General features: G+C 46.4%; 6 protein-coding genes across 6 annotated transcripts in view; 3 read left to right on the top strand and 3 right to left on the bottom strand.

Moving 5' to 3' along the window:
- The window catches only part of ASNS (asparagine synthetase (glutamine-hydrolyzing)), a 16,220-nt gene extending 6,787 nt beyond the window's left edge, over window positions 1-9,433 (bottom strand). Inside the window, exons 1-7 of the mRNA XM_086467813.1 lie at window positions 9,384-9,433; window positions 7,960-8,247; window positions 5,452-5,689; window positions 3,816-4,001; window positions 3,405-3,506; window positions 1,157-1,284; window positions 265-391 (exon numbers count right to left, since the gene is read on the bottom strand). Of these exons, the coding sequence (XP_086323939.1) occupies window positions 265-391; window positions 1,157-1,284; window positions 3,405-3,506; window positions 3,816-4,001; window positions 5,452-5,689; window positions 7,960-8,208 (1,030 nt within the window). The 5' untranslated portion in view covers window positions 8,209-8,247; window positions 9,384-9,433. The remainder of the gene's footprint in view (window positions 1-264; window positions 392-1,156; window positions 1,285-3,404; window positions 3,507-3,815; window positions 4,002-5,451; window positions 5,690-7,959; window positions 8,248-9,383) is intronic.
- Window positions 9,434-25,954: 16,521 nt separating this feature from the next.
- Window positions 25,955-31,907, top strand: C1GALT1 (core 1 synthase, glycoprotein-N-acetylgalactosamine 3-beta-galactosyltransferase 1). The gene is made up of 3 exons (XM_009960919.2): window positions 25,955-26,190; window positions 27,914-28,581; window positions 30,920-31,907. Exons 1-3 carry the CDS (start codon window positions 25,968-25,970, stop codon window positions 31,127-31,129), a joined length of 1,101 nt encoding a protein of 366 aa, XP_009959221.2. The 5' UTR covers window positions 25,955-25,967; the 3' UTR covers window positions 31,130-31,907.
- Window positions 31,908-49,551: 17,644 nt separating this feature from the next.
- Window positions 49,552-119,472, bottom strand: COL28A1 (collagen type XXVIII alpha 1 chain). Its single transcript, XM_086468139.1, has 36 exons — window positions 119,444-119,472; window positions 109,920-110,038; window positions 107,172-107,735; window positions 107,111-107,130; window positions 106,494-106,514; window positions 105,811-105,867; window positions 105,205-105,270; window positions 103,925-103,966; window positions 103,195-103,221; window positions 102,030-102,074; window positions 99,460-99,504; window positions 98,071-98,124; window positions 90,848-90,916; window positions 89,688-89,761; window positions 89,285-89,353; window positions 88,051-88,119; window positions 85,465-85,533; window positions 84,048-84,116; window positions 79,552-79,620; window positions 78,041-78,176; window positions 77,563-77,631; window positions 76,241-76,314; window positions 76,158-76,183; window positions 75,410-75,468; window positions 72,713-72,781; window positions 72,012-72,080; window positions 64,224-64,292; window positions 62,174-62,242; window positions 56,957-57,025; window positions 54,938-55,018; window positions 54,812-54,847; window positions 54,576-54,612; window positions 53,722-54,276; window positions 52,354-52,535; window positions 50,173-50,389; window positions 49,552-49,721 (listed from the first exon to the last, which is right to left on the bottom strand). The coding sequence occupies exons 1-36, from the start codon at window positions 119,470-119,472 to the stop codon at window positions 49,552-49,554; spliced, it is 3,564 nt and encodes a 1,187-aa protein (XP_086324265.1).
- A 5,054-nt stretch (window positions 119,473-124,526) lies between these two features.
- MIOS (meiosis regulator for oocyte development) lies at window positions 124,527-138,105 on the top strand. Its single transcript, XM_086467747.1, has 11 exons — window positions 124,527-124,565; window positions 125,242-126,608; window positions 126,819-126,917; window positions 127,837-128,094; window positions 129,311-129,480; window positions 131,126-131,191; window positions 131,852-132,010; window positions 132,750-132,902; window positions 135,064-135,268; window positions 136,302-136,431; window positions 136,667-138,105. Exons 2-11 carry the CDS (start codon window positions 125,312-125,314, stop codon window positions 136,761-136,763), a joined length of 2,634 nt encoding a protein of 877 aa, XP_086323873.1. The 5' UTR covers window positions 124,527-124,565; window positions 125,242-125,311; the 3' UTR covers window positions 136,764-138,105.
- A 2,038-nt stretch (window positions 138,106-140,143) lies between these two features.
- Window positions 140,144-143,578, bottom strand: RPA3 (replication protein A3). The gene is made up of 4 exons (XM_086468307.1): window positions 143,480-143,578; window positions 143,172-143,246; window positions 141,004-141,112; window positions 140,144-140,555 (listed from the first exon to the last, which is right to left on the bottom strand). Exons 1-4 carry the CDS (start codon window positions 143,576-143,578, stop codon window positions 140,473-140,475), a joined length of 366 nt encoding a protein of 121 aa, XP_086324433.1. The 3' UTR covers window positions 140,144-140,472.
- Window positions 143,579-143,734: 156 nt separating this feature from the next.
- Window positions 143,735-222,478, top strand: UMAD1 (UBAP1-MVB12-associated (UMA) domain containing 1). The gene is made up of 4 exons (XM_086468046.1): window positions 143,735-143,762; window positions 152,569-152,688; window positions 204,763-204,848; window positions 220,899-222,478. The coding sequence occupies exons 2-4, from the start codon at window positions 152,607-152,609 to the stop codon at window positions 221,154-221,156; spliced, it is 426 nt and encodes a 141-aa protein (XP_086324172.1). The 5' UTR covers window positions 143,735-143,762; window positions 152,569-152,606; the 3' UTR covers window positions 221,157-222,478.
- Window positions 222,479-247,366: the final 24,888 nt, after the last annotated feature.

Below are 247,366 nucleotides of genomic sequence, written 5' to 3' on the forward strand. Positions count from 1 at the left end.
TCTAACGTTTTTTTCCTCCTATAACTCTCGGTTTTCATGCCAAAGCTTCAGGAACAGCTCTTGGCGACTGTTTTGTACAGCCGGTGATTCTGAAACTAACAACTGGTTTTGCCTCAGCGCGGTATCACAGACGAGACTGGGGAGCAGAAGCGGGGAGTCCCGGTTCCCAGGTGCTGTGACAGGATCTAGTAGATGACCACGTGATTTTGCACCAAATTTTATTCAGGTGACAAAAAGCGAAGACTGCGATTAAAAACCACTCACCGATTGAAGCTCTTATTGTTGTTATATCATAGGTTTCCAAGGAGAAGACAACCTCCTCTATGGCCTGAATGCCCTCTTCAGAATTAAATATGACTTCATGATGCTCGCTGCCTATATGTGCTGCCACCTGTTTGTGAAAGGTCACCAGAATGTATTGCTTTTCAATCCAAACGTGTTTCAAACATACATCGTGTTTAACAGACAGGCGTTGAGTGAGAGCAGCAGCTCCCTTCTGCCACAGCGAGAATTACGTGACGTTAGGCCAAGAAAAGGTGATGCTGCCGCAGCCCCTCTGACGTGCAGGGTTATGTTCACCAGAGGGGACAGTCTCCCTAATTACAGAGCTTAATTGCCATCACACAGACCCTCCAGACGCGTAACGGAATCTTAGAGGCTCTAAATACCCCGGACAATCACCCCGAAGGGACAAAGCAGCTCAAAAGCCACGACAGCCTGGATACCTAAAGGGCACCCCAGCCGCCAAGCAGTTTGCACAAGGCTCCCAGTGACGATTCCCTCACAGTATTTAACAGATACCCCAACGTCATCGCACGGGAGCTGCGGCACGGGGATTGACCCTAAAACCCCCGAGGCAGAACGGACACAACTCCAAAGCACCGTCCTTTTGCTAACAGCGCAACGGGAGCCTGTCCTTAAAGCCTTCCAAACGCCAGAGCACACAGGTAAGGCTCAATTATCTTTTTTTTTTTTTAAGATAAACTAAGCAGCAAACGTTGTACCAAACGATTTACCGCAAGCTGGGTTACATCACAGCAACACCTGAACATTCAGTGTCACTATTAACACCACACCACGGAGCCAGCACCGCTCACATCCACCCTTTAGCACCCAGCAGCTCGGGACAAAGCGAACACGACGCTTACCACCGTACCTTTCTGGCGGCCAGTAAGTCAGGACTGTTTTCCATTCCGATTGCAAAGGTTTGCAATGGGTAGTTGATGTTGATTTCTTTCATCTGCTTCAGAAGAACAGCTGCAACCAAGCTGGAATCCAAGCCCCCTGCCAACAAAACAAATTATTTGGTCAGGTGTTTTGACTGGTTTTGGTTTCCCCTTAGGGACACTTGAATCCAGATAAGCAGAATCTCATGAGTGGGCGTCAGGTTTAAGCTGTGCGAACCCAAGGTACTTGTACAAGGGCACATTTACCCCTGCTTAAAAGAGAATCAGGCATCTTTAGTGGAATATCTTCAGTAACAGCTGTTAGTACTTTGGTGTCAGAAGCATCAGTGAAAATCCTTCTTCAGATACACACAAAATATTCTGAAAACATACAGAACATGCCCCTTCTCAACTCTGCTACACTGGGATTTATTCTCCGTTTCAAAGCCACTCTCTATCCTCCTCTTACCCACCCATTTGATACTCTGCTGACAGAACGATGTAAATAGTTTTTTGGTTTGCAGTCTGGATAAAAAAGAATTAAGTAAAAGAACAGAAGGTTTAGCATAAGGACTCCACTCTTCCTCAACCATTTTTCAAAAGTGCATTTCACACATTTTGAGTGGAATTAGTTTTTTAAACATCACTTCAGAGCGAAAAGGTTCACCAGTGACCTTCTTTTTTTTTTTTTTTTCCCCTCCTCTTCTTTCCCAGAGGACGACAGCGGAAGGATTTGAACAGCTTGGAAAACGAACAAAAAATAAAACCGAGGGATGCACAGACTGCCCAGATGCACTGCAAGGCTCCACCTTCTTATGAGCTAATTCTGCTAATCCTTGACTAGTTCCACTTGCTGCTCCCCTTCGAGGTACTGAGCAGAACAGCCACCCCTGCCTGCAGTTCTGCCAAGCACAAGGCAAAATCCTCTTCTGGTTCCTACAGTCTGCACGGGGGTTTTCGGCTGAGCGCAGGAGCCTGCACTCCCGCCCTGAGCCCCTCCGCGGGCACACCGCCCCGCCAAAAAAATAACCCTCCCTCTGTAGGAACGACGTGCAGCGCCTGAGAAACGGAGAGCAGCGGCCAAACGGAGCGTTCACGGTGCGGGAATCGGGGAAATCAAACCCAGTTTCCCCCGGGAAGCTGCAGAACTCCCTCCGTGACGGGAAACAAAAGCACTTCTCCAACGGTGACGCTCCAGCACGCCCAAAACTGCAAAGCACGGAGACACCCTGGCGTTACACCCGCAGGGGCGCTTAGTTCTGCCACTGATACGTCCTGCGTGTGCGTCTGAGGAGCTGCTGACTGCCTTCTCACTTGACAGCTGAAATTTGGGGGTTGAGCAGCTTTTATTGAAGCGGGGATCTTCCAACTCTGCGTATCTCCCCGTTTCATTCACCTCCCTCCTGCTTTTTATGATGCCCCGGTAAGGACACGGCCCAACCGCATCGCCCGGCCAGTGCTCCCTCATTCAAACGCACATTGAATCATGACAAATGACTGCAGTTACTGATGCTCAACCAGTGCCTGAACAGCGTACCAGAGCCCTACCCACCAGTGCTACAAAACCCCAGTAAACAAGAGGTCAGTCCCCTGGCTACAAAGCCCTACCTCCGCAAAGTACCTGTGCAACACGGAACCACCAGACCACGACACGGACCAGCTACGTCGGTGAACAACTTCCTGTACCCCAAGCTATCGCCTCCCCTCAAAAAAGAGCGTAGCGAATAATTTTGGTCCAGATGGCGCCCTGTAATTTGGTAGATCAAGGGCGGTCTAGGATGGAGGCAAAAGCAACAAAGGCGACAGGAACTTCACTTCCTCCTGCTGTTCGAAACGTGCCACGGCTTTTTTCTATGCTCAGTCTGCGTAAAGCGAATGTAATAATTACATTTTCTTCTCAGACACCAACCTAAGCAAAAACCTCGCATATTTAGGAGCATATTGGGTGATTTTTCAGAGAGAATATTGTATTTCTTTCCTCTCAGTTAAAAATGGCCAGTGCCTCAACAAGCCAATATCCCAGCCCAGAGTAAACTTTAAAAGCATGAGACTTTCAAGATACTTGTAAAGTGGAAAACTTTATCACAAACTAACAACTTCCCTGTTCTCGAAGCATACAAAGATTCAGATCAGTTCAGGTGCATCACAGCAGAACAGCCAGTACACTTGCCTCTAACTGGTAAGGGATTGGGCGAAAGAGAGAGAAGACACAGAATCACTGTGATTCTTGCTACTTACCTGAGAGAAGACAGCCAATCCTCCTGTGAGCCATCAAACGCTTTCTAACAGCGTTTTCAAACAGAATACGGATGTTGCTTTTCACTGTTTCAAGATCAAAGCCTGTCCAGAAAGAAGAGGGGGGAAAAAAAAAATCAATCCAAGAAGCGTTGCTTCGACTTTGCTGGATTATGCTCCCAGGAAACAAAGAGATTTGTCCGCATTCCCTTCGGTAAGGAGGGCATGCGAGCTCATTTTTGTACCTGACTGCCACAAAACCAATACTTAAGTCTCTACATTATAAAGGTTCTTCTAGGGTTTTTTTTAAATGTCACTTTTTAAAACCAATCAATGGTAATTTAATATTCAAAGATCTTTTTTTTTTTTTTCACTTTTTAATCAGAGTAAGTAGCAAATGCTTTTCTGTACTACCTGAAGGCAGAGTTTCCACTGTATCACACGCAACATGGAGCGGTTCATCTCTAAAGCTGTGAAATTTTACTAATTCCACTGAGGCAACCTTGCCAGAGGGCTTTAGATCCAACACTTCATAATGACCCGGGAGAAATGGTTCCACTTTAGGACATAAGGATGTTGAATGCTTTAAGTTAATAAGTCCTACAGATAAAATGGGGGGGAAAAAAAACAAAAGTCAGTTTTCGACGTAGGATGGTGAAGTCATACCTCACTCAACAGCCTCTGTACTAAAACTACATACAAATATTTTCTCCAGATCCTAAAGTGGTTCTCAAAAATACCATTTTGAGACGGAGCCTGCCCTGGCTAGAGCACGATTCTGCTTCTGGCAGGTTACACACACGGATCTGAGCTGCCTCAAACTGGGGCAGACAGGAGAGAAGGGAAGTCGGCAAGTTTTACTAATTGCCAAGGGTCCCTGGGAGCATTAAGGAGAGCACTCTTCTACCTGACCCCATGATATCCAGGCTTACGAGGATTCAAATGACAATTAGTAACTGATTCTGTGTTTAAAATTAAGTGTAGTCAAGCTATCAAGTGGTTTGTAATAAAACTACATCACTGAAGTGATTACTTAATCGACATTGCCGTAGAGATTTCATAACCCATCAGTTCCAGACTGATCTACACCACTGCTGATCAATGCCAAGGATCAGACTCGTAGCCAAACCTGATTTCCACTCCTCCTGTGGAAGAGGGTGTTTTGCACCTGCCAGTCACCTGGGCGCCCCTTGAGGAACTCCACAAGAGAGACAGTGAGTTGCTGTGCGAGGGGGACAGGTAATTCACGGCCCCTAAAATACTCCCTCCCCTCCTTCTTCCCCAGGAAGCAGAGATGGTACAGCTCTTCGTACCAGTACGGAGTACGAGCAGAGGAGCCAGCCTACACTGGAGCCTGACAATAAAACTGATACGCAATAAACGGCAGAGACACGAGGAATTGTGAAACTCAATTTTAGCCAAAGTGCATTTTAGGCAATAAACTCCCTTTTGGCACTGTTTGGATTTGTTTATGCGTGTGTCAAGACTAGAGATAATTACTTTAAAAAACCAAACAACCAAAAAACGAACAAAAACCAGAGCAGTGGATGTGTCATCTCAAAGGTAAAAAAAATCATCATCAAATAAACTGTCACTAGAAAATTACCCAATGCTGCAGGAAATTTCAGTAGCATTTTACAGGTCTTGGCTTTTACAGATTAGCAGTTCTTGTGGCATTATTTCCCAGTTCACCATAGAACACCAGGAACAAATTCCAATATAATTTATCACCGTATAAATCTAGCCTAACTCTTACAGACTATGTTTAACTTTGGGGCAACATAAAACATCTTGGGCTCAATACTGCTATGATTCCAGAACACAAAGAATCATAAAATTAAACAAGCAAGTTATTTTGGAGATATTAAAGACAATTGAACATCTTAGAGGTCTACTGTCTGTGGGTTTTAATTATGTGCAGTTCTTATACTACTAAACACTGAACTTAAGTTCATTTTCTCTTCACACTTAGAAGAAAAGCCTGACAAAGCAGTTCGTCTCCAACAGCAACACCCGAGATTATTTAGGCATTGAGCACAGGTGGTTTTACCTTTTGCCTCAGAACAGACACCCAAAAATCCATCATCAGTCAGCACCTTAAACAGTGGTCTGACCCCATAGGTATCTCTCGCCAGAAACACTTTTCTGTTGGCAGTGTCCAGAAGGATGAAAGCAAATACACCATCCAGCATGGACGCTGTTTGTTCTATTCCTCCTCTGTTGTAGAGATGAAGGATAACTTCACCGTCCACCAGCGTCTGATATTCAAATCCAAACTGCTTCTGCAGCTGAGGAAACATAGAAAGGAAAACGTGAGTAAGCATTTGCACACGTTAACTGCTTATTAACTGATAAAACACCACCATTCATGTGATTGTTTAACAAGAAAACTACTGGGTTTTGGTAAAATCACAGGTCAAAGGTTTTACAAACATTTCCACCAAAGAAGGAAATGACACTTTCGCGTTCAAAATACTATCCAGGATCATCTCTTAGACAATGCAGACAGAAATGTATCCCTGAACCCTTGCCATAATGCACATTCAAATTGCTTAAGACTGCAGGGCCTATCTGAGGATGTCCCCCTGCAAACCCACCACCCCGGTCTCCAGAAGCACCAGTCCCCCCATCGCCCACAGGCAGAGGGCAGAAGCAGGCAGCCGCTGCTGCGGCTGCCAAACCAGCCCAAAACAGGACCAGACACAAAGACATCATTTATTGTAGTCTCAAGTCACTCGGTGCCACCTTCTTATCAGATAATACTGACATTTAGTAACCCCCAAACCCGTAGACACTGGTAGCAGCTCTGCAGAGCAGAGTAATTCAGAAATAACCTTTGGTTTACGCGCGCAGTCACTGCCACTCCTCAGTGTTTCTTTACGCACAGAGAATTTCCTTCTGCCTAAATCTTCCTCCGTTCCTCAAACCAACCTCTTCACTCTCCCTGTGCAGATGGAGCAGTGGAGGAAGAAATTGGCTGTCAGACTTAAATCAGGCCAAATATTCTCCACGTTCCTGTGGCGCTACTCTTGAAAGTCCTTTCAATATCCACCAGTCAGGGCGGGAAAGAGGGGGTTTCATTAAAACACTAACTAGCCAAGAAACCCCACAAAAACAATGCTTTAGCGTGTTAACTGAAGTTCTTTGGTTTTAATTGCTATTTACGGGGCAAAGTCTTGGATCGAACCGAGTCAACATTAAAATAACTAAGCTGTTGCCCTAAACAAGAAGCTTGTTTCACCAATGATCCTCTCCTAGGTAGGTTTCAACCCACAAGCCTGAAAGAAAAATCGATACAGAAAGAGGGTACACAACGTAGCGAGAACAAGCAAATTCCTGCAGATGGCAATTATGCAAGTTTTGCATAATTAAATTCCCCTTCGGACTGTGTGCGTAGCACGAGCGAGAGTAATTCCTACTGCTTTCAACAGCAGGAAAACCACAGTGCAAAAACACAGCAAGCGTCACAGACTGGTGGCACAACCCATTTCACATGTCCCGCAGGGCAAAGTGCACCTTGCCTTTCAAACAGGCAGATACTTCAAGACTGGGGGAAAAAAATAACTACTAAACAATCTCCTGCCTATTCAGTCAAATCCCTAATGACGTTACTGACGTCACTCAGCCTGACTGTGACTTCAAAAATGCAATGTTCAAAGTACTAAGACTTCTCAGATTATTCATGCTTTTCTGATACTACCACGCTCAGCTTATGATTCATTTTAAGCATTCAGCTTCAGCACGATTCAGGAAACAGTCAAAACCATAAGCTGCTTTATAGGCCAAATTTGAATCACTTCCCTTTACCAGTAACACGGGGGGCTGGGACCTCTCAGCACTGGGACTGAGGCAGGCAGACGATGCTCAGCAGCAGTATCCCACCCTTCAGGGCCATTCAGACGCTTTAGGAAGTTAAGCACAGAGTTGCTGCTTGGTTTGTGCCGGTGAGACTCGTGTAGGTGGCTCTCAGAAACCCCACCGAGCATCTGCCTTAAACTGCGGACACAGGGCTTTGGTGGCATGGTGGAAACACCTCCCTAGTGCTTGTTGCTTTTACTTAAATACCTAAGCACTCATGCTATGCATTAATAGATTACAAGTGACATATCCCTCCTAGATTGACATGCAGAAATGAAAATGCAACAGCCAACAGCTTGGAGAACGACCCAACATAACTGAAGAGCAAGGCAATCTAAAAGCATTTGCATTACAAAGAGAAAGGAAGGGGAGAAAGAGGCTTGGAATTCCCCTCCCCGAGAGATAAGGAAGAAAGCATCTTTATTTTAAACTGGTCAAACCTGAAGGTACAAATACTTTCTGCCCTTGTTGTCAGTTAAAAAGTGATTTCTCAGTATTAAAGACTAAGAATGTTACTACTGAAGCCACCACAGATACACAGCTCATCGATTTACTTCCTTTTAAATGCCAGCCATTTCATAACTTTTTACAATTTTTCTGATATTCTAGTCCACCGTGTTTTAAACGTTTTCTTAATAACCGCTAGTTTTGAAATTGAAATTAAAAAGAGAAAATGCCACATGACCCACACCACGCTTACCTGTTTGAAATTGTAGATTTCTCCGTTGTAACAAAGCCACAGATAGGGGAATTTCTTCACCCGGATGGGCTGCATACCATACAGCTGATCGACGACCGCAAGGCGGTGGAAACCAAAGCAACAGTTGGTGAATCCATTGACGTTCTCGAAACGAAAGGCGTCAGGACCTCTGTGCGCGATCTTCATGGCGCTCAGGCACTGCACGGAGAGGCACTCATCGCTCCCAAACAGGGCCCAGATACCGCACATGGTGAGGCTGCCGATCTACCTGGAAACGGAGAACCTGTTCTGTGAGGACAGGAAGATGAGAAGCAAGAGCTGGCACCTCGAAAACACAGTTAATAACTGTAGGCTCTTAATTGCCGAACTGTCGAGAGGGCTGCTCGGGAGAACAGCAGGCTTGTCTAACACGAGGTAACACCCAGTTTGCCCAGAAATACGATAAGCAGCATTTGGCCGCCAAGAGATAAGGCTTAAGTTTACCTTTAGGTACACCAAGGTTGTCGAGGATGTTTTTTTTTATAGCACTAACCGTTGCTGGGCATCACGTATGATGTGTTGAAGTAAAACGGTAACAGCCCTTTCGGTTGGCAGCCTTTCAGCGTATAAAGGGGGCTTGCAAGAGAGGCAGAAAGAGGCCTTTTACCGAGGCCTGTAGTGACAGGACAGGGGGCAACCGCCTCAGACTGGAAGGGGGTCGCTTTAGACTGGACTTCCCCAGCACCATGATGGGAAAGAAAGGCGGGACACACACACACACACACGACTGTGCTGCCCTTGGCAGCCGCAGCATCCCTGGAGCTGGAGGTTTTGTGGCCCTCCGGACCCTAACGCTAGAGGTGGGCTGAGGCCCCACAGGTCAAGCGACGGCGCCGGGGACCCCCAGCCCCAGCGCCGCGCTGCTGCGAGGGCTCACGGAGCCAAAGGGGGACACTGCGGCCACCCAAGGGCTCCGCACCAGCGCTGCTCCCCGCTCCCCGCACCTTCCCTTCTCATCCGGACGGGCGATGGCGCTGGGGAGCTCAGCCTCAGCACATGGAGCCGGGCTTTCTCCCCACCCCGACTGCGGCGGCTTCCGTGTGCCCCGCGATCCCCGGGGCTCTTCTCACGGGCGACCGCAGGCCCCCCCGGGGCGGGTTCCCTCTCGCTAAACCCACACCCCTCCGGCTTCCCCCCCCCCCGCTCGGGTCTTCCCTCCGGCGGCCGCAGCGCCCCGCGGACCCGCCGCCCCCTCACTCCCAAGCCCGGGGCGGGGCGGAGCGGCGGGAGGCCGGGTACCGCGGCAGGCCGGGCACGGCGGCCGCCTCTCCCCGAAGGCCGCCCGGCTCGGCGGAGCTCGGCCTCCAGCATCCTCCCCCCCGCCGCCTCGCCTCGCCTCGCCCCGGCCCTCAGCGGGCTCTGCTCGGCCCCGCTGCCTTCCTTACCCCGTCGTGGCCGGGAGAGCTGCCGTCCTCGCCGCGGCTGGGGGGGGGAGACGGACGAAGAAGGCGGCTCCAGGCGGTGCCGGCTCCTCCCCCGCTGCCCGATGCTGTTGAAACCCGCCGTGAAGTTTCATCATGCGCCTCCCCTCCGGCCGGGCCCGGGGAAGGGGCTTCGCCTCGCCCGGAGGCCCGACCCCTCCGCCCGCGGCCTTGTCCTGCGGGCCCCGGCTCCGGGAGAGCCCCAGGGCAGGGCGAGGGCCAGCTCGCAGGGGGTCTGCCAGGGCTTGGGAAGGCGACTCTCGGCCATCAGAAATCCCTGCAAGCCTGCCCCCGAGCTGGATGTAGCTGGTGTGGAGCGAAAAGAGCTCGGGCACCGGCATGGAGTTGCCTTGAGGCTGCTTTGGGTTGGGAGAGAAGGCGCTTGCAAGGCTTAACGCCTCTGGAAGCGTTTACCGAGGCCTCGGGGGTTGTGCTGTGCAAAACTCGGGTTTGAATAATGGATGCTATGGGTAAAAAGGGATTTTGAAGCCTACCTGAACTCCGTTAGCGGGCAGGTTTGCCTTTGAGGGTGCTGAAGTAAATGAAATTCGGCTCTGAAGATGAGGATGTGAAGCGCTGTGTAGAAACCTTAATTCTCCGAGAGAGCCATGAGTAGGGATTGGCATGCGGTGCGCCTCCACAGCTAGCTTTAGCGGGCTTGGGGTAAAACTGCGGTGCTGGCTGGTGCTTCAGGTTATGCAGTAAGTGTGGTCTGGGTGTAGAATTTTAAAAGGACCTTTAAGAAGCCATTCCAAGGGTTTTTTTAGGCTTTAGAAAGAAAAATGTGTGGAAGCATCCTACGCATGAGAAGTAGGCTCCAGCACTGATCAGGGGTAGATGCAGGAGGTTTCGGTTCAGCGCAGGCTCACCTGAACGCAGGGCTGGCCTTGGCAGAGGCAAGGCTTCAGGGCAGCCCGCAGATGCCATGCGTAAGTTGTTTTGGGTTTGGTTTATTTTCTGAGACTTTTGCAAACAGCTTTTCTTTTCTTTACATCTTTTCTCTGCACAAAGATTTTTGGATGAGTCTGCTTGGGCTTAATTTGGACACTTTCATTTTATGAGCAATTCCTGGTTCATAACTAGGGCTCATACAGTGCTTTACGGCAGTCAGTCACAAGCCATTTGGTAAAATAAGAATCTTTTCATGGAGAAACTGAGGCAGGGAGGGTGAGAAGCAACTTGCAGAAAGCGGCCTGGTAAGGCTGGACAAGCGCAGCCAGGGAAGGGCGAAACCTCCCAGGTCCTCTTTAATGTCTGCATCCTTAGGGCACGCTGGGCAACAGCCACGTATTTATCCTCCCCTTTACTACCACTTTAAAAATCTGGGGATAAATCCTGTGTTTTACTATGTCTGGCATGTTTCATCCCCTGTTTTAATGGAGCTGATGGTGTCATACATGGTACTAATGGCAGAAATACCACCCACGATCTGTTTTTAAACAGCAGGTTGCCACGAGTGGATTCCTGGGCCAGGTGGTTAGGACGGGCAGGGCTGTAAAACATCAGAAATTCTACTGATGTGCCTCAGCTCGGCCTTGCACCAGCCCTTTGCACAGCAACTGCTAGTGAGTAGCAGGGGAACACGGACATTCTGCACCCTGTCAGACCATGCGTGTAGTCATGGACCGTTAAAGATGCTTCATCACCCACAAAATACGGATAATGCTGAAACCCTTTCTGGTTTTGAAAAATGGGAGATTTTGGCTGTGGGAAGGAGAGGGATGCATCTTGTCTACACTCTTACGACTCCTTTTGCATCCAGTATCCCAGTTTTGGCTTGGGCCAGCTACTCCCCCTCTGGCCGAGGACACATCCTGAATTGCAACAGCCACGCTTTCCCTTCTCCAAACTTGTGTAGCAATGGAGTCATGGGAATAGGCGGCTTCAAGTTTCCAGATGCCTCAAACTACCCCTTTCTCAGCTCCCAGTGAGTGAATGTTCATGACGTAAGCTGGGCACGGATCACCAAGAATCCGTTAATTTTCCAGCTTGATGTTTTTCCTTGCGGTATGTGCGTTGCACAGCACTTTGCCACACATCGTCACAGCCCCAGCCGACGGTTCTGCTGCTATCCATTTGTTTCTGGCAGCCTCTACAGCTTGCTTTGGCGGTCACGTCTCCCTGCTACGCTTTGTGCGTTTACATCTTCTGTTCCTGAACGTGCACGACTAAGAATCTAACGCCGCTTTTGGGGCAGAGGGTTAGTGCACGGCCTCGTTTCTGCCAGGAAAGAGTGAATTTAGACACATTGCTCCGTGATCCAGCCCTGTAGCGGTGACAGAAAACGCAGTGGCGAATGCTCTTTCTGGAAGCAGCGTATTTTCTAGGGCAGGGACTGAGCCTGAAAGCAGAAGGTTGTTTCTGCTAACGGAGCCACACCGAAAGAGCTGTGTACCACGGCGGCACTGGCAGCCTGTTGTGCCCCGGGATTGCTCAGTGGTGGGCAGGGTTCAGGGGAAGGTGGAGATCAGTTCCTCCTCCCCAGTCCAAGGGGTTGGCAGAAATAACGTACCCCATACCCTGGCTCTCTTTACAAACATACAGACACGTTGGATACCTGCACGTTCACCGGGCAATAGTTGTAGTGCCAGGTGTTCTGGTGACACGCCTGGCACCTGAAACGTGTGGTTCCGTGTCAGGGATCTGGCTGTGCAGCAAAGGCTGTGTCCTCTCTTGGTTTTCCTTCCCCAGGAGGATAAGTAACACGATGTGCTCTTAAAAGCTTGAGTGCTTGCACTCAGGATCTCAGGCAGAACCGCGCTTTAATCCCCGTAGCTGAGTGGGGAAAGCAAAAGCCAAACGAGAAACTGCCAAATTCCAAAGCTGTTTGGAGGCGCGAGGCGTGGAGCGAGGTAGGGTCCCGCTTGTCGCCCTCAGGCTGCCTTTCACCCGCTGGCACTGCACCCCATGCCCGCCAGCTTTGAGCTGCCAGCTTTCAAAGAACGTATCGACCTAACAAACAGCTGTTCGTTCCTGTAGTTTTCAGTATATTTTTCTTTTTTTCCCCTCTCTGTTCTTTTCTCATCCTTCAGGAGCCATTTAAAGGACGTGCAGACTGTCTCTCCTCCAGACAAAACCCTCTCTCTCGTGGTATGAAAAGTAGTTGTCTGTCCCACTGGGAGTTCCTATCGCTATAGTCTCGCTCATTTAATCCTTTCTCTTTTCATTCGGCTTAATTATGTTAAGCTTCAAAACAAATAAGACTCACTCAGACCTCGGGAGTTACAGGTCACAGCACTGAAGTGTTAAAAGAAAAACCTTTTTGTCCTGGTTTGGGCTCAACCAGGACTAATTCTGCTTTAGGGCTTTAACTTCTCAGTCCAGTCTCCTCCAACTAGCGGCACTCTCTGGACCAGCAGCACGTTTTCCCGGACAGCGGCTGCTCCCAGCAGTGCCAAGGCCTGATGGTCACAGCCAGCACCAGGGAACGGTGCGCTGGGAGGCCCTGGCTTGTACCTGTTCTTGGAGCGACCCAGGTCACTGCTGAGTCTTGTCCCCGTGTTGGGGTGCCGGGAGGGAAAAGGGGCGCTGCCACGAAAAAGGCCGCCCCTGCAGGGAGGAGCGAACCGGGCAGGGGACCCAAACCTGACCCACAGAGTGTTCCACCCCACGGACGGCACGGTCAGTGGAAAGCTGAGGGGTCACCAGGGTCCATCTCTCTTCTTCGATGGCAACACCTGAGGAGGGCTCTGTCTGTCCTTCTGTTGTCCATCCCGATCCGTGCATCCCTGAATCCAGGGCCTGAGCCCAGCTCCTGCATCCCGTCCCTGTCTGCTGCCCAGTCCAGCCTGGGACTGCCCCAGTGCCAGCCCTGCAGCGTGGTGGGGACGTATCGTCATCGGGGTGGGGGCAGTTGGGTTGGGTATTGGTGTGGTATCTATTTGTACATATTGTACAGATTTCATTATTCACTTACTCTCTTATATTTTCTTTTATTGTTACTGTTCCACTAAAGCTGTTTCAGTTTTCTTTTCCAAACCGTAAAGTCTCTCTCCCTTGTTCTCTCTCCTTTTCCATTCTGGGAGGGGAGAGGGGTTCATGGAGAGCACCTGCCATCCGTTAGCGGCCGGCCCAGCCTCAACCCGTGACACTTTCCCAGAGCCCGAGCGTTCCAAACTGCAGCAAAGTCCTCGGAAGGCACCAAGTGAGGCGATTTGTTACTGCCTGCACAAAAGACTCCAGCGCATCCTTTTTTCCAACGGCCGGGCCCTTCCCTTCCCTGCCGGGTGCCTGGGCCCAGACAAGAAGGGGCCGTGGAAGGAGCTGCGGGCCCTCCGGCGCGCTGCGGGCACGGCATGCGGGCACGGCCTGCGGCCCCGCCGGCGGCTCGATTGTCGGCGGGCCCGAGGCCACGGAGGAAGGAAACATCGCTGACTCCAACTGAATGGTGGTCTTGGTCTAATGAGGAGGAATCCAGCGTAATTTATTCTCTCGTCCTGGGGAAGGGAGGGGTGGGAAACACACCACAACCCCAAACAACTAGGACATATGCTGTCCTGGGTTACAGTGTAAAATGTGCCAAAAGAAAAAAAAGTGTTCTATGACCATCTTCAGGAGCTGTTGAGACCAGGCGGGGCGGTGCTCCCTGCCTCCCCCCTCTGGACTATCTCCTGTCAATGGGCACAACAATGCCTTATCGCCTGACCCATCGATAACTCGCTCCTGGGCTATCCCCTGTTCATGGCCCATCAAGGAACTGCCTCACGACTCCCCATCCCATGGTGAGATGCTCCGCCCGGGGGGAAGGAGCCAAGCAGTCCATGCCAAATAAAAACGGAGATCTCCAACACCCTAGCAGCCTTCTTCCACTGGATTCCCAGAGGAGCTTCCCCCCCCCACTGGAGTTCCAGAGGACAGGAGCTACCTACCTACCACTGGACCTTCGGAGGAAGACCAGACTCTTTTACCTGATCGCTGCTTCCACAGCACTACACCCATCGCTTCAGGAGGACTGCAGCCAGCATCTTATCGGACTGCTACTGCCACCCTAACAGGGGGTCAGGTTGTATTCCTGACTCTGTCAGTGTAAACCAGGGGGTTGTTTGTTTTTCCCTGCCTTGTGTCATATATATATATATATATATTAGTAAAGAACTGTTATTCCTATTCCCCATATCTTTGCCTGAACGCCCCTTAATTTCAAAATTATAATAATTTGGAGGGAAGGGGGTTGCACTTTCCATTTCAAGGGAGGCTCCTGCCTTCCTCCACAGACACCTGCCTTTCAAACCAAGACATATGCTTTTTTAACCACCTGCAGCACGAGAAAGAAAAATGAGTTGTCTGCCATTGATTCTGTACCATAAAGCAGAAAAGTGCTCTGGGGTTTGGAGAGTCATAATGGCAGAACTAATTTAAATTCTGGTTCTTTTTCATACAGTAAGAAAGATTAGGCGTCAGCCGAATTAGCATTTAAACGAGCCGTTGTAGTCAATGTGGCAGGATTAACTGCAAATGACAATCTTGGGTTAACTCTTTCATTGTGACTCGCCCATTGTGAGATTTTGCCCCGTTCAGTGGATGTTTTAATACAAACGAGATCCTTTTCATCTGGAATACAGCAAAATTCCGCCGTAAGAGACATGGTTAGAGCTGTAACAGCTAAATTCAGGCTTGAACATGTACAACAGAGAATTAAAATACATTGGAGTGTATTTTTCAGCTGGAATAACTGGACATAATTCTAATAAAGTTATTTTGACACGCATCAGTTTTGCTGCTTTCGTCTTTTAAAGCACTGTGTTTAATTTTGTGATTTGGGTCTGGAAGACAGTGAGTGAAAAGCGCTTAAATGCACATTCGTGCTCTCCTCGGTACAATTAAGAACAACAGAGGAAGAAGAATAACAATGATTGAGCACTGCAGGAGGATTTTTTTTTTTTTTTTTAAAAAAAGAAAGTTACATGGGCTTTGGGTTATAAAAGAGGGAAACCATGCGAAACCGCATGGCTGCAGCTGCTCTTTCCCATCACTAGGTCGAGCTATTACCTCAAAATGAGAAACCTTCCCCCTGCTGAAACAGAGGTGTAGAACAAGCACAACGAAGGTCTGCAAGGAAATAACTCGACTGGCAAATGTAACACTTGGCAGCGTGGGAAAGAACCAACTGCACTATCGCATGCACCAAGCCAATTATTTGAAGAAAAAAATTAATAAAGTAATTTTGTCCCGTTTTCTCACACGAGTACAGACTGAAGCACAGCTCACGTCACACTATGCATTGGCATCTCACTGATTCTGTTCAGTCAAGTAGTGTTGAACCCATCAAACGATCGCCTTGTTTGTTCTGGGTCTGCTTTTTTCCACAGGAATTAATTCTGGATGCTGCACAGAGGTAAACTTGGGTGGCTGTTGCTGTTACCATACAAAGGGTAAAGCGGAATCTCTCTCCTCCCTGCTCTTCCCTAGCCTGAAACTCTGACAACAGACTTGTAACAACAGCTTTGTCTCTTTACATGTAAAGAAAAGAGAATTCTTCTTAATTAGAAACAGAGAAGAAAGCCTAAAGAGAAGAAAAACAATCCTGAAGGAACTCAAAGTGCAGTATCAATTTAAAAGGATTAAAAGAATTAAGCAATTAATGATTGCCAAGCAGAAGAAGAGTTAGTTCTGCATTCTAACTCTTGCTGAACGCCAACCTCATCTCTTATCACAGAGAATAACGTGGGTATTTCCACTAACACCACAGGAAGATTTCTGATACCAATTCCAACATTTTTTTTATTTTAAAAGTAAAGAAACACGAGCCAACTAAAGTCTTCTGTTGGCTCTCGCAGAAATACAATTATACAAGAAGGACGCTTCCTAGCAGCGTTACTCCGAGTCTCCTTTTAGCTGAGGACCATCCCCTGAACCTCTTTGCTTTTGCCAGGAAGAGGTAGGAGACAGGCAAACAAAGACTGTATCCGCAAGCGCTGGGTACACCTCAGCTGTTCTGAAATGCATCTCTTTTATTAGAGATTTTACTACTAGAGAATTTATTCTTTTATTATTATTGCAGGATTTGACAGAGAAAATATTTGCACTTGCCCTGGCTAACTTTTAAGTTGCATGAGTATATAAAATAAACGGAAATCACTTATCTATGGAGAAATATATCAGCTACAAGAACAAAGAGAGATGCATTTTTCTTAAGTGCTTAAAGCAGATTTTTTGAGGCCGTTTCTATAAATAAATTCAGAAAGTAAATGCAGGTACGGGAGGCTGACTCATTACCAGCACACTCACTGCTGTGATTTATGTCCATGCCAAGTAGCACGCCTCAGGAAAATCCCTGGGCAAGGTTTACAGAGTAACACGCGCCAAGAGCGACTTGGCAAGAGCAGCACGGACCGGAGAGAGGCTGCGGTCCCTCCGCGGGAATCCCGCCCGGCAGCGCTCCCCGCTGCCTTCCCACCGCGTCCCGCAGCGCTGAAAAGGAGCAGTCTTCTCAGTTTTGTGATGTGAAAAAAATCTCACTTCTGGTGGGCTGCGACACAGCCCTCAAGCGCGAGCTGAAAAATGGTAACGTCAAAGGAGGGTCCCTGGTGCTGCTTCATCGGTAGGAATACAGATGTAACCCAGAGTGTCCTGAAGCAGGCTTTGGGGCAGGGCAGAAAGCGTGGGAAGTGGTTTTCCAGCAGAATTTCCAGATTGATGGCTTATTACGTTCTGCCTGGTGTTTCCAAAGTACAAAGATGTTTAATATTCTTTGATTTTGATAATGAACAAACCCCCTTTACTTCAGACTATTTCAAAGTGTTCTTTAAACCGTCACATTTTTAGCAAGACCCTTATTCTGACGGATTCCTCAATTCCGCCACTCAAAAGGAACCTCTCAAGTTTTTGGCACACGCTGAATACTAATCTTTAAGTTCACAACGGCTCGTTTTAAGTCAATTATTTGTGGCAAGCAGATCCGATTAACACAAATAGATTGTGCATTGTGTAAATGCAGACAGTACTCCTAACTTCACAGATAAGCAACGTGCATTATTACAGGGCTATTCCACTACTGTTTGTACAAGAAATAGAGTGAGTAAAGTTCCGTAACGTGACAGGATGTCAGACTTTAAGCCAATTGGTGTTCTTAGAGGTAAAAGGAAGGTGGGGTGATACACTTCAGCACGGAGAACCCTCTTACTTCTTTATTATATTATAATCTGCTTCACCTCACGCAGTAATGAAGCAGATTACAATGAATACATTAGTTTTACAGCTCTGCATATGGTTCTGGCTGTTCCAGAAGCACTAAATTAGTGTCCTGTCCCACGTCAAGTGGGCAAAGGTGTGGCGGCCAATTGAAACTCTGTTCACTTCACTTTGTTCTTCGGCAATTAGGGAAGGTGTGGATACTAACCCGTGCTTGATCTGGCCCAGTGTGCCTGCAGCTGCAGTCTGGGTGTGCGCAAGCTGACACAGAACAGGGAATACTTCCTTAGAAAAGAGTGGCCTCACTGAACCGGAACGGTCGAGTTAGTGGGATTTTTTTTATAAACCATCCTAAGCAAATATGGCATTACATTTAATCTGGCTGTCTGTTTGACCAAATAGGAGCGAACAGAGAACAGAAAAGCAGCTTTCAGTCAAAATATATGGAAATCGCTCACTAATATGTATTTTCACGGTCTGGCTAATGATCCATGAGAGTAACGGCGTAAACAGAGTCAAGGTAAGACCATTTGTAATGGAACAAAAGGCTAAGAAAACAGTTATCCATGGAAGAACTCCATCGGGTAAAGCTGGCTCCTTGTCAGCATGTAGAAAGCTGCTTACAGAAGGGAATCAGTTTCACTGCAGATATTTATTCGATATCCAATTAAATATTTAAATGTTCTGTGTGTGGTCAGCGACTCACCCAATCCCAAAGCCTCACAACAGCTGTAGCATTTTACCTTCCACCTCCACTTTGCGTCAGCTTTCTTACTGGGAAACCTGCAGTCTCAGAGTCCTGCGCGTGGAGACGAGGAGAGCAGTAGCCGACGTGAGCAGGCTGTGACGGTGCTCTCCAGAGGGCTTCGGGGTGCGGACCCCCAGCCAAGTAGCTCAGGAAGACCTCCCCAGTGATGAGTGAAGGGGTTAAGGGCCTGCCACCCTGCTTTTGCCCTGCACCTTTGGGAAGGTTGAATACAGCTAGCCCTCCCAGGTAGGGAGGGATCTCATGCTTTTGTATATACTGACATGAAGATGAAAGGGATTTATTTCCTTTTAAATTAAATTACTAAAAATTTAATTCCCCTCTCATTTGTTCCCAGCCAGACGGTAACTGATGTGAATCTCACTGCCATATCACCGCGAGACCAGCGTGTCCCCCGTCACTGCTGGGCTTTCTCAGGAGCAGAGGTCTCCCGCAGAAGCAGCACGTTTATATAGAAAGGGACCGTGGTCAAGCAGATCTGCAGGCCCTGCAAGCAGGAGACAGCACCAGGCCTGCTCCCCCTTCCCGCCCCAGGGCAAGAGAAGGGCTTTTCCCTCTACAAGGCACCCAGTTTGTTGTGCAAAGCAGCGCTGAACAGCAGAAGGGGTGAGAACGCCGCTGCACACGCTGGGGCAGCTCCTTGGAGGGGCTCGTTCCCTTCCTCTAACTGCCAGAGATTGCTCATCTATCCCCAAGTGAAAAGCACCCAACCTGCTTGTACAGGTGGTACATAAACATCTCTGTAAAACGCCAAACAGCCTTTACGATGTGGCCAAACCAGTCACATTTGTCAAAGCAAACTGCAGACGCCAGTATTAATAGGCAAGCAGTGATTAACTTCTGTTAAATTACCTTTTCTCTTTGAAATTTTCCTTTCAAACTAGCCTGACAGAGCGAAACAGCTCCGTGAACATGTGGGTATGAAAAGCGTAGCACTCCATGCACATGTATACACGTATGTAACACACATGGGCCACAGTCCTGGGCAGCAGAGCTCCCATGAGGCAAGATGAGGCTTTAGAGTTCACCCAGCAAAGTGAAGTTGTCCATTTGAGTCAATCGTGCTGCAGTATCTAACATGAGACGCTTTGGAAACGTCACTTCATCTATTTTGGCATTTTAAGGCATGCCCTGGACATGGGTGGACAGACATCCTATCAAAATTTGGGCAGAGGGAAATGAGAAGCCAGACACCTCTCTTTTTTTCAGCAGCCTCTACAATTTCCCTTGTCTTTGTCACTGTTTATAGTCGAATTTAATGCCAAACACTCAAGCTTCCCCCCTACAACAACCGTGCTCACCCCACTTCTGCCCTTTCTTCTATGGTGACACTAGCTCAAGGAGATAGCCTTCACCGAGTTGCTTGTAATTTTTATTTTAAGGGGGCAGCAAACCGTGGGCAGGAATGAGAAACTATGACCTGGAGCCACGTGGGAGCTTCTTAAACCGGTACAAAAGGCAGCATCTCTGGAATGGTCAGTCATCCAGAGGAAAAGAACTAAAACCAGAGGATGAAAGGGCAAACCCCTGAGGGGTAATTGTTTTGGAGAGAGGAGAGGCAGAAAGCTAACATGTAGACCTAAAGCCATGAAGAGGCAAAGCTCTGGTTTGGGCTAAACCCCTGGACAGGCTGGAAGAACCATGGGGAGGGGGGAGACACAGCGAGACATCCAGAGCAGCGCGTGCAGTGAGGTCCATTTACAGAAACGCTGGTGGCCCTCAGCACGGACCAGTTCTCATCTGCGTGTACCTGCACCCCAGTCCTTTAAAAAAAAAATCAATAACAAAATAAAACCTGTACTGATTAACTGCAGAGCTCCATTAACTACTCACTGGTTGCAAAAGGCTATCATCCTTCTGTTACGCTGTGATGTAAACCACCTTTTAAGTCTGTAATCCCTCTTTGCGTGGAATAGGTTTTTCCTAAAAAAAAATATCGAGAAAGAAACGTCACGGACGTTGAAAAGGTAGGCAGGGTTAGCACAGGGAGATAAGGAAGGATTTCAGCTGGCTCTGTAGCCTAGCAACGTCCCTTCCAGTCGCCAAATGGCATTTTGGAAGTGCAGAACCTCCGGAGCGGCTGAAGCGACGGGGATGAGGGGTTGGAAAGCGGCGGGGCTCCGCGGCCGGGCCTGAGCGCACCCACCCCGCCGCTTCCCGGCACCGCGGAGCAAGGTAAGGCGGCGGGGGGACAGCCCTGCCCGCGGCATCGCTTCCCTCGACGTGCCCGCAGAGGGGGAGGCACGGCCGCCCAGACGCCTCACCCTCCGGGGCCCGACTCCCCGCCCTCCCCTCCGCCGTTTTGTCCACCCACACCCCTCAAACCCCTTGACCGGGCCGGTTCCCCGCCCTCACGCTGACACCCCAAACCCCTCACACCGGGCCGATCCCCGCCCTCACCCTGCAGCAGCTCCGGCCCTGGGCCCCCGCCTTCACCCACAGCAGCCGCGCCGCCTCCCTGCCCACACGGGCTCTACTGGCGGCCCGGCCCCGGGGCCGCGCTCCCGGCGGACGAACGGAGAGGACGGGGTGGGGGAAAGGAAGAACGACGGACCCGTCCCCACGCGTGTTTCCCGCTGGGGAGGGGAAGGAGGCGCCGCGGCCTCCACCGGCGGCCGCGCACCGCAGGGCGTGCGAGGATGTGCCACGCGGCGCGCCCGCCGCGGCGGGAAAGGGTTAAATGCGCATGCCGAGGTGGCCCCTCCCACCCACCGGGCCCTTCGCCACCCAATGAGCAGCCAGCGGGGCGGTGCAGGCTCCGCCCTTCCTCGCTTCGCCCCGCCCCGCTACGGGGGTGCGCAGCCGGCGGGATGGTGCCGGCGGCGGCGGCGGCGGCGCGGGGTGGCGGCGGCGGCGGCGCGCGGCCAACGGCTGCCTGCGGGCCGCGCGGCTGAGCGCGCGCCGGGCCCCCGGTGGCCGACGAGGTGAGGGCGGGCGGCGCTGAGGGGGCGGCGGGCCCCGGGCCGTCGTTGTGTGTGTGTGGGGGTGGCGGCGGCGGCAAGGCCGGCGGGCAGGCCTCTGAAGGCAACCGCCGGTCCAGGGAGGCGAGGCGGGGGAAAGTGCCGCCGTGCGGTGACGGGGCGCTGCGTGGCAGCCCGGTGGCGGTGAGAAGGGGGGCGGCGGGCTGTGAGGGGACGGCAGGTGCCTGGCGGCCCCCGCCTGGCCCCGGGGGAGAGCGCTGCAGCGGGGGGGGTGGGGAGGCAGCGAGGCCCTGGGAGCCCCGGCGGAGGGAGCGAGGTGCCGGGGGGGGAATGGTGGCCGCTCCCCGTCCATCTCCGCTCCCGGTAACGAGGACTTCTTGGGGTGACGCCGCCGTTCCCTTCGGTGAGAAGGGGTTGGCAGAGGTCTGGAAAGCCACGCTTTGGACGCGGTCACTTGTTGCTGAAGGAGGGTGTCAGCTTTTGGAAGGAGGAAGGGGGTCCCCAAGATCTTTCTTCCCTCCCCCCTGCGCTGTGTGTGTGTGGGGGGGTTACGCGTCTTGTCTCGATGCTGTTCCTGCCCACCTGGACCAAAACGCCTCCCTTCTGTTGTCGATAGTTTTGGATGGAGCAACCAAGAGGTTTTGGTGGAAGAAGTTCCTTTCCGAAGAAGCGCTTGTGACACGAGAACCCCAAATTATTTTTGAGCGGGGAAAGTATGACCTGGGCTTAGCTGGCAGGCAGCGGTTCGCAGTAATTAGCCCACGCAGCGTTAACGAAGGTGCGGCCGTCTTGCACGTGGATATGTAACGTGTAAAGCTCCTCGAAACGGTGGGACTTGGTGAGCAGAACCCCTGCCTCGGGCGCTGCACGGCCAGCTACGTTTTCTACGTGTTTTACTTTCATTATTCTGGTTGTTGCTTGAGTGTTGAGGACGTGGTGGTAGAGATGGATTTCGTGGCGAGTCACGTAGCTCCCAAAGGACGTTCACGTTCTGTTTCACGCTGAGGCCTCCGAGCTTCCCCTTCCCTTCCAAAGTAAGGGATGGAAGGAAGAGCCAGCGGAGCGTGTAGGCTGGCTGTATTTCTCATAGCTAATTCATCAAATCTTAAAGCGATTATGGAACGATACTAGGAAACACATGGACAAAAATATCCAGAGTTATGTCCCGCATTCTATAAATTTCAAAATCCCAGACTGGGGTTGTGGGTGGTTGGTTGTTTTTTTTTTTTTTTTTTTTTGGTGAGTGTTTCCTCTTGGAACGAGTTCAAAAAGTGATGTGTACGTCTTGATCCGTGTGGTCAGCCGTGTGAGTGTGGATGTGCAGCTGCGGGAATGCACCCCGCAGCCTCGTCACCGGCTGGACCTGGGGGCACGGCATTGCAGCAGCTTTGTCTCTGTTGGGCTGCCACCTTCGGCGGCCCCTGACACGGGGAAATGACTCTTTTCTGTGAGTTTGAAGGTGCAGAAATCGTGGGTGCTGAAAGCTCGAATTTGGAGCCGGATCTACAAGGACCGCTGTGATAGAATTTTCAGGCGTTTGTTGGCCTGGTCGGTGTGACTAGGGCTGCCTGCGTGAATGTCTCAGTAGATGTGTTTGTTTCAGCTGCCGTGATAGAGCAGTGGAGCGTAATTTAAATTTAAACCCAGGCTCTTGTTGTAGGTGGTTTTTTAAAATAGCATCTGTATTTTTGCTTCAGTGAAAAAAGAAATAAAAACGGGGCTCTTTTAGTGACCTGCTAGGTTTTGCGTTTACCTTTTCCCTCTCTATGTCATAGCATCGCAGGATAGTTTGGGTTGGAAAGGACCTTTAAAGACCCTCTAGTCCAGCTCCCTGCTGTGACCAGGGGCACCTTTCACTGGGTCGGGTTGCTCAGAGCCCCATCCAGCCTGGCCTTCAACACTGGCATGTTTTGTGTGTCTTTGCTCCTGCATAAATCCCTGTATGGAGGAGAAATGGCATGAAAGAGTCTGGGTGGGGATGCTCATCAGGGTAAGAACTGACCTTCCCTTTCGCCGTTGTCTGGTTCTGACGCTTTAGCGTTTGGTTATTTTTGCTGGCGAGTCGAAAGACTTTACTTATGTCAAATATCAAGATAAAAAAATGAAGATTCCTGCCCTGTCTGCCGATGGAGTTTATAGCCATGTGGATACACACACGTGTGTGTAGTGGTCCAGTTTGTTGGTATAAAACTGATACAAAAATGAGCAAATTATTTTAGATTGAAAACTGTAACTAGAGGCCTTTCCTATCAAATCTGCAGTACAGCTGCAGCATCTGCCCCGACCCGCTCCCAGCAATCCCCTCTGCCTGCGGAATACTGCCGTATCAACTGCTGGCTGCCCAGTGTGATGAGAGCGCTTTTTTTCTCTTGTAACATTTCCAGTACACTCGAAGTTTTTTCTTTTCCCCAAAGAATCTAATTTAACATCATTCCATAGCTTAATAAGCAGCAGTTACTTTCAAGTGGTTTTCCTTTTTTTTCTCTCCGAGCAAAAGTAATTTTAACAGCTGTTAGAGCAGATAACTGAAATTGCATGGCAAAGAGACACCTCCTGTGGAGAAGGGGAACAACAGAGACCTTTTTTCTTCTGAAAGGTGCGGTAGCTACGCTGTGTGCACGCAGGGATTTTTATTCCCCTCCCCCTTTTACTGTGCTGAAGGAAGGCACAGTTTTATCCCGGCCCTTTCCCTTTGTGGATTGCAAATTTTGAGGGGACTTTGTGCTGATAGACAGGGAAAGGGAAAACAAAAAATACTAATTTTAGTACAGCGGATGCTTTTCAGGTGGCATAGGCTGCTCGTGCATATAGGCTTTTCCTTGAAAAACCTTGAGGTTTCCCCCCCCCCCCTTTTTTTTTTTGGGGGGGGGGGATGTGTGTTGGTTTTTTTTTGGAAGGCATCTGATCCAAGTCCTCCTGTTTCTTCTCAAGGTAGTGGCACATAAGACAACAGAAATAAAGCTGGAAACCAAGGTGTTTTTTCAAAGCCTGGGTCACAAATGCTGATATTTTCTACTTGAAGATGTGTGAAGGCAATCGTTCGTCTCCACCACGATTAGTACTGAATTGGGGGAAGACAGCGCGTGATTAAAAAATTGCATAATGTGCTTTTTCATATGAAAGAACTGCAGCTCCTTATCAAGCGCAGTTACAATTATGTGAATACGATACAACCTTTAAGTTTCCTGATTTTTATTTTGTGCTGCAAGTTGCATTTCCAGTTTTCTGTCCTTTTTTTTTAGCAGCGTGGAAAGAAAAGCGTATCCCACGTCCGAGCTGCTTCGCTCTCAAACGATCCGGATCCGCACGTGCGCAGCAAATCCGCTGATTTCCAAAAGTGCCAGCCCGGCCGTGGGCACCCCTGCGTTCTGCCCTCTCGGCGCCCCGGGCAGGCAGAAAGCTGGGAAGAAGGTTTTGCTGAGCGATTCCCGCAGCTTGCCTGGGGAGAGGCTTTCCAACAGCCTGCGCAGCCAGCGAGGGCAGTGGGTGCGGGCTGGACGGGTGGTTGTGGTGGCTGCAGCTCTTTTCTCATCGATGGCTCTCATCGATGCTCTGTGCATTCCATCATTTTCTATTTTTGGCTCCCTAATGAGCTAAAGCGGGTTCAGCCCATTGATGCTAAGAACGATCCTGGTGGAGGGAACGTCATCCACTTGTTTGCGAGGCCCTGGCTTGAATCCAGCGCGTATTTCACAGCCGATGGTTTTGTAGTTTGGCCTCAGCCCTTTGCAAACCAGGCAAGGTTTGAAAAGGCCTCAGGCCTCAACAGCCTGAAACTGGTTTGCAAATGTTTCATACGTAAAAATTCGCACTTGTTTCGGATGTAGAAAGCTCACTTCATGCAGGCGTAGGTGCTGATTTAGGTGCTGATTTTGTTTCATTTTATAAAAATGGTCAGGCAAGTGCTTTAGTGTTTGAGGAGCCGGGGTGTGGCTGAAGCGAAGGGGGTTTTATTACTGTACTGCAAGGTTTATGACATGTAGAAGAGGCCTCGAGGCTGATGCGTTTCCTTCTCCTCTTCCTCCAAGTGCCTTTTAAAAATGGGTGTTTCTGTACGAAAATTCAAATGTTGTCTTGCTCTTTCTTGTGAAAGCCGATCCTCAGTACTTCCTAAAAGGGGAAGGAGAAACGCTGAGAGTAGATTGGCTTTTATAACTCTTCAAAATCTGCTTGTGTTTGTCATCTGTGAGAGAATTCCTGTAGTATACTTCCTCCTGCAGTTTAAGTGCGTCTCATGACCTGTTGTATCGTGACACGTAGATCGCCTTTGATCATGTTTTGGCTTTGTATCGCTTGTTAAAGCGCAGATTTCTTGGGACGAAGAGAGGACAGAAGTTAACATGTATTACAATTTTGTAATTGAGATATTGCACTTTAAATGTATACATTCGTGTGTAAATACTGTATGAACATAACGAATGGGTTTTGTATGTGCAGTCACTGTTGTGATTTATGACTGTCCTTTATAATTTTAAGCTAAAGAATATACAAGAGGCTTTTTGCACTGAAGCTACCAACGGTTGGACAATTTTATATGAGTATTTGCATTGCTCTTGTTCTCAAACTTCCCTGCAAGCCCAGGGGAGCTGAAATCTGAGCTAGAACCAAGATCTCTACTTCCAGAGGTTTATCCCTTGGTTTCTTCCTATAGTTTTAGATTTGGTTTTTGTGTTAAGCAGCTTTAAGCTTAATCTTTTTCCTTTGTTTTTGGCAGCGTATTACCTTCAGGAGATGGCCTCTTCTAAGTCTTTGATGAACCTTCTGACCTTCACTTTTGGATCAGCAATAGGATTTTTCGTGTGCTATCTTCTCTTCAGCATTATACTAGAAGAGCAGGTTAAGATCCAGCCTCACATCCTTCACAATGATCCACATGGCCAACACTCAGCAGATACCGATAACAATCAGCTGCAAGGGCAGATGAATTTCAATGCAGACTCGGGGCAGCATAAAGGTATTTCGTTACACCCGACTATTTATAGACTATATCCCCTTTTCAGGCGTTGCAAAATGTTGCTTTCGTCCCTGCCAAGGATTTCTGTGAATCCTTTTCTTTCCCTTTGCCCACGTTCAGGTTACATCTAAACAATTTGGTTCTCCTGAGGTCTACTGAATGGTGGTTTTCTTTGCTTACATTTTTATTACAGTAGTGATTTTTTTCCCGTGGAGCCCAACCGTGTGGCCAGCTTCTGTATCCAGGCTTGTTTGGAGCAGGAGCTTCTCGAATGGGCTGTTGACATCAAGTGGTGGGTTTGCTAAGCAGATGGGGTTGCCAGCATTGAGGACGTGGCTGAACTGCTTTTTAGCTTTAAGAAACTAGTGCTGGACCACTTCTAACTGCTGATCCAGCCTCTTAGATAAAGCTAAAAAAAAAAAACCCAAATAGGAAAAACTCGCTTTTTGACGCGATTAGTAAAAGTCTGAATTGGGGTGGGGGGCAGAGGGGGTCACGAGGGCATCGTTTGCCAGGCTGCCTGCGCAGCAGTCCGAGCGCAGGTTGCTGTCTGCAGGCAGAAACGGAGAAATTCTGTTGCACCCTGATTTTTTGCTTTGCTTTGCTTTGCTTTTTTTTTCCCCCCCAAGACAGTAGACCCTTCTAAAATTTCAGGCGTGCTCTTACATTTGACACGTCTCTCATTAAATGGGTTCATTCTAAATCCCAAATACAGGTAGCGTCCGAGTTTGGATGAGCAAAAATGCCCTGTCGTGCATTTGCTGAAGAAGATGTTAATCAGTAATTTGCTGTTTGAACTTCAAACTTTGCCAGACAAGTCTGTGAGCGTTTCACGTGTAATGGCAGAACATTGTGACGGAGAAACCTGATCGGTCGTTGCGTAAGGTGTAAGCAGGAATGTTTTAGGACCAGTTACGCAGATCTCACCGTGGAATGTTCTTTTAAAGGAGTTAAAATCGCTCTGTATGTATCAAGCGAAGCTGTTTTCTTTGAGGCAAATGAATGCTTTGGCAGCTTGGAAAACATTGTGTTACACACCTCAGATAACTCTGTTTATTCAGTTGGATTGTCTGCAAATAAAAACATTTTAGCACAACAATAGTACTAGTTCCACAGACTCCCAACTTGCTTCATCTGACTTTTTACAAATAAGATTTAACTTGATTTGGCGGTAAATTCTTTCTTTCTGGCTTACCATCTGCTTTTTCCTTCAAATATATGTTACTGCTTTAGAAATAGTTACTAGGTTTTGTCAGTTAACATGAATATGTATAACAGGGCTTATTAGATTTTTGACCTTTCTGTGTTGGAATCATTACGTGTGTTCATTGTGAATGGCAAAAATATTCACCTTCTTAATTTTCACTAGTCCTCCAGCACCATAGAGAGGTTGCCTCCAAACAGTTTTTAGGTACAAATCCAGGTTTCCTGCAGCCACGCCTCCCTGAACAGATACAATTTTGGTGCGGCTCTTAGGCTGTCCTGCATCCCGTGAAGCTGAAGTAGCTTTAAGAATTTGACTTTCTTGGTTTTGGCAGGCTCGTTTTTTTTCTTCCTAATTCTAATATTAATTTCCTCAACTGGTACGTTTGGAAGCAAAAGCCTCTTCTCTCTCTGTTTGTCTTTTCTGATCTAGAAACAGAATGTCTGGGGGGAGGTCGCTGTGGGTTTCGCAGTCAAGTCTAATATTGTTTTCGAACTTTTCCTCTTTATTTTTTTTTAGATGAGAATAAAAATGTTGCCGAGGGACTGTATCAGAAGGTGAAAATACTGTGTTGGGTCATGACAGGACCTCAGAATCTAGAAAAGAAAGCCAAGCATGTTAAGGCCACTTGGGCCCAACGTTGTAATAAAATACTTTTTATGAGCTCTGAGGAGAATAAAGACTTCCCAACTGTGGGCCTAGAAACCAAAGAAGGCAGGGACCAACTGTACTGGAAGACTATTAAAGCTTTTCAATATGTGTATGACCATTATTTTGATGATGCTGACTGGTTTATGAAAGCAGACGATGATACATACGTTATATTGGACAATTTGAGGTGGCTTCTTTCAAAATACAGTCCTGAACAACCGATATACTTTGGAAGGAGGTTTAAGCCTTACGTGAAGCAGGGCTACATGAGCGGAGGGGCAGGATATGTTCTGAGCAAAGAAGCTCTGAAGAGGTTCGTTACTGCATTTAAAACGAACAAGTGCTCCCACAGTTCCTCTATTGAAGACCTAGCACTAGGAAAATGCATGGAGATCATCAATGTGGAAGCAGGAGACTCTAGGGATACAAGCGGTAGAGAAACCTTTCATCCCTTCGTTCCAGAACATCACTTAATCCGAGGATACCTGCCCAAAACATTCTGGTACTGGAATTACAATTATTACCCTGCTGTAGAGGTAAGTCCTGAGGCACCTGGTACCCGTTTTAGGAAGTCCACGTTAGGGTGTGCCTGAATGCGCGTGGTGTGTGAATGAGCAGTTCAGCAGCAGCTTGATTTATTGTAGGAAAGAAGGTTTTCGGTGGGATTCGCTGTGATACCCCTGTGTGTAGACGTGTTAAATGCAGTAACCAGCTGAAAGTGGATGCCGAGCACTCAGGGTTCCCGAGGAGCTCGTGAGCCCTGGGTTACGATTGCTGTTTGCCGTGCTCCGCGGGCAGGAACACGCGAAGAGACCTTTTTTTTTGACGCGTTTGCCTTGCGTCACCACTGCCACCTTCCTGGCACCATTCCGGGTTGTTCCCTCGTGTCTCCCGCCCAGTGTCCCCGGCTTCTCCTCCCGCCACCCAGCTGCCAGCACCGAGCCCAGCGTGAGTCACCCCAAGGGGTGGGTGTGCTGGCGGTGCGGCGTTGGCACGGCGAGCCTGCCGAAAGGGAGCCTGGCGCTGATAACGCCTTTCCCTTCTACCCAGCAGCAAACCTGGCGTAAAACCTGTAGAAAGAGAACTCCTTCTGAGACTTGCTGGTGGTCGCTCTCGGTGAACGTTGTCTAAGAGACTCCCAAGTTACCGGAGAGGCTGGGGGGCGGTGGTGTGGGGGGCGGTGGCGCCCGCTTTCCCCTTCGCGTGCTGCCGACGCTTCTCTTATCACCGCGAGCCGCGTGCAGCGTTAGCTGCCTCCAGCCCCGGCGGCTTTTTACTGCAGGTTGTTAGAGCGCGTGTGTAAGTGGATTCCATGGTAAAGATTACAGCGGAATGAACGTTGCCTAGAAGTGAAGTCAAAGCACGACCCAAACACGGAAATACGATTAGTTCGCCTTGCGCGCTTGCGTTGGACTCGTCTCCCTTCTGTAGGAGCGGAGGCAAGCGTGAGAATTTTTTTCCAAAGTTCTTTTGCTGTGGCAACAAACCCAGTGTTTACAAGCTGAAACATTCTTTCTACGAGAACTTCACCTTGTCCATTGTGTTCCGCAGCTGAAATCTCCGGTTTAAAAAAAAAAAAAAAGGAAAAAAAAAAAAAAAAAGAAAAAGAAAAAGGGAGTGGGGAGCAGGGCAGTACTTGATGTTAAGGCCATCTGAAGGTGTTCTGCGTTGGAAGCGTCGATGATCGTGTAATCTGTGACGTGGCTTCTGTTTTAGGATTGCATTCTCACTTTTAAAAGTTTTATTTTTCAGCAAGCTTTGAGATCACCGTAAGTGGCCAAAATCAGCGATAGGACGTGGGGGTTTTTTAAACACAGTAAAGCCGGGGGGAAAACCAGTCTCGTTCTTCAGTAGGTTCTTTTCGCCGTAAGGCGTCTATTTTTGTACCTGTGTTCAGCGCTGGAGCATTTCTGTGGCCTGAAGCAGCCGTGGTGCTGTCCGTAGTGTGCTGGATGCAGGAGCCGTCGCCGTGGCTGCAGCTGACGGGTGGCTGGGCTGTGGGCAGCTGCACCCATAACTGCTGCAGGGGCGGTGGGGATCCGTAATGGTGTTTGGGTAGAAAACGAAGATAGTTTGTTTTGTCAAAAACAAGCTGTATTGGTCAAACTTAGTAGGTGTTGAAAGAATAAGTTATATAACAATTGTTCTCTTCAGTGTCTTTAAATATTTGGTCTTAGTTCCAATTCGAGCTGGAATATTAAGCCAGCTCTGCAATCCAGTCGGATGAAAAACGCCCCACAAAACCGTCTTCCAGAAAAGCATTCTCAAAGCTGCGTTTCAGCTAGAAAATGCAAGTTGTAACAACTGTGTTAGCAATGACCTTTTAGCTCTTAAAAATGCCGAATAACATCGATGAAATGAATAAACGTAAAAAAAAAAATATAAAATAATAGCTCTGAAAGGCTTTGTTACAAGTCGCTGTGTGTAGGAAGGCAGTGGTGACAGGCTGGCCGGGCTGGGTAACGTGCGGAGCCGCGCGTTGGGCTGATCCGCTCGGGCTGCCTGCCGTCGTGAGGGACAGGCCCGTATCGCTCCATGGAGAGACGCGGTGCGGTCGGACCCGCTTGCTGCTGCTCGGTGTGGTGTAGAGAAGTATGGAAAAGCCAAAAAAACCCCACTGACGTTAATGAGGGCAGCTGGTTTTTCCACTGGCTGAAGCAAAAGACTTTGTCCAGCTTCATTTTGGAAAGATGCTTTGGCAAGTGTGTCTGATAGTTTTGCCTGCCTACCGTTACGTTTTGAGGTGTATGTGTGACTGATGATAGCGAATTTCTTACCGTGAAGTCGGGTATGTGTTTGAATTCTTCCTGGATCTTTAATCCAGGCCGTGCTTTGATATTCTAGCCGATTCTTTTGACCTGTTTTGTGTTTTAGGGTCCCGGATGCTGCTCCGACCTAGCGGTTTCATTCCACTACGTTGATTCCATCACGATGTATCATTTGGAGTATTTGATTTATCATCTCCGTCCGTATGGGTATTTGTATCGCTACGATCCTGATGTGGCAAAGAAGCCAGAAGAGCAGAGCGAAAACGAAGCACCGGCGGATAGTCAAAAGCTAAAGCAAAAAATTTCTGAGAATTAATTGGACTTTGAAGAGAACAAAGCCAGTGCAATGGATAAGAGCCTCCTCAGACTCCTGCATGAAGCTTGTGGACTAGAATTCCTCGTGGCGATTCTTGTTTCAGAACTCACGTCGGCAGTGCTTCCCGTGCGCGCCAGAGTCCGGTACTGGCTCGGACCGTTTGGGATAGCGGGACCTCGCAGCCCTGCTCGTGAGGATTGGGGGCCCTAAAGCTGTGAAATAAGAGGTTGTTCCGGTACGCTGACATCTGGAAGAACTTGGGTAGAAACCATAGCGGACGGGTTCAAAGATAATCGTGCAGTATTTCTGTCCTTTTTCTGTTCTCCTCTATTTCCTTCCCGGTGTTGGTTAGATCAGCTCTCATGTTAGAAATTGGATCCTGCACAGTCAGATACGTCACGGTGGCTTCCTGGAGCGTTCCCGGTATCTCCAAGTTCCTTGGTGGACCTTGCCGTGTAAGGAAGGGAGAGGCCTGGAAATAGAGTCTCAAGTCTGCTTTGCCTTAACGACAGCCTGGTTGTGCGACTCGGCAGGGAGCCACCCCAAAGGTCAATCTGAATTGTCTTGGAAATGGAATTCACTGCTAGGAGTTATTTTTAAAATTTTTAAGGCTCTGTTGTCCAAAACAATATGAAGTTGGATCACTGCTGTTTTAGGGGAAAAACCCAGAAATAGTTACTATTGTGCAAATTGCTGAGGTGATGCAAGCTGCTTATGTATTTGCCTGTGGCTTTTTTTTTGATTGTTGTTGTTTTAACTTATCCTGTTGGTCGAATGGATATAAAAGTTCATCTCAGAATTTCTCAGCATAAGCTAAGCTAGATGCTTTTCGAAACAGAAGTCTCTCTTCCGTCCCACCTTGCATGTGAACCAGAAAGAATAGTACCTTAGCAAAGTTACAGTGGCATTATAATAACTTGGTTTCGGCCAGTATTATAATTAGTTGTTCCCAGTTAATTTTCACATCACTGTACTTTGAGATTAGCTTGTTCATTAAAATTTTAGAGATACAAACAAGTCCCATTTTAAAACTGCAGCAAAACCGACTTGGCTGCTTCCCCACACATCTCGTTTATTCGGCTGAAGTGCTTGATTTCACTTTTCTGAACGTTTTTTTTTTTCTCCTCCATTTTTAAAAATTTCTTCTGCATCTGCCTCTTGTTACCTTTTTGAGAACAAAGTGTTCAACGATCGTTATTTCACTCTTTTTGACGCCGAAGTACGTAGTTATTCAGGTAAGCCAGCCTGAATGCCGGAATCTTTCACAGTGCATTAACTTACACCGTGCTTTTTGAGTATCTCTGCCTCTTATCTGAAAATGTTTTCCTGGTGTGGGGCAAAATAGGTGTTTTAATGACTGAAAAATTTTCAGAGGCCAAACTTGTGTTTTATGGAGTTAACGTAAATCTTTCTGGTTTTCTCTTTTTCAAATTGAGTGAAGGGCAGTATGGGGGATGTGGTTAAGCTTGACGTGTAGCGTGTCTTTACTCCACACTTGAACAGACGTTCCTTCATCTTTTTATCTCTTCTCACCTTCATCATATTGATGAATTTGGACAAAACCTGATTACCTCCGGTCACTGTTCTGGAAAGGGCGCGTGGTGGTAGCAGACAGCCTTACTTACTGCTGCTCTCCTTCGGGATGTTGCTGGAAGAGGATGTGGCCGTAAAGTACTGGAATGTTTTCTCCAAAGACAGTTCTTGTAGAGATTGGGGTTCTACCTGTGTCCGACAGCAGAGTCGTGGCTTCCTTTCCGCCCATCGCTCCGCAGCGTGGTGACAATTACCGAAATATCTCGTGGAGCTGAAATAACTACGTCCATCTTCCTTGAATGTAGGCTGGGTTCATCTGTCGAGCATTAGCTAAAATAGTTCCTGCAGGGTTAAACCTGTTGGTCTTTTATGAGCAAGGCTGCCTCTGAAGTACTGAAAGGGGCACGAGCTTCCTTGCCTCCAGCAGAAAGTTATAACTGCACTTGTTTAAAAAAAAGGAGAAAGTCTCCGGTTTGCTCTAGTCAGGGGGATGCTGGTCCAGAATGGATGTACCGTGCTGAGAGGTGCTTCCTTCTGCCACCTAAAGGTTAATCCCACGTGCAGCACAAACCAGTAGTGCTGTGAAATCCAGATTGTACTGGTAACCGCGGTGGCGCTGTTCAAACAGGCAGTTAAAAGTTTTCTGGAAGTTCTAAACCGAAATCAAGGGCCCAACTTAACCTCTTTGTAAGTTCAGCCCATGTAGAAGATCTGCTCAGCCACTGGGCTGTTCCTTTCTTCCTGCTCTCTTCCTCGCTTCATCCGTGGGGATTTAGAGGTTCTCCACCCCAGCAGGCAGAACTCGCCTTGAGTGCTTGCTGCAGATCCCACGTTTGCGCTGTGCCGCCCTCTGAAGTGCCGTCCTCTCCTCTCCGCGTTCCTCACCGTCCTCACTACCCCGTCTCTGGGTTTCGGTTTCATCGTGCCTAAGTCTCGTGGACAAGAGGAGGCGGGTCGTGAGGTGCTGGAGCTCCCCACAGGTTGGCTGCTGAGGTGGCAAGTCAAAGGGGGGAGGCCTTTGCTCAGCAGCGGCTCTGGTTCTCGCCCGCTGCCCAGCCGGGGCTCGTGGCTTTGGCAGAGCAGGGCAGAAGTATCCCTTTCCACAAAACGTGCAGGACCTCAGGGAACCGAGAAAGAAAGTTCCATTTCTTGGGGGAATCAGGCTGAGAACATACTGCCTTGTGATGAGTGGGCGGCCCGTCTGGAGAAACGAGAGTAGCCTTTTCCTTCAAATGTCCGTTCTTGCTTTGTTTGGAAGTGTCCTTGCGCTCAGGCCTCTGAACCAACTTCTTTTGCCTTTCCGACAACACTGCAAAGAATTTTTTTTTTTTTTCCCTTCCAGACAAGCTAGAAACATCCTGTGATTACAACAGAGGAACCGTTGTTCCCTGCCGAATTGTGTTGCCGTGACGATGAGCTGGTACCTCTGCGATAATGCCGTTGCATCTCACTCCCCCCAAAAGCTTCGGCAGGCGGGGCTGGAAGGCGAGCAGGCAGCGTCCTTTGCAGGGACAGCAATACACTGGTGTTGGTGGGTTGTTAGTGCACGCGCAGGACTTTGTGCTTTGAGAAAGGATTTACTGAGTTGGGGTGTTTCTGCAGCCTGAGGAGGCGGTTGTGTTTCGGGGGGGGATAGAGCACAGCAGCTCTTTGGCGATACTGGTTCTTGCTCTGGGTTCCTGGTTTTGTTTCTAAAAGGTTTCTTCATTGTAGAAAAGCCTCCATTGGCACTACAGTGATTTCAGTGACCCATCTACAACTTTTAAACTCCTTTTCTTGAAATTACTAGGCAGCCGTCCTTTGCCCTCGGCGGTGGGAAGGTCACTGAGCGTGGCAGGGGAACGTTTCATCCTCGTGTTACGTGGCTTTTAGTTCAGAAAGGGTGACAATGCCAAGAAGTTGCCTTGGGATCACCGCTCTTCGTCGGAGGGTACTATTAAAGGAGAAGACCAGCTTTAATCTTCTTTCACTCCCAGTTCGTTTTTGCAGGCTGTCCTGGTCTCATTCGGGAGGTTAAACGCTGGTGATGTCAGCACCATCTCTCATTTTGTGGAAGCCCTTTTCCCAGTACCTCTTGCCTTTAAGGACACTTTCTCTGCTTTCCTTTGGTGGGGATATATATTAAAAATCACTTTTTCTTCACGTGTTGCCATTTGTTCTGTGAGGCTTCCAGAAGTATAAATTTGAGTGAGTAGCTGCTCGACCTCTTACCAACAGTTGGCTCTCTGAGCAGGGTGGTTTACCTTTGTGTGACAGAAAAGGGTGGGTTATTTCTCTGATGTAGCTGCTACTGATGGTGATCGTGCACGCACCGGTGAAAATCGATCCCTCCACACAGGACCGCTGGGAGAGGCAGTTTTGTCCTTCTTTCTGTCGAGAAAAGCTTCTGTGGAACTCCAAAAGTGTAATTTGCTCTGCTTTACCATACTGTATTTAAAATACCCCGCAAATGTTATTGATGTTCCAAAAGAATTGAATATTGATGCTCTAAAAGAATTGAATATTGCTGCTGGACAGTGCGCCCCACTTAAAACCTGTGAATGTTTCCCTTTGCAGTTAGAGGTAGTCGTGTCCCTCCTGGCAGGTAGGAGTCGGTGACTTGTCTGGAATGATCACCATAAGGATTTGTTTCTTAAATACCTTCTTTGAAGTGCCTTGGACCAATTTTTAGCATCAAAATTAAGTTGAGAATTGAATAAATAAAATAAGTTATCTCATACACCGTTCACGTCTGTCTTCATTTACCCCTCCTGTGTGCTGGGAGTGCAGCACAGCGGCACCCTTCAGGCTAATTAAAACTTCCTTAGGTTTTTTTTCCTTGGCTGTGTCCAGGAAGCTCAAAAAGCTTCTCACGCTTGCAGTGGCTTTTGTTGTTGGATTTATGCTCTTAGCAAATGGCAAGCTGCCTGGAAAACAAAGATGGTTTTTTTTTTTCTTTTAAGTGTAAAACTGATCAGAAGTGCGAGGACCAGAGTGTCGTGAGCAGGCTCTTGTTCTGCCTCGTCTTGATCTTTCAGTGTCTCCATGTTGCTACGGAGCCCTGAGTGACCGAGTGTAGCGGATACCTCAGAAAGAAAGCGAAACTGTTCAAAATTAACTACCTTTTTTTTTTTTTTTTAAAAAGATTTATTCTTTCAGTGAACCTCTTCTGCAAAAAACCCACCAAACCCTGTTAAGATGTTGTGCTCTCTAACCTCCCTTTCTGCTATTCGCGCAGAGTCGTGCTCAGCAGTGAAGAACATTCCCCTTCCAGGGATGGGAGGTGGCCTCGCCTGCGAACGCTCTCTGAAGTTCCGGGCGTGAGTAACGCCGCCTTTTTTTTACACGAAGCTGCTGTAACTCACGCTGCCAGGATTGAACCAGATCCAGCGAGCTGCGGGGCGATGGGAGCACTGGAGCACAACAAAAACCACAGCTACTACTCTGGAGAAAAACTTTCCTAAGTGTGGGCTTGCTCTGCTTGCCTCTTTTTTTTAATCTTTTTTTTTTTTTCCAATATATAACAGACTCCACGCAGTTGATTACCAGAAGTTGTCCACACAAGGGAAATACCTTTACCTGAAGGTAAGCTCTTGTAACCTGCTCGCTTCCAGAAAGCTTCGCTGCCTCAAGGGAATTTTCCTGCAGTTCTCTGTGCGCTAGTGCGGACTAAAAAAGAAATTTAAGTGAATGCCTTATGCCCGGCGTCGGCTGGATTTGTTCTGAGCTGCGGGGAAGGTAAGTCTGTGTATCGCTCCTTCCAGCTCCCGCTGCCAAATGTTGAGCATCTTTCCTCCTTTTTTGGCAACGATTCACCGTTAACAAGGCCCTTCTGGGGGTTCTGGAAATTCGGCAGCGAGGGACTTTGACAACTGTATGAGGAATAAGGGAGGAAATCGGAGCCCTGCAGTGAACGTTTTCAGTGTTCCACACGCAAAGTAACAGACTTGGGGAAAACAGCTGGGTCGTGGGGTCTCACTTCGAGGTGTTAGGGTGGCGCTTGGCCGTTATAAAGGAAAAGGGATTATTTAATTCCGAAATGTAGCCTGAGCTCTCCGTTTTTTCAGCTTTCTAATATATATTCCTGCAAGACTGCTTGAAATGCCAATAAAAATGAAGTGCAGAGGTGCTCTCGGCACTGGTTAGTCAAGGAACTGGGGCGGGGAGGCTGCTACGCTGTGGTTAACAGGGGAACTGGGAGCCGGTGTGGTTTCGAGCGGCGCCCCACCCGCTCTCCTTTCAACGCCTCGTCCCGGCCTCCCTCGGACCCGTGTCCCGCTTTGCCTAACACCCCTCTTCGGGGCGAACCTGCCGCCCCTCCTGCCCTTCCTCCCCAAAACTGCTTTCCTGGAAGCTCTGCCCTGTTCTGGGAGGTCGAAGCCTCCCTCGGGTGCCGCAGTCTGCACTGGTGCTGGCCAAAACGTCACGTCCCCGTGTCCCCCTTCTACCTGGGGCTCCTCTGCCGCGTCAGGCAGCTCTGGGGATGAGACAGCGTCCGCTCTTCCGTGTATTCAAGGTGTTCCCCTCTTCGGAGGTGGGATCTGACTTTTATAACAGATTCCCATCTTTTTTCCCCTCTTTTTTTTTTTTCCCTACGGGTAGTTTCACCCTCCGCAAAGCGCTTTTTGAGGAGCACGTGGCCCCAGACGGATCGCCGTCCTTGCCACGCTCCCAGCTCGCTGTGCTGCCTCCGGTAACGTCACAAACTTACAGCATATTTTAATAATGAGTCGCTGCCAAAGCAAGAGTTGGAGCCGTGGTTTATCGTTTGAGGCTTAAAATACTTCTCAGCGTGGTAGGATGGACAGAGGCTCCAGACTCCTATGAAACCCTATGCATAGGATTCATATAATCCTGTTGTAGTTGCAGCCAGTTGTGCTAAAGAAGCACGAAAAATGTTTTCCTCGGAGGAGAGGGAATTCTTTGCGGTTCTTCTAAAAGGAACGTGGATTTTCCAGCTGCCCGCTAAGCGCTGCTGCAGCCGCTGTGTTACTGGTTTACTCTTGCCCAACGGGGGTGAACGGTCTTTTCGCACAGCTGAGCGGCAGTGGGGTTTCAAATCTAGAGCTGAATAGAGGTGGGAGCCCTGCAGGAAAGTTTGTTAAATCAGAAGGTGGTGCGAGCAGCTTGCTTGCTCCCTTCCCTTTCAACTCCAGACCTTCGCTGGAGCAGGTGCCTCAGTGGGCAGCGCCGTTCTGCAGTTCTACAAAACCAAACTGTGGACCCACCGCTTCGGCGCCCTGAAGTCAAAAAGGGTGGTTGGTTGACTGCTTTGAATTTCTAACCTGGCTTCCAGCAGCTCCCTGTTGCTCTGATTTCGTTCCCCTCCCAGGACAAAAGCCTAACCCGCGGCAAGGAGAGGAGCTTTGTCGGTAACTTCGGTCACCTGAGGAACCGGATCGGCCTCCTGCTGCTCCCCAGCCCCACCCCAGCATTCCCCAGCAGCTCTGGATCCTGCATGGCCTCAAGGTCTTGACTCTTCCTCCTCTGTCTAAGGACTGATCAGAAAGATTTAGGAATTAGCTGGCATGAGTACCCTGCACCTTTAAAACCTTGGACTGTGATTCTATTTTGGGTTTTTTTGGGTTTCTTTTCACTGTCCCACATGAATTCTCAACTAGGAATCACCCGAATGTTGTGCCCTTACCTGCTGTCCTCCCGCGCCCTCCCCCTGGGGGACAACATTTATGACAAACATGAACTTTGGGCCAAACCCTGAGTACTTGGTAGAAATCAAAACAAATAGCTACATTTCTAATTAATCTTTTTTTTAAATGAGCATGGTCTTCAGTCTCCTGCAGTTGGGAGTATGGCAACGCTGTTAAATGTCTGTTCTCTGGCTGTTCTGCCTCAAGTGGAGGATGTGACCGTACTGGAGCCCGTATCCTTCCTAGAGGTATAGCCCAGGTGAGCACTCTGCAGGGATTAATCATAAATCGGATGAAAATCATCTCTGAAGGTCTGAAATTTTCCCCAGCACAGAAGAGTGCTTCACCAGCACCAGTAGTGTGAACATTTGCCATCGAAAGCAGCGGGTTTCACGTATTCCACCGTAGATTCTGTTGAAATCGTAGCTGAAATACGATTCGTGTTTCAAGGACAGGGAGGGTAATCGTGTAGTTTTCACACACCGTTTAGAAAAGCAAACTCTCCTGTTCGGAAGCTGGCAGTGCTTCGACACGATCAATGAAGCCTTTGTTCCTCTTTGTCAATGTTACCCCATTTTTTAGCAGCGAAGAGGCGGTGTCTGTTTACCCAGATTAGAACATGGTTTGTCAGTCTGATCAGCAGCATCCTGCTCTTAAGGTCTTTCCCTGTCAGCCCACTGGGGCTTGATGAGCTTTGTCTTTGTCACCTCCCAAAGCTGCACTTCGTGCCTCTTGTTCAGACTCATTCAAGGAAATATTTCTCAAAATGGGCCGTGTTTTCATTTTAAGTACACCTCATGATCTCTAAGCGCCGGAGTTGTCTTCCCAAATGTAGATCTGAACGTGCCCAAACTCACACCAATCCCAGCGGGAGAAGCCTCGTGCATCAGCTGGGTCTTCTTGCTGTAAAACCATCATTACAAAAGCGGCATCTGGGTCTTGTTTAGTCGCTGCACAGCTAATACTTTCTCTGGAGAAGGAGTTGGAGTCACGGAGCCTTTATCATTGCACAGAATCCCACTGTAATTGCAGAAGAATCCCCCTGCAAGTGCGGTTTCAGCCCACGCTTTGGCCAGCACTTCTTCAAGGAGCTTTCAGCAACACCCACTGCAAACCAGCGCCTCACCGCCGTGCGGTGGCTCTCGGCTCTCGTCTTTGCCGTACCGACCAGTCCCGCAGCAAAGCGTTTCGGTATTGCTGAATGGTTTTTTTTTGGGGGGGGGGGCAGCTGTGGATTTCGTGTGTATTTCCAGCAAAGCTTTTTCAAGAGACCCACGTGTGCTGGTGGCGAGCTGCCGGCCTGGGCGCTTGGTCCTTGGGAGCCTCAAAGCAGCGGAGGGAGCAGGAGTTAGATGGAGCATCTAGGAATTCTACTCCTGACATCCCTGTAAAATAAGGAAACCGTTGCAAATGTTTCACAGCGTGAAAAAAAAATGGAAGAAAGGTTGGAAAAAGGACGTATTTGCTGTGTCCTATTAGCTCCTTATATTTGTGAGTCAGATGTCCCGGCCCCAGAGGGAGCGAGAAAGCTGTTGCAGCATATCAACGAACCAAAAACCTTAGCTGGTCCTATGGCTTTTGCAATTAAACAAAGGTTAATTACATACATTTAGCTGGACCACCTCCTGTTTTGAGTTCTAAACCTCTAATTGTGTGCTGGAGGAGTAGCACCTCTGAGGTGAGCATCGGGAAAGAAGATGCTGCTATGAGGAACGTGGACATGCCGTGCTAATGTATCGGTCAGTAGCAGAGAGGTTCTCACGTGGCCAAGGAGAGGACAACCCCTTTCGATTCTACGCCTTTGTGTCAGGCTGCTGCCTGGGTCGCTGAACTCCCGCATGGGTTTCATCTGCTCGAGGGAACACCTTCACGAGGGGTTTTCTGTGAACGGCTGCAACGCTTCCCACCTGCCGCACCGGTTTAATTCCTGCCCGGACCTTTCTGCCCAACGGCCCTGAGGAGCTTTGGGCTGTTCAAGGCGCTCAGGTTTGAGGAGGAGGCTCGCTTTCCTCGGATATTTGCGCGTATGCAGGAGCGTAGAGGCTTGAGTAACCCAATCCGACCTTGTAGCTGACTCTCCTTGGAGCAGGAATGCTGGATGGGCTCGATGACTGCTGTGGTCTTTTCCTACCTGAATTACCCTACCATCCCGAAACGTTTCGTCAGGGAGATGTTTTGGCACCTGCGTGTTTTCCCCTCGGCTCCTCCAGCTCCTCCTGCTGCTGCTTTGCAGCCTCCCGCAGCCCGGAGAGCCCCTGCCTGACCGCTGGCTCCTGCCCGTCCCACCCTTCCTGCGGTTTCTCTTTCTCCCTTCCAGAGGAACAGTGGTCTGTGGAATTCCTGCTTCTCGTTGTGAACAGGACTACGCCAAACAGCTCTTACATGTCCCGTTTAGAGACAGGCAGAGGGACCCTAACGTGCACCAGGGACGGGACTGGCTGTTCTGCCGCGGCATGAAAGTGACTGACTGTAGGTTGAGTTTCCCCTCCGCCCTGTGTTATACCCCAGTTAATGCACACGGCGGGTTCCGGGCGGAAAGGCTCCCTTCTCTCTTCTCTCTGTTCCCCTACGACTGTCTCTTGCTTGCTGAGCTTGGAGATCGCGTTCCCTCCGTGTGCAGAGCCGGGTGGGTGACGCTGGGGTTGGCACCGTTCCTTTCGCTGTCACGAAAGCTCCTAACCTCCGGCAGCCAGCAGGGAACTGCTGTTCAAAATGCCATAAAACCCGATGAGAGGCAATTTGAGAAATGGTTTTTTCCCCCACGTGGAAGTAATAAAGCGGGGGGGGGCCTGTGCTGCCTGCAGCACCTGTGCCTCACTTCAGCCCAAAGAATTGTGGTTCTTAAAAAGCAAATAGATAAAGAGCAGGAAAGGAGCGCAGCAAGGCAGGATGCCCTTTCCCTTGGAGCTCCGTCCAGCATCGTGCTGATATTTAGCATTTCGCTGCTGCCTCACGAGTACATCTGGTCCGTGTTAGAGGAGGAAGCAAGCTGGTTAAGGGAAGCACAGTTAAAGAAACACGGCCGGTATCCAAAACCTTTGCACCGAGACCCGCAGGAGGAAACGTCCGAGCAAACATTTGGCGCCCTGCGATAACCAGCTGGCAAGCAGGGCGCCTGAGACCGGCTGGAGAGGGGGACCGAGGGGCGCTCCTGGCGTGTCGTGAGTGTGAGAGCGTCACCCGGGAGGGAGAACGATCCTGGTGCGATGGGTGGGATGAGGTTTAGGTCACAAATAACTTCTAGAGCCGATGCTAAGGCTGCCGTCTGCCGCGGAGGCTGTTTGATTAACAGGAACGGCTGTTGTGAAAGCTGGAACCGACGCTTGTTACGGAGCAGGATGCTACAGAAAACACGGTAGGACACGTAAAAATCAAAATATTTCCCTGTGCAAAGTATACCAGTTAAAAAAAAGAAAAAAAGGAATGATGTTCCCCGAGTGAAGGCTCGTTCTCAGGGCCGTGACGGGAGAAAGCTTCACGAGAATGGGTGTGTTGGGGCAGTGCTGGTTTGAGCTGGCTGGAGGGGTGGGCAGGTAGCTCAGCTGGGATCCCAGGGTGTAGCCAGGAGGGGGTCGTGCTGGGCGCATCGAGGCACAATCCAAAAGCAGAGACCAACATCGATACTCCTGAACTTCGTTTCCAGCAGGACGCGTTCCCCCCGCCCCCCCCCCCCCCCCCCGGCTCTGTGCTGGACATACGGCTCGGGGCTGGGGACTCCCGTTTCCTCCCGCTGCTCTCGCTCTGAGCCCTGACTCCCCTGGGTGCCTGGGCTTCCCGAGAGCCCTCCTGGGCTCGATGGGTGTTGCTAGGTGTGAACTTGCTGCCTTCAGCAGCGTGGCGATGGTTACAGATGGAGTGGGGTGCTGCAAGGGGATTCACGGCGTGATTACGGGGCGTGTGGCTCCTTGGCCGTGGTGCAGCGTGTGAGGGCCCCTTTCATCCTAGCCGTGTTCCCGCCTCAGGGTAAATACCTTGTAGGTTGTCCTTGCCGCGCTCGGCATCTGGTTTGCTGAACATCCTGTTTACACAAGGTCCAGTTTAAACACCAGTCAGCGAGACAACTTATGGAAGAGACGGAGGAGCGTGACTTTGCTGCGGCGGCCGGTAGAAAACGTAGTTTTGTGAAGGTGAAAGAAGAGGTGAGCTGAAACGGCCTCAACCAGCTGCTGCTGCCGGGCTGAGGTTTGGAAGTTGCCGCTTCCATACGATCCGTCAAAAACCCGTGGAGGTCTTGCTGTGTAGAGGCATTTTGTTGTTTTCCTCCTGGTGGCACTGTAGGATAGAGCTGTGGTCGGCGGGGCTGCAGCTGCATCCTTTAAGACGCGGGGGTTTCTTCGACAAGCTCTGCAACGCTTGGCTTGAGGGCCAGCACGACATCCTCGCCCCACCTTGACCTAGGTTACTGATGTGGGCTCTAAGTCAAGGGAACTTTTGTTGGCTGAGGGCTTTAAGTCAAGGGAACTTTTGTTGGCTGATCTTTCTCCTCTTGAAAAAGTTTCAACCAACTTATAAATCGTAAACAAATCCAACGCGTCACCGAGCGCATCAAAAAAAATCTTTACAAAGCCAGACGTATGGCTACTGAATCCTGAAGGATCCTGCTCAAAGAGTGGGTTTCGCTCCCCCAAGTTCACCGGTACGCTCTGGAACAGCCAGCCAGTACCGTGACTTTTGGTTGGCTGTGTTGTACCATTCCTCTTGACCAAAAATGGAAGATTTCCATTTGCAAACACGATACTCCCTCGAGGCAGGGCCCGGGTCTCCCTCCAGCGCCGCCCTCCTCAGGACACTTTCTGCTTAGTACGGCGACTCGTGTATTTTGGCAGCCCGTGCCTCGAGTAACTTAGAACCCCGCACGGTTCTGCGCCGTGCGGCCCGATGGAGTCCCAGTCGTAGTTCTCTCAGGGTCATGGCAGTGAAAATAGTCATTTTCAAACCTGGATTTCATACGTGAATCTCATTATGCTTGAATTAATTGGAAAATACAGCCCTTCTGGTCAGCAGAAATACATTTTACCTATTAATTTACAATGTAGTTAAACCTGACAGAAGCTATCCTTTGAGAAAACACGACGCACTAGGGAGTTGCCCTGAATGAAATAAGAATTAGCTGAAATTGCCAATTATGTCATGCTGGTAATTCAGAAGAATTACTGGCAGTTTGCTCTCCATGGAAAAATCGCTGCTGACTGTCCCCAGCCTCCCCGCCCTGCCCTGTGTGCTTGCCGGGCCCTGGCCCAGCGGGCAGCAACCAGCCCACAAAATCCCCCAAATCCTTCTCCCAGGCGATGCTTTCGTCCCTCTTCCCCAGCCCTGGGGCTTGTTTTGAACTGTTGCTCATTTATTTACTGCTCTGGCAGGTCCTGAAAGCCTTGAGCTGCCGAGAGAGGAGCACCAGCCCCAACGCTTCCAGCAGCACCTGGGATTAGCCGCGTCTGCAGCCATCTTAAAGCTAATCCAAAAGTCTTTGGGGGGTTTACTCACACGTTGAGCCTCGTGGCTGCCAGGTTTATTCTTGTCAAAACTCTTATCTACCATTATTTTTACAGTAAGAAATGGTTTTCTTTGTGTGTCGGGGTAAGAGATCTCTTTGGCCATGCCAGTAAAATGCAGGAATCTCCCTTCCCCCTCCCTGCCCGCACGCAGGGAGGTTACAGCGGCTGAGATCGTGAGACGAGGAGCCTCCGTGTTCTTCCTTTTGTCCGAGAAATTGCTTTACAAGAGGCCTGATGTCCTGTGAGAAAGCCAGAACAGGAGGTCTTTATGGATCACGTTTTAGAGCTTTACCCATTTGGCTGAATTTCTACATATTCCTAGTTAGGAAAAGGAAAAAAAAGCTTAAGTAGAATTTGGCTCAAAAGTCTGGGTTTTGTTTATCCCTGATGCTTAGACCCCATTCTGTCCCTGCTAAAAGATTCCTGGAAGTAAAGACACTTATGTTTAAGGCCATCTCAAATAAAAATCTAGTAACTAAATATGCTTTGCATTTCTGTAGCTGCCAAGCGCGACAGCCGCGACGTCTGCCTGTGCGATTTCAAAACCTCCGTCAGCAGCAGCTGGAGGAGCTCTACAGCGGGGAAGGTAAAAAGAAAGTCTTGAGGAGACTGAACTGATTATAGAGGACGATCGAGAAGCAGCAGCAGGAGGAACAGCCGGAGGTAACAGGGGTGTCAGAGATCCCGGTGCTGGACCCGCCGTGTCTCATGCGTCAGGAGACCTTAGGAAAGTCGCTCCGCTCGCAGGTAGAAGACTTTGCCCGTGGAGACTTTGGCCCTTTCGTGGAGGGGTGGAGGGCGAGGAGTTGCTTGTTTTGTGTTTAATAAAGACCTTTTCTAAAAATTCACCGAGTTACCCATGGGAACTTGCTTTACACCACGTGAGCTGGATGCCTTTGCAGGCTTCCAGAAGGGTGAGCTGTACGTACAGATGGCACCAAAAGAGCCAAGAACGCGGCTGAGCAAGAAAAGTGCAGAAAAGTGCCGTAAATCTATACTGCCCATAAAATTTTTCTTTAAAAAAAGTGGATGCTGGCCTCAGCCATGCTAGAAAAAGTCTTTCTTTTATTTTTTTTACCCCCAAGGAATGTCTTTGACAGCAGCTTCCAAACGAGGGAACGTGGTCATCAGCTTTCCGAGGAGGTTCGAAACTGCAGTGCAGGAAACGTCGCATCTCTTCAGTCAGTTTAAGGTAACGGAGGGGAAATCTGAAGATGCAGAAGGTGGGCGGGAGCGCAGACGGCAGGACGGCCGACGGCCGGGCAGCGTTAGTGAAGAGCCTGAGCGGGCCCTAGGGACGGGCAGCGCCTGAACTGGGGTGAGGCAGAAGGTGGATTCGATTCGAGAGTCGTTAGGGAGAGACTGGGCGAGTGGAAGGAGGGACAACCTGCCGCTGTTCTACGATGAGCAGGTGGGGTATTATTTCCTTGTTGATTTTCCCAGTCCTTTTCTGAGTTGATTTTCCCGGTCCTTTTCTGAGTTGTTAGAAGCGAGGATGCCAGAAAAAGCGTTCACCTTATGTTGATCCATTCTGTGGAAAAGCAAAGGTTCTGTTATCCTCAACCGCTTTGAGCTTCTGTGGCTTTATAGCATTTGGCCTGGTCTAGCAAAAGGTTTCAGAATTCAATGATAAAATTATTCTGGCTTTTAAAACTCGCCGGTGATGTCAAGAAAGGGTTGGTTGCTTTGCCAGTGGAAACCGCGGTGCTTTCAGTTACCAGGGACGTCTTACGATACTCTACCACTCGAGAACGAAGCCGTGGGTGTTTGGCAGGAGGTGCCCTCCCGTGGATTATCGACCCACGGCACCCTGCGGGTGCAGAGCTGGGCGCGGAGCCACAGGAGCCAACGCTGCCAGTCAGCGCTGACACAGACTGGGAGAAGAGTTGCCCTTTCAGCGGGGACCTGGGTGCTTTCTCAGGGTTTACTACGTATGGAAGACACATTCAGAGTTTGCAGCCTGAGGATTCACAGAAGGACCTGAACAGAAAAGGATGCTTGTTTCGGGATAAGCTGATTTGAACAGCACGTAACCTTTAAAGATCCTTTATAGCCTTCGCTTTTGCTTCTTTGCTATGAAAGGTTTGGTCAACTCTACGTGAAAGTGGAAGAGAAAGCAGGGACCTCCTGGATCACAGGGGTTTAACTGCATTAGGAATCCCTGCGTGCACGTTAAAGGGTAACTGCTGCCTTCTTTTAGCACTGTTGCCTAGCAAACGGTGTCACTGTCCTTAGGAAAGCTTGTCGACTTTACCAGAAGGGTTTGCACGAACCCTTGCAGAAGGCAACGCCAACCCACAACTTACGTCATCACGTTTATTCCCAAATTCGTTATCCCCAGGATTTCTTAGACAAGCCGTTCCTCTTTGTCTGGACCCCGGGGGCTGAACACAACACCTAATCCCATCCCTGAAGCAACTGCCCAGGCACGGCAGATTTGAAAGACCCTGCGGTCTCCTCGACTTCCTCACAGTTCCAGCGGGCTTTGCTGCCGTGGGTTTCCAGGAGCGGCTGACCCGAAGCTATTCCTGGTAGGTGTGAAGTGAGGCCGATCTCGGAACCTGCTGCACTCGGAGGTTTTTTTACAGCTGTTCACGCAGCAATCCACCGCAGAGCTCAGCTCTGCGAATGTCTCATCTCTTCTGGATTAAAAGATCGTTTCTCTGTCCCTGTGGCTGTCTCTCTCCCTCTCTAGTTACCTCGGTACCTCTCTCTCGACATCGAGCTGTGTCTCCCATCACTCGCCTCCCTCAGCAACGAGTCGTTCCTGCTGAAGCGCAGGATGCTGCCTCCCGGCTGCCGGGGGGGGTCAGGTCCCTCTGGGATGCTGGTGATTTATTTTTTTCTTCTTTTAAGGGTCATATTTTGTGCTAATCTTTTCCTTAAACCAGCTCGCACTGCCTCTTTGTTTTAATATTTCTTACGTTGCCTTCGTCATCCAGCTGAAACACATTCTGAACACCGGATCTGAGACCCAGCCTAGGAAAAAAAGTCTCTCAATCCATCTTTCAGGTTTGGCAGTGCGTTACCGTTCTATTTTAGTATGTTTTTAAGTTTGGCATCTACTGTTTCCAGCCAGTTTGAAAGCATCGTTGTGTCTTGCTCTTCTTTTTCCCTAACCTCTGTGTTTACTCCTCTCGTTTCAGGCATCTGTTCACCATCAAAGGTCTCCAGCACATTGATATTCTCGGTACGATGGCACTGGCTTTGCTGCTGAACACTAGTTTGATTCTTTCCGTGATCTTTTTGCACCACAAGCAGGCAGTTTGTTTGCTTGAAACCTTTTATTTGACCTTTTACTTCATGCACCACTTATCTCCAGCTTTACATGTAGCGGATTCCATTTAGCACAAGAGCCCAGCTGTATAACGTGTTGTACGCTTCGAAGCAATTTATTTTTTGGATGCAAAAAAGCCCTTTATTAAAAGTTGCATCAAATTTCACTTCCTGATTTTTTTTTTTAATTTTATTTTTTATTTTCTGTGAAAGGAAACTAGTTCTTGATTTCAACGCCTTGACTTTTGCTCTGCACCACGGAGCCCCTTCGGTTTCAGGATACCACAGGACACGTGGTACGAGGGAACGTCCTTCAGTTCCACGTCACCCAGAAATTAACTGTGCCCTCCGGTCTTTCTTTTGAGGGATTATCGTATCAGTGCTGAGTATCGTAAGAGCAGGATGGTTTTTTTGGGGGCTGCTGCCAGTTTTTTTCTTTTTTAATTTAAAACTCACTAACAGGGCCAGATTTTTGGAGAAAAGAAAAAAAAAAATTAAAAACTTTTAAACTGTACCCCAAGCGCACCTTTCCATAGGATTAGGGTTGCATCCCATCTGCTGCGAGCAAGTTCCTTGTGCGCGGCCCGTGCCATCGTGTGGTTACACGGGGGTGAAAAGTGTGCAAGCAGGGGTTTAAACGTACCAAGACCTGCCTGGTGGGTGCCGGTCTGTCGTTTGCAAGGAAAGGACCACGGACGGCTCTGTACCGGGTATCGCTTCCCTTTTAATCACAGGTTTAACATTTTCAGTTTTAACAGTACATTCATACAGGATTATGGCGAAAAGTAGCAAGGATATGAGTAAACTTTTATAAACATCTTTCAGTGCTTTTCCCTTTTTTTTTTTAATTTAATAGCATATATTAGAGTGAAATGGCTTTGCTTTTAACCACAGAGGCCCTGAGAAATTGCAGTGTGCCGACTAGCCTAAAGGACGCGAAGAATCCTGGGTTTAATGTCATTCTGAACGAAAGCCCTACCTTTATAACCAAAGGGATTATATTGATGTTAATCCAAATGTGCTTTAATGGAGGGAAAATACCCCTCTAACTACCTGTAGCTGTGGTATTTACATTCCAAAGAGGTACTCTGATTAATGGAAATCCTAATTTAGGTCTCTAAATGCTGTATTGAGTGCTAATTTCAGGGACCACTTACTCTTGTTCAGAGCATATTTTATTCTTCCACGAGACTAAGAGACCTCTGTTGTTAAATGCTGAGTGTAAACACTTTTGACATTTTAATCCTAAAAATAGAGTCTCCCCATTGCCACGCGTAGTCGTAAGGAGTTACTGTAAATTTGGAGGGAAAAGGGGTGTTCCTCTGTGTGTGTGTGTGACTGTCAGTTATTGCTGTGGTGTTGCAGGTAACGTACGTTCTACAGGAACCTAGTTAATGTGAATACCATAGTGGGGAAAGCAGGAGAGTGTGGTAGTAGTATATTCATGTCAACACATCATTTTGGATTCTTCTCAGTCAGTTCCTCCTCAATACGCTCGAACTTCCACCTTTAAAAGCTCCAAACCGCAGCCGTTTCTAGAAGAAATAAGGAATTGTTTGATTTTCCTGAAATGTTTAGAAAAAACACACGCTGCCGTTCAACGCAATGTCCCTGTACTGAAAGGTGAAATAGAGTATTTAAGGCAATTTATTGGGGGTGAGGTCTGTGGGTTTTGTAAAGGCAGGCAGGCGCTGCTGACGAGCAACCGCCTCAACGCCGACACTTCCCTCGCCAAGCACGTGGGCGGTCAGCGTAGTCTGCTTGACTCCCAACAGGTCCCTCCCCAAAGGAAAATTATACTGGTCGGAGAGGGACAGTCTTCTCACTTGTGAGTGGTGAAAAGAGCAAAACAAAGGGGATAAAAGGCCCGTGGAGGACGGATGCTACAGCCTGTCCTACCCGGTAGAGTTGTGGGGGATCTAGAGAAGGGAGTAAAAAGCCTGCTGACAAAGTTGGTGACCATACTGTGTCACTCTGAAGTGGCCAAGAAAAGGGGTGACTGCAAGAAACTGCAGAAGGACCTTTTGATATTGACTGCGTAGGCTGGGAGTGGAAAAGGAAAACTGAGTTTTGGTAAATGTGAAATAAGATGCAAGGGGGAAAATGATGATAAATTCACATCTAATGTCATGGCTTCTCAGCTCATCCTGGAGGTGAAGTCTTGGAATTATGATCTATGAAAATATCGCCTCCAATCTCAGTAATGGTCAAAAAATCAAATACAATGTTAGAAACCATAAGATAAGGAATAGAGAAGCAGGAAACCTCACTGTGTCACCGTATAAACCCATGGCTACCAAGTGCACTTCTGGTCCCACCATCCCCAAAAGGTTCAGACAAACACACCAAGGTTGATCAAAGGTATAAAAGATGATATAATGTGCACGTATAGGATGGGAGACGTGTAAGCAGACTAAATCTTTTTAGCCTGGAAAAGAGGTGACTAAAGATCTGATGGAGACAATTTACTGACTGATCAAGAACTTACTCATCAATCAGCGCAGGTTTCCCGACATTCCTTTTCTGTTTCAAATCTATTGTTGTTACCGTGACAACCTCCGTACCAGAACTGCCCGCAGGAGTTGCCATTCTTGTTGTAATACCATTTCACCACGTAGTCCCGACAGTCCCCTGGCTTCAGAGGTTCCAAGCACCTCGGATCTGAAAGCGTATCAGCAAAAGTTAGCTTGGACTCTGGGGACAAGCTGTGTTACCCTGGAAGTGCCTCCTTCAGCAAGAAGAGCACCCCCTTTTTTTTTTTTTTTTTTTAATTTTCTTTCTTGCAGTGCCTGAGTGTATATGAATTTGCAGCCAAAATTCCATTTCTATTAACGAGTTGCCTGAACAGGCCTAAACAAACACAGGATGAGGTGGAAATGAGATGCCTGAATCCTGTCGCAAGAACCAAGCTGTTCAGGACCAACGGCTGGTAGGCAAGGGTGGTTGTGTCATCTGGGTTTGAAGGGCTGGCTCTCACTGCCTGTGATGTCTGTAGACGGAGCACCAGAACCACAGGAGGTGATAACATCCAGTAACCCTACTGGGGAGGGAGTGGGGTTTGCTCCTTGCTGGTTTTGCTACCCAGGATCTGAGGACAGTGTTTATCACTTACCTTTTTGGGTTGGGGCTGCCTGTGTTTGCACCACGGCTCGGTGGTGATCTTCAGCAGCAGTGGCGTTGAAGAAGGGATGGGCAGCTGGGCTCTGAGGTCTGACTCCAGGTACGTCGTAAAGCGGGGGAAATCCCGATGCGCTGTGAGCAGAGGCGGTCGCAGTGTGATCCCGAGCGGACGGCAGCGGCTCAGGGTATCTGGTCTGCGGTGGACTGAGCTGCAAGAGGAATCACAGTCTTGTAACTCAAAGTTCTGCCTGGGCTCAGATGCTGAGAGAACAAAACCGAGAGAATTACGTAGGAAACTTTTGCTAAACAACGCGTGAAAAACCGCCAGTACCAGCAGGTGGGTTTGTACCTCCTGCTAGTGATCACTCAGTACGTGACCATCATTTTCTGACGCCGCGAGCCGAATGAAAAGGCAAAGCAATGCCTTCGACTCGGTCACTAAGCTGAATTCATTCCACTGAAGCCAAATTTCAGTCACTGCTTAGTCTGCAATGTAAATAAAACGATGGAGGGAACTCGGGGGGAAATCAGTGCTTTCGGTACGCTCGCTGGGAACGACCTGACATCCTCAAACCGTCAAGAAACGGAAAACGGCAGGCAGGGGGAGCGGGGTGATGGAAGAACACATTGTACCTTAATGCTCCTCCAAAGATCTTTTTGGATGTGGAAAAATTCCCAAAACTTGTGTCACGGGAACCACATCCCATGAGTACGACTGTCTCACAGACGTGTCCTCGCCGGCACCCAGCCAAGTGACAAACCGCCCATTCCCCCCTTTCTACCGAAGAGCCAGCTGCTAATTGTTAGAATTTTAGAATTTACCTTGATAGAAGTAAGAAGCCAACCCTGCTCTTCAAATTAAGACTATTACAGAAAAAAATTGGCCTCTCTAGCGTTCAGCGCATTCAGGAAGATTCACGAGGATCTTAGCGCAGGATAGTACAAGTGACCGCGTTAATCCCGCACGTCGATCGCCTACTGAGAGCAGGAAGGAGCTGGCTACTCTTCAGTGTCTTCCCATGTCCAGGCCACTACTGACACACTCAGGCAGTTCAAGAAAACTCTTCAGAGTCACTGGGACTCCGAAATTTGAAGTCTAGGTAGATGTGCAGACAGTTCATCCAACCCATCGCGTGCTGCCTCCCTTCTCCAGAGCTACGCAAAGGCTGTGTTCATTTCTGACAGTCGTTCAACAGTTCTGAAGATTTAACTACGGCCACGGCCACCCAGAGCCGAAGGTGGGAGCGTCTAATCACTTCGAACTAATCCCGCCTGTGGTCCTTATCGCCCGCTGTATGAAGTCAGCATCCGTAAATCCAGTTTGTTTGTCTTAACGATCCAGAATGTCAAAACTGACCCTCGGTGTTGCACAGAACTGCCTGGAGGTGTTGCCAGCCCCACACCTAAATCAATCGCAGCTACTGAGGCAGCCCTTAGTCAAAGAAATTAAACTGAATTTTGGAAGTGAACTGTTTAATCGTGAATGGCGTTACACAAACAATAATCCAAAGGATTAATAATGGCTCATCCACTGGCTCCTCCACAGCAGGGCAGTAATATTTCATTAGCTCCAATCTGTATTCGGTTCACTTCATATTTAAATACCAGTGTCGTGGTCCACTAGATCCATTCCACGCAGCTACAGAGGTTTATACATCAAAGTTTATTCAACAGGTTATAGGGGCAAGGAACACTCAATTTTTAGCATCATTGGCTATTTTTAGGCAAAGCCATAAAACCGCCCTAGAGAGTCAGTGTCGATAGACTGTAAAGGTGACAAATATCCACTCTAAGACAGTGGCTGAAGAATATCAAAGGCCTAATGAGGGAACTGAGGCGACACACACCAGCAGAAAATATTCATCTGTTGCATTAAAACTGCACCTGCCCGTCTGTGTGTGTGGCAGCACCGTGCCCGAGGGCAAACCCCACCGCAGGGCAGGAGGAATTTAAAGCTGGGTTGTTGGCTTTTATTGCAACCAAGGAACAGCATTACCTTCTTTCTTCCGTAAGCTTCTGTTCTCAGCAAATGAGGTCACTCAAGTTTTGCTCAACTCTCTTGGCCTAGCCAGCTGACACATCATTTGCATATTAAAAGAGAGGTGAATGGTGGAATAAAGAGGACTTGAATTCAAATAAAGACACATTTGGTAACTGCTGCTGCTTTACTTACTGGGTAACTGATTCCTTCTGTCGGGAGCACATAAATCTCTGAATCAGTCATTTTAGGCAACTGGCTGTTAGTATCTTCACCAGCAGTTTCAGACTCCAGACTTGAAGATAAAACATCATCTTTTCGGGTGTAGACTTCAGACACGTTCTCACAGATTTTTGTGATCAGTTTATTTTCAAGAGCTGAAAAGAGTAACAAAATGATGACATTTATTAAGGGTGACTAAGAAAAGTCCCAATGATTCCCCGCAAGCTTTTTGCGCGGTATTAACCCCAAACCTTTAACGACAGTGACTTGTGAAAGACCATCTTCCAGAGTTACGCCAAAATGGAAATGAGAAGCAGTAACCTAACACGGTCTCTGAATTATTCGATTTTCAGGCCCTTTTGTTCTTTTAAGAAGAAACAGATAAAAATACCACGTCCTTAAGCAGAGGTCACAGCTCAACAGCGAAATAAAATAAAACAGAGTGAAGGGAAGGAAGTGTTTACATGTAAGAAGGAAAAAGAAAAACTGGGTGACCCATTCTACTGATTTGCACAAAAAAAATCAGTGACTGGGAGTACTTTTACGTTGAATGCTGGAGCCTGAGTCAGAGCCCTAAGTTTAAACCCAGCTGGGTCCCGAACCTTGGACTCACTTCTCACTGTTAATGCCTTAAAACCAGGCTTAACTCCATCCACAGGCTCAGCATAGCAAAATAAGTTCATGCTCAGGAAAAATGTGCTTGATAGGGCGAGTCTGCTGTTAGTCTGGATCAATGTGCGCTTTTTTTTCCCCCATGGGTCACCACAGGTTTCCTCCGGGTTTTCTCCCGATGCCAGCTGTGGCCACAGGAATTTTTCAAGCCACAGTTTGAGATGTGCGTTGTACTACAGACCCCATTCCCCTGTGTGGTGCTCCACCACTTTTCCCCTAGAATCAGGATGAACGTGTAGGTTTCCCAAAAAAAAAAAAAAAACCCAAACCCCAAAAGAGTGCTTGTAAGAGATGGCGGAGGGGCTCCAAGCCCAACAAGAGCCATCTGAAATAGCGAGAGAGAAAGAGAGATGTCACGTCAAGGTGGAAGGAAACCGGCGCCTCTCTGGGGTGAAGCCACGGCCAAGCGCAGCAGGACCCCGAGGGAAGGCTGACTCGCAAGAGAGGAGCGCCCCAAAGGCGGCCTCCGCTCACAAACCCGATGTTCCCTGTGTTTCATCGCTTCCGCAAGAGGCAAACCTTTGGCAAAGGCTTCGTTTGGCCAAAGAAGAAGAGAAGCAGAAGAGCGAGCTGCATCCCAAAGCGAAACGTCAGCTGCCGCTCAGCGGGCCAAGCGCCCTCACAGGCTTCTTTCAAGTTACCTCCTCTACCGAAACCGGCTTTTTTTACCTGAAAGCGTCATGAAGTCATCTATCTGGTAAACATGTTCTTCGTCAGGGTCTGTCGCAATGAGCTGCATTTCCCTCAGGAACTCGGCGTAGTGAGGGTCGGTCCTTTGAACGATCCCGATGACGAACAGCTCAATGCTGGCAGCGTGGGCCTCTCTGACCGCAGTAGCCAGCGGGACTTTGTCACGAGCGTCCGCCTGTCCGTCTGTTATGACAACGGCCACTTTCCTCACCGCCCGGTGTTCTGCCTGGAACAACCGAATGGCCTCCTGGATGGCAGAAGCCGTGTACGTGCCTTCTCCCAAGTAGGGCATTTGATCCACAGCGGATTTCAGGCGTTCTTTGGTCGTGTATTGCTTCAGAGAAGACACCAGCTCCACTTTATGGCTGAAGTTGATAATGCCGATGCGGATTGTGGCGTGGTTGGCCGACACCTTGTCAATCACTGTTTTCATGAAAGTTTTGATGATGTCGAAGTTATCTGGTCCGACGCTTTCCGAACTGTCAATGACGAATACCAGCTCCAGCGGTGTCACTCTACATTTGATACCGCAACCTAGAAGAATAACCATTTCAGACGTTTTGTGAGAAACCACCTTCATAAAAATGAAATGAACTCGTACATCAGATTTACCGTCGGTTAAAGCTCAATGAACGAATTAATTTATAGTTACTGATAAATGGAAAGGCAGCAGGACCAAATTACTTCCAGCGTAGCTCCGGGAACACCACGAGCATCGTTTTCACATCGGTGGTACCCTCCCACACAAACATGCAGAGGACAAATCCATTCGGTCACTATAAATTCAGCGTGTTTTATTACAACTATTTTTTGTTCCATACTGGAAAGCTTACCACATATCTCATTGATAAGCCTGATAACTTCTTCTCTCTGAAAAAAAGAGTATTAATTAATTGGTCTTCTAGATTTAAGAATGCTGAAAGCTATTAATTAATTAATTAATTAATTAATTTACAACCATGCAGGCAATGCAATGCCCCATAAACAACCTCGTGTAACGTCACGTAACTTTTAAATATTTTCCCCAGATAAACCCCTGTATTTTAAATTAATCCATGTACACACTTACCGAAAGACCAGGTTCACCTTTTCTTCCCCAAATTCCCTGGAAAGGTGTAGAGTGAGATAATGAATAGAAGCCAAATCTGTGTCATTTCTATCGTGTCAAATTATGTAATATGAAAATGTGTTTTACCTTTGGTCCTGGAGGTCCTGGGTCTCCAATCTCCCCTTTGGCACCTTTGCTGCCTGGATCACCTTTCTCTCCATAGTCTCCCTAATTCAAAACGACCGTATTAAACACAGCCAGTAACTCCAGTTTTGCCGACAGAGCTGGAGTTACGGTTCAAAGAGCTTTTAAGATAAATTTTCTGATTTTTTTTTGAGTGAGGCTGGTTTATCTTGTATGTATTATGCAGAGACCAGCTGAAAGCAGGCTCTCAGAGACAGCACGATGGGCAGGAAAAACACCTTTCTGTGAAAAATTACCTTAATTCAGGAGTGAGGGGTAAAGCCACCTTTGTTCCAATGTTGAGAATATATGATTTTTTTTTTACTTTTCTTTGTTTTTCTTGAACTCTGAAACAATGCTTATCCTGGACCTGTGCTAATTCAGACTTATGGAGAGACGTAACTGCCTCAGAGCAGCTCATGCCAGCTTCATACAGACCCCACAGGAAAAACTGGGAGCTTGCAGAGGAAAGCCTTTATAAAGTCTCTAACGAAGAATTTATTCCTGGTTAATTAAATGAAATACTGTCATCTCACTGAAGCAGATGAAAGACAAAAGCAACCTCCCGGAGGCTCAGACAGTTAATCACCCAGTCTACAAGCAGTAAAACGAGGCCCAACACAAAGGTTCTCCAGAAATACACACCCAAAGGCATGCTTGGACTGTTACGTCCACTGGAAAACACCTTGTTTCACATTTAGGAGCGATTCTGCACTTTTTTCCTCAAGTGACTAGACCCTTTGAGTTCCAAAAAGAGAAAGGGCTCAACGTGATGGTACTGCAGGAGACACGTTTCCACATGATGCAGGTCTGAAACACACTGTCAAAAGATTCGGGTTCTAAATAAGACATTTCTTCAAGAAGGAGCTTGTGCAAGACAGTTTTTTACTCCTCTCTGGAAGTTACTGACCACCACACTGCAAATCTTAGAAATTTATCCAGCTTACTGCCCAATTTGATATTATCCCCCATTATTGCCCAGCCAATGGGATCACAGAGATACCTCCTGTGTTACAGCGTTCGCCATGGTGACGGCTATCGATTTAGAGAAACCCTTTTGATTCTCCCAGCCTGATTCTGATCCTATTCAAGCTGGTGTAAACCTGCAAATTGGGCATCGCTCCTCCACGGCGTTAAGAAAACCAGTCTCCACCAAGTAAGCTCTTGGAAGACAGTTTCTATTCGATGTCACAAAATGATAATGCCCAGCAAAGGATATTCCTTTCCATCACCTGTCCACGAATTGGATCTAACCCCATCGAAGTTAATGTCGGCACAAGGGAGAACAAATATCATCCACTGACCGCGGTGGTGCTGCCGCTCTCTTAAATATACCAAACCCTGATCTCTTTGGTATTTGGCACTGACACGGAATTCCTAGTGCACTAAACCGTTCCTTTCATGTGTGACGAGTCTGCTGGATTAATGGCAAACAGAAAAAATGTATTTGGAGAGATTTACACTGGGTCATGAAAATGAGTCAAGATCCGAGACGACTATGAAGAAGAGTGAAAACGCTGCCGTTACTGTTCTAGTTGGTGGCGTTTGGCATCTGAGAGAAAACAGAATTAGGAGGCAGAAATTTGGATCTCTGTGAAACGGCTTGATATTCACTGTTGTATATCCAAGCTGTAGCAGCTTGAATAACCCGGGAAGTGCTATGGAAGGTGAGCTAGCGCAGACCGCAGCGCCGTGACCACCACTAGTGCAGCAACCACCGGGGTCTGCCCAGGGGACTGGGCTCATGTGGGTGACCCCTTCACGTCAAGTGTGACCTCGTTCTAGATCCTACTTCAGAGCCTGGTCCTTAACGACGGTTAGGATTGTCACAGGCTCCGAAGGGGACAGTAAGCAGCAGGCACTTACCTTGCCAGCTATGCAAGGCAATGTCTTTGCCTTCTGTTTATCTTCAAAGACCAAATAGCCAAAAACGAAAGAAAAAAATTACCTTTTTTTTTTCCTTAGTGCAAACCTAGGATTTACCTTTGGTCCAGGAAGGCCAATTCCTATCGATCCCTTTAGTCCAGGAAAACCTTGGTTTCCTTTTTCTCCCTGAACAGAATATGGAAAGTCAGTTTAACTGAAAATTAAAGTAAAATGTATCTATCCACTTTATAACATTCTGCGTCATGGAGAAAGCCAGATGTTTGTATTATGCAGCAAAACACATAGTTTTCAAGACAGAAGTGGTCTGAAGCTGGAGAAATAAGCAATTGGGTATGATTCGGAACACAAATGAAGCCTTTATAAAGTATATAATGAAGAATTTATTCCTGATTAATTAAATGAAATACTGTCATCTCACTGAAGGAGATGAAAGACAAAAGCAACCTCCCGGAGGCTCGGTTATTCACCCAGTCTACGAGCAGTAAAACGAGGCCCAACACAAAGGTTCTCCAGAAATACCCAGAAACTCTGCAGGGCTGACTTAGTTTTCCTGATCTACGCAAACAAGAAGGCAGCTCTGCCTCTCGCAATGGGGAGAGCCGAACACCTTCCCGCTGATACTTCCAAAGACAGCATCAGGCCAGCGGCAAAGCTCAGATTTGTTTCTAAAGGCTGTTACACGTGCCCTGAAAAAGCACGTTCACGCCAGCAGCACGGGCCTACAACATGTTACAAAGCACACACAGAAAATCCTTCACAGCATCTGGCTTCCAGAAACTTTCCTGCTTTGTTTCATAGCGTAACACAAATATATATATTTTTTTTTTTTCCCATCAACTGCTGAATACATTTCAAATGCAGCTAGAGGTGATGAGGTCCCCTGGTCCGTAAACGCTTCACCGTAACTCACATTGCGTACACAACTCACTACACCCGTAAATGCTGCCAAAACCAGCTCCAGAGAACGTCCACGAGATCAGGAGCAGTGCTCACCGGTACCACCCCTCGCCCAGCAGATGCAAGTACCAGGTCAGTTTTATTTTTCAGTCGAGAGCTCTCAGACTGTCTCACGAAAGCGCCTTTTACCGATACTCGCCTAGCGTCGCGAAAAACGGGGACGTCAATCCGGTCTTGGGGGGCCGGCACCGAACGTGTGACAGATGCAAATCGGGAGACATATAGTAATCGTTTATTTGCAGCAACATTTACAGGTTCTTTTGGATTGCCGGGGGTAAATTAAAAGCTACAGGTATAACACAAGGTTTATCACTAATGTAACAACAACAACGCACACCATACGCACATGTACACACCAACACCAATAACCACTTGCCCACTGCAGGCCCGGCCGCCTGGCAAACAGACAAGCCCGTCGAACAGGGATACAGTGGAACAAGCGGCAGTAAAGTCGTGACAAACCAGAACCAAGGATGCACTCAGGGAAGCACAGAAATGCACCTGAGGAGAAAATGTGAACTACACCCGGGGAGGAGAAGTCTTATCTCTCAGCGTTAGCTGAGGTCAATAACATTACCCGCACGGCGTCCTAAGTGGGGGGGATGGAGGAGAAGCGAATTCATCAATCTGTCCAGTCGTCGGTATGGTTCGGCCCCTGTCCTGATTTTTGAGCCGAAATTGGGGTGATACTTACGCTCAAATTTTTACATGTCATCACCAGGGTATACGTGGGGGTGGGGATGACTGTAGACAATCTTAATCGCTTCTGTTAATGCCACAAAGTCCGTTCGTGGCTGGAGGCAGTGGCTCCTTTCGTTTAGGGCAAAGAGAATGGGGGACTGGGACCACGAGGCCTCCGCCCCGGTCTCACACTCCTCCGGGCATCCCCGTAACACCAGATATCGCAAGGCTCCCGGCTCCCACGAGCTGGGAGGTCACCCGGGGTTAGACAACGAGGTGAAGCTCCCACAAGAGGCACTATACCACAAGTCACGGTCCGTGGACGGTTCTCCCTGTCCAAATTCCAGATTTGACTTGAGGTCCTGCTGAGGTGGGAGCTTCTGCCCGCGCACGGGGGCGTTGTGGTCTTGCCTCGTGCTCGGCAAAGGCACCCACCGCGCTCCACCGTTCAGGTCTCCGCTGGAGCCCGGTCCTGCCGGAGCCTCTCCATCCACTGCCCCTAACTCGGGAGCTAAAACGCTCTGCTCGCCATCGGGGCTGCCTGTCACTGACCTGCCTCTCTACGCAGAACTTCTCCCCTTCCCCTCTCCCCAGTTTCTTACAGCAGCAAAAATCCAGACACTGTGATGTAGACTCTGGAGACTGGAAAAGAAACTTGTGATGCACCGAATCACAGAGCTGATTCACTAGGGGAAAAAGAGTTTCCTGCAAATGGGGAATGTTCCTGCGGCAACGGGAGGCACAAGGCAATTTATTTTGTGCTGTTGTAGGAACACACAGTGACTATTTCATCTAATTTACTTTAAGTCACTTTTTAGCAGGATTGTGCTTCCTGGGTCCTTCATGGAGGTTATTGAACTGAAAGAGGGTAAGCTATCAAACTGAAAGAGGGAAGATTTAGGTTAGACGTAAGGAAGAAATTCTCTGTATTCCAGTGGTCCTTCACTGACAACAAATGTCAGACCTGACAAAACTACAGATCTGTTGCTGCCATTTGTCACAGCCCATGTGACGTTGTTAGGATGGTGTTCAGGCAACGAAACTTGAATGAGACCAACTGTAATAAAAAACTTCGCACCTGTACAGCTGACGTTTCTCACGTGTGGGTTTTACCCCTTAAAATGTCAACAGCAGAACCAAATCCTGCTTCCTCTACTTGTGCAATCAAACAACATAGGAAGGCTTTATCATAAATACCGTAACTGAACAGTTACTAAACCCCAAGAAGTATGCTGTATTAATGTAAAAACAGTTATTGCTTTGCCAGTTCAATCCACATACATCATTAAATTCAAGCTTGACTATCGATCTTATAATAAGAACCAAAGCCGTATGCATGTAAAAATGCAGACCCCTGCATCCCTGACCCTAATCCTGCTAGATTACTGATCAATAAGCAGACTTCTACGGAAAATTATTATCCTATGAACTGAGCGCAGATCTGAGAATGTCTAGACTGTGGTTTTGAAAGGAAACCCAAGCATAAAAAAAGAAGACCTGTGAATGGAGCTATCAACATAAAGTGACTTGAAAACCCTCTCATTTTTGACATTCCGTTCTTACCATATGCAGGCTGAACTCTCTATAAAAAAAGCTTCTTGGAGCAATATTGATAGGTCAAATGCAGGACTTTAGTAGCTTTAAGCTGATGGAAGAGTGGCCAAAAAGAATGAAGCTTGACATGGCTGTGAAGAGACAGAAGGGCAGAAGAGACACACAGAAGCTCAAAAAGCATCAGTGTATGGAGGAAACAGGTACTACAGGGGCCAGACAGTTGCCAAACTTGTTCAGAAAGAATTTGTACCTAAGAATTATATCAAAATAATCATCATTAAAAAAAAAAGCAGTTCTTCATTCCATGACGAAGCTGAGTTCTCCACACTTCTCAAGCACGCTTTAGATGTTCATTCATAGCCAACATCACATCCCAAACTCCGTGTGTGCCTTTACAGAGACCGACAGACAGACGGACAGATGTTTATGTAGACACCGAGTGTATTTTGACTAACCTTTATCTTTTTTTCAGGAACAGAAAAAATATTATATAATCTGTATATTTTTTTCCATGTATCAGCAGACGCATTTGATCGCTGAAACATTTCTGTTCAGAATGGCAACGGAGCTTTTAGGAATAACCTCACGTGCCCACAGAATTAACAAAGATATTCCCCAAGTATTACATCCTGGAAACACATCAAAAATGTCTATTAAAGCCAGGCAGGAAATAGTTTTCCTATACCATAAAGCCATACAGAGATGGCAGAATTTTTTCTGTTTATTTTCCACAAGAACAGAGCAAAGAGCCTTCAGAGATAAATAAAGGAAGGAGAGAAAAGAAGATAAGAAGCTCCTTATGCCCTCACATTAAAATATGTAATAGCTTTGTGGTTACTGGTAACAATTAATATAGAAGACAACTGCAAACAGACCAGAACCAGACAGCCATGACTCTAACTGTGTAGAGAGCTCTGGCTAGGGAAGTCCTGAGATGAGATACATCAGCATCTGGCAAAGAGAGCTCTACAACAAGGAGAAAAGAAAGAACATAGTAAAGTGTGGGGGTTTTATGCTACGGAACACCTCACAGTGGAAAAAAGGAAGGGCTCTCTGCACTATGAAAAGGGAAAGGATTGAACATGGATATAAAAATAGAAGGCGCGGAAGCTGGGATCAGAGCAGGTACCGAACAAAACGAATTCAGAAGGAATTGGTGCTTTTCTGGTGAAGCTGGTATGAAGTAATTCCACACTGAACCAGAGAAAGGTTCTCCTCTGAGGCGTTTTGCCAACAACAAGGTATATTTTCATGATTTTGCCGTGGTGGTTGTTCCGGCATGTCGTTGTTTTCCAAGGAAAACCTGGTTCCTCAATGAATTCCCTGGTGGCTTTAGCGTCTGCAGCCAAGCGCAGCACAGAGAGGCACCTTTCCTCACCCAGCCAGACCAGTGCTCCTCTTACTGCACCACTGGTGGTTCGATAACCCAGGGCTCAGGAGCTGAGCACAATCCTCCTGATGCAGGGGGCTATTCACTCCTACGCTCAACTGCGAGCACACCGAGTGAAGAGAAACGGGACAGAAACTTGGGTTGTTCTCCACTAGAGCCTCCAGTTTTAATGATTTTCTTCCACACGTTCATGACAAGGCGCTTTATTAACGTTGACTGCTCAGAATACGTCACCACGGCTGTGTTCCTCCTTATAAGGAGAGAAGTTGTGGTTATGGCTGGAACTGGGTGAGTAAAAACCTGATGAAGAGTACGTGGGAGACTGGCTAAATTCTTTTCTATTCCTCTATGTGTTGTTGGACTTATTTTGACACGGTAGATCTCTGTTACTGTCTTTTACGAGGGCATCCAGAGAAAACCCTGGATGTTTTCTTTGGATCATCCTTTATATTGAGGTAAATCAGCAAGGTGTGGCAGAGATGAGACTTTTTTTCCCAGGTGAACTATGTTTGTAACGACAAGAACTATAGGAGAGCAGCGGGGTGCCACCAACACTGAAAACCCCACAGGTAAAGCAAACATGACATACCTTACGAACAACAAACTCAGACGTACAATGACTATTTGCAGGAGCGCACTGATTCGGCGGCAAAGAGACAGACAGACAACGGATCTCCTTAAGAGACAGTTTTGAGGAGAAACCGGACAGATACCACACGAAACTGGATTACCTTGCTTCCTTGTATGCTGTCGCCAGGGGGGCCAGCGGGGCCAGGCAGGCCTGTCTGTCCCATAACACCCTGTAACAGTCAGTGGGGCAAAAAAAAAGAAGAATTAGGAGGTAAGCGCTATTCCTGGTAACACCGAGAAGCTCATCTCGAAGTCACTGCAGGCAAAAACCATGTCAAAGACTCTAGGTCTGATTCTTCTTTGGCTTATGGTTTCTCACCGTGGGCTTAGTAATGATCCTCAGCAAATTCCCAGGAAAGCAAAAGAACAATTAAGCTGAGAATAATTCAAGAATAAAATTTGCCTGTGACACGGTGTGACATTTCTCCCCGTTTTCCCCGCGGAGAAACCAACAGAACCCGTCTTTCTACGAGGGCTTCACGCAATCCCTCCCCACAGGGGAGGCACCACAGCAGCAACAGCCAGCGCCAGCAGATCTGCCAGGCGCGGCGGGGAGTTCTTGGGCACCACCTACATACGCCAAGGCCCCCCAGTCTCTGGGAGCACCAGTCATTCAGAGAATCGTAAGTGGGAGAAGAGAGACAAGCCAAAGCAGCACCTACTCATTCGTGTCGATAGTCGACGGCAGGTGAAGGCCCTGTGCTTCGGAGGCAGGCTAGTCTAACACTGCCAAGTGACAAAGCGAAGCACGTCCCTTTGATTACGTCAAAATTAAATGTTTGGGTTTCTTTTCTTTTTTTTTTTTCTTCTTTATTTTTAGGTGGAAAAAGGTTTTGAGATTTGACCAAGCTTCATAAACGTTTCTGTCGAGTTCAGGTTGCATTTCTGATTATCGCCTTACAAGAAATAATCACCGTGCTCCCATACAGTCAATGGACTATTCAGTGGTGTGCAAATTACCTCCACTTTGCATGTCTTGAACATTTAGGCAGAAGCGTATCAAAACTAGATCATCATTAAATAGAAATATAGAGCTCTAAATATTTAACGTCTAGGTCTTAGTGATGTTTGAAAAGTCCTCATTCTCACCTTTGTAGACAGAAAATTTGCCACAAATACTGTTCCTCTACATATTTATCAGCAGGGATTGACACAAAACGTTGTGCTAAACAGCTGATCTCAAGAACTAGATGCTACAAGCAGGTCCTCACCCGTGAATTGTTTCCCCACAGAGGCCACACTTTTCATCCCCAGAGGCTTTGAGGACGCAGCACGGTGTCACCCATTTGTGGGATGTTGACACCCAGTCCAAACTCCCTTTTTTTAAACACACAAAAGTGTGATTTACCAAGGCAAAGCCAGACATACGTCCTGAGAAAATATTCGTGCTCTGTCACTCGTTGCATTTCTGTAACAGGTGGGTAACAGCAACGTTCCTCCACTCAGATACTGGTTTATTCAAAAGAGCAGTGGAGATTTCTGCTAATCTCTGCTAAGGAAATCACAGAAAAGGCGTATCTATGTTTAACGTAAAGTGGAGAAATACACAACATTTCTCCTCATCGCCTTTGTAAAAATAACTGATGGATACACCCATAATAAGGAAATCCAGGCAACCACTGAATTCCTTTTCTTAGCAGGATGTCTTTTTGGGGTAAGAAATCACTTTAGTGGAGGGAGGCAACACCTGCCCAGATGTTGCACGCTGGCTGCTTATAGAACGAACTTTTGGTTTTCACGTTTCTTTCCTAACGGTTTTAACTAATTGGACTCAATTTCACTGAGCAAAAATTGCAAACATAAAATTCACATTTGATGTATTTTCCACCGCGAAAAAAACCTCTCGGAAACAGACTAGACAACACAGAAAAGAGATGTGCCATTTCACTAATTCATCAGCCTGATCGTTCTGTTCGATCTCCAGCTGTAACCTCCCCTAAAGTCCAGCTGCAAACGCAATTTTCATTCCAGTTCGCATTCCTTCCCGACCTGGTTGGTAGAAGCGTACGGTCCAGTCCCTGCTGGATCTCTCCCGCAGTTGCGCCACTGTAAATCAACAACCGCTGAAGATGCTCTGGTGCCCGAGAGCTCAAAGCCTGGCAGCCAGCACCACAAGAGAGCGCAAAAGCTTCAACACGGCGTCGTACCCACCTTGGGACCAACCGTTCCGATTCCCCGCGGCCCCGGCAGCCCAGGATAGCCTCTCATGCCACGGTCTCCCTGAAAATAGTCACAGAAATGTCAGTAATCTGTCCCCTAGGAACTGTTAAAACTTTCATCCACTCATGAAGCGGTCAGCCAAACTACTGAGTTTAAAAAAACATAACAAAATACCCAAACCAGCTGCTGTATAGATGGATATAAAGCCCCCGCGTTATTTAAGCTCCAGGTGAAGAACATTATTCCCCAAGCCAAGGTTGACGTGATCAAAACTGCCAACTTAGGACTTTAATCTGCAGATTTATCAGCTACAGAAGAAAAAGAAAAGCAAACTCATTGGGAAACACCACCACGTCTCCATCACGTTCTGCAGGGGCTTGCCAGGACGGACAGGGAGCTTACTGGTGGGACACAGCGGCCATCGTGCCCTTGGCTGATACCGTGTTTGCTCTGAAACTAGAGACCTTTGACTTCCAGAACTGTCAAGCTAAGGCGTTTATGAAAACCAAATGAATTTTAATAGCATTGATATAGAAGAACAAAAAGAACAGCCCTTTGTTTTCTTAAAAAGCCTTAAAGCACGTATGTTTAGCTTCATTTCTTAAGGAAATGAGGCTTAAGTGACACTCTGCCCGTCCTTCTGCTTGTCCGCGTTAGTCCTTAGTTTCCACCCAGTATATTTTCAACTCCTCAGCTGATTTCAGCCAAATCCACCAGAAATGTCCAGGCCTTGAGCACATTCATTTTCAACAGTTTTGGTGATAACTGGGGGCTGGGTAAAGGAGAGAGATTCAATTTATGCTTTTAGTGGGGGAAAAAAACTCCAACCTGGAGGGGCTCAGCCCTTAACCAGCAGCCAGAGAGAAAGCAGTGGCTGCCGGGGGGCACATGGGGAGAGCTGCAGACAAGCCCAGCGAAGGGGATGGGGTCAGGGGATGTTACTGGTAGGGGGGAGGCATGGGGACGTAAGAGGCAGCCTTGTTCTCCTCATAATTGGACAAATGAGGGAATAGGCACACGTTCAGCACACGATCACTAGAAAACTCCCATCAATTTGAAAAGAAAAGAAAGAAATCTGTAACTGATCAGTTCTAGATGTAGAAAGTTCGGAATCAGCTTTAGCAAACGTCCCTAAGCCTTTGCCTGTGCAGGCAAGCGCAAAAGAAAGAAATGTTCTGAGGAGCTATCGAGCATCCAGTGTATTAACAACAGAGCCAAGAGGAAATTGTATTTCTTGACCAAAAAAAAAAAAATCATTATAAAAACTCGCCATTGTCCTTGGTTTTGCACTCAGAAAAGCTGTAGAAATGGCTGTGCCTGCAGAGGGAGCATTCTAACTGGAGAGAGGTGCAAGCAGGAATCACAGACATCGCAGATGACACTTGAGTGAAAAGAAACAACATGGCAAACTGATTGGAAAGGAAGGAAACAAGAGCACAGAACCTTTTAGTGCCTTTACTTTCCGGGAAGAATGTGTGCAGTCATAACGGCTGCTTTTAGGTGAAACGCCCAAGGTTCAGTCTCTGGTGAGAGATCACTCCGATCGGTGTTTTCACACACGGCTACGATACTCTCCTGCTAAGTCCCAACATGGGTGCTCTATACGTAAATAGATCAGGGCCCAAACTATGCTCAGGTTTGATGGATTTGGAGAGGTGCGAACTCTGAATCCAAAGGCTAAAGCTTAGATGGAGCTTATAATGCTTCCCTTTTTGATGTAACGTTTGGCTTCGGAATTTATTTTCAATTCCTCTTTCCTCCAAAGCACTGGAGACTGGCCAGTTTCAGCCGGGACACAGGCCTGGTACATGGATGCTCGGAGCTTTGAGGTGGTGTGTCAAGCTGATTGGGTTAAACCGATGGCCGTGTTCAGCGGGGAGGAAATTTCTCCCTCAAGATTTGATCAGAGAAGGGAATTTTGTTGGTTTCATCTAGTCTGGTTTGGAAAAGGGAACTAAAAAAAACCCTAAAAAACTGTTCCTCTTCAGATGGCCTGAGGCTCTTACGTCGCACCTTCCCTGCTAAGGCAAAGAGCCAAGATATTGGCAATGCCTTCTTTTTTTCCCCCTCCAGATTCTAGCTACAAACTCTTAAAGATTACAGTCTTATGTACTTAAAGATTATAGCACTTCAGCCTGGTATATGATGCTGGGCAGTGCCCCTCTGCAGTGGGACGAACGGTAGATATTCCTGATCTTTTAAAACATGCCCAATTCCTCAATTCCTCCTGCAATGTGTTTTCTTACAATTAGCTGGAGATTGTCACATAACTAGGAAATACTGAGAGTCTAGGCAAACGCAGTCACCAAAGGAATAATCACTGGTCCGCCACGTCCCCACCAACCATAACACAACCTTAAGCTGTTTGTAGGAGAACTCTTCAGGAGCTGAAGTTGAGCAGAGCAGCCGAAGCTTTCCCTGCCCAAGCCCCGCTCCGAGGTGCCTGAGCTAGGAGGTGGATATCCAGAGAAGACTTTGCATTATAAGGTTTTTTTTTTTTAGGAGACCCTGGGCTGCTGTGGCCTGTGAAACAGCCTGGAAGCCACTGTGCTGGAAGCTGAAGGGGAGGTCACCAAACAAGTAAACGATTCCTTATGGTCCAGTATCCAATATACCTACACTCCGCTCTCAGACCAGCCCTGACCAAGAAGAGCGTAAGGGTGACTTGAAGCCATCTGCCTCTTCCTCCCACGGGTAACACATTCTTACCCAGGGTCGCTGCAGGTGAAGGATTGAATTTTAGCCTCACGTGCTTAGTTAATTCCAGATGTCTCACTGAAAAGCTCTTTTGTAAAGCTTTACAGTAATCCTCAACGTTTCCGTATTCCTTGGCTTAGAGAAAAAGTCTTTGATTTTGCTTTATGAGTTGCGAAGTGGAGCAGTTCTTTTTTCTAAGGTGTGACACTAAACTGTCCTCCAGGGAACTCATTTCAAGAAGGATTAGTACTGTTCTTTGATGAGCTCTAATTTATTTCCTGTACTGGGCCTGGAGACAAGCTTGTCGCCATCCGCGAAAGAGCGAACTAGAAGAACACGAAGGAAACGAGGACTAAAGAGCTGAGTCAAGACACCGCGAAGTACGGGATTCCAACGTCTATTCTGTACCGTTTGTTCAAGAAAACTCATCAAGTGACCTAATGGTCACCTGAAAAACAAGTCTTGGCTTCCAAATACGCACCCCTCATTGACTGTGTGGGATACTGAAACACAGAACAGGGACTGCGACACTCTCTTGAGGGAGAGCTAGTGGATATAACAGTAATTGTAAAAAGAACATAAAGAAAAGACATTGCAGCTCTACTTTCCACATTTTAGTCGAGACAGACAGGGCCCAAGCTGCAAAAGTTATTTATACTGCAACGGGATCCAGCCCAAATGTTCGTGCACTAGGGACTACGCTGGGGGTTTTAATAACCCTGCTGCCCTCCAGTTACCGAGAATGAAGCTTGCTTTATTTCTAGCGCGGGGCTCCGGCTCTTGAATGTCTGTACCCCACCTCCTAGTTGGCAACAGTGCTTTTAAATCAATTTCTTATTATATTCTGACATTATGTGCTTCTGTTTTAACGCTACAGAAAATAGGGTGCTGCCAGGACTGAATGCATCCCACATGTTCCAATTTTGTTTTCATGTGAATTTGACCTCTGGTACATAAAATTCCTATCTGGCAGTGCGCACATATGTGAGCCATTTCGGAAAGTGGGGAGAACAGAGCTCCGATTCAGCGGAGTGGAACATTCCCATATAATGATACCCAAAGGAATTTCAAATTAACCAGTGTGTAAATTTATGAGTCTCTTTTATCAAATAAGTGTTCTTTTTTATCTGCGGAGATTGTTGCTGTTCTTCTTATATTCTTTTTTTTTTTTTTTTACATGGAAGGGATGAGAAGCAGCCAGTGCACTACTTACATTTTATTGGAAAAACCAGAAGATTGGCCATTTTACGAACTAAGTTCTGGGGCAATTCTTGCAATTCGAGTGAATTGTTTTCGCTTGGGGCACCTTTGCTACCGGGAAGTTACGCTTAAGGATTCAAAACTTCGCAGAAGCAAACAGGAGCAAAAAAAAAAAAAAAAAAAAAAAAAAATCAGCAGAGATGTCGATACGCTCCGTTCCTTTTTTTCCCCCTCCGCACCAGGCAGAGAGCGGAGGCCCAGAACTGCGTCACAGATGCGGCTGTGGAGGAGGATGCACGCTTGGGTGCTGCAGTCACCTGCTGCAAACGCCGCTCACCGTTTATAGAAGGACCTTCCCCCCCCTAGGATTAACGCACCAATCTAGGCGCACCATAAAAAAAAAACCCTCCTATTTTGAATTAAAAAACCTATTTGAATTAAACCCCCACAAATTAAATTTTTATCAAGGCATTTTTAACTCTTGATTTTTTTTCTAATTTTCTGACAGAGACTGTGAGCTACGCGCTGCTCTGAGCAGCCGGGTTCGATGGGCAGTATCACACTGCGACACCATCCACCCTGTAGGTCCGCGCAAAACTTCTCACACCAAATTTGATGCGAGCATGATTTGCCCTAATTGGGCCGTGTTACTTGCAAAGACAGCTACTCTACTGGGTTCTTTGCCATACAGCTCCTCCTAGAACGAGGCACCACCTCTCCATAACCCACGGGTACGGCGCATTCCGAATCCACGCCACGACTGGTTATCACGGGTAGGAACCTCTGCTTGACAGGCAGCTTCTAACTCTCCGTGTCCATCCACCAGCAGGGCTGCGGGCCCAAGAGCAGCGAGTCTGCAGCTGATGCAATACTGCCTGGGCTGCTCCTGCGGACTGACGGCCCGCTGCAGGCAGAAGGACATGAAGAGCCCTTCCAGGTCAGAGCTGCCCCTGAAGGAAACCCGTTTCCTGCGTTGTGGGACGGCTCAGACCTCTTTTTTGGTCTGGAACCCAAAGGACAAGCACATGGGTCCACTGGGAGAGATTCATTCACCGGCACGTTTCCGATCCAGCCTCGAACACCCAGGCAGATCACCCGAGAAGACTCAGAGGTGGCACGGGCGGCTGCCGGAGCCGGACCGCACACGCTGAGGCCTCGCTCCTTCGGCTGCATCACACCCAGCTCCCGCAGCCTGCTCTATCCACCTGAAACCACCACCTTTGCATCCACGTTTTTCAGCCATCTGGTTCTTAGAACCAGGACACCTAATCCCGACAATCGCTGTGACGATGGAGGCGACTTGACGGGAAGGAGGAAGGTACTTTTAACCTCCCTGACAACTCCGATCCGCGCCGAAATTGTCAGAAAACACATGAGAACGGTGGTAACGATTTATCAGTTTGCCTTTGCCCAAACTTTGGCTGGCTTCTTTATAGATAATGAGTTAGGAAAAGAGTTTTCTATCACTAGATATTCCATTACACTCTTTCCTGTTGTAATTAAATACTATTCAATTATAAGAGCCTCGCTCTTGGCCACAGCGATTTCGCTTTTGCTCGAGGAATTTCAGATTGAAGTAATGGGCCTATTGCCAAATATATTATGGACTGGTAATGTTCAACTAACACAACACAGGTGATATTCCTCCACCAAAGGACACTACCAATAAACCTCCCTTACTAGGGCTTCAGCCCAGACCCGGAGGGATGGCAATACTCCTTATGCTGGTCACGGGTGGAGAAGAGACTGACGAGTCAGGATTTCACGCCTTTATAAAGGAATGAGAACAACTCCTTTCAACTGGCAATGATTTACACCACTTAGAGCTGAAAGTGAAAACTCCAAGTACTACAATAGCTAATCTATGATTCAATTAGCTATGTTATGACAAGACTTACAGTGGTTTAAGAATAACTGTGACAAAAAGACTAGATCCAGTGTTCTCCACTGCAAAAACTGGATATATTTTCCTTCACTTTACAGCTTTTACCTCCTCCCCTCTAATGCATTTTACGACACCATATTGTACTTCCATCATTCATGTCCTGGGTTGGAACTTTCCTAATAATTACACAGCTGAAGAATTGCTTGTCCCAGCAGCTACATGAATTCATGATTATAAGAACAAAAGGGACTCGTGAGTCACTCTTTGATCTCTCACATAAGCCAGGCACTGTGATTTTCCTAAGTGCACTTCTGTGTACCTTGTATGTTTGTGGTACTTTTCAGAAACACAACCACAAAAAGTTGATTTTAAAAAATTCCAGCTGTGAGAACTTTCACTGCAATTATTCCAGAGGTTTCCTTTCACTTAAAAAAAGTAATAATTCTTTTTATTTCCATACTGGATTTCACTCCAATGTCTTTATATTAAACTCCAATGTTCCCACTGAAGTTCCGATTTGTATGTCTGGGGTTTGTAATCTTTCAACCACGGCATCACAGTGGGACATCACCTTCTCTGATTACCTGACATGACCTCCCAAATTCCTTCTCTTTGGGAAACACTACTTTCCAGAATTATGCATTTAGGAAGCGAGGGGGAATTCCAAACATAACGATGCCCAGACATTCTGTAGTCCTAAATTACCTTTTTACCAATATCTGCCTTAATAATTTCATACAATATTCTAGGGTTCTAATGAAATGTTCTTCTGTAGTACCAACAAAAAGTCTTATAAGACTGTATTGTATCAAGTCTATAACCTCTATTTGGAAAAGATGCAATCTCATATAAAAAAAAAAAAATCTAATTAGTCGTCTGATTTTCTGTAAGTCTATATTGAATAACATAATTGAAATTACTTTTAGTTCTTCAGTAGTTTGTGTCATTGGCCAGACCTTGCGCTACTTTATGTGACAGGTCCTGCACCGGTAAGCGACAACAGGAGCGCAAAGCCAGGTTTGCCAGATCCCTTTGTCAGGCCTTTCTAAGGTCAGGTCATTCTAAGGGTGAATGTCCTTCAGTTTTTCCTTTATTGCGGTTATGTTTTTAAGAGGTTATTGTTGTTGTTTATTTTAAATGGGAATTCTCATGTTCTGGGAACTGAAGTTGAAAGTTCCTTCTGTTTGGGAAAAAACTTGTTTGGGCAATATTTATTTTGCTTTCTCCTGCAACAGGCCGCCGGTTTCCTATCTCGCATATGTAACGAGGAAATCATCAATAAAACCACTCTGCGGGATATTTTAAAGCAATTTCTTGTATAATTTCAGTCTTAAGTCTCTTTTTTTCCAACTTTTTCTAACAGAGTAGTTACAATGCAATGTTTTAGGTTAATTACATGCTGTTAGAACTTCATAACACTTTAGCTATTCTGTGTTTTATGAAAAAATCTTGTGTTTCAGTGTTGTGTTTCTCACCCTTTATCAGTTTTGGTTTGGTTTGGGTTTTTTTTGCTGCTGAGTTTTGCCTCTAAACTAATATTAATTTTAGATGGAGGTTTATAGTCTTCTCCCAGGAATCCACTTCTAGGAACTTAAAAAACATCTCACCGGTTCCACATAACCAATATTTCCCCTGACTCATCTGGGGCCTCGTCCCTTGCACTTCTGCAGGAGAAAGGAAGTGCCTAATTATTAGGCAATGCTCTGCCTGCGTTGGATTCTGACTTCCACATGGAAACTCCAGCGTCTAGAAACATCCTGGGTCTCTGGATGTATGGAAAACCTGCAGATTTGCATCAGTCTGTGAATGGAGAACTGGCTTGTGTCTATCATGGCAGAAAGTCTACCACAAGCTCTTCTTCTAACTGAAACGGGAAGCGGGAGGTGAGATCGCAGCATTTCATCGTGTATACGCCATTCTAACCTCACGCATTTTTTGGAAGATGTTGGTCTACCTTGTCTACGAGCCAGATGCACGTACTGCCATTGTACAAGTACCTTTGGTCCAGCATCTCCCACGCCTTTTGGGCCTGCTGGTCCTGGGGGGCCTGCTGGTCCTGGAGGTCCCTGAAGGAATAAAGCACGTTAGTAGTTGTCCTAAAGGAAGAGCACTTCAACAAAGAAGAGAATTTCAGCAATAGTTACTAAACTCTTTGGGGTTGCTGCATTTTGTCAAATTCTTCACCTTTCCGATGCGTACTGAGCAACAGTCAACCTCAGTCCCAGGTGGAAACCAGAAAAGACTACCAGAGCGGTGGAAAAAAAGTCCAGCTCTTGGCTTCAGAACATCGGAGGTGTTCTCAGCAGGTGTTATTAGAGATCTTGAACAAAGAACAGTAAAGAAAAGGGTGGGAGGGAAGGAAGGACGGAAGGAAGGAAGGATGGAGGGAAAGAAGGAAGGAAAATAATTCAAAGCAGTGATTATATTAAACATGCACGAGCAGTCATGAAGATTTTTATGGAATTACACGGTATCCCTTTCACGATGCTGAAATGAGAACAGTTTATATCTGGTTCCGGTTGCCTGTAGAACTGGCACTGTACCAAGGACAGGAAAGGACTTCAAAATATACATGAAAAAATTAAATTAGCTAAAGAATGAAAGAGAAGATTAATGGCACTTAGTTAAGTAACTAAACATTGAGTTATCACGCAGTGATTCAGTAGAACAGAGAGTACAGAATTAACATTCTACTTACGGCTTCACCTTTGTGGCCGTCGCCTTTTGCTCCAGGGGGTCCAGGAGGTCCAGGGAGCCCCCGGTGACCCTAAATACAAAACAGTAAGTCAGGCATCGGGCAGTAACCGGATCATCACGATGTAACAAATATTAACAAATACGTAAGGAAACTATTCAATATCCTTTTGGAAATACAGACTAGCCATTACAAGCTCTTGCAATTTGTTCAGAAATTTTTGTGCTTTTTTATTGCCGCTTCGGTTGACCAAATTAAGATTTCAGAACAGGAGTTCTCATGAGGAAATTATTAATGTCTAGATTTGTAGTTGCAGAGACATATTTGGAATATTGACTTTATCTTTAGCCAATAGAAAGTTAATTATTTTTTTAAAAAGTTAAACTTTTATGACTTTGGGGATAAGTCCTGACATTCAAACAAAGAATTCAACAATACTGAAACATAACACGTCAGCCTGAAGTTATCTTATGTTGCACATTTTGTGCTCCCATTGAAGCGAACGTTGGTTTTCCTACAGTAAAGCAAACCTGCATTCTACAAGGGAAAGAAGTGAAAGAAAGGAATACCACTGGTTATAAGAAATACACAATTTCTCTTAGTTTAGCCTAAAATGCTCTGTTATCAGGAGACAATCACTCCTTCTGTTGACTCTTCTGCCGACTCCCACTAAAGATTTCTGCATGTGCAAAACATCAATGCTTCCTTTCACGGCCAGAAGAGAAGCAAAGAGCAATCTTCTCCTCTTCCCTCATTCCAGTGACCGTTTTCCTGGCATTTAATGAGAAAATGAACTGAGCTTGCAATAGACTGCTCTTCCCAGAACCCAGAAGGAAAACACATTGCTTTGAGGCATCCCTCAAGGCAGGCTGGCAGCCTGCACTGTGGGTGTTCACACGGCAGCACCGCCAAGGGGAAATCCTTACTGCTGCTTAGGGCCCCGCTCCTAAGCGCGGCAGGGACACGGCCAGCCAGGGAGAAGTGTACACCCTTCACTCAGCCCCACAGAACCGAGAGAGGGAAATGGACTCTCCTGTAGAGTGTTGGAGGGTCAGTTGTCAACACACACAGAGATAACCCATCCTGAAGAATAATGACATACAAATAGGAAATATTTCCCGGGCTATTCCAGCAAAAATAAATAGCCAGAAAAAAGAAACTACAAATGACTGAAACCTGCTGTTTCATCAGTGCATTGGGCCTGGAAATTTCCACAGTAGCATAATGCGTCAAGAAACCACGAATGGAGTCGTGACAGCAGCTCGGATCTCAGCGGCTGGACTGAACACAGTGTCCACAACTGGAGAACAAACCAGCTCATATTCTAGTTAGATATCCAACCAACCAAACCAGGCTTCAGGGCCAAATTTCCTGCCCCGTGAACATCTCCACCATAGCCACAAGCAGTCAGGTCTTCTTAACCGATTTAGCCCCGTCAAGGAAAAATGAAAGAGCAGCTTTGGCTGTCCTAAAGATACACATCACAGGTTTAGGTTAGGAGGTAAGTGAACGAAGAAAGACAAGGCGGACTCAACGTTCTGGTTAAGATGAAACCCCAAAACCACTTTAAAATGGAATTTGGGATAGGGATGCAAGCACACCTCATTGTACACGGGAGGTCACTCCTGTATAAATTGCCCCCATTCCCCAGTCCAAAGCGATAGTTTCACTGGAAGACTTGAAACACACCAGATTCAAACTGCATCAGCCCTGGAAGATGTTTCTTCATGTTTCCTAAATTAAATTTTCAAATTTCAGTCCTGCGTAAATTTAACCAGCGAGTGTGCTTCCAGTTCATAAATAGCTTTATAGTGGAAAGCCAGTTTTACCTCTTCCTCATTCTTAATATCCATAGTTCTTAAATTGTGGGCAAAATGAGAAATGTTTCAGAAATGTTTAATAACATTTTTCTGCTACAAGAAAGGAAACCACGGATCATGAGTTCATCTCTATTTTTACTTCTAATTCCACTACAGTAAAAAACGGCCAAACAGATGTTTTCATTTAATCTTAGCAGACTGTTGTAAATACCAAATACACGTTAACACAGTCTTTTCTGTAAGAGCTGGGATTTTCTCAGGTGGCTGGTTTTGCCATTAGTAACACAGCTATAAATCTACTTGAGTAAATCCATGACCAAATCTGCTATAGGAAACAGTTCTCTAGTCCAGATCAGTCATACTGTGCTTAACAGCTGCATCGAAAATACACAAGAGATCGTCCAGGAGCAACCCTGTGATGACTGCATCCCACAGCGTGTGGGGTCTGGAAAAGACAGTCACAGGGACTCACTGTAAGTCAGCGCGCTGGCCACAAGGCCAGTGCCACCGCTGTCACAGATGGCAGGCTGCATTAACCCATCTACTTTGCCAACCTTTCCAGGGCAGGTTTTAAAGTAATTTTCTGGAGCAGGAATAGAGACAGTTGCTTCTACACTCTTTCAAAGGAAAACAAAACAAAACAAAACAAAAAACCCCCCCAAAGCCTCCAAACCAGAATATAACCATAAACGTTGTGTCCATGGTCATTGCTAAGAAAAAAAACCCCACAACGGCCATAACGAAAACCTAAATGATAAAGTACATGACTGGACAACTAAGTCATGTTCACCACTTCTTTTTACAAGAGTGAAGTAGCATTCTGGGTTACAGACAAAGCAAATAAATCTAGAGGTTTTGAAAATTCAAAAATACAAGCTACTGAGTGCGGGTGGATCAATGTGCTACCCAGCATCCTCTGGTCGGTGTACTGGTAGAAGCCTGGCAAGCCAGGAGGGAAGCATTGTTGGTATTCCTAAGATGTTACCACGCAAAAGTTATCGCATTAAGTTGCTTTATCTTGAACTACATCGTGTTAAGTACACATAACCTAATTGTTCTCTGAAATCAGAGTGAATCAATCATATTGCCAAGAAGTGAAACAGCGGAATTGAGTGGAACATGGTAAATCTGACCAAATAAAAAAAAAAGGTTTACTAAGAAGGTCCCTGATTTCCAGTCTGGAAAGGAGATCACAGGAATGGTACCTTTCCCAAGCACTGAAGGAAGTCTTCCTGAACTATTCCCTTATCACAAGTGGCAGAAGGCTTAGAGAAAGCTTCAACCTAGCTCACGACTGTCCGACGTTCAAGATGCTGTCACAAAAACGCGTTAGAGGGGAGGAGGGGAAAGCTGCAAAGCCAAAGGAGGTGTAACCAGGTTTTGCAGTAGAGGACGCGGGATCTGTTCTAGGGGCTTCACTTTTCAGTTTGCTCCTGAATCACACAGGAAGGTGAGCGGCACCGCTGTCTAACGATGCCGCAGCGTTCTGGTTGGTTCAACGAAAGGCAGCTCCGAGGAGCGGAGGAAAAACTCTTGTGGGAAAAGAAGGGAAGATTGGCGAGGAGGATTGTAAACACGTTCAAGTGACTTGCAGCTGGGGTGGTGAAAACCACATATACCATCCTCACCGCTGGTCACTCCTGCGTGCTTGCCCCTAGAACATCCGTGGTTAGACAGACACAGGCCCGTGATGGACGCGGAGGCACCTCACCGAACACGCGGGCGACTCCTGCCCTGCTGTGGGGAAAGGTCGAAGCCCGGCGGACAACTACGCCTGCGAAATCCCTGCCACAACAGAGGAAAAGCAGGGGGTGGGGGTCAGCTTTTTGGGCTGGAGCAAGGACCGAGCTCCGCGGTGCCTGTGTCCCCGCTGACGTGCCTCTGGCCGGGTGCTGCCGCGGAGATCCCCCGGATCGCGAGGGAACGAGAATAAATTTACTCTTTGCCTTTCATCTCTGGTTTTGTGTTTGTTCCTGCGACCTGCCCGCGCCGCCCCACACAACCCTACTTAAGGGTTTGAGTAACTTGGTGATAAAATATCAGACAAAATTCCGTGCTGATAACTGTAATGCATTATGCAAGGAGAAAAAAAGTCACAACTTTATGTACCCAACAGTCACCCTGAACTACTACTGCCACTTAAGAAACAGGAGAGAGAGAACCGTTCTTTGAAAAGGCCACTCAGCAGTGATAAGAAAAAAAATCATAAATTTCATCCCATGCAAATGAATCTATATCCTTTTCCTCTAACTTTTTTCCCACCGGCAAGAGGATGGCCCTTGGTCTTCGAGCAGCCCTCTGTCAACTCACGGGTACTACAGAGGAGATGGTTTTCAGTCTCTCCCTTTTGCAAAGACTGCGATCTCTGTGTCGCCACTGAATCCTCAGTTTTAGCTCTGGTCTTTCACTTGCGTCTTGATCTTGCCAGTTAACCACTAAAGGCTCGAACAGAGAGCACAGCAATCCTGCTACAGACTACTGTACTCCGTTCTTGGTGCTGGAGTTAAAAAAGGAAGGGGTGTAACCACGTCAATCCTACTCTGTAACCTATATGCAAATAAGTACTTCCAAAAGATCTATTTTTTCAATTCTCTATTTTGGGCCTTATGTTTTTGAACGTGCAAGGTTGGTAATACTGAAGCATCACTGTTAAAAGAACTCTATAAACCTCAAAATAACTTAAAATACCCCTCAGTTTATACTCATAAAAAGCATATTGCCCATACAGAGTCATAAAAGACCACATGAGATAACGAAAGGTGGAGCTGAATTTGAAGAGCTGCCCTCCTAAGGAAGTCTTCCTGAGGGAAGTTTGCAGGGTGAGGTACACTGGACTAGTTATTTAATCTATTTTGTGTTTATTCCTTGAAAACCTAGTTTATTTTTAAAAACAAACTTAACCTGGAACGACGGAAAAGTTGAAGAAACAGTCACTTTCCTGAAAAAGTTTCAAGCAGTTTCAACATTTTCATTAGAGTTTTGCATACGTCTCATGTTTCTTTATTTTCTGTCTTTTTGTCTACAAACTCCTACCGTTGCTCCCATTATTGAATCTCCAGGAATTCCATCATCTCCCGGTGGCCCACTGGGCCCTGGATCCCCCTATCCAAAAAAGAACAAATCCAAAACCATATTAATCATTTTTAGTTTCAATTTCCGAAGTTTTACAGAAAAGAACAAGCGTTCAACTCTTTCTGACAGTGACAGTTATTGAGCTGGGCGGTGTGAAAGCAGTATTTCTGGAGGAAGCTTTTACGACTTTGATTCTGACCTCTCATCCTTTTGCTTCCCCACAACCGTGTCAAAGGGTTTGTTCTGCCCTGACGAACAAATTGATGGCTTTAGTTTTCCACTGAAGGTTGAATACCACAATTCACTGATTTCAGAGGCCGGATTCACCGGTGGCTTCTGCCCGCTTTTGCCCCCACGAGCAAGGCTGCACCACCTGGCTTCTGCCAGAGCACGGAGAGAACAGCAAAGGAATTCAAAGACAAGCGCGGTCACAGAGTACGTTTAGAAAGATGCAATGGAGCGGCACTTCAAAACTGCAAGCTCCACAGTCTGAAGTCCCAGGAAGAAACTTGAGTTTTTCCTCAAATATTACCCAGCACAACAGTTTGGAACTATCAGCGCTGCCAGTGGCTTTCCTGGAAAGCAAGCAATCAGGCTTAGAATTCAAGTTCTCCGTGTTATCCCTTCACAGAGCAAAATTTGGCTCCTTCTAGTGTCTAATCTGTGGCAACCGATGTTTCACTTTACAATAAGGATCTTAAAAAGAAAATGTCAATTTTCAGCGAAACTTTCGCGATTTTTAAACACCAGTGAGAAGGACAGGCAGTATTTCAGGAAACATTCGCCAGGGAAAGCAGACCAAGTGTTCTAGCAAAACCACCGAGCAGCTGTAACCATGAGAAAGGGATATGAGAAAACCCAGCTATCTAATGTCACTGTCTCCGTATTAGTAACAGCATAATGGTTATCAAGGGAAATAAAACCCTAGTCCCCAAACGTGGGTGTAGCTTAAAATAAACAAATTCCCAGTGGACATGACCAAGGGTTGTCCAGGAGTCAAGACCTCCAGCGATCACCCGTTACGACGTCAAAGACTTAGAGATGTTCTAAAAAGACCTAAGACCATGGTAACTCCCAGCTTTGAGAAACACACAGATTCCCTGCGTTCGGAATTTAGAACGTCTGGCTTCACTACTGCAGACACCAGAACCCAATTACTGGTAATCGTTGTACTTTCCACAGGGGAGAGATAAAACGGACCGTTGTAGTTCGTGACTACAGTTGTCAACTGTCAGAAATACAGCAAATATTCATTTAAACAAAGAAAGTATTATTGTTATTAGTTGTAAAACCAGCAACTATTTTATTCTTAAAATAAAAAGGGGGTGGTAGTGAATTTTCAAATGTTTTTTTTTAAAACCTTCAAGGTTAGCTTTACTGTTGCTGAATTCGCTTCCTTTTAGCAGGACAAGTCCCACCCACTTCAGGTACATTTTCCCCACGGAGAAAACGAGGTGGATGTAGCTGTAGCTCTCTCGTACATGACACCTCATTTAAAGTAGCACCTACAGGCCAGCCATCCACTCAGAAGTGACATACAAATCTCAAAAAAAATCATCTAGTTCAGCATATAACTCCCTAGAACTACACGGTCCTGCAAGGATTTACTGCCACATTCAGGAAACTTTTAGTCTAAGAAACTAGTAAATTTGAAAAGAAAAAAAAAGCAACTAATTTCACAGGAGGGGCCAAAACACAACAGAAATGTAACAAGGATTTTTTTTTTTTTTAAAAAAAAAGAAATGGCTTCAGGATAAGTTCAGATCCTGTTGAAGGGCCCCCAAACACTCTCTGTTAATTTTTAGTACTTTTCAGTCCTTATTTCTAAAATTCAGTCACTACAATGAGGAAGTTTAACTTCTTTAAGTTTTATCCTTTTAATTTTGACAGAAATGTGCACTAGAAATTTTCCAGTCTCCAGCCTCCAGCGAACACACATCAGACACTCACCTTTGGTCCAGCAGGTCCCCGAATAGATGACCCAGCGACACCGGGCGGTCCTCTCTCTCCTGGTTCACCCTGTTACACAACGGTACCATCCAGATTTTAACGGACAGTTTAATTTTCTCCACAAGTAGCAAAAAGCTTTTTCAACACTTTATATTCTAGAAATATCTACAATACAGATCCATCTACAAAATAGACACTATTTGGGAAAAAACACAAACCAACTTATTGTTCTTGTGAAAGCTGGTCCCAATTTCATGTTGTAAATAACTATGGGTTGAACTGTGTATTTGATTTTTTGAACTTTAATTATTTTTTGTGTGTCCAGCTTACAAAGCCAATGGAATAACCAGAACACTTCTGGTTTATGCATTATACAATACACAACGCCTGTATTATTTCAATTTCCTTATCATTCAGAGCGACACTTGCCAAATATTGTAAAAGAAAGTTCATGTTTCAAAGTAAAAATTCGTGAAATGCCTATGGTTAGCATCTCTTGGACAACTTTAATGTAGCTTCTCAGTGCTCATGCATAATTGTACCGTCTGCAGTTATAGGTTTTCCCACCCTTTTCCTCCGCGGGACTTTTGTGTCATTCAGGACAGAGGATGGAAATATTTCTGCTTTTCCTTTGATCTGTTCAGTGCCCAAGCATCAGATGCTTGAGAAATTTGTACACTACCTAAATTCCATAGACTCTTGTAAAAGTTACCCTGGAGGAACAGGCTTACTTTCGGTCCAGCTGGCCCTTGTGATCCTTTAGAACCAATCAGTCCTTGGGATCCTTTTTCTCCGGGGTCACCCTGGCAAAAACAAACCAATTTTTTTCAATCACAGCAAAGATCCCTCCACAACTGGGAGACACACCAATAACCACGACGACAACGATGCCCATCTTTAGGAAGGCGCATTTAGATGCTCCGCTCCAGCTGAAATCCCACGCGGTTCCAGCGTCTGCCCCAAACGTCCCAGATTTCCCCAGGTGGGAGATAAAAGCTGTCTGTCCACTGATACATCTTCCCAGGCTTTGAATTTCCGATTGAGGTATCTCACTAGTCACCTCATTTCTCTCAGCTCCTTCTCTCCCTTATCAGCACAGTGAGATAATTTGCCTCCCCCTAACTTTAATGAAAACGCTGTACTGAGGTTTCAGGAAATCTCCACCGCCCAGTTAACTTCAGGGTCTATGTTTACAGTCCAAATTTGCTGCACTTGTTCAGGCCAAGGAACACGTCACCCTCCCTTAAAACCTTTTAAATCATCATTTAAAATATCGTTGCTACTTAATGACTAATAACAAATGAAAAACCAGCCCAGAATCTGAACTCTTATAAATAAATCCTTCTCCAGTTTGTAGTGTTCTCCAGTGTGCGTGTCAAGCCATACCTTTTGGCCTACATTTCCTTTGCCAGGGGGTCCTTCTGGGCCTCTTGGACCTTGGTCTCCCTTTTCCCCCTAACAGAGATTAGACAGTTAATTAATTTTCATGTAGCTAATTTTATTGCACCAACAGACTTAGGAGAAATAATGCTGGCATAAACACTTTCCTCAAAAATGTCAGTAAATACCTGGTTAATTTCTTTTCCTGCAAAAAATAACGTATTCTGTCCTCTTAAACCCTTTCCACCCTCCTGCATTCACATTCCTTATTTTCACAGCCATTTCTAATTGTCCCATTTGCAGTCGCATCATTCTTTTGTAGGAAGAATTGCGTGCATATACCCGTATGAGGAAGAGGAATGTTCACAAAGTTACCAGAAAAGGTCTTGTTGACCAATTCTAAGAAAAACAACTTTCAAGAAACAGTAATTTTAGGCAACTCCGTAGCCAAAGGCCACTCCAGGCTGCAAATATTCGCCAGAATCGTTACTTCAAATAATTCATAAATAATCCACATAAAACATTCTATTCGGGCACATTACCTACAAAGTATTTATGCATAATATAAATCAGATTAGTATATCAGAACGCCCGTAGGTAATTCAGAAAGTGAAAAGTAGATTAAAATGAAGTTTAAAGATCCTGATTTGAGCTGTTGATGGAAGTGGCATTACAGATCCTGCTGCTGATAGGCGCCAAGCCTGGAGCTCAGCCTGCATAGCCTGCAGCTTCAAATATCTGCAAATAACTGCCATAACATCACCAGGTATCACCTGCTGCTCGCTGCAGGCATTGAGCTGTTCTTTGCACTGTCCTGAGTGCCCAAGGCAGCTGCTCACTACCTGTATTTTCACGTATCACAAACCACGACAGTGAAGGTGACAGCACCCAGCTGATCACCAGAAGAAAGGCAATATGCAAGAGAAAAAAACCAACCCAGCATTCCCAAACAGAAAAGCCACCTGTAACTTCAACCCAACATTAACTCTTAATCCTGATGCGTCACTTCTGACACACTGGGATCTTCATTTCTGAGCACTTACATAGCCGGCAATCTCTAATGTTTAACAAATAATTAAGGGGCAACGGAAGCGCTATGTATTTTTCCACAGTGGGAGGCTGACTGCCTCGGGCAGCAGCTTGTTAAACTGGTATTTGCACTGACTGCCCTCGGATGAAAGAAAAAGCGAAGCCTCACTCCTAATAAGTGTTTATTACAGGTATTCAGGTATTTTCTGATCAAAGACCCGCGGTCAGAAAAATGCTGATTTGCTTAGTCTGAATCATGGTCAGTTCCTCGATCCTACACGCCGGCCAGCTCCGACCCTCATTTAAGAGCTGCGCAGCAACACAGTTTGGAGGCACCTGGATTCTCAGCAGCAGTTCAAGAGTCAGCCAAAGCCCTGAGTTTTGCTCACTCAGCAGCTCTTTATTTGGGAAGAGTAAAATTAACAGCCTCCGTTTAACTTACTCTAAATCGACTAATTGGGGCACTCTTCTTCGCACTCCTCTAAATTCCTTTCCACCGTTTTGAATTCAGGCTGCTTCTTCCCAGAGTTTCTCTTTAAAATTTCAGATTTTCCCTTGGAAACCAGCAGCCCTGGTTCCAGCTGTCTGGGACGTTTCTGCACCAGGCTGACAGGTTTCGGCCACAGCTCAAGCACCCCGCCAGATGCCCTAAGTCACGTCAGTTTGAGCACGACTTCCTGGCGTCAGGAAAAATCCGAACAGGCTGCAAGGAACAGGCTGAAGACACAAGTTACCTGTTCTCCAAGGAGATCGTGACATTTAGCAGTAGTCACTAGGCCACAAAAGGCAGGGCAGGTACATCCGTTGCCAAATCAGATGGTAGCCACTGTTGTTGGAAACATCCCAACCAGCCTTGTCCCTTTTCCCTGGCAAAAGTATTGGCACATGCCCTCCTCCGGGATGAACCCCTCGCCGCTGCATACTGCAAGTAATGGCTCATTCTCTTGTCTACACCTTTCACATGAGGTAAAATGTATTTCCTTACCTTTTTCCCTGACTCCCCACGACCTCCCTGCACTCCTCTCTCTCCCGGGAGTCCTGAGAGACCTGTATCTCCCTTCAAGAAGAATAAATAATTATATCTGCATACTTCAATGAATTCTTTATTCTGTCGAATGGATCTAACAGCGTGTTAAAATATTAATTAATCATATACAACATTTTTGCTCAAATAAAGACTGTTATTCCCAGTAAGTTAAATATTCCAAAGAGCTAGTAATTTTTTCTACTCATACTATCTAAAATAAGTATTTTAAAATTTTTTCCAAGCTCCCCGCCCTCTTCTTCAATCTTGGTTTTGTATTAAACAAGTTTACACTTATTCAGTGAGTAAAAAACTTGATTGAACGATGTTTGACATTCTGTGCACAAGAACGATACGATACGAAAATTTACTTGCAAAGTTAAACAGCTGGGACTTAAGGCATGGTCAGCCAGAACCACCTCAACGGGGCTGCTGACTGGTGACTAACACCTCGCTGGCTGTACGAACGGGTCTAGGCATTGCTTTCAAGGCTTGCCACAAAGAGTTGAACCTACCCATAGGAACCAGTGCTGCCAAGCGCTTCTCCCATGATCCTGGGAAAAATCACCAGGAGCAAGATGTCTGTGTCATCTTACCCTGGATTTTGGAAGCCTTACTAAATCCTTAAGGACATGGTACACGCCCTTCAAAACGGCAGCTGAAGTCAAAGCCTCGGGTGTTTAACGGCTCTTCGAACAGGCAGGCAGTATGGCCACTGCTGTCCCCCGCCCCCGACTGGGTTTTTCCCAAACCATCGCAGAGGAACAGAGGCAGTAACGTTTCTAACAGGCCTTGGAGCTGCCTCACCAGCTGAGAAAAGATGGGGGGAAAACTCTGTGTCCAGTTACGGCTGGTTTTCGGAGAGAGGGTGGGAGCTCTAGGGAAGCACTTTGAGTTTAAAAGCTAAAACTGCGCAGTTAAGTGAGTATCTGTCACTAAGATTCCTTCTTGCCTTGGTCATAGCCGATTTATACCAAAAAAAATCTTCTACTTAGTTTATCAGCAACTAGTGAAAGAATTAGAAGACCCTGCAAGGAGCAGTTAAAAATAAAAATAGGCTCACTTTGAGTCCTCGTACGCCAATTCCTGGAAGTCCTGGTTCTCCTTTTTGTCCAGGTTCACCTGGTTGACCCTAGTTACAAAAAGTCTTTTGTTTAACAGAGGAACACAGTTCAGCTTCATTCATTCCTTGCACTGTTTCACCAACTGCTTTACACACAGAAGTGGACTTGGTGACCCTTAGGGATCCCTTTCAACTCGAGATACTCTGTGACTCTGTGACTCCAAGTAGTCAAGTTCTCAGCCAAGCAACTTTCAAGTTGGAAAATTCTGTTCTTTAAACACCCCAGTAACTTGTAGGGCTGCATCTATTTTATTTGACCTTGCAGTGAGCAGAAAGTCTAAGTGACTCATTCCAACCTCCTCCTTTTTTGTTTTAATACATTTTATTTTTTACTTTATACCACTATAGCAAAAAGTCTTTGGTCATTGAATTAAAAGTGTGTCAAAATCAAGGAAAATCAGAACATCTGTTTAAGAGAAAGTTTTACCCCCACGAATCTTCCTTCCAGTAGTTCCAAAAGCAGTTAAAGAAAAAGGAATTCCATTTTTCAATTTTGCTTTCTAAAACACTTTTTCACACTAGGAAAACTGTCCCCACACACAACGTGTTTCACAGCTACCTATTTTTCCCTACATTAATATTAAACATCGCTGCCGTAACCGCTACTTACATGCCAAAGTAATGCCCAGAAGAAAATAACTGCATTTCTCCCTTGTAGCTTTTGCTGCAGTGACTAACACCTTCCTTTCATAACTCAAGGTGATTACAAAGCACACTTCTGCTGTGTTCGTTCCACTTGCTCTCCTCAGTATTTCAGCAACTCCCTTTTTCCCCTCTTACGGTGCTCGCCTGACGCCGTGTCGCTGGACAGCAGGAATTGTTTACCCCACCTCCCTGGTCTCTTCCTACTTTCCCTCCCTCTGTGGTGCAGTGTCAGCTGCTAAATACACTTAAGCTCTTTCTCCTCTCCTAGTGTTTGTGTCTTTGGTTTTGGTCCTTTCTCGTGACGACCACGGAAGGCTGAAGGCGTGGTAGGGCTCGCCCGAAGCCTCAAAACCGCCGCTGGTTTACAGCTAAGTTTGGTAAAACGCTTGCCTTGAACACAACGCATACGTGGCACCAAACTCGTTTGATACAAACGCGTCCGAAGAGATTTTAGTTATCAATTTGTGTTCATTTAGAACCTGAAATCCACATTCACCAAGGTTCAGGGCTGACGCTAAGCCGTACGCTCCGCTTGGGGAACACCTCGACGACATGGGTGGGTTTCCCTCAAAGGCTCAGAAGTGAACTGTTACCTCCAATGAAGAGTTACTTTGCACCTCATCAAACGCACTCTTGAAAAGCCCAGCAAAGATGACGTTGTTCGGTGTTTCTTGCTGGCGCTACTTTTGAAAAACAACGTCCGAATCATTACCTTTGGACCTGGCAGACCAAAACCTTTAGATCCTTTTGCCCCAGGGTTTCCTTGCGGACCTTGTATTCCCTACGAAGCAAAATAAATGAGTTAATGGCGTTACACTTCCACTTCTGAAATTCACCACGTGCCCATCTTTCAGTTAATAATAATTTTAGCTTTAAAATATTTCAGTTAATAATAATTTTAGCTTTAAAATATTTCAGTTAATAAATATTTTATCTTTAAAAGAAAATAGTCCTCAGAACTAGTTCCGAGATCTTAATTTTATTTTTCCTTTGTCACTATCCTGCGGATGTCACTGACGTATTCAAGTGTAATGACAATTACCGTTTAGGGAGAAAAGAAGTGAGAAGTGTCTCAGCATCTGCATCCAAGTCCTGATTCATTGGGATAGCATGTTGGAAGCATGAACTCTTATTCTCTTTCCAAAAAAATCTTTCGGGATGTTTCAGTTTTTCTCTATCCCACTGTCAAAAGCCTGTGTTCAAGCTTCAAAGGGCTTGAAATTCAGAAGTGCTGGGTTCTCACCTTGTGAAACTCTCATCTATAGTATGTCCTCAGCCAAGAAATGCATCTGATTTCTCTCCTACGCAAATTATTACGCGGATTAGACTAAATTTCTGTTTGCTTGATTCTAGGACCATTGCAATCCCTTGGAATCATTTCTGTCGACAAGCTTTGCCTAAAGACTAGTTTGATAGTTTTTAAAATGAAAACGTCACAGAGAGATTTTTAATGCCTTCACATCAAAATCGGCGCTCTGATTAAACAAACACTACATTATCACGCGTCCAAACCGCAGACGTACCTGCTGTCCCGGATTGCCTATTCCTGGTGGTCCGGCTGGGCCCTGCGGTCCGACCTGGCCTTGTTCACCCTAGAGGAAAGGTGTTCCCAAGAGGTAAATGGCAATAGTCCGTCCTAGCCGAGCAACATATTTAAACTGAACACAGAGCAACAGCCCCCAGTCTGTGTTATCTTGAAGTTTGCTGCTTCTATTTGGGTTAAATGTGTCTGGAGTACCTGAAAGTCTGCCTACGGCAATTGATCTAACAAAAATAATACCCCTTCCTGCCTACAAACTCTATCTCATTTATAGCATTGGATGGTCCCAGCTCTAACTTTACTATTAGAAGGATCCGTAGCTCATCTTTACACACTGAGATTAATTGTAGAGATTTTCTTGTACGGAAACACACACAGTTTCTTGCACAACACTCAGAAGAAAAACTTGCACGTGTAAACAGAGCAGCTAGAGAGTATTTTTGAAAAACCTCTGCCACGTGGTGTTGTGATGGTATTGTACAGCACTTGGGGAGGGAATAGAGGACTTAGGGCAGAGGGAATTACGGGAGTAGAGGAATATGGGGAGGTCATGTGGGTTTTGGAAGTGGCACAGCCCCACGAAGACCCGCGAAGACCCACGAGCCTGCTCAGGCTCAGCGACTTGTAGAGGTGAGCGCAGCGTAGAGAGCTGCACGGAACGGCGTAGCACGGCTCCTCGGATTCCAGGCAAAACACACCTTAGTACTGTTGTGATATTGGGAGAATACCTCACCATTCCGTTAACTACAGCTAACTATGGATACAATTAGCAAAATACTCTGTGCCTCACCTTGTCACCTTTGATCTGTTGACCCGGCGGTCCAGGAGGACCAGCTACACCTTCAGAGCCCTTTTCGCCCTAGAAATATGTGACAGTTTTGCAACTTTGTAAAGAACACCATCCTAGACGAGCTGGTCATCCCAATGCGGATAACGAGGAAAAAAAAGTTTTCCTTCACAAACAAACCAGAAAAATAGTCAATGGAATTATCAGTTACATTTCACAAAGTGCTCAATCTGCATTCATTGCGTTGTTGACCCCAGGACTTCAAAAGGAGGAAATGCAATACTAGGAAGGAGGAAGATACATTTTGAAAATGTGATAATATCTTCATTAGTCAGAGAGAGCAGCTCAGAGCCTGGGGCAAGGACACCACTAACATCTTTTCCATGAAAGGAAGAAAAATCTTCTTTGCCGAGTAGTTCAAGGCTCTAGAGAATCTTGAGGAAGCTAAAAAAGAGGGATACATTTTGATGGGAAGCCCAGTCGTGATTCAATCGCAAATATTTGCTTGTTTGTACTTTTTAAAAAAAGGAATGTTCACATCTATTAACCCAGCAAGTGCCCTTAATGAGGTAACTGTCCATGGAGACTCATACAACCCATCTTGTAGTTTCCCAAAATGGTAAGACAGAATGAAAACAGCTCCTGAGTGTTTTCTTCCAATACAGAACATAAATAGCTAAGTAGTCTTTCAGGAGACAATTTATCTCATTAATGCCACCAAAATAAAGTATCTTATTAAACACAGAAATAAGAGAATCATTAACTTACTACTGCTAGAGGGACTGTATACTTTTTTTGTAATTATCTTGATAGAGTTTCCGAACTTGGAGGGATATTCAGAGAGCACAGTGATTCAGAAGTCCAAGATCCTTCAGCTGACATTTCATAGAATGATCAGTGACCTTAAATAACTTAGACATTACAGCAAATTTGCCCCACAATGTTAAAAAAAATAATTTCTATCAAACTACCTTTTGGCCTTGAATGCCCTCTCCTGGCAGACCTCTCTCACCTTGCAGACCTTCAGGGCCACGTGCTCCCTGTAAGGAATGAAAAATACATTCAAACTCTATCGGCCCTTTCAGGTTTTATTGCAACTCCTATGACAGCAGTAATTAAAAATGCTTCCGTAATGCTGTCTGAGCCCAGGTAATTAAAATGATATGTAGCAACCCTTAATTGGAGGATTTAGATTAGAATAAACTAATGCTGAAATCATAAAATCACGTGAATGACACAATTAATGTCTAAAGATTGTACCCTTAAAATGAACCTGTAGATTAATGGGTAAGAAATACATTTATCACTGTGAATCTTATTCCCTATAGTTTCATATAATTTCATAACAAAAATAATTAATTTGAACATATTATTTTTCATCCAAAATGCCATAAATTAGAGAATGTCAATTTTGTTTTAAACAAGTACATAAATAATTATTTTTGTAATACTTTCTGTTCTTCCACAAAATTCAGCTGTCTTTCATCACTGAAAGCCAATGAAGATCTTGATTAAGCAAAAAGTTTCCACATTTTTTGTGAGGAAAAATAGTCTTTCACATCACAAAAATACTATTAGGATGAATCTAACACCCACCCCCATGCATGGCTTCTTAATTAACAATCTCTTTCAGATTTTTAATGAAATACCCAAGAAAACCCCACGTTTTCTACATCTGAGGAAGCAAAAGCAGCCAGCGAGCACTAAGTCAACGTTAGGAAAAGCTAGTTGCTAAAGTTCTGTAATTCAGAAGGCAGAGACCTAACGAAAAGCACAGAATTTGGGTCTTTGTGTTTGATGCAATCCCAGTTACACACAGGAGCTGAGGAACGCCTCAGCGCTTGGATTTTTATCTCCTTAAAACCTGATTTTAGACATTTTTTAAAGATCACCCTCGCCTCCAACAAGCAGGGGTACAAATCCACGCCTTTCTGCAACCTGGATGCCGCGGTCCTGCTCACACGGACCGAGCTGGGCCAAGTGCTGGTTTATTTCCCCAAAACTTGTCTGGACATGGCTTTATTCTCCGGCTCGGGGGAGCCACATGCAACTACTGCTGCACCACTGGGCTGGCCTAGCCGAGCTGCTGCTGCTGCTGCTGCTCCGGACTAGGTGGTTTATGGAATCAGTAGCCAACAGAGCTGCTTATTCATTACACTTATTTCATTGTTATTTCCACTTTCAAGGCGTATATCACCGACTTACAGGCAATCCTGGCTCACCAGTTCCAGGAGGTCCTGGGAATCCAATTTTACCTTCTCGACCTTGAGCACCCTTGTGAAAAAGAATATCAGAAAGTTCAGCCCTAATTGAACTTGATGCTTTCGAAAAGCTTAACGTTTACATCTAGATGGCTCGATGACGTCACCAGAAAGCTCGGAAATCAAATGTATAACGCCCTGATGTAAAACAAAAAGCATAAACAACGATTTAGAAACATTTGAAAAGCAGCTGGTTAACACACGGAGCGCTAGGTTGCGTTCCAGCCCTCACGCCACCCGCAGCGATCACTTCGCAGAGGGGTAACAGCTTAAAAGTGCAGGACGCGAGAGGGGGACGGGGCTGGGGGAGCGGAGGGGGGCTGAATTGGGTTGCAGGACAACACAACCACGCAGCAGGAGCGCTCAGGCGTGAGGGATCCTCCCCGCTGCCTCCATCTAGGCACTCGAGTCGGACTGAAGCCTGCTTCGGTGGAACACGGGGTTGCACGGGAACAAACAGCACAGCTTCTGTATCTTCTGTTTGTAAGGTGTCACAATTCCTCCAGTTTACTGAGGACTACGTGCTTCAAGGATAAGAGCACAGAGGATTTTTATCCCTCCCTAGAGTAGTACAGAGACTGGGAGGGACACTCCTTCTCCACAAACTATTTTCCCTTTTGGAATGACCCAAAGTTGCTCCTTTGACACGGCAAATAACTAGTTTATGAGCTATTTAAACCCTCTCTACATTCTGGGGTCTGCCCCACTGCACAGAAAATACGCAGGAGTTCAATGAGTGTACAAAGTAGAGCACTAAAGCAAGAAAAGTGCAGGTATTTTAGACGCTGGCACTTGGCTCCAAAAAATAGGGAAAAAAATCGGCCACAAGCAACTCCAAAGACTCAGCAGCCAGAAGTACTAGGGCAAGAACTAGTTCCGCCCAGTTTAGGCTTCTGCTTTGATTCTGAGCTGTAGGTCTCTGACAAAACTCTCATAAACTAAGTGGTCATGTTTCCTATGTGGATGCTTTTGCAGTATTCCAAAAGGAGATTTGGCTGGCCAGCCCGTGACTTTTCCAGACGAGCAAGACTGGATTCCACCTTCTGGTCTTTGGCAATGAAACAGGATGGGGGAATTAAACGCCACATGAGAGAGGGAATTTTATAACCTACAAGAATATCTGTTCCCCAGTGAAGAAATAACAAGGCAAATCTCTCACTTGACCGTGTATCACCGCGACTGAGATGTATTTCTACGCCTTAAAGTATGGTTTAGTCGCCTGCTAGTGCTTGAAAATGGTCTCACGTATTTAACCCCTATTTAAACGGCTATTTCTGACTTCTATTACATCGGTGGGATCTTAATGAAAACTTAAGAGCTGCTGGAAAGGCAGGTCTGTTATCTCCATCCTCTGCAAACACAAAAACCTGTCAATATCGTATCAGATTTACATTTGAATGATAAGAGTATGAGTTTGATGATAAGAGTATGAGTTTGATGAAAGAGCAGGCGAGAACTTCTATCCACAAAACGACAGCCCACAGCCAGACGTATTACTGGGAGTTACCTTGGGTCCTGGCTGCCCAACACCAGGGAGTCCTGGAGGACCGTAGGGACCTAAAGGGCCTTGCTCTCCCTAAAGGAAAAAAAAAAAAGGAAAGAAACGATTAATGCAAAACCAGATTCCACTAGTGTTTTTCCACAACCCCATTTAGGGCTATAGAAAAATATTTTTAAAGATTAAAAAAACCCAAACCAAACAAACAAAACAAAACAAAAAACCCCAACCAGTCTTAACAATAAATGTTTAGATTAGGAGTTGGGTCAATATCCTGGCCATGCATGTTGCTGGGATAAATAATAACGTTATAAAGCCATTCTTTCATATGATAAAGGATAAAAAATGCATTTATTCTTCATCATATCTTTGGGCCTGACTTTATCCAATAATTTGGTGCTTCCTCAGCTTTTTTTCTAGCTAGAAGGACGGGCATTTGGAAGTTAAGCAGTGTTTGTGCTTTAAACGTTGCACTCAAGGTTCTGCCCCTAGCAATAAACCGCCTGTCACCATGACCGGTGTTCCTACCGCTGTCTTTGGCTGCAGCTCCTAATTCTCTTGCACGTTTAATATGTTTCTAACAGAGCCAACGTAGCCATGCGATTATTAAAAAGGCTTTTTATCAAAAGGTGTTTATTTTCTGGGGCTGCTAAAATTTTGTATATACCAAGAAATTTTATATGCCGAGTTCTGAAACTTTTCAGTGGGAGTTTTGCACTTGAGGGGTCAATGGAAGTGTAAAAAAGGACTTCAAAGCCAGGTAGTTCTCCAGAAACCTACTAGTTTGTAATCTGCCAAAGAATGAAGCTGAAATGCAAGAATGGGAATATACAGTGAAAATAAACAGACAGATTATCCCTGAAGCTTAATTTATGGTAACTATGCACTTGGAATGATCCTACTGCAGCTTTAAACCTAGAATAAAGCGGGACTTGATGCCCAGTGTTAAACTCATTCCATCATAGGACAATATGATAATTTGATAAGCAGCTATGAAGTTCAATGCTTATTTGGAATACAAGGTTTTATAGCACACCTTCATAACCTAATAAATCAGTAGAGCATCAACAGGAGATAAGTCTAAAAAGGCAGAGGAAAATCAGAGAGAGCTGGTCTAGCTCAGCAGAACAGCACGTGTATCTCCACACAGCACGCTGACAGGGCACGAGCAACACTGACACGGCTTTCGTGGGGATTCTGTGCGTGTAGCTGCTGCCAAAACACAGAATATAGCAAAGAAGTTTACTGTGTGCCGAGGTAGACTTACTGCTTGGGTTTCTTGGTAATATTTGCATGAAGCCTTTGGACCAGAGTCACAACTTGGTTGATGTGTATCCAGCTTACTGTAACTGATGCAATTTTTACTGATATAAAGCCAACTTGAAATTGGCCCTTTTTGTTCATAGCTGGGTTTCTTTTCCTCCTGTGTTTGTTTTGAAACCGATCAAACAACAACAGCAGCAGCAAATCCTCTAATGGCCCATCTTCTGGACTTCCAGTTCCTCCCTGGGACTGGCATTGAACAAACTGTCCTTCTAAAACAGCTGATCAAAACTCATTTTTATTAAGTGTTTCCCATCAGCAGGAAATTTAGGGAAGGCCAAGAATAATACAGCCAAAGCTCGTACTTGTCTCCTCTTTAATTCTCTTTACAAACTCTCTGTTTTAAGAACTCTTGTCCTTTAAGCCAACAGCTAGCTGAGTTTCAGGGCTTTTGGGGCTGATTCTGTTTAGACAAGAAGTAGGTGCGTAAGGAGATGTTTTACACTATTTCTTTAGAAAATAATATATATTAACGGCAACATTTTCCAAAGGGTTTTAGTGACTTTGAAGCCTCCCTTTCATTTCCAACGGTAGCAGTTTCGGCTGCTGAATTTCATTCACGCCAACAGGCCACAAGCATCGACGCGTCAGTGGAAGTTCAGCTTCTGCGTGTGCACCAGTCGGCAGACGTGTGCTGGCAGAAGGGTACCAGCAAAGCCACAGTGCTGCAGCTACACACGCCCAGCCCGCGGTGTGCTCTGCTGCCAGGGCAAAATCATCCCCGTGGCGGGAGCTACACGAGTCAAACCGTTGCATTAAGGCTTCAGCGGAAAGTTCCACAAGCGGGATTTCCCTGCACAGACACTCCCTCAAGGACAGAGGGAGTCACTCGGCCACTTTCACCCACAGTTGGGCTTCTTGCAAAGCTGGTCAGGACGCACAAAGCGTGGCTTTTGGAAGAACGTTAAGCCCAGCACGGCAGCCTGGTGCCCAAGGAGCTTTGCTGTTCGGCCTACAGGCTCCCCTCACCTCATCACCAACTCTTCCTTCAACAGCTCCCCACTCGACAAGCAACATGAACAGATACGGCTCCACGCAGCTCCAGGGCCTGGAGAGAGTCTAGTTGGGGATGGACCTCCCCACTTCAAAGAAGAGGTGCCTCGGTGAGAAAGAAACAGGCACAGGCTGCTGCAGGGCCAGGCAGCATCCTAAGTTATTAGCTGCTCAAACGCACAGTCCGCATTTCTTCCACGGAGAAGGCAGCCTGGGATCTCCGCTGTGCCACGGGGTGTTAGCTCGCCCCACAGAACGAATGCAAAAGATACACAGAGTTGAAAATATATTAAAAGAAATCTATCCGATGAAAAAAAAAAAACCCCAATCCAGCAGCAGGCAGCGGGCTCAGCGTCCGTAGGCTGCTCCTCCAGGCGCAGCAAACCCCACCGAGCACGTTGGCTCCATTTGTCAAACCCCAGCCCTCTGACACGGTGTAGGAACTTGTTCCGCTCTGGAAAACGACGCTCGATAAACACAGGCTCATCTCTCAGCTGAATCAATAAACCAAACCCCCTTGTGTTGTGTTTGGAAAGCGCCTTCCGAATTTTTTCGCCCTGTCGTCCGAACGGACATCGTGTTTCGGATCTATTTCTGACAGAACTTCCCGAGGACCGTGACCCTGAGGGAGGCTTCCTACCGCAAGCCGCTCGCTCCTTCCCCACTTCACCCACAGGCTCAGCCGCGCGCTGCCCTGAACGGGGATGGGAGTCCTGCTGAAGTTAATGGTTTTCCAAAAGCTCTTTTGTTGTTTTTTTTTTTCCTTTCCACCATGCTAAAACCACTACACAGCTTTCCTTCCACGTGACCCACCCCGCAGCGGTACCATCCTGTTCAAGGCCTTCTCACCGAACGCAGAGGATGCCTGAGTATTAGTGGAGCAAGAAACCCCCCCCCTTCTACCAGACAACAGGCAACACTTGGAAACTTAAACTACTCAATCTCTTTTAAACACTGTATATTGCAAACTTCATATGGCTATTTGTAAGCCGGGCTTTTATCTCCTATGGTCTTGGTGCTACAGGTAATGGGGAATTTATTAAAACCATGAAGTGCTGGCAACGGTGTCATTATCTCCACATGCAGAAGGAAAAGTCTCTTTTCAAAGCAGCCTCTTTGTAATCATTTTCTTTGTCTAACACTCTGCTCAAATTCTTTTTTCTCTCCCTGTTGGCCTTTTTCTTCAGGTGGCACCTAATATCAGCCAGAGCAACAGGAAGGAAAACGACACTTGATCTGAGCTTAATATTTTTGCATTTGTACCATTTTAAGCTCAGAATATACTTAACAGTCTACACCCCCACCCCCAGTTCGTGATGCTATGGTGAGCACCAGTTAGTGCCAATATAAACCTTTTCTGTACTTCTAAGAAAGCACAAACATACTGCAAGGAACACAACGACTCTGCCTATAATGCAATAATGATTAAGCTATAGTAAAAAATAATCTGTCAAATGTAACGATTTTGTCTTTAAAGTAAACATTGGCAACAGCAATGCAAGTAGATTTAGGTATTTTAACAGATATTATTGATATTTGGTATTTCTAAGCTAGCTGAGGTACCTAGGAACTAAACTTCTTTACAGGGAAACTGGATTTTTCAGTCTCCTGGGAAAGATGTAACTTGCCACATCAGTAAGGAAAGAATTTCTAAGTCATCAGAGAAGCAGCAGCATCCCTCAGCAGTTCATTCTGGGACACATTTTCAGGGAAACATGCAACGATGGGTTTTTCACAATATTATCCCAAGATGTTTTAATGGGAATAACTGCTTTGAATATGCACAGTCAAACTTAACTGTTTCCTTAAAAGCCTGAATACATGCCCGTTCAAACAACGTTAGGCTCTAACTCAGAATCTCACCATGCCTATGAAATGTTCCAGAGAGGCTCTCTGTGGCTTTTAAGAATGTGCTGTTTCCAGCCTTCCCATGCATAAATCATGGTTTCTAGAAATTTGTACTTTATTTCTAGCAGCTGGTCTAAGAGTCTAAACAAACAATGTAATTTCTGAAACTACACCCTTAAACCCTGCTGTGCAGGACGCAGGTTGTTCCACGGACTCACACGTGACTTGAAAAGAGGGTGAAGGTAGAGCGACCAAGTTCATTCGTATATTAAAGAGGTTATTAAAGACAAGGACTGATTGCAACGTGCATCAGAAAGACCTGAAGAGGTTAAGGACAGATTCAGCCCCGTACGACCACTCCTGACTGTACACGGCTGGCCGAGTTCCTGGGGTAGCCGGTGGAAAGCCGGTCAGTGCAGGCAGCGGGACTTTGGGACAGGTTCGACACCTTGCTGGCAATATAACGTGATGACAAGGGATGGAAGGAGAGCTTTGTGCAGCTGGTAAGACGTCACTCTGACAGATTAGCCAGCAGCTTAACAGAGAATAAGAAAATGTGTATGAATAACAGAGGAAATAAGGGATGAGAAGCTCTTTCAGGTAATTTCTTGGACACCATTTCTGGACTCCACGCTACCTCGCTTCAGACAAGCCAAATGAAATGAGTCGAAGCTGCAATGCCACCAGCCCTCTGCTGCTGGTGGCGCCCAGAGCCAGCGGCACCCAGCCACCCCCAAGCTGACAGCGGCCCCGGCTGCGTCTGCCGCCGGGCACGGCGAAGCGGGAGAACGGGTCCGGCGCCGCCTTCCCGAGGTGTGGGATGGACCGAGCTGGCCAGGGACAGGAGTGAACCGCAGACGTCACAAACAAAACCCAAAACATCCGTAGGCTGAGCTTGATCCTGAGCTTATTTTTTTGAGGAGCTGAATCCCCTCTTTCAGAGCTCAGCACGGCCCACGCACCATGAATAAAAGCGCTCGGCGGCCGCGTTCTGCCTTGTGTCACGTCGGTGCCGGTGCCACGCAACTGCCTCGAGCTCTGCTGAGCTGGGGGGAAGTCACTCGTTCAGCTCAAAAAGCAGAAAGTATGGAAAGGCCACGGGTGTAAGGAACTGCACTAAGAATAGGCTGATTTATGTTATCCAAGGCAGTTATAAATAACTGCCACTTTTCGGAGATATTGTATTGTGTGTCATGAAAACTAATTTTGAAAGAGCAATTGAATAATCCTTCTGTAAGGACAAAAGATAACGGAAAGACTGCTGTGTGCCTGAACCAAAAAAGGCCTTGACCTTTACTAGCTGAATGGGTGTTTATTAAGCTGTAAACAACCACTGATTATCTGTACTGATCACTTGAAAATTTTTCACTCATCTCAAATAAGCCGCAACATGCCGAAGGTCAGCTTTGGTGCTAGGTATGGACACGAGACAACCTCTAAACACATCTGTGTTTCTGCTATACCCTTTAAGCATAATTACCTACGTGTATTTAATTAAACTTATCTGGCAATATTTTTATCACGATAGAAGTCTGAGCCTGGAAAAACCTCGACTATAAACAGCAGGTTGCAGAGCTGGAAGCTGAAAAAAGAGGGATCTTACTTTCTTATTCATACTGAAAATCTGCAGCTAAAGTGTAACAAGAGACCATAGAAGTTATATCCAGGTAGGTGAATTCTAGAGAGAGCTGCATGTATTTTACAGACAAGAAAGTGCGTGAAGAGACTGACAGGAGGACAAACAACATTCACAAATGCAGTTTAGTGTATAATGGAAGTATCTGGTAGCGCTGTCTTGGATTCATCAGTGTGAAATGACAGATAAAACCATTACTGTCATTTGCTGTGCTGAACGAGAGGGGCACGACTTTTCCACCACATGTATGAATAGCTTCTTTCAGACCCATCATCCTCTTTCTTTCCTCACTTCTGAAATACTCTGTAGCAGCTTTCCTAATCGAGCATTTTTTGAGAAGATGAAGAAATAGAAAAGTATGAAAAAGCATTTGTCAGGAAGAGGACAATCCAGATGGATGCCAGTATTCCAAACTTTTTACCACAAACATTTCCCATATCTACATGCATTTCTGTGAATCTTGAAATGAAACAGTTGCCTAAGAAACCAAACACAAGTATTTAAATACTGCATCTCTGGCAAGTTGCTCTGTGTGAGTTTAGTTGCCTTCTCTAACCGAGATACGGCACCGTATTAACCAGGCTGTCCATAATCCTGAGGCAGAAAGTCTTTGTCGTGAGACCCTACATTTTCAAACGGATAGATGAAAGATCTTTCAGTGCCAAACAATGATGCCAATAGCTGTCCCACGGGCAAGACAACTGTTTATCACATAAAGCAATTTCCCCGAGGTCTGCAAACCAGAAGATGGCCTAAATTAGTCAGATACCTTATCCGACTGATTTTGCTTGACAAGCTGTAGTCATTAACTCTAAATGATCTATTTTAAATACAACTAAGGCATCACTCGTCATCAAATCTTACACCTTTACCAATTTCAAAGTTGTCTTGCATATTTACAGTATATAAGCAAATGAAAATAACTTTAAATACTCAATCGAAAGATCTTATAACGACCATCTAGAATTACTTAAAATCTTTAAACACAAGGCATTTTAATCAAAAATATTCTAGAAAAATCTTCCCAAGGGATGGCAGAAGCCAAGACACGTATTCAGGTGATTTAAATTCCAACCCAAGTGCTGAGGCTCTAGGCAGGTCCTTGGTAGCACCCTACTGCGGCCCTACAGAATACTCTTGGAGACCCAGATGGAGAACCAGCTGTATGAGCCAATGACACAAACCCTTCATACCACGACTGGGGTTGGACTAGATGTTCTCCAGAGGTCCCTTCCAACCCTTATCATCCTGTGAGTCGGTGATTCTGCGTGCACTACGGTGCACCAAGCAGGTGGTGTACGTTACCGCTGTGCAAAAGACACCACCACCAAAAAAACCACGGAGGAAAAAGGATAGTGAAGCTCCTACACAGAGTTTCTGCATCCTCTCCCCCTATATAAATAACATCTACACATCTACAACTACGGCTTACCTTGCTTCCTTGAATGCCTTTCGGGCCTGGCTCACCTGGAGGTCCGCTGATACCCTACACAAAAGGCAAAGCATAGAATGAGTTGCCTGTGAAGATGCACGGAAAATTTCGTTTGAGTTTGGCCCAAACAGGGCGCCGTAAATCGTAGCACGATGCTAAGCTCTAACGACAAGAGTTTTCCGCGTCACGTCCTGTGAAGCGCCCAACGTGTTGAATATTGTTAACACTCACTAACCAGTGCTGGCACAAAGGATATCTCACTGCTCCATCTGCTTTATCTGAAGCTTTCTGTTCCTTCCTCCTCCTGCTCCTGACTTTGCCATGTTTTGCTCTTCTCTCTTCCCAAGCAAACAAACCTGTCGTACCCTATTTAGCTCCGTCTGTCAGAAACAACTTCCCCCCCATCTCTCTCTGATGACAAGCTGAGATCAACTTTAATTCCCTGACATCACAACAATCGTTGTGTCCCCTCACACAAGGAAATAATTAAAGGCTCTTTGGAAGAGCCAGAGCAGGTGAGGTAATCTCATCGGGAGCGATGGCACTTGAGAAGGTCCCTTCTTCACCAATACAGCGGTTGGCACGATAGAGAGAAAAAAGCAGGTCTGGTAATTATGAAGAGCAGTAAGATCACAAGATGAAGGGATTACACCCAAGTCTGGTGGTAAAGCTTTAGCTCTCACTGAAATCCTCCAGTTCACCGACCTGTGAGTCGGTGAACGTCCCACTGGTATCTGCTGGGCTGCCCAGTTGGGTCAGATTGGCCAATGTCGTTGCAACTACAACTAAGAGAGCTGATAATCAAAATGAAGCCTCGTGGAGCTTTTTAAGTGACTGGAGAAAAAAAAATTGTGAGCTCTCAAAAGAATAATACCACAAAGTTACAGTTTATTGTAGTAAAAACGCTGGGTCAAATCTGGATAATTTTATGCTTATGAAAAGACACAAACTGGCCCAAACCTAAATGTACTGGTTTCGCTGCTGACACAAAAATGTTCTCAGAGTGTGTTCATTCCCTTTCTTAAACATGGCAAAGTACAGGAAACACATGACTATCCAAAAAGAAACAAAAATAATCCCTTTCAGGTACCAAAACCCGTCTGGACGCGATCCTCTGTCACCGGCTGTAGGCGACCCTGCTCTAGCGGGGGGGTTGGACCAAATGATCTCCAGAGGTCCCTTCCAACCCCACCACTCTGTGATTAAGCAGCAGCCAAGACTTTTCCTTTGGAAATTATTTCCCAAAGACAAAGATTTACCAGATTCCGCTGTCTCGGTGCCTCTCACCCCAAACGCGCCGCTCCCCACCGAGCGGACAGGTTGGATGTAGCAGAAACTTACAGAACAAAATGGGTTTTCTTTTTATGTGGTGGCTTTTAGTTCCCTTACCTGAGGTCCCCGAGGTCCCCTAGGGCCAAAAGGACCTTCCAAACCCTGGGGGAAAATAAAATTCAATTATCAGACGAACAGGAAATTGCAATGATCTGCTTTAAAGGGTTGGGAACGGCTGCGGCCGTGTAACGACTCCTGTCTCTGCTCAAGCATTTCCTAGCGAGTTCATTCTCTCCCCAGAGCACTCCTGTGCTCACTCTGTATTCAGCAACTGCCTGTTACATTCCATCCTCAATATTTGGTTAAAATACTCGTCGTGTGCAACGTTGTGGATGGCTACTTACCATCTTAGCTATTTGATTAACTGGTCGTTATTTGCTACAGGCCTTTAAACCAAATTCCTAGAAGTATATTAGATACAGAACTCTTAAAAAAAATGCTGCTTATACCAAAATAACTTCAAGTAACTTTGCCTCACAACTCAAACCGCTGATCAGTAGCACGGCCAAATCACACTAACCGTTCACAAAAACCATAAAAAACACGTCTGAAAAAAGGAAAATTCCATTTTTTTTTCATTCCTTGAGCTGTCACTTCTCCATTTAATGAGTTTTTACGTCACCACTGTAGATTGTCGCAAATCTTTCTGCTGCACTGTTTCTTCTTCACTCACCAGAATGCATATTCTAGGGGATTTCACTTCCAGTTGACCCAATACTCAAGTTATAATTTATTTCTAAAGCAAAAATAGCTTTCAGCAAATAGTTCACTGGTCTCTCCTCTCTCTTTCTTCTAAGTAGCAACACCTCCACCCACAAAGGCGCCAGCAGACTGCTGCATTTTTCAAGGCATGGGCCACATTTTGACCTACTTATCAAATTCAGCGGTGACACCTACACAGCCACGTCCCACCAACTGCCTTCCCCTACAGATTCGGAATCGTTTAACAATTCTCTGCTCCCTGGCATTTGCTCCCAGGCCAAGCATCAGCCACCAGAGCGAGCAGACAACCCCACTCGGTCCCAGCCCACTCACAAAACTACACGAGCAACGGATGGCACAAACACCGAAACGCTGCTGGGATGACGGCTGCTTTTGGTGGAACACACATGGACAACTGGAGGGAGTTCTGATGTCAAAGTCCAACACGAACTGCCTGAATTTCAAGCCTGAACAGCTTTTGAAGAAACCCAGACTGACAGCGCCAACCCCCCTGCCGCACTCAGTTTGATGAGTGAGATTGGAAAGAGGTGGGGAGGGGGAAAAATCAGACACCACCACCACCAATTATGCTTCAATATCCATCCTTGCTGTTAAAGATCGGAATATTGGAGTTACTTCTCATACATATGGCCATGTATGTTCTGTTTCTGATGATTTTGTCCAGCATAGACCACTTTCATCAAAAAAAACCAAACCCATTTCACTCTATCTTCTGCATTTGTAACTGGGAAGCTGGGAATTCTGGAAGTGACTGTAATTTTCATCTGTCCACTAAGTTCCTGAAGTCCACAATCCATCATCATCTCTGATCCTCTGCAGACGTCAACCCTTTTTTTTTTTTTTTCTCCTCGCCACTGTCCCCAACAGAAATGAAACAAGCCAATTTCCCGCAGCCCTGGCGTATGTTTTCTACATCCAGATTTCTTGGCTGCTTTGATTAGGTTCTTTGCCAGCTTCTGAACAGCTTCCTGTTATCTTAGTAGACATTTCACATAACCTCGTGCTATTTCTCACATATTGCCTGGATAAAGAAGCTATGATCTTTCTTTATTCCTCTGAGAGATGCGTCTCTTTCTCCCGTTTCATTGATATTTCAGCCTTTTCTGACTCACTTGCTGCCATTTGGAATCCCAGCATCTCACGAGACAGTCTCAGCCTTTAGATTTTTATTCGAGTTTAATGCCCTTTTTTCTTTGCGACAAATACTGCTGCTTTGAGTATTTCCTAACTCCTACCCGAAATTCTTCATCAAATAGAGGTTCTTTACCAGAATGACCAGTTGCAATCTAGTTGGTAGTACTTAACAACTCCAACTGTAAATGAGTGCTTTGCAGTACTCACACTAACCTGCTTACATGAACTCAAGATACATGACTATCTCACTCAGGAGTACATTATCCTGCCATCTTTCAGAGTGTAAAAACCAGGTAAATATCTGCATTCACTTCTATCACTTCTGCACTTCAGGTTAAAAGGAGACAGAAGTGTGAACGTGTATCAACACAGACCTGAGAGCTGTTCAGGCTGTGTAAGAACCTGTTTCTATTGTAATATAACCTTACACACTTAAACTAAAAATCAACATTTAAAAAAAAAAAAATCCGGTGAACTCTGTAACACGCTCACAGGCCTTTGCACGCAGGGCTTGGCACTGGCCAGGCCACCTTTGGTTTTAGCTAAGGGACTACATTTCTTCTGCAAGACGGAAAAAAAAGAATATGGTGAACTGTGGGTTCAGTTTCTACGGATTGTATTTCTACTATAAACGTATCTCTGCTACCAGGGAATTATAAGATGTTCCAAACGTACAATAATCGTCACAAGCTGAAGGTTTGATGAATACGTTACACGATTTTCCCGTATCTTCATCAACATGAAACAGTCCAACTAAAAATTATACTTACCCTTTCCCCTTTTATTCCTGGGGATCCACATTCTCCTCTTTCGCCCTTCGTAAGAAATCAGAAGGTTAACAGCCAAACAAGGTGTTTCGGTTATACTACATGCATTAAAGACTCTGCAAGCAGTTCAGTAGCACAAGAGGTTTGGCAGATTCTGAGCGGCATCCTTAGATGTGGCCTGTAGAAGATATCGCCTGCTCTACTCAAGGTAGATTTTCTCACTGAGGATGCCTAAAAATTTCGAACCTCCATCATAAGAGGATAACACATCTAATAGCTAATAAGTTTTGCCGTATCTCTCCACCTCCAGAGATCCTCTCTACGCTCTGATTTCATTACTGTGATGCCCGAGATTTTCCTGAGTAACAACGGTGAGATTGCACAAATGGAATGAAGAGTCACTAATGTGTTCCACTGATCATCTAACACACCAACAGACAGATGAGGAGCAGGCATCCCAGTCTACTCTTCCCACTTCCACGAAATGTTTCCATAAAATTGACCGAAACATTTCTCTAACGAACACAAAGATTCAGAGAGGCACTGCTTTTATTAACAACGCCAGCAGGGAGGTAAGTGTCCAAACCAAGCAAAGCCAGAACAGGATTCTCTCTGCTTCTGTTCTGGCTATGATGGTCCAGTTTGCAAAGTAAATTTCCCCTCCAGAATCTTGCAAGTCATTGAAGCACATAATTTTTTTAAATTTCTTGGAGAGCTTATCTTGAGAGATTTTTTTTTTCGGTCAAGCATGAGCCCTTGCAGGTTATAATTAGCCTAAAAGTAAACTTCCTTGTGGTAAGTTTTTTAAAAGCTAATGACTGCCACATCTATTAGAGTCTGTAGGACACAATTTCACACTCTTTCTATTTAATCTCTTACTCAACCTTCAACTTTCTTTTTCCTTCCAGCCGCTTTATTTCTGGTCTTTGACATTTTTTTATATTTAAATTACATTTTCTGAGTTTGTTTGGTTTTTTTTTTTAATTTTTAAATTTTTTTTTTATTCCAACAAGCTTGCAAGCATTTACAGAAATGATGAATTGACTTCTAGGGATTGTATTAGGAGCTCTCATGAGAAAAGGACAAGACAGGCTCCTCTTTCCATTCTTTCACATACACTGTCAGCAAGTGACAATCCACTGTCAGGCTACTTTTCTCAAAATCTTACCTTGTCTCCCTTGTAGCCAGGAGCTCCCTATTCAAAAATTTTTAAAAAAAAGGAAAAAAATCATAAAAGAGAAAGCAAAGGTGTAACACACTGCTAATTTAAGTAGGAAAAAAACAAACAGTAAAAAATTACATTTCAGAAGTTTAACTATTCACAATAAAATCTCTCTCTATAATCACTTAACACACAATTCTCTGCAAATTTAGATGTACATTTTTCCCCCTAAGGTTAGCTGTAAATATGCCACTTGGTTTGCCAGTCTCTTGCAGATACACGCTACCATTTAAACGGGACTTTTAAACTGAATTAATCTTACGCATGGAGTAGTGTGAATCTTTCTACTGTGAATCAACAGGAGTTCAAGCTGAGAAATACCAGGTGTCAGAAGCCATTGGAGAACTATCTAGATGTTTTTAGAGATGACATTTTCAGTTGTATCCTTGGGGTAAGTCTAATGCAAGTCAGGACAAAAATCACACGGCTCCAAAAGTTCCTTTTGCCGTAGGATCCCATCTCCACACTGAGGTTACACACGGTTAAAGACTGTTTCTCTCAGTACAGACGCTTCTCTAAACCAGCACTTAGTTCAGGTGCTCTAAATACTTCAATGAAGTAGATGTGAGGAAAACTGAAAACACATTTTCGGTTCGGTGGAACTAAACTGCGGCTCAGGATCGGGAAGACACCCTGAAAAGACCAAACCGGAGTCAGCACCGCAGCAGTCACCTACCTCGTCACCTTTTTCTCCAGGAGCTCCTTTTTGAGCATCGCCCTGTCGGAAGCAAAGGAACCCAACTCAAATAGGTATTGCTCTTTCGTTTCTCACTGCTACACCAAACCCAAGAACACCATTTAAGGACAAGAAGTGGCTTTCCCTATTCACGAGCACCCGCTCTTCTTCCTCCCACAATCAAGGACACACAATTCCTGAACATTAACCCAGAAAACTCAACTCCTGTTATCAGAGGATCGCAGTCTTAGTCATCAGAGCAAGGTGCTCTGCTCAGGAGATTTGTGTACTGTTAGAAAGCTCTGGGGAGCTTAGAGAGCCTTCAGCTAGATTCAGAGACCTGTGCTGTCAGAGGAAAAGGGAATGAGAGGCAGCATTAACTTGCGAGCAGTTTAGTTTCAAATGTTTCTCTCCCACTTCTAAAGCAGCCAACTATAAACCTCTCACAGCAAAAGCCAGTCTTTTCAAGTATATTTTAACACACTTGTCCTTTGCTATATTCAAACTTCTACAGTTTGAATAAAACTAGACAGAAATTTGCTTCATTGTTTTAAATTTACTTTACCTTGTTTCCTTTTGGTCCTGGCTCACCTTTTTCCCCTCTGCCACCGTGACTGCCCTGAAACAAAGCAGGGAAATGTTATTGCCATTGTGAGGACAAATTCCTCCAGTTTCTCTAAGGCTGTATCTTGGGGGCAAGCCCAAATGGGTCTGGAATAAGCTTAGATGGAAACCCACACCGATGGGGCATGTGTGGCACTGCTTTCACTGCACTACAAAATACCTGGTATTATAAGTTATCTGTGATTTTTTTAAATCAATATTCAACGATAAATACACATTTTCTACAGAGCATTTGAAAATCTAACCAGGAAGGTGTCACAGAAAACCTACACGGTTCCTCCTCCCCATTTTTCACTTACCCACCACTATCTGATCTTCTCTGCTTAAAAACCCTATGCCCAGAACAGCTTAGTGCCAATATTCAGCAGCCCCAAAATAAAAAATTACTGCACCACTATTCCTGTTTGGAAGATCATGAAGGTGGGGACTAGGAAGCTTGGTGTATATATATATATAAAAAAAATATATGTAGAATAGCTTACATCTAATCATTTTGGCTAAAATAACTTAAAATCCTTGGATCTTAAATTTTAAATTGGCCACGGGAGTTTGCCAATTTATTTATTGCCAAGTTCCAGTTCCAGATGGGCGTTTTCCAGAGCCAAGGGACGGGATGACAGCCCCTGCTGGCATCACCCGCTACACGCACAGCTGACCAGCCGCTTGGTGTCCAGGGAGAAAGGCCCAAACCTCTGTGTGCGCCTCGGTTGTCTCTGGGGGAGCTATTAAAGATGCAAAAGGGATCAGAGAGGTCACACACTGAACTCCCACTTCTCTCTTCTTTACCAGAGCCAAGAAACAGCTACGTGCTGCAGTGTCACAAGAGAAAAAGAGAGTGTTGGAGGCAGAGTTTTAGACCTTTCTTCCCATGTGCCATCACCCTCCATCTTTTGAACCTTTATCCCTCAGCTGCTGGTGGAAGTAAACCTCTGTCTAACGGACCTTTCCTTCCTCTTGCAAGATTCAAGAGTAACTTTTTGATTTGGGCTTCAAAATCATGTACCTGTTTATCCACAGTGTTTTATTACCCAATAATAGAAACATATTTCCAAGACACTAAGTGATTACAGACAGATTTTCTTCTGAGCTCTCAGAACTGGCCTTTCACAGTGAAACGCTGATACATCACTTCTGTCTGCAGTACACGCACAGCTGATGTCTTGCTTTCTACAGACATAGTCACCAATCAAAATATTGAGCAGCTTTGATCTCAAGGGTTAAAATTCAAATTCTGGAGGCTTTTCCGAGGAATGCATACTTACAGAATCACCTTTGTCTCCTTTTGCTCCCTTTTCACATACACAGTTCCTCCGCATGCACTATAAGGTTGATAGAAACATTAAGGAGAACATTTTTCAAATGTATCACTTCAAATTTTTAAAGCAAAAACTCTGGTTTTGCCTAGCCACAGACTAGAGAACATAAAAGTGGAGTAACAGGGAATAAATGATCTTCTAATATACATATATATTTCTTATATAATCAACTTTACACTTCTGTATAGACGATCCAACATCAGCTGCTCGATTTATTTACAACAAAACCCAATAAATCTGTTACCACTCTAAGTACAAACGCTTAAGGCAGCATATACATAGTATAATATGAAACCTTACGTAATTTTGGACCATTTTGACACTGCAATTGTTTTCTAACGAGACCACTAATGAACTTGCATATGTTGTACCAGTCCTGTTGCACTCCGGGAGAATGAGTTCTTTATGTCATACTGTTGATACTACTCACTAGTGAACAGAAGTTGTACATTTCTCAGGAGAAGGGGCGGAAGAAACGGATGAAAGATAAAATAAAAGCAACCATAGTCAGCAACTTTACTCAGGGAAGGAAGTTGATTAACCCTGGAGTATTGTTGCGTTATAGAAGCAGACATCAGTAGATCTGGCATCAACGAGAGTAATTAAAACACAAATCTCAAAAAACCTACCTGCTTCTGAAGCAAGGCTTCCTGAAAAGAAAAGAAAAATGTTACTTTCATATAGATTTAATTTAACAGAGCACTAATTCAACCATTTTCCCTCGCTAGTTTACAGGATTTCCAAGGTGAATGGTAAAGAACGCGAACAGCTTCGTCCTCCATCTCTTCCTCACAGCGGTATGAACCAGTCTGTGGCACAACTCGTATGAAGTGCTCTGGCAGGCACAGGAGGTCACATCATGGGACCCAGAATGATCAGAAAACAAACTGGACGCACTGGGACAGGTAAGTAGACAGTATTTACGGACCAATGCCAACAAGGGGAACACCAAAAGACCTCCTAACAGAAGGCCTTGCTACGGAAGGCCCTACTAATCTCCTAATACGTAGGGGAAGGACTCAAGTGATTTTATCAGCCTTATGCACAAGAAAAGTTACCTTCTAAAGCGTTACCACACGCCCTGAGACACTCTCTGTGTGCTGGGAACCACCCTGTCCCACCACCAGCGACCGAGCTCTTCCTGCCCAAGCGCACAACTCCCCGGAGAGCGGCTGGGAGGAGGAAGCTCCCTCTGTCCTGACTCCTGGTGCACCACAAAAACCTCGGCGCTGCCTTCAGGACTCACCTGTCGGAGCCACGTGAAATCTGTCACGGCTAGGGGCCTGACAAGACTCACGCAGCTTTACGTACCAGTTCCAACGCCACATCCGCCATCAGGTTCTGATCATCCAGGCATAAGACGTGTTTAGAGGATAAATCACCAGATATCAGACGCAATTTTTCTTCTTGGACTTTTTTCTTAGAAAGGCCAACGGTCAAAAAATGTATTCCAAGACTCCTCGCTGCGGTGGCTATACCCTGGACGTTGGGGCTGTTGGGGTGATCCACGCCGTCAGTCATCAAAAAAGCCACTTTCACGCTTCTCTTCCGACCTTCAGTTTTAAACAGCTGCGTGGCATTGGAAATGGCATAGTAGGAGTAGGTGCCGTGGCCGATAAAGCCCAGAGACTTGATTTTGGCTTTAAAATTCTGCGCGTTTTTCCAGGCTGTGAAGGGGTGATCGATCCTGACCGTGCTGCTGAACTGCATGCTCGCGAGTCTGACGTTGTACTTCTGAGACGTAACTGGCTTCATCTGGAAAATGCTGTCGGTTAGGTTTTGAACGAAATTCTTCTGTAAATCGAACAACTGATTTTTGGCGCTTTCTGAACTGTCCAGGATAAAGACTATATCAATGGAGCACGTGTCACCTGTAAGGGAAGGAGAAAGTTGTACCTGTGAATGATGGGCACACCTGCACAACAGATTTCAGATCATTCTCTGCAACAATCCCCGCCCCCAAATCATCTCCCCAAGGATTCCTCTGTCTTCCCAATAAAAATTCTAAGGACAAATTTCACTGTAAATGCCAAGAAATTCTGCTGAAGTCAAGTAGCTAAATTTAAGTTACTTTAACTCATGCCAGCATTATTAAATACAGTCTACGGACAAAGCAGGGTCTTGATGGGATTGTTTTAGTTGATTTTGTACACAACATTGTCCACATACAATTTCAAACTACAAATTAGGTTCCTTATCATTTATGTTGAAAGAGAGATGCGTGCCAATGAAAACCATAGATCAAACCGGAGTCCCCGACCAAGTAAATGTCACCACAGTTATTTCCAGGCCTGATAATCAAAATAAATCACATTTTATAAATGCATACATAAGCTGTCAATGGCTAGCTACTTATGCAGAGACATACAACATGGTCAATCAGAATTTTGAGAAAATGGGTTTACCTTCATCTTTTAGCAGGAGAGAATAAGAATTCTTGCCTTTCTTTCTGTTTTGCCCATATACTATCTGGTTTGTTGTCACAGCCAGAAGCAAAAAGCAAAAGAAAAAACGCTTTTTCCACATAGTGGCTTTGATCCCGAATCAGATCACTTTTCCTTCCTGTTAAAAGTCAAAAAACACCTCTGGGTATTTCATTACTAGACGCAAATAAATAAATACAGATACTTTACATGCAGAATACACATTTGTGGGAAGCACCATTCTAGAGACAACATGAAACACCCAGTTATGACAAGTGACAGGGCAGGTGATGTAAGCCTGGCAGCCGGTACGATCCCAACGGTTGCTCACGTGTAGATTAGAACCTGTTTATCAGAGAAGAAATAGGAGTAGAACAAACACAGCGCTCCCTTTTCTTTCCTAAGAAAAACCTACTGCTATTTTTAGCTTTCATCTGAACATCTAACAGAGAAGGGTAAAAGAAACTGTTACGAATGCATATTGCTATTAACACACTTTGCTTTTAAACTAATTATATTAAATTAGCAGAAATACCATAGAAAACATAGAATATAGTTTCTTTCTAGAAATCCCTAGGAATAAAGAAAGGTCTGGGTGTTTTGGGATGCAGATGTATTATCCAGGTCTGGAGCATCCGTATGAACAACTTATTCTTCTAAGAAATAATGACTTAGTAATGAAATGTAACACATGAATATATTATCAATGTTACATGGCTGTAACGGAACGTGTGCAATATTTTTCCATAACCACAAAATTCTATTATAACGACAACATACACTGATAAAATGAATATTACAACATTAAGTCAGGGATTCAAAATATTTCTAGAGAAAACTGAACTCCATTAAAAATGATTTACAATAAATGCCTGCAATTTACAATAACTCATTTTCAACATCACTAATAACATACATTCAATTTAAATATCCTTCCTAAATCCTCTTTTCAAGTCCACCAAGCAGTTACATGTACAGAAGCCATACGTGCAGTCCTGTAAAACAAGAAAGGAATTAACTAAGTCTCCTACCTTTCAAGGCATTCAAAAGGCAAACTGTGGACTGAACAAGCTGTCAGTGCAGAAAATACGTCCGGTAGGTCATACTGGGAAGCCTGCTTTGTCTGCAAAGATCAAGCAACCTGTAAATAAAGAGCCTGTCCACTTGTAAACGCCTCCACCTTGCATCTGGATCCTTTATGGTCCATTAGTGCTGCTTAGTTGGCCAAAGTTTAAGTGAGGAGTCAGGCACTTAGCCAGGGAGACCAAGCCATCCTATTAAAGGGACAGCGTCAGCCTGGGAGCACGAGGGTTTTCCCACGTTAAAAAAAATATGAACTTTTACACTGAAAACCTCACATCTAGACAATCTGCCTCTTTACCCATCCCTCTGCCAGCCACACCTCTTCAGCTGCTCCGGGTCAGGGCTGCAGCACGGGCCAGAGCAGAGGTGTGAGGCTGGTACAGGATCACTTGCAGGCTGGAACTGAAGTCTGACCCGACGGTTTGTGAGCCTGCCAGGACCACGAGCATATCTCAAAGTGCTAATTGCATTAGCAATTATAATAATTAAAGATAAAAAAAAAACCCAAAAAAGTCTTCCTGAGCTGTTTTCCTCAGAAATCCTTTCTGCTGTTTAAATCCGAGGGGTCCGACACAGACAGGGCACGTACAAGGCGGCTGCCATTCAGGCGGCTCTCGGCACTCTGCACGCAAATTGTACTTGCTCCATCATTAGGCTTCAGAGTAGAACTGTATGGTCAGAGCGCTAAGCAAAAAAACGGGGGTGAGAGAACGCGTGGGGAGTCTGAAGGAACGGTGACGCGGCTTGAGGAGTTCTGCGCAGACGCCCAGCAGAAGGTCAGCGCCCCGGCTCTGGCCAGGCATTGCCCGCCAGGCCAGACACCCCCTCGGCACCCGGGTGTTGAGCTCCTTCGCACGGCGCTGCGGGAGGACTCGGGCGTCAGCGCTGCGATGAACCAGGCCCCTGGACTGCGATGTGATGGAGCACTGAAACGGTTCTGTCACGGATGAAAAAAAACTTAGGAATAACACATCGTGAAAAGATGGGTTTGACCGAAGCAGATTTTGTTTTTGGCAGAGGTCCAACCTTTCATCAAAAACGTAGGACTGAAAAATGTATAAACAGTTGTTTATTAACGATCCAACTGTACTGAAGAGCTTTAAAAACCCCTCTGCCTAAATGCCATGCAGGTTGTACCCTTTAACTTTCCCCAAGGCAGATTTTCGAGACTCGAGATCACCTGGGTGGCTTACGGCTGGCACACTGCTTCTAAAGGTATACCCCCAAATCAGGTTCAGTATCTAGTTCTATAGGACAGAAATGTTGCCTATTCATTGGGTTTTGGTGTTATAAACCCAAAGGCTGTGTGTGCTCTTTCTGGTCCAGCACCTGATGGAAGATTCACAGTGAAATGAATACTTCTCATTGCCCAGACGGCACTTCCAGCACGGCAAGTACTGGGCAAAGCTCAGGAATTGTCGTCCTAGCAAGAGAAATATGAAAGTTGAGGCTTGGCATTCTCTGTAAGCAATTTCTGCTTTTTTAGCTTCGCAAGAAGAGCGCATCTAAAAGATGAAAAGGCAGAGAATACAGAATTACTAAACTTTGGTTTTGACATTGCAGATTTAACCAGGTTACTTCAGATTTAACCAGGTTATTGAGCAGAAACAGAGTGAATGCCATGCTTATCAACTGCCATCGGTATGTGCTTCTCGAAGGCATTCAGCTTCCCAAAGAACGGCAAAGCACACCTGAGTCAAGCCCTTTCACAGCGTGCCCCTTAGAAAGCTGTTAGAGCACAACATGGCAGAGTGCAAACACTTGCTCTCAGAGAATTCCCAGTCTCCTCATCAAGAAGTTTCACTAACAAGGCTGATAATTTGCTACGATCCAGATTTTATTATTGGGAAAACAGAGAAACAGAGAGAAAAAAGAACAACCATGAGTGGAAGGATTAACATTAACGTTGCCGCCTATGCTAAATTGAAAACGCAAAATGGAAAATATTAAAGACATTTATTGATTCCCTAAGCCTAGGGCAACAAGAAGGGCTTCTGTAAGTATACAAGCAGCAAACACCAGTCTTCTGGGATTCTAAATCCACTGAACTACACCTGCAGCAGCCTCTCTACTACAGCCAGATAAACCCAAATCTGTTAAAATTAATGGGGGAATATTTTCCCTACGGCAGGTGGGGGAAACATTTTTTTCCCTCCTGCAGAAGCCCGAGAGCCCCTTTTCTAACCCAAGTGAGCTTCATACCCTCAGCCTTGAAGTTCTTTGACTACTTTCTAGAGGATTTAGAACAGAGAGAGGGAGTTTGTGCACCTTTAGGTGAACTCATGAGCTCGGCAAGGAGAGCCCACGGCTGCATCCTTGGCGAACCGTCACCAGCGCGGGGGGCAAAGCCGTGGGTGGCAGGTAGGGGTGGAGGGAGCAGCGAGGACAGGGGAGGGGAGCCAAGACCAGAAGCTCAAGTGATGTGGGAAGGCAGCAGTACTCCGAGTGCTGGAGGAGGACCTGGGTGCGCTGCAATAAATCAGAATATTGGGAAATCTGAGGCCAGTGCGGCATGGAGGGGAGCGTAGGGGATGTAGGACCCACAGAAAACCAGGGTGGGTTTCCTTGTTCATCAAACAACGTGCTGTACGGGAAGGCACATCTCATAAATCGGGGCACAAACGTTACGTTCTCCTTGAGGGAAGTTAAAACAGTTACGAGCAAGGAGGGCAAGAAGCGATGCACTGAGGAGAGAAACATTCTAAAAGTCCGATTACCTCCAAATTCTGCACTATGGAAAACTACAAGGAAAAAAGAACGAATTGCTTAAACCTCACTAATCAAATCCTCATTTTTTAGCTTTGGTACAGCTACAGGCCCCAAGAGCGATGTAGCTGAACGCCTTTCAGGACAGGGTTTCTCCTAAATTGGACGTTACTGCGATGTTTGATCTCCCGGCCCACAGACACTGAAGCGAGCGGTGTTTCACGAACCACTGCCATTATAAAACGGTGTAGATAATCACACCTGCTTGCCTCTTCTCAGTTCTTTCGCAGAAAACCGTACAGAAACCGTGCCTGCTTTGCTTTTCACTTGGTGTTTAAGTAACAGCGACGGAATACGCTAACTGGGAGCTTCTAAGTAAGCAGAGTAGCTATCCTGCTGATTGCATGGACATTCTGGTGAAGGGGAAAGAAGAGGGGGGAAAAGAATAGGGCATCACTGACCAGCGAGCGTAAAAAGTCTCTGCCTTCATCGAGGTTAGCAGAAGCACCCTTCATCTAGCCTGGGAGCAAGGTCTCCTCTGTGGCTACACCAAACGCTTCCTTAAGTACCCACCTTGTGCCTCTGCAAGGGCAGGTTTTTTTTTTTAAAAAAAAAGCCATTCAGCTAGAAATCACACCTTTGCAAACACCCACCATCTATTCATGCGCGCTGCGAGCCACGAGTGTGGCAGCAGACGTAACTTCAACTGATTTAAAGGGCGAGACAGCACAAACTAAGCAACTCGGCGAGGCCTTAGCTCTTAGCAAAGATGCAGATAATGCTAATGTGGCTGTGTGCTGGTTTTGGCTGGGATTGAGTTAATTTTCTTCACAGCAGTAGCTAATACGGGGCTGTGTTTCGGCTTTGTGCTGGGAAGAGCGTTGACAACACAGGGATGTTCTGGTTACCGCTGGGCAGCGCTCACACAGAGCCAAGGGCTGTTCTGCCCCTCGCTCCCCCCCGCCGGCTGGAGGAGGCAAACAAAAAGCCGATCTCTCTTTCACTGCCGATGCAACTCGGCGATATCTTCCCACACAGAGCACGGACTCAAATTTACCACGTTATACCCCTGCAGCGACAGGCCTGAATTCATCCCACCTAAGCACAACCACTCGACCAAGTCAGTGGTCTAGCAGCACGGTCTTCCTCCTGGGAAGCCCACCCGGGACCGAGGAAGCTCTGTACCACACGCAGACCAAGCAAGAGACAGGCACAACCTCCCAGAGTTTACGACCTGCCGAGGCAGCCGACACGGGAAAGGGCAATGGGAAGGGTGAAGCAAGCCAGCCAGCAGCACACAGCAGCTCACGAGCGAAGCCAGAGCTACAGCTCCTCTCGCGAATCTCAATTCAACGCCACGGGCGAAATTATCTTGCAGAAAGGCCAGAGAAAACCAGCACGAGAAGTTGGGAGGAGAGACGCAGCCAGGGCAGCTGCCCCCAAGGGACCAAAGGGACATGCCATACCACACAGCAGCAGGCTCAGCAATAAAACTAGGGGGCAGTTGGCCGGGGGGGGGGGGGGGGGGGGGGGGCTGCTGCTGCTGCTCAGGGACCGGCTGAGCATCAGCCGGTTGGCGGTGAGCAATTTATTTCATTTGCATCACTTGTCCGTCCCGGGCTTTTTCCTCTCGCTTTGTTATTCTCCTTTGCATGACATCATTGTTGTTATTCTTATTTTTCAATTATTAAACTGTTCTTCTCTCAACCCGTGAGTTTTCTCACTTTTCCAGTTCTCTCCCCCCCATCCTGCCGGGGGGACAGCGAGCGAGGGGCCGTGTGGTGCTTAGTGGCCGGCCGGGGTTAAACCCCGGCAGGCTCCGTGGGAGAACTGTACATCTGCCGGGCGATCCCCACCCAGAACCGTCACGCTGTGCACGCCCTGTGAACCCCAAACAGACTGGAGGAACACGCTGCTACCAGGGAAAAAAATCCTACCTACCACCGCCCTGCTCCCCAGCGCAGCCGAGGGAGGATTAGCTGTCCCAGCAGCTGCAGCCTGCTCCTTCCCAGAGACCTCTACATCATCTCCTGCCAGGTGATGGATGAGCACGTGGCACCTCCACCGAGGTTAATTGTCTTCATTAAGTAAGCGCTGCCTCAGTCAGACCCACTGAGACCAAAGGGTTTCAATGGAATGCCACCTTCCACACCAGACGTGTGTTAATGCCATATGTAAGGGGTAACTCCTGGCAGCACCCAGCATCTGTTGCATCAGACACAACGGTGATGAAGCACTTCGTTAATAACTAATTAATCACATGGATTACTCACACTGTTTACACACTTATCCTTACCCTTTATGCATGCTTAGATCAAGACTTGTAAGCAGCCTATCCATCCAGAAACAGATCACTAGCTACAGAAGGATGCTTTTTCCAGCAGCCGCCAAGGTTTATCTGCTCCATGTGGCAAGACAGAGTTGAGCGAACGGATTTCCAGCTGTGCTCAAAGATTTCTCACCTATTTGGGGCCTGCAAACACGACTCTCCTCTGGCAGAGATCAGAAAATGTTAACATTGGCGATTTTTAGACATAATGTGACTGGTCAAACCCACATATAGCCTGGTAGTTCTCACAAACTCCCAGTATTCAGATCGCAATGGGGTCAGGTTTGGTTGTATTCCTCTGGCTAGAAAATCCGTGGATCTGTTACGTGTGGTGTGTAACTGGTCCCTGGGAACAGCCTAAGCTCTTCTTCACCACTCGCTGTGCTCTGGAAGTACAACGAGGATGCAGACAGCTCTGTTTACAGGACTGCAGATTTACAATTCAGAGCTTTATGTTCTCCCTAGTCCTGCCAGTATGTGGTTTCACAGCTTTATACTCACTTCAGAGTCAAATCTGACGGAGGCAATGCCTCCAGATCGACAGCATTGTTTCGAACACTGCTAGTACTTCTTGCTAAGCCGCTTGGTGCCTGCTCTGAACCACACGCTCGGAAGCAGATGCTCAGCACACCTAGCTCCCAGGACTCTGACTCTAAAGGCGCTCGTTACATGACCACGCTAAAGCTCTGGTCTGCGATACGAAGCTTTATCTGTAAATCTCACCTTATGTTGCTATTGAATTCCGAGTTATAAAGCCTTCAGTTCCTGCATTCATGCAAAATCACCTATTGGAAAAAAAAAAATCACGTTTCGACCTTCTTTCCTGGCACAACTCCTATCCTCCTCGAGTACTTCCCGCTGCTCTCACTACTGCCACTCAAAAATGGTAAAGGAGAAAGCACAAGAAACAGAGAGAGCTGACAAAGATAAGAAAGAGCTTCCGTATGAAGACAGACAAAGCAAGTTACGACGTAGCTTGGAAAGCCAGAAGCGAGTGCCAGTGCGATGCAGACCCGTACAGGTATGACAGGAGGCGACCGCTCCACAGAGCGGGAACGTCACGTGCCAAAGGACTGGCACTGTGGGTCAGTTCGGTCGATGGTATTAACCAAAACTGACTGCCCTGAATTTACATTTTTTTTTCCCCAGCGTGCTCTTCACTCAATAAGGGTGACAATAAAGAACAGCAGATATTTTTTCTGGCTGGGAGACACCGATAATGGATGCAATTCCAAGTAAATATTCTAAACAGGTTTTAAAACCCACTGTTGCTAGTACTTAATTCAGTGCCACTGTTGTTCGTACGCTATGTAAGTAAAACCGTGATTCCATGCCTTTTTAAGATCAGGTTGCAATAAGTGTCTCAAAAGGATCATTTGCTGCTGAATTCCGTTTCTGCAAGCTATAAAGACATTCGTGCTATCTAAATCCTGCCCTCTGGTGTACCTACATCAGAGCGCACCACGGCGGAATTTCGTACTGGGTGACTCAATCGGCATCGAATCAGGACACAGCGATCTGCGCCCGCAGCTTCTGCGATCACACAGCGGAAGCCCTGTCCTTTGGCGTATTTTTAAAAGGGCACACATTTTACGTAGACTGAGAGAAGCTTGATCCCCACCTTCAAACTCTGTGTGTAATTAATACTTTCTCTTCCCTAAAAGCAGGCACACCGGTACCATCGGGTATGCATCACGGCGTGGAGGACCACCACAGCACAGCCAAAACAGCCTGCTAGGCTCCATCACGCAACAGCTCCTGCCAGTTTGAGTAATCACAACCCAAACCAGAAGGAACGTGGATGACAGCCCTGCCAGACCAGGTATTTTTTCCCTTCTCTGTCAAAGGAAGAGCAGCAGCAGGCTTACACAGCTCCAAGAGAAATTGCCACGGCCTTAAAAAGTCAGTGTTTACACCACGTTGCAAGAGGCCAGCAGCATTCAGGTCTTCTCCTTCTGGACTCCTGGAAGGATCTGGCCCCCTTGGCCAGATGGGACACACAGTAAGTCTCAGAGACGGACTTAAACTAAAAGAGAAGCCAGCCTTCCAGGAATCACATATGGAAAAGCACAACAATGTCATAGGGAAAAATCATTTCCAATTAATACATCAAAACCCATTAACCAACCTTGCTACACCTTGATCTCTTGCGAATTTTAAGAGATCTTTAAAGAAGAAAAGAAGCTCAAGATGGAGCTTCCACTGTACAAAGTCCCAACGTGATCAAAAATTCTTAAAGAACTCACAGACTTGCAAACTTGGAATATTCTGCAGTCAGAGTTACCAGAAAAAGGTAAATTTATACCTCATCCATGTGGAGAAATTGCTGAAAAAAGCTTGAGATACAACTGCATGAAAGCAATTCCCACATACGGGACTAGAATGAAGCAGATCTCACAGGGAATATGAAAGGGACCGATCAGAACTGTAAGCAATGTCTGAGAGGCCAGGAGACAGATGATTAAAATGAGACTTGCCATAAGTCAAGTTGAATTAGACCCTTAATTATTTATACTTTTTTTTTTTTTTAATGTGTAAGTTTATTTAGCCACATCAATTACAAGCAACAGGGAAATAGAAACAGCAGCCATTATGCAACGGTGAGGAAGAGGTTAATAATCATCTAAGTACAGCTTCAAACCCAAACAACTATTCTGCATTATTTACAAACCAAGATGCTGCTATTGGACAAAGGTGCAAATGTAGAGGCAGCTACAGGAAAACTGGAAGTGGAAAAATCACAGCATGGAAAACAAAAGCAAAGATCCAAGAGTTTAAGAGGCTCAGAAACTTTTGAGAAATTCAGAGCTTCACTAAGCAAATACTCTTCCAGCATTCGTTCTGCGATCAACGGAGGAAATACAATTCCTGAGTGGGGTGGAAGAGTTAATTATAAAATGTGTATGGCCCAACAGGTCATGTGAACGGGTAACTGCGATGCAGCGGGGCCTGAAAAGGCAAAACTTAAACACCAAATAGCTCTTGTGGTTCCATTAAACTTGTTTGGTTTGCTGCCCCTAGAGTAACAGCACTTACGGGTTCAAAATACAATTTTTCATTTTCAAATTTCTCTGAATTTGAATTTGCCAGAGACACAAGAAAGGGCTCTTCTGTGGTTTGTGCGCATGTTAGTGGGGTATTTGGACCATCGTTAGGACTCAAGAAACGGGCAAGATGTCAGACATTTCAGCTGCTGATTCCCTCATACCTAAAGAGCTTCCTCTTAAAATCAAACGTAGACGAGGTGATTATTGGAAGCATTAACTAAACTCATGTCCCACGCTTGCCTATCGAAAAACGTGAGGAACACGCAAACTGAAGTTCGTCTTTGTTATGAAAAGAACCAGCAGGTGATTATTGGGAACAGATGTGGAAAAGTCACTGTGTCCCGCTTCAACAGCGGCAGAGGAAGTGGCATGACGAAAAATGAAACAGATAAGCAGGAAAACACAGGCTGCCAGTTTTGCCTTTGATATACGACAGACCACTCTGAATTACTCTACATTTTTCCACACATCTTGGCCTACTTTATTTATCAAAACAGTTGCTGCGTTCCTAAAGATTACTATTATTAAGGAAAAAAAAAAAGCTGGTTTTATGAGGAAAAGTGCTTTCAAAATGGAAGGAATATTAGAATGAAATCTAAGCCAGCGAACTGTCGTACCACAAGACCACATCTGTGGCCTAAATTAATAAACCCTGTGAATATATACCACATGAAACGTCGTTTCTTGTATCATACAAATCCTCCAGTATGCTTAGAGACAAGGAAAACCAGCCAACAAACATCAACACAAATGATGGGAAAAGCCAGTCCGTCCACGTGTCTTTAAAGTAAAGGTACCAAATGCAGGGAGATTATTGGAAGGATGGAAGAACAACGGTTTATTACATGTTTTCTTTAAAAAGTTTTGCAAAGCTATAAAAATGTTGGAAAGACCATGAGAAATTATTTACTGTAACTCAAAAGAGAAAGTAGGAAAATATTTAATAAGGAAGCCAAAGCCTATGCGTTCCCTTTGTTTTCTGAGAAAAGAAAGAAATATGAGAGGCAGCTAAAATAAGGAACCAAGGTCCTGACTCCAACAGTGCCAAAGAAACCGTCAAAAATGGGACACTGAGGTATTTCCAGGCCAACTAGCAGCCTTTGTCTCTGAAGAAGGAAGTCATTCAGAGAGAACCTGAAATTGTCCATTAGCACTTCAGCTTGTAATTTCTATTTCGGACAATTTTAAAGAGAGTTAATCACAAATAAAGGAGAAAAGGAAAAAGCGCACATCTCCATGGCCTGCAGAAAAGCCGGTTCTGAAATCCTAATCACACAGGACCAAGGAAATCTCTTTTTTTTTTTTTTTTTTTCCCCCAGGTAATTTATAAATAAGAAGAAAAAACTCTTCCTATGAGGGCGATCAAATACTAGAAGAGGTTGCTGAGAGAGGATGTGGAGTCTCCTTTCTTCGGAGACACTCAAAAGCCAGCTAGGCAAGGTCCTGAGCAACCTGCTCTGGCTGACCCTGCCTTGGGCAGAGGAGTCGGACTAGATCATCTCCAGAGGTGCCTTCCAACCTCAGGCATTCTGTGACAGCAGGCCACATGTAACCCATATTTCAGGAATTTCACACAAAGTACAGAAACGTTCTCCTGAGCGTACCCTACTCCGGTCGCACGTCCTCAGCGACGGTGTGGGGTGGGTCCCGGATTTATTGACGTGTGCCTCGTTCACCTGACGCTAAAAAACTCATTTCTCCTCTTCTGTGAATGACACGAGAGCGCTCATCAACCCTTCCAGGCGACAGGTCTGACAGCGGGGCGAGCCATACAAAACCACACCGCGACACAGAAGCGTGAGAAGTCACAAATCCCACGATGAAAAAGCAAGAGCGATGCCCTAACCACACAGCTTTGGAAAGAGCTGACCAAGAACCAAGAACGGCAGGTTCCAGTGCCGATGTCTCCCTGTTCTAAAGGTCCGAGATCAGCTGGTTTGCGGAAGAGGAAAGCCCAACAAAAGTACCCGGGCCAGGGGGGGCGTGCTTACCTGCTTGATACCTCGTGCTCCTGCACCATGGTTCTGAGCTGACCACTACGTGAAAATGTCACCAGCTGTTTTAACAGCTTTTCTCCTTCCTTTAAATAATAAATTCTACCCTATTAAGTTAATAGCTAAGGGACACGTAAAAATCACCAATATCTTATGCAAAAGTCTCCTACAACTCGAAAACTGAAAAAGCGTTCCAAATCATCACTCTGTTACGAGGCATTTATTTTTCTTTATGAAATAATGGCACTGACTGAGACGTAATTGTCTGTAAATACATTAATATAAATTGCTATGTTATTTATTGCACGGCATATTCATTTATTCATTTATACATATTCAGCGGGGGTTGGACCAGATGACCTTTAAAGGCCCCTTCCAACCCAAACCATTCTGCGATTCTATGATTTACACGCCCATTAGCACGTAACTCATTCCCACCGTTTGCTCTTACAGTAAATTATTGGATCAAACCTCTGTTTTAGGAGAACACGCATCTGCTTTTAGTTTTCAGCAGTTTTGTTCGGCATGTGAAGTCTGCCAAACATAAACAGAACGTAGGCTGTAACGTTACGCGGCACTGAGGCAAGGCTTGAAATAAAGAGCTTATAGAAGTAATAATCAAAATAACTAGTACACAGGTAAAAGAAAAAGGTAATTCCACCCGCGGGCCTGCTCGCACCTTTAAAAATCAGTTTGACAGCAGTCAGTTGTGACTTCATCTGGGGGACCAGCTAAAACATTGCAGCAACAGCTTAATTTCTGCAAGGCACTGCCGACTCCTTTGTTTCTCTGGTTAATCCCTTTCACGGCAGACCTTAAATCTCCCAAATCCTCAAGGTTCTTCTTTCATAATTAGCAAGAAGAACGGAAGTTGTTTTTTCTTGACAGCGAGAGGTCGGTTTGGTTAAAAAGACTAATTTTGCACAGCGTCGTAGACATGGCACTGTCCACTACAGGGAAAACGGAGCAATATTGCTTTAAACTACGCAGAATTAATTTAGGACTAAAGGTTCACTTTCTGACCCGAGTCAATTCTCCTCCACTCCTTACTCCCCAACCTCAACCGCCCTGTGAACCCGTGACACGCTGTGCTGTTTCACCTGCTCCAGGGACGCTCCTGTCCAGTCGCACTGGAGTAGGAAAACCCCGTCCTCTTGGTTGACAGGCAGAGCTATCAACACGCTGTTGACAACGTTCCCGAGATCCCTGCCACAGCCAGCAACGCCCCACAGAGCCCTGTCCCCCCTCCAAAAAGACCGTAGATGTTAAAATACCCAACGGCTGCCGCAACCCCTCCCAGCAGCTCCCGAGACAGAGAGCCTCGGGGATCTGCTGTGACACCGCTAACGGGAAACAAAGCGCGTTGGCCAACTGCTCCCAAGGGGGTTCTTCGTTCCGGTGGTTCTCTGGGTCAGCACGGGGTTGTCTAACAACCACAGCACTTTCGAGACTGCTCGATCGTTTCGGCCTCTTCAGCTGCGGGAGGAGAGACTTTGCCAGTCGTCCCGGGGCACGGCAGTAGCTGGGGCTACTCGAGCGGCTCGCCAGCAGCTCCAGCAGCAAGGAAAACGGGCTGGCAGGTGCTCAGGGGACGCACATAGCGAGGGCCTGGCCGAACGGCACCAACGCGGCTCCCTGCCCCGTGCCAGGTGGGCAGCGAATCCTTGGCATTACCAGAAGGCACCGTTTTCTGCCCCCAAATGCCTGACGTTTAGCAACAAAATCAGACTGCGTATGAAATGCACAATGAACTCTAAGAAAACTACGTAAGAGTATTTCTATACCTTATTGTCTCACTTACTTGAGGTCCCCAAGGTCCTTTCGGACCAAAAAGACCCTCCAGTCCCCATGTATAAAAAAGGGAAAGAGAAAAAGAAAGTATTTTTATTTATCAACACTGCTTAATAATGACTAAACATTTCATTGGATTATCAAAAATTTCAAAACACATTTAATATGAAACATACCCAGTATTAATTGTTAAACATTAAACTTAGTAAAAAACCTCCTTTTAAACACAAGGCCAATATTCTGCGTCAAAACGCCCTGAATCATCCTCCTCCACAACCAACCAAGGCCTTTGTTGCCCTTTATAGCCCTTCTCGGTCCATCACAGTTTCTGACAGATGACAAACACTTGGTCTCATCATCATCTTTTACAAGTTACCTAAAAAAAACCCACGCCGAGTAATTCTACGTACAGTTTTCTTGTCTTTGATACAATATATAGAATGGAAGGGAAAATACTCACAGTCACTATTGGCAGGATTTAGTTATGATCCACACGATAAACCTGAGCAATAAGACCTATTTTTCAGCATTTTTTTACTGACAAAAGTGAGGTAATTTTGAGTTTAGCCTCCACGTCAGGGTAATGAGGCTTCAATCGTTCTTCCCCCGGGCATGTTTCTGAGCCTAGAAACTTTTCCACTTAGAAGTACAATTTTTACGGTAAAAATGAGAAAAGGATCAACCTTTCATTTCAAATATTTATTTTAACAGCTTACTAACTCATAATGGATTTTAACAAGCCTGAGATGTTCCATGATTTTGTGAAAGGAAAACAGAGAATTTTTACTCACCTCCTTGCTATCACCGTGCTTTACTGTGAAATTTTCAGACTCAAACATTCCATTTTTTTTTTTTTCATGTACCTTAACTTTCCTCCCACATTTCAGTGTTGTTAATTTATAAAAAAAAATTTATTCCTCAAAATCAAACGACGACTTCTGCCTGGCATCTGTAGGGCTTGGATGAGACTCCAGATCCACTTGTAATTCCCATCTCAGAGCACAAAACAGAGACGAAACCAAGGAGACATCTGGAAAGCGTGTAAAGCACACGTCTGTATCGCTCCTGCCCGGCTGGGTACCACGCCCTTTTATTAGGGTTGCCCAATATTTCCTAATTGGAGCCTCTGGGGTTGGTTGTTTATAGCTTCATGTAACTTTAAAGTCGTAAACTGAAACTGTTCCTACCAGATGTCCTTCCAGCTCAACTCCAGCCAAAGCACTCCAGCCGTTTCCAAGAACGAGGCTAACGACAACCAGGTGCCTCTGCTTTGGTTAACTGAAACCCCCGTCCTCATGGGGGGAAAGCATCAGGTGCGCTCGGGAAAGTACCCAGACTGGGAGGGGGGAGGAAGAAGAAGAAGAAGAAGAAGAAGAAGAAGGAGGTGGTGAAGAGGGATGTACAGGAGATGAAAATCTCCTGCATTTTGGCCAAGCTGTAAGGCTTTGGAGAAGGTAATCTGCACCCAGCCATGAAACACTGGAGCAGTGAAAAGAACTCGGGTGGGAGTGTCGGTCTGCTCGAGGGCAGGAAGGTTCTGCAGAGGGTCCTGGACAGGCTGGAGCGATGGGCTGAGGTCAGCGGTATGAGGTTCAACGAGGCCAAGTGCCGGGTCCTGCCCTTGGGTCACCACAACCCCACGTAGCGCTACAGGCTGGGGGAGGAGCGGCTGGGAAGCCGCCCCGAGGAGAAAGATCTGGGGGTGCTGGTCGACAGGCAGCTGAACAGGAGCCAGCAGTGTGCCCAGGTGGCCAAGAAGGCCAACAGCATCCTGGCCTGTGTCAGCCATGGGGTGGCCAGCAGGAGCAGGGGGTGATCGTGCCCCTGTACCGGGCACTGGTGAGGCCGCCCCTCGAATGGTGGGTGCAGTTTTGGGCCCCTCACTGCAAGAAGGACACTGAGGTGCTGGAGCGTGTCCAGAGAAGGGCAACGAAGGTGGTGAAGGGTCTGGAGAGCAGGTCTGGTGAGGAGCGGCTGAGGGAACTGGGGGTGTTCAGTCTGGAGGAGGCTGAGGGGAGACCTGATCGCTCTCTAAAACTGCCTGGAAGGAGGGTGTAGTGAGGTGGGGGTCGGTCTCTTCTCCCAAGGAACAAGCGACAGGATGAGAGGAAACGGCCTCAAGTTGCGCCAGGGGAGGTTTAGATTGGACATGGGGAACAATTTCTTCATGGAAAGGGCTGTCAAGCGCTGGAACGGGCTGCCCAGGGAAGCGGTGGAGTCACCGTCCCTGGAGGTGTCCAAAGCACGTGTCGATGTGGCGCCCGGGGACACGGTTTAGCGGGCGTGGGGGTGTTGGGTTGACGGTTGGCCTTGATGACCTTTCCCAACCTAACGACTCTGTGACGCTACGCCAGAGGGACGAGCCGCAGGCTGGGCTGACCGTGAAGCTGGGAGAGCGGGTGCCAGAACCCCCGTGTGCCGCAGCCCCCGCCCCGCTTCCCCGCGGGAAGGGCCCTGGGAAGCCCTTGGAAGGGGAACGGAGCCCAGCAGGCTCCAAACCCCGGGAGCTGGGTCGCCTCCGCTGCGCTTTCCTGCTGTCCCCTTGCTCCTGCTGACGGGTCCCTTCACCGACGGGTGAAAGCCGCCATGGGCACGCTTACGTCACCCACCCCTTGGTGACGTCACCCACCCCTTGGTGACGTCACCCACCCCTTGGTGACGACACGTTCAACCACGTCACGTAGAGCAGCGAGAGCATTTGAACACGTGACCCCGCGCGGGCGCCCCCCCCCCCGCGGACGAACCCCTTGGACCCAAAATCCCCGCGTTTCAGCTCTAACCCGCCCGCCCCGCGCGCCGCCCGATCCGCGCGCGCTCTGCCGGCCGCGCGCCGTCACCGCGCCCCCGCGCGCCCCGCGGACCAATGAAAGAAGCGCTTCCGGCGGCCGGAAGTGAGCTCACGGCTCTTTCCGGCGGAAGGCGCCCTGCGTGCTCTGACGTACCCTTTCCCTGCCGGAAGTGCCGCCGTTTTTCCTTCCCCGCAGGCGGAACCGCACGGGCCCGGCCTGGCCCGGCCCGTCCTCCCTCCTCGCAGCGCGGGGCCGGCGCGTCGCCGCCGCCCGCCCCATTCCCCTCCCCGGCCCGGGCGGTGTCGGAGGGCCCCGTGGGGCGGGGGAGCAGCTGCCGCGGCCGGGAAGGGTCGTGAGGCGTCGCAGTCCTCAGCGCTCCGGGCCCTTCCCGCCGCCGCCGCCGCGGCGTCCCGGTGGGCCTCGGCGGCTCCGGTTGGAGCGGGGTGGGCTGCGGCCCCGGAGGACCCCGCGGCTGCGGGGGTGAGCAGCAGAGCCTCAGAGGAGGAAATAACGCCCCACCTGACGTGGTTGCCAGCCTGGTATATCCCTTTCTGCCATTACAGAAGAGGTTTCTGGGGGCTGTGGGGTGTTGCGGTACCTGTAACACCCCTGAGCGGGCAGATGCTGGGCGTGTAAGTGGGATTGAACAGCGGCGTGCGCTGAGGAGCGCTGCCGGGGCAAATACAAACGAAGACGAGGTCGTGTTGGGGCAGAAGGCGGGCTTAGGAGCAGCAGAATGAGGAGGGGAAAGTTGTATTTCTGTGGAAATCTTCAAAGAGCCTTTCTAGGCTTTGGGACAGGCGTCAGACGAAAGAGGCTCTAATGTTCGTCAGTCAGTGCGGTTCAACTGGGCAGGCAGCGAAATTTTGTTCTCCGTGTTTTAGGGAGCGGCTCCATACCAGCAGCGCACCCGCACACATCGCGTCTGGGTTAATCCCTTCATGCTTCCTGCGGGCGTGGAGTTGGTAAACACAGCGAATCCTGGTGTCTGTGGGTGGGTGGCTGTGCTGGGTCTGCCTCGGGAGGTGTGTACCAGTAGAAACAAAAGCGGTGTAGCGCAGAGAATGCTCAAGGTTTTGGCCTGAAATGTGGGTTCGTGTTAAACCCTTGGGCTAAAAGTCATTCAGAACCACAGCTTTGTTTGTTTAAAGATGATCTCGGATTACAAAGGAGTTTGGGGTTTGATAACACTCCTACAAATTGTTTTCTCCGCAGTTTCCGCGTGCATGGATATCACCTGAACCTTCTGACGCGAGCTTAAGTGGCGGCTGAGCTTCCCCTCAACATGAGCGGCTCCAAACCCGATATTCTGTGGGCCCCGCACCACGTGGACAGATTCGTGGTGTGCGATTCGGAATTGAGCCTTTACCACATCGACTCCGCCGTGAGTTCGGAACTCAAGGCGGGGTCCTTGCGGCTGTCGGAAGAGACGACGGCCACGCTCCTGTCCATCAACTCGGACACGCCCTACATGAAATGCGTGGCTTGGTATCCGAAGTACGATCCCGAATGTCTCCTGGCTGTGGGACAGGCCAACGGCCGGGTGGTACTGACGAGCCTCGGTCAGGATCACAACTCGAAATCTAAAGATTTGATAGGCAAAGAGTTCGTGCCCAAGCACGCCCGGCAATGCAACACCCTCGCCTGGAACCCGCTCGATAGTAACTGGCTGGCTGCTGGGCTGGACAAACATCGGGCCGACTTTTCGGTGCTGATCTGGGATATCAGTAGCAAATACGCCCCGGAGACGGCGGTGGCTACGGAGAAAGTCAGGCTTTCAGCGGGAGATCCGGAAGCAGGACTGGTAGTAACAAAGCCACTGTATGAACTGGGACAGAACGATGCTTGTCTCTCTCTCTGTTGGCTTCCACGGGATCAGAAGCTGCTTTTAGCTGGGATGCATCGGAATCTGGCTATCTTTGATCTGAGGAACACGAGCCAGAAAATATTTGTGAACACCAAGGCTGTCCAAGGAGTGACTGTCGATCCCTATTTCCACGACCGTGTAGCTTCCTTCTATGAAGGTCAGGTTGCCATATGGGATTTAAGGAAGTTTGAGAAGCCCGTTTTGACCTTGACGGAGCAACCCAAGCCCTTAACAAAGGTTGCGTGGTGTCCGACCAGAACTGGCCTGTTGGCTACTTTAACGAGAGACAGCAACATCATCAGGCTGTACGACATGCAGCACACTCCCACCCCCATCGGAGACGAAACGGAGCCAACAATAATCGAAAGAAGCGTCCAGCCGTGTGAAAACTACATTGCTTCCTTTGCCTGGCATCCCACCAGCCAAAACCGAATGGTGGTGGTGACTCCCAACAGGACTATGTCTGACTTCACCGTTTTTGAAAGGATTTCGCTGGCGTGGAGTCCGGTGACGTCCTTGATGTGGGCTTGTGGGCGTCATTTATATGAGTGCACAGAAGAAGGAAAGGCTAGTTCCTTGGAAAAAGACATAGCCACCAAAATGCGGCTCCGAGCGCTGTCAAGGTACGGCCTTGATACCGAACAAGTTTGGAGAAACCACCTCCTAGCTGGCAATGAAGATCCCCAGCTGAAATCCCTTTGGTACACTCTGCATTATATCCTTTCTTTTACTGTAGTTTAACATCCTAGGGGAGTTAAGACACCTCTGTGTGTAAACCAGTTCTAGGGAATGCATGAAAACCTTTAAATATATCGCAGCATCCTGTGAATGCTTTGCATACGTTGAGAGGGTGTGACTTTAAATTGAAACCAAAAAAGTTTTTCAAGCACTTGGGAAAAATTAAGCTTCCTATACATGAAAATACTTATGAAGCAGTACACTGAAGATATGGATCAAAAACTTACGGGAAACAAAGGTCCCTTAGTTTATGCTGGCATTAAATCAATTGTGAAGTCATCTTTGGGTAAGAATGTTCCAACTTCGCTAAGTTCTGTTGTTGTATGTTTGCGGAATGATGCACTCGTGGGTTTGTCTTTAAAGAAACTGCTGAAAGAGGCTGTTAAAAACAGAGAAACAAAGTCTTTCTGTCTGTGTGTTAATATATGTAAGCTAACAGTTCCTACGACAGCAATTTCCAGAATGTTCAGTGTTCCTGGGAAGTCAGTAATCGTACAGACGCGGTATCCACAGAGGTAAACCTTCCGCTGAGCTGTTTGGAACGTTTGCCTTTTGGCTGTGGCGCTGAAAATTCTTGCTCCCCACGTAACTATTCCATTTTTTTGGAGTCGGGCGTAGTCCTGGGAAGCTGCCCTTGCTCTGACACGGCGCTCTGCTCGCTGAGCTGCCCTGTTCTGAAGCGGTGAGCAGCCCTGGTGCGCCCCGTGGCGCCTCTCCCGCTCGGGGCGGTTTTTATTGGTACGATCCAGTATTTGAACCTTCCCTTCTCTCTTCATTATGTGTCGTGGTAATATTTATGCTCCTTGGAGCGAAAAAAAAAAAAAATAAACTCTTCAGTGGTGGGGAAGCTGCAGCAGGTTGGCGCTTGCTCGGCAGAACGGAACTGGTAGAGCGGGTGCTTGACTGTGCGTGGGGTGTTTTCAAATGGGACGTACTGGTGACTCCAGTACAAGAGCCGCCGCAGGAGGCAGAGGGCAGAAGGACCGGGCGGGCAACACGTGTCAAGTTTAGGTGCCTGATTTTTAGCAGATCGAAATAATTCTGAGCACGCTGCGCCTTACCGTGGAGTTTTTAGTGAGGTTAAAGGACTAAAATAACGATACTCGGCTTTTGTGCTCTGCTTTTGGGTTGAAATCGAAGCGTTGCGTCGCGGTTGCCGTTTAAAGGGTGATTTCAGCATCGTGTAACTTCTTTCCCGTTTCCAGGAACAACAGAGAACCTCAGGCACAGCCGGAGCGGAGCTGATAGACAGGCGGATATTATTCAGTACCTGAGCGAGGAGAGGTCCTTGGCTTTGCAGCTCTGCGGGTGGATCAAGAAGGGAACAGACTTAGATGTGGAACCTTTTCTAAATTCCTTGGAACAGGAGGGAGACTGGGAGCGAGCCGCTGCTGTAGCGCTTTTCAACCTGGACATACGGCGAGCCATACAAATCCTAAATAAAGGGGCTTCCTCGGGAAAAGGTGCGTGTGGCGTTTAGTATCTTTTCTTTTGGCGTTCTATCCCCTCAGTAGGTTTCTGTAGAGAGAACTGTGGAAGAGAGTATGGAAAAAGATCCCTGTTGTCTGAGAAAATGGTCACTTGAAGTGGTTGTGTTGAGCCTGAGAATCCACCCGAGGCTGAAGACGACAGTCCTCCTCTTCCGCGGCTCAGACTGTCACGTGCCTTACCGCCTGGGTGACGCAGAGTATTTCAGGCTCTCCTCTCGGGAGGCGCCCCAGGAGGCGTTACACTCGGAACTGGCGGGAGTCGTTTGTTTAATGGAGTTGTCCTGCCTAGAGGTCAGGTGTATCTGCGTCCCTCGGGCTGTTGGCAGCGCTCTGCCAGTGCGAGGGCTGTGGAATAACTGGCGTGGGATATCCGGGGTCTGCCGAAAACCTTGGTTTTGGAGTGTTGTTTGGCGAGAGCTGCGTGAGGGGAGAGCTGAGACAGCGGAGCCGGGAGATGGAGGCATTTCTGTTCCGTTTCCTTGGCAGTATTCCTCCTGCAACTCCGATTTGCGTCTGCGTCCTGCTCCTAAAATTAAGACTCTCTTGCCACTGACGTGGGTAGGCGAGACACAAAGGGAGCTGTTACGGTTCTTCTGGTTTTAATATTGCCCCTTTGTGGTGGGGGGGGAAGCGCGTGTGTGCTTTCCAGAGCCACCCTCTCTTCAAATTCAGAAATAAAACTCAACTTTCTGACAGAAGGAATATTTAGATGAGGTAGATTTAACGTTTTTAGGAAGCTTGTTAACTTGAAGCTGCTACGTGCAGTTGCCATCCTCCAGCTAGGCCTGTGAGTGACGGCTGGCTGTCCAATCCTGTCTTTTCCTGTCTTGTGGATGTGAATTATGGCAAAGACCGTCTTCTGTGGCAGCAATAGGAACACATCTAGCCGTTCAAAACGATTCCAAAATACCAGAACCACTGTGAGGTTGCTTCAAGTAGGACTCAGGCCATCCGGCGCGTGGGCTGGTGACTTCTGGGGCTGTTAACTCTCCTGAACAGAGGAGCTAACGCGGAGACGGGCGAAGCCGAGCGCGCGCCCAGTTGTGTGAGCTGGCGTCAGCTCTGCCGCATCTTGTCTTGCATCCCGGCAAAACGTTCGGTTTCAAACTGATGCTTTCAATTGGCGGTTTTAATGGGATTTTTTGGTGAGTCCTTAATGTTGTCTCACGGGTTGATTTTAATACATCAGGTGATCTGAACCTTAATGTGGTAGCAATGGCTCTGTCGGGCTACACAGACGAGAAGAACTCGCTTTGGAGGGAAATGTGCAGTACTCTGCGGCTGCAGCTGAACAACCCCTACTTGTGTGCCATGTTCGCCTTCCTGACAAGCGAGTCGGGGTCATACGACGGTGTTTTGGTGAGTAAATTTCTGTTATGGTAACGTTCCTTTCAGGAATAGGTGCGTGTGTATATACAGACACCTGTAGGGGAGGTGCAAGGGACTCGGGAATCGGAGGAGGGTGTATTCTTTGCTCCCAGTGCTGCAGGTAACATTTTTTTCTGCTAAACAGGCATCTCCTGTTAGTGAATGTTACGTTAGTGAACAAGACAGGCATAAGCAGCCAACTCATACAATACAGTTCATGCAATTATTTTTTTTTAGAGGAAATTTCTTTTAGCGTGGAGTTACTGAACCACCAGAAATACCTTCTCAAATTAATTTAGGTGAGGGGGGGAAAAAGGAGGAGAGAGGTTAATAATGGAAATGCACCAGCTTGCCGAACTTTGATCAAGCTTTATTTGCGTTGAAGTGTATTTTGGTTTTCTGTGTTTACTCATTAAAATTTCACTGCGATGAAACAGTAAACGGAGTAGTTCAGCATCTTCTGAAGTTGGTATAAAATTGCCGTGTGAAGAGTGAGCTAAATCTTTAATAATGAGATAATTTGAGCCTCTGGAGGAGTTACATACTTGATCCTTGGTTAGAGAGTGACAGAAATACTTGATTCAGTAGGAATATTGTAGCCCAAGGGAGGACTCCTGTAACGCAACAGGGTAATTGGCCTAAGCCTGTTGAAGACAAAGTTGTCATAATACGATGCTTTTAAAAAAAACGAGGTAAGAATCCCAGAGGAAAGAAACCTGAGTCTTTTTTTCTCTCTTCAGGAGAGAATGTTCTTGTTCTCTGGATGTTAGGTAATAATTTTATAGGTAATAATTTTATAGTTGTTTTCTAGTAATGAATTGGAAACTGACAGCTCATAAGGTGGGTTTTTTTTTTTTTAATTTTAATTTTTACTTCAGTGAGACTTGTTGAATTTTGCATGAAAAAGATTTTGCCAAGCACATCTCCTTGGTTTTGGCAGCGTCAATCACAATTTCTATTCTGAGAATATCAGGAGGGAAAACTACGGGCACGGCTACGGACCAGAATTAATCTACTCAAGGAGGTTTTTTTTCCTCGTTGCATCTAGGAAAGGGATGAAAAAGCAGAAAGTAAATATTATTGTGTTGCTGCACCTCGAGGGCCAATATACCTGTGAGAAATCTGTGTTCTGGGTGTTCGGAGTTAGTTTTTGGTTGGGGTTTTTTTTTTGTTTGTTTTGTGTATTAACGTGTAGTTGTGATTTTGAGGAAGGAAGGGAGCGGTTAGGCTGGTCGTTTTGTAAACCTCTGAAATGAAGGTTGGTTTCTTTTGCTTCCCCCTGTGACTCGGTGCGGCCCCTGGCCGTACGTGCCAGGAGCACTAAGCCCAGCTCCACACGACTTGCAGAGTTTCTTTTTCGGGAGTTTCCTAACCCAGGCAGGGCGTGTTGTCCCCAGCCTTCCTGCCGTTCCGGTACACTGTCCCAGTAGCCACCATCTCGCCCCGACACCTCGAGCTGAGAATAACCCACTGAGCTGACGTTCAGGGCTGGCTTTCTGCAGGGGTGACGTTTCCTTTGTACGTGCTCGATTCCCCTGTACCCGTCACGCCGTAGCGCGGGTGGTCTCTTACAGCCAGCCTACTGAAAAGGGGCGGCTTGCCCGCGATGGTAACCCTCCCGTTTTTCTCCCCAAAGTATGAAAATAACGTGGCCGTGCGAGACCGAGTGGCGTTTGCTTGCAAGTTCCTCAATGACGCTCAGGTGAGTTTGTGGGTGCGCCTTTCAGCAAACTGTTGAGCTGGGCGTTATTTGGAGGTGGGAGAGACTCGGGTGGAGGGGCGAACAGTGGAAGGAGCGAGTTGAGTGGTTTGGCCCTTCTCATCACAGTAGGGTACAAGGTACGGTGTCATCCGGGCTTCGGTTGGTACCTTGAGCTTGATTTGTGGTGGTTTGTTCTTGTTTGGTTGGGGTTTTTTTATTAGGATTCGTGGCATGCTTGTTTGTGAAGTGCTATTGCATTACCTGTATGTCTGTTTTACTGGAGAGTATTTATTACTTATTGAGTATTTATTTCCAGATATTTACATTCTTTTGAATTCAGGCTTGGTTTTACAGCCAGAATGTTTTCTTCTAAACTCACGGAAGTATTTAAAGAACACATAACCTCCCTCTTTGCACTTCCTTACTTGAGGCTTAGAGTTTGTTGATAAATACTTGAATTCTTGCAATATAGTGGGTACAGCCATATAACTTTTTGTGTGTAACACCAGCCAGCAGCATATTCTGTGAGCAGCAGACGCTCTTACAGCAGGCTGTTCAGCCCATGAAAAGTTTTGTCGTGTGCCAACATAACGAGTTGGGAAGGGATGAACAGACGGCAGAGGTTAAGTAAATAATGATTTTTTTTTTTTTTTTTTGTAGCTGAACAGGTTTATTGAAAAGCTGACGAATGAAATGAAAGATGCGGGGAATTTGGAGGGGATACTGTTAACGGGGCTGACAAAAGACGGAGTTGACTTGATGGAAAGTTACGTTGACAGAACTGGAGATGTCCAGACAGCCAGCTATTGCATGCTACAGGTTCGTGTTTCACTCGAGAGTGAACCTTTAGAGAACTAAACGTAGTTTCTTTAGCCGTAGAGTGCGGAACCTTGTGAACTAAAAAGCATTTTCTGTAGTAAATTGTGACAATATGTGTCATGCAGAATCGTGTGAAGCACTCGGTGTTAGCTATGAACGTGTGTCTTCGCGCTCTCTGGTTGAGGAGACAGTGGGGGAAAGAGGCGGAAAGCAAACGTAGCCCTTCTCACTGGCTGAACTGGGAATAACCATTTCCCCCTTGTTGCTGGGGTGTGTCCTGAAGGGTTCGTGGGTTTTTTTTGGCTTCCAGGATTTCGATAGAGAACTGAGGTGAGGTTTTTGTTTGTCCGTAGGCGCTGAGTTTGGGGGTTTTTTAATGATGGACGTGTCTTGGCCTTTACAGAGTCGCGGCTGTTGCCGGGGTGTGTTTAAGTGCATGTGTAGTCGTGACAGTGATACAGACCGAGACACGGGACAGAATTCTACAGTCCTTCATCTGACAGACACGAGTTTTCAGGAGGAGACGGTAGCACAAGTGTTTTCAACCAGAGGGGCACGCGGAAGGAAATTTTTCTCAAACTCGCATTACAGTTTAACAGAAATGAATCTTTTTCTAGACAAATGACACCATGTTATTTCTCATATTTTGTAGTACGCCTTGTAAAGCCGTTTGAAAAAGCGACTAAGAGGTGTTGTGTATCTTCAGTGTGTGCCTGACCTCTTTTCCTGCCCGCTTTAGGGTTCTCCGTCGGATGTACTTAAGGATGAGAGGGTTCAGTACTGGATCGAGAACTACAGGAATCTTTTAGATGCTTGGAGATTTTGGCATAAACGTGCGGAATTTGATATCCATAGGAGTAAGCTGGATCCCAGTTCAAAGCCTTTAGCCCAGGTAATGTCATTCTTGTATGACCAGTCCAGAAAGGAAGGTGGCATGGGGTTTCCTTAGAAAAATGTTGCTGCTGCACCTTGGCTTTCATGAGGGTTCGTGTGCAAAAGAAAGATTTCAACTAAGGCTGCCCTAAAAAGTAGTTGTGGGGGTTTTTGGGTTGATTTTTGATTTTTTTGTTTTTAAAATACATTTTTTTTTAGAAAGGACTTGATAACTGTTTTGGTAGAGAGTACAGAAATACAGTAAACAAATCTGCGTTCTTCATATCTAATCTAGGAAATCAGTTCCCCTGTTTTATTTGTGTTCTTTTTTTTTTTCCTTAAACCCTTTTCTTTCAAATAACAGGTTGTCTTTCAGAAACTGTAACTTTTCAACACTTTTTCTGGGGAAACTGGCTTTTTTTTTTTTTTCTTTCCATGTTGAACAACAAAATGAGATCTGCATCATCCAGCTGAATTCGGCATCAGGGTGAGGATGATGCTGAAACCAGGGAACTGAACCAAGAACTAGTTCAAATTGGCTCTGTTCTTAATTGAAGTGAACCCCAAAGCTGCTTGAACCTTGAGCCACAAGTGAGCAGCAGCAAGTGCCATTATCAGTTGTGAACAGAAGCTAACCCAAGAACTACCGCCCCGTCCAAGTGCTATCTCCTTAACAGTGGCACTTTTAGCTGACACGGCCTTGCCACGGCACCTTCCCCTCCCTCGCGTCTGTGCGGGATGCGTGCCACAAGCCGTAGGGCCCAAGGGTTTCCAGGGAAGGCTCTTTGAATTCACATGTCTGCCACGGCTGTTGGAGGAGCTGCCTCCGTGCCGCTCCCGCTGGGAGCGAGTGCTGCTGTTCAGCGAGAGCTGGGCAGGCTGGAGAGCTGGACAGAGAGGAACCTCATGAGGTTCCACAAGGGCAAGTGGAGGGTCCTGCACCTGGGGAGGAATAACCCCACGCACCAGCGCAGGCTTGGGGGTGACCTGCTGGGGAGCAGCTCTGCGGAGAAGGAACTGGGAGTTGTGGTTGACCATGAGCCAGCCATGTCCCCTCGTGGCCAGGAAGGCCAGTGGTATTCTGGGGTGCCTGAAGAAGAGTGTGGCCAGCAGGTCGAGGGAGGTTCTCCTCCCCCTCTGCTCTGCCCTGGTGAGGCCACACCTGGAGTGCTGCGTCCAGTTCTGGGCTCCCCAGTTCAAGAGGGACAGGGAACTGCTGGAGAGAGTCCAGAGGAGGGCTATGAAGATGGTGAGGGGACTGGAGCATCTCTCCTACGAGGAGAGGCTGAGAGCCCTGGGGCTCTTTAGCCTGGAGAAGACTTGAGAGGGGACCTTATCAACACTTATAAATAAATACCTAAAGGGTGGGTGTCCAGAGGATGGGGCCAGGCTCTTCTCAGTGGTGCCCAGTGACAGGACAAGGGGCAACGGGCACAAGCTGGAGCACAGGAAGATCCACCTGAACATGAGGAAAAACTTCTTGACTCAGGGTGACGGAGCCCTGGAACAGGCTGCCCAGGGAGGCTGTGGAGTCTCCTTCCCTGGAGATATTCAGAACCCGCCTGGGTTCGATCCTGTGTGACCTGCTCTGGGTGACCCTGCTCTGGCAGGGGGTCGGACTAGATGATCTCCAGAGGTCCCTTCCGCCCCCCACCATTCTGTGATTCTGTGAGTCGAGTTTACTGCTCCTTCCTTATGCGATCAACATAAATAGCCCCTAAAGCATTTACAATATGTGCTCCTTGGCATCAGGTCACAACTTACGGCATAAAGTGGAGATTATTAGGAAAATCCTCATGTTGGGGGCTCTAGGGTGAGTCACCTGACTATAAGGAGGGAGGGACCAGATGTAGTTATACAGCAGAGTAAACTTAATTTCTTTCATTGCTGCAGATACAGCTTTTTATTATCTTAAATAATACCTTTCCAAGTTTTAGCAACTGCGCGTGTTTTTATGTGCTTTTGAGGTAAGCGAGCATCGTTAAGGCCTAGTTCTCAGGGCTGCGTGCCACATCCCTAAGCCAAGGTGTTAGGAACTCCTTCACAGGTAGCCTTGGCTTTCCAGGGCACTCTCTAGAGTATCTGGTACAAAAGTGTTTGCTAGCTCGAACAAATTCACTCAGAGGTGTAGCAAAAGTGGAACCAAACGGCAATATTAATGGGGTTTTTGTTCTCTTTAGGTGTTTGTGAGTTGCAATTTCTGTGGCAAGTCGATCTCCTACAGCTGCTCAGCTATTCCTCACCAGGGGCGAGGTTTCAGCCAGTACGGAGTGAGCGGGTCGCCGACCAAGTCCAAAGTGACGAGCTGTCCCGGTTGCCGCAAACCCCTGCCTCGCTGTGCGCTCTGCTTGATCAATATGGGCACGCCCGTTTCCAGCTGCCCAGGTAGGACACAGCGGGTTTCCTTACTCGGCTGGAGAACTAGTTAAGAGGCCTAGTTAGCAGCTCCTGATGGAAGAGCTGCTGTTGCACCTTTTTCTTTCTATTTGTGCTCGTACTGCCAATATTCGCATTTGTCATTCGGAGGGAGGAAGGCCGTACTTGGAAACGTGTTTCCATCCCATCTGACTTGGTGGTGAATCCTGCCTCTCCGTTCTCTGGAGTCAGGCCGTAGGCCCAGCCACTTGGCCCTGGCATTTTTCCCAGTGAGATTGTCATTGGACAGGTGAAAGGACTCGAGCACCGCGGTGGTCAGCACCGCGAGCTTTAAAACTGTATGAAATGGGAAGCGTGTTTGCTTGAGATGGGACGCCACGGAAATCTTGGACTGTAAATTAATTGGTTTTTAGCTGGAAGAGGGAATAAATTGAACGTGGTAGACTTTCTGTCACCAGGTGTGAAGGACTGCATGGGTCGCGCTGTCGCAGCTAAGAAATACTGCGACTAGAATCTTTTGGTTCCAAATGTCTTGGGCTCAGCATTCTGCAAGGTCTAAATGAAACTGATTTTGTCTGTATGTTAGATTTGTTAGAGAGCTGTGAGCAGCTGTGCCGTTGTCATCTATTTATATAGCTCTTCCCTCACTGATCCGTCGTGACGTCTAGATTGTAATTGTTCCAATTCCTAACTTAGATTTTGTTAATTTTTCCGAAGCAGAACATTTCATCAGGCCCATGATTCAACATAAACCAATCCCTGAAACACAAAATCACTGCTGAAAGAGATTCTGTCTGTAAAATGTGTTTAATAGGCAAGTTTAGCGTGTCCCCAAGATGTGAAGTAACAGCTCAGCAATGTAATTCTTGTTTTGGCATTCCACCCGTTCTTAGTTTTACTGACTTCTCTTTTAAAACCAGGCTGCTTCCTCCCGTAACGTTCCTAATTTCAAATTTATTCCGATAGAGTTACAGGGACTGGAATGTAAATGAACATAATGATTTACAAGCGTATTTGTGGGGGTGGGTTTGCCTCGGCGCAGGAGGATCCAAGTCGGATGAAAAAGTGGATCTCAGCAAGGACAAGAAGCTGGCCCAGTTCAACAACTGGTTTACTTGGTGCCACAACTGCAGGCACGGCGGACACGCTGGGCACATGCTTAGCTGGTTCAGGTAAGGGGACGTGACCGTCTTCCCCATGTCACACGCGTGTGCTGCGCCGAGTAGGCCGCGCCTCCCTCGCTCTGCCGGCGTCGCGTTGGTTTGGGACGCGCACAAGGCTTAACTACGGTGCTGAGCTCTTCTGAGATACTTTGTCCCCTCACGTGCTCAAATGTATAGATGACAAAGTTCTCGATAGTCGTATTTTACCTTTTTTTTTTCCTTTTTATCTGCTGTTGCTCCCTAGGGACCACACCGAGTGCCCGGTTTCCGCCTGCTCCTGTAAGTGCATGCAGCTGGATACGACAGGGAACCTCATTCCAGCAGAGACTGTCCAGGCGTAGGCATGGTTTGGAAACGTGGGGCTCCCCGATGGATGTCCCTCGTGGTCCGAGCGGCTGGTTTAGACAAAGGTCACTCGTGACTTCCTGACTGTGAAAAAAAAATCCATTGCCGTCGGATTAGTAAAACTCCGTGTGTGCGACCGTGCGTGGTGGCAACAGGTAGTGCTGGAAGGAGCCTCGGGGTGCCACGTGGTCCTCGTTGAGGGGATCGAAGTGGTTCGGTCGGAAGTGCTCCTGGAATTGTGGACTCTGGATTTTAGCAAATCCAAGGAACTGTTAATGCAGTGTTCAGGGTAATGCTGCTCAGCCCTTTTCTTTGTTTCCCAGAGAAAACAGTGTTTATGTGCTGGAAAGTGGACCTTCAGGTAAACCCCTGAGCAGTGTTCTTCAGCAGGTGGCAAAGCAACGCTGCGGCTTGCTCTGCTCGGTTTGATCCCCCTTGTAGGCAAAGGATCGCTTCCTCGGAAGTCCGTTCAGGTGCCACTGTTAACTGTGTTCTAAAGAGTTTGACTTTAAAGACGAGCCCCTTTCTGTTCCCAAGCTTTGTTAATAGTAAAGCAGCATCTTTTTGCGATTCAAGGTCTTAGTTTACCTCCACGCCTCGTGGGGGGGATGGTAACGCTGAACAACTGGGGGGGTTGTCTCCTGGAGCGGAGTTCCCCGAGGAGTCACGCGTCCGTCCCGGCGGAGAGCGCAGGTAAACTACCGGAGGTTTCACTGGACTGATGAGCGTTTAACGTAGTACTGTGAAGCTCTGACATCCCAAGGACCGGAGACTTGGAAATAGTTCCGTTTTTAAACTGCGGGCTGAGTTTTGACTACGAGAACACCAGAAGATTTTTGGATAATCGGCATTTCCCTGGGCTTTGGACATAGGCTGGGCAGTGTGAAAGCAACCTCTGTAAACCCCGCTTGGGGTCACCAGCGGAGCCCCATCTGCTCCCCAAAGGCTGCTGGGCGTGAGGCCTGACCAGAGGGGGCTTGTGGGTGGGCAACCAGCCGGAATGAAGATCATTTATGAACTCAGAGTCAAGGGTATTTGCCAATTCCACGCCGGGAGCTGATGGGTATTGTTGTCCTTGACTTTGTAGGCAACAAAATTCACACGAATTAGGGGGGAAAAAACCCCAAACCTGTTTAAAGGTATGTGGGAACGACATCAGTTGACTTGGTGTAGTAGCAGAAAACAGTCTGAGTTGCTCAGCCCTTGCGTGCTGTGAAGTACTAACTGGAAGGCTAGCAACAAACTGGTACCCTCTTGCCAGGACTGTGGAAATGGGTGTTTTAAAAGAGACTCTGTTGTAATATAGCACCAGTGCTCAGTGCTCGAGTGTCGTTGCCGCAAGGTGTAGAAGGTGGAAACGTTTTCTGTACATGTCCATGATTACAGTGGAGACTTTGGGTTCTATTTTGTGATGTAGCATTAACGTTGTAATACATCTGCTCCGTTGGTTCTGACCTAAAATTCTGGCATAATTGACAAAGATCTTTTTTTTAAAGTTAAAAATCTAAGAGGTACTTTGTAGGCAGGGGAGAGCAGTTGTTGTTGTTTTTTCTTGTTAGAATATTTATTTCTCTTTCTGGTGTTTTTGCACAGTTCCTGTTGCTGTTGAAGAGCTCTTCAAAACATTCTCTGTTTATAAATGCACCCCGGGGTTTAATGGGATACCTTACTGCTACAAACACAGGCAATAAAACTTTTGTTACAGCAACGAGGATTTGTAAGTGACGAGGATACATTTTTCTTCCTCTAGTAACAATGTTCAGTAACTTTTCCTGATAAATTCCAGGTCTGGGTGAATACAACTATATTAACTTACAATGTCTCCTTTTCTTGCCTCAAGAAAATGTGTTTATAACATTTTTGACTTGACTATACCTGTTTGTGTCAAATTCTATAATTTCATTAAATTAGATGCTTACTTTGATACTCGGCATGTCCTTGAAATGCTTTGGATTAGGAACGTGCGCGTATTCTGGCACAGTAAGGATCAGTTTGGGCTGTTTAATTGGTATTTGGGCTTTCAGGGCAGTAATTACACCAGTTGCAAAATTTACCAAGTGAGTGTGCGGTTTTTAGTGGTGGGATGTTTTCCTTGTTTTGCTTTTAATTAATAAAGCTGCGATTTTGGGGGTGATTCCTTCTCTTTGAAGAAAAAGGATAGCCCCACGCAGGGCAGGGAGAAGGTGCGAGGTCCCACAAGTCCGTCCCAAGCGTGGTGGGAGCAGCAGGCTCGCTCTCCTGCTCCAAATGAGAAACCTCTTCCAGTTGGCCCCAGTTGCATCCTTCACTTCGTCCCAGTCCCTGTCTCCATCCTTCAATTCACGCCCCAATTTCCCACCCTCATGCCCTCCCAAAGAAGCCACCAGCTCCTATTCATACCCTTGGGGGTTGGGTGACCCCCCTCTCTGGTGTTCAGGGGTGACTTCCCTTCAGTCAGTGCCCCCCAAAGCCACAATTCCCTGGTTTATGATGCAGGAGGCCTGGCAGCTTCTCCCCCCTTCACCTGGTTATAGCAGAGGGACGAACAGCACCTTGGAGCTGCCCCCACCTGCCCAGCCCTGTGGGACCAGGGTGACACCAAAAGCCTGGGCTGATGGAGGGAAAAGATAGCATTTCCCACTGGGATGAGGTCAGACAGGAGCACAGACCCACGGGTGGTCTCTGTGCGGGGGGGACACTGCGACAGCCATCCAGCACAGGCTGTTTCCTGAGGCCTGGACAGCCCCGGTCACTGCACAACGTGGCACAAAACACACGTACGTGCACAAACCACTGATTTCCTCAAGCAGAGTGGCACAGGAGACTCGAGTGCCAGGAGAACCTGCCCACAGGAGACTTGACTCCCGCCTCGGGAGCCCTCCTGCTTCCCAGCCACAGCCACTTTGTCACCATCGAAGCAGAGAGGGGGGAAAAAACCAGATCACCCATTCCCTTGATCTCCTGCCCAGTCTGTAGTAACTTTGATAAATCCCAAGTCTTTAAACCATAAATCCCTTGACTGAGAAGGGAGGGGTCTATAAATCAGCACAGAGCTAGTGCTCTTAGCAAGGCTCCGCACGGAGCGATTAAACCCGAACCCTGCTCGCATGAGAGGTTAGCGAACGTGGCTAAGGTTTGTTGGAACTACTTTGCAATATCCTAACCAGTCCTCTTCCAAGCGTGGAACATCAGCGTGGAACGCAAGCGCCTCGGACTCCCCTCGGGGAAACTCCCCGTGGCCACCGTGCATCGCTGCCAACAGCACTGAGCCGTAACGCCGACGCCAACAGCTCGGGGCAGGCAGGTCTGTTTTATCGGAGAAGAGACCGTTTTCAAGATGCCCAACACCCCCCACGTTCACTAAATGCGTATCGAAGCAAATGAAGAAAAAAGAACCTTGACATTAAAGCCCTGCCACACGGCTTTTATACGACTTTCCGGTACAGCCCACAAAAAGGCACCTACAAAACTCCACAGTTTTCAGCAAGTCCAGTCTGCAAATGAACACTCCTGACGGACGCAAAGGGGTTAAACACGCACAGCCAGCCAGGTACCCGCAGAAGTGTTCTCCTCCTTCCCGAACAAAGACATTTCCAAAGAAAACATCCTCCGCTGGCAACGCACGGCACACGCAACGGCGCCTTTTCAGTGCATTTGTTGGAAATCAGTGCGACTGTTCTCACGCTGTTGTCGCCTCCAAAGCTCTAAAAGACACGCTGAGAAAAATCAATTGTTCCTCCCAGCACCGAACGGGAAGTATTCAGGGAATTCATGGATAATTTTTAGTGCTTCATTGTAAAGTTCCAGATCTGAAAGAGGGCAAAGAAAGCGGTTACAGTGCATAAGCCGACTTCCCACAAGCAAACGACAGCATTAAAGCACTGCTCGTTTTAAAGCAGCTCCCAGTCTCCCCCACTCTCCCCAGTTTCCCCGGGGCAGCCACGCCCTCACTGCTCGCTTCCCAGCGGGTGGTTTTTAGGCCCAGTCAGCTACACAGTCACACAAAGGCCAGTGCGAGGCAAGACCCGCGCGGTCAGGAGTGGGGGAATGACCAGACCATGGCAATGATCTAGAGCAGCTCCAGCCTCGAGTCAGTCCCTACAGTTTGACAGTAAACCAGTAGAATTTTCTCCTTTTCTACACTCTACTCCGTATCCAGCAGCTTGAAGAAAGACCTCGTCCTTTAGAAGCGGGGCTCAGGCTCTCCTCACTCGGCGAGCTCAACATGAACCTGTCACAATCGACATTCCCACTTACCAAAGGGACTTTTGTCTTCTCTGAACTGGACGTACGACACGCACATGATGGTCGCCTGATTCGTCACTCTTCCCACTACTTCCAGAACTCCCGAGATCTCTTCGTCTAGCTAGGAATCACACCGAATAGGAAGTCAGCGTCACGACACCGGCTGCTGTCTCCGCCGCGCTGCACTTCAGCTAGGGACTCTCCACAAGGGACGGTTTGTTCAGGGCAGGTTCTGCTCCAATACAGCGCCGCTGAACAGCCCTGACCCCCTCCCAAAAAAACCCACAAAAGCCTTGAGCCACTTATGGATTTACCAGGTTTGAAGTGGCCAATTTGGTACCAACACAAAAAAATACACAAAGAAGCATCAGAGGGAAGGTACCGGTTTATAAGTGTATAAAACTCTGTCATTTCATCACCAAACAGAGACTAACCCAGGGCACAGGGAGCAGGAGAATTTTAACGCACTGCATTCAAACCTGAGTAAGTTACAGAACTCTGAGAGCTAAGGAGGCCACACACTGGCCAGAGAGTGGTTCCAGTATTGTAGAGGTGTAACTGCAAATGATTTCTTAAGTAATCTGTCAGTAAGCGTTCAGGATACAGAGACACTGACAACCACCACCCTTCGGTTGAACAAGGGGAAAAAAAAAAAAAAAAAGGCTAAAACTTTATCTTACTTCAAAATCATATAGCTTGATCATGCTTGCTTTCTTTTTTAAGACACTATTTTTAAGACTGCAGTGCTATTTCAGTAATGTTCTGCCAATATCTAACTCCTACTTTTAACTTTCTAGTACGTCTCCTGGAACAGATTCCCCGTAATTTTGCGTTTCTCTGTTGAAGGGGGGGAACTACACACATGCGAAAAAAGGGAATCTATTAAAGGGAAAAAAAAAGTTAGAAAGCATTTTGGTTAGAAACCTAGAAGTTCCTCCATTGATGTCAGGCAAACCAGAGAGATGAACCTGGTGTGGTTTTCTGCCCACAGTCGTGGAACACAGGCTGTGCAGCGCCCGGTGTCCCAGCTACGTGTCTACGGAATTCAGCCACTCACTCACTGGTGGGAAGTTGTGGAATCCTTGGTCAGATGGCGGCACCTGAGCTTTTAACAGCCCAAGGCAGGAAACCTCTTCACAAACTCAAGAAAGAGTGAAGAGACAGGCAGGACTTGCAGAACACGAAGTCTGCAAGCTTCACGCTCACAAGACAAAAGTCTTTTCCAGATCAAACTGAATTTTTCACCGACAAGGAGAGAGACTCCTGTCTTGAAAGTCAGAGAGTACCATGTGCAGTTATTTCACACGGAACGGGTGAAGTTTCTCAGTGTTTAACAACTCATTCAGACAAAAAGATGCAAAACCCACACACGTGCTCAGTTGAGCCAGAGCATTTGCCATCACAATGAAAATAATCCTTTAATTACAACATTTGCTAGAGGGGAAAAAAAAAAAAAAAAAAAAAAAGACTCAAGAGAATGCCAGGGCGTTACTCCTTTAGCAGTACGTGATGACTAAGGAAGCAGGATTTTTGTGCAGTAGTTATAAGCATACCTTATACTCACTGCATTAATTGCTTGATTTTTTATTTTTTTAGAAAGGAAGCTTTAAGCTAACTATGAAGTCCACTGGAATGCTATGGCAAATGTTCTAAGAGGATACTGAAATGTCAACTCAAAAATCTCTTGAGAACATTATATGCTTGGGTTTTTTGTATTATCTTGACAAAATATTCTGTTAGGCATATAACGGCACCAGGAAAAAGGGAGGGAAAAGGCAACATTAAAATAACGCTAACACACGTAGTGAAATATATCACGCTGTAAGCAATGAACAGAGTAAGATAAAGCAGGCAGGAGGGGCTGTGTCTGACAAGGAATAAGTTTTATTAACACCAGCTGAAAACTGATGAACATCAAGCCTGCAGATCAGCTGGAAGCCGCAAGAAGCGGAGGCAAGAAAACATGGGTGGAAAACGGATAAACCAGGGATTATTTTTTTTTTTTTTCCAAGGCACGCACAGGTTTCAGAAGGGACAAAACCTCAGGAAAAGAGCAGAGATTTTTTTCTTCGCCCCCCCCCCCGCCCCGACTAAAAGCTCAATACATGCCCAGGGTTCAGAACCCTCCAGCCCCCACCAGAGGCAACAGCAAGCCTTTCCAAAGCCTTCCTTCCACTCACAGGCTCCATCAGCTCCACCGTCGTGTGTTTCCCTTCTCCATCCGAAAGCACGAAAAACTTCCCGGTGGGGTGAATCTACAAGAGATACCGGCCTGGGCGCTCAAGGGCCTTCCAGCTTTAGCCACCCCCACCCAGCAGCCGGCCTTTTTTTCCCCCAGAGATCCCCCCCCCAGCCCGCTACAGCCGCCGCCTTCCCTCAGAGCAGGCCCTGACACCGGGCAGGGCCGCCCCCCGCCTCAGCCCGGGGCAAGGCCTCGCCCAGGGGCAAGCTACCCACCCCCCACCCCCCAAAAATGGCGACCACGGACCTTCTCGACGCGTCCCACGAAGCAAACAGGCTGCCCGATGTGCTGCGCCAAGTGAGCGGTAGCGATGCGGGGCCGCGGTCCCTCATGGACGTCCGCCATCGCGGCGCGTTTTCCCGCCCTTTGGGGAAGGGCGGGGCGCCGTTCCCCTTAGCAACGGGGGGGGGGGGGGAGATTGGCAGAAAGGCGGGACTTCCGCTGACACAGACGCGACCCGGAAGCGGAGCAGGAGGTTGTCGGTGAGCGGCGGCGGCGGCGGCGGCGGCATCATCGGGCAACGGGGCCGGTGGGTGACGGTGGGGCGGGGGTCGCTGCTACGGCGGCGGGGAGGCCGGCGGGGCGGGGGGGGGGGGGGGCCCGAGCCCCGGGGTCCCCCCGGGGCTCGGGCCCCCCCCCCCCCCGCCCCGCCGGCCTCCCCGCCGAGCCCTACCCTGTCATTGAATCATTGTTTTTTTTAAATTTACCCCATGTTTTCCTTCCCCTAATGGCCGTTTTCCCTCTCCCTTTAGATCCTGGCTCCCCTCGCCTCAAGCATTCCCATCAGCGGTTGTTTTATAGGCCGGATCGTAGAATATTTTGGGTTGGAAGGGACCTTTCGAGGTCATCTAGTCCCACCCCCTCCACACACCGCCCCCCCTAGGCCGTAGGGTCTGGTTGAGGCTGTTCTTGATGTTTAAAACGTTGCTGCGATACCCACGGATGCAAATAGAAATGGGGAGAGGAGTGGCTGGAGAGCAGCCCTGCGGAAAAGGGATCTGGGGGTGCTGGTTGGCAGCAGGCTCAGAACAAGTCAGCAGGGTGCCCTGGTAGCCAAGAGGGCAAACGGCATCCTGGGGGCCACCAAACACGGCGTGTGACCAGCTGGCCAAAAGAGGGGATTGTCCCCCTCCCTTCAGCGTTGGTGCAGCCTCCCCTTGAGTATGGTGTGCGGTTCTGCCCGCTGCAGGTGCCTCCGAAGGAGGACATCAAAGCTGGTGAAGGGGCTGGAAGGAATGTCCTACGAGGAGCGGCTGAGGGCTCTGGGTTTGTCTGGTTTGGAGACAGGGAGGCTGAGGGGCGACCTCATCGCTCTCTGCAGCTTCCTGAGGAGGGGACGTGGGGAGGGAGGTGCTGAGCTCTTCTCCCAGGGATCCAGGGACAGGACGTGTGGGAATGGTTCACAGCTGCATCAGGGGAGGTTCAGACTGGACAGCAACGGTTTCAAACTGGAAAAGGGTACATTTGGATGAGACATGAGGAAGAAATCCTTCCCTGTGAGGGCGGTGAGGCGCTGGCCCAGGCTGCCCAGAGGAGCTGTGGCTGCCCCCTCCCTGGCAGGGCTCAAGGCCAGGCTGGATGGGGCTGGGAGTGACCTGGTCTGGTGGGAGGTGTCCCTGCCCAGGGCAGGGGGGTTGGAACTGGAGGGTCTTTAAGGTCCCCTCCAACCCAAACCGTTCTATGATTAGGAAGTCTTTCTTTACCAAAAGGGTGGTTGAACACTGGAACAGGCTTCCTAGAGGGGCGTTCGATGCCCCAAGCCTGTCAGTGTTTAAGAGGCATTTGGACAGTGCCCTTAACAACATGCTTGAGCTTTGGCCAGCTCTGAAGTGGTCAGGTGATTGTTGTAGGTCCCTTCCAACTGAAATACTTTGTTCTGTTCTGCTCTTCTGTCAGGGAGGTGATCGTGCCCCTGTACCCTGCACGGGTGAGGCCGCACCTCCAACACTGGGTGCAGTTTTGGGCCCCTCACTACATTGAGAGAAACACATTGAGGTGCTGGAGCGTGTCCAGAGCAGGGCAACGAAGCTGGTGAGGGGTCTGGAGAGCAGGTCTGGTGAGGAGCGGCTGAGGGAACTGGGGGTGTTCAGCCTGGAGAAGGGGAGGCTGAGGGGAGACCTGATCGCTCTCTAAAACTGCCTGGAAGGAGGGTGTAGTGAGGTGGGGGTCAGTCTCTGCTCCCAAGAAACAAGTGACAGGATGAGAGGAAACGGCCTCAAGCTGCACCAGGGGAGGTTTAGATTGGACATGGGGAACAATTTCTTCATGGAAAGGGCTGTCAAGCGCTGGAACAGGCTGCCCAGGGAAGCGGTGGAGTCACCGTCCCTGGAAGTATTTAAAAGACGTGTGGATGTGGCCCTTGGGGACATGGTTTAGCGGTGGCCGTGGCTATGCTGGGCTAACGGTTGGACTCAGTGATCTTAAAGGTCTTTTCCAGCCGAAACAATTATATGGTTCTATGATTCTAATCTATTAATTTTATTTTATTTAATTTCATTTCACCTTTAAAGAGCTTACGCTCGATCCCCAAGGTTAGAGCGACTGATGGATGTAAGACGAAGCTAGCCTTGAGACACGGCACTCACCAGGTGTCTTGCCTTTTTCCCGGTGTCTTCTCTGACTGTCCCTCATGTGCAGAGGTTCCTCCTGGTTGCCCTTGTGGCAGAGGTGGCTAATGGGATCCTGGGCTGCATCAGGAGCATTGCCTGCATGCAACGCATCACCTGCATTGCCAGCGGGTCAAGGGAAGTGATCCTTCTGCTCTGACCGGCGCTGTGAGGCCAAACCTGGAGCGCTGGGTCCAACTTCTGGGTCCAAGAGAGACGTGGGCAGACTGGAGAGAGTCCAGTGAAGGGCCATAACAATGACCAAGGGACTGGAGCATCTTAGATGTGAGGAAAGGCTGAGAGAGCTGGGGCTGTTTAGCCTGGAGAAGAGAAGGCTCAGGGGGATCTTACTAATGCGTATAAATACCTGCAAGGAGGGTGCAGAGGATGGAGCCAGGCTCTTTTCACTGCTGCCCAGCAGAATGGGCACAAACTGAAACACAGGAGGTTCCCTCTGAATATCAGGAAACACTTTTTTTTTTTGCTGTGAGGGTGACTGAGCACTGACACAGGCTGCCCAGGGAGGCTGTGGAGTCTCCATCCTTGGAGATACTCAAAAGCCACCTAGACAGAGTCCTGGGCAACCAGCTCTAGGGGCCGTGCTTAAGCAGAGGGTTGGACAACATGACCTCTGGAGGTCCCTTCCAACCGCAGCCGTTCTGTGGCTCTGTGATTTCCTTTCCGTTGCCAGGACCGGCGTTTTCAGGAAATACTTGAGAAAACCTAACTCTGCTCCGGCTTAGAAGGGCGATCCCAGCACCGCCTGTGTGCTGGCTGGCTCTTCCCACCAGCCACGGGTTAGTTCAGCTTGCTAACCAGCCCAGAACTAGCTGGGTTTGTGCTGAACCAGCTAGCCAAGGACGGGAGCTCCCGTGCAGAACCAGCGAGTGGCCGGGGAGTGCCGTGGGGTGGTATCTTCAGTGTGGCTGGTTGTCACCTCCTCAGCATCACTGTGCCCTTCACCCTTTCAGCAGTTCCCTTGCAGGAGCATCCCCTCATCTCCTGAGCGTGTCTTGAGCCCATAAATAGCAGTTGGAGCCTTCACCCTTTCAGTAGTTGACTTGCAGGAGCATCCCCTCATCTCCTGAGCGTGTCTTTGGCCCATAACTTGCAGTTGGAGCGAGGTGCAGCGAGCTGCTGCAGCGCGGCTCTTCTAGGGCTGTTCGTCTGCCACGTTGGAAGGGTCAGGCGTTAGAAAAGCACATGGTAGGAGTTCTCACCAGGGTGTGTGTCATGCTTAGCAGCTGGTGAAGGTTTGCAGTCGAGAGAGCCCTGTGTGCAGGGAAAGAAGTGGGTTTCAACCTGCTGAGTATCTAATAAAGCCTTCTCTTTTAGCATCTTCCGTCTTCTTCAGGGTTTTGAATCGGTTTGAGTACTGTTATTTCCCTCCTGGCTTTGCCTTTGTCCCCTCTGCTCTTTACTGTCTGACTTGGTTGTGGTTGATTTTTTTTATGATTCAGCATCTTCCGAGTGGTTTTATACTACGGTAATTTGGGCTGCGTCGTTCTCGGTATTTCTGCTTCCCTTAAATCTTATGAAAAGTTTAAAAATACATATTCACGTTTTGTGTAAGTAAAAAAGTCTTTGTTAGTGTTTTGTTGCATGCGTAGCCTGTTTGTGTATTTGTATTTCTCTTGACACTTGCTTTCCTTCTGTTTCCAAGAGGCACAAACTAAAGGAATATGACTAGTGTTAATGCCAGATCACAGAAATGATGTGACCTATTGTTTTTTTTTCTTCTTCGTGTGGTAACTTACACTAGGCCAAGAGCTTTTAAACTGTTCTTTTTGGTGTCACAGAGATTCGATGTGCATGTTCTTGACTCTTCAGTTGGTGGTTTTCATGTCGTAAGCAGGGCTGTACAGGGCTGTAAACATCTTGCTCTTTCTCCAACTGCTGGTGAATCCCAGCAGATGCCGATAGGGAAGGGGGGATTGCTCTGGTGCTCTCTGTTTTGTCCTTCCATAGATTATACAGCTTGGGCTGCTAGATGTGAAATTATTTTTGTTTTCCTTCTTTAAGGTCAATTTTGTATCTTGTTCTGACCTCGTTTCATCTTTTATGGAATTACGGGCCATGCCACTGCAGTTTGGCTTTGCTGCATCCCTGGGCATCCTCTATCTCAGTCTGCATCTTTGGTGGGTTTAACATTAAATTACCTTTCTCCTCCCGTCGACTTGTGAACGTGCAGGAAGAAGCTGAAAAGTAACGCTAAATATGCCAGGATCTTCATTGTATAGAAAAATTTTATTGGATTTAACGTATTGGTTTGGCTCAAAGGTCACCCGTACTTCTTGTCAAAGCAGACTGACAAAATTCAGGAGGAATGAATTAACCCCTTTGTGCAGCTCAGTAACTTATCTTTGTCCGATCCCACGTATGTTCTCGGAGCCTCACAGAAAGGCAAAATATTTTTTGCAGCCTCACGGAACTGCTGTAGTTCACAGTTTGTTACTTGCTAATGACTGCAGCGGTGCCAAAAGCATTATTCTTAACTATCAGCGACCGAGGCTGGAGAGAGGAAAAATGGTGTTCGTTCTTGGTGAGGGGGAAACATGAGGAGAAGGGAATTGCATATTCCTACCAAGGGAGATTTTTATCTTTAGGCAGTGAATTCAATTTCAGGTCTCCTATGGAAATAAAATTAATCCCATCTGGAAGGGGAAAGTGCTGCGCTCTGTAGGAGAAATTACTGCAGGAGCGTGGTGCTGTCTCTGAATGGCGGGTGTATTTTCTGTGATTTTGTGCTGACAGCATTAAAAAAACCCCCAACACAACGGAGTGCTTTTTTCACTAGTCTGTGTGACCATGCATCCAGGTCCGCAGACTTCAGATTTAATTTTCACTTGCGCAGAAGCTGCTCGTTCTCAGCTTTCATTAACTGAAACCTCATCTTATCTACGAGTAGTAAAACTCCAGCCTGATTCTGCCAGTGCTTAAACTGTGTGTTCTTATCTTTGGGAGCACGAGTGTTTCCATTCAGCTCTGTGTTTCTTTGTTGGACAGGGGCTTTGTTCTCTTTTTAACATGTAATTCGAGAAATTTAGTGGTTGCATTTCCCGTTGCTGGAGAGATTTATGTTTACTTTTGAAGTGCCACAGTTGATAAAATTCTTAAGAGAGCAAATATCACGAACGTCCCAGCGTTGCCTGTCTACAGCTTTTCCTTTACCTGTGCCGTACTGCCTGCAGCTCTGCTCTTTGTTTCTGTGCCCCCCTTCTGTTCTGTTGGTTGTTCTTTGTTGTTTAGTCTAAATCTAATACTGTGTTCAGCAAAGGGAGCTGCTGAGCTCCATCCTCTGCATCAGTTAGGCAGAGCTGAGGTCTACAAGTTCTGTTTCGAAGTGGTGAGCACCCAGGGAAGGAAAACAGCCTGGCTCAGCACGTTAGTCTGTTTGATACGTGGGTTCCTCACCGCCTCGCCAACCTTCACGCTCACAAAATACAGCACATGCTGGTTTCTTACTGCTGGACCAGTGGTTTTAACAGCGTAAGAACTCGAGGCCGGAGCTTCAGGGGTACTTTTGTTGGCTTGCTTTGGTTTTCTGCTTCAAGCAAAAGGATGTGTGGGGTTTTTTGTTTTGTTTTGTTTTCTCTTTGAGAATTACTGCTGGCACCAGAATGAAGTTAAAGCTACTTCAGAAACTGAAAACTGCCAAGTAAGGATCAACCCTCCTGTCTGTAGATAAGATGGATTTTGTGGGTTTTAGAAAAAAATGGGGATACTCGGGCTGCCTTGTGGCAAGGGAAGGAAAGAATCTGCTATGTGAAAGTGCTTGTAACATTCCTTTGGCTGGATCAAATTGTACTGATCGTTAATTTACTCCGAATTGAAGTGTCTGTTGTCCTTTAGGCAGTGAAGTTTGGGTGCGTTAAATACGCGGGGTTTAAAAGACAGCAAACACACCGTTTCCTACACAGCTCTCCCGCGTCACGTATATACTGATTAAGATGCTTTTCTTTGTGCCAGAAAGAAGGGAAGGGGAACGCTGCGACAGAGCTGAAAACTGTGCGATGGGTGCAGATCTCAGAGAGAAAAAAAATGCAGCTGGAGCCACTGCAGCCCTGGCACCCGAGGCGGCTGTCGGCGATCAGCCTTTGCCAGAGCTGCCTGTGAGATTTTACGCACCAGGTTCATTTTGCTCCTTGTGGTCGCGCACTTAGGGCGAAGGTAAAATGGCATTTTAAACTGTTCCACAACTGCCTCTCCTTCATACATCACTGGAGCAGAAACCTGACTCTGGAGCTTTACAGCACAGGTTTTTACCACTTGAGCTATGGGACTGACAACCCTAATTGGTAGCAGGAGAAGACTTATTCCCCGAGGGCTGAAAACGGAATATGCTGCTGGCGCCATGTGTTGAGCCTGCGAGCGGGGGGAGGTAAGGAATAAATGAGATAATTAGGAGTATCTACTGTGCAATCTCCACGGAACTGGAAACAGCAGTGCTCCGTGTGGTCAGGTAGGAAAGGGAGCAAAAAAAAAGGAGTGAAGTGCAGATAAGTGACGTTTTGTTTAGTTCCCCCCCGCCTGGGACTGGATGGTTTGCTCTGTTCTTGGTACATCAGTGGAGTTTGGTTGGTTGCTGGAAGTGGCACCGTGTCAGCGTGGAGCTGGGCAGCCTGCGGGGTGTTCAGTCTCTAAGTCTCAGGTCTCAGGCCACGGTTTGAATCGTTGCTGCTTGTGCCACGTCCTATCTCTACGCTTTTCCTGAAAGCCAGCGTTACCCTTCGTGTAGGGCTTTCTGTGGTCCGGGGCGTGGAAGTGTCTGATGTCACTTCTCACCGCAGAGCATGAGGCAGTTTGTGTCTGGTGAGCAGTCAGTGCTGATGCTGCAGTTAATTGCTACAGGTCCCTGGCAAAAAAAAAAAAAGTCTTGCTTGTGGTACCATGAATATTTGGGTGGGAAGGGAGCAATTCCGGCAAATATTTAATCCGGGATTTTGATGTTTCTTTCTTTCTTTCAGTTTTTAAAATCCACACACGGCGTGCTAGCGCTCTTCTCTCTCTCCCACCTTCTCAAGGTTATTCTTTGTTAAATTTAGTGTGCAATGATGTTATTGAAGGTTGACGCTGTACGCCCCTTTTCTTTCGACTGGACTCCTCTGTTGGAGGTGTCCGTTAGGCGTTGCTATCCGTTCGTCAGCCCCTTCTCCTTTAACTGTTGGTGTCTGCAGAGTAAATCGGCGTTCTGCTCCTCAATCCCTACTTCATTTTTACATTACATTATTCCACCGTTCCAGCAGGACATTATTCCACCACTCCCGATTTTACATTGGTATTTTAGTAGGGAAGATCTTCCACGTACCTGTCTTTAAACCTTCCTCTCGGCGTTCGGCACGCAGCGTTTCAGCCAGACCACGGGCTGCTCCGGAGGTTGGCGTTGCCCAGTGCTCCCAGCTCAGCCCCCGGGGGCTGGGGTGACTGCTGCTGCCCTGCCTCGTTCCTTTGGCACGATCCCGCCGCTACCGACGGAGCTGCTGCTGCGGGGGGAGGCTGGGGAGACTCCCAGTTGCTGCATGCGGTGGTGCCAGTTAGGTAGAACACACAAAGTAGGTGGTGGTACGTTGGCAATCCTCTCAATATGTATATTTTTTATATATATAATTCTGGAGCCTGCAAATACCTGCTTTGTGTCGTTCTGTTGGTCGTTCTTCACAAGAGTGGCCCTTCCTTATAAAGCTTTTCTTACAGCTTTGCTTGGAAGAAGCGAAACTTAAAGTTTCTACGTCTTAAAGTTCAGAATAATGAGAGGATTTGCGTAGAAGGATGTTTCATGATGTATCCATGGTTATGGCGTGGTTCACAGGACTGAATTTTGTGAAAGCTGGCCCAACTGCTTATCTTTTGGCTAATGCTCGTGGGGTTTTTAATATGAGTTTGGCCTTTTTAAGCTATTCAGAACTGCCTCTACATAATCTTCTAGTCTTGAGAGAGATGAGATATTGAGCATTGTATTTTGCAGGTAATGGTTTTATCCCCCTGGTTTCCTTGGTTTGTTCTCGCTGTTGTGAACTCGGAGTTTTTAGCTGCTTTGGAAGGTTCTTTTAATGAATTATTGTTGTGATGAACTTGCAGCGTATGATTTATGTTGCAGTTTCTTTTTTGAGGGAATCAGTGGTAACTTAATCAAATACACCCCAGTGTGAAGCTGCCTCTAAAACTGCAACCTGGGAAAATGGAAATAGATACCGTGCTAATATTGTAGGGTGGGTGGGTCGGTCTTTTTGATTGATGCACAGACACTGAAGGCTGAAGATCCAGTGCAATTTTCTGCATTCAAGTAAACCTGCATTATAAAGCTGCATTTTCTATAGGATCATGCTTCAAAGTTTAGATGCTTTAGAACTAACTCTGATGAGAAAGTTTGTGTAAGCACAATTGGAAGTAAAGAAATACGGAAACGTGCTGGATAAACGCTGGAGGGAGTTTCCTTCTTTCCCGTCCCTTCAGAAAGGTTGAAGTTGCTTTGTTTGTTTTTTTTTTTTTTTTTAATGGTTCCACTCCATTGATGACTTTATGGAAAAGCCTTTTGTACTTTTCTCTCTTTTTGCCCACTGAAGCCAATTGCTGCATCAGCAATGTCTGACGTGCAAATGCCTGACACTGCAAATCTGGTCATAAAGATGAAGCTGTAGTATCATCTGTGTGGCCTTTGGCGTGGTGTCAACTTCTCATGGTAAATTCTGTTATCTGGTATTTATTTGACATGTTTTGTCTTCATTTTAGGTAACAACTGGGAAGAAAAAAAAAAAAAAAAAGAGGCTATGTTCAACTTCTTCCGAAAAAGCCAAGATTCAAAGAAGGTGACGGTGCCAGAGAGAGAAGCGGATGGATTTGTTATTGTGGGTAAGCGGTGCTCCTGCGTGAAGGGGTTCCTGCCAGCTTTGACATGTAAACATTTCTTGGAGATGCTTGGACCGCTAAGAGAGGCCGTGATAAAAATTGTTCAGAATTGTTCTTTTTCCTGAAGGAGCTGGTGTTCCTGGCCTCGCCGTTTGGACTGAATAGCTGAAGTTTTGTTTACGTAGGTCTGAACTCTTAGTCAAGAGCACTGAAACGTAGTTCCTTGTTTTCCTGTCATGTTTGAGCAGAGAGAAGTTATGTCCTTAGAAAACAAGAAAGCTCAAAGTTGAGGCTTCTACCGCCATGATTAGAGTTATGGGAAGAGAATATCTTATGGCAGTTGTTAGAGGACTGGCTTTTTTAAGGTTCCTTCCTTTTAGTGTTACCCCAAAAGTCTTTTTATATTAGAACCCAAAGAGCATCCGTGTATTTCTAGTCACATTGTGAATGTAGATGTTCTGCCTCAGATTCTGACCCTTGCTTCCTTTGGTGAAAATGAAGCAGTTTAGGGTTTACAAAGTCTTTGTTATTCAAAGCTAATCTGAAGTGTCCTCACCTGTGAGCTGCCCAAATCTGCAGCTCTCACCAAGCTCTCTCACGGTGTTGCAGGGTGGCTCAAGCCTGCGGAAGATAAAGAATTTATTGCTGTCTTGCCGCAGCTGATCCTTTTCTTTTTCCTCTTTTGAAAATTTGTGTTTTCCTCCTTGTAAATCTGTCATCCTCGATACTCAGCTTTTGCTCCTCTGATTTACTGACTTGCTCTTGTCAGGAATCTTACAGCGTTTCGCTGTTTGAGTGTTACTTCTTGAGCGTTTCCAAGTCATGAAAGCTTCTAGATTATCAAAGTCTTGCGATACGAGAGGCTGTTGGAACTCTTTCTGAGGAGAACTTACTTAGTCTTTATAATACTTCATTAAAACAAATCTGGTTTCACATCTGTGACACTGCTGTCCTGTTTAATGGTTGCCTTCCTCTGGATTTGGTTCACCTGCACTGGTTTTGATGGCTGCATCGAGTCACTCCAGCACTTGCATCGTAGAACGGTCAAAGGAGACACATCGTCGTCCCGAAAAAGTCTGCAGACTATTTAGAGCTTCAAATTCTGTAACAGGCAGAGGGTTCTGCACCCAAACGTTGCTTGTGTCCCACAGTTACTGGTCCTGATTCTGCATTAATTCAGCTTCATTCCTCTTTCCTGAAACTCTGTCAGTGACCTAAAGTTTGTTCGTATAGATTCATGCTAAATTAATCTGGTAAATGTAAACTGAAGAACTGTCAATTTTGCTTGATTCTTCTCTTATTTATTTCTATTTATTATTATTTTTTGCTCAGACAGAAGTTTATTTAGCAAACTGCAAGGAAACAGACTGTAACTTCGTCTTAACTCTTACTGGGCAAAAGAATCGCCTTCAACCTTGTCAGTGGACGTATCCCTGTCTTGCTGCATGGATGTCGTTGCGGAATTCTAGGTCAGCACTTCAGCAGACATTTGTCTAGAAGTGGTTTTTTTTTGTCTAGGAATAGTGGCAGCCAAAAAAACCCCAAACCACAACACCTAGCTATTTGGCTAGTTACTCTTTTACTACTCAGATGGGAGGTTCTGAAGCTTTTTTAAACTTAGGTGTAAAATATTCGAGAATACCAGCACTAAACGTCTATAGCAAATCTCAGAAGGACTATAGGACCGTTAGTGTGAGTGCTGCTGTAGGCAGTGCCCGCTCTTGAAGGGAGTGAGAATTTAATTTCTTATGGTTTTAAGTTGGTTCCTAAACCCAGTCTTTCCTGCAAAGCAGGTAGGACCAAAAAGCCTGGGTCGCTGCTGCTCTGTGGACACGGGACGAAGTGCTTTGCTTTGCTTTCCTGGAGAGAGAAGAGGGAAAATACATCCTCAGGGCACGCTTGCTCCTGACGTCCGCTGTTGTGATCAGGTCTGTCACAAAGCCCTTGCAACGTTGCTCGCACCGTGCGTCGCTGGCGAGGGCAGCCAGGAGTCTCTGAACGAGACTTACCAAGAAAGAATGGAGCGGCACGTCCGCTAAAGTAGGAGAGAAATCTGTAATGAAGCTACACTCCTGCTCTGTACCCCGTCCTTTTCCCTCCTGTGCTTTCCTAGATCCTTGGAGGCCTTCTAGAACTAGTAGCAAATTTCGGATTAACAGCAATTTGTTACGCTTCTCTCTATGGGAGCAGGCATGATTTTTGCCTGTTACGTTTCCTCTCAAGAGAACATAAATAGTCATAGACATAAGGAATTAAGTGTTTTGAAATCTCTTCCCAAGAAGAAGGAGGAGGACTTGTGGTAGCTGAGTGAGTCTTGGATCTGTTGAGTTAACCAACATGTACCTTCTCTTTCAATGCTGATGTCTGAAGAGAAGGGGCTCTGCAGAACAAGCGTGGTCAGGCTTGCACCAGCACCTAAAACCTCACAGAAAAGGAGGTGGGAACGGCTGTTTCTCATCCTGCGAGATGAACAACAGTACAAGGCAAATATTTCTTTCTTACTAAGAAAGTAGAAGAGAACTGGTATGAGATGAAAGGTGGAGAAGCGAGGTGGTGTTGAATTCATCACGGCTACCTGCTCTGGCAGAGCCAGGGCCGTAAGGGGCTGCAAAAAGAGCACACAAGGAGTTTGATAAATTGCGATGGGTGACAGCAGATATCCGTGTCTCAAAATGTTGGTGGTCAGGTATGACTTGCCATTTTAAGCTAATCTCTGCAAGGCATTTGAACTTTGGCTTTGTCTTAAATGGGGTATTTGAACCTTGCTCTGATGTCTTCAGTATATATATGTGACTGAGTTAATTCAGTGTTGGAATTCCTTCGCGCGGGATCATCCTCATCTGCCGGCAGGAGCGCTCTCACTCACCTGTGAGCCCGTGAAAGGCATGATTTACAGCCAACTGAGCGTTTCCCTTTGTTAACTGCAGTTATGTTGCCAAAGAGCATCCTTAACCCATCAGGAAGTCTTCTGTACTGAAGAGGTATAAAGAGGGAAATGATCAACACCGGTCAGTCTGGTTCTGGAAGTCTGGACTGTTTGTCTGAACAGCGGTTGTACACAGACCTGTTCCTCTCCAGCTCCCCGTTTCTGTTTTGCCATGAATTCATTCTTCAGGCAGGTAGTTCTGGGGATACTTTTTATTGTGGAAGGAAGAATTGGATAATTTGCGTATTTGAGTTAAGGGACACCCCCACTGTCACCCAACACGTAAAGAAAACTTACGAGAAGATCCTTATCGTGTCCATATTGATCTTAGTCATACAGATCTCTACCTACATTTTGAAGAACTCCTTAAATGTTTGCTTCTGAGAGAATTCCGAGCGCGATTTTAAAATCTTCAGGAGCGCGTCTGTTGTGAAAGGGAAGTTGAATAGACTGATGCTCCCCGAGCGAAGGACTGCCCCCACCCTGGTTTATTGCTGCAGTTCAAATAGTTGTTCGGTTTCTCCCCTCTGCGTACACACCTCAAAGATTAAATGCGCCGAGAGATTTGTAAAATCTCGGCGTTACTGCTGCTGCTTGTTTTCTAGGAGTCAGTAGCAATGCGTAGGAGATTCCTGGGAAGCTCTACGTGGCTTTTTCATTAATATTTAAGGAGCTCTTAGAGGTGCTAGTAAGGCAGGCTGGGCTGCTGCAGCGGTTTAAAATATACTATTACATTAAAGACATGCACGAGGCTTTGTGCCAGTGGGGAGAAAGCAGTGCCTCAGTGTCCTTTCCCTTTCCGCATCAACGGGCTTATGTTGCGTGGTTTTTGTGCAACGGTGAGTGCTTGTGGAGTTATTTCCAACCTTGCAGATCTCGAATAATCAAGCTACTATTCCATTACGTTTAAGTTTGAAAATAGTTAATGCTAACTTTAGAATAGTCTGAGATTTGGGGAAATCTTTCAGTATTTTTGCCTAAGGAATGCTTTAGACGTGTCAGCCTGTGCCACGGCGAGCGGACGCTTCTGATGCGCACCAAGAGGTTACGGCACGAAGCGACCTGTTTCTGGAAGCGCTGCTGTGTGGGTTTTATCCCTCAGAGTAGCTCATTCGGGCATTGAATTTTACAGTCGGAGTGGGCTGAAAAGGGAGGAGGAGGAATTCAGCAGAAACAGTCCTCTCCTGTTACCGACCCTGCCTTGCATAAGGAGGTAATGGCTACCCTTCATTCAGTAATGAAGTCAAACTAATCCTCTTGGGTACTAATTTTGCACAAAAACAAACTGCGTTTTTCAACGGTACCACTAGATGGGGATTTCTCTTGTATTCAAGAGTTGGAGGGCTTTTTCTCTCTCCCTTTCATGTGCACACACACACACAAAGTGGAGTAGTAGTAATTATCAGGACACCATTTTATTAGACAGTAGGTTTTCAACAGATTTATAAAAAGCTTTTTAAAGCCTAATATCAAATCTATAATGGCATTCCAACCTAATAAAAATAATGAAGCTTGAAATGTTGACAGCATGTATCTAGATGTTGGCTTGTAATTCCTTCCAAACAGATCTGTTGAGGCCCATGTGGGACCTAAATAACACAAAGAAGTAAATTTGCATATTTTACAGCAGGGGGAAAAAACAGAATGCAAAAACATGAATAATTAGGAGCACAAGCTTCATGCTATATTAATACTGTTGAAAAGCATGTGTTGATTGTATTCTGAAAGCCAGTAGTGATTTGGTTGAGTGAACTCAGTCAGCATCTCTTATGCAGATTAAAGGAACTGGGTTACAGAACAACTGAAATTCATTGTTTTGCTGTAGAAGGAGGTATATTTCTTAAAGGAAATCTTTTTTTTTTTTTCCTCTTGGATTCTGTGCAGCACAGGGTATCTTTCTTTTTCATGCTTCAAAGCGTGTTGTTGTTGACAAAGGGCTGAGCAATTCTTCATTTGCTTGTACCCCTCTCGACTTTAAAAACAGTTCTCTCGGCCACAAATCAGATGTTAGTATTTTTAGCACTTTAGTATACATGACCTACTTACTTTTCATTCCGTAACATTTCTCTTTTATTTTCCCCCCCCCCCCTTTCTAAAGCAAAAGCCACTGAAATGCGTTCCGTGCTACGAATTCAATTATTTTTAAGTTTGCAGAAATGCCCTTCTTTAATTGCTCCCGTACAGGCCATTTTTGAATCTGAATAATACAAATCGTTGTGTTGGCTTCTGTTGATTGCAAGGTAAGGTGTGTGACATACTTTTTATGGGGAAAAAAAAAAAGTGATTTAGTTAAAAATGGTAAATAGTCTTAAAGTGATTTATTGATTGCTTTGGCTGAATATCGTCTTGGCCCCTTGACTCACAGCTATCTCAAAAAGTTACCTATTTTTTTGAACACTGACTCAAGGGAGGAGAAAAGAAAGAAGATGAAGACCTGGTGTTTAACTTCTACAGCAGTTTGAATTCTGGGGAGAAAGAAGAGCTGTGCGCTGCTGTAGGAGAGCTTTATCTCGGGGCTCTGAGGCAGACAAAGATGCACAGAGCCAAACATTTTCAATCTGTCTTTGAAGCACATCTTCTGAATTTGCATAACCAAAGGAGGGAACTGGTAAAATGTACCCGTCTTTTTAGAAGTTGATGTAATTGGAAGAGGTTAAAGAGGCATCTGGCAAAAGGTTGTTTTGAGGTCACACAGGCATCTGACAGTTTGCTGCCAGCCCTCTAAGAAAATATGGGTTGGAGTTACGTTCCTGTTTTTCATATTAAACTGCCTTCTGACTTGATGTATAATAGTCACTTGCTGCATGTCCAGCTCTCCAAACTGCTCCTGAGAGGTTTGGTCCTGCTGATTTTAACTCTTGCGAACAACCATGGAAGTAGAATGTGCTGAAATAAGAAAATCCTTATTTTATTTTATTTTATTTTATTTTATTTTATTTTATTTTATTTTTTGCTAGAAATTTATCCTCGGGAAAGGTGAAAGCATTTCTTGGACAATTCTGCAATGATGTATGTGCACCGTCGATGTAGTATTCTTTAACCTCGGCTTTTAGTGGGGTGATGGCTTTTGCCACGTGGGTTCTGACAGTTGTACTCCCGTACGTAGTCCTTTACTCTCTAGTAGTAGTGCCTGAGTCCGTTGGTCCATATAGCATTCTTAAAGCAATTTGCAGTTGGAATATAAGAAAGGAAAATACCGATTGCTTATTGTAAACCAGACTAAAAATAGTAAAATGCAGTGTAAAAGTAGACATTTTCAAGCGCTGGTTGTAAACTTTGTCTCCCAGAAAATGCTGGTCGTTAAATCTCTTTCAGAATTAAAAGCTGCTTTGCTTTATGTTGCAAAGCAAATAGTTCAAAATACGGTAATATATTTTTAGCCCACGTCTGATTTCCCTCTACAAGGTGAACTTAGCTAGGGCTAACTGAAAAACAAGAAGGGGGGAAACGTGTTGCAGGAGTGCGAGCGGCTTTTCTGGCAAGTGGTAAATTCGGGTTGAAGTCCCGCTTTCAGCCATTTACAGCGCAGTGAGAAGATCACTCTGTGCAAAGGGAGCCCTGGTCATTAGCCCCTGCAATCACTGCCTGCCTGGCTGGAGTCATTCAGACTTCTACAGATGTTAATCAACGTTAATTTTCTCTGAAGAAAATGTTACAGTTGAGCTGATCTGACACACACCCCTCCCTATCTCTGGCCAATAAATGTTTTTTGTACGTTTTTTTCAGTGGAAAAAAGAAGAGATACTTTGCCAAAGAGACATTGCCTTGTTTTTTTTCTTTAATTAGGTAGTATAAGGACACTCAGGAAGGTTGTGTTCTGTGGTTCACGAGTGTTTCAGTCGTGTCCTGGGCCTCGGTGTGAAATAGCAACGTCAGTGTAAGGCTTTTCTTTATGAAGTGAAGGATGGCTTCTCACCTTGGGCATAAGGGTGTTTTTTCTTTAGCTGCTCTTTCTTGATGTACCAGGTTAAGTACCTTTCAGTAGGGGCCAAAGAAATTAAAGGATGGAGGTGATTCATCCAGTCAATTGTTCTTCACCTCAGTGCTTTTTCATCTGCTTCTGCCGTACCCCGTCTGCGGCGGTTGCCAAAACTGGGATGTGCTTTCTGATCTCTGCTCGCACAGCTGAGTGGTCTTCAGCTTTTTCACGCTGCTTTTCCCCCCAAAATGAGGGCTGCGTGGGGTCACTTCTGAAATTCTTCTCTCTTCCCTCAGTCAAAAATAAGCATTTGCTCACCAGGGCTTGCTGGGGAAATCACACAGCGATCATTTTTTTGTGACCGTGATCACGTCCCTTTGCGCTTTTTATATCTTTTAGTAAATTATTCTAGCGCTATCCCCGTCGTCACAGGGATATCCATCGTCACAGAGATGTCCTCCTACGTGACAGTAAAACATAAAGAGGAATGCCAGGACCCCCTGGAAGTGGTGGGTGGGCTGTGCAGTTTGTTTCTTTAACAATTAGCGCACACTCTGCTGTTATTACAGTTCACCGTGGTCGTCGCAGGATGTAATCACCCTCTCAATTCTGTAGAGTTTCCTCGATTTGTGCGTGGTTATTTGCTACAAAAGCTGTCTGTGGGGCAAAAATGATAACGGGCAGAAAATCATTCGAAAGCTTAAATGAGTTTAACTCGGGAATGTTGATAGAGTGTGAGTGTTTCTCTTGTCTTTCCCCCTCCCCGCAGTTGGGATAAACGTGGGACTTTGCATTCACTCAGCAGATGTTCACCGCCTCTTCCTTTCCTCCTTGTTCTTGTCGGGGTGTCTGGGGGAAGCTAGGGGAATATGGATTATTAGGTCAATATGGATTTTGCATGTTGCCTGTGAGAATGCAAGTACAAACTGTAGAGAGAGCGCTCACCATTGGGAGTGCGAAGCGGTTAATGGTGAGGTTCGTTTGTTTTGGCGGGTTTTTGTGTTTGGTTGGTTTTTTTTTTTTTCCTTTCCCTTTCAGTTACCCCCAGATTAATGATGAGGTCTTTGAGCATGTGACCGCTGTTAAACATGTACAACTTACTCATTTTTTTTCAGTTAAAATGGACAAGCTTCCTTAAAATGATCCAAAGTCACAGACCTTTCCTGGAACAAAAGAAAAGGAAAAAAAAAAAAAAAATAAAAAGGATTTTTGCTGTTAGACCGTATCGTTCTAAATCACTTTCTGCTGAGATCTGTCTAGACCAGCAACGTACTGCAGTTGTTCAGGAGTTTAAGCTCATAGTTTTCCTATTCCAGGGTGAATAAGGGAGAGGAGCAACTTAAACCCCGCAAGAGTAATGTTTATCCTTCCTTCAGTTTGTCTGAAACCTCAGGTTTTTGAGAGGGAGGGAACGGGACTTCATGGCTATTTCTTTGCCATTTTATTTTATCAGTGAGAACTTGCCTGCATCATTTCTTCTGAACGATTTCACCCTTAGGTCTTGCAGAAGGGGAAGGCTGTGAGTAAGGCAGATTTGATTTACAAAAGCATTAGCAAAGCTATTCTAGCAGGAAGCAGCCGATGCTACCTTTAAAACATGGGTGTTAAATACACAGACCAACACACCCTTCATTAGGAGAAGTAGGGGGGAGATTATTTTTTTTTTTTGCTAGAGCTGTTTTCTTTTTACTAACCCACAGGTTACGTCAACACTGTTGTAAAGAGATGCACAAAGAGCTTTCCTTAGATCTAACCAAAATTGAATATTCTGACTCCAGCTGAATATAAACTTTGGCTGGATATACCAACTCTCACGAAAACTTACTCCTGTTTTACCACTGAGGGAAACAGAGGTGAGACCCAGGGAAGAACCAGTAGCAGTTTCCAACTTGTGCATGGTGTTTTTAAACAATAGGAAAGAGTGAACCGAGAATTAGAATGAAACATCTCTGAAATTCAGTTTACAAAATGTGTTTTGAGCGGATCTGCCTAAAATGATGTAGTGGCAAAGGCCGAGACCAGCGATAAGTTTGGGTTCCTGGCGTGCTCCGGGGCTGGTGTCGGAGTCAAGGCGCCGTACACCCAGCACGTCTGTCCGCTTGATTCAAACCCGAACGCTGAAGTCACGGCGTGTTCCTCTTGAAATCTATTTGGTGCGTCCTTGTGCTTATTCAGGCGTTCATCCGAGAAGCGGGAGCCCTCGAATCTCGTCCTGCACGGGCTTAGCGCGCTCAGCTGCACGGCTTCTAGCCTCGAAGTCTAAACCAGCCCGCTTGGGAGGACCTCCGCTGTTTGTATGGGCTGCACAGGGGTTCTGCCTCACTAACGGGAGATGTAGGAGCTTCTCTGACGCTGTATTAATCATTGAACTGCAGAGACCTGGCAGTAGGGAGGCTGGCACACGGGTCTCCACTCCCTACCCTGTGTGTGCTGTGGGTTTGCGCTTATTTTTTCCTCAGACTGAAATGATCAGAGGTTAAAAAAAACCCCACAACCCCTCAAAAAGCAGCGTGAAGAGACGAGAATGTGTTGCCGACTCGTAGGCATCAGGCTCAGACTCTGCTTTGTTTTACCTCTGTCCCAGGCGACCTCTTCTTTTTGGGTGAATGAGGTTCAGCTTCAAAAAGAAGGGGACAAAGGTGCCCCGAGCAGATTATTACGTGGCCGAGCGGGAGGGCTCCCTGTGGCAGGCAGGAGCTTGAACACCTTTAGGCTACAGGGCCCAGATCTCAGGTCCGTGGCTTCTTGAGTGGGCCAGTTAGAGGGTGAGGGGGCAAGCGGGATCTGCTCTCGTTTGCCCTGTTTTAATTTCCAGGGAAAAGGGGCCCGTTATGCCTGGACCATGCTGTGGGGGAGGCGAGGGGAGCGGGAGTTAAGCTGCTTCCCGATGAGATCCAGGACGCTCGCGTTGGTCTGCAGCAGCGGCAGCTAATGAATTTAGATCCCTAATGCATTTGGGGGCTTCTGAGACAGCTGCTTTTCGAGATGATTGTTCGAGGGTGCCTTTCCCAGGCATCATACCCATTCTAATCTTGTTGATAGCAAAATATGAGTAGCGTGTGAAGATAATGAGTTGTGCTTTGTTGTGATACGCTTTTCATCTTAAATAGCGTTGAACAGCAGTCAAATTCTGTACTTGCAAGCCTTTGCTGTTAGACTAAATTACCTTTTTGACTATTAAAAGAAACAAGGGGGAGAACTCCGAGAAAAATAATTGAGGATTGTACTTTGGGGTGATATTTCACTCGTCACAGGCACGAAGGCGTTCATTATCTGTCACAAGTTGAGTGAAAAAAGCCCTGTTTAGTGGCTGGGAGGTGTGTGCAGGCACAGCTGTCCGGCTGGAGAGGGTCTGTTGAGGTTATGTGTGCTCCTTCTGCCGGCTCACGATCCGGCAGGCACGGGCTCCCGGCACCCCGGGGGGGGCTCTGCTGAAAGAAATGGGATCATCTTCTACGTAAAATAATAGTAAAAGTTACCCAGCACACTCTGATGATAAGAAGTTCTGGAGAACTTCGGATCAGAAAATGTTTGGTAAGTTTTATTGTCTGCCTGTCGCTTTTGTTTTGAGCGTGAAGCCCACAGCAGTGCTGTGGAAGTTGGGGTAAAGTTGATCAGCGCCGCAGGGCGATGGTGTTGGTCTGCTCTTCATCCTTATACCCCTGAGATAATTCGCCTGGAAGTGTCGGGGGTTTGTTGCAGTCTTCTGGTTTAAAACAAAAAGGAAAAGTAGGGTTTTTTTCTTTTTTTTTTAGACAGCCCCCCCTGCCTTCCCCCAATTTCCTGTGATATCTTTTACTGATAAGCAGCGCGGGCATCTTTCAGCTGCACATCTTACACAGTGACCTTCCTAAAAGCTGCTCTTGAGCAAGAAATGCTTTCTTTCCTAACCTCTGTCTGATGGGTCAGATGTCAAGCTAAGGATGGCTGTGTTGCTCCTTTGTGTTCTTGTTTCGGAAGGTGTGATACATGGGAGTGCTCTTGTCTCCTGCTTCCCTTCTCTCTTTTTTTCCTACCCTCTCCCTTGGGTCCCGTGAAACTTCTGCATCCTCTGGATTTATATTTCTTTAAGTCTTCGGCACATTCCTGGCAGCATAAGCCATCTGTTTGCTTACATTCTGTAGCTAAAGTCAATGAACTTCTTGTGCAGAGGATGAATTACGAAGTTAAAGACGTTTCTGCTGAGAACATGTCTGGGCACTTTTGATCTTGACTCTGCAGATCAGGCTTAAGGCGGGGTGCAAATGAACACGCTCTCAAAGGCTCTTGCTTTAAAACTCTTATTTCCATTCTGCTACTGATGCCTTTCCTCGTGTATATCCCCCCGTTTGCCAACTGGAGAGCAACCAGCAGTTAATTGTGTTGTCTGTGTGACTTAAAGTAGCATGAGTGCTCTGATGCGATAGCTGGAGTGTTAAGGACCAGCCTGTCGACGTAGTGTTTCAGGAGTCCGGCGGGTTCTGCTGCTTCTGAGAGGCTTGAGCCATGTGCTACGCTGACATGCTGCGAGCAGAAGACAATAGCTGGTTTAGTGGGGGGATGCTGTTTGACTTGTGCTTTTCGTTTTACTTTGTGAGTATGTCTGGGATGCTTTTTATTGCTGTTAACGCGCCCGGAAGAACAGAACTGGTGTTGAAATGAATGAAGCAGTTTTTGGAGGTCAGGATTTTGAGTCTATGTTTCAGATCACTAAATAAATAAATGCTATATAAACTGCCTCTAGAAATCACCTGAAGCCCGGAACATAGTGTAACATGGTCCTTGTCCTTCTTTCTTCCCTCCAAAACAACAGCTTCTAACTGGGAACTCATAGTCTGACTTACAAATTGAATGGTGTGTATGGAACCTAGTTGTGAAGCACGATGTGCAGGTACTCAGGGTAAGTGATGTGACCCTCGGTGCTTTCGAAACACGCTGAGATGCTAGTCAGGCAGAGGCAGCAATATCCTGAGGTGGATTTACTTTTGCCAGTTGTTAAAATCCTGTCTACTTTTAGATATTCCTAGCTTCTGATGTATTTGGTAACAAAAGACAGAAGGATCCCGGCTTGTACACTTGATGGTACAAAAGGTACCCAAAGGAAGAGCTTTCTAGATTCTTACACTCCCCACATTCTAGTGGGGTACTAACTAATGCAAAGTCATTTTTATTCTGAAATGGAAACACCTTATTTGTACATATTACTGTCCACCCTGAGGCTAAGCAGGATGGACTCTTTCTGGGAGATGTGGTGAAGAAGCTCGGGAACAGTTTGTAAATTCCCTTGAAACCTTCGGGATGTGTTTGTTTGAGGCCGTGTCTGTGGCCTTCCTACTCTCCCAGGGTGGGTTTAGGTACAATTATGTTTGTTGGTAAAACTGAGCTTCTCTTGCCGGTGAATATAATTCATGCTATAGTATGGTGGAAGCGTTTGGATGTTTTAGATCTTGATGTAAACTTTGTGGATAGATCAAATAAATATGGTTAGGAATAAACAGCACTACGGAAGGGGGAGGCTTTGTTATATCCAGTTGGTTGTGAGCCGAGTGTCTGGTTGCCGTGCTTCCCCCTGAAGTTCTGTCCCTATTTTAGCGTGGGAGGGTCAGTTGTTGCCTTTTTTCCCCGGCTCCCACAACGTAACGGAAACACTGGACTATGGAGTTGATCCGTGTGGAACCCTACTAAAACTTTACTGCCTGGGCACCACCTGCTTCTGAACGAACTATTCCTAGCAAGCCATATGTACGTGCTTTTCTATTGCCAACGAGTTATTTTCTGAAGAGTGAATTGAAGGAATAGCCTCAATTTTAGTAAGTGTGTGCGCTGGAGGTAAATTCGGTGTCGGGTTGAAGTTGAAAAGATTCAAAGCTAAATGTGGAGTTAATCAAATGAAGCAGAGCTCCACAGTTCTTGGCTTTTTCCTGTGAGATCTTCCAGGGGAGATCCTCCGGCAGTCAAATAACAGGTAGGCAGAGCAGCAAAAGGCTGAAAAAGATTGAATATCTGGTCTGGTCTCATAACACCATTGAATGCTTGTACCTTGGTATTCTTCTTCACTGGGAGGATACCAGGGTATAGTCGTGTTTTATATCTTCCATGATCATGGCCTCTTGACCAAGAGGAATCTCAGGGCGTTAAACCTTGCATATGATGGAACTACTGCGACTAAACCCTCGGTTAATGCCTTGGAACATGAGAGGAAATGGGAGGGGGCCCAAATATGTCTTTAATTTACCTTTGAACTAACTGATTACAGGTGGCCTGTCCTGTAGCTTCGTTTGTCCATGTAAGTTAGAGTGCCCTTTTAACCCCGGAGCTAACAAATTTTAAAATGAAGAGGTAGACAGATGGAAAAAGCATAATTTACCAAAGACGTGATGCGAAGTATTAGCTAGCCCTGTTCAGAATTCAGCTTCCGTTGTCGATAAGACTTATATCTTACAGAAACCGATAGCTCTTGGCCAGGTTCCAGCCACTGCGGGGAAGGTTCAGGGTATGATTGTGCTTTACAGCTTCTTTTAGTTAAAAATAAATTAAAAAACAACTTCATGTTGCCAGCAACTTGCTTGTGTCTAAGTGCTTTCATCAAAATAAATATTGTGTCAATGTGAAAATTTACTTCTTAGGAAAATGAGCCTAATCTTTAGGAGTTCTTACGTGGGACTCCATTTCACAGAGATAGAGGATTATCGATACCATTTGTTGGTTTCAAAATTTGCCCACAGAAAAGTTTTCTTTCCCTGTGTAAACTGAAAGCAGCGTTAGCCTGCTTATGTTTACCTGTTATTTTTTGCCTTGGATGGAGGTTGAAAGTTGATGACATCTATTTTGTATGCAGCTGTCTGTGCATTTTCAATATAGGAGGAAATACAATCAGTTCAGCATGACTGGAGTACTATAAATAGTTCTAGAAAATACCTTCATTTCCTCTCCACATTGATTTTCGTCATATGCCTTGCTGACTCTTTAAAAATCTGTACGTACAATCAAAGTTGAGCGTTATATTTTTATTTTTAAAAGTCAAAGTTACCGCACAGAGCGGTGCCTGTACTTGAGAAAAATAACGATAAAATGGAGCCCGTCTTATCCAAAAATTTTGGGCATGTGTTGCTTGTTAGGGAGGTAAAAAATTTAATTGTGGCAGATAATAGTGATGAAAGCAAGAAAGCAATATATTCTTGTGCTAAAACAATAAAAAGTAATTTTTTTAACTGAGTAGTACGTTTCTGCATTAATAGGAAAAAATACAGATTTCAGTCCTTTTTTTTTTTTGCTTCTAGTGGAAGCCAGTTAGATAAAAAATATTTTTCAGTATTTCCAACTTAATATTCATTTCTAGGTGAAAAAGTTGAAATTTTGTACAGGATAATTATGCTTTCTAAGTGTATCATCATCTGCTAAAGTAGTGTGACCTTCCTGCTTCTAACGAGGTGTGAAAATGGTGCATTTTGTGAGTGGGGTACACACCGAGCACAGCACACCCGGGAGGAGAAGCGCCTTTCAGAGGAGCTCGTCGTCCCGTTCCGAGCCGACCCCCTACAGCCCGCGCTGCTGCGCCTTCACCGCTCCTCCTCCTCCTCCAGTCCCAGCCCTTCTCCCACTAACCTCTCCTGTAATGGCTGGGCAGGGAATGGCACTCACGGGACCGGGGCGAGCTGGCCTGCTGGTCCAGAGTCACGTAGCCAGCCCAGGGGATGGGGGCGAGCTGGCCTGCTGGTCCAGAGTCACGTAGCCAGCCCAGGGGATGGGGGCGAGCTGGCCTGCTGGTCCAGAGTCACGTAGCCAGCCCAGGGGATGGGGGCGAGCTGGCCTGCTGGTCCAGAGTCACGTAGCCAGCCCAGGGGATGGGGGCGAGCTGGCCTGCTGGTCCAGAGTCACGTAGCCAGCCCACGGGACCGGGGCGAGCTGGCCTGCTGGTCCAGAGTCACGTAGCCAGCCCACGGGACCGGGGCGAGCTGGCCTGCTGGTCCAGAGTCACGTAGCCAGCCCACGGGACCGGGGCGAGCTGGCCTGCTGGTCCAGAGTCACGTAGCCAGCCCAGGGGATGGGGGCGAGCTGGCCTGCTGGTCCAGAGTCACGTAGCCAGCCCAGGGGATGGGGGCGAGCTGGCCTGCTGGTCCAGAGTCACGTAGCCAGCCCAGGGGACGGGAGCCACCCTCAGGTAGGGCTGGCAGAGCTCTTGGCTTTGGGCTAGTCGGGAGCCGCTCGCGGCCACGGAACCCTCGGTTGTGCTGGGCTGGTTTAGGGACGTGGTTGAAGCTTAATTGACACAGGCCAATGATCACAAAAGTTATTAATGAGTAACAAAGGAAAACGCCCAGGCCATCCGACTGCAAAAGCCTTATTTTTTTATTTTTTAAAGAAATTTTCGCCGTGTGCTGCTTGAAGCTTTAAAACCACTCGCGTTCGTTCGGCCCCCTTACCTGCGACAGGGTGCGCGTTCTTATTCTAAACTACCTTTTTCTTTTGGAAATGTTTTTCAGCCTTTCACAAATCTCTTCCGTTGTGGTAACCGTTACGTAAAACTTTGCTAAAAGTGGGAAAAGTCTTCGATTTTCGTGCCAAGTCGCTGTTAGGTTTGCTTTCAAAATTGGGTGGTTCAGCAATGTGTTCTTTTGTTGGGGTAACAGTGTCGTTTGTGTCTACAAGGCTTGGTAGATTAGTTCTATATTTACAAACACTCAAGTAGCTGTAGCTTAGGTTGTTCCATAAACACGACTGAAGTACTGTGATACTAATTCTTTTGTTTTGTTTTTGATTTCTATTATTTTTATCCTTTGTTTGGAATTATTTCACATAACTGCCTAAACTCTGGTGGGTTTTACCCCAAACTTAAGTCTCTTGGGTGTGTATTTTGGGTTATTTTAAAATAAAAGGTAATCAAGTCTAGACTTGACTTACCTCACTAAGAAAGTAACTTTCAGGAGAGCTGCAAAATGTTTCCGTTGAGGACAACGTTAGCACGGATTGTTCCCAGGGACTTGACTCGCTGTTTGCCACGGCAAGTAAGTTTTCCATCGTTCGTGCCCGTGCCAGGGGAAGGTGACAAGCCATCTAGCCGTATGGCATCTGGATGTTAAGGGGTGTGCCTTCCTGCTACGAAACTGGCTGCGATCCCCAAATTCAAAGTAGATGGGAATGTGTGCAAGACATCAAGAACAGCAGAGCAAGGGAGTGTGCACTGAAATAAATATGCTGATTGGTCAGGGTGACGCTGCAGAAATAAAGCCTTGAACTTTGCTGTCCCTAAAAGCGTCTTACTGGGTGAGTTCAAAGCCTGTCACTGGTAGGCTCGCTTGGTTGAGTAGAAGCAACTATAGGCAACCTGTCTGGAAGCAACCATACGCCAGAAGCTGACTTAAGGGCGCGATAAGGCCGTGATGTTTCATAGATGCATCTTTCCATAGAAGAAAGTTGCTTGCTTTTGCAAATCTCTATGCTAGCTAGGTACCTGGGTGGTTTGGTACCTCAAGTCGAGTCCTTTAAAAGGGAGGAAAGGCAAGTATCAAAGAGAAACGTTAATGGGTCCCATAAATGGGGAGCAGGATGCCACTGCTTTGTTCTTGAGAACACAAGTTGCCACCTGGAATTGTAGTGAAGGTGGTTGAGAATAGGTGGATGAAGTATGACACAGCAGAAGAAAGAAGTCAAGTCTACAGAGGTATTGCTTGGTAGCTTCAGAGCCACCTAACTGTTAAAGCCAAGCATCATCCAAAGAAAGTAGATCCCTAAATGGGTTGACCCTGTTGGAGAAAATCCTGAGATAATGCCTGTACGTAAACAGATGCATCTGCATAGCCATTGCAAACTTGTCTAAGCTGGTAGATCCCAGGGTGTTTTCAACTCTACTTTAAGTTGTTTTACTGGTGAGTTTAAGGTGCTCACTGCTGTTTTGTAAATCAGAACTTTTTCACAAATGGAGTGAAAGCAGTTTTTTCTACAGTGAATTAAGTACGTGCGCTGTGTCCCACAGTGAATTCGGGTTGAAGAAGGTTGGAAAACCCATTCTAGTGCTAGTATGAAAGACGGCTGGTTATCAGCAGACTTGGGTAAAGTCAGAACATTTTAGAAGGCTGCAAAAAAAATCTGTAAGTCTCAAAAAAAAAGTAGTCATGGTCTGTATTTCTGCTCTGTGTGCAGACTCGTCTACTTGGAAGTGTTCAGTAGGGTGGGTTCCAGAGCAAGAGAGCTACCCCTACCCATTTGGCCGCATGCTGGCCCCACTGGTGTCTCAGGACCCACTTACTCTAGACGTCATGCTGATTTTGCCTCTTGATGCATCCGAGGTGAGGATTTCCTAGTAACTGGAAGATGAATGGAGTTGTCTTGATTCTAGGAGCGGATTTTCTAGGTGGAGCAAAGTTCTTTCTAGGTGGAGCTGTTCTAGGTGGAGCAAAGTTTCCCCTCTCTGTGCGTAGTCCACCAGGGGGAGATGGACACCAAAATTTGCAGGAAGAAGAGCATGCCAGCAGAGGGTTGGGCTAGGCCAGCCTCTTCGCCTCTGAGACTACAACACCTTGTTGCCACCCTGTGTGTCAGCATTGAGATCATAGAATCACAGAACGGTTTGGGTGGGAAGGGACCTTCAAAGGCCATCTAGTCCATCCCCCCTGCAGGGAGCAGGGACGTCTTTAGCTGGATCAGGCTGCTCAGAGCCCCATCCAGCCTGACTTTGAGTGTTTCCAGGGATGGGGCTTCTGCCACCTCTCTGGGCAACCCGTGGCAGTGTTTTACAACCCTCATTGTAAAAAACTTCTTCCTTATATCTAGTCTAAATCTCCCCTCTTTCAGTTTGAAACCATCACCCCTCGTCCCATCACTAACCTCCCTGATGAAGAGTCCCTCCCCACCTCTCCTGCAGCCCCTTTCAGCACTGGAAGCCGCTGTAAGGTCTCCCCGGAGCCTTCTCTTCTCCAGGCTGAACAACCCCAGCTCTCCCAGCCTGTCCTCACAGGGAGCTGCTCCCCACTGCCTTCTGCCAGTGTAGGAGGGCTGGCAAAGGAGTTTGTCTCTCAGCAGATACACTCGCTCTCCAGAGCCTGCATTTCCGTCTGGGAAACTGTTGGTTTAAAGGGCTGTTGAGGTGAGGTGGGTCTTTGGCTTCGAGAGACCAATAGAACTTAAAACCCCCTTAATTTATGTCTAGTGGCTGCTATAGAATTTCTACTGTGACTTTCTTTACAGGGTCCATCCAGTACCACGTGACAGAGGGAGGCTATGTTTGACCGAAGGTCATGTGTCTTGCGATCTTTTGAGTGTGATCAAGGAAGGGAAGTCCTGTAAAATGCCTTTTTTTGGGCATCAGTCTTGTTCCAAACCTGTTAGTTCAATAGTAAGCTCACTTAAATCTGTTGTCAACCGGCATCATTCCCTCAGAAGTGATTATTTTCAGTCAAGCATTTTAATTAAAAGTGGGAGCCTTCCTTAAAGCTTAGGATTGAACTCAAAGGATTTCAACAGTTTGTCATTCTTAAAGAGCCTATGTCGTGATAAACTTTCTTCCTTCAGTTATGTGTCCCGTCTTTAGAAACTGAAAGCGGAGCTGTGCTTTTTGAGAGTGGTTTTTGGGGTTTATATTGCATCTTATCATTGATCAGGTGATCAGAGCCAGATCATTTGATTTTTAGCACGTACCATTTCTTTTCCTATGCATTAATAAACAGAAGAAATGGGGAAAAATACTTTCCTGTCGATTCTACCTCATTTTAGATCTCTATTTTCAGTGACAGGTCCTGCACATTATCCAGGCACGCTATAGTATCTTGCACAGCAGTGTATCTCTCTACATCTTTTCATTTCCATCATAGTTGCTTACCTGAAATCTGCTGGTTTTATAGTAATGGTGTCAACAGTTCTGGCCCACTCTTCAGAAAAATAGATTGTCCGGAATAGAGTGGAAATGAACACCTGAGGCTCTTCAGACTTGCCCATAAAATAAATTGTTGACTTCTCCTCAAGGATATGTTTAGCACTTCCTTGAAAAAAAGAAGTCACGGGTTTTATAGCTGGACATGGAAACTTTCTGGACTGAGAGGAGTCGAAAAGACGGGGCTGCCGCTGCTGCGTGATTCTGATACCAGGGTACCGCGGTGCTCGGGTTTTACAGTCGTGCCGATGGCGTTCAAAGCACAAGCTGCCTGGGGATACCTAGGAATATTCAGCCAGAGGTGCTGTCTTGTTCTTTAAAGATTTCTTTTCAACACTTAACATTAAGACTACAGTCACTTCCATCTTACCGTGGTCTGAAAGTGTTTCGTATTAGCAGCTAACACCAAAAAAACAATTCAAGCTGCAGGGAGGACGGTGGTTCCCCCCCCGCCATTGGGTTTAACGTAACACAGCACAATTAGCCAGGTTGGCAGGGCTTGATGTGGAAGTCTTAGGAGAAGTTTTCCATTAACTGGAAAGTCCCACAGATGTCAACTTTAAAGGTAAAATAGTTCAAGTTGTATATAACATGTCGTAAATAGTTGTCAGGTATATTTACCTTTGATTTTTGCCATAGTATTTCTGGCCAGCTGCTGATTTTAGGAGAGCCACTAAAATTGCAGATGTGGAATAGTTGAAAAGACTCTTTTTTGGGGGTTGAGGTGGTTTTATTTTTTTTTTCTTTGTTTGCTCCAGCGATATGTTCTTTGACAAATAGCACAAATCTGCAGCGGCGAATGGTTGTACAGTTTGTCTGCGATAGTTCGGTCTGTGTTTGCCAAACATCTTGTCGGATTCTTTACTGTGTCTTTGATATTAAGGACTGCATTTATCAACTTGGAATGTATGGGGGAATCCAGGCTCTTGTTTCCCTCTTAGACTTTTATCCTGATGAGTGAGGCTTGCGTTTTGGGTTTTTTTTATTGTAAATCTACATGCTACACCACGCTAGTATTCCACTACATCCTGTGGTAAGCGTGTTTAGCTAGCAAAGAACCTCGAGATCCTTGATCTTTTCTTTCACTTTTGCATTCAGCTGCTCCTGAATAACGTACTAAAAATAAACTAACTTCACTGAGGTCTCTTGCTGACATTGGTGTGCGATGAGTCACTGTAGTGTGTTGCTCTATGATTAAGATCTGTTTTGGCTTTTAATCGTCCATCCACGAGGTGTACTCTTGAAAACAAGTAATTGAATGTTGAAAATTCTGATTTCTGTCTTACAGATTTTATTGAAGTCAAAATCTCTGTGTATTATTTGGTGTCTGCCTGTTGTCTGCATACATCAGGACTGAGCTGCAGTGCATTTTTCTTGCAGTATGTGCTCAACCCTTATGTCAGCAGTAACGTGGGTAGTTTCAGTGACCCGGTACAGGCCCTAATAAACTAAACAGGAGTTTTATTGAAGTGTACCAATTAGGGACACTTGTGGCGCTTTGCGAGACGAGGCCATCTAGACTCTGGACTTCAGCTCATTAATTTCAAACGAGAGAGACCTGTCGTCACATCTGTAGGGTTTTTAGGTAAGATTTTTGTGCATGCAATGTTAAACATTCTGTAAAAGGACTGTAGGGCTGATGGCTATATAAAGAAAATCAGTATATCATGTGCCAAACAGCATCTATGGCAATGTATGTAAATTTTTGTGTAGCATTTACTGTTGTACGCGACGTTCGCTGTCTCGCGTGCTACTTGGCGTAAGCTGGCAGAGAGTTTTGGTTAGTCTGTGGTCCCCTGGTTGCTTTTTGCTCGCCTGTATGTGTATCCCCTGAAAAGTGGCAGCCACGCGAGCTGGTCTCCGGGCAGGTACAGACTGTGTTTTTGTCAGTAAACGCACAATGAGGAAAATCTAGGGCTTCTTATAAAATGATTATTACAGTTGTCGGCGTTTTCATAGTAAATGTTGCTGGTTTTCCCAAGTGTGAGTCAGAAACGCTGGGTAGGCAATGCAAGGGAGGCTTCTTTTCTACAGTGGTTCTGAAAACTGTCCGCTTTTAAAACTCAACGTAGAAAAAAGTAACTTGAATGTATCTCGGCATTCGCCGGACAATACATTTAACACAAATGAAAGATCCGTTTAAGTGTGTTGTGGCTGTCTTGATTCCGCTCACGTCGTGGCGCCGCCGTCAGCTCTCTGAGCGGTCTGGCTTGCTGCTCTTGCTGAAGTTCCTTGGGTTTGTGTTACCCAGCCAGATCCATCAGGTTAAATCAGTGAGGAGGTGGAGGCCGGGATACCGCTGTACGCTCATCTCTGAGGGGTTTTTGAGGCCACCGGAGGCTCGGTCAGGATTTTCTGTGGGTGCAAAATTCTGTCCTGGCACAGCTTAAGGTAAATATGAACCTTCCTTTCTTAGTAAGGGATGTATTTTAAGCAGCCGCAAGACTCTTGGTGTGAACGCAGAAATTTTTCTTCCATAAAAAATCGTACCGAGTCCCGAGTCATGAATTTATGGTTCACTTTGTCAATTTATGTGTGACTAAGTAACGGTGGTTTTCACGCAGTATTTTTTTATTCTTCTTGTTTTATTGTTGCAATAGAGAATTGCCAAACTGGGTAAAGATTAGTGCATTCTTAACCCTCAGAACTACTTTTTCCCTAAGCTGGTTTACTGTAAAGATGTCGAGCAGTTACACCTAACAGTTTAAAACCAGGACATACTGCTTCATAGAGTGTCTTGCAAAATTAAGGAGCTGTATGTAGGAAACCCCTAGTAAAACTAACTCCTTCCTCACACCGTGCTTCAGTGCTGTGCAGCACGTTGGAGGGTAACCAGAGATAGCGCAGATGTAAGATGTATGGGGGCACGTATGTGGGAGGGTCCTCCCCACCTCAGCTCTGGGAGAGTTCTGCTCCGTCGTACTAGTGGAGTTATTTCGTTACCATTTGAATTTTCTACCTGTAAAATTTGCTGCGTGGAATCAGCTTTGTGCACGTTTCTTCAAAATAGTTTTTAATCATACGCCGTACTCGGCAGCTTTGGTTAAAATCACAGAAATGGCGCGGATTCTTAAATGTCAGCGAAGATCGGTGTGTTCAGACACTTCTCATACACCTGGTATGGTACTGCTGTTAACAGTGATAGTAGGGGTGTCTTGAAGAATGTGAAATCAATATTTTTGGTGTTTTTAAAAAGCAAAATACTGTCTGATTTGTCTAGTTAGTTGCTTGCAACTTCTTGTTAAGTGACAGGTTGTTTCAAAGTCTGTTTTTACCAACAAGTTCTGTTAAACACAGAGCAAAAATAACTTTTTTCCTTAAAACTGAAAAAGCAGGTTGGTTTTTTTTTTTTTGTATCTGTTTGACCCATGTAGAATGTACAGTTTTAGTTGAGCGATATAAAGCTTTGGGCTTCAGTCTAGTCCTATATGTGACACTCCAGCATTCACAAATGATGCCATCATCTGATGACGGAGTCTGGGACTAGGCGCGTGGCAGACAATTTCTCATCTGCTCCCACTGCTCACTGACCTAAAGAAACCGTGCAGATACCGACACCATGGGTTTAATCTTGATCAACATGGTTTAAAAGACTGTGTTAGAGTTAAGAATTACATCTTGCTGTGAGAAATACATGTACATTAAAAATCTGTTCGACTTTCCAAGTAGCAAATGAAGGAAACTACAGAAAGAAAGAAACATCCCCTCCACTTTGCTGTGCAAACAATGTCCTCATAGAGCATTGCTCAAGTAATAAATCTTCATATTTACCAAACTTCCATGTAACAGAAATAGGTGCCCAGCTGATAAGAGTTTGGGTTTTATAGCTTCATTTATGGCCCTGTCACTATCCACAGAACTGGGAAATGTAATAAATGACTCCCCGAAGTAGATCAACTAAATTACATTTAAGGCAGTAGCTCTGGGTGTAGCGGAGGGTGGTTACACTGCGCCTGACCGCTCCTGCTGGCCGGTCGTTAGAGGAAGGGACGTTGGATTATCTTCTGAGCATCTAGCTCTGAAGTCCTTGCTGAAGCAAACCACTTTTTTGGAGGGAGAGGCGAGGGGGAAAGGATTTTATTCTGTTAGTACAGGGACTACAGCTTGAAAAGAAACAGTCCGTTGGCGGGAAACACAAGGTAATGAACTGGCTTGATTTCTTCTTTGGACTTGGACGCGTTAAAGGCCAAAGCGAGACGTTTTTCACTTCAGGGGTGGAATAAAAAGAGTTGTACATGGCTTTCAGAAAACCGCAGCTGCAGTTATTCTCTTTTCATCCCATCCCTTTAGTCTTTGTCATAAAAGCTATATTTCACCTCTGATTTAACCAAAATCATTGCACAGTAGTAATTCCTGTTTGGTAATGACTTTGTTTTGTCTAGTAGCCAACTTTATGGTGCAGCGTTATGGAAGGTGTCCCTGTCCCAAGACTTTGTCTCTGAAAGACAGGTGAGAGTTGCACGAACCAAGAAAGCTATGAAAGATTGTGGAGGTTTTTTTTCTTTTCTAAAATAAAGTTAGGGCAGTTGTTGCCAACTGGCAACCTGGCGTACGTGTTCCAGGGAGCAGAATTTTGGGAAACGTCTTGAGAACTTAACGAATTTTGTTCTGTGATTTTTTTCCCACACGTGTCCGATGGCATCTGGGAGTTCATCGGAGAAACCAGCTGGTGTTGTCTTCATGGGTACGTTGGAAAAGAAAAAGAGCAGCAATAGAACCGGTGAAGGCTTATTCAGAGCAAGGAGCTAACGCAGAAAGGGTGGCAGTGAGGTGTAGTCAGCAAAGGAGCTCAGAAAGATTTTGCCATCAGCAACAATTTGGTGATTGAGTTATCTGGAGCAAATCTTTGTGGTTGTAGCTAGAATGATGCCCTTGCCATGAGTAGGGACAACTTGTAGAGACTAGTGGTGACTACAGGTTTCTGTGCACTACATAGACTTTTTAATTAGAGAGTTACTGTATTAACTGATGCAGTGATGTGCCAGCCATCACGGATTTAAAACCCATTTTGTCAGCCTGGCTGTTGTCTCAGCAGAAGGTCTGAGACCCGTCTGTTGCACGGGCTCTGGGTTATCCTGCCCCAGACTAGCATATGCTTGAGCTTTGAATACTGGCTTTTAGGACTGAATTGTTACCTGTGAAGGTTTTTTTTTCTCATCAGCCATTATATTAAGCCCACTACTACCTTTTAAAGTACAAGAAACTCAAGAACTTAGAGTAGTTGTTACTAATTTTTCTCCAGGTCATAGTCACAGTATTTTCTAGGGCAAACAGGCCTAACGTTTTGCTTTGAGAAGAGCTGAAGAACATCAGTCTGGTCTCTTCTGCTGACGGTTCGGCAGGGTTGGTGGCCAGCAGCTGTGGGGATGGGGACACCTTGAGCTGCTCCAACTGGGGTCAGAAATCCCTGCTGCGATAATGGGCGAGGCTGTATTTGAGGTTTTGGCCAGATGGTGTCGGTTATGGGGCCGAGACCCGAACTCAGGAAATGCAGAAGTTAAGGCTTGATTACCCCCTGTTAAATGTTTATCCATACACCTCAGGTTAACGGCTCTAATTAATGACAACAGGCTGTTTAAAAATGGAAATGTTTAAGATGTGATGGTACTTTGCTTTCTGTGCTTAAAAATGATCTTTGCCTTATGCTGTGGATTCTTGGCTCTAATGTCTTTGAACTTAAAATGGCAGAAATTTAATTGAATTTGCCTCGTGTTTCAAAAGCAGATTAGTCTGAAATTTCAGTTCGGGTTTTCTCTCCCCAAACCACGGCGTATGAGAGCATAGTTACATGTTACGCTGAAAGCTTCTGTATTTCTCCTCTGCTTCTCAAAGGAAATGTTGAACAGTTGTAACCCCGAGGTAACCTGAGGCATCAGGAACTGGTCTAGAGTTTTGTCTTTCAGAATTGTTTTTTTGATTCATTTAGGTTTTGTTTTACATACTTTGTATGCTTGTTTGGTAAAATGCCATTAGGCAGGACAACGTTTGTAGGCAGACGTGATCTCTCCTGTTAACCATCAGTATTGCTGGACAAACTCGGCTCGCTTTTTGGAGACACCGGCCCTTTTTTGGGTGGGAAAATGAAAGCTGCTGCTGCTCCTCAGCCAGATAGCATCTGAGACAGGTGCTCAAAATGTAGGTAAACTGCACCGACCAGGGAAGAAGAGAGAGCTGATGATTTTGAAAGGAGAGGAGGAGCTAGTGAGGTGGGAGGGGGTTTTGTGGGAGGGAGAGGTTAGTAGGGGATGGGGATTTAGAATTACTGCAAACCAAAGATTTCTCTTGAGGCTGCCGTGCTTAATACCCGTCAGAGAAAATAACAATCCAATACTACTTACAATCAAATACTACTTACAAACTATGTGCAAACCTGTAGTCAGCTCCAGTCAGTCATTCTGCACTCATATTCCATTTTCAAAGCTTAATTGCTTCTGGGTTTCAGCTTGAAGGACTTCTGTGACCCAAAGCCTAATATTTCTGTCTCCTCTAGTTGATCTAATAAGATATATTACCTTTGCTTGTAGACTTTGTCCTGTCTGAGTTCTTGGACCTTTACAACTACAACAAACCACCACTACAGTTATTCTTTAAAGTTGCTTGTTATTTGTCCATACTGTGACAGAGATTTATTTTATTCTGGTAGTTGTCTGAGACCGTGTGTGGGCATATTAAGTGGGGTCATCTTGGATATATCCCCCTTCACTCTTTCTTGACAACCATTTATACATTTAACACAACCTACGGTTTGGGTTCTCCAGCAGGTTAGGCTTGGTTTTCAGTGAGATAAGTAGAAATAATTGTTATTATCCCAAAGATAGGTCCATTGTGTTGTTAACTGGGCCCAAAGCAACCCATGCAGTTAAACTGGCAAGTTGAGCTTGTTTAAAGTGCCAGCCCAGTTTAACTTTTCTTGCATTCCCACTAAATGCAGCACTTGTATTTGTGTGTTGTTTCCAAGCCAATTATTCGCATACGTTTAAAAAGCAATCAGATCTGGTCTGTTAGGTCAAGATAATATGAACATAAATGCACATTCTTACAAATAAGCTGCCCTAAAATATAAAGTAGAAAACCAAATGTAGTGTGAAATGCTATGTAAAATGCAGGCATGGCATAATTAGCAAAGGACAGTAGAAATGCTGTTTGGTAGGACTTGAGCAGTAACAGTCAATTAATTTCTCACAACGGGAAGCAGCAAAGCATTTAACAAAGTAACATCATCTGTCTCTACAGCATAGAGACTATACAAAGACGCGCAAAACTGACACAGTTAATAGATCATAAGTCATGAATTAAAACGAAAAAAAAAACCAGAAGGGACTGACTGACTTCATATTTCTTTGCAAAGAAATTTGTCTCTGTGTTTTGATAATGGATAGGGTTTTTTTAAATAGTATATGAATTATGCTATTTTATAGGTAACAAGCACATGCACAAAGCACAGCTAGGTATGTATGTTGTGGTAAATAACATGTACAGTGCGAGTGTGGGCTTGATAACCTGGCATAGCCATCCTTATTAAAACTAACTGTAAAAACCTCAGATTATCAGTTCAAAGTTAGCTAGTAAGGATATGATTAATGTTTCTTCCCTTCCTTTTCCTCAGTACCAGAATAATGGAAGTGATCTAAGCTGGATAAACAGAGAGGCAAAGGAGCATTGTGTTAGACACCGAGAGAAAGCAGTTATAAACAAATTAAGAGCTCAAGCTCTTGTAATAAAGTCAAATCTTATGATAAAACATTTAGTGCTTTTGCTTAAATACCTTGAATTGTGCCCGGAAAGCTTCAGTGACCGGGTGAACTCACTAGGCTCCAATTCAGGCACCTTCACTGGATTCCTCGTGTTCATCGTGTGGGTATCTGTGACAAGCTGCTTTTCAGTCTATAGGCTTTCTCCTCCTACAGTAGGCCTGGTCTTGCATCACTAGACTTAATTGCTTTTCATAGGGCCGGGGTCAAACCCCATGAGAGGATATGAGGATATTTTAAGGGTAGCACAATTAAGGGAAGAAACAACATTATCTGGAAACGTCCTGTTATCTGGAATTTCTGGCTTACTTCTCCGCAGCATTTCCAAACATCACGTGTCAGGGCTGTTGGGAAAGGTACAGCTCTCCGTTTAGTTCCCCAGAGCATGTGGGGATCTGCTTAGCAATTTTGTGAATTGGGCTTATTTTGAGAAAGGCTGATGCCAAATCGTTCCTCAGGAGATTCGTAATAGCTGTGCTAAGTTGGCTGGTGATCCTGTGGGTTTTGGTGGTGCTGCTTTATTACTCTTGCTTGCTTAGGATTTTGAAAGTCCTGTTACGACGCATACGTAACTCGGTATTTCTCCTCTGGTGATTTGGGGGAAAAAACCCAAATCCTTCTGTCTTCTTTTTCCCCACCCAACAACAAAAAAGAAAGAAAGGAGGAAACGAAGGGAGGGAGGGAGAAAGAGAGACAGAAAAAGAGAGAAAGAGAGACAGAAAAAGAGAGAAAGAGAGACAGAAAAAGAGAAAGAAAAAGAGAGAAAGAGAGACAGAAAAAGAGAGAAAGAGAGACAGAAAAAGAGAGAAAGAGAGACAGAAAAAGAGAGAAAGAGAGACAGAAAAAGAGAAAGAGAAAGAGAGAAAGAGAGAGAAAGAGAAAAAGAGAAAGAAAAAGAGAGAGAGACAGAAAAAGAGAAAGAGAAAGAGAGAAAGAGAGAGAAAGAGAGAAAAAGAGAAAGAGAGAAAGAGAAAGAGAGAAAGAGAAAGGAAGAAAGAGAGAAAGAGAAAGGAAGGAAGAAAGAGAGAAAGAGAAAGGAAGGAAGAAAGAGAGAAAGAGAAAGGAAGAAAGAGAGAAAGAGAAAGGAAGGAAGAAAGAGAGAAAGAGAAAGGAAGAAAGAGAGAAAGAGAAAGGAAGGAAGAAAGAGAGAAAGAGAAAGGAAGAAAAAGAGAGAAAGGAAGAAAAAGAGAAAGAAAGAAAGAAAATTTTCCCTCATTTAAAACAGCAAGATGAAGGCTGATGTAAATCAATCCCAGAAACAGTGGATAAGGAGGGAACAGGGAGAGGGGGGAGAACAACTTGACTCCGCGACGCCTCTTTTGCCCACAGGGAAATGGTGCCAACCAGAATATGGACTTGCTGGAAATTCAGTCAAGTGAATCTTTTCGGAGCACAAAACCCGTAAAATAAAGATGTCCAAGGTGCTGGTTTTTTCGTTGTTTTTTGTATCTGCCTCTGGGACGGTGCAGCGGCACAGGGTTCGTTAGTCACAGCAATCTGGCCCGACAGTCGTACTCAGGGTGTAACGCGGTGCTTGGTCCAGGGGTGCTGCCGTCACATACGCACACACAAACGTTGTCCAACAGTTAATGTTTAACTTTACAGGTTTGACTTTCGTTTGTGTGTTTACAACTGTTTTTTTTTTCCTTCTGCAATGTTTTTAAGCCATTTCTCCACTGTAGCAATAATTTAGGTGTAATACTGGGGAGCAGTGGCGACGTCTTGGAAATGGTGAATGCTCCCAAACTCTTGGAGGTTGAAAATGTAGTGATATCTTGAGGAATTATGAAGTCAAGTTCATCTCAGGGTATATACAATGTGACATTTTGTACTAAATCCCAGGCTGCACGTTAAAGAAGTAGTTTGGATTCTGTTGGACATGCATAAAGTGCCTTTTTTTTTTTAAAAAATTCCCCTACTTCATTTTCAGCAGAGCTCTAATAGGTTTTTTTTTTTTCTCTGTGGGGCTACCACTCTGCCATTGCGACTTTAAAACAGCTTCTGCCGCCAAGAATTTGAAAGAAACATTCTACTTACAGGTAGTTTCAAAGCAAGAATTGGAAAACAACCCTTCCTCTCTGCCCCTGGAGATACCCATCACAAATATTTCGTACGAAATGGCTGACTTCCAGGGCCAAAGACGTGGTGCTTTTTGGTTGGCATGTTTGCATGTGGGAACTTGGTGCGATAAACAGTGTTGCATTCCGTGTGGTAAGTGGTGGAAGTTTGGAGCTCGGTGAATTGCTGATTTTTAGTTGATCTCCACTAAATGTCCGTCGGTGTTCACGCACCCCCTTTCTGAGGCACAGCCTAGCACCGGCTTCACGTGCCGTTCTGATAAAATCCTTCTGTTTAAGAAAGAGGAGAGAGAATTTATGAATAGTGGGAGAATAATCTCAGGGGGCTTTGCCCAGGAGGCTTCCACGTCAGGTGCAGATAGGACCGGTGAGATTATTTAACGGATCACTGGCACCGAGAGGGGCTGGCGTCTCCTCCCCTGCACCTCAGTCAGTCCAGCCATTTGTCTGATTTCGTGGGGATTTGATTCGTTTCACCAAGTTGGTGAAAAACAAGTCACCCGCCCACCCACCCACCCGGGCTTTGGGGTTTCCTGCCTGCTTCGTAACCCGCTGTCTCGCCAACGCGTCGGATGAGCAGCACTTTGAAGGACCAGCTCCTTCGATGAGGTCTTACCTCGGCTTGGCTGCCTTAAAAGCCCAGGCTAGGAATGAGCACGTGGTACAGAATTTATAAGAAGCAGAATCATGTTCCTTCAGGTAAATACTCTGTAAAATCAGCTTGAGACTCAGAGGTCGTGTGGTTGGGGTTGCCATAAAAACGCAAAGACGTTCTGCTGCTGTTGAGCAGCTACTTGAGCAGAGGTGGAAAGGAGTAACGAGGGCGTAGGAAGGAAGTGGCGTAACTGGGAGATAAAAATGCGCCGAAGAGCTCCATTAAGAGCAAAAGAAGTCAGAAGGTGCTGAACGAAGGGGTGGCTTTTTTGCCCTACTAACAATAGCCCTCAAAGGCAAATATTGCCCTCGAGAGCAGCCGATTTGAGCTGTGCCTGATCGTCCGAAGGAACGTGGTCTTCCCAAATGTTCATTCCCGTTTGCCTTTGCTTTTACGTGGGCCCAGGCAGCAATGTTGTACAGTTTTCTGCTGTACCATAAATATATAAATATATTTTTTTAAAACTTTTAGCCCTTTCAGGTCCGGTAGTGTCATGTTTGCATTGCTTCGTTAGGCTGGGGAGACTTCAACCATAAATTGATCGCTGAACAAACGCTTTACTAGTGAAACGGCAGCTTGCAGGCAGTACTTTGCTGATTCCCTGGGTACCGGTTGCTTCACCTCTCCAGTGTCTAAAATGCGTGTGTGGTAAAATCAGCCCTTGCCAGTTCTCTGAAACGCTGCAGTTTTAGCCAGAAGGATGAACGGATGTGTGCAGAAGCCACTTGGCCACCAGTCTGATGCTGGAGAAAGGAGGTCACTGTGCAAACTGGGTGAGGAGTGTCTTGGTGAAGTTTGGGAGTGGAAACCCGTCCAGGATGGTGACTCCCGTACCGCAGACCAAAGTCTTCACGTGCTGCAAAGGCTTTTCCTTTCCTACTGCTCCTGCTGAGTTCAGCCTCTCAGTCCTGTCTTCCAGCTCTTGCCTCTCACAGGGCCCGTTTCTCGACTTACTTGCCTTCTCAGAGCAAGCTGGCGTCGGTAAACGCTGTGTGGAAAAACCCCAACTCTTTCACCTTGCCATTATCAATAAAAAAACGCAAGCTGTAAAACCCGCCCTGACTTTCTGCACGGCCAGCGCTCAGAGTTGCTCCCCTATGTCCTGAATGTTGCAAGCCCTGGTAGGAGATCGGTAATAAGGGAAGGATGAACATTATACAACGTGGAAAATGTGAGAAGAAACTGGGGTTGCTTTGCTCTATATATCCATTTATTGATAATATTAATGTGCTAGCGCTGCAACTAATCTATTGCCTCTTGAAATTATCTCTTTCTTTGTTGTCCACACTGAAAAGGACTTTTTCAAGGGGTTTGTGCAATGCAAAACATGTTGTAGCTTTTGAATGTGGTGGTATTACACTCTCCGAATATCAGCATCAGCACTGCCACTTTCAGATAGATGGAAGTGCAGATGCTTGAGAACAAAGGGTTCATGTGATTTAAATGGTTTTAATCCTGGATTATTTCGCTCAGAACTCAACCTTGACATATAGTAATACTAAGTGGGAGGGAAATGCTTGGGATTTTACTGCTTTTTGTAGTAAATGACAATGTATCTAGCTTGTTTAAAACACTTACCAAAATTTACTTCCTAACAAAGGTTATGACAGTATCCAGTTGGTTCCATTACCGCCGGGGTATTTTATCCAAGTCTGAATTGAATCCAAACACTCCTCCTTGCCCCTTGAAATACTGTTAGGTCTGCTTATTTCTGATTCTGATTTTATTTTTTGATCGAGACTTTGCAGGTTGTGCCTTGCACTTTGTCCTAAAATCCCTGTCAATCTTGAATAGCTGGGATTTCAGAGAAGGTACTTTACAGCCTTGCGGTACCCAGTGCAACCGTTCGGACCTGCTAAGTGACTCCCTCGGTGACTGCTGTATGTGTGTAGCGTGTCTTGGTGTTCACGGAAGGCTATTGATTGTGGTTAGTTTTTATTTTATATCTCTAAATGTCTAAGCTTAGTTTCCTTTTGAAGCAGCCGTGTGTGAAGAATACGCATTTGAAAACGTTGCTTCAGAAAAGTTGTGAGGTCTTACTTAGACTTTTGACCTTTCTTTATATGCTCCTCACTAGCTTTCCTTTGAGCCCTGTCCTGGTTTTGGCTGGGACAGAGTTAATTTTCCTCCGAGTAGCTGGTACGGCGCTGTGTTTTGGATTTGGAATGAGAATAACGTTGATAACACACCAGTGTTTTAGTTGCTGCTGAGCGTGTTCATACTAAGTCAAGGACTTTTCAGCTCCTCGTGCCCTGCCAGCGAGGAGGCTGGGGGTGCACAAGGAGCTGGGAGGGGACACGGCCAGGACAGCTGACCCCAACTGGGCAGAGGGGTATTCCACACCATATGGTGTCATGCCCAGTATATAAACTGGGAGGGAAGCTGGCCGAGGCGGGGGGACGCTTCTTGGGAACTGGCTGGGCATCGGTCAGTTGGTGGCGGGCAATTGCATTGTGCATCACTTGTTTTGTGTGTTCGAATTCTTTTGTTGTTATCATAATAATTTTCTTCCTTTTCTATCCTATTAATCTGTCTTTATCTCAACCCACGAGTTGTACTTTTCTCCCCATCCCGCTGCGGGGGGCAGCGAGCGAGCGGCTGCGTGGTCCTTGGTGGCCGGCTGGGGTTAAACCACGACAAGCCCCTCAGGAATGTCACCTGATTTATCTTACTGACGTGGCTGCAGTAGCAGGTCTGCCGTCTGAGCGGACTGCAAAGTGTTCTCGCAAGTAAAAACTACAAAAGGAGTTTTGTCGTACTCTGTTATGGTTAAAACAACGGTCTTTAATTTGCGTCCCGAAGCTGATTCTGCATTTCTTTTCATTCAAGACCTCCGGACTAGATAATGTTCTTGGTGAAACTTTTATTAGATCATTCAAGAGTAGATTTTCTTTTAAGTTTCTCATTCTCCTCGTCTAGAAATATTCAGTTGCCACAAGAAAATGGTGACGTGTGGTGTGTTACACCCATAATAGACGTCAAGTGGGATTTTCGTTAAAAGCTTGTAAGGGTTTTCTCCCCTGTACCTGTCCCCTGAGGAATTCAAGTGGGACATCGGGTCCATCGACCTGCGTTCAGCGGGTGCCATAATCTTCTCCTCGGCCCTTTGCGTGGCCTCCAGCCAGCCCGCGTCTTCCCTGGCTTCCCACGGCGCAGGGCCGACCGTCGGAAGCCGGGCAGGACTCTTCCCTTGGATGCATGTGCACGCTAGAGTAAAATCAAATGTGGACTCAAATCCTTAACTTCTGCTCCTAGGAGTCTGGGCTGCCAGCACTTGCGCTGTCTTACAGGCAGGCTCACCGAGGTGGACGGACAGTCTGACGGTCTCTGAGCAGTAACTTCCGAAATGAAACCAGCAATGCAAGAAGTTCAGAATTTGTGCTGAATTTAACCGCCTCAAAGACTTCCCAAAAAACCCCCAAACAGCCTGGAAGTGGCACAATAACTTCATGACAGGAGCTGTGGGAAGACCGTTATAAATCCTTGTTTTGCTTCGGGTCAGAGCTTGTCTAGAAAAACCCCAAAACACAAACAAAAAAAGCCCCAAACAAATCAGTTCTGTAGGATGAAATGGGCGGCTTTCAGAGTGAAAGTAGTGTTTCCATTGGAATTGGAAATGATCATTTGCAGATGAACATTTACTTTCTCTTTGCCTTTCACAGTGTCTTTTTGTGTTACAGAACAGACTGAAAATAACCTTTAAAAACAATTTACAAATCTGTTAACCTTTTCCTATGGAGTGTGTTGACTTGTGAAGGCAAATGCACCAACTAGTTCTTAAAATACTGAGTTTTTTTAGAGAAAAGGTGCTCAGTTAGTTTGTTATCCTGAGTTATTACTTCCAGACTGCATTAAAAAAGCAACAAAGATGTACAGTTTGCTTGTAGCTGCAGTGACACATGTAGCCTAAACCCAGTCCTCGTGCATTGGCAACACAAACCCAAACCTTTTCCAACTCCTCAAGGTAGAAAGGAAAGTCGGGTAGAGTAAGTTTGTGGGGTTTCCTCTTTTTAAATGCTAAAAATGATAATATTCTGAAGTCTTGTGTAATGTCTCCTCTGTGCTTAACCCGGTGTTTCTAATCTAGCTCAAGTACAGCAGGGGTAAAGGCAAAATAAGTGACAGGGTGATAGGGAAGCTACAGACAGTATTTCAAAGAAAAATCCTCAATGCAGCGCAGCTTTTGGTTTTTTCGTTAGTGGCAAATGAGTGAATTTAAACACCTTGAAGGGTTGGTTCTCCTTTTTGCATTAACCGAGGGAAAACTCCTGAATATTTTCATTTTAATAAAACGGGAAGTGTTTTCAGCTACATCCAATTTATTTCTGGCTAAGACATCAAATCGATTTCATAGCCGAGTAACTGAAACACAGAAAGCTGACTGACCATTCCCTGGTTTTGAAATAGAAAAGTTAACTGAGCTGTTAAGTGTTTCCTGGGCACACGCTGGCCTGACCACCAAGAAGGTGTTACTCGGATATTGTACGAAACCAATGTAGTAGTTTTGGTTCTGATATTTTAACGAAACCGGTTTCAACAAAGTAGAGAAAAAAATCAGCATTTTTGTGCGTTTTGAGTGTCCTTATGTTTGTTGTTATGATGAACGCTTACATTTTGTTGTCATTACCTAAAAAAAAAATGAGGCGACACATACAAAAGCTGTGCATCCCGAGTGGTACTAAACATGACTTTTACCCCAATTCCATATTATGACTTAATTTGCTGCGCCTTCGCTGTCATGAGGTGGCTTTATGTCACGTGTTGTAGAGAAATGGACCTTCTGGGAGAGCCAGGGACCAGGAGTTGCTTGATATTTTGTCGTGATGAAGGAAATTACAATTTTTTATCATTGTGTTAATGTAGATCAATAATGATAATAATAATGATAATAATAGTTGTTGTTATTATTAAAATATGATGATGATGTGTTACCCTGTCGCTGAATATGATATTTAACTGCTTCAGCAGCGATCAGGTAATTAACAGTATCTTGGTTTGTTGTGTTTTTTTGGAGGGAAGCATTGCAGTTCCTACTGAATACGTCTGCAGCTCCCTGTAGATGGGGATTACAAGTATCTACAGGAACCCGTGTGGTGTGTGCGTGCTTGGGGGAGGGCTTGGGTTTTGTTTTGGTTTTTTTATTCATAGAGGAACACTGATGTCGAAATCAAAAGCTCGGAGTGAAAAGAAAACACTTGTTTCCAGAATAGTGAAGACTTTTTTTTTTTTTTTTTTAAGTCTTTGCAAATTTGGAAGTAGTGTGGTTTGTTTTTATTGTGAAAACTCTCGGGAAGAACAATTCCGAGTCGGTGCCATTCTTCCCGGCTGAATGGTGCTCGGTTTGTGAAATGGAGCAGCTGCGGTAGTTGGAGCTTGGCTCACAAAACCATTTGCTTTTTAATCAAGAACTTCAGATTCTGCGGTGGTTGTTCGTGATGGAGATGGGCAGCTATGCCCTGCCGAGGCAGCTGTAGTATAATTGAGACAGACTGTGTGAAGCAAATATCAATGCTGGGTGGGTGTCTTAAAAGCAGAATATTCACCAAACTGTAACTGGGTTTTGAAAAGGATGAGGAGCGTTGAGGCAGGCAAGAATTTACTGCACAATGAGGCACTCTGCGCGTAGCGATGTTCTTACGGATGTTGCATAAAGGGGCGTTTAAGCCTTCAGCGTTAGCATTCAAGTTTTACAGTGCCACGATCCAGGTTCGGTGAAGGGCGTCTGTAGCTGCATCATGAGAAACGCCCCCCTTTTCCAAAACCATTGCTACCCGTGGAGCTGAGGTCTCTTTCTTGCCTTGTCCAGGACGCACCGTTTGTCTGACTGTAGGTATCCACGTCACACCTTCCTACATACGCTTATTTTAAGAAATAAGGCTGCCTATATTTTTAATCAAGTGGAATAGAAGGCTGCTGGAGGCACTGAGAGGAGTCATTGATCTTTGTTACGGCAGCGACACATTTAGAAAAACGTTTTGCAGCAGGTAAGCACTGGGGAAATAAGTGCCCCGTCTCGTGTAATGTAAAACCTCAGACTGACAGTTTGTTTTAGAAGGGATTTTTCTAAAGAGCAGTTTGACGAAACCAGAAATATCTTGTTTCGCTTCACAAATCAAAAAGTGCTGCCCATATGTTAAAAAAAAAAAAAAAAAGGTTGAGTTTTAGCATTTTGTAGTAATTTTATAGTCACAGTTAATAACTATTTTGAACTTGGAGTGGCTAGTTCTGTGTTTCATGCTGAGCCATACATTCCTCATAAACGTGAGCAGTTTGTTACGGATTAATTATACAGATCAGAATGTTTCGCTCCGATCACTCTGCTTCTCTTGCTGCCTGTTGCATAAAGTTTAGCTTAACCCTTAAAAAAACCGCTGTTCCCAAGTCATACGAAGGTAACGGTCCTCGTGGCAGAAGATGACGTTGCTCCTAAACGTTCTCCTTTGTTTTCAAACACTTTGTCCCATTTTATGTTTGCAGTGCGTGCAGCCTCAAACCTCTTTGATGCTGACTAATTGGGGGGGGTGGGAGGACAATGCAAAAGGGTTAATCCGTTACGCTGGTATTAATGAGTCAGCTGGATCCCTGCCATTCTCTCGTTTCTGGTTCGCTTGGCACCGATTAGCACAAATGACACGTAGTTTTGTGGGAAGCAAGCTAGGAGGAGGGTAGGTAACGCCAGCCTCGGGTGGGAACAGCGTGGTCTCAGGTTAATACAGGTAAATAAATCGATGCCGCGGGGGTCAAGATAAGAAAAGAGCCCTGCTTTCCTGCTGGACCCCCGGGAGCACTGAGGGCGTGTCGGGAGGGCTGGGATATTTTAAGCTCGCACGTGGTAGATCAAAAGGGGGTCAGGCTGTTTTCTGAACTCCGTTCTCTGATGGGGATTCGAGCTTTGCATACGCTCACTCACCTGACACCCGTGCCTTAGGAGTAAGAAGGTGACAGGCAGTCGTTATTTGCATGTCTGTGCAACGGAGAGCCCCTTTCTTAAATCCGAGGCCTCTTGTCACAAAGTTTTGAAAAGGTTTGGGTGTTAATGCAGCGGTAGTGTTTCTATGGGCTGTCCTGAGCTTTTCGCTTGGGATTCTGGGACAGTAATAAAGAGTCACTAATTGCAAGATGTATTGTCTTTCCATTACTTTTGCTTGCAACTGTGACTGTAAATTGATTAAAGAAGCAGGTGACGAGAAGGAAGTCGTGCTTCAGAACATGCTTGTAGTCCAGTTACTTTTTGCGATGTTTTTTTCATTAATTTAAAAACAAATTCAAGCAAGGCAAGCTCGGAATCCCTCTCTTACACCTTCGTTCGGCGTACACACTGCAGTCCGGGTGAAGCTTCGCATCCTGTCCCCCGGTGCTTCTGGCTTTGATCCAGAAGGCAGAGACCCCTGCTCCCCCCTCAGTCCTTCATTGCCGGCGTCATTTCACCTGCACTGGTGCCCAAAGCACGTGCGGGGTGGCTGCCGTATGGGGTGGTCCTCAGGCAAGTAGAGGGGGGATGGAGTGTCTCTTGTGCCGGAGCATTTTCTTCCTCCCCAGATCTCTTCAGCTGCTGGGATGCCCACAGAGGCATGTTCACGCCCCGTAGCTGAAACTCCTCTTGCTGTTCCAGAGAAGGAACCTGGCTGCCTAGGTTCCATCTACCCCTCGTGTCAGGGAATGGTGTAGAAATCGTGGATTAGGAGTGTTTGACTTCAGATGTCTTCATTTGGGAGCAATCCTTCCAGTGGTAGTCACTGGATGGAAAGGTGCTTCCCTGCGTTCGGAGCTGATGTTTCACGTAGGTGCCTCCTGCTCACCTTTTGGGGAAGCCCGATGTCCTAACCGAGGAGTCTACGTTGCAGCTCTTCCCCTTTCCCAATAAATTAGCCCCAAAAACATGCTGTGGATTTATACAGCACACCTACATTTGGACAACCTCGCAACAGTCTTCTAACCCCCAAGTTGCTTAGAAAGTTTGAGACTGGTTGGTTTTGAGGCCTTTGTTCCTAATTAATCCCTTTGGGGCAGGACAGTAAAGCAGAGGAATCTTTTCTAACCACAAAATCTTTAAAGTTAAGTAGTGTGGGGTATCTCAAAGGCAGAATCCTGTATGCTGTCTTCTTCCATGTCTGATCATTTAAGAGTTGTTTGGCTACTAGTGACGGGATAATCTGATTTTTACCAGCTTGCTGCCACCCAAAAGCAAAGGTGCTACTTTCCTCCAGTGACTCTTACTTTGTTCCAGCTCCGGGCTTTGTCAATCGGCTGAATTCCCGGAAAAAAGATGAGTTAATAAGCTCAAAGTCTGATGTTTGTCAGAGTCAGTGCAAGGGCAGGGCCTTCGAGTGAGGGGGAGCAGGAATTCCCCCCTCTTCGTGGCGGTGAGCGATTAGGTCAGCTCGCGTGGTCTCACACGACGTCACCTTTATCCAGGCAGCCATCAAGGACGACTGGTGATGTTGCAGGCAGGAATAGTTGCTGTGTTGAGAAAAACCACCCCGTCTGAGGCCAGCTCTGTACGTAGCGGGGCTGATCTTTTGGCCCCCCCGTGAAGGAGGGCCAGTTCCTTCATCCCGCTTCAGACTCGACACTCTTGCCATTGAATTTTTCTGCAATTTTGTGCACTTTCTTTGGGTTAGTGTTATGCTGTTCTAGTACGATGAAGTGATTGAAACGGGTTGAGCGACGGAGCCAGGTAAGGTAAGAGGGAAGACAGGAATGGGAGGTGTGGATGGATGGAAACGCATCCTTGGGTGCTGCTGAGCTGCTCAAATGCCTCTTAGTGTCTCATCACTCAGTGCTGTTCAGATACCTGGTGGGGAGCCAGGGCTGCTCCCTCAGGTGAGAGCAAATCCGGCCAGCAGAAACAGTTCTTGTGGAGTAGAGCGCCGTGTGGACACTCTGAGGAGCCAGCCTGGCCTCAGAGCGGACGAGGGGAACGGCAGGAGCCAACAGCTCAGCGCGGAAAGACGGGTCCACGCGTTTTGACAGCACGGAGCTGGTCTGACGGCAACCACGTCCAGCATCCGCCCTGCTGCGGAGCTCCTGCGGCCAAACCTCTAGGCACTAAGCCTGTCCTCCTCACCCCTTCTCAAAGGAGGTGCAAAATCCGTTCTCTTCCAGACAGAGCCCATCTCTTTGGGGAAGAAAAGGGTGTCATTTGGTGTTCCTGGCCCTGGATATGTTTTCCTTCTAGTTTTTCAGCACATCAGGCTGCTGATTGTGGGCAGATCACAGTGCGAGGATCTCAGGTGCTGAAGGCAGGGAACGCGTTCCTGAGCAGAGCACACGTAAAGCAGTTACTGCGTCATGGAAACCGAATTCTCTCTTGTTTTGTGAAAAAATCATTAATCTACCGTGGCGGCTGCCTATCGGATACGGGAGTTCAGGTCTTGGTGACCTAGAATTGCGTCTGCCAGCTTTCAACCCGTTGAGCAGGTGTCTGGTAACGCAGCCCTTTGTGCGTGGGATGGGTTGGTTCGTGGGCTTGTTTTGTAGGGAGACAGCAGGGTAACGTTGTTGGTCTGGGTTTTGTTCTGAGTGCTGAGTTCAAAGCGGAGGTGGTAAGGAGTATGGCTTGAAATGGGAAAGAATATCCATGTGACCGTTCCCAGTCTCATCTTCACAAAATTCCTCGTGTTCAGGTAAATGCATCTTAAACAGAATTTATAAAAATTGCATGACCTTACTGCTATACCCACAAGAAACGAAACACTTGGATGGATGATTCTTCTGTGATTCTATGGACTCTTTGCATCGACCGAGTAGGATTTCAGATTTTTCATAAAATGACTTTGCCCGTAGTAACCTTTAAAGCCGGTTTGCGGAAGTGCGGAAAGAGCCGTCACCCAGACTGATGCTGTTTGCTTCCAGAGCTGGCTCCGGGAACGCGGCGATTCCGCTTTGTGGAGTGGATGTTCCCTTGTCTGATTCCCTTGGGCTGACAAAGTAAAAATGGATTCAAGTTTCTCATGGGGAGAAAGCAAAAGGCAGAAAACCAGTTGCACTGTTGACCCCTTAGGAAGAAAAGGAAGAAAACTAAAAATACCTATTAATCTCTAGTTTCCTACAGCCTACTGATAATAACAAAAAAGGAGCATTTCCTAATATAATAAATTGTTTGGGTTTTTTGGTATGTTTAAGAATTTCATCCTGTTTTTGAGATGTGAGCGCTAGCAGACTTTGAAACTTTCCGTGTTGATTTGTACGATGTCTGGAGCAGATTTAGGAGGATTTAGATCCCAAATACCACCTTCTGTTTTCTCATGACGGAAAGCGAGACTGGACCTATGCTGAGGTATGTTTCCACAGCCCAGCTGAGCCCCTTAACTCTCTGAAGAACGGGTCATCCTGCTTGTTGGAAGCAGGATTACCTTCCATCACCCTTGTGCCAGCCCTGCCAGCTCATTCGACGTCCCTAATTTCGCTCACTAACCTGACAGACACCTAACCCAACAAGAGAGAGGGGGGGGATGTATTTACCTTTTGAGCCAGATCAGTGAGCTCAGGTGGCTCGCAAGACCTCAGGAGATCCTGGAGCCCACCATGAAGGAGCACCAGGGCTGGGGAGGGGGGGGGGGGAGAGGCGGAACTGCTGCTTTTGGCAGCACCGAGCTGTTAGCCTGACTCAGCCGTGTTGTGAAAACTCACCCCGAGGTGATGTTCACGCTGCGGGGTGACTGACAGTTCTTCAGACAGTAGCCAGAAGGGAGTTACCAGCTGCGCGCCGTTTCTTTGGGAGGGTGGCCTCGTCTGTTTGCGGTGTGTGGTGGTTTGAAACAGATACTCTATTCTAATCGTGTTGCTGCATGAAAAGGTTCTGCGGAACAATGACACACGCAGGGCGGACCTGCCTGGGAACTTGGCATTGAGCAAGCGGGTAAGGAGCCACAGAACCGGGAAAAATTTCTGCTTCAGCCTCTGGGGACGATCCTCCCGTTGGGTTTTGGGGAATTCGGAAACGTTTGTGCTTGCTGAACGCTGCAAGCTCGAAAGCCCGAGGCAGAGAGTGGTCCTTTGTCTTTGAAGTTTTTCTCAGAAGATCTGGTAGCCCCCGTTAACACAACTGGCACATCAGCCAGGATCTTGGGTGCCCATGAGCCTGGATTCCCCTTGAAACCCTGGCTGCAGAGCTTGAAACCCACCGCAGGCCACCCCGCCGGCTCCCCGAGCCCTCCGGGGACGTGGGTGGTTGCTGTCTCGGGAAACCAGAAATGCTGTTTTTTGAAAACTGTCTGACTTTGCGCTCTTGGAGCTGGCGTGATCCTACGCGCAGGTTTTGTTGTTGCTTTTATAACAAATTGAAATGTTTTGGTTTCAGCTGGAAAATGCCATTTCTGTGCAGGATTTAGGGACGGGACCGATGTACAGCGTAGGCAGAACTTGGCACAAGTGATCCTGGCTAATGGCAATAAAAATTACAGCTGATAATAAAGAGAAGTGAGATAGTGATGATAAAAGTTACAGCTGAGGATAAAAGTTACAGCCCGCTGTGGCCCTTCTTCATTTTCTCCCTGTGTGATAAGAACATGGCACAAAGTCCCGGCAGAAATTTTTTAACAAGTTATTCAATTACTGCACAATTATTATGGTTTTTTCTCTTTGCTTTGTGGCCAAATGCATAATGTCGCTTTTTGGTGAACGTGCAAACGTTTGGACATTGAAGGACGCAGCCAAAAACGTATCAGCTGGACTTCAACATCCATTGCCCTTGTAGCGTCGTAAAGGGACATTTGAATGTGGTGGGGCTTTTTTTAGACTTCGTAAACTAAATTTCTCTGTTCAGAAATTCTCATTAATCTCTTTTTTTCCCCCCAAACTAACGTCTGCCCTGCTCTTTGGATACTTTTAAAGAATTCTGCTAGCACTTCTTTTGTGCTGACTTGTCAATTTTCCTCCTAATGGATCTTCACTACTACGTTTGTGTAACGTGAAAATGAAATTCATAGAATCATACAATCACAGAACACTTTTGGGTTGGAAGGGACCTTAAAGATCCTTTAGTCCCAACCCCCTGCCCTGGGCAGGGACACCTCCCACCAGACCAGGTCGCTCCCAGCCCCATCCAGCCTGGCCTTGAGCCCTGCCAGGGAGGGGGCAGCCACAGCTCCTCTGGGCAGCCTGGGCCAGCGCCTCACCGCCCTCACAGGGAAGGATTTCTTCCCAAGATCTCATCTCAATCTCCCCTCTTTCAGTCTGAAACCGTTACCCCTCATCCCATCCCCACACCCCTGATCCAGAGTCCCTCCCCACCTCTCCTGCAGCCCCTTTCAGCACTGGAAGCCGCTCTAAGGTCTCCCCGGAGCCTTCTCTTCCCCAGGCTGAACACCCCCAGCTCTCCCAGCCTGTCCTCACAGGGAGCTGCTCCAGCCCCTCAGCATCTTCCTGACCCTCCTCTGGACCCGCTCGAGCAGCTCCGTGTCTGCCTTGTGCTGGGGGCCCCAGAGCTGGACGCAGCCCTGCAGGGGGGTCTCACCAGAGCAGAGCAGAGGGGTCCAAACAATGGTTAGAAAGGTTTTGATGTACTGAAGTCAGAAATACTAAAAATCTGTGAATATTTAATGCTGTTTATCTCATTGCCTTTAAAATCGAGCAGTCTGGTGATAAAACGTGGAAGTGAACATTTCCCTGTTGTTTACACACAAGTCAAAAGCAAACCAGAAGTTCCATAGTGTAGTTTCTCCTACAAAGCTGGCTTTAAAATAAAGTTCCTAGAAATACTAAACCAGCTTAGAGCACAAAAGTAAGTGGAAAATAACACTTTAATCCCGGTTAATCCACATTATTGACCTGTGTGCTCGAAATAAATAAATAAATAAATAAAATTATGTAGTCCCTAATCATCTGTGTGGAGCTGGTTGTTCATGAGAGAGGTCTGATCCAGAGCTTAGCTGCCGGGCTGATTTTTTGCCGTTTCTGAGGACAGGTTAAATGGATTTATGTTTTGTTTTGTGAGGAGACTGCCTACTTCTTAACCTGTTTTGCGTGGTTGGTTTTTGGTTTTAGATCCTTTCCGTCTGCGGTAGATCAGAGGATGGTAGTAATAGAGTGGAATTAACAGTGTAGATCAAAACCAGTATTTCGAGGAGTGATGGAAACAGAGATATTTTGTTTGAAATTGCTTTTGGATGTAGGTTTTCCATTTCTTTTTTAACGTTCAAGAACCTTTGTGTAGCAATTCTAGGTATGTTTATAAACTCGTTACCACACAAAACCCAAAGTTTATGCTTCTTTTTAGAGGGAAACGAAAATTCGCTGTGTTCAGAAATACTCTGCAGGCGTGTGTCAGAGATGCAAAAGCAGCCGCGGGTGTACCGCAAGGTTTTCTGCTCAGCACTGACGTTATATCGTCAACAGTGACAGAAATTGCCGGACTGCCGACTGGAAAATAACTTCCAGAAACACGGGGGGATGGAGGCTTGTTGAGCCGCGGTGTTTGTAAGCTTCTGGCGGAGGCTCGGGTGACTTTTCACGTTCTGCGTCAGGTGTGGTGGTGCCGTGTGTCACACAGACACGCCTGAGCCCTGTACCCGGGTAACTTCGTGTGGTTTAAATCGGTGCTGCTTAACTTTGTTTCGGCATTGAGTGGGGGCTTCCCTGCCTCTGAGAGGATACTCTGAGATGTGAAATACTTTCAAGCATGAAACGCTTACGACTCCGGAGAAGATTTCTTAACGTCGCGTGAAAGTTACCTGAAGTGAGCGTTCTGTCCTGTGCGTTAATTCTCCTCCCGCAAAGTATTAACTCAACTTTCTGGTACTTCCAGAGTGTCTAGAAGATGTGACAAAAAAAGTTCTCAATAACCAACAGGAATGCTGTAGGCAGCTGCTCCCACGTGAAGTGCTAGATGCTGGGGTGAGGGTGTGTATGCTCATCATCACAGCAGCCACTGGGGAGAGGCGTGAGTGGCCCTGAGATGGGCGGAGTGGTTGACTTACAAATTGTTCTGCAGGATTTTTCTCCTCTTCTTCATTGTGTAAAAAATTACTCCTCGTTTAAATACCTGAAATGCTGTCAAGATAGAATAAAACACGGCGTTCCCTGGAACAGGAGAAATGATGAAGTTTGGTTTCTCAAGGACCTCCTTGAGGATCTCCTAGTCCTTCTACCCCGCTACAGCAGCCCTGGCTAATTCCCTGAGTGGTTATAACGCCCTCCCTTGCCTTCATTCCCAGTGACCAACTACAGCAATATTTGCCAGCCGCCCTGCTAGCAGGCCAAGGACAGAGAGCAATGGGCTTTTCCTTCAGCGGGGGCGTTACTCCTGCTCTCTTTTTACTGCCCAGCTGCAGGTGGTTATATTCTGTAAACGTCTCCAAGTCTTCTCTCTCTGTGCCAGTTTCAACCACGTTTGACAACGTTTTCCTGCGTTATCAGGGACAGAAGATCGGTCATGTACACCTAATTCCTGAGGAAACCAGCTGAAATTTGCATTATTTGTTTTCTAACATAAATTGCCTTTATGTAGCAAGCGTCGTATGCAAATATTTGGGTGTCAGCACCTCAGTTTTTGACAGGCAAATAATTTTAGTGCGTGCTGGACCTACTGACGTGCAAGTGACACCGTGTAACCAGGGGACTGAGCAGGCAGACCACACTGCAGGTTTTTAAGTGCCAGGGAAATCTCTGGCCTCGTCGAATTGGGCTTCAGTGTGCTGCTCTCCTTCGGGACAGGATTGCCTTTAGAGCCCCCTCACGGATAAAACAGGAGGAGGGGAGTCCTAATCTCATAGTTAAGCGAGGATGGTGAACTAATCTTCATTTCATAGTGAAAAGTTGAATGTTTTCATAAATATTTGCCTTTTGCACAACACCCGAGCCTGCAATCTGAGATTTTATAGGTTGGTTTAACTAGCGACAAGAAAATGACGCTGCTGAAACGTGTTTGAGGGGGGGCTGCTTGCCAGCGGTACCCTGCGTGAGCTGCGCTGGTGTCTTCAGCTGACTTTGTTGTTGTTACTAATGCTCCTCTAAAGCCTTCTACCGCTCATGAGGAACTGAAGAGGTAAAGACTTCTATTGGTTTGAGATTAAACTTTTTATCATCCTTCCAAGCGAAATAAGAAAACGCAGGAAGGATTGTGAAGGTGATGACTGTCATATTCCCATCAAAGGTAAAGACGACAAAGTCAGGCAAGAGAGAACAGGACAGATAAAGGCAAATACTATTGTCTTTATCTCCCTCCCTTGGAAAAGCAAAAAGGATCTAGTGGGAGACTGTAGCCGAGGAAGAAAATCCAGCTTGCTGCTTCTGCACTTGTTGCATCCCAGCCCATCCTACAGCAACGTTGGCTTAGCTAAGTGTGGGCATCTCACACTACCCAGGAAGCAGGCTTGAGAGTGAAGGGGAAAGGAAAGCGATTATATACATTAACAGTAAACTTCTCCAACGTCTAAAAATTTAAGGGGCTTCTTGGTTTATTCTTAGCGTTACTCTGTGGGATGGTTGAGCTGGCCTAGGTGGCCATGATAAGCTAGCGCTCAGGAGGTGTGTAAACGGCAGGTAATCAGCTTATGAAACTTCTCGTTTTCAAAAGGAAGTAAATGGTTTGCTTCCCCAGAAAAGTACGATTCACTTGGGCTTGGAAGGTTTGGGTATGAAGAGGAGGGGCTTAACTTCACGCAGATAAAGTGGATGACGGGAAGATTTAAAGGTTCTCCAGGAATGTCAAGAACTGCAACTTAATGCATGTAGCGACTGGCCTGGGGCATCTAATCTGTGCCTTCCGGGCAGGGTTGCAGACTTTGTTTTAGGGACAATGTTCACGATAAATGTAATGGGTATGCTGGGGGCTTATCCCCAGAACAGTATCGGTTGAACAGAGGATGAGTAGTGAATAGTTTTGAGGTTCTCCCTGAGGCATGGGCACGCACGCCCAGAGAAGCACGAGTGTTGGGTCAGAAAACTTTGAGGACATACACTTCTCTTGTGTAGCTTTTGTTTTCGACTTCTTGCTTATAAAATGATTGAGCGTGTCATAATCCCTGACTTGGATCTGTACTGTGGTGGTTGCTTCAGTACTAAGGATGCATGGAGTGGCTGATAAGTCATATCACCCGCTCGTTCCGGTGACCAAACTAGATAAGAAAGGTGGGGCAGCGTCTCGGGTAATGAACTCTAGGATGGGATTTCCAAACAGCAAAATGGAAAAGTGAAAGATACGCTGTGGTGAGGGGGTTCGGTGGTTTTGTGGGCTACTTAGAAAGGCCGGTATGCACATAAAATGGGGGAGAAAGTACTTGCAAGGACGTATCACGCCAGTTAAGTCAGAATGAGGTTGATCCTTGGTGTTTCTTTGTGCTTGATGTAAACATATCGTAAGTTACAACCAAAGTAAAATGAGATTTTGTCATAGGGGATCGTGGCTCATGGATGAATGAATTCTACAGCTTTCTTTGAACGTGACTGTGGCCCTGGAGGTCACAAACAGTAGAGGGACAGATAGAAGATGAGATGAGAGAGGCTGTGGAATCTCCCTCCTCAGCTGGACAAGCACCCGAGGAGCACGGTTACACTTTGAAGTTAGCCCTGCACCGACCTGGAGGTTGGATAGTGTGACCCCCAGGGATTCCTTCCAACCAAAATTTTGCTATGAAACTTTGGCTTTTGATTCGTCAGCTTCCTGAAAAAGTTGGGCACCTCTTCAAAGAAAGCCATGTGAAGGGGGGCTGGGGGAGTTGGTATGGTTTAAGTGGTGTGGTTGGAGATGGAGTTGGATTTAAACTCTAAGGGTCCTTTGTTTTAAGATCCAGGAAAGGTTTGAAGGAAGTCAGAATTTTAAGAAGTTGGAAATATGAAAAAAGCACAGAAAGAAAAAGCTTTTTGCAAACTTAGAAGTGTGTAGATCTGGGATACTGAAACTCTACAGGAGCCTCTAACACCCTCGTCTTGTTTTTCTGTTGCCATCTTCCCAAAAGTTTTTGTTTGGGGAAGAAAAAACTTTCTGTAGGGGAGTTTCGAGTTGCTGTGACCTTGATAGTGGGATGCGGGTTGAGAAGACCCTGACAGAATCGTTTTGGAAAAGGGAGACTCTGCATTGAGATCCCCTGCGGGGGGATGGGATACCAAAATGAACCCGGGTGGCAGTTTGGAGAGCCGCTCCCCTGACCTTCAGTGGCACGTGCTGTGGTTGGATTTGCTGTTCCTCTTAACTGGGAAGGGACTGAACCTTGTTGTGTCATGTCTGTAAATGCAAAAGCATTCGGGAGGAGGTTTACCTTGTTACAGTTCCCCCCGCTCCCTTTTACACGTTTGAAGAAATCAGTCTTTTGGGGTTCTCACTCCGCAGGGTTTATCTAGATTTTTCTCATGGTTCATCAGGATAATTAGGGAAGATACTAGTGAGTTCTGCTCCTGATCAAGGATTTTAGACCCCTGAATACCCAGCTATAAAAACACTGTTGTAACTCAATATAAAGCTGCCAAAGACTTTCCGTGAGCCCGCTGAGGCTCACACAGACCTCTGCCTTAGCGTGGGCTCACACAGATTTCCTTCTCCTTCGCCCTCACGCAGCGTAAACCCTTCAACTCTTGTTTTGCTGAAAGTTGCAGCTGTGGAGAATCTTTTTGCTGAGATATTGAAATTTTAGGGGGTATTATTAGCTTGTTGAAATGAAACTGCTGTTGATCTGAAAAGCTTTAATAGGAAACCAGGATGAGGTGACCTGAAACTAGGATGACTTCATTGCTTTGCCAACTATACGTATTCTTATAAGGCTGTTACGCCTTGGCCACGTGCACGTGGAAGCTGATGAGGATTAATGTGTAGGTTTTATAACAAAATGCTAGATAGAATGGTAGTCCCGCTTGTAAGAAAAGAGAAGAACCCTTTATCCATCAGAGTCCCATCTCTCCCATTGAAGAGGACGGCAACTGGCCAGTGCCTGATTCGATTCAGGTGGATCATTGAGTGGTCTCTTAGTCACCCGTGGGACCTGTCAGAGTGCTTACGGTTTGTTGTTATCTGCTGTAATTGTGTACAATCCGTTCGGGGGGTTGGACTAGACGATCTTTAAAAATCCTTGCCGACCCAAAACCGTTTTGTGATTAACCACACACTTTTGCTCATTAACAAAGATTTCTAAAGTTCTTCCCTCTGTCTTCTGGTAATTGTCTTGATCCCATAAAAGCAGCAGAATTTTCTGTTCTGGGTGCTGCCCTCAGCGTTCCCTGGTGCTGCCCCAGCTCACTCATGGGGTACAAACTGGCTGTCAATCATATTTGACTGATATGCTGGCTTGGCAGCCCAGCGCTCTCCTTTGGTACTAAATGTAGCTACGGATCCTTCTTAGAAGGGTCCAGGGCGACTCAGGTGAGGCTTGAGGATGGAAAAGGCGGTGAGGACAGCAGCCACTCGACGTCCACGGCTGATTGCCCCTCTGCTGTGCGCCCGGAGGAGAAGAACTTTTTGCTAATGAGCTTGCAGCGGTGCGGGAAGTAAATGGAAGCTGTGAGACCGGGTGCTGGAGGGACAAGCAGGGCTGGGGAGACTGAGCAGAAACACGCTTCGCCCCTGCTGAAGGAGCTGGAGGCTGTGCAGAGGTGGCTGAGAGAGAGCAGGACTCAGAAAAGTGATGTGGAAGCGCGATTGTAGGGACTCCTGAGGCTCAGACGTTCAGAGGGAATTGCAGTACTTCCTAAAACGTATTTACAATATGTTTTAATTTTTTAAGCTGACGGTGGGCTAGAGTTTTACATGCTGCCTGTTGATCAAGAGGCTACACAGCTTGAGGATAACAAAGTGCTGGAAGAGGAAAGAGTATAAATAGAAACGCCGCTTCCTCGTTGAGTAAAAGCCAAACTTGTGGTTGAACCTTTCTGTACGAGAGTGTGCTGAGGTCCAGAGAGGCAGCTGAGCGCGGATTTCTGAAGAAAGCAAAACTTCTGAGGTCTGAGGGGAGTCGTACATAGTACTGGGTGTTTCTTTCCCGTGCTACACCTGGCTGCAGCTCTTGGAAAAAAGAAGATGCCAGTGGAACTCAGAGAATGTTGGTGTAAATCCAGCACCAGCTCAGGGAAAGGAGAAACGTGTGTCTGACCTTTGAGGGCAACGCCATTTATTTGGGCTTGAAAGAGGCTCGGGATAACTGAAAAACAGCCTCCCAAGACTGAGGATTTGAATCTGGGCTTATCTGGGCGGTAGGATAAACACGTCTGCTGCTCTCTTTTCAAACTGGAAAATATTTTTCCATCGATAAGTAAGGGAATATTTTCCAGCAATAGGCATGATTATTTTTTTCCTGATAAATTTTCCCAGTGATGTCCTGCATATTACAGATTGTGCTGCTGATGTTTAAACCATATTACACTGCGTGGAGCGCCCTTAATTTCTAATTCTGATAGTCTCTAAACGGTATATGACATTTTTAGATATGTGAGTTAGATTTTTTTTTTTTTAATAGGAGTTTTCTGACTTAACACTCTGCATAATGCTTTTAAACCAAGGGATATATACGCCAGAATCTGCTTGTTTTGTAAAAGAAATCATTTTATCTGTTATCTCTTCATTAAAATAGAGCTTTAAACTTGCTGTAGTTCAAACAAATTAATTCAGGAAATCTTGTGGCCTGTATTTATGCAGGAGGTTAGGCCGGATGATTACAGTGGTCCCTCTGGCCTTATCTACCGACATCTTTGCAGTTCAGTCTGATGAAAGACCTTTTGGGGGGAGTGGCAGCGGGTATTTGGTAGCCCTTCCTACTAAGGTTGTGTGTTCGTGATTTGTTCAGAGCCGAATGTCAGCTGATTAGTCTGGCAAAATTGTAATGATATACCCATTTCTGTGAAGATTGTGTAAGGGGAATTGTCTGGGTTTGGGTTTTTTTTTTCAGGGTGTTTGAGGCGGAGGGGTGGTTTGGTTGGTGGGGGTTTTTTTGTTGTTGTTTGAAAGGCTGAGCCAGAAGAGGGAAGAGAAGCTGTGGCTTCTAGTTGAGGGAAGAGATCGCAATTCAGGTCAATGGGAAAGCAAGGCAAGCCGAGCAAAGCTGTTCGGGAGTGGCTAAACGAGACGGGTCAGCTATGGCAGCTTGATGAGGTTGGTGGAGCTGGGGAGGTGTCTGGGAGTTAATTCATTATTTTGGGCTAGTAGATACAAGGATGAATAATCTGTTTGGGTATTTGACACAGGAACCGGTGAAAGAAGTGCACCGAAAATACTGGTTTCTCTGGAAAACTGTCCTAGAGGGCATCTCGGGCAGCTTGGTGCATGGCTGCCTATAACTGTTTTAACTCCATTAACTCAAATAATAACAGTCTGTACAAAGATTCGTGACTTATCCCTGCAGGACCACACGCCTGAAAATCGGGCAAGATGTTGGCGCTTTCCCATTAGCTTATTTTATTTATTTATTTATTTTAGCAAAGAAGTGCTCTACGTTAAAGTTCGGTTTACAAAGGCAGTTTGAGTTGCAAAACACTATAGATATTGCTGCATTTTGGCCTCCTTAAGAACTTACAACCTCTGGGAGTTGGATGTCAAAGTTCTAAGTCAAAAAAATTCATTTCTCTCCAAACGAGCTGTTCTTACTCTTCCTTTCCTGTGAACATTTTTACATGTTTGACCTTTTGGTCCTGATTTCAAACGAAGATTTATTTTCATCTTAAGGAAAACTAATCACAGGGGGGAAAAAAAGCATATTGTGGATAGTATTAACACACATGAATTTGGTCTTTTGGGGTTTTTTTGCATATGAAAACTCCTGAGTGCTTTCTCAGGAACAGTATGTAAAGACAAGGAGTAAAGAGTTGGTTCCTGTGTTTCTTAAATCTCCAGAGTAACTCTCTTTCAGTGTGGTTATGCATACACCCAACTTTACCCAATATGAGTCATCTCACTGACTTCAGTTAGCTGTCTCTTTGCCACAGGCTGGCTCCGCAGCTCTTCCCTTCCGCGCTTGAGGAGCCTTTGCCCAGCTCGCTGCAGTCTTCTCAACTCCCCGTGCAGCACGAGTCTCCATGCCACCAGCATAAGCTCCCTTGACAAATCCTGATTTTAGGGAGGGGTATCCTGTGGAATCTTTCCTCCTGCATCCTTCATGGAATGCAGGACAAGGAGGGAACACAAAAGGTCGTTCATCTTCCTTGTCTTGGCAGGATTGAAACCATTCATGACAGATGTTTCTTCAGCCTACCTCTGAAATCTTTTGGAGATGGACCACTGTTTAGAGAGACCATTTCCTTAGGTTGTTTGAAGTGTTTTTCCTGGAGAAACTGAGCTAGCCTAAATTGGGTACAGTTTAATCTTGTTTGCGCTCTCATCCACAGCGAATGCACCAAAAATAGGCCTTGCTGCCCTCTTCGTACATCTGTTAACCATTTCCACGGCTCCCCAAGTCTTGCAGTTTTCCTTGCAGAGGGCATTTACGAGACCTCTTAATAATTTTTCTTTGCAGGCCTCTCTGCTTCATTACAAATGGAAACTCCTGGTTCGACATCATTTATTTTCAAGGCTGTTACTTACCTCATTATCTTATGGATACTTAAGAATTTTGGTTTTCACAGTATTGTGGGGTGGAATTGAAGATTAACCGCCTCCCCATCTCCTTTAGTGTGTGTCCCCCTGCCGTTTTTTTTTAAGAGATGTTGTGAATACAAGTGCTTTGAAGTATTTTGTGTAGAGAATAGCTAGTTTACTGAGTTTGACGTTTTTCAACTCCAGAAAAGATCTCGAAAAGTGTAGACATTAATGGAGTTATTAGGCATTAATGACCTATAACAAAGATAATTTATTGATGATTTTCAAACTACACTGTTAGCAGTAATACTTGGGCATTAAAAAGCACACCCAATGACTAAATATTCCTGCTTCTTTTCATAAGTTCCTTTACCAAATATTGCGTTGTACCCCGGGGACCTGACCGGGCCGTCCTCGGGGGCTGATGGCAGCGTGGAGCAAGCATGCGTGGACCTGGGGGTCATTGGCTTCCAGGCTAACTGGGCACCTGGCTGCTGGTCCCAGTGGCTTCTGCCAGGCACATCGGCTCTAACTAAACCTCTGGAGAAAACGGAGAGTCGAGCCAAAACCACAAGCTTAGCAAAGGAGTGCAGCTACGGTAACGTGAACCCTTTCATTGAGCGTTGGGGCTGCAGGACTCTCGAAGGACACAGGCTTTCGGAGCACTCCATTACAGAAGGCAGTATCGGTTCAAATAAAAATAAAACCAGAATTATGAGACTAAATCTTTCACCTCTCCAAGTTGTCTCCTCCTACAGACTAAGTAGCACTAACAGCAGGAGGAGATTATCTTTACAACTCCTTGTACACCTTCGCACCGACAAAGATTGGAGAAGATAGGCTAGGTGGACATTTGTTTTACAATATCTGAGAATCAAATGCTGGGGGGTTTTATTTTACTACCTCTACCTTTTTTAATAAAATTAATAATGTACTTTCTGTCTTTAAAATAAATTTAAATACTCTTGTCTGTAGTTTATTGCTGTGATCTGCCCATCTGAGGGTGGTACCAGCTGCAGCTTTGGGGATAAACCATGTGTCCTCAGTAAAATCCTGGGCAGAGGTAGCCACGTCACTGCAGCGGGAGCAGGTTAGGGCCCAGCCTGCCGGGCACTCGTTGGCCCAGTACTGCTGAGCCTCCTTGGTTTGCCACTTTGCCAGTATTAGAACTTCACGGTCCTAAAGTGTGCAAAAATAGGGGCCCAGCTTTTTTTTCTTTCTCTCTTTTTTTAACTCTGAGTTTTTCCCTGTGAGACAGATTTATTCCCAGGTGTTGCAGACCACTTCTCAGTGTTTTTCTTTTTCCTCGTGTTCAAAATTGTGGAGTATAAATGTAGCAACAGAGCTCCTCCTCTGCCCGGGAATTGTATCATTCGATTTTAGGAAGACTCAAGAATTTTTCTTGTTCTATATGAAATACGAAGGATTTCGGTGATTTAATAGGTGTCTTTTTTTTTTTTGCTTTGCTAGGTGACACAATTGATGATCAAAGTAGAGAGTCAAAGGATAAAACTTCGTTTCCAGAGACCAGGCCGACGTACAACCAGCCTCCACAGGTAGGAGACAATTTCCTCACGCCTGCATGATGGAACTTCCATAGCAGTGCATTTAAGAAGCACAAATGTCCTGCAGGAGAAGGTTTCAACATCCTCACATCTTCCAGAGACTGGGTGCCCACCCAGCCTTCCTTCTCATCCGTCATCGAAGACGCATTGCTAGTAATTAGATGGTGACGTCACCAAGGCCACCAATACTGGTTTGAAAAAGAACTAGTAAGAAGGCTGGGCTGTAGGGTGTGGGTGAGTATCTTGTGGTCATACTTGAGTCGTGCAAGCACGGAACCGTAGCGAGAACGTTCATGACTGGCATGGAAGCGTTAGCGTGGTGAGTAGTGATGGAGACATTTACCGACGTCATTTATTTCCACACCCACCATGATAAGTAACATGCTGTCACTGTGTGAGTGTCGCGGGCTGTCTTTGTTGTGTGCTTGCCTTCTGTTTCCGTACTCTGTGGCTGTAAGTCTGGACTTCTTTTTCCTCACCTGGTTTATTTAATATTTAATCCACGTACACCAAAGAGGCCTTCTCAGAATACTGCTGCATACGATGTACACGTACTTTCTTGGTCGCCTCCTCTGAAAATGGTTTTGCAATGAGTACGAGCCTCTTGTCCTTCGCCGTGTAGGTTTGGATATTTGCGAGATAACTGTGAGGCGTTTTGCTGGCACTCTTTGATGGGGGGGGGGGGGGTGTTCTTTTTGCTTAACCTACACTTTCTCTAGCCTTGGAACTAGCTGTGTCTCTGCCTCTCTCAATGCCTTTTTAATATTTATTATCGCTAGGTCGCTTGGTGCATCAGAGCTGTGTGTGATAACATTGCATCTTTAAGAGTGGGCAACGTGTGTGTGATCTGTCGTCTCCTTTTTTAATTTCAAATTAAAAACTGTATCTGACACAGAAATCCTTAATTCATCATAAGTAACGAGTTGCTTGCCTTCTGATAACGTGGAAGGATGAATTAGTTACAATCAGTCGCCAAATTTTAGCCTGACTCCTGGATCCACGCTCCTCTGCGCCTGGGGGTTTTGCAGCTGAAGTCCTGCGGTTCTGAGGCAGTGGAACGCATCGGTGCTGGGCTCACCTGCTGCACAGACCTAGTTTCCCTTAACGTGAGGTTCTCCCCGGGTATTGTGAACTGCCGGGTTTTGTAGCAGCATTTGGTTTGGTCAGTTCTGTGGAATTCAGTGAAATAGGAACTTGTGTAGATTTTAAGTATTTATGAGTTGGAGGAGAGAAGTTTTCAAAGTAAAACAGCAGATATTTCAGTGAAAATAAAGATTTATTTTAACCTTTCTATTAAAAGACTTCCATGTCACAAAAATGTGTGAACTGGCTTGTGACAACATCAGTTAAGATACAGCATTTGGTAGTATCTAAGTTGTTCATTCAGTCTAGATTTCGGTATTTGGACTCCGCGTTTACTGGAAGAACTTCTCAATTTCTCAAATTAAATAGAGCGACTGAGGATTGTGGAAATTCAGTGGGTCATTCTGGCCATCGGGAAAGCAGTATTCCTGTTTGCGGTGCTCAGGGTATTTTTGAAAATTTGTGGGAGAACCCCACCAATTTAGAAAAGCATTATATTACGTATCCAACATGCCGTTGAGACAGAAGCGTTAATTGAAACAATGAACCTGTTCGCGTTGAAACAAGAATACTTCACAAACAGGGGACGGTGTGTTGAAAGGCATTTGTCAGACGGCAAAGTCGTAATTTGTCACGCAGAGTTGAACAGAAGGGCGCTTAGTTCCTCAGCTGCCTCCTTCAACTGCTGGACACTTGCTTTTGTTTTTAAATATAAACTACAACTTACTGAATGTAGGCTTTGTGGAACATGGCAAGTGCTTTCAGCAGGGTGGTTCACGGAAGAGCGGAGTGCTGCTGTGTTCGTGGGTCGCTTCCTTGTTCATGAGGGAAACGACGTTCAGTCTGTTTTTTTGAAGAAAGTATCTTCTGGAGTATTTTTGGGGGTAACTCTCGTCGCCTTTGGAATTCCCCATTTTCTTAGATGCTGTTGGATTTGTGAGCTGTACGGGATGACGGAATTCTCACGGGTGTATTTTTATATAATCTTGCATAAATCATTTCAACTAATGCCCCAATAAAAGCTTACCCTGAGATCGTCTCGCTGCGACGAGCACCACGTAAGAGAGCCTCTCGTAGCCCCGGCCGTACCTGCAGGCTGCGTTACTGTGAGAGGCTTCGCTGTCGCACCCGCGTGAGAGGAACTGCTGAGGTTTAGGCACCCCTTGGAGCAAGGGTGTTCGCCACGGCCAGCTTGAGCCCAGACATTCCATCTTCTGCCGCAGAGAGCGGGACCAGAAGCTCCCACTTCACCCAGCCCCACGTGGGGGATCCTCTCGCCTCCCGATGCCGAGCCAGTCCCCGGGGCGATGCGTTGGCCGGGCGGGCGATGAGCGCTCTGGGCCTCATCGAGCGCGTACGATCCCGCTGGAGTTGCTTCAGGCCCATAAAGGGAAAGTCGTGGGGACCATTAAGTGCTTTTCTGGATCGGGGCCAAAATGCTTAGTGCTCTGCAGGGCCGAGAACTTCAATTTGTCTCTTTGTGACTGTGAAAGGCAAAGCTGCTCATTTTAATTGCAGCACCATCATAACAGAAAGAGATATTACGGGTTTGTTTTGTCATGCTCGTGAGTTTTTTGTTATTAGAGTACGATTTCCAGATAATTCCATCGTTATCTGCTTTCACTGGGAATTTAAGGTTATAGAAAATAACAGAAAGGAAAGGTTCATTTCGATATACGAAGAGCGCTGGAAACCCTGGTAACGTGGTGGGGTTATTTTTGATAATGAGCTATTTCATTGGTAAAGCAAATTAGCGCAACCGTGTATTTTTGTCCTACTGTGAGAGCAATTAGGTAGCGTATCTATTAGGAGACATAACAAATATTTTTTGACAGATGGCGTGGCTGCGAATTAGGATTTATGAAGATTATTGTATGTCTGGTGTCCAGGGCACCTGGGATTATTAAATTGATGTAAGAAACGGCAACAAAAAGAATAACGTTTCTGGTAAGAGCTGCAGTGTTTTGTATCTCCCTACTGTCGCCTTAAGCAGCAGCTCGTGTTTACTTGGTATTGCACTTCTTGATAATCTGGCCTGTGCTCTTCAGCCAACAGATGTCAGCAGATTTAATGGGTGAGAAGTGTACCAGTAAGTGTATTAAAATAAACTACCAAAAATGAGAGCCGTCTTTAGAGTGTAAATCAAGATTTCTCTCTTGCTGTGTGTTCTTTTTTGTTGTTGTTTTTCTTTATAGTCCAATTTCTCCCTCAAATACTTAATAGCTATTGCCTCCTATCGAAGGAGCTTGTTATACGTTTTCTAGGGCAAGAGAGAATCCCCCAAGGGATTGCTTAATCCATAATTATCTAATTTATATGTTGTTGTTATAGCCACTCTTAATTATATACCTTGCTGTGATACTTACCATCGTAGGACCCAGTTTTCTTTATGAATTGCACTAGTTCTGTGCCCTTTCTTTTCATAGTTTGCTGCTAAAAACTGAGAACGTGGTAGATGGAAAGCCCATGTTTCCTGAAGCAAATTTAAAATTATCTGTGGTTTTCTGCATGTGGATTCTGCTGTGCGTCGTTTTGGGCAAGTAGCTACATAAATTAGAAAAAATATTTATATATATCTGAATTGGCAGATAATATCCTCATTAAATGGATCCTTTGTAAAGCTGCTGTGCGAGGCTTCTGAATAGCTGTAAATAACAGTTTCCTGGGCATCTGGCTAGGGGTCATGTTAGTCCATTGATCGTAGAATGGGTTGGGTTGGAAGGGACCCTAAGGGTCATCAATTGGAAAGACAGAAATGCTATGAGATATAAAATATCGAGGAAGAGGTAATGGGAGTTGGGAGTGCACAGAGTAGGGGCAAAAATTAATTTAATTTTCTTTTTTACTCGTCTAGAGAAATTAGCAAGTGTTGCTGAAGTTGATAGACTTTTAAGATGTCCTTTTGAGCAGATCACCTGATACAACTTCAGGACACAACTAATGCGAATGTTCTATCGTTTTCCTTTTTTTTAAAAAAAAATAAAATAAAAAATTTAAAAATGAATTGGTTCTTCCAGACCTTTGATTGCTCAGTTTTTACTAAAGCTTGGCTGTCTGGATTATTGCTGGAAATGGAGCTGATTGTGTCTCTGTTCCCTCACCCAGCTCCTCGGTTACGCTTCAGAGGGTCCCATATTTGAAATCTCGAGGAGGGTGCTCTGGGCTGGATTTACCGCGTCGTTTTGAATCCCCTACATTTGCTTTAGAGAAGTTGGTTTATATTTCAAACTTATTGGCCAATGTTTGTGATTAGTTTGCTCCATTTTGACAAAATATAGTGTCTATAGGAAATGCTGCTGCTTAGGTTGGCTTTTTTTTTTTTTTTTTTAAGCTCTCATAAGCTGGAATTCTAGGCATGGCCTGGTTAGATTAATTGCTCATCATATGTCATATTATCTCCAAGATCTTCTTTTTCACATTTAAAGTCCTTAAAGCATGTTGGTCCATATTTTCTCTCTTCTTAATTGGGTCTGTAAGCAATAATCACTTAATGAAATTATCCACTCTTAGAAGGGACTGGACTAAGACTGTCTGCAGCAAGTCATCAAGCATCTACTTCTCTCTGAGTGCTGGTACCATCAGAAGAAAGGTCTCCTGGTTTACCCCACTATTCTGTACGATCATAAGCTATAGGAAGCGAGGTTCTGACGTGGCCATTAAAGAAATCACAAAGGATTAGTTTCAGTGGCCTCACAAAGCAGATCTGTGCGATCTGTCAACCCAGGGTCAACCAGTAAGACCTGGGGGTGTCTTGTAAGGGTTTTGCTCAGTTCTAAAGTGCATAGTTAAGACTTGTTATCTGTGTAAGAGGGTACACGGCTGGGGCTGTTTCAGAGACTTGGTAATCATAGTAGCGTCAAGAATGCTACGTCCGTGGTCTTTTTCTTAAAGAGAAGCGTTATATTTTTAGACAGGGGGAACTGGAGTGGGCATTGAGAGGCTGTGAATTAACGTGGTCATCACCAGCTTCCTCTCCGAGCTTAGGAAACAGTTTGTTTTCAGAAAAGCGACGCCACACGCTCTTACAGAGCGCGTTTCTGTCGTACTTCCGCAAGCGGGAAACGCTGTTAAACCCTTTGTTTGATTCCAGTTGAGGTTGCGCTACGACAAGAACTGAGGGGAGCCTTGCAGTCTTTTAAGATGGGACTGGAGTGTGTTCTGTCTGGCCAGCAAATACACGGAAACACGGCGAAAGGATTGGAGCATCCCTCCCTCCCACAGCCCTGCTGGTGGAGTCCGGAGCCAGCGCTGGGGTCAGCTTGTACCCCTGGGGAGGTTTGAGCATCAGAAGACAAAATCACCTCCTGTAGGGAAAGAACGACACACACGTGCGCGGTATATTTTCATTTTGTAGTGGGGGATGCCCCAATTGGGTGCCCAGATGTTCCCATCACATTTTTGTTAGCCTTTCTCTACTTTTGGGATCTTCTGACTGGCTTCATCCCCAGACAAAACTACTGATTGTCCTGTATCCCTTGCCCAAACACATGCGGTTGGACCGAAAGCCAGTCGGGCTGGTTCGCTTTGCTGCTGTCAGCAAATCGATTGGTCAGTCATCCCGCCTCTGGGAGCAACCCCTCTGGGCTTTCCAAATATTAACATCGATCTCAGATGCAAAGTAGATCGTACGTCGCTCGATGAGACCGTGTGCTAATACAGCCTGATGGTGCAGCGACGGCGACAACGCGACGCATCAGCGTGACATGGTGGCTGAAAGACTGCAGCGTAGGGCAGCTTATTCATGATCACTCTAAACACCAAGTAAGGAAAATAACAGTGTCTTTAGGTTCGTTTCGCTGCCACTTTCTCGGGAAGAACACCCACAAACCCCACCACAAACGGCGGCGGGCAGTCCACATTAATGGCAAGGAAATAGGACATGAAAACTGCCCCGTTTCAGCCCAAACTGCTCCCATCGATAAGACAGGAATGGTTTTTTCTGTACTTCCCATCGGCGTGGTTTGATCCTTTCACCACCATGTGCCACCGCTGTAATTTCTGCCCTGAGAAGCTCCCCCAAACCTCACCGCTCTTCAGTCGTATCAGACTCGGGGAAGACTGTGCGTTGGCTAGCACGTAATCAAATTTTATTCTAAAGCACTTTGTAAAAACGCGAGGTAAAATGGGAATCGTTGGTCTGCGAATTTCTTCTCTTTGCTTCCACGGTAGCACAAATTGTAGGAATACTTTCCTAGTGTTGCAATGCAATTAGTAGTCCTGCTTGATAAAAACAAACCTATTTTAAAAGCCAAATATTCCTTCTTCCTTTCCGTTACGGTCCGATCAGCTTCCTTCCAGAGAGAACCAGGAGGCTGAAAGAGGCCACCTCAGTCGAAAAAGCCGACCGATATTTGGTCCCTTGGCTTTATTTACTGAATTATTTGGTCCTTGACTGCTTTAAGAGTCATCACACTTTTATTCCTGCATCTCAAAAGCCTAAGCAGTAGGGGCTGGGGACAACTCGGTCTGGTTAGCATTTGTAGATGGAAGCTTCACAAACTCTGGCTCCTGGTGACCTGTCGGCGGAAGGTGCTGTTGACGACTGCTCCAGCTACGGACGGTGTCGGGGGCAACTTGCAGCCAAATATCCGTCCTTCCTTTCCCTGCCTGACCTGAATCTCTATGGAGAGAGCAGAGGGAAAGTGGTGTTAGGGAATACTGGCCTAATGCACTTTTTTGGCATTAGAATGTTTAAAATTTGTAAATAGGGCGTATTGCCGGTCTTGCCGCGTGTTGGATTTTAAGGAGCATCGTTCAAACCCCAGAACGAAGCAGCTGGTACAGCGAGTTTTTATTCACACATCTGCCTGAGAACCCGTTTCTGTTCTTCAAGCCTGAGGAGAAAGGAAGACGCAGGGTTCGGTCCCCCAGCGGAACTCGTGGGAGCACGGCGGCGCGCGGGTATCGCTGGAGGAAGCTTCGCGTGGGTTCAGACTAGTCGTTTTTTTCTCTTCGCTCTACTTCATTAGCTTTTCTCCTGAAAACCAAATCCAAGATCATTTCCTCTTCCCTTCCTCTTACTGTAGGTGGAAATTGTTATCCCTCTGTCTTTTCCCTCCCGCTGATCCTGACGTTCTAGGGAGGCATTCCAGATGTTGCCGACTACCTCAGTTGCTCAAGGAGAGATTTCCTTTTCTTCTCAAAACAATAACTTCTGGTTTATGCAGCTTTTCCCAGTTGTTCCAATTTGCTGAAAAACTTACTTTTTCTTTTTTTTTTTTTTTGTGAAACCAGGTTTGCTAAATATTTTCTTACTAGTCTTATGTTTACTTGTCTGAGCTCTTTTCTTAAGTAGACAGCTTCCTTTCCCATTCCAAGTCCATGGATTTTCATAAGCTTAGTGAAATCATGAGAGAATGCAGTTTTATCCTGCTTTTTTAGAGATTCTGCTCCATGGACATCTCCTGTCTCCAAGAAACTGTCATTTTTTTCCTGCAGGTTACTGCAGCTCCTACAGCTGGAGCTTCTACAATAGCAGAGGTTGGGAACAAGTGGTAGGGACATGGAGGCAGGAACCCAGTTTCTCTAAGCTCCTCCTGTTCGGGCCATCAGCTTCCCAAAAATATTTTTTCCCAGGGTATTTTTTTTGCTTGGAGCAGCAGAGGGCAACTCAAATCTCGTCGTCACGAGCTGCATCGACCAAATGTAGCCGCTAAATTAAAATGGATTCTTTAAATACCGTTTCTTTCAATATGCAGTTGAAGTTTGGTAGCAAATTAATTCCTCGGTGTGTTCTCTGGCTGCGCTGAAGAGTTCTCTGCGCTTCGTGTGCCATCAGGAGTGAAGGCAGCAGCAGAGTAAATGGGAGTACTGCGTGCTTTTGGGTGACTCTGATGTTACAGAGCAAATCCATCCTCAGCATTTATCAGGCTTCTCTGTTCAGTTTGCAATATATCGACTTGCCCTTCACTTCTGACCCGGGCTGGGGAGCGCTGCTGGCGGGCCAGAGCTGCCGGCGTTTTCAATCACCGTTCTTCTGGCTCGCTGTTTACCTACTAGAGTAACATTCGTGAACTTTCTCATCTTTCAGCACACAGGCTACAGAGAAAAGGAAAAAAAAAAGCATCTGCCCCGGTTACTAACACCTCCTGGCAGCGGCAGAAGCACAAGGGGCTGAAGGTTGCTCACGGTGGTTACCGTAAGGGATGAGCTCTTTGCCCGAGTCGCTTGCGTGGGACTTGGGAGGAACAGAGGAGCTAGAGAAAATGTTCCTTCCTGAACCCACACCTCTCTCTTTCCAGTCACAGTGTTCATGTGGCTGAGGGGAACGTTGTCCAAAATTCACCCGTTAGTGCTCGAAGCTCAGGGGCCTCCAGGGAGGCAGCAAGAGCAGGACCCTGCCCGGAGCGGGCGTGGGTGCTGGTCCAGCTCTTCAGCTGCCAAGCTCAGAAGTGCTGGAATTGGTTGGGATAGAAGGAAAGATCAGTGCATAATTATCTCAGTTATGGTAGGAAATGAAGAATTAGCATTTTTAATAAAGATTTAGAATCCTTTTCCGCTTCCTTCTTATTTCTGCTTCATCTCAGTTCTGCAGTCTTTCTTCGTGTTGCGTCTTACCCCCTGTTTGTTCACCGTTTTATAGTTCCTCATTATAGATGCCCACATTTGAGCTGTTATGGTTCTCTGTCTTTAAACAATTATTGAATGAAGTAATTAAATAATGGGAATTAGGAATAACGGGGTAAAAGTAGGAATTAGGAATAAAAACACCATTATACACTTTCAGTTATATTAAGTTTAATATATTTGCTAAATTTATCACCAACCCCCCTCCAAATATTTCCTCTGCCCAATTGATATAGGGGTTGAGTAAAAACAGAACCTTAATCTTGTTCTGGTTTGAGTTTGTGAAATTGTTACTGCAGGAAAACCAGGTTTTTTTTCTTCTAGGATGAACAAACGAGCTCGTTGCTGTAGACACTGGCTGTGCGGCTTTCTGTGGTACCTCACAATACTTTTCAGGGTAGGATTACATTCTGTAAGTGTTTCATAAATAAAACTCACGGCACCCCTCGCAATTACCGGGATAATTAAACTATTGCACGTGAACCCTGGAACATTCGGAGCATCCAGAGTTCAAACCTCGCAGTTCTTCCCCTCTGCAGAGATGAGCAGTTTGAGAGGGCCAGGGGCTAATGACAGGAAGTTCATTCTGCATTTAAAACACCGAATTGTCCCTACGTTAGAGAAGAAGCTCGCGCTGAATAATTACACTTTTCTGATTGCTTTAATGCCAACAAGGGTGTGCAAACGTACATCGTTACTGATAGTGAAAGGGTGGTTTAGCAAAGATTCCCCTGTGTTCTCTGCAGGCCAGGATACTCTGGGGGAGCTTTGCTATAATAGCGAAAAACTGCAGAGTGTCAGCGGTGCTTTCCACTGTTTCTTTAGAATTTCTCTTCACGATTTCAGCAACATTAACCCGCCCTTGATTCCGTTCTAGTCTAAGAAAAGCGTGCTTTAAAGAGGCGGATGAAAACCACCTACAGTGTATGTCACAAATCAGTAGCAATATTCCTCAGTGCTTATTTTAATTTCTGGTTCTGTTTTACTCTGAACAGCAGACTTGATAAGTGGAGAAAAAGCACGCTGCCTACTAGTCACAGGATATTTGTGCAGGTAGCAGGAGCTCTTTAAGAAAGACGAGCGCCCAGAAGCCGTCGGGCTACGGCAGCGAGCTACTGCAGGTCTCCAGTGCTGCTTCTCCCGTCTCCTTCTGTCCTCCCAGGTAGCAATAACTTTTTTTCTCGAGTCCCTGGAGGCGATGCTGACAAAACCGTCGAGTGAGCCCCGAAAGAACAGCAGCTCTGCTGAGGTTTGCTGACCCGTCGCCGGGGCGGCTGTACCGTGCTTCTCCGGGCCGGCGTCTTCCCCTTCTTGCAGCTCCGTAAGGGTGGAGGTCACGTACTTACTGGTGTGGTGGGTGTGGGGCTGGTTTGTTGTGGATGTTTTGGGGGTTGGGTGTTCTGGGACACTGGAGAGCTATGATATCACGTACACTTTGCCCCCTTCCAGCCAGGTTTTACTGATCCTTTTCTCCCAGCTTAAATTTTTGACTGCAGAGTGCGAAACATCCAGCACCCCTTGTGAGTCGTTTTTCTTTCCCCCTCCTCTTTGCCATTACTGTTCTTATTTGCAAAGTGAATCGTTCTCCTCAAAGGAGATGCTCACTCTGGAATTCCTACAAATCTCCTAAAACGGCCCAGTGAATACCCTAAAAAGCACCAACTGAAACACAGTTGGAAGAACAATCCCCTAAGACCATTTCCATTTCTAGACCCGTCAGAAATAACTGCACAAAGCTAAACAAATCCCGAGATACGTTATGAAACACCATTTGCTGTAATACCACAGAATTGCCTGAAATAAAGATAATATTTCTGTATCACCAGTAGTCTTGTAGGTCTCTGTCGTAATTATGATATTGCTGGATGTTTACTAAATACTCTGGAAGACTGAAGGTACTCAGGGCTGTCTTTTTAAGGGAAACGGGTCTGCTCCTGGGAAAAAAAAGCCCTTTTTTGCAGAAAGTACCAATTCCTTTAATCACTTTTTGTTAGAAAACCTTGCTCAATAGTTTGGATGGTAGCAGGGCTAGCGCTGATCTTTGATTCTCCTTCAGAGCCCTGTAAATCCAGCTTCTCGGCACATCGTACGCTCTGCATTTTTTCTTCCTTACGAGGCTCTTGGCAGATTTTACGGTTCGCGCACAGAGATGCAGCAAATTAGATGTTTTTAAAGGCAGCTGAGAAACATTTTTCACTGTTTCTTTAGAATTTCTCTTTACGATTTCAGCAACATTAACCCGACTTTGATGCCATTCTAGTCTAAGAAGTTTTTTGAAAAAAAAAAAAAAAAAAAAAGAGCAAAAAGGAAGAATTTACTTTAGAGGATGATTTTATACTTGGTTAGTTTTGAAACAGCACACAACACCCTTGCCGTCAGAGCACGGTTGGTATCTGGTGGCCAGCTACCCTCTACGTTCACGTGCTGTTCCTTTAGTCACAGAATCACAGAAAATTAGGGGCTGGAAGGGACCTCGGAAGATCATCTAGTCCAACCCCCCTGCCAGAGCAGGACCGCCTAGAGTAGAATGAGGAGACCCCCTTGCTTCTCTCAATTAAACTTGATTGCCCTGCCTTCTGTAATTTTAACGGATTTTTTGCCTCCCTGGCGTTTGGTGAAACGTGAATTGTTTGGTGATCTTTTAAGCCTGTTCGGTTAATGTTTGGTGGTCTTCTGAGTGCGCTCGATTAATATTTCTCCTAGCGGGATTGTGTGTCACAGCGTTTGGCAGTGCTTTGTCCAGCTGCCGGCCAGAGAGCGTGCTCTGGATAGCTGCGCTCTGGCTAAGTCAGTGAGGCACTGAAGCGGGAACCAGTGAGACTTAACGCGGGCTCTCAGATTCTCTAGGGCTTGCGGTTCTGCGTATGCCTGAAGAACACACGTGTGGGAGCACGAGCCACGTCATCACCTTGGTTGCACCACGTAGCTTTGGGGTTTGCGTTGCAGCCAGCTGGGGCCAGCTCAGCACTGACGGGCGATGGACGTTCTCCACTGGAGCGTCCAGTTCTTCATCATGTTACCCCAGTCGCTGCTGGCCAGGTGGGCCTCAGCGAGGCCTTTTCACTGAGGCGGCTTCTCCAGCACGTGAGTGAAATGCGTCTCAGCCCGTTCGAAGGTTGTCTTTGTGATTTGGAAGGGCAAAAATACGTCTGGCTTGGTAAGATCTTGCGCGTGTGGCCGGTATCTAAACCTCACTGCAAGAGGGCTCAGAAACGGGTCTGTGTAGCAAAGGGCAGAGCTCGCCTGCAACGCCTGCGCTAGGCAGAACTGAAAAATTACTTCTGGCACCCTGAATTGTTCAGGACAGGGACTTCTTTGTGTGCAGATGCCTCATGGCTAATATAACACGTGCCATCGCGCCTGTGACACTGTGTACCAGATAAAGGGGTGGGCTCCGCGGTATTCGAGGAGATAAACTGCAAACGTGACGGAGTTTTCCGATTAACTCTCCAGGTTAACTTTGGCCGTGATTTTCTGCCGCGTCTGGGTTTGCATGTTATGATAAAGAGTCCTCCTCCCCAGGTTTTGTGGTTTTCCCAGTTGGTTGTGATGTCAGTCCAATAATAGTGACGTAGCGTGCGACTTGGTATAAATGAAAAAGTGAATGTGGACGTTTTAAAATAGCGAAGAACAGCCGTTTTCGTGGGAGAGGCAGAGGTGGTTTATGAGTGACACTGAAGTGGGAAATCTCGAGGCCTTTTCCCATTCATGCTGTGAACTGATCTGGTCATACTGGACCCAAGACTTTCTCATGAGGGGTTGCCCAAAATCATCAGATCCAAGATCAGATTATGGCGTTTGTCACACGGACCTCGGGTCCCGCCTTACCTGTACCCTGTGGCTCCCAGCCAGTTCAGGCTTTATTTATGGTGCTGGTTGGACTATTCAAATAGTAGCAGAATCTGTGGACTATTACCAGCCTCGCTGACAGCGTGCAGAGATTGAGCCTGGTGAAATGATGTTTAACAGCAAAACGATTCCAGGGTAATTAAATTCATCTTTCTTCCTGCAGCCTTGCTTTGGAACGTGGAGTGGGACCAGAGAGTCAGAAAAGCTGGTTCTTGCTCTGTCCCTGTCAACACGCGGTATCTGCTGTGTGCAGAGAGGGGTTCCATGTCTGGGGCTGCCCGTTGGGCACCCTCCTGCCAAAGCTTCTGGAGGAAAAAAGTCACGTTTCTGGAGGAAAAAAGAAGATCCAAGATGCTTTGTGCTCTTTCTGGTTTTCCCCCTTTCCTCTTTGAAGGCGGTTTTGCCACGTGGTAGTTTCATTTGCATGGTAAATGGAGGTCATCCAGCTTGTGGGACAATTCAGGTATAACCAGGTTGTTCCTAAAAGCGTCATTTGCCGAACGAAATAGACATCAGATTGTAGGGAATTCTGATTATCCCCTGAGCTATGGGAATAGGACAGCGAGCGAGGGATCGTTTTTCCCTGGAATGTGGGAGTGGGGGGAGGCAGAAGGGTCTTTGAAGATCTTCTTTAATGGATTCCTAGATGTTACTTTTTCCTGGTTTTCATCTGGGGCTTTCTGGCTCCGCTCTCCCCTTCAGAATACGGGACTGGTGTGATACAAGCCAATACCAGCGCCTCGGGAGATACTCCACAGGTTCTTTCTTTCAAGAGGGAATGCAACAAATCCGTGCAGAGTAGAAATCAAGGGAAGATTTCAAGTTTACAGCAGCTACAAATTTAAGTACTTATTTGAAGGGTTGTGGGGCTTTCTTTTTCAGATAAATATCATTAACATAAATAAATGTTCTGGGTGTTTGGCCGGGTTCTTAGCCAGAGAATACGTCTAGAGCAGAAAATGTTGATGAATTTTGTTAAAGGCGCAAAGCTTGCGGCTGTGTGGCCATGGCAAGAAGGAGGACTTCCCTCTGAGCGTTACCAGGTAGCAGCTATGGAAGCCCAGATCCCTTTTAAAGCGAGAGCTGCTGATCTTCAACGCGGAGATAACCACGCTGGTTAGAGCGGACGAGTACCAGAGTTTTTAGGGTTTTTCCTGAACTTACAGACTTACGGTGCTATTGCCCATGGGGTATTTTGCTCAGAGCTTGGAAAGCTGCAGCAGGAGAACTCGGCAGGCTGGCTTCCTGGCTTCTCTGCCGCCTTTCCTCTTCTCCCTGCGCCCCAAAGATACCAGCAGCAGGAAGGAAGGCCAAAAGAAATCGTCGTTATCAACTCTTGCCTCTGCTGTTGCACGGGGCTTTCTGGCGAGCTGTTAGCCGCTCCTAGGCGTCGAGAACTGAGAGAAGGAAAGGGAGGGAAAAGAAAGAAGAAGAAACTGTAGGAATTCTGTAGTACAGACCCGTCAGTATTACAGTAGCTTAGAGAACAGTGTTAAAGCAGGAGGCGCCCAGCGACATACCCCATCCTTCTCCAGGAGGCTCTGCAGCGGGCTAGAAGAATCGAGGGGGCTACTCTTTCCTTTTGGGGACCAATAAAATCAAATGGTTTAGAGCAATTAGCCAGAAGGTGATCTGAAAGAGAGGGGGAAAGTTCAGATAGGATTTGTACTGGGCAGCGAATCCAGCAGCTCAGTAGGAAGGCGCTTTCCTCACTCATCTCCTTTGGAGCTCGGTCGCTGCTCTTCATACTGGGCCACAACCAGTAAGTCTGCAGTTACACCTAGCAGTCGTTCCCTCCGCTAAAACTTCTTAACCTTAAGAAATTCTACATTATTAGCCTTTGACACGATAGTAACGGGTCTTGGAAAGTTTGTCTTAAGCTTTGGGTTTTTAGTCATCGTGAGGAAGAACAGAAGCTTCCAAGTGAGGGTCCGGTTCGGAGCGTGCAGCACCACCAGCCCCTTCTGCCTCTGGAGCTTATGGAGGAGCGAGCTTCCTCCGTCCCCTGAGCCCAGCACCGGCTCTGAACTGACCTAGACTGGCCCCTTGGACAGTTTAATAAAAGGCTTGATGTTTGTTTGTCTGTCCCACTGGATGAAACGCCGGGTTGTGTCAGGAATGACCAGGGCTCAGGTTGCGTTCAAGTCGAGTCCAGTCCTTCCTTGAGAAGGAGACGGAGTGCCTCTCGCCTGGCTGAAGGCTTGGCCGTCTTACCTCGTCCCGGGCTAGAAAACAAACCAGCCCAGTGCCCAAACCCTCCTGCTGTCCCACAGCCACCAGCTCAGCTTCTCCGGGACGGCCCTGGTCTGTAATGCTCAGCTCCAGCACAGGTCAGCTCTTGAGCAGCACAACTCCCCTAAAAACAGTGGAATAATTCAGGGTGAAGGCGACCTCCATGCAACCAGATCCGTTCGATTCATGATCCAAACCAGCATTTAGAGCTTCCAGTGCTCTCCCTTCCCGAACAATAGGGCGAGCTTTGGAGTTCTCTGGCTGCGTGCTGAGTGTGGAGGGTTGAAAGGAAGAAGTCAGGACTGCCAGCAGAAATTCATGTCCAACGCTCTTGGCTCTGACAGGACTTGCTAAGCACTTTTGAACAAGTCCCTGAACATTTCTCTATGTGTGCTTATACAAAACAGAAATCCGTGTGACAAACCTCTTCCCCCTGGAGGTGACGCGAGAGCTCTCAGTTTGCACAGCATTTATTTGCTGAAAACAGTAAAACAAGTTAGGTTTGATTGCTAGAGGCGGAGTAAATAGTCTTTTCTTTGTTTTTAAAACAGCAGAAGTTTTAGGATAGGCACCTAATGAGGTCATAGCGGTAGGCCAGTACCAAAGCTTGCAGGTCTGTTGGGGCCAGCATCCTACCTGCTGGCATTTTCTGTACTTTATATTGACTTCTGTATGGTGGGGGGGTTTATCTCATTGTTGGCTTTGATTCAGGGGGGTTTGGGTTTTTTTTTTAAAGGTTTGGTAACTCTGTGTTTCTGTAAAGCACGTAGATGCAATGCATCTACTGCCATAAGTCACAGGCCTCACCAGGCAGTCATGCAATTCCGCTTCGAATTGGAAAGCAACATCACTAATATTTTGAAGTCCGTGGGGCAGGGGGGGGGGTTAATCACCAAAGTCCTGCCTTTGTGCGACAACTTCCGAAAAGGCACAGGGGGAACAAAAGATGGAGCTTCCTCAGTTTACAAAAGGAATTACACAAAGTAATTTCCCCTAAACAAGACTGGACGTAATGACAACAGTCCCACCAGCCGTAGGGGTTCCATAAATGCAGAGTGACATGAAGTGGAGAAACCTCACTAAACGTCCCCAAAATTCTGTGGTTGGCTGAGCCTTACTTCAAGCCGCCCTGACCCACAGAATTATACCGACGTGTATTAAGAATTGCTGGGTTTGGCCCTACCTGAACCAAACCCTGAAGCTGATTTTATTTATTATTTTATATTTTGTTTTCATATATTAACAGGCTAAGCACAAAGCCTCGGCTGCCTGATGCAGAGTGTCTAAATGTCTGTTCTTCGTTCCCTTCAGATAAACCCGGGGCACCGATCGCAGCTGACCGTATCACGTGCAGAGGTGGGGAACGCAAGGAGCCCCAATTTGGAAAGCAGCCCTTTCATGTCAGACCTCCTGAGTGACGTACCCTTCGCCCTGGCACCGCACGTGTTAGCAGTGCAGGGCACCCGCGGTGACGTCCCGGACCGATTGCTCACCTATGACATCAATGACAATTTATCAAGATTTTGGTATGACTTTACGCTGGAAAACTCGGTGCTTTGTGATCCCTAATGTTTTTTCGTCTGTCTGTGTGAAGGAATGAGTCTTAAGGTGGAGGTAAAGACTTGTTTTAATCGACTTCACGCTGTGGGGGCCTGCCGCTGGCGTGCCGGACGCGTCGCGCCAAAAGGATGGTTATTCACAACCGTGTTCTGTCCCTTCGCTGTAAGCGCTCTGTAACTTCTTGTGTTGAATATTCTGTTTATCTCCAAAGGAATCGAGCAAAACTGTCTCAGCCCGGGTAGGAGAGACGGGCTGTTGGGATCTCCTTCCAGCAGGCAGGCTGCAGGCACCAACATTTCGTAGCTTTGAGGTGAAGTCCGCACGCCTCAGCGCTGCTTTGTCGTTTCGCTCAGAGGCTGAACACAAAGATCCTGTTACACCCGTTAAGATCACCCCCGATTTCCTGCAGATAGAGCCCAATATTAACACTAAAGCCACGCTGCTTTGCACCACTGGGCAGACAGGTTTTCAGGGGAACCCAGTTTTAAAACTTGGAGTTAATCATGAGCACTTAAATAATTACGAAGGCTTAGTAGAATTGGTTAAGCTTCCTGATTTCCCAGCGAAAATCAGTTGCTCCGCTCCCTTTCCGGTAGATGGTGTTTTTTGTCCGTCGCATTTTGAGCCTGGAGAAGTCCTCCCCGCCTGCCTCTTGGCCCCTGTTTGTTCTCATGGCCACATGTGGTCCTGATTTACACCCAGATCAGCTTTTCCATTTTAACCTCTCTGCCCCCCCGCAGAAGGAAATCTCAGGACACGTCCTTTGAATGGTCACGCCCTCCTTGTTTTAATTTGTGTGCCAGCGATACAGATGGCAACGTTTAACAACAGGAAAAGGCCACGTTGTTTCTTACCCAGCTAAATTAAACGGCCAAGTACCCAAACACGCCTTCTCACCGACCGCTGCGTCCCCTGCTCCCGAAAACCCGACTAAAACCAGAGCTGCTGTGGCGTGAGCGACAGCTCTCTGATGGGCCAGCGCCCTTCGGGGTGAATAATGACCCGTGGTCACACAAAAGGCCACGCTTGTTTTCTCTCTCGGGGTGGAATATACATATCGTGCCAAATGTTAGTGAATATTTTCGTATATTTTCTATGCTCCGTGATAGCTTAGAATACATGTATTTTTGGACGCGCATCCTCTTACAGTATTTGGGGGAAATACTGTCAGTGACGGAGAAATGACATTGTGAATATGTCTTGGGTTGTTGTTCGTGGTTTTGATTTTGTTAGATGTATGTATTTAATATTTTTGACAGCTGTGTTCATAAACGTGTTGAAATGGTTGTTTCAGGGAAAGCACCTGTGCTGCACTCCAATAAAAAAAAAGAAACCGCTAAATAATAGTGAGTTATTTTTGATGTGTGCGAGTCATTCCTTGGCTTTGCTACAGCTGTGACCATTCGGACTTCGTGGGAGCCTGACCTTGGAAATTCCCTTTGGAAACCTTCTCAGTGTCATTTAGAGATCGAGGTCCTTCTAACGCGGCGTAGCCCACCTGCACCTGATGTGTTCGGTGGTGACCTGGGTGGCGTCCGTGACGCCGCCCTGAGGCCCGAGCGGCTGTGAGCTGGGAAGTGCCCAGATCTCTGAGGAGGAAGAACGAATTTACCGAGTTGTTCCGAACCGGTTTGTGCACCGGGTTTTCTAGTTAACACGTACCCGAAGCACCACGTTTGATTTTCGTGATTGTTTCCTATTTAATCGTTCAAAAAGTGATTGTTCTGCAAATAGCACGTTTCCACTCAAGTTGTCCATTTCGAATCAGGAACGTTTCAGCCGGTCTGGAAGCAGAACTGCCAACCACTGCTGAAAACCGAGCAAACTCACAGCACCTGTTCCTTCTGCGCTGGCTGACTTGCCGGGTCATTTTTTTGCGTTCCTTTTTTGCCTGAAGTTCGAGAATTTATCTGACATAATTACATCTTGTCAGAACGGCGCCCTGTTACACTCCCAAGCGTCCTTTCAAAAGAAAAGGAGAGGCAAAGGAGAGCGGGGAGGAGGTTGTGATCAGCCACGATGAGAAGCGTGGACGGGAGGTTCAACCCGTGGCCTTCGTCCTTCACCGCGTTCCCTAAAGGGTAAAATTCACGCCTGGCCAGAGCAGAATCGCGAGCGAGGGCTCTGGGAACGGGCCTCCTGGCTGCCCGCTCTTGAGCGAGGGCTGGGGCTCAAACCCCTCCCTTGCTTGGGAGCGTCCATACAAAGTGGATCAAAGCCAACGGTGTCCGGACAGCCAAGGTGACCTTCTTCCCACTGGGATCGGGAAAAAAAATACACTCAAACTGTTACAAATGAGTAAGGTTTATGGATGTTGCTGTTTGTCCACTAATAACGTGAAGATGGCACAAAATGTCCAGAAAATTGAAGATTTCAGAGAGTCTTAGTTCAGAAAAAATGTGAATTGCTTCTGTAAGAGATGTTTAGCACCACGCACTAAGCGATTCTTGCATAGAATATCTGTGGAGATACGTGTATCCGTCACTGCCAGCACATACCGGGTGGTCCTGTCTATTGTCACTCAAACATCTGACCACCAGTGAGGGAACATAGTTCATTTTTAAAAATGTTTAAACTTTTAAAACGTAATCAATATTGATATCGAAATAGCAAGCTGTCCTTTAGTCCGTACCTAATAACGAGAGCTCGAATAGAGCTGTTTGCTTTGGGTTACGCATGCGTGTGTCTGTTGTGGAGACAGAACTGGAAGGTATTTCATAGCTGACGTCGTTAACGTCAGAATGAAGACAGGTCGCCAGCTCCAGAGCCAACAACGGCAGGGTGAGGTGGGCTCCTGGGCCAGCGGAGGGCTGTCGGTGGGAGCTCTCAGGCCGCATTACTCGACCTCTGCTCCTTCGTTAAATACTTAGAGGCACTTGAGCTCATGGGACATTTTGAGTTTCGTTTGCAGCTCTCTGCGTTTTCCCCGCAAGAGAGACTCCGCGTCGTGTGAGAGCTTCCTTATGGAACTTCCGAGTAAATCGGGCATAACAAGACACTTCTTATTTCCTCTGGAAAAGCTGTAAATACGAGCTGATTTAAAGTAGATTTAAAGCTGATTTAAAGACTGAAAAGTCTGGTTTTAAACATAGAAAAAGGGGAGCGAAGCCCCCACGTTCAAAGGGAAATCAAATAATTGGATCCAGAGCAGCCCCACAGAAGGCTGACGGGGAGCTGGTCCCTACAGACGACTCCCTGGTGACCGACTCAGAAGTGGAACCAGACGGCGCCGTGCCCGGCAGGTCAGTCAAGGAGGTGGGTACAGCCCCAGGGTCTGATGTTTTCTGTAGAGTCCGATCCAAACCCCGACCCTGCGCTACTGCGGCTGGCAGACACACTCGTGTGCTCCCAGACGAGAGGTTTTGACCCTAGAGCAAATAAAGGAAAGAGGCCAAGAGCCGGTTCGCCACGGTAGTTGGGGATTCTTGAAACAACACGGGGTTTATTGCCTTTTTAGCTGGAGAACCGGTTGCGTTCGCAAAAGGAGCCTCCTGGGCAAGGCGAGTGGGTTGTGCTGAACAACGGCGTGAAACTCGCGCTTGAGAAACCGCTCTCCTCTCCTCTCCTCCCCACAACCACCTTTTCATTATGACATGATCATTCATCTTGCTTTGGGTTTTCTCCCCTCGGCCTGGGGAGTATGGAGAAGAACCAGAAGGGCAGCTCCTGGGGGGTAGGTCCTTCCCTTCTTGGGTAACTGCAGCTCTTCTGCTGATGACAGGGCGATTCCAGACAAACCAGCTTTCCTTTCAAAACCAGAGAGTGTTGCAGCAACAAAGAGGCACCAAATCCTCCTCCAATCCCAAAGGCAGGCTCCTGGTCGGTGCTGTAGGAAGGAGAAGGTCTCACAAGCCAAGCTGGGCTCGTCCAGCCTATCTGCTGTGCTGCAGCTCTTCATCGGCGTTAAGCTTGACGCTCTGCAACGAGCTCGCCCAGGTAGAAAGAGGCAGGTTAGGCCTGGTTTCCTCCCATCAATACGTCAAATTCCTCACACTAAGGAGAGTTACTGATCTCCTGTATCCCCCACTGAGACCGTGTTCTTTCCTTACCAGTTAGGTGTTTGCGTCCTTTGAGTCTCCTCGAGAACGAACCCTTTCTTTGCAACGTCCTTCACACAGATGAGGCTGTTTTCTGAAAAAAAAAAAAAAGAGAGAGAGACCTGGGCTTCGTTCTGCAAAAGGGATCTGGTCCCGTAGACACTTCCTTGGCCTCGCTTCTGTCTGGGTCACAGCCACCCGAAAGCAGAAGGGTAAGTATTCCTGCTTCCTGGAAGGGGGGAAGAGTCGGTGCCTTGTTCCTGTTGTGCTGACAGTCACTAACGTGGAGGCATTGCTGCCCGGAGAAGGGAGCTGAGATTTCTGGCGGTTCAGAATTTCATCCTTTTCAGAGGGCAGGAGGGTAAGGAGTAAACCTGGTCATCTCTGGTCATCCGGGCACGGCGTCTCGCGGGCTGCGCCGTGCTGGAGCACACACCGTAGGTCCTGCGCACAGGTCCGTGATGTTTTCCTTGGCACCGTGGGATGCTAATGAGACTGTTTTAATTCTCCTGCCCGTGCTGCCGGGCCAGCTGATCTAAAAAGCAGCAAGATCCAAAGCGCTACTTCAGCCCCTACGGATGCAGTCCCTCCTCAGATAATGCTCCGTGGGGAATTTTTTTTTCCTCCGTGTGTAAGTGGTGTTAAGCATTCAGTAGAACTCCTAAAAAATGCCGCTTTAAACTTTATTTTCTGAAGCATCAATGGAAAACTTCTCTCTCTTTAGGGTGAGTGCCATGGATCTTGACTACACCTGGCTATTCTACACACCATTACTTTGAGGCCATTAAAATTTGTTTGTTTTTTACAGATACCGACCTGCTGTGAAATGGCAACGTTCTCTCATGTGCTCGTTACTTCTGTTAGTAGTATAGAAGGAAAAATATGTAGAAAAATTGCATCAGGCTAAGGAAGGGGAGGGGGAAAGGACATGTACAGCACTTTTCCTTGAACTTTATTTCTGTAGTGGCTAACATTGGCTGTAATGGAAATATGGAAACTCAAGGGTGGTAGAATATGATGACGCTCTCATATTGGTGATCTGCATCAGGTTGTAAATCAGGATTATGCCCCGCAGTCTTTTTGTGTGCACATGTAATAGGCAGCACAGCGGTCCCCAGCACTGATCCCTCTGTACAGTAACATAATGGGAGGGTAACGATGGCTCACACGCTCCTTTCAACATCTCAGAGAAGGTTCTTCTCTTCAGTCCGCAGCCTTCCGTGCCTTTCTAGACTGGGCTTTGCTCCAAAAAAAAAGTCAGCAAACATTCCATTGAAGTTTACTTTCTGGGGAGGCATCAGGGTGGCTCAGCGAGCTTTGCTGCGTCCCAGCTCCGTGCGTTGTCAAACACATCCCTCCTACAGAAGCGAAACAGGCCAAGCACGCTGCCTGCTTCTGTAATCAACCAGGAGCCTTAAAGCTTTCGGCGCGGCACTGCAGGTTACGAGGAGATGTTGGAGAAGCCTTTTGGTAGTTCTGCAGCAAAAGAGCACCCAGCGGTGGAAGTTACGGTGACCCCAGGAGGACGCAGCAGCTGTAGAACAGAGGCGAGGGAGGGCTGCGTTCTGCCAGCCAATTCCGTTCACTTTTCCTTGCTGCAAAGATAAAATAAACTCTTGAGATCAAAGATCTCATTTCCAAGGCTGTCCTCGTCCGCCAGTCGACACACGTACTTCAATAGCAGAACATAAAAGAAACTGCTGACAAGCCCACAAAGAAAAGAGGGGCCTGGGTTATACCATGGGTGGTGGCTGGAGCCTCGGTTATACCACAGCTGGCTGGAGCCTCGGTTATACCATGGGTGGTGGCTGGAGCCTTGGTTATACCACACCTGGCTGGAGCCTCGGTTATACCATGGGTGGTGGCTGGAGCCTTGGTTATACCACACCTGGCTGGAGCCTCGGTTATACCATGGGTGGTGGCTGGAGCCTCAGTTATACCACAGCTGGCTGGAGCCTCGGTTATACCATGGGTGGTGGCTGGAGCCTCAGTTATACCACAGCTGGCTGGAGCCTTGGTTATACCATGGGTGGTGGCTGGAGCCTCGGTTATACCACGGGTGGTGACTATCAGTGCTGTGGTTGGAGCAGCCGCTCGCGCCCAGCATTGGTGGCGCTGCGCTGGGAGGGCACCTTTGGGCACACAGACTTCTACATCTCACTGGAGAAGAGTGAAGCGGATGGGCTCTGAAAACAAGGACTCGGGTGGAACGGGCCGGCACAGTGAGAAGGGAATGACTTCTTCGAAGCAGCTGGTACTTGTGAGAACTGAAGAAGCCTTTGGGACCTCAGCCTGACCACCGCATCGCCCTTCCTCTGAAGAGATCTGCTGTGTGTCTGTTTTCCATAAGAAAATGAAGCGGTGCGATGGTTTGGAAACCGTGCTGTAATTTCCTTTTCCAGCTGTTTTTAGAAACGCCCGGTGCATCTGCTCTGCTTATTCTGCTCTTAAAGACATTTTTAGATTCCTGTAACTCCAGTTGTGTCTATTATATGTTTAGATAGGGCTTATGTCAAAGACTTCGTATCTTACCAATCGATTCAAAGGCTCTTTTTGCTGTTATTTGACTTTTTTATAGTTTGGCTCATTCTCCTGGAGTTGTCTTGCAAATAAAAAACGATTTACACTTCCCCCTCGATAGGGTGGAATAGAACATCTGCATTACATTCGTCCCAGAAAGGACTGCCATGGTTTATTTCCAGTAGTATTCCAGCACTTGCAGATATCACATATCCCTCTTAGATAATTAGGGCTAAAATTGGACACACCGGGTTAGCGTATTCTCTGTCTTTTGATGCGGTTGAACTCATGTTGTAATTTAATGCATGTTTTGGGGGCAGGCAAAGTAGGAAGGTGTCATATTGGCAATTGATATGGGATTAATAGAGGGCTATAAATTATTTCCTTTTTATATGCAGCAGGCAGTACATGCATCCACTCAATGATAAAATAACTGCTTCAAAGCGAGAAGGTGCCGCCAGGTTTTTAAATGGCATCAAATACGAGGCCATTGATTGAGAGATGGAAACGTAGTGTTTTGCTGTAGATCTCTCAGATGCTTTACCGTAGAAGTCAGTAGTACGAGTCCCCTTGAATCTTAATTTCATCTTGAATCTTAACATCATAAATCGAAGACAAATTTTACATCTTAGCTGTAAAAACCAGAGCGAATGGACAAAGGTGGCTGCTGTATTTTTGTTTACGTAGAGGCTAGCTAGCGCAATTAGCTCTATTGATGTTGCAGTGCTTTCCATAAAAAATGTTGTGTGGCAGACCGTTGTTCTAGATTTGTACAAATCTGGGAGAATCTCTAGGGGTAAAGCCATTTCCCAGGATGACAGGATTGTCCAAAACTGTTCACCTTCGTATTTCAGACCTCTAAGCCTTCTCAAACGAACCCTCTTCACCACCACCTCTCCTGCAGAAGGCAGTTGCACTCTGTTTTAGAAACACCGCTCCGATGCCTCCTGGGGATGCCCTCCTCCATCCAGCTGGGTCTGGGCAGAGGGTTTGTTTCTGGGGTGGGGCATATCCTGGTAGAAAGGTGTCTCAAGGGTGATAGTCCTTAAAGTCCTGTCGGTAAGAGCAGTGCGGACCTGACTGACCTCCACCCCCGTCTCCTACACCACTAGCCGCGCAACGGCAGAGACCTGACACAGGCCCTCTGAGCGGGGAAGGTGGTGCTGAATTCCCACTCTGCCTGCTTGGAAAACAGCTTTAAAAGCTTTGAACTGAGCAAGATCATCTTCTGGTGATCCGCCAGTCTTAGCAGATGGCCCGAGCCACTTCACCCTGCCTGCACTGACAGGGGAGATTTCGGCCAAGACGCTGAAGGCGATCTCCTGGAAAGGGAAATCGTCCCGAGACTGATCTGTTCACCACAGACATCAAAAGGGAGTCAGGTAAGACTTGCTCTGTGAGGATCTCCTGTGGTCTGGACACTCTGGCTCTTTATCTCCTGCAGTCTGAAGGTCTCTGGCTATTGATAAGAATATGTGCATGGTGACTAAAAAAAAATCACTTTTTCTTATCAGATGGGTGTGTATACCCTTGTCTTCATGGCACAGAGTAGGAAAAGTGTTCCTAGCATGGCCACTGCAACAGCATCCTAGCTGTACAAAGATTAATGTCTCCAAAGTAAAAATAATTGTTAGTTAGGAAGAACTAAGGCCAACTCGTACACCCTTCCCAAGCAGATGAGCTAACTCAAGTGAAGGATAAAATGGTACTTGGAAATTTGCAAATAGATTATTGTGGTTTTAGAGAAATTGCAATTCACTGAACACGGCCTTTCTGGCACCTCCTGCCTCATCTTGCTTCAAAGTGTTATTTTGGCCCATACACAAACTGATATTCTGCTTCCCCGAAGAAACAAACTCCGAGAACATGGCAACTCAGCAGCACTTGGCTTACGCTGTTTGCCTTTTCCCCTGTGAGTATCTATTGATCTTAAAGTCCTCTGCCCTCGAGAAAGCCTCTTCTGCGGTGTTCATTACATTATTAAGATGCTGAAATTTGGGGTAAGCAGAGAAGAGGGACCATTCTTATGGGAGGATTTCCTCCCTTGAACCTTTTGTCCCAGATACATCCAACGTGGCCTTGTAGGTGCCTCTTCTAAGTGCCCATGGTTTGCCCAGGCCAGAAGGTCCAAGCAGGGAATTTCTCAGGCACAAATCTTCTCTTGTCTCTGCTTCCTCCACGCTGACGTGGTCACTGCAGTCCCAGTCACCCGCGTTCCCATCCCCTCGCAGGAGAGGAGGGAAAGAGGAGCTCTTTGGCCAACGTTAAGCTGAGAATCACCCCCTGGCTTGTCCTCTCCTCCTCTGCGCAGGGAGCCAGGCGTGGGTGCTGCTGCTGGAGACGGCTCCAGCAAAGCGCCTGGGAACGGGGCGCATTTATCCACCTCAGCCTCTTTGTCCTAATTCTCTCCCGGTGAATTATTGCTGCAGAGATCAGTCCTGTCGTGAGCAGTGGAAGGCTGTATTGCAAAGGGGGGCTCGTTTACTTGTAAATAAGCATTTTGATTTGTTCAAAGCATTTTAAGTCCCGACAATGTGGTCTGGGAAAGGCTCAGCGGGCTGTTTCATTGCTCCAAATATAATGAAAGAGCTGGTCTGTTACCAGCCATGGCGGGAAATTAGAAGATGCTGCATTTAAGGACAAAGTCAGATAAAAATAAAACTTCATTCCGTAGATACAGCTTTAGTTATGAAGTGAGCAGCAGTTCAAAGTGGAGAGCTGTAGAGGAGGTTAATTTATAATACAACCGCTTCCTAAAGTGGACTGAGGGGGAACCTGGAGTTTAGCGCTCAGCTGCAGGGCAGGAACCGGCGTTTTTCAGCCTGCTGCTCTCCCCGGAGGTGTGAGGAAACGGCTCGGCGAGTTCACGCAACTTCCGTGGCGCTCGGTTGGCAGCGAGTGCCTACGTCTCATCCTCAGCGTAGAGGCGCTTTACGCAGACGCACAACAAGCAGTTCTGGAAGGAAAACGGGATTTTTGCAGCAAAATTACTAGTTTACATCATCATAACCGAGAGCAGGACTTGTCCTGAAGGTTCTAGCAAAGATGTCAGATGCTTCATATCACTCTACTGCCTGGAAACCCATGTCGTTTTGCCATCTCCAGTGGCAGTAACGCAGTTACCAGCTCGTCCACGTGAAGAAAAAGAAAAGATTTATATTTAATTTTTTTTAATGCCCCATAAAAAACAGTACTTGAAATTTTCCCAGTTGTAACTCACGTGCCCGCGTGAAGTGGCTGCGTACACAGACGAAGGTGCTGGTTTCATGCGGACCCTGCGCCTTTAAGAACCACTCTCTATGCTCATAATTCTTTATTATAGGAAATTGCAGTTGGCAGCAATCAGGTTAAGTATTTAAATATTTTACATTTAATTGAGGGGATTAAATTCACATTTCCAATTTGAAATGTTTTCCCATCTTAACTACAAAACCTGGTTGTATGTTTTAAAGCTTCTTTAAAAGGTTAATACTGACTTAGTGGGAAAACACTTGATTCCATGAACACGGAAGAAAACACGTTATTATCTTCTTGTCACTTAAAGAGGGACGTGCTCTCTAGCAGGTACCAAATTGTTTATTACTCTGCTGCCTTCCTTCCCCTTCTCCATCCCTCTCCCAGGGACTGATCTGAAGTGTCAAACGGGGACAAAACCCTCACAACGAAAAAGCTGGTGGAATCCGGTCAAAAGCAGTGATCCCTCGTGGTAGGGGATCACGTCCAGCCCATTTTCCGTAGTCTACATTTCCCTGCTGGCTTTTTTTTTTGTGAGTCTAAAAGTGACTTAGACAGTTCCAAGAATGAGACTTAGGGAAAAGGAATTGTGATGACCTCTTCTTTGAAGTAAGATTGAAAAAAAGGATGGGGAGAAAGTCTATTAAAACGTGGCTGCCTTCCATGCTTGTCAGAAACGTGCTGTTTGGGTGGGCAAGGCCTGCCAGGGAGCCCCTCTGCGTCTTGTGTGTTCCGGGCACCGGCGCACCCCCTGCCATTGCATCTCATCTCCGTTTTTGGTCTCACCTTTTCTCTGCTCTTAGCAAATATCTGAGAAATCCGCCGGTACAGGCTTCCATACCGCTTCCAGGACAGTTTCAGCTCCCAGGACTGGTGAGACAGCTGAGCCCTGGTGCTGTTGCGAGCCCCGTTCGAGCCAATGTGATGGATTTCGGGGCAAGAGCTGGGTTTGCGTTGTCCTGGGGTGGTTTTTCTTTTATAAATCTGGACCATTTCAGCCATTTAATTCTGATCTAAAAGACTGCAAAGCTAAGCATGGGAGTTCTGCTGCTTTGGGGGGGAAAAGTCTGCGTTTGGAGTGTTTCCAGAAGCTCAGCAAAGCGGCTGTTACCGCAGGGTTCCTCAAAGGCAGCCGACGCGGGAGCTGGGCTCTGCCGGCCGGCACGTTCGGCTAATTGCCCGTCTCGCTGACATGGCTGGGAGCCCGCAGCCCCTCGCTGGGTTCACCTGCTGTTGCTGGAGACAGCACGATCGCTGATCTCAGCAGAAGCAAGGAGATCAATTGGGAGCCAGGAGCTTTTTGTCTTTTTTTTTCCTCTTAGGAAGGCAAAATTTTGCTCCTGCGACTGGTTGTTGCTCCCATTTCCAAGCCCCTGCTGTATCTGAACCCTGCTGCTTCTCCCGGGCACGGACTCCCACTTTGCAGTTGCCAGTAATTTTGCATCTAAGTCAGGGGTCAGAAAGACTTACTTCTTGCCTCAGCTACACACCCAAATCGTCCCCTGGATGCGCACCAAGACGAGGCCGTGGCACCTGCTGCTTTTTCCCCACGTCGCCTTCATTTGGAAAGAATGTGTGTGGGTGGAGGAGGAGCTGCAGTGCATTTCAGCAGATCCCCACCTGGACCACCAGAGATCTGCAGGAGATCCCAGCGCATCCCTTCCCGATGTTCACATTCAGCAGCAGTCCGATGGCCTTCACGAGGGGCTCTTGATTCCTCAGGGTTAAATCCTCACCTTCCTCCTCTGCTTCAAGCCGAGGGCGATGTGTCCTGCCTTTAGTGGCTGGCTGTAACGAACAGAAGGTTTTAAGAAAAACAATCCGAGAAGGATCATTCCAGTACAGTCTGGTCTTAGTCAAAATAAAATACCATTGGAAAACAAGTGCTTCCAGGTGTTGCTGGGAGCGCAGGATGAGCTAAGCCTGATGTCATGGGCAAACGAGTTCTACATGCTTGGGTTCACCACAGCAACACCGCGGCTCGCGGCGGGAGGTGCCGGGGCAGACGTTCACCTCCCACTCGGACCAACTCCAAGGCAACTTCAAATCAACCCGCTGCTTACTCGGGGAACTCGTAAGCTGTCTCAGGGCGGACACGGTCTACACGCAGTTTCTTAACCTGCTGAGGAAGGATGCCGTAATGGAGTAGCTGGGTTTGAAATTCCTACAGGATGGTCGCATCTGTGGAGGACAGGAGGTTTTGAGAAGATCCTGAGCCCTGTCCATCCTCTTAAACAGACATCACTTTAAGATTAACTTTGTTAATACTCAGTGTAGGAATGCTTCTCGTTAGCCATGTCTAACATTAGCCAAGCAAGCCATGCAGCCCAAGAGGAGTGGATCCACAGGGTAAAAAAACCCAAGGCTGAAGGCTTCGAGAAGTGCTTCTAGTTTAGACAACTCTTGCCCTACGGGCTGAACATCCCCTGGATTCCACAGCACGTCTTCTGGTTTAGTTTCATTTGAAAGGAAAGCAGCTTGCGTGCTCCGAGATGGTGCCGTGACCCAAAGGGCACCACGGCCAGTTGGGGTTTCGAGAGGGACACCCAAGCCGCAGCGCTAACGCCGGCGCGTGTGTTTAACTAGGACCGCGCTGCAAGAGCGCGGCAAGCGGAAACTCGAGCTGGAGAGAGGCTGAATGTTCTTGTGAAATCCTAAACCAGGGATTTGTTACGGCAATTATATAATTATTATGTAATTGCTGCAAAAGTGGGTTTTGTCATAAAATCACTTATCCTCTTCTCCTCTCGATGCAGATCAGAGAAGAGTATCTTTATTCGAGAGTATCATCCAGTTTCCTACATCCATTCACTCTCTGCATATACTGAGACACTACAACAAACTGTTCCGAAATGGCTTTCAGTTCTCCACGCTTTGCCTTTCCTACACCTAACTCTTGGGGAGACAGATGTTGTCATTTTTAGCAGATTTTTTTTTTAGTGATTATTCCCAACTGAAAGAAAACAAACTCATCATTAGGGACATGGCTTAGTGGTGGGCTTGGCCCTATTAGGATAATGGTTGGACCTCATGATCTTAAAGGTCTTTTCCAACCAAAATGATTCTATGATTCTACGACCATGGAGTGAGAGATAAAACAGTTCACTTCTGGGTTTGTGGTACTTGAAACCCTAACGTCATGTAAAAAATCTTTTCCACTTTTAATATCCATTTTTGGCAACGTAGTTTTGAAAACTAGAACAAAACATTGACGTAGGTATTAATGAAAACGTCTTCTTTTCCTTCCAAGTTGAAAGTTGCCAGAAGAGTAAAGCATCTGAAGAGTTTAAATTTTGATGACTACTGACTTTCCAGTGGAAAATATTCTCAGTAAAACTGATTAGTTGCTTCTTTAAAAGTAAGGAGGAAGATAAACAACGCTTAGCTGGGAAACGTCTTGTCTATCCAAAAGGAAAAGCAACTGTAAGATTCTGAAACCTCCTCCAGGTTCTTCATCGTCTTTAGCTGAGACAGCCTTCAACTTGTGACTGCCACCGCTCGTGAGCTTCGCCGCGAGGAGTTTTTAACTGGAAAAAGAATTAGGAATGTGAGTTGGGTTTTGTGTACGGTGCATGTGCTTTCGTAACTTCTTCCTCATCACTCCACAAGATGTAACACGGCCTGGTAGTGCCTGCTGAGGGTTTTGGTCGAAAGAAGCAGCACTTTGCACTACACAGCCTTCAGGCTGGCTTTAGGTGACTCCTACATCAATACATATAGCGTTGTGTGACTCCTGTATTGAGAAGCTTTGTATTTCTCCTTCAAACCCTGTCATCTCCCCTAATCCATATGGTATCGAACAGTTTGAAAACAACATTATTAATGGAAGGTAGTCACCCACAGAAAGCACAATGACATTTGATTTTAGAAAATAGTAACAAATTGCCTGGATCTCACTTGCCTATTGGCATCTTCCAGCAGGACGTATGGGCTATGGATAATTTATAAACAAATAATATTATATTATCGATCCCTCATCTCCATGGTTACTGGGCTCCTCCAGTTTCATCTTGGCTTCCATGCGATTAAGCCTCGTGGCTCATGTGCGAGCCAGATCAGGCTGGAAACACAGGAATCATTACAAAGGGCACGGAAATGTCCTTTACTTTGCACCATGGTGTAACTGGCAAAGCTAGTTTGTCTCCACGTACGGAACTGGTGGGGAAAAAAAGCACAACGTTGTGCTCAAACACCAGAAACCGGGCGCTTACGAGAAACTGCACCGCCGTTACGGTGTGCGGATCGGATTGAGGTCCCCGGCCTTGTCATGGACTTGTTATAGACCCTTTTGGCACTTCCCGCCGTGCTGGGACCTGTAGGAACACCCTCTGCTTGAGAGTCACTCCGTCCTAACGGGACTTTAAAGGAGCGGGAAGAGCTCAGGCTTGTACAGTTGATTTTTGAAACATTTTTTTTCTTCCTTCGTGCTGTATGAAAGAGCCAGAAAATCAATGGGGGTATTGTTGTCGTTGTTATTATTTAAAAAAAGGGAAAAAAAAAGCAGCATGAAAGTTCCTACATAACATGAAAGTGCCTACACAACGTGAAAGGACCTACACAATGTGAAAGGACCTACACACACCATATTAAGTACCATAAAACTGAGCTTTATCTCCTCCCTCTCTTTTTCAGTCGCAGTAATCTCAGCCAGCTCTTGGAGCAACAGAATGGGAAAGTTTAAATTTCAGCCCAATTTACGTTTTTAACCAACATTTTTTGAATACTCTTCTATGTCCCCTTTGAACTGACCTGCAGCAGGTTGGTCCTCTTCTACCTACCTTGAGCCCAAGCTGGCTAACGACTTTAAAATACAAACAGGCCACAGTGGAGGAAGCTTTTGCATCTTGAAATAACTTTCTCTTCTAGTCTCCAAGCGCTGATTATTCTTTCACTTTTCCTCATCAGCCTGTTTCCCATTTAATTTTAGTGTCCCCGTTTCTGGATTCAATGTCCCCTACCTTTGGCTCTGTGGCACCCTTTCCCTGCCGCACGCTGCAGGTATCTGCAGGGGCAGCCGCTCTGAAGGGCACCGTCACCTCCACCGCGGCAGCTACCAGGGCTGGCTGGCGGCTCCTCGCGTCCCGCCATACTTGCCCACAGCAAGGTGCTGCCCGTTAGCCTTGGCAGTGTTTTCATGCTGTATTTTAACATTTTAGCCTTGTCAGTATTTTCATACTGTCCTGGGTTACAGTGTAAAATGTGCCAAAAAGAAAAAAAAAAAAAATTCTATTACCATCTTCAGGAGCTGTTGAGACCAGGTGGGGCGGTGCTCCCTGCCTCCCCCCTCTGGATTATCTCCTGTTACTGGGCACAACAATGCCTTATCGCCTGACCCATCGATAACTCGCTCCTGGGCTATCTCCTGTTAATGGCCCATCAAGGAACTGCCTCACGACTCCCCATCCCATGGTGAGATGCTCCGCCCGGGGAGGGGGGGGAAGGAGCCAAGCAGTCCATGCCAAATAAAAACGGAGATCTCCAACACCCTAGCAGCCTTTCTTCCACTGGATTCCCAGAGGAGCTTTTCCCCCCACTGGAGTTCCAGAGGACAAGAGCTACCTACCTACCACTGGACCTTCGGAGGAAGACCAGACTCTCTTACCTGATTGCTGCTTCCACAGAACTACACCCATCGCTTCAGGAGGACTGCAGCCAGCATCTTATCGGACTGCTACTGCCACCCTAACAGGGGGTCAGGTTGTATTCCTGACTCTGTCAGTGTAAACCAGGGGGTTGTTTGTTTTTCCCTGCCTTGTGTTATATATATATATATATATTAGTAAAGAGCTGTTATTCCTATTCCCCATATCTTTGCCTGAAGGCCCGTTAATTTCAAAATTATAATAATTTGGAGGGAAGGGGGTTGCACTCTCCATTTCAAGGGAGGCTCCTGCCTTCCTCCGCAGACACCTGTCTTTTCAAACCAAGACACATACCCTGCTATTTTAATACCTTGTCGGTATTTTAATACCCTGCTCCTCCCTTCCTAGTGCTTAAAGGCCAGATTCCTTCCCAAAGAAAGCATGTTGATGATTTCTCTTTTTCTCTTGTTCCACTGTAGGTTCACTCCCAGATGCACTTTTGGCATCTATCGTATCTCTTGAGGCTTCCAATGGAGCAGATACTCAAAACTAGTAGCAGGTATTAAAAAAAAAAAAAGAGGGGGGGGGGGGGGGATTTACAAAGAAGTCTGTTCTTCCACATAATCCATTTCAGAAAAAGCAGCAGAAATGAAAGGGTTTAAATACACAAAACCCATAAAGTCGTTAAAGCAAGGTACGACTGTGGCCACAGAAGCACCGTAAGCAACAAAGAAATCTGCTTTGACAACACAACGTTTTTGTCCACATCTATGGAAAGAGAATTTGTGGCTGGTTCGGGCAAGATGAAATCCCAAAAGCTGACAAGAGGAGTCATTCCAGAACCGCATTTCGATGGCGCCGTCATAAAAAACGGTGAAGCAACAACATAATTCTAGCACGTTTCTGCACAACTGCATCATCTCCCCGGCAATGTCCAATTCCCTGAAACTTTTCCCCGTCTTCAAAAGGAAAACGGTGGCCAAGAAGGGAGCCCAAACGAGCCCGCTAGTGAGGACTGAAAATAGGGGGTTGCAAAATGGAGCCTACGGAAAATTACCATGAGATGTATCTATTAAAAATGATTTAAAACGGCTCCAGAAATCAGGGAGAGTAGTTTGGTCTTCACTTCTTTTTAAATAAGAATAATAAATTGCAAAATATGCAAGGCTGGATCACACTAGTGGATTCTCATAAATTATATAGTATAGTACATGGCTGGACCTTAAACTGTTAATGCAGGAAAGCTCCAGAGCATGGGTTTCCAATTTCCACTTTATGAATTTTTGTCAGCACAGCTTCCTGCAGTCAGATGACGTCTCCTGTCAGTGCCAGGCCTTTTTTTTCCCCCAAATAATTGAATTTTAATGGCGCGCAGAAGCTCAACACACCGGTGTTTGGCTGAAAGGCAGCGCGAGGGACCGTTCTGATTTTTTGCTCCCGATTGTACCTCCGCGATTGCTTACTGGATTAATTCCTGTAAGCACGTCTAATTTTCTCACCGAAGACTCAGCCACGTGAGCCTTAATTAAACACATTAGTAGTCATGGAACAATTAAAGTAAGTCTTCGTCAGAAAGAACTGGTCTGCAGGGAAGAGGAGCCGTACAGTAAGTGCTAGCACTCTATTTACAGAGGCCACGCTGAGACAACCCAAGATCAAATCAAGAACAGTTTGCCTAAAGAAGGAACTACCACGCCTCATGGACTGAGACACTAGAGTCTTGCCTGTTTTTCTTAATACTGTCATGGAGCTTAATCAGAATTCATGAAGCTGCTAAACCCGAGGAAGATCATTGATCTTATTAAAGATGTAACAGCACCAGACGGAGAAGACGGGGCCTCCAGAGGAAGGAGACGACGGGAGCCCCAGGGAAGCCGAAGCAGCTATACTTCACCTGCGTTTAGCTGGCAGCTTCACCGCCGCCACAAACCAGAGGCATCCGTAGATCAGGAGCCTGAAAGCCGGGGCACAACTGCCTCACGTTGAGCACCTCAACCTCTTTCCCTATAGCTCCTCATACGCCTTCCTGGTCATCGTCAACTACGGTTTAATGAACTTGGAAGACTCGATTCGTTCTTCAGTTAATCCTGTCTAATGCTACTGGAAACAAAGGAGTGGCCTAGGTGGAGCTGGATGGGAATTTAAAAATTGTCAATCACGAGGGCGTTACAGATGACCTAACGTGACTGACAGAGCTGGTCCTGACACAGAGAAACATCACCTAGATGTACTTTTGTATCCTAGGGTTTGTGTTTTTTTGCTGTACTACCTCTTTTTAGAGGCAAATTGATCGCTATATTTATAGAAAGCGTTGAGTGATAACCGTGGAACTAGAGCGGTGCAAATGATTTTTCTGGATCAGTTGCCAAACTGAAAAAATCAAATCAAATTTGTTTAGGCTGACCCCAAATGATTTTTTTTTTCCATTTTTCATAGTGAAAAGAAAAACTGAAGTCCCAGTTTGAATACATTGCTCCTTCTGACAGGAAATTAGCTCTTTTATTTAGGAGTAGCTGGAACACGAGCGCTCAGTTGACAGAAGTTTGGAGTCCGGGGTTGCCCCTGCTGAACACCCGCGTGGTCACAGCGCTTCACTCACTGAGATACGAGAACCTGGGTTGAATTTGGAGCGACCCTTCAGCCTCAGGAGAGAGGCTGCTCGGAGCTGAATCTCCCTCAGTCTCTCCTGCTGCACCTCTTCCATCCTATGTCTATGCAAAATGCATAATAAATACTAGGTCAGTCGAAGCCCATCGCTGTAAGACACAAACTCCTTACTTCTGGCCCTCACATTTTCTTCCTCTGCCAAAGGAGCGAAGGGTTGGAAAGAAGGATGGCAGATAAGGAGAGGCACCGGCTCTCAGGACACAAGAGCCCACAGCTGGACACCTTCAGGGTGATGACCTTGAGCTCCTCCTAACCCTCCCTCTGCCCTGCTTGTAGAGGTGCTGCTCCACCCTGGGTGTTTAATTACATACCCCAAATCCACCAGTGTCAGGAGCAGGGACTGGGGACCCCACCCAGGAAAAGCTAGCAACATGATAATTAGAGGGCTCATTTAGGGAAGAAATTAAAAATATGAATTCAAATAATCCCGCAAAGAGGAAGGTCTTGGCTCTACAGCTCCCGTGTTCTGCACCATTCGAGAGCCAGGTATTGCGTCAAAGAAGGCACAAGCCTTTCCTTTTCCCCCTCCAGCTTTATTTATCTAGGGAAAAAAGCCAGCTGAAACTATTGGGCAAATCTGATCCAGATTAAAGCGGGGAGGGAAACTAAACCTTGTACTTTCGATAATTACTGTAGCCGTCTAAAACATTCCCCCAGCCGAACACCACCGTGGTGTTCCCACAGCACACCCGTGCAGGCAGGACCGTCAGGCTAAACTGGAATTCATTTTATCTCTCCGCAGCAGGTGAAAATTAAAACTTAAAACCAGAAAGGAGTAACACAGGTCTCCAGGCCAGCAACCACTCTCTCAAGCACAGGTGCCGCGCAGCTGCTCTTATCGGGGTAAAAGCTGCTGCCAGAGAGGGAGGAAAGAATTTTTTGGGTTCATTCCCATCGCAAAAGGTGGCGGGTCGGCGCTGCGGCGGCTGGGTGAGCTGTTATGACCTGAAGTCTCTCTAGTTTCAGCGCTAAACATCCTTTCCTCCCCTCCGCACTGGGGCAGAAAGGCGGTGGGAGGGAAGCAAAGTTACGTCCTCTTTCTGTGGCGGTGGAGCTGCTCTCGCTGCCGGTGGCTCCGAGCACCCAGGCTGCCCGGGGGATGCAGCGGGGCTGGCGAGGGCTGTGCGGGCTCTGGGCAGAGCAGGGACTTCCCGAACGTGACGACATCGTCCGAAAGATGGTGGTGGACTGCGGGCACCAGCGTAACAAAGCTGATACACAAAGACAAACTTCTAAAAGTGGGAAGCGTGTATTGACACGGCGCTCAGATGTCCCGGCAGTGTCCATTCAGGGCATCCTAATGCCTGGATCAAAGGATTCTGGGGGTGTTCAGCCTGAGGAAGAGGAGGCTGAGGGGGGACCTTATCGCTTTCTACAACTGCCTGGAACACAGTAGTTCCAGGTGAGGAACTAGTGAGGTGGGGGTTGGTCTCTGCTTCCAAGGAACAAGCAATAGAACAAGAGGAAACGGCCTCAAGTTGCGCCAGGGGAGGTTTAGATCGGACATGAGGAACAATTTCTTCACCAAAAGGGCTGTCAAGCGCTGGAACAGGCTGCCCAGGGAATAACCTGGAGGTATTTAAAAAACTTGTAGAGGTAGCACTTGTAGACATGGTTTAGTGGGCATGGGGGTATCAGGTGAAGGGTTGGACTTGATGATCTCAGAGGTCTATTCCAACCTAATGATTCTATGATCACCTAGTGTATGTGCTACAGCTTCTAAATACATCATGTAAAATGCTCTTGCAAAAGCTAAACCAGTGGGATCCTTGTTCTCATAAACTTGAGTTATTCTTTACACAGCGGCTTGTAAGACTCCTGTACAGCTACTCAAGTTCTAGAGTGTTTCTACGAAACCAACACCAATTAAAATTCTTCACTTGCATATAACAAAGTGGGGTATTTTTAGTGTTATTTAGCAGAGCTAACTTGTATATTTTGGGCATTTTTAGTGTTATTTAGCAGAGCTAACTTGTATGTATGGAAACCAGCCATAAAATACTGAAAATTAAATTTAATAAACTATTCGATGGGAATCAGCAAAAGAGAACTCTGGAGAGCTGGCCACTTGAACGAAGAAAAGCTGCGTTCCCTGGGAACTTAGACCTCCACCGGATGGGATATTCCAGCTTTTCGGGCTATTGGATGGACAAGCCAAGCTTCTAAATCTTTTCTACCCCCACGTGTCTAATCACTGTCACTGCTAAACTTAAGCAGCAAGAAGCTTAATTGGTAGGTATGTAAGAGCAATAAGCAGATACACGAAACGATGTTTGCAGAGCAGTGATGGGCTGTTGAGGAAGCAGGGAAGTGCCTGGGCACTGGCAAAACACTAACAGCAAAAGTGGACTTCCACTTGGGTAAAACACAGGAATAGGATTTCTAATTTTTTGAACAATTCTCTTTGTGTTAACTCAAACATGAATATAACCTAAGGAGTAACGGTTTTGAAAATGTCGTCATCTCGTCTACACAGACACGTATTTCCCGAGTGGCCGAAGACAAAAACTGGCTCTGATAGTTGCTTGAAAAATAATCAGTTCCCACACAAATTCGTGATAATATTTAAACTTTTTGTCACTGTTCCAGGATCTTAGTATTATTTATACTTCAGGCGTGAGATTGGAAAAAGTTCTTTACTTTTTACGTAATTGTCACATTGATTCAAATTAAGTAATGACTTCTCCATGTTTATAATCTATATTTGCTTTGTAAAGTACATTTAATTTAGATAATGCTCTCTTGAAACCAACTTCACACACCTCTGCCATCTTCTTATCCACGTAATCGGTCCTTTCTTTTTCAAGAGATCATCTAAACAACAAATCCGCATTCTTTCTCCTTTCATCCTCTCCCACTTTCCCCCTCTCTCTCTCCCAATCCCTTATCCTGGCAATTCTTATCAGGTTTTCATTCTGCCCCTCCTCCCTTACCAGTAATCCTGTAATTTTCTCTTTGTTTGGTTTTTTTTTTCCCCCTTGTTTTCCTTGGCCATCCCAACATACACAGAAGGATGTCTGTCTCATCCGTATGTTTTAAAACCCAACACTTGACCTCATTTTTGCTCTCACATTTCTGCTGAGTTTTCCTCCTGTCCATAAGTTCTAAAATAAAATAATGCATTGCTTGAAACAGTGACCTCGGATGGCTTCCTGCCAACTTCACCTTTTCCCAAGCCATCTTTAATTTCGGCTGCGTACACCCTGCTCAGCTCTTCTGAGGTCACTATTAACGATGTGACCAAATCTCAGGACTCCTTCCATCTCCACAGCCCGTGGCATTATTGATCAGTAACTGTGACTCTGAGATCTTGTCTTCTGTTGACTCCTCGTCTTTTTCTCGTTTTCTTTTCCAAAACATTGCCAAGCCCTTAACCTTCCTTTCAGCTGTGGGAGAGCTCCATCCTAGCTGTCTCTTTCAACGGCTATCTTACCAGGCTCTATTTTTACCTTTTATTATTCCACTCGTGTGGTTTCTTAGGTGACTTCTCATGATTGCATCAATGCAACTGTCACCCCTGCAGTGCAAGTCCTCCACTTCTCCTTACACATACCCGCTTTCCCCTTGGGCCTAAAACATTGAAGTCAGGATGACCTTCCTGAATTCTTCCAATGATTTTATCAGCCTGTCTTTGTATCCTTTCCTGGCACTCCCCTTTACTGCCATTTTGAATCCAAGTTAGGGGCACCCATTGGGCACTCATCTATCATCTTATCTTGTCCCTTCCTGCGCAGTTCGTTGCTCCCAGCTGACGATGCCATTTTCAGTTGCCCACACATGTCCTTCTCTCGGAAGTTCTTTCACACACGTCTTTCAGGCTTTGTTCTACAGAACTATCCCCAAAATAGACTGCAAAAAAACCTACGCAGCCTTCCTTCAAATTTATCTCAAATCCCACTACTTTCACGTTGCATTCCTTGAGAATTGCTCTCGGTCTGCAGCATTTTCAGCAGGGAGTGCTCTTTTGAATGTATTTGTCAGTATGTTGTGTGCTGCATTTTGCAGTGCAGATATCTTAGTCTACACTAAATACTTACTTCACCTTCACTCTTGCTCCCTTCCTCTTGTTTTTTTACTCTAATTTCTCTTATAAATATTACAAGCTCTTTTGCTTTAAGAACTGCCTTTTTGGGTGCGCACAGTAACCGGCGCAATATCCCACAACAAATAATACTAATTTTTCTTTTTTTTTTTCCGGTTCTACTCACATGACAGTGATGAGATTTCCAAAACACACACTCTCCCCAGATACCTGTAGCAGCATGTACACAACAACAAGAGTCAGCGCTAAATACTGTGATGGCGAAAAAAGTAATTAAGTTCAAATATGTCAGACGGTTGGAGGCATTAATATTGTGGCATGTCAGCCTATTCCATCCCGTTAAACCACCGTAAAAATACAGTTTGAAAACCAAACCTATGGCACACTTCAGTCCAATCACAATCTGTTAACAGTGAGGATTTCACCCCTATTTTTAGGGTAGTGAGGTAGCCAGAGATTCCCATTGCTGCCAGTCAGAGCCGTACATATCAGGAGAGGAAAAGGGGATGGAGAAGTACTTATGCTCTGTGTATATACAATGGCAGACGTAACAGGGCCACGATTAACCACCACGTCACTCAGGTGCTATGCCAGTTAAATGGGAAAAAACAGTTGAATTAAAGTTGGTTAGGAGATATTTTGATTTTAATTTCTTAAAGGTGTGAGAATCCCAGGCCATTTCAGGTGGGCACATTCTAATTTGATATCAACCCAAAAAACCCCAAAAATATAAACCCCAAGCCCGCCAGACTGCATAACTTACACACCCCTTCCAGAGAGTTCAGTGCAAAAGGTGATGTGAAAGTGCAAGTAGTTAACCACCGTCACAGCTGACTGAGCATTTTGTTTATGCTCTAACCAGATTCTGCTTCAGGAGTCTGTACCACAGCTAATTAACCATAACGCTTTATAATTGTATAAACAGAATATATAATAGACCTGTATGATATATAATTAATTCTGCCCTGAAGGAAACCTTTTGTAAGTCAAACCATGTGCTGCATGAGAACTGCCTCTTTATGTTCTCCCTCCTAAGGCAGGTATATTTTCCTGCCAGCAGAGCTCGGGGAACATTCTAGAAACCAACGTTCGTTAAGGCTGGCCAGGTGTTTTCTTGCAGGACTGGCTACTGGGAGCCCCACCTCCGAAGCTGAGGTGGTTGCAGCTGCCTCTGCTCCCTCCTTTACGCAGCCCACAGCGAGACAAGGGGCTTTGGTACAGAAATTTGGCTAGGTTTAAAAGCTCAAGCTCACTTGCTGTTGCCCTGCGGTAGTTATTTGTTTAATCTTGAGCTCTGTATTTTTTCTGTATTTTTTTCTGTATTAAATTCCAGGCTCAACTCCACCATTGCAACCGGACCTGCAAGGCCAGAACGAGAGCCCACGCAAAGACAAACACTGAGAGAAACGGAGTTTCTGGATTACGACCCATAAATAAGCATTGTGGCTGGAGGATCGCCATTCTCCCACCTGCTGTTTGATGTGCTTGTCCTTCCCATGAAAATAAAAGGACACACAGGAGTTCAGGAGACCTGGGGGATCAGACACCTGATGTCTTTAGATGAGGGCCTGCTCCCTTGAAGTGACAGAACAGGCAACGTCCATCTTTAAGATCTGTTCAGTCAAAGGTGTGGAAGTGCCATCTCACCCTTCCGTGAGGACCAGAGCTTTGTGTGTCCCAGGCTGTGGCCGGTAGAGAAGCCTTGAAGCACCAGAGCTTAGCAGAGCTGATTCAGTGCAGTGAAAGACCCCACTAGGCTGTTTTCAGAGAAAACCTGTCATGGTAAGATGCTAATCAGAGCCAGCAGCCATCCAAGCACCCCAAGATGGGAAACTCCCACCTACCCAGTACCCTGCCGACGGTCTAGCTGGAGATCCACTTCTGAGGACCACTGTGCCTTGGGGTTCACGCTTTGGAAATCTTAAATGTAAGTGATAAAAGAAGTTAATAGCAAGATAAGTTGTTTGCTGGAAGAAATAAGAAAGAAAGAGAAGAAAAGAAAGCAAGCTAGCAAAGAGCAGAAGCCTCCTCGATCTAGCCACCTCTCGGCTGAACGGGAGGCACAGGTTCACGTCACCTCTGGAATGATAATCACACCCTTCCGCAAGCCTGACACACCACTGGGAGGGTTGTCTTTGCAAGGCAGCCTAGATCCTTCTCGCTGATAAAGGGCAGCCTCGATCCTTCTCGCTGATAGAGCTGCTGTATCGGAGAAGTATTTGGCAGAACCGCCGCCACATACACAAACAGAGGAGCTGACTCTCCTAACCTCAGAGGCTTGGGATGGGGAGTGGTCTGTATCAGCTTCTGTGCCCTCCAGATCGGCCCTGCAGATCACCTATGTAACTTGTAGAACAAAACACACCATTTCCTCGGGAAGCTTTGAGGTGGTTTCGTTAACTGGTTTCCAAACTTTTCGAGGTAACATTTTTAAGGTAACAAGCTTTTTCTTCTTCCATTGCTTTCCCACCCACGCCCACTTCTGAATTCAGAGCTGCCTTCTGTCCCCTTGTGAGCTAAGGAGTCACAAAAGATTTCTTTTTTGAGATACAGCTTCCTCCACCCTTGCACGATCAACTGCACTTCTTGCTCCCTTTCCCTATACTTTGTATGATGAGTTATCTCACATACTGTGCTTTCTCCAAATACATTTTCTGTTTAACGTTCCTCTCACGTAACAGAGACACCCTGTCTGCTGGAAGAGCCAAAGCCCTAACTCAGTACTACAGGAGAAGGTCTTCCCCACGAGACATTTCATCCTGGGCTTCTCATAACTGAACAATTACACCAAAGAGTTCCATTTCTGCATGATGACACTGATTTCAGCAGTTTATTTGAATGTAGTAGTTCTGTCTCCACCAGCAGTGGTTACATTCCATCTCAGGCATCAGGGAAATGACGTGTGCCCACATCTACCTGGCCGGCCAGTCCGAGTTCCACATGACAAGCTTGGAAAGAATTTCTTCAAGTGATGTGTGGGTTTTTTGTCATTTAAGACTACGAAGAATCTGAAGAAATTATCCAAAAGATGTACTTCATTGGAATTGCTCCGATCTCTCAAAGACAGAGCTCTCTTTATGGGCAAATAACATATATAGATAGATTCGCCAAACAACGCTTTTCTTTCCAAGGACCCATAAATCTCAGATTACTCTTGAGAGTAATAAACATTGCAATAATGCTCCTCTTGATTACAGGCAAGGCTATAACAGCTCTGACTGGTAGCGATTCCATAATTACGTTTGATTACAGGCATGCTCCTACTGTACCGATGCAAAGGGGTTATTTGTTGCCTCCTATCAGTCTCCTGGATTCCACTGGAGACCAAGAGCATGCCATGCCAGCACACACAGCTTACTCAGCTGCCTTCCTCAGAGCTTTGTCACTAAAGGGCAGCATTTAACAGCAGGACCTGCAGTAGTCTGGCGTGGAACCCAAATGATGAGGAGAAATACAGAAAAACCATATCCGTAACACTGTCCTTGCTTCCTGCTGCTGCAGGACTTCAAAAAAGGAAAAGCTCCATTAAGTCAAGGAGCCCTCCCTCTGTCAATGAACACCACCACAAAAAATCATGCCTTCCAATTTCTTCGCCAGTGCTCTGTTTATTTGGTATTAAATGACTCATGGAATAAGGTTTCCACCTCTCCCCGTGGGAGATTACCCAGCTGCTGAGACCTACTAGCAGTTCCCTTTCCTTTGACTCTCTTTTAATGATGCCTAAGTTTTGCACTCTGTTTTAGTTTGGGACGTAAAAGCTACAGTGGAAATTCTCATCCCCAAACCTGCTTTTAAACGCAATTAAGGCTGTGACATGAGCCCACAAACCCGAGGAAACGTGCGGCTAAAACAGAAATGCATCATATATTTCACTTAAATACCGTGCCACCTCAGCCGTGCACTTTTAGGCTAACGGCACCCTTCCTTGTTTTTACAGGTTTGTTCCTTAGTGTTATGTAAATGCACTTTAATTGTATGTAAATTAGCACTAGGCGAACTGTTAAAGCCTGCTTTATAGCTGTCACACCAACAAACCACATTTACAAGTAAATATTTGTTCTACAGGCGAATATATTACCTGCCTGGAAACAATCATTATTTCCAGCATTTCGTCTCGGTGCTGTGGCTCTGCTCTGG

Source organism: Leptosomus discolor, chromosome 7, assembly GCF_034619465.1.
Source record: "Leptosomus discolor isolate bLepDis1 chromosome 7, bLepDis1.hap2, whole genome shotgun sequence".
NCBI classification, from domain to species: domain Eukaryota; kingdom Metazoa; phylum Chordata; class Aves; order Leptosomiformes; family Leptosomidae; genus Leptosomus; species Leptosomus discolor.

What these genes read in the sequence shown, in the direction of transcription:
- C1GALT1 (XM_009960919.2), top strand. Translation starts at nt 25,968, where the DNA reads ATGGCCTCTTCTAAGTCTTTGATGAACCTTCTGACCTTCACTTTTGGA. An exon ending in AGACTCGGGGCAGCATAAAG is followed by an intron (nt 26,191 to 27,913) that starts GTATTTCGTTAC and finishes ATTTTTTTTTAG; the next exon opens with ATGAGAATAAAAATGTTGCC. An exon ending in ATTATTACCCTGCTGTAGAG is followed by an intron (nt 28,582 to 30,919) that starts GTAAGTCCTGAG and finishes TTTGTGTTTTAG; the next exon opens with GGTCCCGGATGCTGCTCCGA.
- COL28A1 (XM_086468139.1), bottom strand. Translation starts at nt 119,472, where the DNA reads ATGGTGCAGGAGCACGAGGTATCAAGCAG. An exon ending in CTGGAGAAAAAGGTGACGAG is followed by an intron (nt 103,222 to 103,924) that starts GTAGGTGACTGC and finishes ATTTTTGAATAG; the next exon opens with GGAGCTCCTGGCTACAAGGG. An exon ending in TTGGGCAGCCAGGACCCAAG is followed by an intron (nt 89,762 to 90,847) that starts GTAACTCCCAGT and finishes CCACCGAAGCAG; the next exon opens with GCTTCAGTCCGACTCGAGTG.
- MIOS (XM_086467747.1), top strand. Translation starts at nt 125,312, where the DNA reads ATGAGCGGCTCCAAACCCGATATTCTGTGGGCCCCGCACCACGTGGAC. An exon ending in CCTTTGGTACACTCTGCATT is followed by an intron (nt 126,609 to 126,818) that starts ATATCCTTTCTT and finishes ACATGAAAATAC; the next exon opens with TTATGAAGCAGTACACTGAA. An exon ending in AGGGGCTTCCTCGGGAAAAG is followed by an intron (nt 128,095 to 129,310) that starts GTGCGTGTGGCG and finishes TTAATACATCAG; the next exon opens with GTGATCTGAACCTTAATGTG.
- RPA3 (XM_086468307.1), bottom strand. Translation starts at nt 143,578, where the DNA reads ATGGCGGACGTCCATGAGGGACCGCGGCCCCGCATCGCTACCGCTCAC. An exon ending in CGGTGGAGCTGATGGAGCCT is followed by an intron (nt 141,113 to 143,171) that starts GTGAGTGGAAGG and finishes TGTGATTCCTAG; the next exon opens with CTAGACGAAGAGATCTCGGG. An exon ending in AGAAGACAAAAGTCCCTTTG is followed by an intron (nt 140,556 to 141,003) that starts GTAAGTGGGAAT and finishes GCCCTCTTTCAG; the next exon opens with ATCTGGAACTTTACAATGAA.
- UMAD1 (XM_086468046.1), top strand. Translation starts at nt 152,607, where the DNA reads ATGTTCAACTTCTTCCGAAAAAGCCAAGATTCAAAGAAGGTGACGGTG. An exon ending in GGATGGATTTGTTATTGTGG is followed by an intron (nt 152,689 to 204,762) that starts GTAAGCGGTGCT and finishes TTGCTTTGCTAG; the next exon opens with GTGACACAATTGATGATCAA. An exon ending in CGTACAACCAGCCTCCACAG is followed by an intron (nt 204,849 to 220,898) that starts GTAGGAGACAAT and finishes CGTTCCCTTCAG; the next exon opens with ATAAACCCGGGGCACCGATC.